Source organism: Mytilus galloprovincialis, chromosome 9, assembly GCF_965363235.1.
Source record: "Mytilus galloprovincialis chromosome 9, xbMytGall1.hap1.1, whole genome shotgun sequence".
Taxonomy (NCBI): Eukaryota; Metazoa; Mollusca; class Bivalvia; order Mytilida; family Mytilidae; genus Mytilus; species Mytilus galloprovincialis.
The window spans coordinates 25,297,368-25,585,336 of NC_134846.1; the positions used below are offsets into that span (position 1 = coordinate 25,297,368).

Sequence of the window (287,969 nt, forward strand, 5' to 3'; positions counted from 1 at the left end):
AATTGTTGATCTGCATTTTCACGTCATCTACTCAATTCTGAGAATTATTTTCGGTTTCTGATTAGAATAGTGGTCAAATCAATACTTATTGTTTTGTTGCTGAGCTCAATTTTGATTAATACATCCTATGGTGAGGTCAATATAAAATTAAGTACTGTTACGTGTTTCAGAATTAAACTCAGAATTCCAGTTTAAGAGAATATTCTATGAAAATGCATTTAACCTATTTTTTAAATCTCGATTAAGCAAGAATAAAGCAGAACCAATTTAGTATTAAACCAGAATGTTCATCTTTGTATAACATGTCTGATATCAAATGTCTTCTCTCTCGTGGACTATATTTCATGAATACAAATGATGTTCAAATATCTCATTCTGACCTAACTTTTGAAATAATTACCTCAGTGTATACCAATATATATTGTCAATGATGTCATACATATCTCAGTGGGTTTTTTCTCTTTTTTGTTTGTTAAGGATTTTTTTATTTGGGGAGGACAGTAAGGTTATTGTTAACATTATTATTGTTTTCATTTAGAGAGTTCATGTTATAGATAATGCATATTTTAAGGTGTGTCTTGTCGTATAACACACCACCTATATATGTAACACGAAAAACGAATATCCATACATGTAAGTCAAAGTATGATTTCAAATACAGTGTGAATGAGTAAGATTTTAAAAATCCTACAAACGAATGTGTGATATATCTGGCTTGTTTTAAGTGTTATGAAACGTTTTGCTTATTAGATTCATCTCACATAATGGTCCTTTATTGTAGCGATAAACTAACAAAACATCGCGTTATTTGTTTCGAAAGTTTGTTTTTTTTTACGATTTTTAGTATTTCAGTCAAATAAATAAAGGAAAAGATTGTTTCTGCCTTAAACCTTTCGAAGATGGAATATTAAAAAGTAAATCCTCAATTTGCAACAACACGCGATAACTACCAAACGAATTAACTGATTCAGTAAATTATAATTTACATATTAACCAGGAAAATAATGACCTCCTTCGTGTCATATTCTATGCCTTGAAGCATATTTCTTTGACATTTGGTATCGTCCGGGTTGATTCTTCAAAAGAATGACCCATCGTTCTGCAACAAAATAACTCAATATAAGTATATAATGGCAGTTAAAGCATATTGGTTTGAGACTTAGTTAGATTCGCTACGTACTGTATATAGCTTTGATATAGTAATACCATTGGAGTTAGAACAGTGTCTTTTTAAGTTGTTTTGATAACTACAGTGTGTATCATATATTTTATACAAAGGTTAAGTATATAGTTATCAAAGGTACCAGGATTATAATTTAATACGCCAGACGCGCGTTTCGTCTACATAAGACTCATCCGTCACGCTCAGATCAAAAAAGTTATAAAGCCAAACAAGTACAAAGTTGGAGAGCATTGAGGACTCAAAATTCCAAAAAGTTGTGCCAAATACGGTTAAGGTAATCTATTCCTGGGATAAGAAAATCCTTAGTTTTTCGAAAAATTCAAAGTTTTGTAACAGGAAATTTATAAAAATGACAATATAATTGATATTCATGACAACACCGAATTGCTGACTACGGGGCTGGTGATACCCTCCAGGACGAAACGTCCATCAGCAGTGGCATCGACCTAGTGGTGTAAATAGTTATCAAAGGTACCATTCATTGAGGTCTTATTGATGAATAATCCAAAATAAAATCTAAAATGAATATACAATACCATGTCTACACTGAATACAATGCACGTATGTGTGTAGTGGATATATAATTTCAACATTTTCTACAAACAATAAAAGAAGTCACTGTAAATGTTTTAAAAACCAATACATAATAAGGACTTCTCACAGTGTTTAAAGGAGATCAGTCTTACGTAAGGATCAATTTCATAATCAAATTATGACAGCTTTTTAGCGTGAAGTTGTAACAAAAATGTAAATGTCCAAGGATGACTTCAAACTGCAATTGTTGTATTTTGGGAAATAAAAATGATAATCTCAATCACAACCCAAATTTTATTGAAAATAATAATATTTCCATCACCAGCCCAGTAGTCACCTCTTCTGTATTGAAACGAAATATCTTTGATGTATTCAACATTAAAAATTAAATATTTACAAAACGTAGAATATTTCGAAATATTAAGGACTGGATTTCTACCAAATGAAAAGATACCCTAAGCTGTCCCTTTCGGGATTACTCTTCGCCTTCTACTTAAACTTTAACTCGTACCTGCAGCGAATAAATTTACAAAAACATGTGTAAAATTGTCCAATTCAATATCTCCATCACCGTTACCAAAATTATATAATTTTACTACACATTTCAAAAATCACGAAACGGGTAAGTTGCTACCAATTTGCACAAACTCTTTGCAAACTTTATATAAAGCCAGACCAAGATTGCAACGAAACACGAACTACAGACTACTTGCAATTGAGTCAAGTATGAGTGGCAGTTGCTATAAAAGTTTGTGGAAAGGTGGTAATTTGTTTTTGGAATCTTGTTTGAACAGCAAGAACTTATCATTGATGATGTCCCCGACATGAAGGACGGTCATCATCTGTATAAAAAAGAAATTTAAGAAATAACTGTTGCAAGGTATACTTTATTGTAGTTTTAACATGGGTAGGCATATTATATTCGTGATTATTTTTGCCCGAGCGATTGTAAGGGCTAAAATAACACGAATATAATGCCTACCCATGTTAAAACTACAATAAAGTATAGCTTGCATCAATTATTTCTTAAATTTCTTCCATGAAACTCCCTTTTTTGTTTGTAAAGAAGCAAACAGCTGGCATTGTGATTTTTCAGAGGGAGGAGTTTTTGAACAGCCAGCATGAACGATTGTCGTATTTAGGTCAAATATGTCAATTTCGGAATGCAACACATTACAGTCATGATAAATGAATTGGTAACAACATGTGCATAATTTAAGGGTTTTGAAGTGTTTTAAGTTAATGAAATATCTTGAATGCATGCCAATTTGATAAAATTCATTATTCTGTAGTAGTCAATAAACGCATGTGCAAAAAATAAATTATTGGATTTAGAGCATGGGTTTATTCATAAAGCGAAAGAAGCGCGTCATATTAAAATCGTGTAAAAAAGAAATTTAAAATTCCTTTTCAAACAAAGAACTGTTATTTAACAAATTAAAAGTTAGACAGCTGTATGATCCTTCTTGGAAACAACCGATTGACGTCAGAGACATTTTGAAATAAAGTAGAAAGCTGTTGAGCTATTCTAGTTTGAGTATGATTTTGCCCATGTACACCATAAGCAAAACAGACTTCTTTTCTTATTTATTCTGTTGTTGTCGACCTATAATAGGATTAACGATGTTATGTCTGAAATAACAATTATATGCGCTTAAAGACATTAAAAATCGGTTAATGGTATTAAGTAGGGAATTTGAAATGAATCGAATCACTTTTTTGTACTTTATGATTCCTAAGAATTCGTGTTTTTGCGATGGTTTCACCGTCTGCGGAGTTGTGATAAGAAATGCAAATAATGTCAAATATATAGGAGTTTAAACTAACTAAAGATCACATTATACTGCACTGTTGATTATTAAATGTCTTTGGATGAGACCTATTAAACTGATTAATAGTGCACTTATAAGGTTTGTTTGGAATTGCTTATAACATATTGGGTGCATGTTCTTCAATTTACGTGTACCGAAGACGTAATATATCCATTAAATAAGCTTGCAAGCAGCATATTGAAAATAAAAGTTTTAAATAGAAAAATAATAAATATGTATGGGAATATTCCTTTTTGTCTGAATTAAATATTTTGGATTCATTTACATTTGTTAGATACTAATTTTCGAAGATCTAATGGGTACGGGCTAGGGTTACGTTCAACGAATTACAAATTTTCTAAAGGAATGTATGCAGACTTTTGCTAAAACCGCGTATCTAAATATCCACGAATATGCAAGTTTCCCAAATCCACGAATATTGATACCCACGAAAATACATGAATCCACAGAAGGCTTTTTTAGTATGGTAGTTCTAGGTAGTCCAATGCTTCGTGCAGATAAGTCAGATCAATATTTGCCCTTCACCGGTCATTTAACAAACAGATATAAACCTATCTATCGTCTCTAAATTTAGTAACCATATCAGCATCTGACTAGGAACCAAGTGCTTAAAATTTGGAAAGAGTGAGTAAATCTTAAAATACATGCAGTTTCACTTATTTTGAGAAGATGTGAACGAAAATATAAATGTTTTATTCGTCAATTTCATTTTAGGTGCACCTGAAATATTGCCTGTTAAAGACCTTATTCAATTCTTAATCGATGAGATGAATTACGCAATCGAGTTAAATTTCATTTCCGCTCAGAGGATCGTAATAGAATCAGATATCTTTCAAGCTCCAAATATTTGTCATACATGCGTTATATAGCTACAGAACTTTCCATTTGCACAGTTATTCAGTTTGAGTCTTCACTGGTCCTCATAGTTAATATATTACTTTGTGGGTAAAATTTAAACCCACTAGCGCATGCAAGCAGCACTGTTATCCATTTTATGTTATTTTTGTTCCGAAGTTTAAAGATTCATACCATAACATAACTTTTTTACTGATGTAGCACTTTTGACTTTTAACTCCAAACGATATATTTTGAATCAGAATTATACCTCTCTCTTGTAGAGCTCTGGTTTCTTGTATGAATGTTGACTAGACAAAATGTCATTTTTTTGTTTTAATTAGCACTTCAACGTTTGCATTAGGTTTTAATTTTCAACTATATTTGTCTCAGTTAATGAACAGTTAAAAAAAAAACATTAATTGTCGAAATGCACATCTAGTGCAGTAAAATGAGTGTCGGTAACGTTATTACTACCATTGATCGTTGCTTCTGGTTGTTATAATATAGCTCCTCAACTTTTGTATAAGGTTTTGAATTTACAAAATTAGTACCTAAGATGTTATTTGTGAATATATAATTTCATGAACATGCGTAATGTTCAGTTTTTGAGTTTACTTTAAGACTTGCAATCATCCATCATGTCTAGCAAAGGTTAAATGAACTAACTATTTCAGTGTTGACACAGTTAATCACATAATGATTATAGAACTTCAGACCATTTTTCTTGCAAACAACATGGTCACTCTCTGTTTGTTTTATTGGGGTTTTTTTTTTTTTTTTTTGTTTTGTTATTGTCGTTTATCTAGATCTCTTATGAGATAATTCGAATCAACTTTTTTAATGTTTAATTTTGAAGATAGATTGAATTTTAGGTTGAAGATAAATAATTGTTACAACAAACCAAATTAAAGAAAAACATTTGCAGACCGTTTTCCCTTTGAAAACATTGTTGTTTATTTTAAAAGACAGACACAGCCTGACAATGATAAGTGTTAAATGCAAATTTCGCAATTGTTTCACTTCGTAAGTTAAAATCCAATTGATCTAAGAAAATTAAATAAATAGCAGCAACAGTTTTCATTTGTTCGATGTTAAAAGATGTTTCTGTCTTTAATTGTATTTTCAGTGTATAAACGAGAAAGCAGACTCCGATGTAAACTAAAATATGTTTGTAACAAAGGGGTTTGTCAAGTATAGTACATACATTTCTAATTAAAATCGCTAACCCTATAGTTAACTTTAATTAAACCATGCAGGGAGTTATTACCATTTACCAGAAAAGACGTCTGTATGTGTTCACAATATATTTGGGGTTAATCAGTGAGACTCGAAGAAAATATAATAATAATACAACATGTCAAACCCTAAATCGTGATGAGTCTAAAGACGCTGGGAATAAACTTTTGATATTACTGAACGATTTACCGGTAAAACCAAATTACTACGTCATCAATACTAGTATATGACAAAGGACAGCTACACTAACAGACGATGTTACTGACTTAGCACATGGATGTGTGGTGGGGTTAAATCAAGTTATGAGACCTAATCGAGCCCACTATTTTAATCGAGATTAGTGGACCGACAAATGGTGCGTTAATAACATACGAGAACAAAATCGCTTCATTCTATAATCATGGTGGTAAAAAAAAATATAATATAAACACAACTGCAAACAAAACAACAATACCCTATCAAATAAAGCCCAAATAACTAAAACTAGGTGTATGAAAAATGTACAGGAAAGACGTAATAAATAGTTTTTCAAATTTGTACGCAATATATCCAATAGCATTTCCATTTTTAAGGATTTCATGTTATTTTAACTATGAAAATAACGATACACAAAGATACCATGCAGTTCCTTTTCTGGGTTATAAAAACGGTTTTGTCCAATCCATGCCGATATAATGCTATAATAATGTTAGCTTTTTACGGATGTCTTAGATAAATTTAATTTCGACTGTCAGAAATGCATAGAAAATATCTAGAACATGTAATTAATTTATACACATATAAAATCTAAACGGAAATTACTATGGCAGTTTGATTACATTTGTTTCCTCCGTAATGAATCCAGGTTTCCTACGGAACATACTTAAATTGTGAAGCTGGAGATTTATTAACAGGAAAAAATTATTTACAAGAGGCGTGAGAACACTATATATAATTGACTATATTATACTTGTTTTCGGATATAAATTATAATTATGTCTTGAACTGATGCTAAAATTACTTTTTCTATTTTCTATAGTTTATCTAATTGACTATTATTATATTTTTTCGAACATAGTATCATAATTATGTTTGGCTTAAAGTGATGCCAAAATTAGTTTTTCTATGTAGTTATTGTTATTCACACATACGTACAAGGCTTGATATGAATCATTCAATATCAGAGTGGTTACCGTAGTATATATATGCACTCATACCTTGTCAGTTGTTATGACGTATTTGACAGATTGGAGTTAAAGGTACAGGTTTATTGTGTTACTCATTGTCGACTGGTTGTTGTTGCTCAGTTTAAGGTTTTCTAAGTAGTGTTGTATAGACTGCTGTTTTTCTTTTATCATGTCGTCGTTTTGCTTTTTGCCTTGGCATTGTTAGTTCGTTTTCGACCTAATATTTTGACTATTCCTTTTGCATATTTCACCTCCCTTCCAAAGACTCGGTTCAATTATTTCCGACAATATGTTGGTCTGTATCTATTTTCCTATTTTTCTTATTTGTTCTTAGATTTTGTTGCTTCCATGACAAAACTTCACGTCTAGGTTTTTAATAATTTGCTTTAGGAAATGGTGTTATGCATTTTTTTTTTATCATTTTAGTTGTCGGAAGCTTGCCAGGAAAGACGTTATATCAGTAACGTAAAAGGTAGAAAAAAAATTTGGAAAAATCAAATATAAATGAACAAGAATCTGTCCCTAGTACACATATACCCCATCCGCACTATCATTTTATATGTTCAGTGGACCGTTGAAATGTGGTAAAACTCTAATTTGGCATTAAAATTAGAAATATCATATCATAGGGAACATGTGTATTAAGTTTCAAGTTGATTAGACTTCAACTTCATCAAAAACTACCTTGACCAAAAACTTTAACCTGAAGCGAACAAACAGACGAACGAACGGACGGACAAATGGACGCTCAGACCAGAAAACATAATGCCCATAAAAGGGGCATAATAAACGTTCGGCTCTATTCCAAATGAAATGTCATTAATTTTTTTAAACTCAAATACTTGAGAAGTTATACAGTAAGGCTTGGTTTTATAATTATTTTTTTAAGTATTTCTATTTTTTTTTAATTTCGATCTATTTGCAACTTATACATTATAGAGAGCTGATCGTTGAAAAATCTAGGTGACTTCCGGACAGTATCAGACGAAGATCGTTCCATTCAATTACTTAGTATTAGCATTGATGTTTTATCTAACTTCCAAATATGCATTTTAAAATAGCTTTAGCTGATCCTAGGAAACATTAGAAGGAACTCGTCCTTAAAAAAGTAGGCCAAATCTTGAAGAAACCGAGAATTGCTATAAAAAAATGACCGAAATAGACCGTTAGCACGACATTTATCACATTTATAGCGACAATAAGAAAAACAAACTGTCTCTAAATTCAGCATCATCTATCCAGTAATAGGTTAATACATATCATTAGTCATATTGTACGTGATGATAAGAATTCAATTACAACGTCAAAATAAATTGATATATTCATTGAATGAAGTCAAAATTAAGCTGAAAAATTACTCCACACGCATGCGATAATTGCACCAAGCAAACTAATAACAGTATTAGATGTACAAATAACACGTTTCACATAATGTTAAGGAGCAGTGACCACGGCAATGTAACTGTCCCGAGAAAGAAAAAAACAAACGGACGATTTAGGATTGAAACACATTTTTCTGGAGGTTATTGAAGTGTAGACTGGTCAGATTTAACTGATTTTTATAGTTCGTTCTTATGTTGTACTGTAATACCACTGTCCCAGGTTATGGGTTATGATCCCGCTAACATGTTTAACCCCGCCACATTATGTATGTGCCTGTCCCAAGATAGGAGCCTGTATATCCAGTGGTTGTCGTTTGTTTATGTGTTACATATTTGTTTTTCGTTCATTTTTTTGTACATATATAAGGCCGTTAGTTTTCTCTTTTGAACTGTTTTACATTGTCACTTCGGGGCCTTTCATAGCTTACTATGCGGTATGGGTTTTGCTCATTGTTGAAGGCCGTACGGTGACCTATATTTGTTCATTTCTGTGTCATTTTGGTATCTTGTGGACAGTTGTCTCATTGGCAATCATACCACACCTTTTTTTTTTAGATTTACACAAACATTGATAAAAAGTTTGTGTGCCGGCACCCATTATTCACATATCCCTACGCTCTTTCCTTATGTGTTTTTGCTTTAGTTGTTACAGTTTATTCTAATGTTGTGCCTTTGGGGAAAGTTGAGCATATAAATAAAATTGAGAATGGAAATGGGGAATGTGTCAAAGAGACAACAACCCGCCCAAATAAAAAACAACAGCAGAGGGTCACCAACAGGTCTTCAATGTAGCGAGAAATTCCCGCACCCGGAGGCGTCCTTCAGCTGGCCCCTAAACAAATATATACTAGTCCAGTGATAATGAACGCCATACTAATTTCCAAATTGTACACAAGAAACTAAAATTAAAATAATACAAGACTAACAAAGGCCAGAGGCTCCTGACTTGGGACAGGCGCAAAAATGCGGCGGGGTTAAACATGTTTGTGAGATCTCAACCCTCCCCGTATACCTCTAACCAATGTAGTAAAGTAAACGCATAACAATACGCACATTAAAATTCAGTTCAAGAGAAATCCGAGTCTGATGTCAGAAGATGTAACCAAAGAAAATAAACAAAATGAAAATAATACATAAATAACAACAGTCAACAGACATGCCAGCTCCAGACTTCAACTAAACTGACTGAAAGATTATGATTTCATCATATGAACATCAGGCACAATCCTTCCCGTTAGGGGTTAAGTATCATACCATCATAACATATATGAGAAGAACATAACCCGTGTCATGCCAACAACTGTTTTAAGAATAAATGTGTTTAGTTCCGATGCAAAGACCTTATCAATGACTCAATATTAACGCCAAAATATGCAATCTTTAATGACTTGACAACAGTATCGTATAGCTATATTTACGAATAATGTCTTTATAACGATGATAAAATTTAGTAAATGTTTTGACTAGTTTGTGATATCGAAAACCCTGGTGTAATAATTTTTCAGTAATACATAAATTTCTCTCCTTAAAATATTTAATCCCGTTACGTTATTCGTGGATCCTGTTATTCAGTTGTTCTTGTTGGTTTATATCTGACGCAATTATTTTAAATTTATTGTTTTCATGTTTTCATCTTAGATCAGGTCGCTGTTTTTTTCATATATTGTTATCCTGAAGAATTTTATAGCTTACTCTATTGTGTGGGTTTGTTGAATTGTTGAATTAAAACTTACATTTAACAGTGGTCGACCTGCATTTGTTTACACCATTGTCCACGTTGTCCTTTTGTTTTTGTTGGGTCTAATTGGCAACCAAATCACGGTTTTACATTCAAATGGTTAGGGAACATAGTATTTGTAACTCACCTTTTTCTTATTTTCAATCTTTAACTGTAAGATTCCCTAATGAAGGCAATCAAGAAAGAAACTGTTCATGCAGGTGCAAAACAATTAGCCTCCTTTTGGGTTTATCTTTTTTTCTTAATTAACCAAAAAGAAAGCGTGCACATTTTTCTTTTCCATTTTGCTTTGTGAAATTTGTACTTTAAATACAACTATAAGACAATTTGTCTTTCGTTACATTAGGAAAAAATATTTGACATACATTATTTTGGTGTATCTTCCTTTCTGACGATCATGGAATCTGCAGCCTAAATTGTCGACATTACTATCTTGAAGTTCTCTCCTTATGAGGAGGGTAAATCGAACTTCAATGGACACACAGCTGTGATACTGCAATTTTAGTGAAACGTTGTTTTGTAAATTACTCTGACACGAAGTATATTCAGCGGATCTATTTAAGACTACAATGTATTTGTTATACTTAACGTTTGATAAATTCTGGATCATTTATAAACTTTTCTGTTTCTCACGAGATATTGTCTGATAACGTTAAATAGTCTCGCGTAAATAATATCTATAAAGTGCAAGGATATCTTTCGCACCTTTATAATTAGTCATTTATATTTCTGTCTTTTGCGTGATTATTGTGACATGAACATATAAATTCCATCAGATTCAATGTAAATGTCTGGGAGTTTAATGTATACAAGTGTCAACTCATTGTGGAGATGTACTTTATACTTTAGTGCTTTTAACGGTCGCAATGTAACATCATCGCAATGCAATCGGCAATCCTCGGGTGAGTCCGCTACTTTCCTTAGATGAGGTACGGAATCGGCCGAGTTGTGCCGAATGCATGGCAATGCTGTCAGTCGCCACTAAATTCATATTCGTCATAACGAGCTTATAAATATGTAACACACACTCCATAGTTATTCATATTTCTTAGAAATTAATGTAAATAACACTTTATAAATTGTATGCGTTTGAAGCATTTTTCTAGATTGCCTTTATCCGGAACGCTCACAAAATTCAATATTAGAAACCCAATGATGTACAAGAACCGAAGCGGATGAAGAACGTTAGAATCAAAAAAGGGACCTACAATAATAGCATAAAATAAAGGACAAAAGGGAGGTTCGAGAAATGAAAAAAAAATCAATCCCGTCAACTGACCTCACCAAATATTCATATGTATGTCCAGCATAAGCAAGTTCGTCACTGGTTGTCTACTATCAAAACCTTAATGTCTATTTTGCTTCAAATACATGGTAAAAATTTGTTAACTTTTCCACAATGACGTTTAAAACATATGGTACAAAGATTTTTTTTACTAAATATGGTACAATGTCGACCATTAAAATTAGAAGCCTTTTTTGTATGTCCATAGCTTATTGGCTCATTTCACTAGCTCATTTCGTTTACACACAAGTGTCAGAGTTTTACTACATTTGAAGAAATTGAATTAAGGAATGTAAATCTCAGATGCATTTTTAAAGTTGTTTCCACAGCTATCAAACACACACAGAAGATTCCGAGTAATACAAAGGAAAGTATAGTACTAAGTAATTCGAGAGGACACCGTATTTCCTGTCACTGGTGTTATCTTGTCTACGTTAGTGCAGACAACTGTCCCGCAGGAAAACATTACGCCATAATGTCAGACAGAGACAATATTACTTTTCATTCATCAGATTTAGATAACGCCGAAACGTGTAGCTGAGAATGATTACTTGATTAAATTTTAGCACTAGGTTTTCATTCAAGACCATTACTAACCATTTAACGTGTATTGCTTCTTGCTGTGATTGTAGGTTATCGATGTACCATTCGAATTTACATAATAAATCAAAACGATTCTAAAGAGATGTGGTTCCAAATGTATAATACCTTAAAGTGAAGTCTAGGATGATCTGAAGAAATCAGATTCCAAAATCAATTATTATTACTCAGATTAGTCAGAGGCTGGACGTCAGGATCGGGTAAATCTGTTAACGGTATTTCATTGGTTATAAATACTATTTAATAGCTGCTTCGTGGTTGCTTCCGGAATGATTCTGGGGGAAATGAAGGCCATATAAACGTGTGATTGGCTATTATTGAGTGGTATGCATTATGTGTCAACGCGTCCGTATGTGCGGTCGGAAAAAAATCATGATAGAAGGTCATCGGTATAAATTATAATGAAGTGTTCATTTGCCATCGTAAAGAGCTATAATGTTTTAGATTTTAGATTTAGAGGGCGGCCTCCTATTTAGAGGGCGGCCCAGGAGGCCTCCCCCTTTCTGGGAAAATTTGGTTGGCCTTAACTAATGAAAATTCCACCACTGGTTGTTGGACCTGGGCCGGATGGACATGAAATCTTATAGTATATCATAAGCAGTCATTTTCCATTGATATATCAACAGCACTGAGAACTGAATTTGATATGTCTGATTTCAATTTATTCACATCATCAGGTCTTACAATTACTTAGTAAGGATATAATTACTATTTGGTTAATTATTTAGGGAATCACTGAAAGATAACTGGAGAAGTCCCCTCCCCGTTATTGTCCCAGTTGACCTGAGAATATGTCCCTCTTCAACCATTAACGTTATACAACAATAACTTTTCCATTGTGGCATCAGATAGTTATTATTATAACATCAAAGTTTAACATGGAACATTTTAGTCCAAATAATTATGACGGCTGGCAAGACTAATTTATTTTTTTCTGGGACGCCTTCCTACGATAAATTAGGTCGCAAAGTCCCCCCCCCCAAAAAAAAAATTGCTCTCAAAGTCCAGATGTTAAAAATGGCTTCAGTGTTATGATGTCGTAGGAAGGTGTCCCAGAAAAAAAATAGCCTTGCCAGATGTCAGTCCTAGGAAGGCGTCCCAGAATAAAACTAAAATAGCTTGCCAGACGTCATAATTATTTGGACTGGGAACATTTGTGATGTACAGTTAGTAATGGCGGACATGTACATATTGTAGCAATTAGGTGTATTCAAAGCACAATAATTAATAATAAATCAACTCATATGGAATTTTCATCAGTGGATGGAAGCATACTGATAAGTCAAATTTCTTTATTTTCTACACAACATCGGCATAGAGTGATAAGATGTTAATCAGGAGATTAATCATTGTTTTAGAAGTCAAGATTTTTTACATTTTACTTATTTGGGTAGATACATGTAACATAACATTTATTTTGTCATTATACCTGTACGCTCAGCATTCTTCATGAAAACTATCGCACTGATTTTAAGTCATTTTAGGAAAGCACTGTGTAAGCAAACATTTTAGGAGGCAAAGAGTCTTTAGGCTGACTGTAATAGTCTGTATATTATCTGAAAAGCTTAGTTATTGTCAACTTCCTTATTATTTTAAACATTTTAATTGATGTCTCCCCAATTTGGTGTATTTCTTTTAGCTTTTTTTCAAATCATTTTCATTTTTCAACCCTGCCAGCCCAGAAATATGCGGTTAAGATGGCTGATTTAGGGAAAGTTGACCTGGCTCACCTCTTACAAAGGCTATATTTATTGTCAATGCAGACCTGTTCAACACCAAATGCTGTCAAGTTTGGGGCTGCTGGCCATGGCTCTTCTTTTTATATTATTCATATTTAATACATGTACATCTCCTTTGAATTTGTTTGCTTATTTGTTTTTATGGTCTATGAACATCTATCTCTATACCACATTTCATGGTCCCACAAAGATATTTAAAATGTATACATTTTACTTTTTCCTAGCTTCTCTCATGTGATAGTGGTACCTTTTTGGTCACTATTTATGTGTTACTTGGATCAGCACCAGACTATGTATGAATAAAAACTCAGATCTGAATAGCATGGAGGATATGTTAAGTCCTTGTGAATAAGCAAGGAAAGCTTTTAATAATAGTGTATTTTTTAAAATTTATTAGGTTTTTCATTCATTTTCTGTTCAAATTTCTACATAATTTGTCAAAAATGCTAATCTAACTTTACTGAAACTTCAGTGGTGTATCCAGAAATTTTCATAAGCAGTGGCCCACTGACTGCCTAAGAAGGGGCCTGTTCCAGTGATTCCCTAAATAAACAACCAAATTTTTCTAACAAAAGGGGCGGCCAAGGCCCCCTCCCAAAAAAGCCCTCTAACTCAGCCTCTGACTTGAAAACAATATGACAAGTGTTTCATTCACCAAAATACTGGTGCGTTTTTGTGATAAATATCATGCGCAATTCTATGAATGAAAGGGGAAAGAAGATCCACACGTGTTGTACCCGCACATGAAAATTGCAAACTGACCCATAATTTATCACAACCAATCAACTTATACAGACATTATCCAAGAGTACACATCAAATAAAAAAAGCACAAATAACTGATAAATATTATCAGGTATTACAGAATTTAATATGTTTTAAATTTATTACAAAAAAATGTTCTAAATCTTGTAGATAGATATAACTGGATCTCATATAAGTACCAAAGACAAAGTCTATCCAAGTCACAATTTATAAAAGTAAACCATTATACATTTTACATGTAGGTTGTAGTATGGTCTTTAATGCAAAGCCTGGTTCACACCAAACAGCAATTCTATATTTAGAACATATCAATCACCAGAGGTAGATTAAGCTGGGGGCCCGGACCCCCTCTACTTGGAAAATTTTGGTTGGTTATATAGGGAATCACTGAAGCGTGGCGGGAGTGGCCCCTCTTATGCAGTCAGCCGGCCCCCACTTATGAAAATTTCTGGATCGGCCGCTCACTTTCCGATCATGACAATAAACATTAACAAGTAAAACTAACTAATAATCCTGACAATATGTATTACTTGAAATGCTTGCCATTAGAAATGAAAACATAAATATTCAAAGTAGCAAAAGCTTGATTACACGTGCAACCAAATATAAAGCACTATAAAAGGCTAATACTAATATGAAGCTATCATCTACAGAACTCAGGGTCGGATTCAGCCATTTTAAAAAGGGGAGGTTCCAACCCAGGACAAAGGGGGGGGGGGGGGGGGGGTGTCCAACTATATGTCCCCATTCAAATGCATTGATCTGCCGTAAAAAAGGGGGGGTTCCAACTCTAACTCTGGACTCCCCCCCCCCCCCCCCGAATCCGCCAAGTTGATTATAGACACAGTATGCATTTTATTATAATATTATTCCCCATTTCCATTCTCAATTTTATTATTAAGTCTCCTTCCACTATAACCCTGGTCCACCAATAATACAACTAAAATCACAAATTAGTAGATAAAAGCGCTATGCATTCATATTGCTTGGAGTGCAAAATTCAAAAAAAATAACCTTTACTCACAAACCTCTGAACTCAATATAATCAGCTAAAATACGGCAAGCTTTTTAGAAAAGCTATTACTTGTTTTATTGGCTTCTATGAATGTTTGATTTAGTTGGAGTACATTCAGGTGGATATATAATTCCTTTGTATATTCCGAAAAGTCTTCAGCAATGTATTCAACCATAAAAGGATGGTATACTTTTAACACCAGGTTGTAAGTGACATGCCGACATTATACTTGTAAGGGTGTGGTGTTTAAAAGTATCACGATTGTAACACAAAGACTATATAGAGGAGGTGACAAACCGACATTACATTAAAATGTGTTAGTGTGGTGTGTTTAAAGTCTTATTGCCACACAAAGACTCTATAGCGGAGGCGGAATCCTGTCGGAATTGTACTAGACCGACATACTAATTTGTATTTTTCACGTTCGACATTAAAAAAGAGGGGTGAAAGATATCAGAGTGACATTCAAACTCATAGCTGGAAAATATACTGACAATGACATGGCTAAAAAAGAAAAAGACAGAAAAACAACAGAAGACAAGACATGACATAGAAAACTCAAACACGAACCCCATCCAAAACTGGTGGTGATCTCCGGAAGGGTAAGCAGATCCTGCTCCACATGGGGCACCCCTCATGTTAGTCATATTATTACAAACCCGGTAAATAGTCTAATTCGGTAGGTCACATTCGTGAAAAAGGAACATGATTGTAGTTACAACATAAGGAACATATCAGATATCTGTGAAAAAGTCTTAAAAGTCATACAACTTTTTGCAGACGTATCATTCTAACTCAGAACCAGTAAATTTTCTCCCGTTATTCGTTAGTCTTGTGTGCTATGTGTGAACTTCAGACTAAAAACCAAGAAGACACGTAACAAAAATGGGCAACATATGAAAGTACAAGTTAACCTTGCAAAACAAGAAAACACAAAGAGGGCGAAAGGAATTAAATTTGATGAAGGTTGTTTATTGCATTTAAGGTTTTTCTTGTAAAAATACATAACCATGATATTTAATTACAACAGCTCTTATTCACAAACATTTGTAAGTGGTTCAAATCTGATTAGCTTCTTTCTTTGTCACATGTGTGTTGTTACTTATACAATGTAAAAGTACAAAGCTTTTGAAAATTGTATTTCATTATCATGTTTATTACGTCAAAACCCTTGAGACAAGCTATGTGCAATTTAAACGTCAGTTGGAGTAGTATTGTAAATAGTTTGAAGGATTTAAAGATATAGTAGTGATGCATTTGAATTTAAAACTAAAGTAAAAACGGCCATTTTGATTTAAGTTTTAATTCCATCTTGAAATATCAACCAACGTGTGAAACATACTGATTACTTCCTCGAGAAAATAACATATTTTTGACATTATCTGTTAAGCAGTGTGCGGAATGTGAGGTCAAAATTAAAAAGTCACGTTGGTCATTGCTGTCACCAACAACTTTCTTATTTTAGTACCACTATCATATTTTGTTGATATCTTTATCACTTAAAGAATTAGTAAAATCACGTCTCCTCCTATAGACTCGAGGTAAAAAAAAAAAGTATAATAAAAAAAAATCGTCCCTACATATCGAACCTTTTTCGTGATATGACAAGTAAACACGGGATACGCTACAAATGTATATAAGGCATCACTGTGCACCATTCGTAAATGAACACAGAATCTCCTGTAATGGCTAATTCGACCTTATTCAACATTTTTTATAATGTAAAATATTATAGTTGTGGGGATTGTCAATGAAACAACTCATCTTAAAATGTTAAAAACACAAAGATGTAAACATATAAATGTCGCCATATGACCTTCAACCATGAGCAAAACCCGTAAGCTATATAGCTGCTGAATTACAAAAAGGAAAATTATTCAATACAGAAAATGAAAGTCTTGATAGAAGCTTATAACATAAACGAAAAACAATTATACCTATTAAATGACAGGCTAACTTTTCAAACCATTCAAACAGCAATCATTACAATGGATGGAGAATAACTGATTATATTATTTTTTTTCTACAATTCGTAATGGTCATTTTTGTCTCTTCAATTATGTTTCCGCAATTTATTTCTTTTTAATTCAGAATTTACTTTAAAATTATAAAATGGTACGTTTATTCCCCTTTTCAAAACATTGTTACTGTCTATATATAGAAAAGAAGATGTGTTATGATTGCTTGTGGGTTTTCGTTGAAAACGGCATAAAATTTTAACTGTCTTATTTTCTTATTAGAACAATTAATGGTATCAGTACTAGTATAATTCATTGATTAAGTCAATATAACGTGGAAGTCTAAACAGCAGCATTCACAATCTTAGAGTTGCAAGTCGATTACGGGGTTCATTTCTAAGTAGTCCTATAATATAAGACTACGAAGGTTCTTATCATTTGCATTCAACGTTTTTTATCAGATTCTTTTTACTATCACTGTTCAACATTGACAATAAAAAAAAAGATCCGACAAAAAACGTTGAATGCAAATGATACGAACCATCGAAGTCTTATAGTATAGGACTACATTTCTAAGCAACTGAACTTCACGGTTCTGATCAATATTTTCGGCGATGACATATACAATGCGAAGACTGGTCTCCCATTGAACAATGCTTTACGTACAGACTTATGTTCCTTCAAAAGGGAACTTGTGGTCTATTGGTGTTAATCACGGGTTGAATATAAAACTGCTTAAAGCTTTAGTTTGTTTAATAATAATAAAAAAAAAGTGCAAAAAAACTGTAATACACATTGTAAGAAGGATAACCCAATATTTGTTTACGCATGCATCGAAATGTTGAACAATTCATAATTATTTTCATGTTCTGTGCAAAAATCCAAAACTTTAAACAAAATACCAAAAAGGACCAAAAGGTATCATTACAATGTCAGTACCACAGTATTGTTTACTAGGACTGTGATACCCTCGAGACTAAAAGTCTACTATCAGAGGTACAGGTATTGACGCAGCAGTAGTTTGTAAAATGTATCTTCAATCGAACTAACTCAAAAGTTACGATGTGGTTTTTTTTTTTTTTTTTTTTTTTTTTTTTTTTGCTTGACACCCTTTTGGCAAATGTGCATCTTTTATTTTTAAAGAGCGAGAATAGCTTAAGTAGTTTTAAAGAAAGGAAATGTAGTGTATATGCATTTTGTCAGGTTATGTAATGTATTTCGGTTGTTTCCTGTAATTAGTTAATACTTCAGTTTTATCATGTACATCTTTTGTATAGTCATTTTATAAAATTTACTGTTTGCAAAAGTATAAATCATTCTAAATAATAGGGATGTTCTGGTACCTATCAGAAAACCCTGGCCGTTTTTGACACAACTTTTTTGAACTTTTGGTCCTCGATGCTGTTCAACTTTGTACTTGTTCCGGCTTTCACACTTTTGTATCTGGGCGTCACTATTAAGTCTTGTGTGGACAAAATGCACTTCTGGCATATTAAATTGTTTTTTAACTTGTTGCCTTTGTTAGCTATTATTCGTGTGTTTCTGTGTCAATTGTGTTCTCCTATTTGTTTATATTGTAGTCCTGTAATGTTGTGTTGTCATTTTAATGTTATATTTCACATGACCATAAAAGAGGGAGGTTTGGCATGCCACAAAACCAGGTTCAACCCACCATTTTTTCCTTTAAAAATGTCCTGTACCAAGTCAGGAATATGGCCATTGTTATATTATAGTTCGTTTCTGTGTGTGTTACATTTTAACGTTGTGTTTCGTTGTGTCGTTTGTTTTCTGTTTTCTTTGAGTGTGAATTCACATTACTATAAGACGTGTCACGGTATTTATCTATCCCAAATTCATGTATTTGGTTTTGATGTTATATTTGTTATTCTCATAGGACTTTGTCTAATGCTTAGTCTCTGTGTGTGTGTGTGTGTGTGTGTGTGTGTGTGTTACATTTTAATGTTGTGTCGTTGTTCTCCTCTTATAGTTATATTTAATGCGTTTCCCTCAGTTTTAGTTTGTTACCCCAATTTTGTTTTTTGTCCATGGATTTATGAGTTTTGAACAGCAGTATACTACTGTTGCCTTTATACGTTAATGAGACACCAATCAAACAACACGAAAAGCCACTGACTGAATATATGTGATCTTAAAAGTTGGTCGATCATGATTTCAAAAATAGTGGTATATATGACATTTTGTTCTATGTATATATGTATGGCTTCTCTGAATATGACATAAATATTAAGAAGATGTGGTATATGTCAATGAGACAATGACACAGAAAATAACACCTATAGGTCACGTACGACCTTCGACAATGAACAAAAAATCCATACCGCAGTCAGCTATAAAAGGTCCTGAAATGACAAATGCAAACGAAAAAACTATCGGCCTAATCCATGTACAAAGAATGAACGAAAACAAATAACAAAAAACATATAAACAAAAGAATAACTGAATTACAGGCTCCTATCTTATTTCATATGTAAAGTGTCTCAAATATGGTAAGTTTTCATTAAATAATATCTTACATTCCTGCTAATATCATAAAAATGATTTTTTTACAGAATAAACAGTGTATATTATGAAAGATTTTAAAACACATAAACTAATTTAAAGTATTGGTTGCAGTCGATCTCATTGAGTATGTAGCCAAATGTAATATCTTTGGTTAGATTGCTTGTTAGCTGAACAGTGAAGTTATTATTAAGCCATGTATACTATACTCCTTTCGAAGTAACCTAGTCCAACAGATAGATCGTTTGAATATCTGTCGGACTAGTCTACTCTTAAAGGAGGGTAGTTTACCTAACATAACAATGACTTCACGGTTCAGCTAACAAGCAAGCTAACCAAATATATTACATTTGGCTACACACTCAATGAAATAGGCTGTAAATCAAATGAACTCATTGACACAACAAAGTTAATCATTTTGTCAGTTTTCCTTTTTGTCATCTTTAAATATATCTGAGTGTTTTAAAATGTTATTCTTATTATATTTATTTGTGCTTTCTGTCTTGCAAACACTGTGGGGAATATTAGTACCAAGGGAATCGACTGTAATACAGATTTAGATTTCATTTTTTTATTATCCCTTTCAATAAGGCGTTCAGAAAAAAAAACCGCATATTGTGTTTGCAAATCAACTGGATCGTTCGTATATATCTCTTAAAGCGAAGCTTTCTCCTCTCCTTGACCTTCTAGACTTACTTTGCTCCCTCTCTGCATCTCTGTTTTTTTCTGAATTTTATTATTTTATGACGCCGTTTCATATGTCAATGATCACAACGTAGTGCCACGTGACACTGCGTAGAATAAACGTACAAAACCGTACTTTAACCGTAGTGAACAGTATTAGAAACGTACTGACCACTTGTAATACGTACTGAAACTTAGTACAACGTAGTTTATACAGGAAAAAACGTAGAACGTGTCCCGTGTATTTATCGAAAAACGAAACAATACTTTATGGTAGACAAACTATTAAAAATTGGCATAACCTAGTTAAACGTACGGACCGTTAAAAATGGCAAAAAATACATTAAACGTAGCATTTCTATGATAACATTGAAAACGTAGTTTTAACACTAAAATAAAAGTTTTGTTCAATAAAACTTAACACAATATTCGTAATGGCATCTAGTTTTGAAAAAGCGTTTGATGATCCCGCTTGCTAATAAACATGGCTGACATAGCTAGAATAGAAAATTGGGGTAAAATGCCAGTTTTGCCCATTATAATGAATACCGCTATAAATAGAGTATACTTTACAGGTGTAGAAATGTTCAAAAAGATGATAACTTCGAATTCCGATTGTTTGTTTAAGAGTATTTCACATTTTTTGCCTATTATCTGGAAACTTATTATAGATTGAGGGGAACTTTAAACTACAAAAAGGATCAGCCAGACAATAACTATTGATAATATTACTTGATCGAAATCGCAAAAAGACCTAGCTATGGAGGAGCAACTTGGGCTCTCTAGAGCCTCTAGTTGATACTGTCATCTAATATGAACAAAGTTATCTTTCTTTGTACTGTATACTTAGCTATTGACTGTTTGTAGTTAATGACCTGAAATTCTTATCATCTTACAAAAACTTCATAGTTATATATAAATATTTTCAAAAGTTATGCCTATGTTTAATTAAGATCTTTCCCCTACGTGAGAAAAGACCTTATTGTTTTTCTAATGTTTTTTCTTTTTTTTTTTTTTTTTTTCTTCCAACATTTTTTTTTTTGGCATGGCCTCCCCACGTTTCTTTTGAAGTTATCAAGACCAAATATGGACCATATAGACTTTATCATGAGGTATTACCAGATGATCCTGTTAAGGATTTCACCATTCCCTTTATAAGTTATCTCCCTTTTATTAGTTTTTTTCAACATGACCCCCTCTCGTTGTTTTTGAAGATATCATGACCTTATTTAGACGATCATGATGTATCATCGTGTCAGGTTGCGTAGGATTTCATCATCCATTTCAAGAGTTATATCCCCATGAAGCAATTTCTTTTATTTGCATTCTTCTTAAAAAGTATAAGAGATAGAATCAAATTGAAAACAGCAACATGTACAGGATCAGATGGCAACGTTGAAAACGTAAACAAATAGTTTTGTTATAAACCCTGATAAGGATTTATTTCCCTTGAAAAATTATACATAATTTTTGAAAAATTGTATTTTTAGACCCGCAAGTCGTAGAGACTTTGGACCTCCACCAATTATCTTTAGTTCATGTGACCTTCAATTTGCACCCAGGGTCAAAGGTCACCGAGTGCAAAAAAAATTTACGCTGCAATTTCAAGCTTACATATTAAGAAAACGATAAGAGTTTGCTGCATACATACTGTGAATAAATTGTTCCTCTCGTCGATCTCTACATTTTACACATTAAGCCCAAAAATGTCCGACCGTCTGTTCAAAAGTTACAACGAGATAATTCTTAAAAGTTCAGTATTGTGTGTATATCTTTGAAAAGGTAACAGATATCAACCTACTATATATTGCAAAAAGAATCAGTACTTGGAGACCTTCAATTTGAGGTCAATGTCAGGTCATGATGAAATTTAACCTTGACCATCAAATTGTACTATGACCTTGACCTTTTCACATTTGAAAGGTCAAGTGGTGCTGAGTTGAATGATGGTAGTCCCATGTCTCTACGACTTCCGGTTCTCAAGTTTTGTATTGCATCATATATTTGATGATTCATTGTGACCTTGATGAACCTCGGAATTGTCTAAAAAAATTTCTACAATGTTTTCCTTCAACTGCAGATCATTTATCGCTTAACAGATTTGAGATATCTGCTGTAGTTTCAGAGATAATTTAGTTTCAAGTTTTGCGAGCGGAGGCATGTATTTTTGAAGCAACAACAGGTTACCACCTAATATTCTCTGAAATTGAAAAGTTTATCATGGTTATATGTTTGACCAAATAACAAAAACATTCATGAAAAAAACCACCAAAAAAATACATTGAAATTTTCATGTTTTGCATTGACTTTGTAAGTTTCATAAGTTCTATCTATATAATTAATATTGCGTCATTTTGGGCTCTTTGCCGAATGGGGTCATTTGATTATCAAATTGAAGGTTCTTATGAGCTCTACTCAAAAATGAAAATTTCAAATCCCTTTTTCATCCAACTGGGAAGGGTGGGGTCATTTAGTGCAAAAAATTAAAACTTTTCAGATGGTTAGGTTGTCTCATATCAAATGAAAGGCCATGACGCATACATTTCAAATATCAAATTGACGTCCCCAAAAAATGGGTTGGGTAAGGTCATTGAGTGCAAAAAATAAATTTTCTTTTAAGTTAAGGTTGTTTTATATCAAATGAAAGGTTACAACGTGTGCATTTCAAATATCAAATTCCTGTCCTCAAAATATGAGCTGGATGGGGTTATTAAGTGCAAAAATCAAACTTTCGAGAACATGGTGTTGTTGATAATCAAATGAAAGATCATCAAGTCTACGTTACATTTATCATACTTCCGATCTCGAAAATATAGGCGGATGGGGTCATGATCATTAAGTATAAAAAGCGAAAAGTTTCAGAAGGTATGCTTGTCGTATATCAAACGATAGGTCATACAGAGTACATTACGAAAACATCACTTTTACAGGAAAGACCTTTGTTTTACAAATAAATGAGATACTAGTTATTATTCACGTTTTTATGTTTTGTAGGAAATGATTGATATTGACTAATTCAAATGAAGCATGAAATGGCTGTCAAACTCATGTTCAAAGATTTGACTTAAATTCCTTATTTGATGAAGAACCTACTAGAACGTATTTCCAAAATATAAAAAAGTTTAAAATAAATAATTCACATGTCATATTCTAGATAATATGTATCATCGTTTCGTGCGTATTTTCGTGTAGACCCTATCTAATTAACTATCAAGTAGATGTCCGAAGATAATTTACTAGATATAACACGTAAATATAGATATAAATAGATAAAGAACTCGTGCAATTTAGTTTTTCTAGTTTTGTTTAGTTTTATAGTATAGGTTTACGATATATGTTAATCAATTGTTTTGACCTGTACAACAATGACTTTTTGTGAATCGAATCAGTCAATCAAATGATTTATCGTTGTTTTACTTTTAATGTTGACATTCTTTTCCTTTTAATAACATTAATAACTGACATGCATTATTTATGCGTAACACATATCTAGCTTATGTATTAAATTGACTGTTACATGAATACGGACTTAATCATTATAATGAGGTCGAATTATTAACTTGCAAGTGAACAATTCATTATCGATGTTTCTTAGCTCATTTAGACAAAAGTTAACCATATTGGAGGTTAAAAGCGAATACCATTATTTCACTATTTCACTTTTATTAATGATATTACAAAAAGACAAGAATCGGATTTCCTTTAGGCTCCCTACGACACTAAATGAACAATAACATATTATACATTTATTTCCCGTGTCTTAGGAAGAATATTCATATTTCACGAGGCAAATATGATTTTTCGAGTGTGAGCAAATCTTCATTTCTCCCGAAGTCTATGGAAATGAATGTTTTATTCCACTGCCTATGCTTTGTTTAATACATGAACATAGAATATTAGATTCCATACATTTTTTTTTCTAATCAACTTGTTTTTATATCTGTACGCAATATACACATAGATAGATAATGCGGGGTTCACACATTGACGATTATTGCTCCCTTTTGAGATCATACATCGATACGACACGAAAAGTGAAAAAGTCGGATTACTATCCTCAATTATCTGGAATATCCTATCATTGTCTGAACGCAGTCGTTTAAGTTCGTAACAGATTCCTACGGGTCGGGAAGGGCCCGAATAGTTAGGCGAAGCACCCCGACAGTTAAGCATTAGGTGCGTCCCGTAAAATTCGGGGAAACTCAGCCGATTTTGTCTACTCGGATTACAATCGTGCCTATGTCGTGACAGATTCTGCTGTATCGGATCAAAATCCCAACTATTTTCTGTGTATTCTGAACGGTGTCCTGTGGAACGGGAATGATCTGGAGAAATTTTTTCATCGCTGTTTTTCTGCCGATTGAGCTCAGATTACATCCAAATCTTGTCGATTACGAACAGGTTTTTCCGAAACCGTACCGGAACAGTCCCGTAATTAATACGAAATTCGTGAATGATAACCACGTCAGAGTTCCGACAATTACAGAATACAATACGACTGAGACCAGACTAAGCCGTTTGCAATGCGATAGAGCGGACCGTGATAGGATTACGTTCCGACAGTACCTGATCATCCCGAGTTTTCGAACGGATATTATAACTTCCATCAGCGTCGGTTCACTGTCTGGTCACTTGTCTAATATTATATCTGTCGGATTACATTCGGTAGAATCGGGACGCAGTCGTGACAGACTCGGTCGAATTTTACCAGGCGAAAGATACAAATTGTATTAGAAGCGGATTGAGAGAGGGATTATCGGGATAAATTCGCTTGGAAACGGTTGAATATCGACGCTTCCTGAACAATATCTGATTGTTGTCGTGATTAAATTATTTGTTTTACAACTTTTAATTAAAGTTTAAATTTCCAACCATGATTCACAGGATCTTGATCAGACTTTTGACATATTTTAATCGCGAATGGTCCTGTCAAGGACGGCAGTAAAAATCGTGAATGTGTGACCCCATTCAACATTAACTGCGCGTAACGTCGCTGGATGTTGTCCCGACATTCCAGAGGGGAATACAGTGTATTCCGTTGGAGCGGAACTCTATCTTAACAAGACAGTCATATTTTCTTGAATACATCTCGTAGCTAGTGTCCCTTTAAAGTTAAAAATCAGCAGGACAATATCTTCAAAATATTCCAACAAAAGAAAAATTGTAAGTACTCTCCTTATTGAAGTTATTGCCTTTGGATGACTTGGGACAGGCACATACATACAGAATGTGGCAGCGTTAAACATGTTTTCTGGATCCCAACCCTCCCATAAAACCGACAACGAAATAAAGTTCGAACTAAAAATAAGGACAATACTATACTGTTTTAGTGCATTCAACAAATTAGCATAATAAGCTATATTATTTTGGAATGTTTGAAATACAAAATTGCTCAAAAGTTGTAAAGTATTTTCGATGATCCTCCTAACTCTTCAGTCTACAGTCCCTAATATCTACAGTCAATTGCAACATTTTATGAACACTTGCCTTTTGATTTTTCTTCATTTTCCTAGAAGTATACTGAAATGTTTCGCATATCCTCGTATAGCAGTGTGGATAAAGTTTATATCCTTTCCCAAAACTGTTTACCTCGAGATTTCAATAGTCTACCTGTAATTGTGGTTTCACTGTTTCTGGCATTTAAAAAAATGGACTTCTTTGGATGATCTATAGACAAACAACAGAATACAAAACACAACATTGATAACTAAATACTGAGCAACACGAACCCTACCAAACATCACGGCTGATTTGATGTGCTCCGAAATGGAGAGTAGATCCTGCTCAATATGCAAGACCCGTCGTGGTACTCCTATGCAATACATTGATAATTGTATCAATCTGATTCGGCATCACACAATGGTGTATTGGTAATTAAATTATTGCAACCGCTGAAAATCATTAGACAATCCTAAAAAAAGAAAATCATATACTGCCCTCCCACCTTTGACCCCTCTGTTTTATTTTCAGCCATGGCGGCCATCATAGTGTTTGTTGATGGATAAAAAATTCAGATACAATTCATAAACTAGATTCCTTAAGGAACATTCATTTTAATTTAAGAAGTATTAAGCACAATTTTTTCAGATGAGAAGATTTTTAAATCTTGGCAAACTTGATAAACAAATTGTGTAAAATTGTCTTTGAAGGGAAATAACTCCTTAAGGGAGTAATTGACAATTTTGGTCATGTTAAACTGTTTTGTAGATCTTACTTTGCTGAAAACTTTTTTTTTTACAGTTTACCTTTATTTTCAATAATATTTAAGATAATAACCAATAAAATGCTTCGCTGAGCGCAGCCTGCTACGACCGCAGAGGTTGAACCCTGAACAGTTGGGGCAAATTTGGACACACTATTCATGCTTGATACCCTCTGAATTAGGATTGTGATCAAATTTTTTACATAATACAGATTTCTGACACAAAAAAATGTCAAAATCTTACAAATCTATTGCGCAATACTGTGCAATTAAAGAAACTTTTTTCAAAAATTTGAAATTTGAAAAATTTTGAAAAAAAAATAAATCCCTTAAACAAATTGGAATCCCAAATTTTTTAACCCCCCCCCCCCCCCTTTTGGAGCAATTAACCCCACACTCGACCCCAGCCTTTCCTTTGTAGTATGGAACCTTGAAGTACAATTTCAGAGATATCCATACACTTAAGAACAAGTTATTGTCTGGAAACTAGAAAAATGCCTGTGTTTTGGCCGTTTTATGACCCCTAATTCCTACATGAATGGGACAATAACATCTAAACTCAGTCCCAGTCTATTTTTTGTGATACGGATCTGTGTGGTACAATGCCAGAGGGATCCATACACTTAAACACAAGTTATTGTCCAGAAACTACAAAAATGCTTATTTTTGGCCCCTTTTTGGCCTTTTTATTCCTAACCTGTTGCGTCTTAACCCCCAAAATATTCAAAACCTTCTAATTGTGATATTAAACATGGTGGTACAATTTCAGAGGAAATGAAATACTTATACACAAGTTATTATCCGGAAAGTAGAAAAATGCTATTATTCGGACCCTTTTGGACCCCTAATTCCTAAACGGTTGGGATCATCATCCCCAAAATTAATCCCAATCTTCCTTTTGTGGTATTGAACCTTCTTATTTAATTCCAAAGAGATCCATTCACGTTAACTAAAGTTATTGTCCGGAAACCAAATGTGTCTTCGGACGACGACGATGCAGACGAAAATAAATAATACCATGGTAAGATTTGTCTCATCAGATTCACATTACAATCATTCTGTTCGTCATACATTGTTGACCTAGAGAATCTAAAAAAAAACAGACAAAGAACAGACAAAATCATGAAAACTAAATGTTGAATAAATGATGCTGGATAAGCAACTCAATTTTTCGTATAACTTTTCTTTTCCCCGATCCATGCAATGTGATATAAGAAATATCTCTTCATGTGAGAAATACGTAACAGGCAAAAACATGAGAAAATAAAAACTGTCAAATAAATTTGATGAAAAAAATGTACAATAAAACCTTAATAAAATGCTTTGCTGAGCGCAACCTAATACGACCGCAGATGTTGAAACCTCAACAGTTGGGGCAAATTTGGACACAATATTCATTCATAGTGAAGAAGAATTAAGCACACCAGTTTCAGAGGAGAAGATTTTTAAATGTTAGCAAACTTGATGAACAAATTGTGTAAAATATTGTCTTTAAAGGGCAATAACTTCTTAAGGGATCATTTGCCAATTTAGGTCATATTAGCTTTTTTTGCAGATTTTACGTACATAGCTGAACATTATTGCTGCCTACAGATTTTATCTATCTATAATGATATTCAAGACAATTACAAAAACTCTTAAATTTCCTTAAAACTAACAATTAAGTGGCAGCAACCCAAATACGGTTTGTTCGATTTGTCTAAAAATTCAGGGCTGATAGATCTTGTCAGATTTGCTATAAAAGCTCTAGTTTATGAGATATATAAGCCAAAAACTGTATTTGACCCTTTAATATGTTCTATTTTAGCCATAGAGGCCATGTTTTTTTATTGAATAAAACTTCGGATATAATTCACAAACTAGATACCCTAAGGGATATTTAGTTAAAGTTTGAAGGTATTTGGCCTAGTAGTTTCAGAGAAAAAGATTTTTGAAATTGTTTACGACGACAAACGAGACCGACGACGCCAACGACAGACGACGGACGAGGACGGACGCCAAGTGATTGCATAAGCTCACATGGGGCCGTCGAGCCCCACCGAGATAAAACCAGCATATAATAGATCAAAAAAATCAGAGCTTTGAATTTAACTAAATAATAGATTTGAATACGAAGAACAATTTTAAACAAGTTAGCACGCTTTGTCGTGCAAAAGCATAACCCACTCGTATTTCCAAGTATCGCCATTTCGCCAAGTTGACCGATGAGACATTATCTAATTTTGAGTTCTTACCTGTCCGGGATATGACTGAGGATTAATGAAATTCGTTATTAATTAATAAAAGCTATGAGATAGATCGTTTACGTCTAAAGGATAAGTTAACCCTTGCAGAGAACCTAATACTCTTCACTCTGCAAGAATTATGATTTCCAACAAATGAGTAATTACAGATGAAATTGGCTTTGATCAAGATAAAAAAAGTCATCTTTTATAATATAACTTTGTTGGTGTTCTTTGAAAGTCAGTTCCACTTTTTTTCAATTCTAGAAGCCATTAAGATTTTTACGAATATCACTAATTTCAAACCACGTGATATCAATGTGATTCCACTTTCCTATTAAACAAAATATCTTATTTCAAATGTCTTCTATTACGGTAAGTATTGACCAAATGAAACTCAGTGGTAGTGTAGAAAACTGATTTATTATAGGAAGCCATTACTCTTAGTCGTGATGAATGAGAAATGAAATGAGGTGTGAGTTCTTTTCTTTGCTTATACGTGTTAGGATAGCATCTATCTAAATATCTATAAATTAATAAGCATAATAAAATCCAATATATAGAAAATACTTGAAGACAGAATAAACAAACTTAGGATACAGATTGTGTATATAAAACAGAATTGATTATGAATATATAAAACATGTCATTTTTGTACCATCTGAGGTTAAAATATAATTTACTTTAATTCTTGAAATAACATTACAAAAAGTGTATAGATCTATTATATACTGTAACATCAATTCATTGTTATTAGAATTCGTTTGAATAAAACCAATCAACAGACTTATGATACAGATTGTGTACATTAAACAGAATTGATTATGAATATATAAAACATGTCATTTTTGTACCATCTGAGGTTAAAATATAATTTACTTTCTTGAAATAACATTACAAAAAGTGTATAGATCTATTATATACTGTAACATCAATTCATTGTATTAGAATACGTTTGAATAAAACCAATCAACAGACTTATACAGATTGTGTATATTAAACAGAATTGATTATGAATATATAAAACATGTCATTTTTGTACCATCTGAGGTTAAAATATAATTTATTTTCTTGAAATAACATTACAGAAAGTGTATAGATCTATTATATACTGTAACATATATTTATTCGAAATGAACTAGAGATTGAGGGTTCATACAATGTTGTCAACTAAGGCCATTAAAAACAAACTGACAAACGTTATTATTTCAATTCCTTCTGAAGTCCAGAGTCGGCAGATGATGTACCTGTTGACATATCACAGGGATTATCTTAAAATGAGATGTGGGTATACAATGGTTGTACGTAAGGAGGACATAACAGATTTAAAATTCACGAGACAGTCATTTCTAATCGGAACGACTAAAGTCAATTTGAGAATACATGTATCTCTGAATTTTTCAACAAATCTCCAATAAAAATGAAATCCTTTATTTGGCAAAAGCATTCAGGAAAACAAGATTTCTGAGAGTATTGCATGGCAAAACATGGTCCCTACCTGCTAAAAATTCATTACGCTAACTTAATCTGTACCAAGTCATGATCCAACTTAGAATGAAATTCAAAACAGTGTGGCTGTGGCCATTGATTGACACATTAAATTCATCCATTGACTGGGAAATGAACGTTTGTATGTAACGACCACTGCTCACTATGTACTTTTTAAAGACACTTAAACTATGGGGTCACCAAAGGTTCTCAACACCTTAATAAAGTAATTCGAAAAACTAATCAGAAATAACACGATGTTTTGATTTATATCAATTATATAAATCAAAACATAAAGGTTATTCCTGATTAATTTTTTGAATTATTTTATAATTAAAGGCGTTAAGAAACCTTTGGTGACCCCACAGTTTAAATGTCTATCGTAGGTACGTCGTGAACAGTGGTCGTTACAGACAAACGTTCATGTAAATTGTCCCAGTCAATGGATGAATTTAATGTGTCAATCAATGGCCACAGCCACACTGTTTTGAATTTCATTCTAATAACAAATTTCAAATCAATATCATCAAGCATAACAAAAAAGTGTGGAAAACTGATTATTTGAGAGAATTTGCTAAGCCCAAGAACCATATCTATGTACAAAATATCATCCGAACCTAACAAAATTAGAACTTGATCTGTGACTTGTCATGGTAAAACTATATACCAAATATCAAATCTATATCTTTAGGTATGACATAAACAATTCGGAAAATTGATTCCCTGCGTGCATTTTCAAGTCCAAGGGACATAACGCTGCACAAAATCATTAGACCGGAACAAAATTTAAATTTGATCTTTTACTAGTCATGATACAACTATATCATGTACTTATAGATTATCGTTGATCATCTCAACGACATTGATTTTCTCGCTTGGGCCGTTTAGGCGAAAGAGAGAAAAGCAATCGAGTTGAGATGACCAAAGATAATCTGTTTATCGCTATTTTATCTATTACGACGTTGTCGATTTCATGTTTATTTCATTTGCAACGCCACGTGTCTTCTTAGTTTCTAGCGATAAATACCAAATATCAAGCACATGGGAGGAAAGTGTGGAAAACTGATTAGTCGGATTGACGAATAGACACAGACGGTGCAAACCTAAAGCCCCCTTCGACTTCATAAAAAATAAAGGGAAATCTCGACGACTTAATTTGTGACCTTGGAACGCATATAACTTGATGATTTTTTATTTGTGAGCTGTCAACCAACACTGTTTGTATATCGATCGGTAAAAAAACAAGAGGCACCAACAAAATCGGTCCAGAAAGCCGATATTATTTACGATAACATAGTGGTACAAGTAAAAAATCTCAGTATGAAAATGATTTCAGAAAATTAAAATTGAGCTGAAATCGCTAATGAACTGTAATTACATCAAAATCTTACAAGAAAGCCTCAAGACAGTTGTATATCTTAAGGCTTGTTTAATACCTAAACAGATTAGTAAATGTTCCATTTTCTTATCAAATTTCAATTTGTGCTATCTGTCCTTGCATTTTTGAAGAAAAAAATATACAGATAGAATAGAGAGGATACGTTTGTTTTGTGTTTCAAATGTATAAATGTCTTGTGTCTCTTGCAGACAATGTATGTTTTAGCACTTTATATAAGTTTCTTGTCGCATATAATTGCTCTTAAGATTTTATGTTTATGTTAAAATGTACCGTTTCTCAATAGTGCATTCCATGGTATTCTATTGTATACAAAGTTTGAAGTCAACTTCGTTCATATTCTTTGGGTTTAAAATTCTAAACAAGTTTTTGCTCATTTAATAAACATGGTGAAATGATTGTCTTGATTTGTTTTTATTGTTGGAAGTTATGACACAAATCAAATGTGAAGTGTATGTACAGATTTATCTTGCCACCAACTTGTTTAAAATATATCTTAATGGATTGGGGAGGGATTTCGGATGGAGTCTAGTAATTATTGATCCTTTTAACTTTTTTTATATATCATCTTACTCTTCAAAGATCGCTCGCAGTAAATTCCAAAAATGAATTAGTTTTATTCTGCAATGATTGGGAATATACAGAAAATACGATCTGTCGCAAAGAAAAACATAATAAAATTTCAAATCAGAAAATATATTTAATTAGCACTTTTGCATGTGGACTGGTTCACAATTTTAAAATATAAAATATCATACATTCATAATATTATTCAAATAACTTTCAATGAGATTCGTATTTGAGTCAAAAGATAATTTTACTCTACACTAAAACGGATACTTATTGCTGATCAGGTACTCATGTCCCTATAGTGTAGTCTTACACAGAAGCAGATGTTGAAAATGTACTAGTATCAAATGTCCAATCAGGCTATATTTTATCCATTACAATATATAAGGTTTTATTTAATTTTAGCATTCATTTTAGTATTAAAATAAGTTCGAACAAAAGAAACATGATGTTTTACTGGAAAACACCTCGTCAGTCATATTCAGATCCAATTGTAATGCTAACTTCTCCTGGATGGATGAAGGTTGAATGGTACCATTGGTTTGTGTCTACCACAACTGAAAAAGAATGAAAAAAAATGTGTTTTATGTTATTAAATGTGTAATACTATAAAATTGAGAATGGAAATGGGGAATGTGCCAAAGAGACAACAACCCGACCATAGAAAAAAAAAACAACAGCAGAAATTCACCAACAGGTCTTCAATGTAGCGAGAAATTCCCGCACCCGGAGGCGTCCTTCAGCTGGCCCCTAAACAAATATATACTAGTTCAGTGATAATGAACGCCATACTAATTTCCAAATTGTACACAAGAAACTAAAATTAAAATATTACAAGACTAACAAAGGCCAGAGGCTCCCGACTTGGGACAGGCGCAAAAATGCGGCGGGGTTAAACATGTTTATGAGATCTCAACCCTCCCCCTATACCTCTAGCCAATGTAGAAAAGTAAACGCATAACAATATGCACATTAAAATTCAGTTCAAGAGAAGTCTGAGTCTGATGTCAGAAGATGTAACCAAAGAAAATAAACAAAATGACAATAATACATAAATAGCAACAGACTACTAGCAGTTAACCGACATGCCAGCTCCAGACTTCAATTAAACTGACTGAAAGATTATGATTTCATCATATGAACATCAGGCACAATCCTTCCCGTTAGGGGTTTAGTATCATACCATCATAACATATATGAGAAGAACATAACCCGTGTCACGCCAAAATATGCAATCTTTAATGACCTGACAACAGTATCATAACTATATCCCTTCTTAATAAGTCTATTCAAAGGTTTTGTTAGATTTTGAGGTGAATACTGACACCTTTGTGCTTTGTAAAGAATATTTCCATAAAAAATTGGATGTGAAATACCTGAACGTATAAGAAGTCTGCATGTTGAGCTATATTTACGAATGATGTCCTTATACCGATGATAAAATTTAGTAAATGTTTTGACTAGTTTGTGATATCGAAAACCCTGGTGTAATAATTTTTCAGTAATACATAAATTTCTCTCGTTAAAATCTAAAACATTGTTACATACACGAGCGAATCGTACAAGTTGAGATATATAAACACCGTAAGATGGTGACAAGGGAACGTCACCATCTAAAAATGGATAATTAACGATAGGAAATGAAAAATCATCTCTTTTATCATAAATTTTAGTATTCAGCTTTCCATTAGTGATATAGATATCAAGATCGAGGAAAGGGCAGTGGTAATTGTTAGTATTAGCTTTATTTAAAGTAAGTTCAACAGGATAAATTTCTTTAATATACATACTGAAGTCGTCATTATTGAGAGCCAAAATATCATCCAAATATCTAAAAGTATTATTAAGTTTGTTTATCAGATGTTGTTTCGATGGGTCTTTGCTTATTTTTGTCATAAATTGTAACTCATAGCAATACAAAAACAGGTCCGCAATGAGTGGTGCACAATTAGTCCCCATTGGAATTCCGATAATCTGACGATATACGGAATCCCCAAAGCGAACAAAATGTTATCTAGTAAAATTTCAATTGACATAGTTTTTTTTGTTTATTGCTACTAAAAAATGACCTAAAAGAGTTTGAACATATATACTATGACCATACTTGACACATTTGGCTAAAATTCGGTATGCCACACACATACAGTGACTCCCAATCTTTCCAAATTGTTTCAGCAACTTTGCTTATCTGAAGACTGGTTTGTCATTGGCTATCGATAACAGTGATTTTACCCTCGATCAGTCTGTCAGAGGCATTGTGAGTATAAAACAGAAAATGAGTTTTTATCCGTAGCATTGTAAAATAAGAAATAAAATAATTAAATATAGAAAACCTATACATACATACTTAGGTCCAAAGTTTTTGATCACTCGGAAATACCCCTACATTTTTTTTAACATTATCAAAAACTTATTTCAGTGAAATTTTTATGAACTGTTAGACTCATGAACGTGTACATGTTTTTGTTTTGTTTTGGTATCATGGAATGTTTGTATGACACGTCATTACTTAGAAATCATTATTCATTCTTTATCGATAAAATGAAATATTTTGATTACACGCCATTCCAGAGAAATCATTATTTATAAACACATATTGTTTTCCTATGTAGCAATATGTTTGGTTTTTTTGGGGGGCGTCCGGAAATTCATAATTATTTATCTTTATAAACAAACAACGATTCTTCTAAAATTACTTATAAAAAAGAAGATGTGGTATGATTGCCAATGAGACAACTATCCACAAGAGACCATAATGACACAGACATTAACAACTATAGGTCATCGTACGGCCTTCAACAATGAGCAAAGCCCATACCGCATAGTCAGCTATAAAAGGCCCCGATATGACAATGTAAAACAATTCAAACGAGAAAACTAACGGCCTTATTTGTATAAAAAAAAGAACGAAAAACAAATATGTAACATATAAACAAAAGACAACCACTGAATTACAGGCTCCCGACTTGGGACAGGCACATACATAAATACTGTGGCGGGGTTAAACATGTTAGCGGGATCCCAACCCTCCCTCTAACCTGGGACAGTGGTATAACAGTACAACATAAGAACGAACTATAAAAATCAGTTAAAAATGGCTTAACTCATCAGATGGACAAAAATACAAGTGGACGTGGCCGGGTACTTGTACATCCCGACAACAAAAAGACACTAGGAACAGATCTGAGAGTACTCACAGTTATCTGAAAGCTAGTTCAAAGCCACTAACAACTAATGAAAAAAATCATGCATCTAAGACTAAACTATCAATCCGTACACATCCAACATCCAATGGAGTGGATTTAGTGTAAAGACGTCATAAACAGTCAGAGAAAAACATGACATTGTGCAATGCCAAATTACGGGTATCGACAGATTGTAGATTCATGAATGTGTATATGTATATAACATACTAGTAATATTTAGTTTGCTTTTAATTTACTGATAACAAAATCAATATTTATACCAATAAAAACAATTACAGTGTTGAGTTGGTAACCTTTTAGAATAAGTTTATTTAAAGGAGCGATAAGTTTATAAGGATCATATCTAAATATCCGGGCACGGTTAACAACATTTTCGTAAAAATGAGCATGTGCTATTCCGTTTGAAATAGGTTTTCTACAGGTACAACCAAACTTCAAAACCAAATATTTATATCTATGGATAAATTTAGTAAAGGTTTTAAGTAATTTATGTAACGATATCCCTTGTTTAATAATTTACCAGTAATGCATAGATTGCGTTCGTTAAAATCAAAAACGTCACAACAGACACGGGCATAGCGAACGAACTGTGAAATATTAACATCGTAAGATGGTGCCAAGGGAACATCACCATCTACAAATGGAAAATTAACAATAGGGAACGAAAAATCGTCCCTCTTGTCGTAAATTTTAGAGTGGAGTTTCCCGTTTAAAATCGAAATATCTAAATCCAGGAAAGGACAGTTATTATCGTATAAATTTGATTTATTTAAAGTAAATTCCATGGAGTAAATTTCAGCAGTATATAGAGAAAAGTCTTGATTATTTAACGAAAAAATATCATCAAGATAACGGTAAGTGTTGTTGAATTTATCAACTAAATGCAATTTCGACAGGTATTTACTGAGTTTAGTCACAAACTGTGATTCGTAACAGTACAAAAGCAAGTCTGCCATTAAAAGGGCACAATTAGTGCCCATGGGAATACCTACAACCTGTCGACAAACTTTGTTTCCGAAACGTACATAAATATTATCAAGGAGAAAATTAACAGCTTCAATCATCTCATCACACCTCCAGTAAGTATATCTAGCATATTTTTACTTTTCTCATTAGAGAAGAAGGCTTTAAATGAGTTGAAGCAATTAAATTTGCATTCAGCTTTACCAAACGACCATTTAATTAAATAGGAAAACTTTTGTTTAATAAGATAGTGTGGAAGTGTAGTGTAAAAGTAGAAAAATCAAAACTGTCAACAGAATCAAAAGGACCATCAAAAGCACGTAATATATCTAAAACATCCAAAGAATTTTTTACGCTCCAAAAATAGTTTATACCACTATGTTCATATATTCTATTACAATAGTTTATAATAAGGTCTTTAATAGTAGTTAATGAACTTGTTAAAAGCACTGAAAGATTAGTTGTAGAACACTTACTAGAGGCCGAGATGAAACGATATTTAAATGGTTTTTTGTGTAGTTTAGGTAGCCAATACATAGTAGGGACCTTTAAATGTTCAGAAGAAGCATTAAGCTTTGATGTGGTTGTGATATGTTTGTTTACTATATGACTCTCTGTGGCGCGGATGGACAATAATATATTAAGTATTAATCGCAAGAAACTGCAGACACTTTATTCACTGGACCATTATTTATAAAATTTGGTCAAGAAATAACTAAAGTAAAACATAGATTAAAAAAATTATTTTATAGGAGATATATAACGTTATAAATGAAATATTCTAGCACGTTCGTTTGAATTATTCGAGCTCTTGGATCATAAAACTTGGCTTATTGCTTGAAGTATCATGCTCGAAATCTCAAGTCCAGCATTTTGGGTCTGAGTAAGGTTATGGTGCTCGAAATGTTTATGACCACAAGGTCTGTACTCACAGATGCCCCCTCTATGAACTGTGACATTCATTGTATGACAGATATACTCACACATATCCCCTTTATGAACTGTGGCATTCATTGTATGACAGATATATACTAGTACTCACAGATGTCCCCTTTATGAACTGTGGCATTCATTGTATGACGGATATACAGGTACTCACAGATGTCCCCTTTATGAACTGTGACATTCATTGTATGACGGATATACTCACAGATGTCCTTTTTATGAACTGGGACATTCATTGTATGACATATATACTCACAGATGTCTCCTTTGTGAACTGGGACAATCATTGAATGACAGATGTACTCACAGATGTCCCCTTTATTAACTGTGACAATCATTGTATGACGGATATACTCACAGATGTCCTCTTTATGAACTGGGACATTCATTGTATGACATATATACTCGCAGATGTCCTCTTTATGAACTGGGAAATTCATTGAATGACAGATGTACTCACATATGTCCCCTTTATTAACTGTGATAATCATTGTATGACGGATATACTCACAGCTGTCCTCTTTATGAACTGGGAAATTCATTGTATGACATATATACTCGCAGGTGTCCTCTTTATGAACTGGGACATTCATTGAATGACATATGTACTCACAGATGTCCCCTTTATGAACGGTGACTTTCATTGAATGACAGATATACTCACAGATGTCCCCTTTATGAACTGTGACATTCATTGAATGACAAATATCCTCACACTCAGGTGTTGGTACCAAAGTCCACGTTTTCTTGCCAGAAATCTGAGCCTGCCATGATGGCCTTTGTACATAGTCTAACTGAAAAAGAATATGATTTTTTTTATACAAAGGTAATGCACTTGTTTATTTTGAAAATATCTACTTTAATGAACTTAATTTTGTAGTCAATTATTATTTCTTCCAACAACTTTGCCCCTCTGTAAGTCAATAATTTGAAGATGGGGGTGTATGCATAAGTAATAACTTAGGAAAACAAAAGAGATGTCATGATTTCTGTCTTTATATCGTGACAGCGTCCCTTTAACCACAATTCAGTTTGAAATAATATTCTTTTGAAGCTATTATTCACTTGTTTTCCTAAAAGCTTTCAAGATAACAAAATATAAAATTGATTTAAACGTTGATGCGACTATTTCTATTGCTTTCGTACTAAGTTACAAAGTGAACATGCTATTTAATATAAGATTATAAAATGTTGCATTACTAATCGGTGTATTTTTAGTGTAGCATTGCTAATCGGTGTATTTTTAGAAACTAAATTCATCCATGACTGCTTTATGTCGCAGTGATTGTCCTTTTTATTGACAATCCTAGTTACAACAGCTATAAACAAAGACATAAACGACCAAGAATGAAAGTGAATAAATGTTTAGTTATAGGAATGATTGACAAATTAGAGTGCAGGTGTACTATTTAAGTACGTGATTGGAGGAGGCATCCATTTAACATTTTAATTGTTTCAGGATAAAGAAGACCAAGAAACTTTGAAATGTAAATTCCTCGGTAAATTCGCATTGTCAGCCGCTATTTGTATGGAAAGCCTCAGCTGTCATATATTAGAGATTTACATAACGTTATGCTGAAGATTCAACTGTAAAGTTAATACAGCGTGATGATGAATTAAATAATCAAAATGAAATCTTTAAATATTAAAATGCTAAGTTGAATCTGCGTTGTGTTGACTTGCAACTTAAAGTGTTGCTGTTGTGAAAGCATCGTGGTATGAAGTTGTGCATGTATAGTATTACAGTTCTTTAACCTAATAAAAATGTGTACTATTACGTATTTGATGACATGTATATATTTCTAAATGAGATATCCTTTGACATTGTTCATTGTTATTGAAGATAACGATCAGGAAAACTGCAATCAAACATTTTAATAACAACAACATTAAAATTATTACTTAACACCGAACGGAAGCCAGGCTGTTTTAAGTCAATAAGTTAACTAGGATGTGGGGACAAAAATAAGTTAAATCTGCATATTTTGTCAGATTATCTATGTAATTAGGCCAAAAAAAATAAATAGCCTACCGTAAAGATTTTTTTGTCATTTCTCATTAAGCAATGTTAAAGTCAGAATGTTGGTCTCATAGACTCAATGTTAAAAGAACATAAAATAAAAAAAATCCTACCTACCTACTCTAGCTTTTTTTTAAATATAACTGGAACCACGCATATTATTTTATTTGGCCTTAGAACAAATCAGTGTTAAAAATTTCACTTATACAGTCACAAATCCTGTATAAGTTTGGTGTGTATTTCTCCGCTGACTACTTTCTTTCAAAATGCCGTGGGTACATGTATCATTAGCTCAGCAGCCAGTATTTCGGTATTGACATGATTTGAAGAAACCTTTCCAAAATTGTCCATTTATGAAAAAAAAAATTAAGAAACTTTGCTTTTAACTCCATCAGTCAAAGTTGACCTTAGATGAATTTGGCTATTTTTTAGGTATATAATTTTTTATATAGCTCTTCAAATGTTTTGTTACTTATACATTCTAGGCTTTTATATTATCATAAGTTTTGTAAAACTGTTCTTGGAATTAAAAAAACCTCATGTAATATAGCTGCAAAGTCTGAGTTAGGACGATTTCCACTTGACTCTTTTATTAAAACTCAAGTTTTATTATATTTTTGTAGAATAAACTGCCATGAAATAAACCCTCTTGTTAAAGAAGCTTTTGCAGTAAATAAGTCTATGTCTGAAGATGGAATATATACTTGGTACACTTTTGCCAAGCATATTTTTAAAGAATTTAATATTGATGAAGAACAATATGTTGATTCTGATAAACCTTTTAAACTTATAAAAAAATCACTCAAAAAAACTTTTAAATGTATAGTGAAGGAAAAGTATAATAACATCACTCTTCAAAAACTTTCAAATATTGATAATAGTTCAAAACTTTATCTTTATAGTAAACTTAAAAATGAAATTAAATTTGAGGACTACCTGCACAATCTAAACAATTTTAATAGTCGTCAGCTTTTAACAAAATTACGTGTAAGTGATCATAATTTGGAAATTGAATTAGGACGTTATAAAAAAATTCAAAGAGAACACAGACTGTGCAAAGTTTGTAAAATTTTAGATGATGAGGAACACTTTTTCTTTCATTGCCAAATTAACAGTAATGTAAGACATTCCCTTATAAATGCAATTAAAACCCATTATCCTAATTTTAACCAGCTTGACTCAAACTCTAAACTTAAAACTATTCTAGATCCCAATAAAGATATTTTGTCTAGTGTTGTAGACTATATAAAGCAATCTATGGAATTGCGAAAATAAGGTCCACATTGGTCAATTATTATATACATCTATATATAGATATATGTTATTAATATCAACTTCACTTTTTAAAAACATTTATCATGTATAGTTATGTGTCTTGTCACTTGTGTATACATTGTACTATGTTTGCATTTTAACCCGTCAGGGTTTCATGTTTTTTGCAATAAAGATTATATTATATATATTCGGCTTTGGACGTTCCTAGTGAAGGTAAATCCTGAGAAGCGCGTCGGACACATGAAAGTATTTATCGTGTTGTTTACATTATTTATTTCTTTAGAGATGTCTAATAGGAAGAGAACGAATACCACCAATGTTTTATATTAGACTCTCCACAAAAACGCCAAATTATTACGCATATTATGTCAATTTAATTGAAAAAAATGTATACTATAACTAATGTATAGCTGATCATATCTGCATCTTGTATCTGTACATTATTACTATGTCAGTCTAGGTGCAGCAATTTATCTATATCAAACTTACATGAACAAAAGCACCAAGACCAGATCCTCCCATAAATATCCAATCTAACGAACTGGATTCGGAATCATTTGGTAAAAAATACGGTCGGTTGTAATGTTTTCGTAAAATCGTTGATATATCAGGATGACAGTTACTCCTAAAAAGAACAACATTGAAAATTAAAAAAGAATATGTTATTAAAGTATGTTTTCCTCACATTGTTTACCAATTGCTTATCTCTTTTTACACTACTACCGAATCTCTTCGCTGTTATGTTAAATGGGGGAAACAAATCGTTTTATATGTATGCGATCGTATCAATTTTTGTTATACTTGTTTCCAATGATTTGGGTGCAATTTATTTCATTTTTAAAAATGTAAGAGATGCTTGGTGGTACCTTAGGTTTTTAAAAATTAACGAACTTGTCAGCGAGAAAGGTTATAAAAGTGTATAAATCCTGAAACTGTGACTACTAGTCAACCATAATGGACTTACAATTCGCAAAATAGTGATATATCTACGTCGCAAAAAAACTGTATAAAATACTAATTGACGATGGAGAGTTGCCTCAATGACAATCACAATACATCTTCTTATTTTTATAATGAAATCTGTCATCTGTTTTTATATTAGTGGTTCTGTCATACTTTAAGCGTAACCTGCTTTGAATAAAATCCCCTCAGTGTCAACCTATTAGCTTTTCCGAGTCAATTTTGTCAAAACAAACACAAACATTAATTTTTAAAGTGTATATTCATGTTTAAAATGTTGACACAAGACCGTAACAGGTGTAATTGTATTTAAGACTAGCTAAAATTATATAACTACATATGTTTCCAATACAATATTTTGACGAAAAAAAATAAACATGAAATCAATCTTAATACATATTAAACACAGAAGTGTTAGAATATGTTAATATCGATGCAATTTGTAAATTTTTCAGTTTTATTTTATGTTCTTTCGCAACATATGGAAGATTGGGGAGGGGTATACATTGAAATTAACTAAGGCTCTAAATGATTTCTCAAAAATGCTTTTAAGAATATAAAAAAAATGTGTCACTGGGACACAGATGATGCCTTCGCTTGCATATAATGTTATATGGACGGCATTACTATAAGAACGGTATAACATTGATGCTACCCAAATTCGTGCTCGATCTGAGTTTTGTGGTAGTAAGCAGTGTGTACAAGTTTCATAACATTTGGTTAAGGCAAACTTAAGTTTCTTAACATTTAATTGAGATAAGATAAAGTAAGAGAATGGAAACGAAATTCAGTATTTTTTTCCCCATTTTTATAGGAGCATAATTCTAGAATGGTGTAATAGTGAGGCCACCAAAATCCAAACTAGATCTATGTGGTGTGGTAAAAAGCATTGTGTACGAGATTCATAACATTTGTTTGGGGCAAACTCAAGTTTCTTGAAAACGGATACCAATTGTTTCGCAAGTCGGGGTCTGTCACAACTGTTATTCGCGTATAGTGTTTAAGAATACATCGGGAATTAAGTGTGTGCTTCTTTGTTACATATTTGTTTGATATTATATAAAGCCGCATTTCTGCGCCTGTCCCAAGGCAGGAGCCTCTGGTTTTTGATAGTCTCTTATGATTTTTAATTTTAGTTTGTTGTAGATAATTCGGAGTTTAGTATGACGTCCATTATACCACTGACCTAGTAACATATTTGTTATGGGGCCAGCTGAAGGACTCCTCCGGGTGCTAGAGTCTCTAGCTGTACGGAATACCAATTGGTGGCCTTCGTATGTTGTCTGCTCTATGGTCGTGTTGTTGTCTCTTTGACACATTCCCCGGAATTAACTTCATTATAACACAATGTTGACTGCATGCTGTTCACCTATTTGTGACTTTTTTTTTTACCTTTTATGTCGGTTTGTTCTGTTTACACATCGTTGTCATTATAATGGAATTTGATGCGACTGCCATACAAGTGTGATGTTTATCTAGCTATAAAACCAGGTTTAATCCGCCATTTCTACATTTGAAAATGCCTGTACAAAGTGAGGATTATGCAATTGTTGTCCATTCGTTTGATGTGTTTGACCTGATGATTCTGCCATTTGATTAGGGACTCTCCATTTTTAATTTTCCTCGGAGTTCAATATTTTTGTGATTTCACTTTTATCGCATCGTCTCATCCGAAGGCCGTTTTATAACTGACTTTGCGTTATGGGTTTTGTTCATTGCTGTTCTGAAGGTCGTATGGTGACCTGTATACAGTTGTTCACATTTAATATTTTTGCTTTTTTATTTTGCTTTGTTGTCTCAATGGCAAACCTACCACCTTACTCTTTTTATACATAACTTTAAACTGGACATATCTTTTAATAATGCTTGACTGTTTACAAGAATTGATACGATTGTGTGTGGTACAAAATTTTATAACCGCTTGTATAATCAATCTGTCTATAGTCGGCGTTTTAAAAATGGTTAAGATTTAATACATAAAGACTGATAAAAGTTTCAGAGACTTTTCCTAATAGTTGCTAAGTCGGCCTTGGCGTTATCAGTTTTTTATACATAAAGCTTTATTTTAATGTGTTACATAACAGTAAAGGAAGATAACTCTATTGAGCAGTGATCAAAATTGGTATAAGTCAGACTGTGCTATACGTCCAATGAAAATTTCAAATAAAGTACCAAATTGATTTTAGTGAAGGGTGTGTGGTCAGTGATATTGTTTGCCTTAAATTACTGTAGAATAGAGGCTTTTTCCCCTGGAGAAAAATTCCAATTTAAAAAAAAATGGCTTAAAATTATTCCCAAAAAGACAACTTTTTTCCCAAACAGTGCAGTCTCAGTAGTAATTGTGCATGAATACAAACTTAAAAACAATCATTTAAACCATTTTCATGCCTAAAATGACTATATGTGCAGATTTGAGGGTCTATTTAGGTATCATCACTGACAATAAGGGGTCTTATTTTAAATAGGGGTTTACCACTTGAAAGGGGGTCTGCAAATTGAAGTTCCAGTCAAATTCATCTATCATTATCAATTTCCTAATTTGATAAAAATGACGCAGATTTTCCCAATAAAAAAGGGTAGAGGTAGTTTTGAAAAAAGCCAACAATATCACTGCTGGTACCACCTTAATGGATGCAGCGAAGAATAGTTATTGCCATCCAAATTTTTCACCCTGTTTGTTATTGAGTAAGGTAGAGCCATAGACAAGTTTTTCTATTGGTTGTGCAGCAAGTTTGCAGCAACGTCCGGTCAGAATGGGGACGTAAAATCTGATGCCTCGTGTAAAGAGAGTGTCACGTTCTTTCCACATTAAGAACCCTTGCAACAACTCTTTGAGTGGTCCGTAGGTGGCCTGTTGCAAAGTAAAATTTCTGTCCCTATCCAATATCCCCTCATTTTCCAGTGGCAGTCCAAATTTCCCCGACCATCATCCCAGATGGCCTCTATTACAAGACCTACCTGTTGTATTTATTGTTAACTTGTTCTCGTCCTGAACTTGCATGAAATATTTGCCACTGGACATTATCAGCCAACAATCAATCTGTTCGTATAATGCATATATTCCTAATTTACAATTACTTTTTATTGTTTTTGCTATTTACTATTTTCTATATGCACACAAAATAGTAAATAGTAAAAACATATATGGACAGAAGAATTCGGTCTATTTTTCACCATGACATTACTAAGATTTTCAATTCCGATTTATCGATTTTATATCATAAAAGGAAAGAAAGAACATTATTGATGTTTCATGAATCTTTAATTGGGAAATTTAATGAATTTACAGAGAATTATATATAGCTTCGATAGAAAGAACGTAATCAACAAATTATAACAGACCAACTTTCATCCAATTAAGACAAACTGTTACAGTATTTAGTTTCCATAGTTTACCGAATTTGGTACTGGCACCGCACGGAAATACATTTTTATTTCGAAAAATGCATTAGAGTCGAACTTGACTCGAGAGAAAAAAGTATTAAGATTTTATCTTGTGTTCTCTGGTACATAAAAAAAAACTTTTTATCAACAACATAAATTTGAATGCTACTATTATGTTAAAGTATTTTAAATGCTTGAGCTATCCATTTAACAATTGATCTGAAACAAATTACTGTTTGCATGCTGTTCACAAAATGTTCACCAAGCAATGCCTCAACCGACGGGAAATGAAAAACAACTATACAGAAACATATGCTATGATAATGACTACACGTATACGGAACTTAGACTCAATTCATATAAACAAGTAGGGAAATATCAACCAACATACTAGTAAATTAATGTACTTTAAATTCTTACCACCCAAAGTACCACGTTTCTTCTCCCTCTTTAAAGTGAGCCCTGTCGTCAGTCATATTGAAGGCATCTTCTAAGCTTTCAAAGTCTGTTTTGTAAGGGAAGAACTGACATTCTTCTTCGGTAACTTCAAAGGCATCAGTCGTATTGACATAAAGTTCTTTTAAAAAGTCGTAACTGAAAGTGTTCATGGCGGTCCAGTTTTTCGTTGCATCTTTTATTAGCACCGGCACTGCAGTATATGCGTATTTCTTTGAGAAATCTTCAACAGAAATTTCATATTCAATAGGCACTTGGTATAAATTTCGGCACATTTCACAGTTAGTTAGAGGTCTTGCAACTTCTATAAACATCCCAGAATTGTCTATTGCACATCTTGCTTCTGTGATTGATTGGACAAAATCTTCCTTCTGGTTGTAAAACATAAACAAAACTCCGAATATAATAGGAAGTATTCCTCCTACGAAAATCAGTCTAAGATTGCGCTTTTTACTTCTTTCGTCAACTTTGGGTTTTTGTTCGTTCTGATTTAAATCTTGTTCTTCTTTGAAAATCTTATAGACTTCATCATTTGAAATTCCTTTTAGTTTTGCTTCACGTTTTAGTTTCAGAAATTTAGTAACCAACTTTATTTGATTATCCATTTTGTAAGTCACTTTAATAAATGATCCTGTTTAAACAATAGATCCGGTTGAAGTATACAGTAACATATGTCACATATATAAACATGAAACAAAAAACTTCATTTCAGTCGATTGTCATTTGATCCCTTTGTAGCGTAAACGAACTATGCTAGTTTTAGTTTCTTCTGTTGAACAAGTCCTACTCTACCAGGAAATAAAATAACGTGGCCAATGTTTATATCTATTCGGAGTCCAATTGTAGTTTATAATAAATACAGAGATCGAGTAAGTCATAAGATAAGTTTATCTTGGATACCGGTATACCCTTTATATAGTCTATTTCAAATTTATTTTTAAACGTACGAAAAATCGATTAAACATTTTAACCTCACATAACTGTATTGTCGGAGTAGTTGTCGATTGGTAAAGGTCAATAGAGAGTGACAAATCTATTGTCCATGAGAAATTCAAATAACCATACGTAAAAATTCATTTTTTTTTTTAAATACCTGTTAAATGGTCTAGTGGTATTAAACTATTTAATTAGCTGCGAACAGAATGCTATTCGTGTGTATAGAATTATTTTGTCCTAAAACTATTAGATATCGTTTAGGCAAGGATGGAAGACAAGAGGCATCAGAGAGTCAAATAAACAGGGACGCGACCACTGTTGGGTCCAGATCTTGTAAAAATTTTAAATTATTATTAAATTATTATATCTTTTAAAAAGATATTTTTGGATATCGCCAAGTTTTTATGAACAAACCTCATCAAAGAAACTGGCTTATTATTTTCTATTTATGATTTAGATTATAATTATTAACATTCTTCCCTTTTGTTCCTAAATCTAGAGACCACATTCATTTTATTTGAAAGTCACATATTTCACACATATTAATACAGTCAAAACAAATTGTTTCCAACAATTAAAATTCATCTTCAATATTGGTAAGGAGATGTGGTCAATGAAACAACTATCCAACAAAGTTCAAAAGAACTGGATGTTTGGCACGTTTGACCAAGTTTTTACTACATGCCACATCTTTATTAAAACAGAACTTTTGAGTCGACTTTTCTTGTTAATGTATCTTTCAAATTCTTAATATGCATAAAGTATAAAGCAGAGTACTTTGTTTTAATGTGATTGCCTTCAGCAATATGTTTGCTACACAAAGTTTTATAGTGCAATGACATGACCGTATTCGTTCGTTTATCTGTTCGTCCGTCTATTATTTAGCCGGTACATAGCTTCAATTTTGAGATGCATCTTGCAAATGAGTTTTAAATTTTTAATTCGGTATTGTGAATTACAGTAATTTCCTATTAATCTTAGCATGGACTTTTTAGTTAAAAATTACACAGCTTCAGTTTTAAGAAATTTTCGTGATATCCATGCTGTCTAAACCTTTATGATATTTCATGAGTTGTATATGATAGCGATTTCCTAAATTACGATATTTTCAGTTTTTGTATCCCGCCGAGTCTTTTTGATAAGTTTAACTTTTTTTTTTATAAAAATAGATCCATACCTTATATTATATAAGGAGATGTGGTATGAGTATCAATGGGAACATTATCCAACAGTGGATTGAAGCAACTACATCGGAAAAATTGAAACATATGTTTTCATATGATTTTGAAATGGCAAATGTTTTTACATACCGATCCTAAACATATGTTCCAATAAGATTTTTAAAAAACATGTGATAAAAGTATGAATAACATATGGAAACATATGTTGCAATTTTTCCGATGTATCCCGAAATGTTACCGTAGGGCCTTTAACATGGCAGAATGTGAAACTATTTTTTATTTTCTCTAAATTCGAACCCTCCGAAGTCTTTTGAAATTAAAGAAGACTACTTCTGGAAATAAAAACTTGTATTCATTTGTCATTATTGATATGGAAACATATAATAAATTAACTGTTTACAAAACATTCAATTGTTAGAAATATTTAAGAATTCTATATCCCCAAGAATATATTACTTACCTGTATTTGGCCAAAAAAATCAAATTTTTGATCATCAATGCCCTTCAATAAACTTCATTCTTTATTTGGCCTTTTATTATTTTATTCTAATGTTGCTGAAACCACGTATCTAGAGTGCACAGTCATACAAGGCCTGGTATCTTTGACGAGGAACACTCGTCTGGGATACACAATCATACAAGGCATGATATCTTTGATGAGGAACGCTCGTCTGAATACACAATCATACTAGGCCTGGTATCTTTGATAAGGAACGCTCGTCTGTAGTACACAATTATACAAGGCCTGGTATCTTTGATATGGAACGCTCGTCTGGAGTACACAATCATACTAGGCCTGGTATCTTTGATAAGGAACGCTCGTCTTGAGTACACAATTTTATTAGGCCTTGTATCTTTGATAAGGAACGCACGTCTGGAGTGCACAATCATACTAGGCCTTGTACCTTTGATAAGGAACGCTCGTCTGGAGTACACAATCATCTAGACCTGGTATCTTTGATACGGAACGCTCGTCTGGAGTACACAATCATACTAAGCCTTGTATTTTGATGAGGAACGAACGTCTGGAGTGTACAATCATACTAGGCCTTGTATCTTTGATAAGGAACGCACGTCTGGAGTACACAGTCATACAAGGCCTGGTATCTTTGATAAGGAACGCTCGTCTGGAGTACACAATCATACTACGCCTGATATCTTTGGTGGGGATAGCACGTCTGGAGTACACAATCATACTAGGCCTAGTATCTTTGATAAGGAACGCTCGTCTGGAGTACACAATCATACTACGCCTGATATCTTTGATGGGGATAGCACGTCTGGAGTACACAATCATACTAGGCCTGGTATCTTTGATAAGGAACACTCGTCTTGAGTACACAATCATACTAGGCCTGGTATCTTTGATAAGGAATGCTCGTCTAGAGTACACAATCATACAAAGCATGATATCTTTGATAAGGAACGCTCGTCTGGAGTACACAATCATACTAGGCCTGGTATCTTTGATGAGGAACATTCGTCTGGAGTACACAATCATACTAGGCCTGGTATCTTTGATAAGGAACGCTCGTCTGGAGTACTACATTATATTTATAGGCCTGGTATCTTTGATGATGAACGCTCGTCTGTTGAGTACAAAATCATACAAGGCCTGTGTCTTTGATGAGGAATGCTCGTCTGGAGTACACAATCATACTAGGCTTGGTATCTTTGATGAGGAACGCTCGTCTGGAGCACACAGTCATACTAGGCCTGGTATCTTCGATGAGGAACGCTCGTCTAGAGTACCCAATCCCACTAGCCTGGTATCTTTGATATTGAACGATCGTCTGGAGTACACAATCAAACAAGAACTGATGAGGCCTAATATCTTTGATGAGGAACGCGCGTCTGGAGTATACAATCACACTGGGCCTGGTATCTTTGATAAGAAACGCGCGACATGCATGAGTCAAAATCATACTAAGACTGGTATCTTTGATGAGGAACGCTCGTACCGAATACACAATCATACAAAGCCTGGTGTCTTTAATAAGGAACTCTCGTCTGGGGTACACAATCATACAAGGCCTGGTATCTTTGATAAAGAACGCTCGTCTGGGGTACACAATCATACTAGGCCTGGTATCTTTGAGGATGAATGATCGTCTGGAGTACACAATCATACGAGTCCTGATAACTTTGACGTGGAACGTGCGTCTGGTGTACACAACCATACAAGGCCTGGTATTTTTGATGAGGAACGTGCGTCTGAAGTACACAATCATACAAGTTTGTATCTTTGATGGGGAACGCGCATCTTGAGTACACAATTATACTAGGACTGGCATCTTTGATGAGGAATGCTCGTCTGGAGTACACAATCATACAAGGCCTGATATCTTTGATGAGGAACGCTCGTCTGGAGTACACAATCATACAAGGCCTGGTATCTTTCAGTTTGATTAGGAACGCTTGTCCGGAGAACACAATCATAAGCCTTTTTTTATTGGAATATTAACCCTGTATCCGAAATCAAAGTATGTTAAAAATACGGATTGATAATGGTACAACTATCCACCACAGTTCAAATGAAGTGGGTGACAACAATACCGAACTTCAAAGGAATTTATAACAAAGCAAGTTACGAGTAACAAATATGATAGACATAAACCAACAACAACCATTGAACTATAATAGTTTCTTGACTTGGGAAAGGAACACAAAGAATGTAGCAGGGTAAAACATATTTGCTTGCGCCAACACCCCCGCCCTTTTTCTTTCCCTTTACCCGTAACGGTGCAAAAGTACAACATGAGAACAAATTATAGAAAATCAGTGGAATAGGACTTAACTCTTCAGATCGATACACAGCAGAAAAACTGGAATGTAAAAAGTATGTAACAAATAATATCTAGCCCAATTTTACCTTCTTTAGTGAAATATTTCTATTTTTTTTTTTTTTGTAGATTCTAGTTCGATTGAATAAACTAAAGGGTTTATTCTGGCTATGACTACATTTAGAATTTTATAGGTCAAAAAGTGAAATTTTATGTTGGAGTTCCCAGAAACAATGGGATTATGTTGTAACAACACTAAACTAATGAATTAAGGTAAATCCGGGTAATTCTTCTGGAAAAAAAGAAAAAAAGAAAAGTTTATATTACAATATTTTTTAATAATTTCATCATTGTTCATTGCACATTTTGTGTAAATAATATTCAAAAGCACAATATGAATTAGAAGGCATAATGTTATTCACAAACAATAATTTAGGTGAAAACATTAATATATAGCAGTAAATAATATCAATTAAAGTATTAATGTTAAATTCTAATAATTAGTCTTTAAATCAAAGCACTAAATTATGAGTTACACTAAACAAAGCACCGAAATGTACACTAAATTGACATTAAACATAACACTCACACAGTAATACATTGCACTTAATGGAACATACAAGATAATTTATAATTACATCCCAGCTCCTTTGTTCTAACAGGGGTGATCTGTAATAGTTATACACCAAGGGAAAGGTGTATCTGGATAAGAAACCCCGTCGGCCGGACCCCGTCGACCGGAGGCCGGAGGGGTTTCGTATCCAGACACGCCGTATCCCGAGGTGAATAACTAACTTACACCCCTTTCTAAAATCTATATTGTTAACATTGATTATTAAATGAAAAAAAAAAACACCGATAGCATATATTTTATTGACAATAGCAAACCATGACTTATAAGATTTTTTTTTTATTACATGAAACCCCACTAGTTACCTTTTTTGGTTATCTTTGTTCAAAATTTGACAAGTGAGTATATTTTACCAATGTCAAGGTTGTTTTGCATATTCCAATTAAATCCTTAGGTTAATATAAATCAGCAGGTCAATGTTGACCGTATCGTGTATTCATATTACAAACAAAAATACGTCATGCTCCTTGTATGCAGTTGTCAATATGGAAGGGTATGAGACGGACGACATTTTTTGGCAAGCGTTGGATTTGGTAGAAGAGACCAAATATAAAGGCAATAGTATAACTCAAAGTACTTACATTTGTGTACCTGTATCAGTTTAATAAAGGTATTCCTAACTATATTTTTTATCTTACGGTTTTATAGAAAAAAAGCCCCCCCCCCCCCTTCTTGTCGAGAATAAATGAAAATTCATATTCGGACCTACAAAAGGATAAGTGTGTCTGCAATAGGAACCCGACTACCAGACACGCCCAGCATACAAAGATACAGATTTAATATTCTGCAACTCTCTCTTTTAAGGATAGGGGCTGATCCAGCTGTAGCTGCGAAACCGTAGCTCATAGGTCCTTATGTTATTTTTTGACTTTTTGCGGACTATGGTGGTCCTCAAAAAGTAAAAAAATAACAAAAGCATTTGAGCTACGGTTCCGCAGCTAATCCAGCTGGGGGTTCCAATCAGTCAAATACATTGATCTTTTAAATCGGGTCCAACCCGCGGAACCCCTACTCCGGATCGGCCACTGGATAACGAGGGGGGGGGGGGGGTCCGAGACTTAGAATCCCCCCTTTTTAATAGAAACATGACTGGGATACAAAATATTACTTTCAGCAAAGGAGAAATTAAAGGAATTTTTTTGGTATTCAAAATAGATGCTTAATTTTCTCTTTTCGCTATTGGAATTTCCTAAAATATTTTTTGTTTAATATCTTGAAACAATTTGTAGTGATCACTTTTAGTAATTTCTTATGCTCATGCTATTTAAAGAATGATCAATTTATATTGTTACGGATAACAATGCACTTTGTTTGCGGGATGTAGAAGCAGGGGTTTCCAGAAACCTCGCTTGTCACAGCCTGTGGTCAAAATCCATTGCTATTCCGGCCATCGGGGTGATCCGCGTCCTCGTGGGATAACTATTAATTTCCAACGGTTCGATAGTATAGTGGGAAATTACTGTAATAACGGTACTAGTGAATACTATTGATAAGGGTACTTCTTATGTATACGTATATACATATCACGTGATACTGATATTTAGCGGGAATATTTTCTTTTGTTGGTCACTTCTAGCCAAGCATCAGACCGGACAACAGTGAAATAAATTTCATTTAAACAGTTGAATTGTTATTCTAATTTGTATTTAGTAGGGATTAATTTAGATATTTTACTAAAAAGTATCTTGATGTATTACTTATTCCATATAGTATATTTGATTCAGTTATATACAGTCCAAGTGTAACTCTCGAGACGGTCTTCCGAGCATTTGGGTTTTGACACAGGTTTCCCACATTTTCCACTTTATTTAAAATGTAGTCTTTCAGTTTTGGCTGCAGTTTAAATGGAGTTTGACCCGAGGTAACTCGTTTTTGTTGGTTTTTCCTGGCCGGCGGGATCGTTGATGACAGAGCCCATATTTTTAACACAATTTACTACTTATGCTTCATGTATATTGTTAAATCTATTATATTTATATTAATAAAATATGGGGTATTTATTAATATGCCTAGAAATAGTATTTAGTAAAGTTGATACTACAAAGTCTTAACCAATATGCATGAGATGAGAAGCAGCATCTCCATACTCGACTGGAGTAAGCTCATCATTCTGTAACCTTGTTTTCAGTGATCTATTTCCGCGTATTTTCTCTTTTTTGGAACACGTTTCCCGCCGGATCTGTATTGCATGGATAAGTGTGAGAACATGGAAAGCATCTTCTTATTTCAACAACTTGATCATGCTGAAGATGTTTGGGTGAGGTGCCTTGTAACATTGCGTCACAAGAACGAATTGTAAAAATTAGTTAAAAAAATCCGCTTTACTCATCAGAAGGATACAAATACAAATACTACACAGAGTGGACGTTGTTTAGTTTACTATGCCAATCTTCTAAATGAGTTGTTGTTCTATGACCTTCTGGTGCGAAGAGGTTCCATTGATGTTATCATCTGCAAGTAGGAAAGGTTGTCAAGTAGTAGTTTGAACCCATTCATCATCTACTGTGATGTCTGCTATTGATGTTGGCAGTGCTGGTAATAGCTTGTGTCGTCTATCAGGGGCGGATGCAGGAATTTTCGAAAGGGGGGGTGCTAACCCAGGGCACCCAGGGCAAAGGGGGGGGGGGGTGCAAAACATATGTCCCGATACAAATGCATTGATCGGCAAAAATAAAGGGGGGTGCGCATTGTAAAGCTGATCTTTGTATGAGTAGAAGGTTGGTATATATGTTCAACTAGTTGGTGTGTGTCATCTCCATTCCCGGTCACATAGTTTTACCAATTCTTCTTCCTCTGAAGCTATGTTATGCATTCTTACGATATTTCTTTGTGCAAGTGGAGAACAATGTCTAATAGTCTAGCTTTAATCCTAATAAAATGATTCCTTTTATGGTTTAAACGCAGTTTAGATTAATTCAAAGTATATTTGACACTACAAAAAGGCAAAAATACGACTACAGTGTTAACACAAAGATATATGTATTGCCTATATATGTGACCTAGTTTTAATTAATTGTTTTTAATATATATATAAAATAATAATATATAATAGCTCCATCGTTGGTGCCACGATATCTCAGTAGCATGAGTTCGAATCCCGGCCATGGAAGAACAAAAGGTTTGCTTCCGTAAATTTACAGATCTAACATTGTTGGGCTGATATTAAGACGAATTATATATGATTTTTGAATTTGTTCAATCATTAATGAAAGTGCAATAGTGAAGTATAATTCGTTTTTAGAATCCAGTGTTCGTTCAATTTTGTCAAAATAAGCTTATTGAATTATTCACTTGCAAGTGAATAGCTATACCTAATTGAATCCGTATTTATGAGACATTCAATCTACCCCCCCCCCCCTTTTAGCCAGAGTTAGGGGCAGCCTGTCAGCACTGAAGTTGTGAGTTCGAACACCTCACATTGTAGATGCATTTGAGTCTAATTTTAGTGACTAGGATTGTCAGTGTTCCTGTGTACTCTACGGACTCTCCGGCTTCTTCCACCAATGATCACCAATAAAAAACTGACCGCCACGATATGATGTCACGAAAGTGGCGTTATAAATACCAAAAAATATTCAAACAATCTACAAAGGGGGTGAAGGTTGGATTCAAACTGCATCTGAAAAACAATGACTTGATGGACATCGTTAATCCAATAGTTTGTCACAATGACCATTTGAAAAGCTCTTAGTACTGAAAAGAGCATTGCACTCCAACAACTGATGACGGTATATTTAATTTGAAGTCGCTTAAGTATTATCATTTTCTTAAATTTTCAATCGGTGTTTGGCACTACTAAATCGACAACATATTTATATTAGTGCAAGAACACTGTTTAAAATATTAATCGCATTTAAAATTTTTGTCCTTCCATCAATAAATCCTGGCAATATACGTCAACGGAAATTCTGTCAATTACTACAGTCGTTCAGTAAATGTAAAACTCCCATTGTCTTTAAAATATACCCCAAAGCGGAAGTCGTTTTTCCGTCTCGTCGTCTGCTAAATTGGTCCCTGAAGTCGTAAAGTAATACAAATGTTATGAGACCATACCATAAATGGTGCTTTCTGTAATGTTACTTTTCTGGAAATGGCGGTTAAAGTACTTCTACTTACTTTTTATTGTAAAATCTTTAGTAAGGTATTTTATCAAATTGTATAGATTATGATATGTCATGTTATAATTGCCTGATAATTTTCACTAATGCGTCATAACCAGAGTATTTTTTAAACACAACTGTTGGCTATGGGTCTATTATAAAATGAGTAATGTACTAATTGCTGTCAAGAAGAATAACTTAGTATTATGTTTCTAAAACCATGGATGATGACTGGATCTTTTTCGTTTGTTATTGCCGCGCGAAAAGATTCTTCGTTCTTTTATCATTCACGATCTTTGTTGTATTCTAATTATATTTTACTCTATCGAGTGTGATTTTGAGTCGGTCAAGTTTTAAGTTTGAAACGCGAGGCTTGGCGTTCGTTTAAATTCGTTTAAATGTTTGCGTTTGAAATTAAACTGTCTAGAGAGGAGAACTGTCGTATTGCTATGGTGGTGCTATTTGTTTCTCGTGTGATTTTATTTCTTTCTTTTTCAATTGTTTAAAAAGGTGTGATCTTTCTAGGTGACTTAATCAGATATAGTTGACTTTGCTTATGACACCACAATAACTAAGTCAGAGGCCATAACAGCCAAACAAATTGAATTCAGACGTCAATGTGTCAGTTGTGGTGCACCGCATGGTAAAGCTATGCGTCCAATGTGGGGCATTCGTGTAGTCATATCAGAGCCATATAATGTATTATAATGTCTCTGGTCATATGAATATCTTATGCAACTGGCAAGCACGATTTTATTGTGAAAAAAAATAGTGACCGTCTTTCTGTCCGAACATAGCATCTGCATAATAAAGAATAAGAACGAACTTTTACATGTTGCTCCAAGGTACACAAACGAAAAATCGGATTTTGCTCTGGCATACGATCTAACAAAAGTAATGTGTTTTTCTAGCAAACGTGTCAAATATTGAATTTGTAACCCGAAGATGTCCTCTTGTAATGTCTATATCTTTTAATATATAAACTTCCGGACTGCATATGCCTTTAAGATGTTGTTTGTAATGTAAATTGAGAAACGTCTAGTCATGTAAACCTTCTCATATCAGTCGCGGCATCTGTCACGAACAGTTACTTGTGAAAATGTTTTCATTAAATATGCATCGAACATGTATTTCTAAATCACATTTTTAAGACACCATCTGTTCTCATTCGTGCAAATCTTTCAAAAATAAACATGGATATATTTTAGGAAATAGTACAAAGTGTTCATAATGTTCTCACCTTCTATATATATTTAGCGTGAAAATGATAAAAGAATATGCAAATAAAAAACATTAACAAAAAACGAATCATTAACAAATATGAGAAATAAACGAGTATTCCAAAATATTTCATTATTTCAAATTCTCAAACAGATAAACATTTCCTATTATACGTGTTACTATTTTCCCTCCATCTGACTCCTTCTCTCTATAATACGTATCATTATTTTCATCTGACTCCTCTATTTCATGTTACGGATCCTGAATCGTGGACGAGCAACACTAGTCAACCCCCCTTTTTTGCCACCTCATAAACAATCATTTTGGCATAGTCGTATAACCTGAGATCGAAGATATAAGAAGATGTGGTATGAGTGCAAATGAGACATCTCTCCATCCAAGTCACAATTTATAAAGGTCAACCATTATAGGTCAAAGTACGGTCTCCAACACGGAGCCTTAGCTCACACCAAACAGCAAGCTATAAAGGACCCCAAAACATTACTAGTGTAAAAATCATTCAAACGGGAAAAGCAACAACGGTCTAATCTATATATAAAAAAAAAAAAGAAACGAGAAACACTTATGTACCATATCAACAAACTACAACTATACTGAACATCAGATTCCTGAATTGCATCGGGTTTAAACGTTTTAATGGTACCAAACCTCCACCCTTATCTGAAACAATAGTGTAACATCACAGCATAGACAGACACACTATAACATATTAATTTAAATGGCTTAACTCAACCAAAAGACGTAGTAACACAAATAAACATACACTGAAAGAATAAATTCGATCTTTGATACAATATTAATGCAATTACAAAAGTTAAGAAAGATTAGGGATGAAAAATTGTGGTAAAAGTATTATACCGCTGTGAAATTTTTCAACAATTTCAGAAAAAAAAACACCAACCTTGAAAAAAATTCAGCCATTTGCAATAAAATTAAACACAGGAACTTGTATATCAATAAAACTATAAAAAGATATGTTTTTTAAGTTTTTGGAGAAATGACAGTCGCATAAAAGTGAAAATGATACTAAACGATCGTAACATATTTTTTCTGAGACAATCAAAATTGTAACATTGACCGAAAGTAACTTTGAATGTTAAACAACACAAAAATAGCTAAACATTTCGTTTGTTGTATATGAAGCAATCTGTCTTTGTAGGTGGTTATACGTTAAAGCTTTAGTAACTTATAACTTGTAAAACATTGGTTCACTTGTTCGGATATAACTTTACAATATGTAATGTAAAAAGAACTGATTCATCCTTCATTATTTTTTTTCCAAACAACACTCTATTTGATAAGAATTATTACTTGAAAATAAATGACTCATAACACAACAGTGATATAGAATAAACAAAATGCATCTATTTCTGACATTTAACGTGTCTAGAAAAATTGAAAATCAAATAATAGGATATTCGGAAGAGAAAAATACGCCGAAAAGTAATCAAAAGATATAAATAGAATAGAAATATTACTGGGGTAAACAAATCTATCTTCATCAAACTACCATACGACATTTCATATCTTACTACCTGTATTCTCTTCATAAATGCTTTCCATTTTTTTTATTACTTGTTTCATATTTTGTCAGTATGGTTATTCAGATGAAATACAAAGAGCATAACAACCATAGTAATAAAACAGTAACAATAATTTCTCCTTTGTGTCGCTTTTTCTTACAAGCATTTACTGTCGAAAAACTGAAAATCACTCAATATGAAAAATTAAAACGTTCACTTGCCTCAACCCGTCTCAATATACAATACTAGAACACACCCGTATATCGCGGGTCCGTGACTGAATTAAAGTATATAACTATGCGCAAGCCTTATTTTAGTATTAGTATTGTCATCTGATAAAGTCATGCTGATTATAAGATACACAGTTTTCTCTGCTTTCAAATCTTTCTGTTTGAACCCGTCGAACTGGAACTTATCAATTATTGATAATATTAATTATTTGGAAAACAAAAGGTCCTGGAATGGAGTATTTTTTAATCAACAGCATTGTCCTATATTAGTTATAAATATTGAATTCTTTGATTCGCTGTTTTACGTCATGCCCGCTAACAAATTGAAAACTGTACCAATACGCCTTATTTTAGTCCAGATTTTTATTATTCGTATTGTTATCTTAGAAAGTCTAACCGATTAAAATACTACAATAGGTAACAATTTGACAATTAAGTAGTGTCAACCCTGTGATTATGACCCGTGTAATACTATATAGCATATTAATCCTGAATACACCGTTTGGTGGTGCGCCTGTCGGATGCGGAACGTACAGATAAGGTAATCGGTAACAGGTGAATATACTATTGGTATCGGTATCGGACTCAACCCGGAACTTCTTAATTATTGGCAATATTAATCTGCATTTTACCACTATGTTCTATTTTTATGCCCGCGTCACACTGTCCCGATTTTTACGCAGATGGCAACACGATTATGGAAATTTTCAAAATCGGGACTGATCGTATCCAGATCGGGCTATTCGTAGTGCCATCTTTAACCATCGTAGAACCATCGGCCACTTTTTCTAGCCTTCGGGGACAACTTCGGGAAGGGTTCTAAATTTTTTAACATGTTAAAAAATCCCCGAAGGTGCGTCCGATGTTGAGGGTTCGTATTGAGTTCGTATCACCATCCTCACCATCGTAATGTCACCGGGAATGCATCTTTGAACATCGTATTGCATTCGTGTTTCCATCGTTTTCATTGGGCAGTTTTGACATTACGATGTCTACACGAATGAATCACGAAGCTTCCCGGAGGTCTTACGATGGCAACACGACTTCGTGAAGACCTCGTAATCCCGTCGTGTTGCCATCGAATAAAAGTACGAAGGCGACAAGATGGAACTACGACGGCAATAAATCCAGCTAAATGTAAGTTAATTTTCGCGCTAAAATACATTTAAAGTGCCATGCGCGATATGCACTGGTCAGTCTAATACGACAGTTAAGAAAGACGCTCACAAAACATGGAGCTCATATCATATGATTCTATGAAAACAAGAAAGGCGATAGCGTTGTTTCTATTAATTCAAATGGAACAAGAAGAGCAGCTATTACAGGCTCAGGATTTACTTTTACAAGTAGAATATTATTTTTTGTCAATTTTTCAAATCAAGTAACATAATGAAAATCATAAACGCGCCTCGTGCACTAACACTGCAGGTACACAGTATATAGGGAAACCAACTTTTTCTTCATTATTCTGATTTTTTATGTATCGTCTGAGTTGTTGTCACACGAACGTTTACTCCATAACCATTTTGTTTTCTATATGTCATATTTTTGCCGCATTTGTTGCTTTCCCCACATCCTTCCTTTTGTCTATATTATTATGATATTCTCCCGGAAAGAGCTCTTTTTGAATAAAAGGGATCAACGAACCCATTACCTTACCTTTAAGATAGATCAGTAAACATGGGCATAATTATGGGTGATTATTTAGACTAGTGCACACATTTAACAGTTCAAACAAGGCAATGCCGAGCGTGGCATCCCCTCGTATGTAACATATTGGGGACAAATATGGACACTATATTTGTATATGACACATGCAGAAAATAGTAAATTGAATATGCATATTTGATACATAAACTACTTTTTCTACTTTTTTAGAAATCAACAAAAACATTCAGTAACTGGAAATACCTTTAATATTGTCTTTAGAACCAGCAGGTAAAAAAATGAGCAACCAATTTCCTGGGTATTATGCTATTTCAAGGAGAAAAAACAAGTCCATCTGCATGACCTTGACCTTTGGCCTTGAACGTAAAAAATGTCAGATCATTACAAGGAGGAACAATATACCAAATGTGGTTAAAATCTTTTGAAGAATATTGGTTTTAGTGTGTCCACAAGGGTGATATTGCCTTGTATTACAACTGCCACTGTGACCTTGACCTTTGAACTTTAAAGTCAATAGCGCTTAAGCTGTACACGACGTCTTTTAGACATCGTATGGCCATCGCGCCATCATCGTAATCCATCGTGTAGCCTTCGTAATCCATCGCGTAGCCTTCGTGATCTATCGTGTAGGCTTCGGCTGCGATATGAAGCTTAAATACTCGTCTTCGGTTAACCTTCGTATGTCCATCTTTTGCTATCGTATATAATTTCGGCACCATCGTATAAACTTCGTTATTCTTCGTACTTGCTTCGGTCACTTTTTGGTATTTTAACGAGATCGGGACCAACTTCGTACGAACTTACAATTTTCGCATTCGGGTGTCCATCGTATATAAAAATCGGGACAGTGTGACGCGGGCATTAGCCATGTCGGCCATGTTGGTACGCAGGGTCATCTGAGACAGTCTCTATACTTGATACCCTAATGATGATTGTGGCCGAGTTTGGTTAGTTTCTCAATAGTTTCGGGAGTTTTGTTAATTATTACAAAAATTTAAAAAAAACAAAATGGGAAAAATTGACAATAAAGGGCAATAACTCCTTTTTGAATCAATTGACCATTTTGGTTATGCAGACTTATATTGCTGTACATTATTGATGTTTACAGTTTATCTCTATCTATTATAATATTCAAGATAATAAGCAACCCAACAACGGGTTGTCTAATGCGTCTGAAATTTTCACGGTAGATAGATCTTAACCTCATGCACATTTTACTCTTGGTCAGATTTAGTTTCAGAGATATATGATAAAAACTGCATCAACCCCTATGTTCTATTTTTAGCCATGGCGGACATCTTAGTTGATAAGCGGGGTCATCGGAAACATTTTAAAACTTAATATCCTTATGATGCTTTGGCTAAGTTTGGTTTACTTTTGCTCAGTAGTTTCAGAGGAAAAGATTTTTGTAAAATTCAACGAACGAAGACGACGACGACACACTGGGCCGGATTATTAACGTGCTAGTTCACAAGGTAAGCTGTCGCCGGAAGGCTTACAACTTTACCCAGACACATTAATCTAGCTCCCAGCCGAGCCAACCTGTCTTTGCTCTTATTCCTTTACGACGGGTGCATGGTTTGCAGAGAAGCCACGAATACCATTTGTTGAGAACACACATCCTTTACACTTTATCCTTTTCTGACGAACTTAGCTTTTCCTTTCTCAAATATTGATAGCTATTGTCCTCGCCGAAACTTTGAGTTTTTCATGGTGATCATGAACTACTGTAGTATATAAATCCGGGACAACTCATGGAGTCTGACTATGTGTACACATGTTAGTTGCCTGCAATTTCTAAGCGTTAATATGAAATGTAATATTTGAAGAAGAAAAAACATTAAACACTGAGTCGTTTCGTGATTATCTTCAAATGAATATATCTTATTATCGTCCTTCCCTACGTCTATATCACCCTGCTCTGCCGCTCAGTAATTCTTGTATCAAGAGACCAGGCATTATCAGCGACGTCACAATGTGAGAGGAGAAGTTATCAGCGACGTCACAATGCGAGAGGAGACGTTATCAATCTTGCTTTCGTCAAGCGTAAAACTGTCTAGGATGAGAGAAAAGACCAGTAATAGAACGATAAAAAGATAATCGAATTTTCTTCTTATAGATATTGTAAAATATCAGCCGCTCAATATAATGTGAAACTTTTTAGCTCGTTATCTGCGCTCACTCGCCAAAAAGGTTAACAATGTGGCTCGCGGTTGATATTTTACGATATCAGTGTGTAGAAAACCCGATAATCTATACTTATCGTCCTTCCCTACGCCTATATCACCCTGCTCTGTCGCTCCGTAATTCTCATATCAAGGCTTCAAAACGAGACCAGGCATTATTAGAGACGTCACAATGTGAGAGAAGTTATCAGCGACGTCACAATGCGAGAGGAGACGTTATCAAACTCGCTTTCGTCAAGCGTAAAACTGTCTAGGATGAGAGAAAAGACCAGTAATAGAACGATAAAAAGATAATCAAATTTTCTTCTTCTTCACTCGCCAAAAAAATTCACAATGTGGCTCGAGGCTGAAATTTTACGATATCAATGTGTAGAAAACCCAATAAAAGAGGGACGAAAGATACCAAAGGGACAGTCAAACTCATAAATCTAAAACAAACTGACAACGCCATGGCTAAAAATGAAAAAGACAAACAGAAAAACAATAGCACACACGTCACAACATAGAAAACTAAAGAATAAACAACACGAACCCCACTATACATATATATCTTAAAGTCAGTAATGATTTAATTGTGTTCAGCATGTAATCTGCAGAAGAAATGCGTCGCTTGAATAAATACTTTAGATACTGAACCTAGACTAAATTGTTTTCGCAAAATTAAAAGGTAACACAGTATTGCTCTATGAATATTTAACGTTCATTATGGTTTATCGTCAATGATATTTCTATAGTACTTTTTATGTTCTAACCTGTAGCAAATAAGTCATCCGAGTGATTTGAGAAAATACAAGAAAAATATAACTGTTCGCCTTTCTCCAGTATCTTAGTATAAAGGCATACAAAAATCTTTTTCTGTGATTCCGACAACAAAAGTAGGCGTGTTATACACCATTGTGAAGATAAAGCGATTAAGATTTACGACATAACAAGTTTTAGTGTGTTTGACAGCCGAGAAATCGGCATGATAACGGAATTTCGTCACCGCCTGACATGTCGTTCTGTCTTTTGGCTAGAAGGAAAAAGAGAAGAGAATTCAAGGATAGATAGAACAATGGCAAAAGAAAAAAGATGAGGACAAACAACATTCCACAATACTTGTTAAATCTCGAAATATGTTCTACGTGACATTTCACCGTCTTGGCAAAACTTTTAGGAATTTTGGTCCTCAATGTTCTTCAACTTCGTATTTTATTTGGCCTTTTTGACTCTTTTGGATTCTAGCGTCACTGATGAGTCTTATGTAGACGAAACGCGCGTCTGGCCTTAATATAAAAGTTAATCCTGGTATCTATGATGAGTTTATTTACAACCACTGTGTTGATGCCACTGCTGGTGGAGTTTTAATTCCCCGAGGGTATCACAAGCCTAGTAGTCAGCACTTTTGAGCTGACACGAATTATCACTGGTATGGTCATATTTATAAATTAGCTGTATATAATTCACAAAACTTTTGAATTTTTGAAATACTAAGGCTTTTCTACCTCAGGAATAGATAACCTTAGCTGGATTTGGCCAAACTTTTAGAAATTTTGGTCCTCAATGCTCTTAAATTGCAACTTTTTATTTTATATTTTGGCCTTTTTAACTTTTTTGGATTCGAGCATCACTGATGAGTCTTATGTAGACGAAACACGCATCTGGCGTAAATATAAAATTTAATCTTGGTATCTATGGTGAGATTATTCACAATGGAAACAAAAACAGTTGGTGAATTGCATGGAATTATCCAGGTTCTGAAGTGCTTAAAATTGTATAATTGTATGGGTCTTCAGTTTTAAAGTAATTTTGATTTACATATTTTCGCAGAATAAATTGTAACTAGTTTATGCAATGGAATGTTTTATTTAATAACTAACGGCCAGTCTTCTTTGGTTTCAATCCTTTAAATCCCTACAAATCAAGTGTACATATTATTTAAAACAGTTATATCATAATTATTCAATACAATGGAAACGTAGGAACACTCTAAACATGTTCATCTAAGATTTCTTTAAATTTATCAATCTGTACATGTTCATGTAAATTCTTTATAAGACAATATAGTTTAGTGCGTCATAAAAAAAAATCTAGATTCTTCTAAAAATTGATGCGAGTGAAATTCATGTCGAAGCTTCGTGTTGAAGGCCGTGCTTTGACCCATAACTGTTAACTTATATAACTTATAAGCTTTATACATTGTGACTTAAATGACAAGTTCTTATACCATATTTTTTTATAATTATTTATAGAATGATTATTTGTTTTCTCTTAGAAGAAAAATGAAATAACCACAAATACAAAAGTATGTTGGAATCTTTTATAAAATTAATTTTGTTTCTCGTATCCACTGAAAAGTAAGATGCAAATGGTATTTCATAATTTTGAATGTTGAAGACTTATAAAAGTATGAAAATTAGATGATAATATAATAGAATAGTTTAATTTTGGATGTAACGCGTCTTCTGATTGGCTGACGTTATTTTGTTATCAGCCCATAGACATAATTTAGTCATGTGACCGTGACGTCATCAACGTTTTTTCATGGTTTTCTAAGACTTATAAAAGTATGAAAATAAGATGATAATATAATAGAATAACAAATTACCTTCTGATATTAACAACTGTTCAACAGCTGCTTTTGCTGTGTCTAATGAGGACCGATTGCTTTCCATTGCTATCCTAAATTTGTCCAGTCCATCGTCTGAAGAAGAAAAATAAGATTATAAGCAAGAGTTAGCTATATTCCATTACCATTCTCGATCTCTAAAACAAAACAAAAATGTTAAATTCAAAAGTTCCTGAGCATAAAATTGAGAATGGAAATGGGGTTAAGTCAAAGTTAAGTAATCTACAACAGCCAAAGGCTACCAATGATATGAACTTAAGTAATCTACAACAGCCAAAAGCCACCAATGATATGAACTTAAGTAAACTACAACAGCCAAAGGCCACCAATGATATGAACTTAAGTAATCTACAACAGCCAAAGGTCACCAATGATATGAACTTAAGTAATCTACAACAGCCAAAGGCCACCAATGATATGAACTCAGTAAGTAATCTACAACAGCCAACGGCCACCAATGATATGAACTTAAGTAATCTACAACAGCCAAAGGCCACCAATGATATGAACTTAAGTAATCTACAACAGCCAAAGGCTACCAATGATATGAACTTAAGTAATCTACAACAGCCAAAAGCCACCAATGATATGAACTTAAGTAAACTACAACAGCCAAAGGCCACCAATGATATGAACTTAAGTAATCTACAACAGCCAAAGGTCACCAATGATATGAACTTAAGTAATCTACAACAGCCAAAGGCCACCAATGATATAAACTCAGTAAGTAATCTACAACAGCCAACGGCCACCAATGATATGAACTTAAGTAATCTACAACAGCCAAAGGCCACCAATGATATGAACTTAAGTAATCTACAACAGCCAAAGGCTACCAATGATATGAACTTAAGTAATCTACAACAGCCAAAAGCCACCAATGATATGAACTTAAGTAATCTACAACAGCCGAAGGCCACCAATGATATGAACTTAAGTAATCTACAACAGCCAAAGGTCACCAATGATATGAACTTAAGTAATCTACAACAGCCAAAGGCCACCAATGATATGAACTCAGTAAGTAATCTACAACAGCCAAAGGCCACCAATTATATGAGCTTAAGTAATCTATCATCATATTTCATATAAAAATTAACATTACTTGTAGAACTCGTTTATCTACAATATTTGTAAGGTTGTTAAAATAAAATAAAAATACCTATATAGTCCCTCAGACTCGCCAGTTCGCTTGCTATCTGTGGAGCTTCAATGCTGGATACTATAACACTTTCCGGTATATTTACGTACAGTTTGGATTGACCAAGCCATTCTACTTTGAAACTTGTAAATTGGGTTTGAATTTTTTCCAATTCAATGTTGTGGCTTTTAATATCCGAGACTAAATAATCTATACTTCTATTCAGTTTTCTCAAAGGCATTTCAATCCCTGAATTTCTGCTTCGAGAGTCTGAAAAAAATTACACAAGGATTGTCAAAAATTGATTTTAAATCTAATTAGATTAAAGAAACTTAAAATAGAAGTGTCGTCTATCTACACGAATTGTCATCAAACGACAGAGAGATAACACTACTTTTAAGCTGAAAATAATATGCTTTTAAATATGAAAATATTCTTAAGGTGGTACCTAACACTACAGGGAGATAACTCTGTAAAATCGGCTTAACGTTTTAATTACGTTGTGTTGTATAAGGAATATTAAGCTTCTCAATGATCAAAATGGTGTTTGTCAAACTGCTATATAACCAGTGTAATTTTTCTGACAAAACGGTTGGTTCAAAGTTTTTGAAATTTTTATAGTTTTGTAAAAAGGTCAAAGTAAATACTTTGACAAAATTTTATGAAAATTAAACGAGCCAAATTAATTTTTGTTAAAGTGTTGGGTACCACCTTAATATGAAAATATGCTTAATATAGAAATATGCTTTTAAATATGAAAATATTCTTAATATGAAAATATGCTTAAAATGAAAATATTTCTAATATTTCTAATATGCTTAATATGAAAATATGCATAATGTCAAATTTACTTTTCGTTCATTATTTTGTACATAACCCGGGCCGTTAGTTTTATTGTTTGAACTATTTCACATTTGTAGTTTCATGGCCTTTAATAGCTGACAATGAGGTATGGGTTTTGTTCATGGTTGAAGACCGTAAGGGTGGCCTATATCTGTATCATTTAGTCTATGGTGCAGAGCTACCTCATTTACAAGTATATCGCATCTTCTTATATTAATAATAACAAGAATTTGTCTTAAGTACTCGGATGCCCAATCCGCATTTTCGTTTTCTATGTTCAGTGGACCGTGAAATGGGGTAAAATCTCTAATTTGGCATTAAAATTAGAAAGATCATATCATAAGGAACATGTGTACTAAGTTTCAAGTTGATTGGACTTCCAACTTCATCAAAAACTACCTCAACCAAAAACTTTAACCTGAAGCGGGACAGACGGACGAACGGACGGACGAACAGATGGACGAACGAACAGACGGGCGGAGGCACAGACCACAAAACATAATGGTCATAAATGGAGCATAATAAACAATAAACTTTAAGGAGACTTCAACCGAACTAACTTGACAACACAACAAAGAGAAAATGTCTTCACAAGCAAAAGAATAAGTTGAAATACATACCTTCAAGGAAAGGGGATAATCTACTGATCAATACATCGTGGTTCACTGAATTTCTCCTCAACAGTTGAACTTCTGCAAAAAAACATTCATTTAATTAATAGATAATTTTAGTATGAAATCAGTCTTTAGTATGATACATACCATATCTCTATTATTACTATAACTCAAACAAATAAATTGGTTAGAACATATGGCAAGCAGTTTTACTATTTATTCGAATTTCAAGATATCTCCTATAATATATAAGATATCTTCTTTTATATAATTTCATTTTTATAAGTTATCTTATATATTATATTATGTAAGATATCTTTAATGTTATATAAGATATCTCCTAAAGTTTATAAGATATCTTATAAAGAAAATTATATGAGATATCTTATATAGATATAGGAAGATGTGGTGTGAATGCCAATGAGACAACTCTCCGTCCAAATAACAATTTATAAAAGTAAACCATTATAGGTCAATGTACGGCCTTCAACACGGAGCCTTGGCTCACACCGAACAACAAGCTATAAAGGGCCCCAAAATCACTAGTGTAAAACCATTCAAACGGGAAAACCAACGGTCTAATCTATATAAAAAACGAGAAACACGTATTAATTACACTGATAAACAAACGACAACTACTGTACATCAGATTCCTGACTTAGGACAGGTGCAAATATTTGCAGCGGGATTAAACGTTTTAATGGTACCAAACCTTCTCCCTTTTTCTGAAACAATAGCATAACATCACAACATAGAAAAACACACGATTAAATATCAATTGGCAGGCTCAACTCAATCAAAAAACGCAAATTAACACACTATGAACGAATAACCTATATAACATATCTTATAAACTATATAACCTACCTTATAAAGTTTATGAGATATCTTGAAATAAGAATAAATAGCTAAACGGCTTGCCATAAGAACATATTATACACCTCTACTGACCCGCCAACCGGAGGATGTAATGGTACAGGGTCGAAACATCTGGTGAAGGTTGGAACCATCTGAAGACATCAAAGCACCCGGCAGAGAGCGACAGGGATTCAAATATGAAGAAAGATGAGCAGTCAAGAGAATATGACAGCAGAAAAGCAGAATACCACCATCTGTAAGTAATAATCATTTCTTCTGGGACACCAGTGACCGTCAGGAAAGGCTGAATGGAGACTGGGGAAGACCAGTGGCGCTGGAGAGACAGCTGACAACCGGGAACAGACTGGTATGGGCACTTGGGGTCAGCTACCCTTAGTGTGGTTTCCGTGAGGGAACACCAAAGACAGCTACTACACAGAATAAAGAAGTATACCCCCAGAGTCTCCCGAGAGGTGGGAGGATGAGAGGCTCAACCAAACAGATCAAACGGCAACGACTAGGAAACGAAAACGGACAACGACACAGATGGTGCAAACAACTTTGACAGGAGAGAAGGCAGAAGCTAAATGCCATTGTGGAAAGATCTGCAAGAACCAAAGAGGCTTAAAGATCCACCAGTCAAGGTCTGGATGCAGTCGAGGAATTGTTACAGAGCAGCGCACAGATTTATCTGGTGAGACGCAGGAGAATCCTAGCCAGGACACAAACCATAGCGCAAGGAATCTCTCAGCATCAGTCACATTCCACGACAGCAGTCAAAGCTTGAATGATGAGGAGCCTATTGCACAGCAAAGGCAAGAGACATCACATCAGAAAGAACGGATAGCATGGCCAAAGATGAACAGCGAAGCCCAATGGAGGAATCTGAACGATGATTTAGGGGTAATTCTAGAAACATCACTCCAAGGATGTGTTGAGAGGAGAATAGAAACACTGACTACACTAGTATATAACATCGGGAAGGAGAGATTTGGTGTTGAGGAGAGAAAGGAAAGGAGTAACATCAAGCAGACGCCAAACAGGAGAGAACAGAAGATTAAACAGCTAAGGAAGGAGCTCAAAGACCTTAACAGAAGGTTCAAGAAAAGCAATGAGATAGAGAAGTTGGGAATAGCTTGCATTACAGACAATGTCAGAGAGGAATTGAGAAGAACTAGAAGGGCAGAACAACTCAAGAATAGCAATAAGAAGAAAGCGAAAAATAGAGCAAACTTTATTAAGAATCCATACAACTACACGAAAACACTGTTGGGTGGAGAAAGAACAGGGCATCTGCATTGTAGTAAGAAAGAAGTAGAGAAGTATCTGCATGAAACACACTCAGACAAAGAAAGAGAGACACCTTTGGGATATTGCCCAAGAGTTGAAGAAGAAAAACAACCAACGATAGAATTTGAAACAAAGGAACCAACATGGAAGGAAGTTTGTGAGGTGGTAAAAAAGGCAAGAACAGGATCAGCACCTGGGTACAGTGGTGTACCATACAAAGTCTACAAGAAATGCCCAAAGATACTTAGAAAACTGTGGCAGCTATTCCGAATACTATGGAAAAAGGGAACCATTCCTGAGAGCTGGCAGAAAGCAGAAGGATGCTTTGTACCAAAAGAAAAGGATTCAAAAGATATCTCACAGTTTAGGACAATTTCATTGTTGAGCGTCGAGGGAAAAATCTACTTCTCTGTATTGGCAAACAGGATGACAAAGTATAGGGTAGAGAACAGCTACATTGATACATCTATGCAGAAAGGAGGTATTGCAGGGTTTTCAGGATGTGTAGAACATACAAGTGTCCTTAGCCAACTCATACATGAGGCAAAGACAGGAAAGAAGAACTTGGCAGTAGTCTGGTTAGATCTGGCAAATGCGTATGGATCAGTACCACACAAATTGATAGAGATGGCAATGGATCACTACCACATTCCAGAACACATCAAGAAAATAGTCTTAACGTATTTTGATGGAATACTGCTGCGATTTACTGTAGATAACAAGACCACAGCATGGCAGAAATTAGAGAAAGGAATAGTAACTGGTTGTACCATCTCACCAATACTATTCATTATGGGTATGAATATCATCATGAAGGCAGCAGAAAGAGAAACAAGAGGTCCAAAGACAGATTCAGGGATTTTTCTACCAGCAACAAGAGGGTTCATGGATGACCTTACAGTAACAACATCATCCCATATTCAAGCAAGATGGATACTGACAGCACTGGAAGAAGTAGTCACTTGGGCAAGGATGAAATTTAAACCAAGGAAATCAAGATCAATGATACTGAAAAAGGGGAAGATAACAACAAAGTTCCAGCTTAAGATCCAAGGGGACGAAATACCAACAATAGTAGACAACCCTATAAAGTGCCTTGGAAAATGGTTTGATGATACCCTTAAAGACAATACCAGTGTGAAGACAGTACAAAGTCAGGTTGTAGAATGGCTGAAGAAGGTAGATAAGAGTGGATTGCCTGGGAAGTTTAAGGCTTGGATATACCAACATGGGCTGTTACCGAGACTGACATGGCTTCTCATGATCTATGAAATGACAGCAACAACAGTCGAATCTATAGAAAGAAAGATGAACAGCCACCTAAGAATATGGCTAGGAGTACCACCAAGCTTTACAGCCATAGGCCTTTACAGTAGATCATCACAACTACAGCTACCTTTAACATCAACTTTGGAGGAATACAAGGTATCAAAGAGCAGACTTGTTATGACTCTCAGAGACTCGAAGGATAGCAAGATCAGTGAGGCAGGAATACAGACACGTACTGGACGTAAATGGTCAGCAAGAACTGCAGTCGATCAAGCAGAAAGTATTCTTCACCACAAAGACATAGTTGGCAACACCTGTACTGGTAGACAAGGCTTAGGAATGACACATTTCCAACAGTGGTCAAAGGCAACACCAAAAGAGAAGAGTAGCATGGTACAGTCAGAAATAAGAACAGTAGAAGAAGAACAAAGAAGGGCAAAAGCAGTGGAGCTAAGCCGTCAAGGTGCATGGATGAATTGGAACTTGCCAGAAAGAAAGATCACATGGGCAGAGTTATGGAGAATGGAACCATTCAGAATCTCATTCATGCTTAGGTCTGTGTACGATACACTTCCTTCCCCTTCAAACTTACACCAGTGGGGGCTGATAGAAGAACCAAGCTGCAAGTTATGTGGTGAACGAGGTACTATGGCACATATACTTTCAGGCTGCAAGGTTGCTCTGACACAGGGAAGGTATCGATGGCGACACGACAAGGTCCTAAAACATCTAGCAGAAATCCTTGATATAGAGAGAAAAAAGAAGAGACCATCAAAAACAGAGGCAAAACAGATCAGATTCGTTAGAGAGGGAGATACTGGACATACAACAAAGTCTCAACAGCACTTCATCTTGGACAAGGGCAGTGATTGGAACATGAGAGCTGACATTGGAAAGAAGCATGTGTTTCCAGAATGCGTACAGACAACCCTACGCCCAGACATTGTAGTGTGGTCACAGCCTTCAAAGATGATAGTTGCAATAGAACTGACAGTTCCTTGGGAAGAGAGATGTGAAGAGGCATACCAGCGGAAGAAGGAAAAGTATACAGAGCTGATGACAACATGTAGAGAGAGAGGTTGGAAAGCATGGCTGTTCCCAGTAGAAGTAGGCTGCAGAGGTTTTCCTGCACAGTCAGTATGGAGGATGCTACAGGCAATGGGAATAGTTGGAAAGGCAAGAAAGACAGCAGCAAGACAGCTAGGGGAAGCAGCAGAGCGTTCATCTTGCTGGTTATGGCATCGCCGAGATGATCTGAGCTGGAAGCCGAGTGCTGATGAGTAGAGGTTTGACCACCTCTACTGACCCGCCAACCGGAGGATGTAATGGTACAGGGTCGAAACATCTGGTGAAGGTTGGAACCATCTGAAGACATCAAAGCACCCGGCAGAGAGCGACAGGGATTCAAATATGAAGAAAGATGAGCAGTCAAGAGAATATGACAGCAGAAAAGCAGAATACCACCATCTGTAAGTAATAATCATTATTATGAAACAAACGATGTAAATAAGGTTAACAATAAAAGCAAAAAAAGTTTTGCATGATTTATTTTACAAGATTGATCATTTATCATTACTTGTTATAATTAAATCTGATAAACACAAATTATAATTTCAAGTTTGAATGAAAGATTTGAGATTTTGAATAAATAAACGTAAACCTACGCTTCTTCAATTTGTTGCTGAATCTGTATCTTTCGAATACAATGAAAGAAAAAATAAAGCACAAAAACACCAGTACTACATCCAAGAAGTTCAAACCAATCTGAAAAGAATTGATAAAGTTATAGCGGTAAACTCTAAGGCTTCAGATATCATGAATGCAAGAAGAAATTAAACATACTACACATATAAAAACATGATATGCCAAAGTCAAAAGGGCTTTTTCTTACATAAATGAATAAGAAAAATACCACAATAAGTTTATTAAGCAACTCAACAAAAAGGTCGAATTAGAAATAATGAAAAAAATAATAAGAGCGTAAATAAATTCACTGAGAAAAACTATTCCGAACTTATTGTGACTGCCGTATGGATTTCAAGTTTTATCGGACACTTTATATGTAATATAGACAATACATGTACTTATCATAGTCATCTTACCTTACTTGTACCATCCTTTTGAAGATCATGTGCTGTGACAATGCTGTATGATTGGACCTTTAGCCTGAAACCAAGAGACTGTCAATTAGGACTTACTTCAATGTTTTATGTTAGTTTATATTCAATTGCAAAAATTAAGTTATAAAGAAATAAACGATAAAATATCAGTTCAAAAAGATCCTCTTCAAAGTGTCGGACTGATTAGTTTACTTTTAAAACTCATCTTGCACCACGAGACAACCGAGAAACAACTGAAAGAGTATCTTACTTTCATCGACAAAATATGCTACAGATATCAATCAAAATTATAAATAGGTCCTTTAAAAAGAATGATTGACTTACCTTGAGGTAGTATTTTTATTGATGACAGTCAATTGTATAAGAAGACACAACAGAATCAGGAAGCTTTTCATCATCTTTAAATCGTGGTATCTCTCTGAAAAAACACAGAATAAGACTGGTTGCTGATAGAAACGTTAACGTCATAATCAGAAATGGCAGAGACGCCATCTGATAATACAAAGTTAACCAATGAAAACGTAACGTTATCAATGTATTTCGGTACTTCAAGATATCAATATGCAATTGGTAAATTTTATAGAGACTTATAGAAAAACTAATCGAAGAATTCAAATAGAGAAAAATATTTAACGAGTGACCGATCGCGAACAACACATTAATTCACGAATGCGCGTAGCGCATGAGTTAATTATCAGTGTTGCTCGGTTACGAGTTGAATTTTTTTCGATATTTGAATTCTTTAATTAGTTATTCTTTTTATTACATTGGCAAATGGCTTTTTTTAAAGAAATTAATGTAAAACATACAAGGAACTTTATCTTTTTTCTACCCCTTTCACAATTTGTTTTGATCCGCCGTTATCGACGTCTTGACAACGCCTGTTTGTTGTATGACACCAGGGAGTGAAATAACCAGGTTTATTTCACATGTGAAATTATCGGTTTTTATTTAACTGGGAAATCAATGTAATTCATTGCAACCAATGTAATAAAACCCATCATTTAGGAATTGAATGCTTCTTTTTGTAAATTCATTGAGGTGTAAAAGCGTTCACCGAAGTACATTTTGTATGAAGCGCGGAAGCGCTTCATTCTAAAAATGTGCGCACGGTCAATGCTTTTACAACCCTATAAAGTTACAAAAAGAAGCATTCAATACTTATAATTACATTTTTTAACTATGATCAAGAAAACACGAATTTTATATTGTTTTTATTTAATTCACCTGTGCACTTTATTGTGGGACCACGTGTTATCATGAATGAAAAGTTTTATTGAGTGATGCAATTAATGAAAAGTTTTATTGAGTGATGCAATTAATGAAAAGTTTTATTGAGTGATGCAATTGCTTTCGGAATAACACGTGATGTGTGATGTGCAGTTAGCCAATCAGAATAAAGTATTATAATGAAACATACATCTAATGTAATTATTGTGATTTAAACTTTCGGAACTATAAGAATGAATTTACTTTTAAATTTTTAGATATGATAATAAAGTTCCATTCACATGTGCATGTAGAATTCAAAGAAGCATGATCACAAAACTTTGATTTTTCTGAAGATTTTCGTTTATTTTATAATAAAAGTCGTGAATAAATGAAAAGAAACTTGTAAAGATTTTCGGTTGAATCACAATTTTCAGATTACTAGATTATTTGTACGTATGAAATCAAATGTATGGAATACGTCAATGAAACAGCAACTTGGCAACATAAATAAGGAATCATGCATATCAATATTCAATGTGTTTTAGAAGGAAAAAAAAAACAACTTGTATAATCACATATATGAATACCGCGCTGAAGTACGTCCATTATTCAGTTTACATTATTCAAATTTCAATAATGCATAATGAAATAGTTCATTATTCACTATTCGATGAATAATAAAATAGTTTATACTTCGGTATTCAAGTTGAAAAGTGAATAATGAAATAGAATAAACATGTTTGACGCTATATCCCGTATTACTGAATTCGTTAATTTGGTGTTATGTAACAAATATTCAGATAAATATCAGTCAAAAAATTTAAAGCACTCTTTGAAATTTTAAACTTTGTTTAATTATCTATTTGCGAAGGATAAACTAAATGGTTTGCCTAACTATTTTTAACAGAAATTTCTTCGTTTAATGTATGGACGACCTGAATACCATAAATATATAAAAATAAAAAAATACTCTACGTTTTCTTTTTCTATTTTCACTGGACCTTTGCTGTTCCGCATCCCTTGATTATAGATGTAACGTGCCGATTGTACAGCAATGACCATTAGAGGGGTTACAGCATTCGTTAACTTAGTAGACATGTCTTTGACAAGCAATACTGACAGTGAACCTATGACAGGGTCTTTAACGATCCAATGCGAGAAAAACAATACAAAATTAAAAACTGAGTATTGCCCCTGCCAACTGAAAAGTGTAGGTTTCAGCTCAAGCGTTCCCAGTGAAGACATATTTTATTTCAGTTAAAATATTAGAGGTACAGAAAATCAGATCATTTCGTCTTTTTCTATTTGGTTCTTTGAGTCTCTTTTTTGCTTTTCTTTACTTTATTATGCATGACATAAAACTTTAACTTGATGTTCTAAAACAATTGTTACGTGTGCATCACATGTGCCTCAATATGAAATTATGGGGTAAACGTCAATGATACCTTTGATTTCCTCACGGGAGAAAGGAAGAAATACCATTCATAATACTGCCTTACATTTGTTTTTACCTCTTTTAATTAAATAATAAAAAAAACTTTCAAACGTAGAGTTTATTAGATACAAATATTCCCTATGGACCCCCCCCCTTCCCCCCTATTTCTCTCTTTTTTGTGCTCTGGTTTCAATCCTCAAATTAAGCTTTCCAATCCAATCAAAACCTTGCTTTCTAACCACCGATCTATTCATGTACCGGACCGGCATCTTTCTTCTTTTAATTAGAAAATATATAGTTACGTTATAAAATAAACATGTTGTCTGCTTGGAGTCCCCGAAAAGATATAGCCTAACTCATGATACACAATCGTCTCAACTCGGCCGTTAGGAGTGTAACGGATTCTACCGAGGATTGCCGAATGTCATGATACAATATTCCTGCATCACGTGATTTTCCCCACGTAGAACTTACGTTAGAATGAATACCGAATATGGATCAATATGGAAAGTGAAACTACCACTTGAAATATTTGCCATTGCCCCTTGTCTGTTCTATAAATTCTTACCCTGAGTTTTCTATCTGTTACATGGCAAGAAATCCTCGCTAAAAATTCCGGTTGACCTCCTCAGTACGGCAAATTTGATTTCCGAATTCAACAAATTAATATACGACCTTCATGTACGTGTAGCTTAGAAAACGGCCATATATCCAATGACCAGCATTAATCATCCATTTAATTTGCTCTATGGGATGTTTGCAAAATTTCAACGGAGGCAATTTCTTGGCATTGAATGCACTGAAATATATGATGATGTATACTATCATCTAAATCATCATTGACGGTCAGCTATTGTTTCCAAATGTATCAAAATCACAGTACTCGATTTTTCGGTACTGACATGATTTATAACGCAATTTTCTCTAATTTTCTTTTGATGAATTTAGAAAGTATCAAAATCTAAGGGTCACGATACACTTCTATGTAACTGTATAGATAGATTTGGATAACCGTTTAGATCCCTTTTGTCATATGCAGCTCAACTCAGTCGACACATATTCAAGAACTAAACTTTCTAAAGCCATACATATTTGGATTTCACCGTTTTCGATCATTGAACGTTTAGGTTGAAGGTTAATTCATTAGAATAACAGAATGGAAACAACGGGGACTGAGATACACAATATATACCGACTTAAATAAGGTTTTTCAGAAAGCTAATGCTTGTTATGTGATGCGGTATCAGTATAATATTCGGGATACAGAAGATTTTTTTCATTATTTGTTGTTTAAGAAATTTATTGCTAACAACACAAAGAAACATCAAATTTTAAATAATTTACGTTTTTTTATAGTTTTATTTGAATAAAAAAAAATGTTTAGATTTGTTTACGCTTTTTAACAAATCCCACAATGCATTGCTGAAATATTTTTCAAAATGGAGCACATAGTTGAATTTCCTATGAAATAGCATCACAGTATCCAGGGAAACAACATCTTTCTTGTATGATTGTATACGATCAGCCTCATAAACTTTAAAGATCTACATATGAGTGTACATTTTCACTGGTTTTTATCATTTTAAATCGCCCGAATCTAATCAAAATATCGTGTAAACATGTCGTAAAAAAAGGGGGGACGAAATTCTTCGTTACATGTAAGCATTTGCAAAATTTTCTCCATTAAGTTTTTGTCGGCTTTTGATAAAAACTGGTTTCAACGACAGAATGTTTCACCTGTAGGTTATGTAGAAAGTTATTGCAAGTTCTAGTGTTGTCTACTAACCGATTGCTAGTCTTTAGTCTTTAGTGAGTGTCAACTGGACTCTGGTAATTTTATGTCGCTATTGTATAAAACTTATTAGTACGTTTAACATGAAATCATACATGGTACAAAAGGCAGAACGATCTTTAGTACTTTACCAGGGAAACAAGATACATTTTTGAATGACAAAAATTGAGTTTAATTTTTTTTCCTTTTTCTACCATTTTTTGGAGTGGTAAAAAAACCGGTACCTCGAATGACCGAATAACACTGTTATTATCCGAATAACACATGTAATGACCGAATAACTCTTCAAATATCAATATTAACACATTTGAGTGACTTTTAAACATATATTATTGAATACAATTATCATAGAAGTGTATTTTATAACCTAAAAATGATTTACAAGTTGCAGGTAAGTTCATATTGATCATTATAAATTTATGGATATCGGTGTGTACTTCCAAGATGGCGACCATGGAAATCGTATGGAATGAATAAAAGAAAGATTGCACAGTCAGGGGACTTACTGAAATAAGTGATTTTTAAATCACTTATTTGAGTAGCAAATTCGAGGTTTTATCACAAATTGGGATTTTGTAGTTTTTTCAAAATTTTAAACACATAGGTTTAGATAATATCTTTTAATTAGTAAAATTAAAAAAATATGAACTTTTTGTCTCTTTTAAGTAGCAAGGTTCATGCCTTTGATGCTATCATTTAGATAAAAATTCCATTTTAGTTGAAAAAATGCTATAATAATGGCTTTACATAATGAGCTGATACTTTCTTAAAAGATTTTTCACAGCAGTGGGAGTATTTTTCCTGTGAAGTTCAAGGTTTCATCTTTCAGATTATGTAATAAAATTCTACTGTTCGCGATAAAAATTTCACTGTTCGGGGTTGTTGAAATTAGTGTGGGTAATTAACAAAATGATACTTAAAGAAGTGATTTTTGGGAAGGAAATTGAGGTCTGATACGTAAACAAGTGATTTTTATGTCATTATCCTAGATTCAGTACAAGGTCATCACCTGAAATGACCTGGTCATCCTAGACAACACAGATGTTGGTTCTGATAAGTTTAGAAACATAATTAGACCCTGGATCATTAGTATTCTATATTTAAAGCTACATTAAAATTAAATCACGTCTTCTAGTGATTTATTTGTACTACTTAAACAGGTGATTATTAAAGAAAGACAACTCTAACGTCCAACCTTTATGGAAATAATGTTACTTGAATCAGTGATTTAGAAAATCACTTGTTTAAGTAAGTCCCCTGACTGTTGCATATGCCTTCAAAGGAAAACGCTATGAAAATATAGTATTAAATATTTTACTGTATATACAGAGAATTGTCTAATGATTGTTTTTCAGAAAGGATTTGAAAATTTAACCAGTACATCAAAGCAATGCAATTACTCCAATCACTAATTACTTTTCATAACAATTTACTCAACATCAAATAAAATGTAATTAAGAATTTTCACATATTCAATTCAAATTTAATTAAAAAATTATTATACTTGATGGTTTTAATAAAAACAAAGCTTCTGAATGATTCGTATGTTTGTTCTAACAAAATTTTCTCAAAACTAAATTAAAGATTTTCATTGGCAAATATAAATGTTTTACAAGTAACTATAATGTTGTATAAAAAACATGGTACAAGAAGAATAAAATAAAAATTTTTAATTTTTAATTTCAAAGAAGACAATCTTTCACTAAGTTTATTATATTTCATTTATTTCTTATTTCATTTAAAATGTACTAAATTTACTTAATTTAAGTTACTAAAAAATCAGAAATAATATTCTTCTAAAATTAGTATTTACGTTTTTTTTTATTGCTATTTTCCTTTATTTTCATACATTGAATAAGTTTTAATGGTGAAATGTTCAGTACCAAATATATAATTTAGTAGTGATAATGAGTTAATATGTTCCAATAAACAAAATAATTATTACCTCACACTTCTGTTATAGTGTTAATTCGGTTGTTGTTTACTGACACGTGCCCATTACATAATTAATCATTAAGAGATAATGAAATTATATTACGGTATGGACACTCTGCATTAAACAGGCTTGTGACTGTCTTGGTTTACCAAGGCTGCATTACAGTACGGGTAGGGACTTATTTTTATGGATAAATGGGAATCCGGGAAATGACTGATAAAAATAAAACAAAAAATAGTTAAAGACGACTAAATCGTGTTTTGATTATACATGTATGTAAATCGATTAAATTTCTATTCTGGTAAATCGATCAAGAGCCTCAAAACTAATACACAATACTGTCAATCATTCCACATCAAATTTAATCATGAATGAATTTTCCCACGGTCGGTCAGTAAGGTCACCTGTGTTTACTGTTACATTTCCCGCCATATAAAAATCTCGTGCAGTGGACAAAATCGATCTTTAATATCTTTTAATATTAGCATTCAATATTATTGTGAGTGGAGTCAAGTTAAAGTTCAACCACGTGCAGACGCTGTTGATCACTGATATGTGTATCATGGAATTGTCTTTTCACGGCAATTTTCTCTTTAAGATTGCTATAAAAAATATAACATACAAGTTTCTTTTTTTACATGGTTGTGCGTAAATTAATATTATGCAATTAAGTTCGGGATTTCGGGATTAACCCTTTCGGGATCTGGGAATTCTTTTTTCGCGATGTCGGGATTTAAATTCGGGACCTTGGGACTTCGTGTTTTTAAGCCCGGGATTTCGAGATCTGGACCCCTTTTACCCACAACCCCCAAATGCAGATCAATGCAGAAAATAAACTTATGCCCGGGAAGAATCAATATTTTCTTCTAGTGTTATTATTTGCGTTCTATTTTAGTTAAACATCTCCAACTTTCGGACAATATTTGTTTACAGTAAAAACTACAAAGAATCATCAAGCTACTAATAATATACAAGTATTGCTCACTGTAATTATTTTTATCTCGGAACTGACACAACACAGACTGAATATTAAATACAAATTATAGAAATATTTTGCATGTGACCGCGTCAAACTAAAACGTATGCAGCAGCACTTGAGACGTACAGCATTCTGCTAATCAATAGATTGGAAAATAAAGCAGTAAAATAAAAATAACCGTAATTTTTTTTACAATAAATTCTACATAAAGTATTTTCGCGGACTATGACAGATAAGCCCGTGGCCTTGTGCAGGATATCTTAGTAGTTGTAATTTTAGAGTTTAAAAGGGGCTTGGTTAACATCCATTTCTAAATTAAAAATATAATAATATGATAAAGATACTAATTTTTTTAATAACTAACTAAAATTAAAACAAAAACTAATTTAAACAGTTTACTATTCCATATTTTATTTTAAAAAGGCCCACCCTCACATTGTTCATTGCCTTGACGTGGCGTGAGGGCTCCACTGATGAACACGTTGAGGGATTGTATGCAATCTTTCTTTTATTCATTGTATACGATCTCCTTGGTCGCCATCTTGGAAATACACACCGATATTCATAAATTTATAATGATCAATATTAACTTACCTGCAACTTGTAAATCATTTTTAGGTTATAAAATACACTTCTATGATAATTTTATTCAATAATATATGTTTAAAAGTCACTCAAATGTTTTAGTATTGATATTTGAAGAGTTATTCGGTCATTACATGTGTTATTCGGATAATAACAGTGTTATTCGGTCATTCGTGTTACCCAAAAAACCAATGAGACATCTCTCCATCCAAGTTACAATTTATAAAAGTAAACCATTATAGGTCAAGGTACTCGGGGTTCTCACTTAGGATTTTTGAAGGCAAGTCCAGGGACTCGTCATTTTTGCCATGGTGAGTCGTCAGTCAAAGGAAGATATTTTACTAAATTTAATTTATCATTTTGGTCTCCATGACCTGATTGAGCAATGAAAGCTATAAAATGATGATATATGTGTTCAGTTTATCCAAAATATTTCAATTTTGATGCTTCTTTGGACTCATCAGTTTTGAAAATCATAATGGTGATACCGTATGGCCTTCAACACAGAGCCTTGGTTCACACTGAACAGCAAGTTATAAAGGGCCCCGAAAATAACTATTGTAAAACCATTCAAACAGGAAACCAATGGTCTAATCTACATCTATATACAAACGAGAAACATGTATGAACTACATAATCAGACGACAACTACATCCGATTCCTGGCTTAGGACAGGTTCAAACATTTGCAGCGGGATTAAAGATTTTAATGGTACCAAACCTTGTCCCTTTTCTAAAACAATAGTATAACATCACAACATAGAAAGAAAGACAAACTATAAAATATCAATTGGAAGGTTTAGCTCAATCAATTGCACTTAAAGTGTCCTGGGCGCATGTTTTTAGTCTGGATGTGCCATTTCTAGAAACTGTACAATAACATGTGTAGGCCGCATCCTGTTAACACTAGTTGAGTCCTGTTGTCAACTGAATTGCCCCTTCACTATCAAAAAGAAGCTTTAAATGTGCTTGTCAGCATTTTTGCCAGACAATTACCTGGAGGGCTTTGATTTCATTCATCATGTTCATAGCTATACGTGATGATGAGTCCTGAGAGAGTCAAAATAATTTTGGTAGATCTTTATTGACTCGCATAAGTTGGATGAACACTGAAAATATCGAAAACTTACATTCATTTACATTAGTACATTTACCTATTACCATGATTACCACATAATTGTATGTCTTTATTCAATATGGGTCTGACATCATGGTCATATAGCTCTCCAACTGTTTTGGTTCCTAAACATCCTTGGATTTCAAATATTCGCCTTTTGTGACTAAAGATTTTTTTTATAAACATGATAAACGGTTGATCCAAAAACTGCTTCATATACATACATAAAATTTATTTTATATATTATTATAAAATGATTTATTTTTTCCAAATGAGTGACATTTTTCATGTTTTGTTTTCTGCTGTCATATATCATGTACATGTACACATGGTACACGATGTACAAATGTATATAAACCCTGTGACACTTTGGTAAGATGGGGGTAATTATATAGAGGAGGCCATTGCATCAGTCATCCAAAATCTTTTTCCTGCAAAGTTTTAGGATTTTTATCCCTTGTCTGGATTGAAAAATGGAAAATCTAAGTACAAATATTGCTTTCGAGACGCGACGGCCATACTTCCATGACGGCCCTAGGATGTGTCGGCCATACCGTCATATCGTCCATGGGACATATCGGCCACACATTGTGAGACGTATCGTCCACACTTTTAATTTTTTTTATTGAGTTTATTACATAAAACATAATACAAAAAATAAGTATTTGTTCATAATAATAACATAAATATGATTGTGTAGTACTTTTTTTCTGTACAGAAGATTTTATTTATTCTTGTAAGAGTTATCTTTGCTTGATCATCATCGCTCGTGTTTACAACTTGTTGCGGCCATATTATGTAAGTATATTGATTATTTCTTCATTATCAGTTGTAAACATTTTCTGAAGAATCATTTTTATTGTAATGTGATATTAAGGCATCATATTTTATATGAATTTTAAACTGTAGGAATGTTGACTGTCGCTGTCAATGACGATATATGAATACAAGCACATGTTACAGATCTTTTTATTATATCTGTAAAAAATATATATTATTCTAAACTATAAAAATCTTCTCAATCTCAGTCTTGGTGAAATTAAAAACAGGACTCAGTGTAAAGGTTAACTCTAAGGAAGGCAATTCATCAAGTTCGAGTTATATTTGTCATGATCATCAGACACATTGTTTAATAATTCTGATTTTTTTTTTCTTTCTTATAGTTTAGAGTCATTCTATTTGCTGAACATCTTTCCAAGACAGAGACTACTGCAGAATTTTCCAATAACATAACAAATTACCCGTAAAATCTGACAGGAATGTGCACCCGATTGGCTAATTACATGATAAAAGATGGCCAGTTTCATTTTTATCATACTGAATGTTCTTTTTGCTTTGTTCATTGTGTTGAATTGTGTTGAATACTATTTGTTGACAATTTAAATGTTCTCATTTTTGTGCATTTGTTGATGGATAATTGTATTATGGGCAATCATACCAATATACTCTAGTATAAGAAACAAAAAGATGATATTTTTTTTAATATATTTTATTTATTCATTCAGTCATACAGATAAACAAATATACATCAAACATATAAACCTTCTTCATACATACAACATACACAAACCATTCATATATACATTTCGTTCATACATATAGGACATTCATCTTATATACATTTTTTAAATTAACAATCTCATACGTTTTCTCTCATATGCTCTTGTCACTCATTCATTTATTACACTGCATACACATGTCTCCCAATATTCAAACATTTATATTCACACTCGCACATATAACCTATATCATAAAGCACTAAAATACATAAACATGCAGTTATAAAAGTCACAACATAAACATGCAGTTATAAAAGTCACAACTGAAACAAAAGCACTAAAACATACCAAAATGCACTATATTACGATCATGAACTCATTAAAGTTACTATTTTAACAAAGCACTAGTATACACATAATAAGCACAATCAATATGTTCATCAAGTCACTACAATTAACACTTAATCAGACTCGTAGTCGGAATCTGGGAGGGTCTCTGGTTGAGGAACAGGTGGTGCATACAGATGGCCTACGGAACGGAGAAAGTCGGATGTTCTGATACTGATACTGGCGGTGCTGGTGATGGTGGTGCTTCTAATACTTCTGGAGCCTAAACGAAAAACATATGTATAAAAGTCGTGAAACAAAATATAATTGTGTATTTTTGCACAAACGAAAAAGTAAAGAAAAACGTCAAATATAATATTATATTATAAAAAATATTGTCAAAATATATAAATTCACATTAATATTTGTAACATTGTTTGATAATTGGCAATCACATAAACTAATTAAAGGATTAACACCTCCGTAATTTGTTTACTTTGCATTAAACAGAGACACGCGCCCAATGATTGGATTAATATGATTTATGATCGGTCTTTTATAGGTAATCATACATTATCATAAGTAACGGTTTGAGAACTTTGGCATAACAGCACTTATTCGGACTAATAGTCAACCACAAAAAATGAAACATTTATGTTGAATTCAATTTTTCTTCTTATACAAAATAATAAAGAAACGATAAGAAATTAAACAATTCATTAATATTTGTTCATTTCGTTCTATGATTCTTCTATTTGCTATACGCAATATATCAAACAATCATTTAGAAAACAATATGATATTTTAATATTTTATTAGATTAATCACATTCATTTACGTAAATATATAATGAGTAAACAAATGATATAACAAAAATTAAGATGAAAAATAATGTAAAAACAGTATAGTTTATTTAAAAATTATAATAACCATCTATAAGTATCAAAATAATTCATCTATAACATTGAAAAAAAAAAAAAAAAACCATGGACGATACGTCTTTACAAAGTATGGCCGTTTTTGTACTATGGCCGTTTCATCTTTTCGGGGTATGGCCGTTTCATCCTATGGCCGTCATGGTAGTATGGCCGTTACGTCCTGCATCGCAAATATTCATAATATTGGTTCACAGTATTGATCTTTTTTCAAGAGAGACCAATGTGACAAATTAGTAATTAGCCTATGAAATCAGCACTACCGGTGATCATGTTTTATAATGATCTTTTCATAATCTTATTCATGTTATTGAAGTAATTTATTGTATAGGGCTTACATAGGCTATGCCTGTTGCCCAATCCAATTCAATTTATTTGAATAAAATATTATTTAAACTAAACTAATTTATTGTATATCCTGATTAATTGTCCCATGGGAACTTTTGAGTTGCATCATGATCATATCTGTCTCAATCATATGTCATGTATGTCAGAATTGTGAAAAAAGTGAGGTTTTAAGCAGAGTCTTGTTGTGAATATTTTATTGATGGGGACACAGGCACTTGTCTCAGAATTTCAGAATTTCTTTTCATACATACCTTTATATATCATTAGGATAGCTATGGATGATTCCGACAACAAAAGTAGGGGTGTTATACACCAATGTGTAGAAAAATCAATTTAGATTTACGACAACAAGTAAGTTTTAGTGGGGTTGAAAACCAAAAAATCAGCATATAATGGAATTTCCCGACTGGCTGACATTTTTTAAAAATGCAAGTTAAGTAACTTGTATTATATTATTAAGGTACATGTATATAGGAAATTTTATTTCTGAGACAAGTGCATCGGATGGAGACTTCTCATGTTACATCATGTACTTCTTTTTCAAAATATATATACTTAAGTAATTTTTCTTTAACTAAAAGACCTTTTACCATGAACCTTAATCACAGTGCCACTATAAATGAATAATGACATGTTATATATTTACTGCCATAAACAGGCAACATATTACACAAATATAGTATATATATATGCAAAAATTTTACATTTTGTTTTTTTTGCAGAGTTTGAAAGATTAGAAAAAAAGAATGGCTGTTTATTTTGACCATCGGTTAAAGACCGATGCTCAGGGGATCAATACTGATGTATCATGGTATAGTGGTTCTCCTCATCTGGCTGTTAATACTTACAGTGATGCCTCAGGTGGTGCTGTCCATCTGTATATGGAAGAGGTACATGTAGATCATTTAGTAAAAATTTGAATGGAAACAGGGAATGCGTTAAAGAGACAATATCCTACCAAAGAGCACAAAACAGGCTTCCTATGGGTCATACATTGCAAGAAAATCTTGTACCCGGAGGCAGGCTACAAGTGACCCCGAAACAAGACTTCTTTGTGCTTGTCACCAATATTGATGGAATGTGACAAGTTTTCATTACATACCTTCAGATTTCCAAGCTAGACTTGCTAGGGAAAAAAAAATTGCTAAATATTTATTTTTCACATAGTCAAACTCATAAAACATCAACAGAAGACAACAATCATAATAGTGCATCAACAAAGGAAAACAATCATAACATGATTTAGGCTTAAATGTATTTATACATATATGCCTGTTTGCAAAATATTATTAATGGCATATATCATCTGTATTTCAGTATTAAAACTGTTACATAAAAGATATTGTAGTATCATTTTCATAGAAGTTATGTTCTACACAAAAACTCACTTTATTTAACATGTTTGTTTTACTTTCTTCTCAAATCAGGGAGAACAGTTACTTAATGTTGCGCTTCAGAGAAGTTGTCAAGCCACATCTAGTGCATGGCACCCTAACAAAAAGATCATAGCTGTGGGCTGGGATAATGGAGAATTACTTATTTGGAATAGTGTAGATGGAGAATTATTTGAGGGATTACCTCTTCACAAAACACCCATTACTGTGTTGGAATGGAGTAGTAATGGTACACGCTTGACTTCTGGAGATAAGGTATACCATATGAAAGTGGAAGAGTGTAGTATGACCATATCAGAATCTTAACATTATTAAATCATTTCAATTTAGCATAACTAGCCATAAATCTAGGCTGTTAGTTTTAAATGTCAGTTCATTTCCTTGATGTCTGGAATGTGCATGAAAGCAAACTGATGGAATAATCTTTCTTTTCTATTTTAAAAAAAAAATTGATTGAAATATTATCCTTAAGAATCTAATTGTATTTAGATTCTTCGAAACTGGGAAACTAGTCTGGTTAATATGTATGTAGGTAAATAAGGCATGTTGGGGTTTTATTTTTTTCTGTATTTCATATTCATGAAGGAGACACTTTCAAATTTATCAGGACTTGTTAAAAATCATAGATTAGCTAATGGGGATAAATGTGGCTTTTACATTTATCATGTTTATGGGTAATGGGTAATTATATTATCTGTTTATAGTCCGGAGTAGTTATGGTATGGAAAGCTGATAGTAAAGGTAGATTACAACAGAATCCTCTCCACCAACATCATGTTCAGGAACCATTAAACAAGATCTTATGTAAACCAATACCACCACAAGATCCAGCCACGTAAGTAACCATTTAATCATATATTTGTCTCTTGTGTTGGTTTATACTTGACTTGGTTTGTGATTAGATTATTTCGTATTTAAAAGAAGTAATTGGTTCTTTTGTACATGGTCATGCTATACGTATATTCACAGTTGATTTGATTTTTGGTGTTTTAACACCACTTTTAAGAACCGCTTTTATGATATTTTGTGACGGCCAGTTTTTATTGGTGGAGGAAGCCAAAGAAAACCATTGACCTTCGATAGGAAAATTGACAATCATATTCAATTAAGATTAGAGATCAGTAACTACTTACTCATGTTACTCATAGTTAACAATACTGTCTAAACATATGGCATATCTACCGTTTAGGTGTTTTTATGCTTTAGCTTGTCAAGTGTAGGTATTTTGTTGTCATGGATAGTCATACTGTTTCACTGTTTCCCTGCCTGCTAACATTACCATAACTGCAATTCTTCATCAGGAATCACCAACCCTAAATATTTCTCATAACTTTAAATAAAAAAAAAAAAAAATAGAAAGTAAGGCTTGGAGAATTTACATTAGAAAGTATGAAAGAAATTTATCTGTAAGACTTTTCATAAAAATGAAAGAAATTTAATAGATATAGGAAGATGTGTTGTGAGTGCCAATGAGACAACTCTCCATCCAATTAACAATTTATAAAAGTAAATCATTATAGGTCAATGTACAGCCTTCAACATGGAGCCTTGGCTCACACTGAACAACAAGCTATAAAGGGCCCCAAAATTACTAGTGTAATACCATTCGAACGGAAAACCAACGGTCTAATCTATATAAAAAACCAAAAAAAAACGAGAAACGAGAAACATGTATAAACAAAATTAAACATGTTGAATAAAGGGAAGATACAAATGAAAATCATATATGTTATTTTAATGTTTGTTTTAATATTATTTGTTATAACCTAAAATGAGGAATCTATTCGAATGTTCCAAATGTATTTATTTCATTTTACAGAGATATAAGTCAGCTAGCAAAGGCTGCAGTCAGTGGTGATGAGAGTGCTTTAGATATGTTCAACTGGAAGAAGAGCGGGAAAAGTAATAGTATAAAAATGGGAGGCTCTCCCTTTGGCTCCTCAGAAAGTATGACATTCTACTTAGGTGGTGCTTCAGGTAAATTAACATCACTTGTAAATATTATAATTATCAGGATCATCAGGATTATCATGATTATAGTGAATCCCTTCCACCTTTTGGTAAAAAAAAATAGATAGAAATAAGATGTGGTACCCATTTAAATAGGTGATACTTTTTACTTAAAATGTACAGCTCTGTCTCACTGTTAGTCTGTTACAAAACTTTATTTGCACCAATAAGACAAATGCTGGAATATTCGTCTTCGCACTAGTAGTTAAAAAAAGATTTCTGTGCAGACTGACAGCTTATTTCTGCCAGTAGAAGAATTTCTTCATACCTTATGACACCAAACAAAGAGATCTGAATTTTTTTTATTAGCAGTTCAATGAATAATGTTATCATATACTTGTATTAAATATTACTGTATTCTCCGGAATAAAAAACGCACCCCTGAATAAGCTGCACGGCCGTTTTTTTGGGGGAGGAATGTTTTTTTCCTTACATAAAACGCACCTAAATTTTTACAGTTCAATAACATTTGAAAATATTAAAAAGCTATGGAAGGATTACTAGGTTTATTGACTAGATTCCTAAAAATTTCCTCGGTAGGCTGATAAAGGTACCTTTATTGACTGCTTCCGGAATATTATCACATGCCTTTCCGTCAATTTCCGTGACTTTTATCACATGCAACTTTGTGCATTTCCTGAAATTTGTTTGAAACGACAACACAACGCGGAAAACGACTAGTGGTAAGACTTTTCACAAAATATTTGAGGAGCAAAAATGAATAAAATAACATGTTTTGAAAGACATAAATGAGGCTGTAAATATTATCTAAAAGTGCAAAGAAAACCAAAATTAACTTTTGATAGTTCTCGTCTGTATTTCTTCTGCTGAAGTATATAATAAAAAGATAATTACATATCATTTTTCATATCAGACCCTTTATCGGCCCTCGTTCTTGATATTAGCCCTCGAGCCTGCGGCTCTTGGGCTGATATCATAACCTTGGGCCGATAAAGGGTCTGATATGAAAATGCCATGTAATAATCTATACATATCCTTATTGATTGATTAAAAATTGTAAATATAAAAGGTTGGTTGGGTTTCATGTTACACAGTCTTTAGTCTTGTCTTTGTAGTGTTATTTGGACTTCTATATCTCTTCATGGAACTTCTTTTAGCCAGAAGTTTTGAATGTCCCCTGGGTATCATCCACCTATTTTATAGTTGCAATATATGTAATATGTCTTGACAGAAATGAAGAAAGTGATATTTAAAAATTATGAATATTTTAGGTGGTGTTTATTTTGTTGGAGAATCTGGACAGTGTACACAGATATTCACAGCTGATGGGCCTATATTAAAACTTTTGTTTTATGAAGAGAAGAATGTCTTAATCACCGTTACAGAGAATCTAATTCTAACACAACATGCCATTCTACCAGAAGGGGATGCAAAAGAAATACTTAAAGTATGATGTAGCCGTTATAAAATGAAGAAATTATATTTGAATTAACTTTTGTATAGATATTCATGCTAATTTTCATATTTTACGTTATAGTACTCCCCAATTCAGGAGAAAAAGTTAAAAAAAAACCTTAAATTTTAGAGAATGTGCACACCCCCCCCCCCCCCCCCCCCTTTTTAAAAGAGAAACTTAAAATGAAGTAATTCCTATCTTTTATAATATGGAATTTATTTCCCATCACTCTTTATTATCATTAAATTTTGATAGCTATTATTACCATTTTTGTTTATTACAGACATCCACAACAATTATTAAATCACACTTAAGCTATTTAAATTAAGTTTTGCAATTAAGTTTCATTAATATGAACTCCCTAATGTTTCTTGTCTCTAAATTATGGATTTACTAGTATCTTGTAGCATTTGAGTGGATTAAATTAAACTATTTGTCTTTTAGGTGAAGATGTCTGGTAAGGGAGATAACCCAACAGTTATATGGGCTGGTAAAGGCATACTGGCAACAGCGACTGGTGAAGGAGCAGTCAGGTAGGCCTATTATAAAAACAGATATATGTCCTTAAAAAAAGGAATAGTATATCCTCTTTACAGTTATGATAAAATTTAGATTTCAAGATAATGTAAACTTATTCACTTTATACTGCCACTCTTACAACTACTCCTAATGAAATATTTTTGGTAAGAGAAAACATCTATTGTATTTGATTTGATTTTTAGTGTTTTAAGCACCACTTTTGGGCTATTTCATGGCGGCCATTTTTTATTGGTGGAAGAAGCAGGAGTGCCCAGAGAAAGTCGCAACCTTTGATAGGAAAACTGACCTAGTCAATTAAGATTGGAGTCAAGTGCATCTGCACGAGCAGGGTTCAAACTCACAACCTCAGTGTTGACTGGCTAGTTGTTACAGTAGTAACTACTTAGACCACTTGGCCACCATGGCCCCTATTTTGTATTTGAAGTGAAGAACATCAAAATTCAGCTAACCTGTATTCTTTAAAAACATCATAAAAAAAACTCATAAGAAAATGCTTTGCCAACGTCATATACAAGGCAATATATGGTCTGTGACTGTATATCACAAATGTATATATGGTCTGTGACTGTATATCACAAATGTATATATGGTCTGTGACTGTATATCACAAATGTATATATGGTCTGTGACTGTATATCACAAATGTATATATGGTCTGTGACTGTATATCACAAATGTATATATGGTCTGTGACTGTATATCACAAATGTATATATGGTCTGTGACTGTATATCACAAATGTATATATGGTCTGTGACTGTATATCACAAATGTATATATGGTCTGTGACTGTATCACAAATGTATATATGGTCTGTGACTGTATATCACAAATGTATATATGGTCAATGCAATTTGACACTAATAGCATCGTTGCTGTATAAATCATATCAAAGGACTTTCCCTTAAAAGGTTTATATATTGATATTTCCTGAAAGCTACTAATGCAACTAAGAATTACGTACCAAGATATAAGAGCTTGATACTTCATGATACATTCATATTGTTTTTATTAAAGTTTTTTAATAGTATTGAATAGGCAAATCATTTTAAAATTCCATTAGCTTAATGTGTATTACAATATTTGTTTCAGAATGTGGGATTTAGATAATGAAGATAATTACATCTTATCATTAGATGGACACAACAGCTATGATCCAAATGAAAATGTTATGTGCATTTCATATAGTCAGGAGAAAGGTTTGTTGTATATTTTATGTGTAAAAAACATTTTTGATTTTGCTGTAACTTAATATTATTAATCATTCCTGTTGTAAATACACTTTGTGTATTCAGAATTTAGAAGGCATAATAAGTGAAAAGATTTTTAATACAATAACAAATTTAGAATTAGTCAAGGCAAAAAAAATGATGAAGAAATTAACAGAACTAAAAATAAACAGTAAGTACTCAAAATAAGCTAGAATAATACAAGAATTTGCTATTTTACACAGAGAGGGAATCGTTAACCCAAGTTCCTGTGAAAATTTGTTGTAGAAACCACTGAACACAGAGCTATGAAATTTATATTTGAATTTCAAGGAACATCTGGATTATTTATGAAGAGAAAAGAATTGTAACTTATTTACAAGTAAGATTTACAAACTATCAAAGGCATTACTCACATGTGTACTTATACATGTATAATTTTAATTGTAATGTTTCTGTATTCATCTAGTTCTATAGTCAGAAAATAGTCTCATTTTGATCAGGAAAACATTTGTAATTATAGGAATGTTGGCTGGAGGTACTAATATGGGTGATATAGCCTTATGGAAATGGTCGCCACCCATTGGTGGAAAGAAAGTGGAGGGGGAACAAAAGTGGAAGTTACAGGCCCCAGCAACTGTGGAAGGTTCTATTAGACAAGTAGAGGTAAACAAAATCAAAGATTAAATATTTATTTTGTGACATAGTTGGAATCTAATTACATCTTATTAAAGTTTTCTAGATTTACAAAACTGTATTTAAAAAAAAAATATTTTACTAAGATATTAACAATTATAGAATATGTAAATATCTACAATGCTGGGCATCAATATAATGCAACCAGTCAGAGGCATTTTATACTAGTACCACAGTACTCTTATTCTTTGCTACATGCATATATAATTTCGCTGAAGAACTATGATGATTCAAGTCTCGGTAAAACAATTATATTTAATATCCTGTAATTTTTTGTGAACACTTAATTCATGATTGTATTAAAAGAGGTGTTTCTGTTATTAATCTTTTTGGGTAGGCTCAAATATTAAAGTTTTGAAATCCAAATAATGCACATGTGTATGGAATTGAACTGGTTGTTTTGATATCTATGATATTTCAGTGGGGATCCAGCAAGAACCTCCTAGCAGTGAACACAATAGCCAATGTATTTATGTTGAGTGAACATACCATGAGTTCTGGCTACAAAGATCAGGTAAGAGTTACCTTTCTTAATCAAAAATAGTAAATCTATGAAACTTTTGTTTTGATGAATTTCTTTTTTATGTTTTTGACAAAAAGAATTTGAAGAAAGATAGTTTTGTTGAAAAACATTAATATCAATTAAAATAATGTTCATAAAAAAACATGCATAGCTATAACTTTTGTTTCAATTTTATTTATATAGAAAGTCCAAAAATAATGAGGAGAGTAATACATATTTATTTGGGTATTTCATGTTATGTGCAAATTTTTTCTTATTCTTTCTTTTTAATGGTTTTAATGAATGGATCTTAATCACATCATATACTATATAACAGTTTGGAAAATTAATATCAATGGAAGTTGGATAAACTTGATAATAAAAGAAAATAAATTTCATTTTGATTCCTTAATTATATATATTTAGGATTTCACTAATAGATATATGATTTCACATCTTTGTTTACTTATATGGTATAAATCTTTTGAAAGGCTTGGTGCATAGACTGTTCTGTATTCTGTACTATCTTTTACTTCAGACTGCTGTTGTACAGTACGGTCCTAGTTCTCTGTCTGTAGAGATGTTTGCTACAGGACAGCACCATGATCTAAAAACAGAAATACAAGTCAAAGGCATCTACACAACAAAGGTAATAGAAATGTTATACCAACTGTAGAGATTTTAGTTTGTATGAAAGGTAGCAACTTTAAGCCAATTTAGAAGTTTCTACTTGCATTTATTATTGTAGTTATTTAAATATCTTTAAAAATGCAAGATAAATGTTTTCAAATGTAGGATGAAAGTCTTTTATATTTATAACTATTTATTATTATTGGCCCATTAGGCCATTCTGTTTAAAATCTGAAATAGGGTTAGCTTTTAACAATTTACTGTACTAGGGATTTGACATATGCGAGGAATAGTAATACAAGGTCTTACTAGATAAAGAAAAAAAGAGGAACAAACCTTGATGGAATGTGGCAGTTTTATGTCACTTCAACTAAATTATTTTCTTGTTGGAATCAAAATTATAAATCCTCATAGGAAACACTTTCCATTAATATGAGGCAGGCATAACCTGTGAATGGGGACGAAGTCTGTATGTATTATTTTTTTTAATTCAAACATGTTGATAAAAGAAATGGAAATACCGTAACAGTCCCGATTTTGGTTCTGTTGTTAGGGATTTAGCTGTGATGTTCTTTAAGTTATGACGTCATATTCAATGTAAACATTTGATACGCTTTCATCAGGTAACGTTTTTTTCATATCAAACAATTATTAAAAATGAATTTGTATTGAGTTCCAATCTTATATTTTACTAGACTTATAGATATATATTTTATTCAAAGTCTCATGCAAACAAGACCAGAAAAGGAAGTAGATTTCTGCGCGGATGTGGTGAAACCAGAACAGGAAGTAGATCTGAAAAAAAGTTAACGATTTTGAGTTCATTAGTAGAAAGAAAAATTCAGGAAATTTTCCCGATTTTTTTTTTCTTTTTTTTCTCTACCATAATTGGGGACTTCATACCCATATAACCCATCTGCATACACTTAACTGAACTGTATTACAAAATAAATATATATGGTTTACTCTTTAGGATGCCTTGGCTTTGTGGAATGGAAGAAGAGTCATTACATATGACTATGCTCAAGATAAAGCATCAATAAAGGCTGCAGGTATTCATTTTTTGCATGCATGATATATCAGTTGTGTTTTTATTAAATTCATTATGATGCTTAAAAATCTGTATATGAATTATCAATTGAAATCAATATGAAAAGATTTAATTTGCTCTCATCAAGTTAGTTCCTGCTTCATTTACTTTAATATATAAAGTTATTGAATTTTATAATTTGAACAAAGCTTTGATTAATTTCTACTTACAATAATTCTAAATATTCAAGCTGGTTAGATAAAGCTTTGATGTCTAAATATTCCTTATTCCATTCCAGTTACATGTTACATGTTTTTTTTTTAAAATTAAATGTAGACATGGTAGTTAATGTAACTCTTTATTTATCTTACAGGAACATTTACAACAGAAGCTATGGAGGTTTGCTTATATGAACAAAATGTGTACTGCATAGAACCAGGAAAAGTACAAGTTAGAACACATCAGGTAAAGTATAGACATCAAAAAATATCTTAAACCAATTTCCCTGTAAGAAAAAGGATCCTTTAATTTTGTTTAAAAATATTTCTAATAATTAAGTTATAATGATAAAAGCATGTGAAATGTCCTATATTTCAAACTTGATTGATTTCAAAGTTTTTAAAACTTCTTATCTCAGATTTTTATCAATTTGGGATCATCTGCACTTGCTTCTAAGGTCATTTATCATCAGCATCTCCCTTAAAGTACACACTGAGAGATCATGATGGCCATGTTTTTTTTTTTGTAATTGAGGGAGCACTTTTGCAGGTGAAAAGAGCACATAGTTGTTTATACTCAACTGACTTTGGTTCAAGCTTCCATCAGAGTAAATTTAAGATTTTAAAGGTGTGAACTAAAATTACCAGTAGTAGATAACCAGCCAATTTTTGGATCTATTAACAGAGTTAACGCTTAGACTCCAGATCAGGAAAAATATATGAATTGAGATTCAATAATTTGTCTCTAGATATAAGCCTTGAATGTCATATCATAATATTTATACTTTTAATGACATAATATGTTCTGCTTGATATCCATTACAATATAAAAAAGAAGATGTGGTATGATTGCCAATGAGACAACTATCCACAAAAGACCAAAATGACAAAGACATTAACAACTATAGGTCACTGTACAGCCTTCAACAATGAGCAAAGCCCATACCACATAGTGAGCTATATATCAAAAGTCTACATATTAATACTGTGGATTTATTATTATTTGTTGATACCAATTTTCATGGGTTTTGTTGGTACAGGTGAATCACAAATTCAAACATTCAACAAATAACATATTTTCAATAGGCTTTGTATACAGAGATCTGCAAAAACACGAAATCAAAAATCCACGAATATGCAAGTTTTCAGCAATCCATGAAAATTAATACCCACAAAAATAAATGAACTCACAGTATTAACAAATAAGTAGATGGTTTAATAAACACTAAATTTCATTTTGTAGGGAACAGTAAAACAAGTATTGAATTTTAATGAAGTAGAAGGACAGCCTGCCAGTATAGATGTATGTGCCAACTATCTGGTTATAGCTACAAGTAATGGAATTGTTAGAGTTTATGATCTCTCTAGAAGGTAAAGTTTATATTGATGTTATTACAAAATAATGGGAATATCACTTTTGAATACCATCTTTTATTTTATATGTATTCAAATTCCTATGGGTTTTCATTTAATTATTTGTTAACAAACATTTCATGCAATTTTTCAAAGTTTGATGTTAGGGCCGTTTCAGAAAATACTTTGTCCCCCTTCTCAGGGACGACACCAACCACATAGATGCCAACCATTACGATTTTTCCGTAGTTTTTCCGATTTTGCGATAAAAACTACGCTAATACGGTCAAAGTCGAATAGTTACGGATTCCCAATCATCGACGTTCAATTTTGTAAAACGCGGATTTTTATCATTACTTTTCCGTCCTGGTCCAGTTATACATGTTATAGGAGACGCAAATGTAATACTTCCGGTTTCTCGGGAGTTATCAACCTATAGTTGGGTAACTAACTGACTTCCGAAGAGGCAAACTTGCATTTTATTAAGTAGCTTTCCCCCTTTCTCTACTTCTCCTTGACAAAACAAAAATGTTTGAGTCGAGAACATCTGAACAATTAATGAATAGAATACATACTACAGACAACATGTTAAACGACAAATTTTAGTGCACATCACTTTGCAACCACTCGTCAGTAATTTTTATTGGTAAATGCACGTTTATGAATGATTACTGAAAACTTTTCAAAAATACGGAAAATTTGATAGTTTGTTACTGATTGTGTCAAAAGGGGGTTGGCATCTATGCAACCACCACCCACAGAAATAAAAATACCGGTAAATTAAAATAAACTCCCTTTGTATTTTGGTATTTCAAACACAACCACCTGCATAAAATGAAAATAAAAATGCCTTTCCTGGGGGGGGACAGAGTATTTTTTTGAACAGGCCTTAGATTAAAATAGGCTAAAATTAGAATTTATATTTATGAATTGAAAAGGTTTAGTTTATTTTAACCTATTATTTGAAATCTTTTTATGGTAACAGCACATTCAATAAATATACATTGATCACACTCCCAGTCAGAATGCTGTTAAGTTAAAGATATCTTGTAAATTTTCTGACACCATATTTGCAATTACATATATTTATCTGATTACAGAGAAGCAAAAGCCCACAGTCAGCCTAAGAACCTTAGTGAAGTGATACCAGGGTTTGGTGGTATTGTCTCATGTAAATGTAACTGTAATGGTACAAAAGTCAGTCTTATGGTCAGGATGGTAAGATTATTTTTATATATACAAAGCATTTAAGGTAAAGGAATGATGATAGTGCACTTGTTTGGCCCTTTGGATTTGAAAATTCAAAACAGATTCAAAATATATGAAATAACACCCTTTGGTTGTTTTCAAAACATTGGTCTGTCTCTATCAGTATTTATACATGTATTATTGAATTTGTCTTAACTATTGTGTTGGAGATGCAAACTTCTTGCATTTAAAAAAAAATGTGGCAAAATAGCCTCACTTTAAGATTATGCCAAGGCCTTACATACATGTATCAGAAGTGAATACATGTTATAATTTGATTTGTTTTTATTTTTTGAATTTTTATATATTTCCTTTGATTTCAAATACATTATGTATAAAAGTTAACTTGAAATGCATGTTATATGCAAATAATAAAATGTCTTTAACAATTAATTTATAATATTACTTAATTAATGTTTTTTAGCATGATGGTCACGTGGATCCTAAGTTATATTTCTGGGATGTAGAGACAGATACTGTGACTTTCTTTAACTTTGAGTCAGGTAGAGGGGAACAGGATGATTATCCACCGGAACAGATAGAGGGGTTAGAGGTCGATACTAATGATGCTGAAAGGTAAATTTAATCCACGATTGACTATAAAGTTTATATAAACCTACACAGATATTATTTATGCCTCTTACAAAGCCAGATATGAATTTTGCTTTTGTTTTGTTACTTTTGTTTACATTTGTGTCAATATCCTCTTTAAGATAATTGAAATCAATCCCTTGTTCAATATAAAAAAGGAGATGTGTATGATTGCAAATGAGACAAGAGACCATATGACACAGATATTAACAACTATAGGTCACTTAACAGCCTTCATCAATGAGCAAAGCCCATACTGCATAGCCAGCTATAAAAGGCCCTGAAATGACAAACGTAAAACAATTCAAACGAGAAAGCTAACAGCCTAATTTATGTACAAAAAATGAATGAAAAACAAATATGTAACACATCAACAAACAACAAGGACAGAAAGATACATACGGAATGTGGCAGGATTAAGCATGTTAGCAGGATCCCAACCCTCCCCTAATAAGCTATTAGTGACTAGTGAAAAAACAATCACCTTAATGATTAGATATAGTAAGAACAAATCTAAACAAAGCTGACCATATTTGGAACAATATAAAACACAACCAATTGTAACAATATATTTTATTTACTTCATTTCAGAGGGAAAACCCAAGCTGCTAAAGATATAGCGGGTAGAACCCCAACATCTCATCACTGGGATCATACAGAACCAAAGTTAATTATCTGTCAGGCTACAGTACTGGCTAGTGCTTTTGAAAAGAAGGAGAAAGAAGAGAAGAAGACTCACTCACTATCTAAATCAATGGATGAAGGACCTGTAAGTGATAATGTTGGTGTTGCATGATGGGAAAATAACCTGAATACCTGTCATTGTAAACAATGTAAAGGGAACCAGATCATTATGAGATTTTAGTAATCTCTGAAAGTTGTCCATGTATATTTAAAAATGTTAACCCTACAACAGAATAACAGAAGTTTATAATGTGAAATATGCAACTTTTTTATGCACGTTTGTTGCTGTTGGAATTCTAAATTAAGACAGTTATTCCTTCCAATTGATGTTGTAGATAATGAAAACTCTTCCAAAGTTACCCACACCCAACATACTTTCTTTGATTAATTTTGCATAAATCAAATATTGTGGATTCACTATTATTCGCTGGATACTAATAAAACGAAATACAAATTTTGCTGTATGAATGATGAATTTTGGAAAAAACACAAAATCAAATGTCCACCAATAAGCAAGTTTTCCTCAATCCAAGAAGATAAGTTACCACGAAAATAAAAAAAATGTACAGTACACATACAACTGTTAATGACTCATGACCCATGGGCAAAAATTAAAATTTCCATTCATGACCTGTTGCATTCATTTTGACCTAATACAGCTGATTACAGAGTTTGTTTTTTTTTCCATTTTAGGTAGAAGTTATGATTGTTTCCTTATTCTCTACCCCAGAGAATGGAACCTTGATACAGGATAGTTTCCCAATGCCAGAACAGTTCCAGGCATTACTTGGTGTAGAAGTGCCATATTACTACTTTGTTAAAAAGGTAAAGAACGTTATGAATGGGTTATATATGTTATATAATGAATGGGTTATATATGTTATATAATGAATGGGTTATATATGTTATATAATGAATGGGTTATATATGTTATATAATGAATGGGTTATATATGTTATATAATGAATGGGTTATATATGTTATATAATGTAAAGGGCATACTATCTGCATATGCATGAACTTATAAAAAATCAATGAAAAGTTGTAAATGGGAAAAAAATGACATTTGGAAATGGTTATCTTCCATAATGGATTTTACCCATGAATTTAAGTGGGCACCCATAAGTAATGATTAAAATAGATTTGGATCCTTTAATTTTCATAAAATTTTGACAAAATATTTACTTTGACCTGACTAAATTTGTTTAAGAAATTTGAACAGCACTATTTACAGAAATAATTACATTGGCTATAAAGTAGTTTGACAGACACTTAGTTTTGATCATTGTGCATCTTCATATCTCATTATTAGCAGAATGTGACTAAAACGTTCAGCTTAATTTTAAAGAGTTAACTCCCTTAGGTGTTCTGTACCCCCTTAATAATTCCTAAATTGTATCAGCTGTAACCATATAAGATAAAACATACACATTTATTTGAATTAGATAATGTATGTGATGTAATGTGTTTGCAATCTACATTATGTGTATGAACATACAAGGTCAATGATGTTATTTGAATTGCCTAAACAATAAATTTTCACATCTGTTCTAAAAATTATTAGAAATTGAGGTGTAAAATTAGCCATGACCTCTCAAAATTGTAAAAAAAATATCAAGAGTTTGAATTTGATTTTAATGCCCCACCTAGAGGCACTATGTTTTTCATTCTGTGTGTCGTCTGTAAGTTTGTTAGTCTGTTGGTCTGTTAGTCCCTCTGTCCCACTTCAGGGTAAAGTTTTTGGTCAAGGTAGTTTTTGTTGAAGTTGAAGTCTAATCTACTTGAAACTTCATACATATGTTTGCTATGATATGATCTTTCTTATTTTAATGCCAAATTAGAGTTTTTACCCCAGTATCACAGTCCTCTGAACATAGAAAATTATAGTGCCTGCTTCAACTTGAAGTTTTTGGTCAAGGTAGTTTTTGATGAAATTGAAGTCCAATCAACTTGAAACTTAGTACACATGTTCCTTATGATATGATCTTTCTAATTTTATTGCCAAATTAAAGTTTTAACTCTTTTAAAATTCATGTTCATGGTCCACTGACAGTCAGGAGTACTACTTGTACAAGTGTATTTTATTCACTTGAAGAAGAAAAAAAAAAATTTACACATATAAGTAAATAAATAATGTTTCAATAATCTCCCCTTAATTTTCTAAAAAAATTACTTGTATAAGTAAATTTTTCTTACAATCCCACAAAAATCCTCAAGTTTTGAGATGAAAAATCATGCCTTTAATGATTTATCCCAGGTTTGCTCAATTTTTTTCATTAAAATTCAATGTTTCATCTCTTTTATTCATCAAAGAAACTGATTGAGCAAAGATCTTGTATATTTGCTCAAGGCAATCAAAAATTGCTCCTTTGGGGCTTGTAAATGAGCAGTGTTATGAAGATAACAGACAAATGGGATTTTCATTGTCCATGAAATTACACTTAAATGATTAGTAAAGACATCTGTAAAGGGTACACAATTTAAAATTCTATTAGAGCAAAGAAATCTTAAGAATTCAAGAAAAGAAGAAAGGATGATTTTTTTACTTATACAAGTAAAAAATTCTGAATGCCTAAGGGACATAACTAAGCCCATTGTTTTTTACCTCAAAAATTCACTAGTATAAGTATCCTACAAATTTACTTATATGCATATATTTTTTTTTTACTTCTTCAAGTAAATGAAATACACTTGTACAAATAGTACCCCTGACTGACTGATAGTGTGAGTGGATCTGTGTACTACAGACACATTCTTGTTTTTCTATATGTACATAATATTTCTATATATTGCTATTATTTTGTCATGATATATATCAGTCATACAAAGTAACAGTAAGTATGTTATTTCTCTAAATGTAAACTTTTGTCATCATTTATTAAAGTTAGAATAATGGTTTAAAATATTATTATTTTCATTATTGCAGTATTGTTGTATTGAAAGTGTAAACTGCTTTCATTGTTGTATATGCTTTTTAGATTAGAAGTTTATGGTATGAGAACAAAAACTCATCTTAAAACTAAAAAAATCCAAAATATTTATAAATGCAATTTGAAATTATTTATCAGCTGATTCCGCAGGTTCATAATTGTATTTTATAATTAGATGTTTTCAAAATTACTATCTAAAAATTGTGTTCAGAAGTTTTTTATACTGTTCAAAGCCAACTAGTATATTTTGATTTATACTTAATTAAAAAGGTTTCTTTAAACCAGACACTATTTATATGAGTGAGATGATTCATGATAAACTTGACAGTTAAAAGAAATTTATTTTATTACACAAGGAAATGAATCATACATTGATATTATATTATATATATATAACAATTTGGATGGAGGGTTGTCTTATTGGCACTCATACCAAATCTTCTTATATTATTTGCTAATTTGATTTCAGTTGTGAAGACATTGAATACTTTGTGTGACTTATGTCATTCCCTTGTTATGATTAAGGCTGTTATTTTAATTTTAGGAATCATCTTTCTCAAAAATCGATGTATGTAAAAGTTTGTTGATATATCTGTGTACATTTAAATACCTGTTTGTTTATGTACAGAAAATTTAACTGTCAAAATGTTTATGTACAGAAACTTAAACTGTCAACATAATTTATAAAAATACCCCATGTTGTTTTGCCCCAAACAATTATTATGTGTATCTGTTCTGTATGTCCTATGTAATATTCAGTCTACAAACAAACTTAATCTCACAATTCCTATAATATTATGATGAAATATACATGTACGTGTGAATTAACATTTTATTTTGATAAAATTGATAAAAAAATATTTAAGACTAACTTAGATTATTGAGAATATGGTATGAATATGTGAGATATGTCTATGTGGTAAAAATTGCCAATGGCACAGCTATTCACCAAAGACCAAATAAGGAAGTACAAAGATGTAAAGGTCACTGCTAGCCTCCAACAATGAGCAAAACTTATTCCTTTAATTAAGCTATAAAAGTTCATGTTTAGCTGGTACACACTTGTAAATGTTTAGCGATAAGTGAATGAATTTGTTGAAAAAAAAGAACTTCAAATTGATGATGTACAAAAATGTACTTAAATTTGAGATTTCACATTTCTGGCTTTGTTCCAAGTTTGTACATAGTGTTATATCAACTTCCAGCATTGGAATATTTAATTTGGAAGTGTAATTGCATTAATTGAAGTTATTTTCCATATCATAACTTAGTTGTTATAATGCAGTATTCTATACACATATCTAGTAAAGCGTCACATATTTTAACAGAGTGCCAATGATGCAGAAGGAGTAAGCATTTATCATGATGTAGTAGTTTATTGAGTTTTGTCACCATTGTTCATACACATGGTTACCACGGTTACAACCATTTATGTTTTGTAAACAAACAATACTCCAAGTCCCATGTCACTCAACGTTTAAACAGTTGAACAGATAGTGTTAGAAATATTCAGCATGTCAAGACATGACCAATATGAGATTTGATATTTCACTTTTGTAAACATTTCATTGAATATAATATACATTTCTAGAAAGTGTTATTTATGTGTAAAAAGGGCAAAATTTAGCAATCCGTTTATTATGAAATAAAGAGCTACAGGATATAAATTTAAGCTGTCTGTTCAATTATGAAAACGTAAAGTTACCTTGAAATGTAGTCACATGGTAAAAACTTGAACTGTTGGAATAAGGTGACCAATTTAGCACTGGTTTTGATATTTTGTTTTAAAAAAGGTCAAGAATGATTTTTACATGTTTACAAGAATGAACATATGGTGCACGAAGGGTTGTGTGATTGATAGAACTGCTATGAATTTTATTTACATGCATAGCTAGGGAAGAATTTAAAAAAAAAAAACATTCTGCTATCCTAAATGTTTAATTGCAATTTCATATATAAAAATAATATTTATGTGTGTTTGTGTGATTCTGACATAGATTATATAAGCTAAAGAGTTATTTGATTTATGTGCAGGAGCCAATAATGAAGCATTTAAGGTGGTACCTAACACTACAGGGAGATAACTCTGTAAAGTCAGCTAAAGGTTTTACGTTGTGTTGTAAAAGGATTATTAAGCTTCTCAATGATCAAAATTGGTGTTTGTCAAATTGCTATATAACCAGTGTAATTTTTCTGACAAAACGGTTGGTTCAAAATTTTTTATATTTTAATATTTTTGTTAAAGGGTCAAAGTAAATACTTTGGCAACATTTTATGAAAATTAAACGAGCCAAATTAATTTTAGTGAAAGTGTTGGGTACCACCTTAAAATTTTAAAATTGATATCCATATAGACTAATCATTCTTTAAGTGAAATGATTTTTAAAGTAAATAATTTGTGTTAAAGATCCTCTGATAATATTTCATAGATTTTCAGGATGTACCTGAGGTAAAAATTATTTAATTTATTCAATCAGTTTTAAAATGATTTACACATCATTACAAAGCTTTTAATGTGATAGCATTAATGAGATGAAGTTGTGATAGAAATAACATTGTTAAAAAAAGATACTGGAATTCAAATTATGTAAAATTGTTATTTGCATATTTTCCAGTCTGAAACTCTAAAGAAGGATGAGGAACTCCCAGAGAATGTTGTCAAGGCTGAGGGAGCTTCTCCAAGATTAGTAGCTAGAAAAACCATGAGAGATTTTGTTGGCTTAGAAAAGAGTGATAAGAATACAAAAGATGCCATGTTAAACTTCAGTTTCTATTTAACAATAGGAAATATGGATGAGGCATTTAAAGCAATTAAATTAATAAAAAGGTAGGCATATTAACATGATTAAATTGTAGACAATTTGAAGGTTCACATGTCATGCATGTAATGGTATTGGGCAAAATTTTGTATCTGCCAAAATCCTGACCTATAAAAATACTTTGTATACCATATTCAATGACATATTCAATGAAAATCACAAAATTTTACACCTGCAAAAAAACTCACTATACAGTGTTTTATACATCTTTTTTTTTTTACAGTGATCAATCTTTCATTTTCAGCTTTAGTTCAGAAGTTCATGTCTATTTCTGTTACAAAGCTCTAGTCTTAGTTATTTTATTCTTACAGAGTTCTTTCAGTCATTTTATTATGCTCCTGCTGTAGCGGACGGGTCATTAAGTGTTACCCATGTCTATCTCATCTGTTTGTACTGAACGTCCCCAAAATTGGTTTTCCAATTTAACTTTAGGTTGCCTCAAGTAAAAGTTATCAAACTTTTACACAACGCTTTTTACCACAATTTCAAAATTGGGTCGTGTCACTTTAACCAATCATAAGTTATGCCCCTTTTTAAACATAAAAATTTGTTCTTCCCTTACTTTAGTTTGTCTCAATGAAATATTATAAATCTTATACACAATGCTTATTACAACAAAACAGTCTTAAATACATGAATCCTGCATCTATATATGTGGATGCTGACTCATGCATATTTACAAGCAGGGGCATCTGTGGTCCATGGACACATTCTCAATTTATTTTAGATTATTTTACTATCATTTTGTTACAGTGAATCTGTGTGGGAGAATATGGCCAAGATGTGTGTAAAGAGTAGAAGACTTGATGTTGCTAGTGTATGTCTGGGTAATATGGGTAATGCCAGAGGTGCTAAAGCTCTTAGAGAAGCCATGAAAGAACCAGAATTAGATGCTAAGGTTGCAGTTCTAGCCATGCAACTAGGGTTAAAGGTAGGTCATTTAACTCTGTATTACTAATCAATTTTCAGCAACACTGTATTAAAGATGAAAAGTTAAGACTGTGAATAACAGCAGCTATAAGGAAACAGCTAAAAAAAATAGGGTCAGGAAATTATTTCTAGCACCTTGTGAATATGTTTTAAAAAAAAAGTTTTGATGTCCGATTAAAATTTATGAGTTAACAAGAAATAGAAGTGCCGTATAAAAATCCACCTTATGAAAACAAATTTCAATACATTTGTAACCTATTTCATGTTTAAAATATATGCAAAGTCTATTATTTTTTTGAAAAGGGGGTATAACAAAACTGACCAAAATATTTCTTTTATTTCATATTTGAATGTTCCAAAATTTAGCTCTTACATGTACATGTATACATCCACTTCCAAAGGTCAATTTAAAAAAGATAAATATAATAATATAGCTATTTATGAACAACTTATCTCAATTTTTAATTATACTAAACTTAATGTCTAAGTGTTTTTATGCTCCACCTATGATAGTAGAGGGACATTATGTTTTCTGGTCTGTACTTCCATTCGTTCCTCCTTCTGTCTGTTTGTCCTTCCGTCTGTTCGTCCCACTTCAGGTTAAAGTTTTTGGTCAAGGTAGTTTTTGATGAAGTTGAAGTCCAATCAACTAGAAACTCAGTTCACATGTGCCTTATGATATGATCTTTCTAATTTTAATGCCAAATTAGTGTTTTGTCCCCAATTTCATGGTTCACTGAACATAGAAAATGATAGTGCAAATTTTAGGTTAAAGTTTTTTGGTCAATGTAGTTTTTGATGAAGTTGAAGTCCAATCAACATGAAACTTAGTATACATGTTCCCTGTGATATGATCTTTCTAATTTAAAAACCAAATTAGAGTTTTTACCCCAATTTCACGGTCCACTAAACACAGAAAATGATAGTGCCGGTGGGGCATCCGTGTACTATGGACACATTCTTATTTCGTTTATAATTTAGTTGAAGAAGTAGTAACAAATCTTGGAAAATTAATTATGTTAGAATCATATGATTTGAATTTTATAACATTAATGTACTTTACTTTATAGGAGGATGCTGAAAGGTTACTGAAGAACTGTAAAAGATATGATTTGTTAAATGAATTTTATCAGTCTACAGGGCAGTGGAAAAAGGTAAGAGCATCCATAGGCTAGTTATACCCCCGCTTTAAAAAAGGGGGGTATACTGTTTTACCTCTGTCTGTCAGTCCGTCCGTCAGTCCGTCCGTCCATCAGTCCATCAGTCCGTCAGTCAGTCCGTCCCATGAAACTTTCGTCACATTTTTCTCAGGAACTACACATCCACCCTTTCTGTAATTTGGTATCAACATTTATATATGTCAGCCATACCGTGTGATGCGTTTTCAGATTCATCACTTGACAACTTCCTGTTTACCGAACACTTGTCTGATTTTACACATGATAGCCAAGTTGAAAATTTTCGTCACATTTTTCTCAGGAACTACAATACAAGGATTTCTGAAATTTGGTTTCAGGATTTATATGGGCTATTTCAAAAAAAATGATGCCTTTCCTTTAAACCTTTGTCAGTCTCTTGTATGATACTATATCTGTAATGTTTTTAGGTCAGACAATGTATTATGATTAGTTGGTCCTAACTGCCAAAGATAATAGCAGTATGTGCTCTTTTTAAAAAATATTGTCCAAAAATGTACCTCAAAATGTCAGGAGTGTAACGCTTTTAGTGTGACATTTACAAGAAAGCATGTGCATTCATTGATGATATAGAATAAATAAGGGCAGATACAATACCAAACAATATCTTTCATCCAACTATTATATCTTGACTATGATTTCTTGTTCAAATCTTCTATATATTTACATTTTTATGAGCCTCATAAGGTAATTCAAATAAGTTTGTGTAAAAATAAAAATGTTAGTAAAAGTCAATATGCTGCCAGAAAATGTCTTTGTAGGTTAAATAACATGTTTCTGTACATCTTGCACGGTTTATGTTTTTTGTTTAGTATCATAGCTTAGCACAGGTGCATCCAGTTGACCCTGAAGTTCTACTACTGGAATATTATGGTTACAATAAGAGGACTACCGAAGTCTGTCAGGAGTGTAACAATTGGGTTAAGATGTATTTTTTTTAGAAACAATGTTGTTATAGTTGTTGTTTTTTCTTGAATTTCAGTGAACATTACCTGTTACAGTTTATCAGTAACAAACATACCATTATTATGGCCTTCATTGCTTTTGTATGCTCAATACTTCAATGTCAGGAGTGTAACACAAAAAAATGCCTTATTTCAATCTTATTAGCAAAGATAAGTTATTGGAAGAAAAACAAGCTGACAATTATTATAAAATGACATTACTACACCTCAGCTTAACACAGAATACAAGTCTACATCATTACTTTTGAAATTTTTGAACTAAAATTGCAATTGAACTAGCTTGTTTAAATGTGCTACAGTCCTGACATACAAGTATTGAGCAATAAACAAGCAATAAAGGCCATAATAATGGCATGTTTGTTACTGAAAATGTGCAACAGATGGTGTTCACACTCAAATTCAAGAAAAGAAAACCAATAATAACAACATTGTTTCTATAAAAAATAACATGAATGTTACACTTAAACATTTTAAAGCGTTACACTCCTGACATTTTTGGGTACATTTTTGGACAATTTTTTTTATACAGAGCACGTACTGCTACCATCTTTGGTAGTACGAACAAACTTATCATAATACATTATCTGACACAAAAACAGCATATATATAGTATCAAACAAGAGACTGAACAAGGTTTAAAGGACAGCCATCTTTTTTTTTAAATAGACCATTAGCAAAATTTGTACATATGTAAGAAATATATGAAAAAAATTAACCTGTTTTTAATGTGCACTAAAATAATATGTGAAATATAAAGACTCTACATGATTTCAGGTCAGTTTCAGGTTAAAATATGGTAGCAATAAATTATGGTCAAGAGTGTAACAAATTTGTTACACTCCTGACAAGTTTCTGATGTAGCTTATCTATAACAAAATTCAACATGATTCTTTATTAAAATAATTGTAACATCTTTACAATGAAATGAGAAAGCCGATCTGTCTTGTAAAAGTGATTTTTCTGCACACTATTTACCAAAGATTCTTTAAAATTAAAGTGTAATTCTCATTAAACATGTTAAAAGTTTGCTCTTTGCTCAGAAATTAAAAAAATATGTAATCAAATATCTAATAGGTTTATTTATTTGTGAGATTGTAAATTTAAAATAGATATCATTACTGATTTTCTAAACATTCCATTAAAAAACAGTCTTATAGTTACTGAAAAAATATGTCAGGAGTGTAACAAAAGGATAGAAAACATATGTTTGTATTTTTTAAATGAAGAAGGATGTAATTAGATCATATATGTTTGCTTCCTTATAATTTTTATATAAAATTAAAGCCTTTGCAAAGAGATATAAAAACTTTTGAAATAAGATATTAAAGAATACACTAAAAATTGGTGAAATTTACATATTTAAAGAAAAAAACTGTATATAAGTTAAAAAAAAATGCAGGAAAATCATTTAGTACCTTTATTGCAACAAACAAAAAAATTACATTGATATTTATATTCTTTTTTATGTTTGTATGTTGATGTTATTATTTTGTTGTTTTCTTTGAAAAGTGGATGAATTCTTATGAGTAAAATGTTGTTAAAATTTTTATTTTCATTATTTTGCATTATCCCCTGGTAGTTTTGTAAACTTGAATGTCTCTGGATGAAAGAAAAATGATAGAATAAAGATTAGCAATGACTTAATTTGTTACCATGTTTGTCACACTTTGGCATCATTTTTTTTGAAATAGCCCATATAAGTCAGCTACACCGTGTGATGCGTTTTCAGATTCATCACTCGACAACTTCCTGTTTACCGAACACTTGCATATTTTTACACTATTAATATTATCCACTTGCGGCGGGGGTATCATCAGTGAGCAGTAGCTCGCAGTTTCACTTGTTTGAGAATTACTTTGCAATTGCAACAGTACTTGCTCAGACACACCCCTTTTTAGGTTCTTCAAATTTTGGGCATAAATAGAATGATGATATGTGATGTCATTGCCAGATGGAAAACTGTATACCTTAGACCAAAGGAAGAGAATTATATGGCACTGTACAGCCCTCAGAAAAACCTATACTATAAAGTGACTATAAAAATATCCAATGTATAACAATTAAAAGAAAAAAACTGAACATCAAATTGGCTTAGTCCTTCTGACAGTTAGTTGCAATGATTTTTTTTTATGCTAAATGGACATATCTGTGGTTTATGGTTATATCCCCGCTTTGAAAAAAGGGGGGTATACTGTTTTACTTCTGTCTGTCTGTCAGTCCGTCCATCAGTCTGTCAGTCCTTCAGTCCATCAGTCCGTCCGTCCCATGAATATTTTTCGTCGCATTTTTCTCAGGAACTACAATATAAAGATTTCTGAAATTTGGTTTCAGGGTTTATATAAGTCTGCTACACCGTTTGATGCCTTTTCAGATTCATCACTCGACAATTTCCTGTTTACTGAACACTTGTATTATTTTACACATGATAACCAAGTTGAAAATTTTCGTCACATTTTTCTCAGGAACTACAATACAAGGATTTCTGAAATTTTGTTTCAAGGTTTATATAAGTATGCTATACCGTGTGATGCGTTTTCAGATTCATCACTCAACAACTTCCTGTTTACCGAACACTTGTACTATTTGACACATGATAACCAAGTTGAAAATTTTCGTCACATTTTTCTCAAGAACTACAATACAAGGATTTCTGAAATTTGGTTTCAGGATTAATACAAGTCAGCTATACTGTGTGATGCGTTTTCAGATTCATCACTCAACAACTTCCTGTTTACCGAACAATTGCATATTTTTACACTATTAAAATTATCCACTTGCGGCGGGGGTATCATCAGTGAGCAGTAGCTCACAGTTTCACTTGTTTTATTAAACTTTCAGTATTCTGAATAATACATAACTAAATAGATTTTATTTGATTTATTTTTTCAGGCTTTGGAAACAGCAGAGACCTATGATAGGATACACCTTCGCACAACATATTATAATTATGCCAAGCATCTAGAAACAAATGGAGAATTATCTGAAGCCATTCCAAAGTAAGCCTTATATAATACCATGGTTCAAAATATCTGTATAATGTTTGTCCATTTAAAAAAAAAATTAAAAAATTCCATGTGACTACTAAAGATCTTCTCTTCATCAATATTCATCAGAGTTATGGGACTTTAACCATTTTCTTTTACAATCATAACACAATGACACCTTAAGAATGTACTTAGGTGAGGTTAGGTGAAAATTAATAAATCAAGAAGTTAAAATTGATAGTATAAGCTGGTAGAGCATTAAGGATAAAAATAAGCTAAAAATATTGATAGGTCATGGACCTCCTTTTCGAGATATTTGAGATTTAAAATATTGGCGGGAAAAGGCTGACTCTGACTTTTACTTTATATTTGCATTGCTAACATATGGGTCTCAAAATAAAAGAAAGAAAATAAAGAATCTTCTAAAATTTTGGTAAATGACCTTTCATGAGCTATTAAGTCTTATATGAAAAAATAAATGGGTGTTATGGTGCAAAATATTTTACCTTGTATTGTATGGAAAAACTCCCAAGGAGTCAGAACATTTGACATAAATTCCAAAACCTCACCTAAGTACATCCTTAAGAATGCAACTCCTCTGAAACAGTTTGGGGAAAGTGAGATTGTATGATATGATAGAAAGCTTCAACATTTTATAGAAAGAGCAACAGAAGATACCAAATGGACTATTAAACTCATAAGTCGAAGAAAAACTGAAATAGCCAAAACACTAAAGGAAAAGCACCAAAAAACAAACAGCAGTTTACAAAACACAACATAGTAAACTAAAGTCTGAGCTACATGAACAATACAAAAACTTGTTATCTCAGGTGCTCATAAAGGCTAATCATGCTCCACGTATTGCACCTGTCATGTTGCTCATGTAAGAACAAATTTGGATATAAGTGTTTTGTCATCTGTTTAGTTGACAATGATATAGATAGTTTGATATTTTGATCTGACAATTTCTACAAGGGTAATGTTATTATATTTACTCTTCGAATACAGTGAAACCTTTTGAATGCAAGTCCTTTTTAAGTTTAAAACCTTTGCCAGAAAGCTTTCGTACTTTATAGTGACTGCATTCCACAGTATACAGCTAATTTGCTACTGAGCTGTAATCTCATTGTATTTTTGAATGAAGTATTTTTGTTTAAAAAAGAAGCATTTTAAAATCAAGCTTTACATGTATTTTGTAGTTTTGAGAAATCCGATACACATAGATTTGAAGTACCAAGAATGTTATTTGAGGAACCAGATGCCTTGGAACAATATATTAGTCGACATAAAGACAGGTATGCAGTGTACAGTTATGGCTTTTATTAATGTGTGTATAAAACTTAGATTGCTGTAGCTTGTGAACCTTCAACACCTTTGATAAAGACTCCTGTAAATTTATCACTGTCTAAAATAAAAATCTGCATTTAATTCATTATACCCCCGCTTTAAAAAAGGGGGGGTATACTGTTTTATTATACCTGTCTGTCAGTCCGTCTGTCAGTCCGTCCGTCCATCCGTCCATCAGTCCGTCAGTCAGTCCGTCCCATGAAACTTTCGTCACATTTTTCTCAGGAACTACACATCCACCCTTTCTGTAATTTGGTATCAACATTTATATATGTCAGCCATACCGTGTGATGCGTTTTCAGATTCATCACTTGACAACTTCCTGTTTACCGAACACTTGTCTGATTTTACACATGACAGCCAAGTTGAAAATTTTCGTCACATTTTTCTCAGGAACTACAATACAAGGATTTCTGAAATTTGGTTTCAGGATTTATATAAGTCAGCTATACAGTGTGATGCGTTTTCAGATTCATCACTCGACAACTTCCTGTTTACCGAACACTTGTATGATTTTACACATGATAGCCAAGTTGAAAATTTTCGTCACATTTTTCTCAGGAACTACAATACAAGGATTTCTGAAATTTGGTTTCAGGATTTATATAAGTCAGCTATACCGTGTGATGCGTTTTCAGATTCATCACTCGACAACTTCCTGTTTACGGAACACTTGTATGATTTTACACATGATAACCAAGTTAAAAATTTTCGTCATATTTTTCTCAGGAACTACAATACAAGGATTTCTGAAATTTGGTTTCAGGATTTTTATAAGTCAGCTATACCGTGTGATGCGTTTTCAGATTCATCACTCGACAACTTCCTGTTTACCGAACACTTGCATATTTTTACACTATTAATATTATCCACTTGCGGCGGGGGTATCATCAGTGAGCAGTAGCTCGCAGTTTCACTTGTTAGTTGTTAAATACATTTTTGAGTGTTTTGGTGAAATTGCTTGAGGTAATACAGGATTTTTATGCATAATGTTGTACACTTGTCCGTCTATCCGCCTGTCCATTCTCTCACTTAAGTTTGCCTCAACTAAATCTTATGATTCTTATTACAACAAAACAAAACTTGCTCTGTGAACAGAAAAATCAATAAATAATTCAAAATTCAGAATAGTTTGGGCATGAATTAAACTTTACAAATTTTGCCTTTTACTTTTTTAGCTTATTTAATAAATTGACTTACGTGGACAATACCTGTGTTAATTTTTGTTGAGGATACCTCTGTTTATTTTATGCAATTTCTAAAACCTACCTTCATTCATTGTAGGGCCCTACACAAATGGTGGGCACAGTACATGGAGAGTACAGGGGAAATGGAAACTGCCCTGCAGTATTATGAAAATGCCCAGGACTACCTTTCTCTAGTCAGAGTTTACTGTTACTGTGGGAATATGGAAAAAGCGGCAGAAATCTGTAATGAAACAGGGGACAAGGCTGCCTGTTACCATCTAGGTAGACAGTTTGAAAACCAGGACCAGATCAAAGAAGCTATACATTTCTTCCAGAGAGCTCAGGCATTTGGTAATGCTATCAGGTTATGCAAGGTAAGAATGTACTTGTTAGCTGCATTCAAATCAAAGTTTCTTCAAATTTTGAATGCTACTTTTGTCTGAATATGCAAGCGTTTAACTAAACTTAGCAATTTGTTTTTAAAAAAAAAAAAACCCACCTTTTTGATTTAAAGAATTCAGTTTGTATGCATGTTTTGATACATATATGTAGTTTCATATGAGCATGATGAATGGATAGCCATTTTTAGTAAAGAATAACTTATTTAGTTGTTTGTCCTCATATTTGAATGATTTGAAGATAAGCTAACAACTTCTGTCTTTGCAAAGTAGCAAAAACTTCTGTCTTTGAAAAGTAGCAAAACATTCTAATATTTCTGTGTTTTATATTCTAAATGTTTTCTGTTTCCTGTCCCTCCAGGAACATGGATATGAAGATCAGTTGATGAATCTAGCATTGTTAGGACGTCCTGAGGACATGATGGAGGCAGCACGATATTATGAACAGAAACATGGATCACAGGACAAAGCAGTTATGTTGTATCACAAGGTATGTCAAAATTGAAATACTAGCTTAAATTTTAATGAATATAATCTTCACTATTGACTAATCAAACCATTGTAAAAGGGAATTTAAGATCATTTCATGTTTTTCTGTGAAAGATAGTTTTAGAACCTGTTCCAGTCAATCAAAAATAAATTTATCATAAAGTTAACAGTACATAAAAATGATAAACTAGTCAGAAATAAGCATGGTATACACGTAATTAGGGTAAAATGGGTTAATATCTGATACATTGAAAAATGCTGAATTTCACAGTTAACTGAGGTTAATATATATACATGTTTGTAGAATCGTTTAATTACTGTCTATATGTATATTTATAGGCTGGCAACTTTTCCAAAGCTTTGGACCTTTCATTTAGAGCTAAACAATTTGGTGCACTACAGCTGATCTCAGGAGAGCTTGATGAGAGGGCAGATCCAGAACTTTTACAGAGGTGTGGTGATTTCTTCTTAGAGAATGGACAGTATGACAAAGCTGTAGACCTGTTAGCTATTGGCAAGAAAGTAAGTTTCAAAAGGATCTTAGTAATATCTAAATTCTTTGCTGATTTATCCATTTCTGACCTGTTGATTATTTTTTTTTTAATCAACATGTCGTTCTTTTGATCTCAGTTCTTCATTGATAAAAATTCAATTTTGATGTCAACTTTTCTTGCTTTCCTCCGACTCTCCTATTATGACATTACATATAAAGAACACATCTTTTTGCAGATCAATGGAATCAAAAAATCATTTAAGAAACAGATAATACCACCAAATTTCATGCAACAAGATATTTTTTAACTAAGGACAGTTACATTTTAAATGTTTAAAACGCTATGGTTTTTCAATATTGTGGAAATTGCAATGTTTTGATGGTGTTCTAGATGGGAACACAGTTCTTTTATAACTTCTTACAAATGAAAAATGATATAAAATCATGATGTTAGAACTTTAAGTTATTACCCGATGTTTCTTCAATTACAGTATTGGGAGGCTCTAAAGATCTGCATGGACCAGCATGTTGAGATAAATGAGGACTTAGCAGAGAAGTTAACCCCAGATAAAGATGAAGCTGGTATTGATACTATGGAAAGAATCAAGATTCTAGAAGCTATAGCTGAAGTCTGCATGCATCAAGGAGGATATCATCTGGCTACAAAGAAATTCACTCAGGCAGGAAACAAAATCAAGGTAACAAGTCGACAAATTTAATTATAAAAATGAAGATGATTAGCCATGAAATAACTCTTCACAAAAGAGACCAAATGACACAGACATTATCAACTATAGGTCACTGTTTGGCCTTCAACAATGAGCAAAGCCAACACAGCATAGTAGGCTATAAAAGATCCCACAATCACAAATGTTAAACAATGAAGACTGTTTGATCAAGCTTATACCTTTTATTCTATATCTGTATATTAACTGAATTATTTATTGTGGTATCACTATATATCATTTATCAAAATATGAAACTCTGTTGTAAATAAAATATTTTTGTAATACTATAAAAAATAAAGATATTTGTACTCACTGTTATCATTTACAAAAATGGAAGAAACAATACATAACTACTTATAATTTTCTTTGAGTCAAAAGGTAACTTTAAAAAAATGTAAAAATGTGTACATTTGTAATAGGTTTCATTGAAACCAAGGCTTCCAAAAAATATTCGAGCCAGCCGGACATTTTATATTTATCCCGATTTTAATCCCTCAAGATTTAGTCAAAAAAATTTCGTTTTTAAAATCACATTTTTCTAAACCGGATGTTGACTTGACAATGGTAAAACATGAACCATAAACGGATACGTAAAATCCGTGTACGTTTTACAAAGCACGACTGAGTGAAGAAGCAAGAGCTTCTTCACTCAGTCGTGCTTTGTAAAACGTACATTTTTTCTTCAACAAAATACTTGAAATGAACGTTAGATACAGGTATCAATGATAATTTTAGCATTTTGGAAGTAATGTAGATGCATAATTAAATTTCCCACCTGTGCACATGCGCACACGTGTTATAGTTCTGATGATTTATCATTATAAACCTTTTTAAATTTTTCATCAAATCATGTTGATAAACATATTTCTTATAATTTTAATCTTTTGAACTAAATCAATTTGATACAAACCGCTGAATTGTAAGAAAATAATTGTGAATAGACCGATCAATTTCTACGATGCCCGGTACTGAAAATAGTTCACCTGTCACCTGAACAGGTAGATTTCAGCTGTCCAACAACTAATTAGCCTTGATTAAAATTCGAAAGTATTGAAGTAGGGGTTGTTTTGATAGTAATTAATCATCATGTCACTTTTATGACCGGAAACGTGAGCATGTTAAAGGCAAAAGGTTGGGTCAAAAAGATCGTGAATTATGTTAAAATGACCGAAAAAGCCTTGAAAACTAAAAAGTATACGACCGTTTGATGCTTTGGCCAGCCGGACTTTTACCGGACATTATACAAATGTCCGGAATATATGACTGTTTTGGAAGCCCTGATTGAAACTCATAATTTTTTTTTGAGGATTTACTGTATCAAGTTACAGTGCTCCAGCTAGAATTCAAAAGGGGCAGGGTGCCAGTGGAGGGCAGGTCACTTTTTTATGGTAGAAGGCACTGCTCATTTCTTTTGTGTACGTCCCTGCGTGTATCACGAGTTCACATATTTTTTTACTGTATATATTGTCAATAAAGATGCATAAGTTGTTGTTATGATTATTTATTCTATAAAATTTGCATAAGAAAAGTCATTCATACTACATGTTCATATAACATGGCAATACACATTCATACTATTAACCAAAAGAGGCAAAATAAACTTACTATTCTCCCCCACCCCCTCTCCTTCCAAAAAGAAAGAACATAAACTAAACATCTCATAGTTTACCATACATGTACATGACAGAGTAGTTGTATTTCAAAATTTTCATCTAGAGCTTGGCCCTCAGAACTTTTTTTATTGTTTGTGTTTAGGAATATATTATTTAGTGTAGCTTCATCATGTTGATTTGTGATGAGAGTTTAACTACACACTTCCATTTTTGTAAGTTGATAGCTTGCCACCATTCAAACAATTAAGTTATACATATTACTTAATTGAGAATGTATAAAACATGGATTGCCAAAAGTATGATTATCAAAAATAAATTGCAATATATTTTTTTGTATTTCAAAGACAGTTAGTATCCTTAAGGTAACATTCTTATACAATTTTGTATTCAATTGGTTATTTTTTCCTATTTTTAGTGCTAAATAATATTTTAGGAGCACAATTTTGTAATAAGCTTTTTCAGGGGAAGTAACTCAAAAATTAATTTCCAACATGTTTACGTCTGCTTGTCGCTCACAAGTTGAGATGGAGGATGTTTCTGTGAAGGCAAAAGTTGATTACTTCAATTCAATTCTAAATTCATGAAAGTCTTCATTCATTCACTCTTCCATTGTGACTTGGAGATCGAAAAGAAAATGCCCACACATTCATCATATTTATGACAAAAAGGTACATTGTCTCAATTAAATTACCTAGCAATTAACACCTTTGAAGTCTTATCCACAATAATTGATAGCAATGACATGATTAACCTCGTTACCTGGGAGCAATCACCAGGTGTCATATATGTAATTTAACTTCTGATAAGAAATCGATGAAACAAAAGGCAATTTTACCAAAACGGCACAAGGGTTTTTCAGAAAAGGCGTCAGGGCAGAAGGGCGCGGCTGAGGGCATACAGGGCGCGGCGCCCTTCTATTTTGGGCTAACGAGACCACTGAGTTAGTTTTTATACAAAAAATTATTGGCAGCAATATGGTGTTCAGAATTATAACAAATTACCAATACTCTTATATTACAGGCAATGAAAGCGTTACTGAAGTCAGGTGACACAGAGAAGATTGTATTCTTTGCTGGTGTGTCCCGACAGAAGGAGATTTATGTGATGGCTGCTAACTACTTACAGTCCCTAGACTGGAGAAAGGACCCAGAGATCATGAAAAATATCATTGGATTCTACACCAAAGGCAGAGCTCTCGACTCATTGGCAGGATTTTATGATGCTTGTGCTATGGTATAACAGATTTTTGTTTGAAATGATAAATTTCTGACCCCTTTGTTTTATCAGACAATACTATATAAATATGTCTTATTACCAAAAGGGGTCAAGTATAATCTATAGGTTTTTACTTAAAATATCTAATTTCCAGGTTGGGGTATGAATTTAACAGCATTGCAAGCAAGAAATTGTGTTGAAACTGCCTAACAATGTGTAGTAGTCACAAGTAAATGTGTTATTTATTTGAATTTGGTGTTTGAGATGGCAGCTGCTATTATTGATTTTTAGCTAAACTTCCTTCCAATATTGAAGCACTATTTTACTTTAGGATTACTACTGATATGCAATATAGGATATTAGCACATAAAACTTATTTGTGATTTTCACATATTTTTTTCAATTTCTGCTTTAATAAAATCAAGTTAATTGAAGTTTTGATTTGTAGGTTGAGATAGATGAGTACCAGAACTATGATAAAGCCCTTGGTGCATTAGGAGAGGCATATAAATGTTTAAGTAAAGCTAAGATGACTGATGAAATTATGCAGGAAGAGAAACTCTCACATCTTAAAAACAAAATGGCTCTTATTAAAAAATTTGTAACTGCAAGAAGGTAGGTAGTACAATTATGGTCAGCCGGCTATTCCTTGAAATAGTTGAATAATAATTAGAATATTGTAGTTGTAGTTTTGCAGCTTGAATATGAGATAATTCTTGATAAATTTTTAGAACAGAGATATAAGGTATTTTCTCATCTTAATATCAGTGTTTGCCACCTTTCAGTGGCATTGAGATTCAATTTATATTCACTTTGATTTTTTTCTCTCTTTCAAAATAAATTTTCAAAAAATACAATAGATTTATTAGACCTTTAAAAAAATAATGAGTGCATATCTAAGATGTTTTAAAGATTGTCCTTCAGATAATAGATATAGGAAGATGTGGTATGAGTTCCAATGAGACAACTCTCCATCCAAATCACAGTTTGTAAAAGTAAACCATTAAAGGTCAAAGTACGGTCTTCAAGACGGAGCCTTGGTTAACACTGAACAGCAAGCTATAAAGGGCCCCAAAAATTACTAGTGTAAAACCTTTCAAACAGGAAACCCAACGGTCTAATCTATATATAAATGAGAAACGAGAAACATGTATGACCTACATAAACGGACGACAACTACTGTACATCAGGTTCCTGACTTAGGACAGGTGCAAACATTTGCAGTGGGATTAAATGTTTTAATGGTACCAAACCTATTACCAATATCAATTGGAAGGCTTAACTCAATCAAAAAACGCAAATTAACACACAATGAACAAATAAATTTGATCTGTGATACCTGAATGCCAATATAGTTAATAAAATATTGAAGGGATAAATAATTAAGATCAAAAGTAAAAAAGAAGAGAATGATTCAGTTTCAAAATATTGCAGAGCCTATCAAGACAACCCAGAAGAAGCTGTTAAGCAGTGTCAAGTTTTACTGGAGGAACAAAGTTTAGATACTGCAGTCAGAGTAGGAGATGTCTACGGACTAATGATTGAACATTATGCTAGACGTGAACGATGGAAGGCTGTAAGTTTTATATGCAAAAGAAATGTTTTATCAGTACATGTATGAAATTTAGGGGGCTTGTTAGATGCATGCACTTTTCTAGGACACAGAATTGTATGACTAGTAAACCCATAATTTTACAAAGTGGAATGTGTCCAGATAACATGTTGTGACTCCTGTCCTAAGATTATTCTTTAGCTGTTACAAAATATTTTTGAAAATAACCTTTGTATTTTTGTCCTCCCTTTGACTGTTGTTGCAAAACCAAAAATGTTGTTAGTTTTTGCTCACCTGGTTCATGGGGAATAGGTCCGGAATGTATCTAGTATGTTTTAAGTGTTTTTGCTTGTGCCAACCCACTAACACCTTTAAAATAAAGAGATGAGGTATGGTAGGCAATGAGACAACTATCCACCAAAGTTCAAACGGTTTTATTGACAGAAGATATAATATGACATGTAAATAAACATTAGAAATTAAAAAGAACCATTAGAGAATTTGAAGGAACTTATTTAAAATCAAACCATTACGGGCATTAGAATACAAAAAGTATGGAAATATAGTAAACAAATAATTGATAGCTATTTGAACTGGAAGGAAATATGTTTCAAGTAAGTTTGAAAAAGACTCTCCAACTTACCCAAAGGCGTTTCATTTCAGAAAACAGATTTTTTGGAAAATTCATCTTGTGAATATGAAATTATTTCAAAATTTGACTAGTGGTTACATAATGAAAGGAAGGGTTGAAAAATAATGAACAATGATCTTCATGTTTCAGGCCCAAGCTGCAATGGAAGAGATGAGAATGAGAATTCCAAGTGTTAATATGGCTTACTATGTCAATATTAGGACAATAGAAGCTGTTTATCGTGCACTAGATATGCCCTTACCAAAGACAATAACTAGTACGGCAATCAACGGGTACGGAGGGGGAGAAGAAGACGGAGAAATTGTGGAGGAAGAAGTCGTAGATCAAATAAACTATGGTGATGATGTATGATTTAGGTGTATGTTTTTAATTATTTATTATCATGTCCTGGCTGGAAATTGTTGTAACAAATTGAAGAATAAACCAATGGTCAATACTATCTGATGTTATGTGCCATGTCATAAGGTCAATTTAATAATTTGAAGATATATTATATAACATTCTTGTTGATCTATTAAGCATGACAATTTGAATGGTTGTATCTCGAATAAATTTCCAAAGTTTATGTTTACTGTGATAGTTAATAGTGAAGGATTTGAACAACATATGTAATTTTTTTTATATTTTTTGTACATGAAATTATTGATTACAAATTTCACTGACAACTAAGTACTGTGAGCAAAATCTTCAACTATTTAAACTGAGCAGTTTGGAGAGTAGAATACTGCATACCACTGTGGATTCTTTGCTATTCACAGTTTGTGCCAAAAACTTTTTCATCTACTAGTCCGGAACCTAAATATTTAAACTTGTCCCTATTTGACTATATAAAATTTTGAAAAAATTTCACTAGTCTGAATCAATATTTACTAGACTGGGGCATCAGACTAGTGGCTAACAGTGCAGACTGTATTCATCTGTGGATTTTGTTGATAAGTAAGAACAATTTAACTGTATAAAATCCATCAAATCAAGTATCAGCTTTGATATTTTTCTATTATTTCACAAAATTTGGTACTTATGAAGATAAATAGATCCAGGGTTTATATGTATAGCGTACAATAATTTGAATTTTGTTTATTTTTTTTGGTTACATCTTCTGACATCAGACTCCGACTTCTCTTGAACTGAATTTTAATGTGCGTATTGTTATGCGTTTACTTTTCTGCATTGGCTAGAGGTATAGGGGGAGGGTGAGATCTCACAAACATGTTTAACCCCGCTGCATTTTTGCGCCTGTCCCAAGTCAGGAGCCTCTGGCTTTTGTTAGTTTTGTATTATTTTAACTTTTAGTTTCTTGTGTACAATTTGGAGTTTAGTATGGTGTTCATTATCACTGAACCAGTATATATTTGTTTAGGGGCCAGCTGAAGGACGCCTCTGGGTGCGAGAATTTCTCGTTGCATTGAAGACCTGTTGGTGACCTTCTGCTGTTGTCTGCTCTATGGTTGGGTTGTTGTTTCTTTGGCACATTCCCCATTTCCATTCTCAATTTTAATAATGTTAATTGAAATAGCATGGTATTTAAGATATGAATATTCAAAACATATGATTTTTAACCGGATTTTTGTGACAAAAATGTCGGTTATTCATTTGGGGATGTACGGCGGGCGGGCAGGCGGCAATCAAATGTTGTCCGTGCATTAACTCATGAACCGTTCAACCAAAGCTTTTAAAATTTTATTATGTTATTACTGACAACTATACGAAGGTCATGTTCAATAATGGCGATTTTGACTTTTACCGTTCAGGAGTTATGGTTCTTGAAAGATTGAAAAATGGAGTTTCCAGTTGTGTCTGGCATTTACACATGAACTGTTCTACCAAAGCTTCCCAAATTTTAATATGTTGTTACTGATGACAGAATGGAGGTCAAGTTCAATAATGACGATTTTGACTTTTACCGATCAGGAGTTATGGTTCTTGAAAGATTGAAAAATGGAGTTTCCAGTCATGTCCGTGCATTTATGCATGAACTGTTCTACCAAAGCTTCCGAAATTTTAATATGCTGTTACTGATGACAAAATGGAGGTCAAGTTCAATAATGACGATTTTGACTTTTACCGTTCAGGAGTTATGGTTCTTAAAAGATTGAAAAATGGTGTTTCCCGTCGTGTCCGTGCATTTTCTCATGAACCATTCAACCAAAGCTTTTGAAATTTTAATATGTTGTTACTGATGACAAAATAGAGGTCAAGTTCAATAATGATGATTTTGACTTTTACCGTTCAGGAGATATGGTTCTTGAAAGATCGTAAAATGGCGTTTCCATTCGTGTTGTTGCATTTACTCATGAACCATTCAATCTAAGCTTTTCAAATTTTAATATGTTGATACTGATGACAAAATGGAGGTCAAATTTGATATTGACGATTTTCACTTTCACCATTCATCAGTAATGGTTCTTGTGATATTGCCAGGACACAAATAAATGTTAATAAATCCGGTTTGCTGTCGTTGTGACAGCCTCTTGTATAAAAGTAAGGCCGGAATTATTAATTTAAAAATAAGTTATATTACATTTAGGAACACCTCTGACATTGATTTGTATGTATAAACTTGATGTAACTATTTACATTCCAATATCCTCTATTTATATTTTGCATTATACTTTAATATTTTATTTTGAAATATCATTATATATTTTGCTTATTGATTCTTGGTACATATCAGAGTAAACTGTCATTAAAGATTTGAGATTTTCCGATTCATTCATTGGCAAAAATTACATCAGCCATAATTATGGAGTGTTGCCTTCAAAACACTGTAGCGCATATGATTCAACGTTGAATAAATTAAAACAGCAAATCACCTTAAAATCTTTTCTAACTGCCTTCTGTGACCATTTTATAAGAAATAAATATATTTTTTATACTTACATGTATAAAAAATATTTGTTCTTTAACCTAAGAGAATGCTGTCTTTCTAACCTATCATCACAGCTGTTAAAATGAATTGCACTGCTTGTATAATATAGTGTATGAATGATGTTTGTTTGACTTGTGGTTGATTTTTATACTGAATGATAGAGGTTTGATATTGGTACTAGGTCTTTGCTTAAAAATTCAAACACAAACTGACTGATGTATTTGTACATTCATATAATAGATTATGTTTTTGTGTGAATTCCCCAAGTCAGAATCTAATGCACTCTGGGTAATATTTTCAAAAGCGTACATCAAAACGTTGTGATTGGTTTAAAACGTTCTAAACAATGGAAATTCGACCAATGACGTAACGTAATTTTCATTTTGTCGTACAAACAATGAGATTACCCATAGTCCTTTAGATTCTGAAAAGGCAAATTATAATAAAACATTTGTAAAGATTACATTTGCTTATAGCTTATATGTATATTTTTCTAGTGCTATGAGTGTTTCATTTTTGTGTGCATTTCTTTATTTAAGTCACCTGATGTGAGTTGAAAGTTTAGAAATCCAGAAAAAAGTCATTCAGGCTGTGTTCAACTCTGCTCATATCATAGTTAAGATTTTATTAACATTAGATCTGCTTTGTTTATGTTTAGACGTTTGTTTGTAATTATAATTAAAGGATATATTGTAGATGTTATGATATAGCAAGACGAAAATGACAAGAAACCATTCAAGTGTTTTTCACTTTGTACTGATTAAAAAACAATTTAAATGTGGTAGTTTAACTTCAGGAATTCTGGATTTTCAGAATATGTTATGTTTTGCATCTAGAGGTAATTCTTGAATCACTTATAAATTTGGTATTTCTCATATTTTTTCAGACTGCATCTCACCCTGTAAGATGTCATACACAAAGATTGGTATTAATATTAATGTTTTACAGATTCATAAAAAAACAATCAATTATAAACAAGATAGGTCACTGTATTTATTTTGGAGAAAAACATTTTTTGGGGATTCAAAAATTTTATATTGGGAAAAATAATTTTTTTCATTAATTTAGCAAAAGATTATCTATAGAAATTTATTACTTCTTAATGTATTTTTCATATGGTTTATCAATCTATTTCAGGAAATAAATAGAAAATTTAATACCCTTTCATTTTGTTTTGGTATTTGAAAATAGTTTGTTATAAGGGTTCCAGTTTTATTATCTGCCCTTGAAATTAAAAAAATTGTGTAGTTATTTCCATTTGATAAATCACAGATTTTTAAAAAAACTGGTTTGAAAGTAAATAATTGCTGTTGTTTCTTTAAATGAAAAAAAATGTCAAGGATAATATGAAATGTTGGAAGCAGGATCACTTCCATTAAAATGATAATAAATTCACTGATATATTAGCAGACGTGTCCATCTTAATCTTATGTGCAAATTGATCTAAGAGAGCATCTACATTTGAGTGATTGGTAGAATGTTAAATGCTAGTAATATATGTGATACTTATGGTTTATTTTGTTGTGAAGAACCAGATTTATTATTTTTAAATCAGAAATTATAAATTTCAATAAATGTTTGCTCATGCTATTTTCACTTTAAAAACAGATAACAGTATACAATTCATTAATTAACTTAATGATACATGGAAAAATGTACATAAACATCATATAAATTATAGAATAGACTTGTTGAAATGGTGTTAGGGTTAACTGACTCAGCTGGACACTTCCATTTTGGATATTTTGTTCAAGTTTAGATTGATGTTAATTTGACAATACTGAAATTTTTAGTAAAAATTTATCAGCCTTTTTTGCAAGCTTTTGTTATTCATATGCATCTATAAAGTTTAAGGTATGCTTCAATCTCTTTCTTATATCAATATCTGGTCTGGGTAAAGGTTAGTTAACCCAACATGCATAAATGTTTGAAATATTTAAAGTTTTGTAATCATTTATTTTGGTGTGAATAGACAGATTTACATTTATTATTACACAATTGTTGATTTTGTTTAATTAAAATTCATTTTTTTATGAAACTATTTATTAGCCTGTAAGACCAACCATAATGTTCCCACCAACAGTGCTATTATAAAATTCTTAGACTTCCGTCCTGAAGTGTCTGTGATATTACACTTTGTTCAAGGCTAACAAATATTGCTATTAGATATACAGTTAAAGATGTCAGCCATCTTCTTTAGTTGTGAACAATGCTATGTGAAAGATTATGATATTTTTTAATTCATTGGCACCAAAAAGGGCACATCATTAATTCTCCTTTATCATCAAAACACATGTCAATTGAATTCCATTGCACACAATGATGTGCACTAGTATGATCTTTTTCTTTAATTAATGTTATTGAACAAACATATCCTTCACTCTTTCAACTAAACCGCAAATGTCTGTTTTGGTTTTAAAGCACATGGCCTGTTGAGACAAATGCAGATAACCAAAGTATTTCTTGTAATTTTTCAAGTTGTATCTGATGACCACTTTAATAAATCTCATACTATTAATTTTGAAATGTTTTTTAAATCAAAAATCTATGGTGGTTAGTACTTATATTCATGACTAAAAAGTTAATGAGATACTTAACTAGGAAATGCAGATTCATTAGAGCTCCATCAAAATTTGCTGCATAATTTAATTGGACATACATATAGTTTTAGGAATGACCAAACTTAATTTTATTTTAATATAATATTTTTTGTAGCCGATTTTGTAAAGATTTCTTTCAATATTTAACTATGGTTGTACAAATTATAAGTATAAATTATTGGATTTTATCAAAATGAATCTCTAGAAACTTATTATCTTACTGAATGGCACATTAATTTGTCTAACAATATCGTGTTTACATATGACAAATTAGTTTGTCTAACAATGTCGTGTGTTTATATTTTATGTTTTTTGAATGTATTGTTTTCTAATTGTTTTGACTAAGTGGTATTTATGTTTACATTTTCTATGCACTCATATAATTGTTGATGGTTGTGATAAAGAAAAATGAAAGTAAAAGAAAATTGATGTTTCCGTCCACAATAATTTCTGATCTTCTCCATGAAAAATAAAATACTATGAAAACACTGTTGTTTCTTTTGTTCTTGACCACATTGATTAAGATGAGCATGATACTTGGTAATGGTGGGTAGGGGTCCTCATTGTAAGTATTCTAGCTGATTGAATTCTCATGGTATTTAAAGAAAGATTTATATATAAGCCTTGGTAAAATAATAGGAAAAGAATTTACAAGTAGCTCCTATAATGATTTTGAAAATTGGCATATATGTCAATGATAGTGCTATACCAAAGTTGTAACATCAAATTTCCTTAAAAAATATGTATAATGTTAAATCTTCCCAAGATTGCTTTGATGTCTGGAAGCAATTTTTAGGACACACACTCTGAAGAAATGGCATATAGCATTTGATTCCTTATTCATTCTACTCCAGGAATACTGTAAAAGCAGAAATGTTTTGTGGAGGATTGAATTTTGTTTATTTCGTGGAAAGAATATATCCACGAAATTAAAAAACCCACGAAAATTTAACCTCCATATAATACCACTTACATTTATGAGACCATGAAATTAAATTCCCATAAAATCTTTTTATAGAGAGTGAAAACGATGAAATTTTAACCCCACGAAAATTAATGTTTCTACAGTATGTCACTTTTATTCACTTACTAACCCCCTGTAGCAAAAAGGTATTTCCATACACCCTTCATTTTCAGCAACATACTTTCTTTTTGAACAAGCAGTTGCAATCTAGTCTGATTTATTTCCTAAAAGCACTTGTTATCAAGGGAAGCTGACATGGATTAGGTTTTCATTGGATAGATTGTATGAAGTGGCAAACTTTGTTAATACAATGTAAATGCAGAGCACTGGGATCATATGGCATATTGCATAAATTAACTCCTAAAATTGTATGCTCACAGAGTGAAAGAACTAAATTGAAAGGACCAATAAAAAAAAGGTTAGTTTTTCATTTGTGCCATAGTGGGTTAGTTATTATTATTAGCTGTATTTGGCAAAACTTTTAGGAATTTTGGTCCTCAATGCTCTTCAACTTTGTACTTTATTTGGCCTTTTTAACTTTTTTGGATTCGAGCGTCACTGATGAGTCTTCTGTAGATGAAACGCGCGTCTGGCGTATATACTAAATTTAGTCCTGGTATCTATGATGAGTTTATTTAGTATGTGAATTACTTATTGATTGAGACAAATTAATAGGGATTCCATTCATGTTTTATTTATGTATTATTTATCTACCTCCAATGGATATATAATGATAAAGGAACTTTTCTTCCTATGTCTTGGCCTGAAATTTCATGTTTTCTATATGAACTAAGCTAACTAGGCTCTGAGATAAAAACAAATCTGAACAAGTTTTAGAAACGGCTGTCAGACAAAATAATCTTGGGCAAAAGTTGATATCTCTTTTAAATATGAAAAGGGAGTCATGTTCATTAATTTTTAAAACCATATCAAATTTGGAAAACAGCTTTTTATATGCTCCAACTGGATCATTTCATATAATGTCAATTTAATTTATGAAAAATAAGATACGTGTAGAATCTACCAGTTCTGCCAACTTTTCATTTAGCAAATGTATGAGATTTTGCCAAAATTGTAAAGATCAAAGAATAATAACAATAGATCAATAGGCTAGTGATATGAGAGACAAATTTACATTTTTAATGCACCTACCTAACATACGGCTAAATTATATATCACTGAAAAGCTAAGAATGTGTACTTTCTAAATATCCAAGTCGTCAAAAGAAAGTATGGTGCATTTTTGTCAAGCCTGCAACTTTTGTTGCAGAAAGCTCGACACAGGGATAGTGTTCCAGCAACGACGGCGGTGTTAGCTCACTTCTTAAAAGCTTTATATTTTAGAAGGTGGAAGACCTGGATGCTTCATACTTTGTATATAGATGGCTCATGTTACGAACTCTGTCAGTCACATGTCCAATGTCCTTGACCTCATTTTCATGGTTCAGTGACTGCTTGAAAAAAAGGTCTGATTTTTTGTAATGCTAAATTCTAGTGTTGTCAAATCGTACACTTTTGCCTAACCGGTTACTCGGATAATCGTTCGACCGATTAACCGGTTAACCGGTAGTTTGAGTTGGTGCTTGCAAGCCTTATCAGTAGTATCCTTCACATGGATATAAGATGTGGTATGAGTGTCAATTTGACAACCTGTTATCCAAGTCATAAATTTATACTTTTAGACTTGAAGTTTTTCCTCTGGCATTATCAGGCTTGTCTGTGAGGATTCTTGCGAAGTTTGACTTTTGATAAGCAACTACACCGTATCAACTATAGCGTTTGTACAAACTTCCGATTGAAAAATAAAATAAAAAAAACTACTTGATGTCGTGGAATTGAATATGTTTGAAAATGATTATTCTTTCCTTTTCACTTGTTGTCTCCGAAAATGATGTGGAGTGTTTCATTTTGAGTGATTAATTATAAAAAGAAGATGTGGTATGATTGCCAATGAGACAATTCTCCACAAGAGATCAAAATTACACAGAAATCAACAACTATAGGTCACCGTACGGCCTGTTTCTTTACTTTGTTTGCATGTTACTCGTATTATCACGTATGCATTGAGCACATTCACATTGGTTTGCATTTCACAATTTTTGAGTTAGCATGGTGTTCGTTTAAAGTAAGACTAAACCTTGCACGACGGAGGTTGCACATTTAGATGTAGGTTTACACAATATTAGATCAGAAACGAAATAATGAAGTAAATCGTAAAATTTAATCGAATTACTGATTTAGAGTTACTGCTAAAAAAAACCAAGTATACTAATTATGTTTCTTTAGATCCTGCCCCGAGCTGAGAGACAAATCCTAATTAATTTTATGTTGATGGGATTAACAATAGCAATCAATTTACAGTCAAATTAATTACCACGACGACATTTTTAAGTAAAACCTAACCTTTTAATAATTTCAATACAAATTTATATAAAATCTATCAAAATTGAAAAAAAGTCCGGTTAACCGGTTAGCGTTTTTGGTATTCAGTATTCGGTCGTTCGACCGATTAACCGGTTAACCGGTTAACCGTTGACAACACTACTAAATTCTCTCTTATAATAAGTATTAGGATAACTATATTTGGTATCTGTGTACCTTGCAAGGTCCTCATGCCCGTCAGATAGTTTTCACTTGACCTCAACCTCATTTCTTGGATCAGTGAACAAGGTTAAGTTTTGGTGGTCGTCCATATCTCAGATACTATAAGCAATAGGTCTTGTATATTTGGTGTATGGAAAGATTGTAAGGTGTACATGTCCAACTGGTAGGTGTCATCTGACCTTGAACTCATTTTCATGGTTCAGTGGTTATAGTTAAATTTTTGTGTTTTGGTCTGTTTTTCTTATACTATATGCAATAGGTCTACTATATTTGGTGTATGGAATGATTGTAATGTAGACATGTCTAGGTGACAGGTGTCATCTGAACTTTACCTCATTTTCATGGTTCAGTGGTCAAAGTTAAATTTTTGAGTTTTGGTCTATTTTTTCTAATACTATATGCAATTGGTCAACTATATTTGGTGTATGGAAATATTTTATGATAAATCTGTCAGTCGCATAGGTTTTATTTGACCTTGACCTCGTTTTCACGGTTCATTGCTAAGTGTTAAGTATTTGTGTTTTGGTCTGTTTTTCTTGATTTATAAGCAATAGGTCAACTACATTTGTTGTATGGAATAATTGTTAGCTGTACATGTCTACCTGGCATGGTTCATCTGACCTTGACCTCATTTTCAAAGTTCATCGATCAATGTGACAGTTGTAATAAAGCTTTATATTTAGGATCATGGGTGCAATTTCAATTCACGGATACTTCCAGTAGAAAAAATCAAGTCAAAACAAATGCAAAAACGAAACAATACTATAGGAATACTGTATTACTGTTGGGAAAATATATTTCTATCATAGTATTTTTGGTCGATTTTAACGGTAACGTATGTTACGTAACGTTTTCCTCTGAGTCTTTGAAAATCAACCATTAAGTCACACAAATGCATCTGTAGTCGCCCTTGCATTATTTCAATCTTGAAGGAGCTCCATATCAACTGATTGCACGTATTTACAAACATATATCTGCAAATTTTATTTACAAAATCTGAAACCAAATATTTGAAGCAAGGCGAAAATATAACACATGCCGTATTTTTAATTTCATAGAAAAGTCCCATGATGAACTGTACATTAAAATGGAAAGAAACGTATGGTCTCCTGTTAGTTTGAAAGTCTACCAGCTGCATCAAGATCAGACAACCATATAGGACAGATTTTTTTATCAATGTAGTGCAATATTCTGAGTCTGGATCATACCGCAATTTCATTTAAATCACTCAATCAGATATGATAAGAGTACTAACTAACGTTACTAAAACGAGTAAAGTGCTACTAGTATATTTTTATCAACAAATTGACAGTTTTTATATAAAACATCACAAGGAAAATATGATCACTCATTGTACGTCAAACTGTGTTTGATTTTACTTTGGTCGGCCGCCGTGTATCTTGAGATATATAATTAATCAAACAACATCCGACAAAGTACTGTGTACTTTTAATTACGCTAGTGATGACGTTCGGCTACTTTGGCACTAATAAACTTAATACTTTTTTATAACTTTATAACTAATATTGAACCTTTTTTTGGCTTCCTAATGTTAATATTGCGTTATCGTATAATTAAATGATCGAAATGTCGGACCAACGGGATGTAGGACTATTTAGCATGTTTAGGTGTCGGAATATTGCGATATCGGAATATCATAGCCTTATTTTAACTTGTAATCAATCTCATCATTCTTATCGGTCAACATACTAGTATTCATACAAATAAAATTGAGAATGGAAATGGGGAATGTGTCAAAGAGACAACAACCCGACCAAATAAAAAATAACAGCAGAGGGTCACCAACAGGTCTTCAATGTAGCGAGAAATTCCCGCACCCGGAGGCGTCCTTCAGCTGGCCCCTAAACAAATATATACTAGTCCAGTGATAATGAACGCCATACTAATTTCCAAATTGTACACAAGAAACTAAAATTAAAATAATACAAGACTAACAAAGGCCAGAGGCTCCTGACTTGGGACAGGCGCAAAAATGCGGCGGGGTTAAACATGTTTGTGAGATCTCAACCCTCCCCCTATACCTCTAACCAATGTAGTAAAGTAAACGCATAACAATCCGCACATTAAAATTCAGTTCAAGAGAAATCCGAGTCTGATGTCAGAAGATGTAACCAAAGAAAATAAACAAAATGACAATAATACATAAATAACAACAGACTACTAGCAGTTAACTGACATGCCAGCTCCAGACTTCAATTAAACTGACTGAAAGATTATGATTTCATCGTATGAACACCAGGCACAATCCTTCCCGTTAGGGGTTTAGTATCATACCATCATAACATATATGAGAAGAACATAACCCGTGTCATGCCAACAACTGTTTTTAGAATAAATGTGTTTAGTTCCGATGCAAAGACCTTATCAGTGACTCAATATTAACGCTAAAATATGCAATCTTTAATGACTTGACAACAGTATCGTAATTATATCCCTTCTTTTAAAATAAGTCTTTTCAAAGGTTTTGTAAGTTTCTGAGGTGAATACTGACACCTTTGTGCACAAAAACCACTTCCTTAGCATGGGCATATATCAGAACAGCAGAGGTTTTGCTCAAAGCGGACACAAAATCTACTACAGATTGATTTTAAGATTGAGAATAGACACGAGGAATGTGTCAAAGAGACAACAACCCGATCAAAAAGCAGACAACGACCGAAGAACACCAATGTTCATTCTCGCTACATTGAAGACCTGTTGGTGACCCTCTGCTGTTGTTTTTTATTTGGGCGGGTTGTTGTCTCTTTGACACATTCCCCATTTCCATTCTCAATTTTATCATCAATGCAGCGAGAAACTTCCACACCCGGAGGCGTTCTTCAGCTAACAAAAATGTATATTAGTTTGAAGTGACAATGGACGTCATACTAAACTCCAAAATATCATACACAAGAAATTGAAATAAAAAAATGATACTGTTACAAGCGTACAAAAGTGCGGCGGGTTGTAATATGTTTTTTGAGATCTCAACCCTCCCTTATACCTATACCTTTGCGTGAACAGATCAAATCTTGTAGAAAGTCGGATGTTCAAGTTTTTAGTGTTGCGTGTGTAAAATCAGTACACCTGGTTCAAAAATCCAGGCTGTCTAGCTTGACTGCTGGACTTAAGCAAGACAAGGTTGTCCTGATATTTACCAGAAAAAGGTAAAATTCCTTGTTTCTTTTTGTTTTGTACAGACATCATACCCGTAAATATATATCGCATCGGACTGATGTTGCCTTTTAGCCAAACAAAGTCATACAGAGAACTTTTATTGTTTCTGTAGTTAGGTCGATCGTACTCTTTATTAACTGCCTCGTTATGGCGCGTATATGCGCCATCATTCGAAAGGCAATACAGAAATATTTTAAAGCAGGTGGCATAGTTTTAATTGAATGATCTATTGAAATGTCTTCAGATAATAGATATTCATCTGATTGGAATACAACTTTACCTATCTGCTTCCGTAAAATACAAGCAGAAGTATTTGCAACCAGTTTCGCAGTCACTGTAAAATACAAGCAGAAGTATTTGCAACCAGTTTCGCAGTCACTGCTCAGATCTTTAAATTTGACAGACTGTATATCAATTTATTTTTAGTTTTTGTTGAAGCTGATATGTTGTGTAGCTTTCTCGGCGCAATACTCGGGCAGAAATAAAGTCCGGTTAACTTATCAAGTAAAGCTGTTAACAGGAATACTTTCTTGTGTACAATCAAGTCATCTCTAACCGTCGAAATGTTAGAAAAGCTGTTTCATGTTCAGAAATAATTAGCTCTTTACTCTCTGATTTTAAATTTTGCCAACATTTAGTGATGGTATAACTGAAACTTTAATAATAAAATTTTCATGAGTTATTTTGTAAATGAGAGCATTGTAGGAGATATCTGTAGCAACACTCAATAACTTACAGCTTGCGTTTGCTCCTCAGAAGATACTTATGAAGTTGTGTAACTTGCTTTATACATTTGCAAAATATACAAACAGACAAATCAGAACGAGTTGTAGATCTACTGCCCTCCTTGATATATGAGAAGAGACTGACTCAGTATAGAATTGTTAATTTTAGAACAAAGGTTTTGTCCAAACAAAACAGAAGACAATAAGTTGTGTTTACGTTTAAAATGTTTATAGCAACTCTTATGATATTTTGTACTTTCAAATGGGTTGTTTTCATTTTTTTTTTCATACTCCTGTAAACTTCATCTTTTCGTTTTTTTCCACTGAGGTAATACAACTGTATCTTCATTTAAGTCTTGAACTACATAGATTCCATATGACAGACTATGTCTCTGTGCCAATAAATGAATAGTTTTTGCTTTTTAGCATAGGAAAGGTTTCATTTTAACTGGACTGTGAAAATTCGACAAGACTCGGGAGATTTTCTACAATTTTCCGATACGATTCCTTGTTTCATTATGTGTTAAATCAAGGCAGATGTTTACGTGGCCACTTTTATTTCCTGGTGGTTGCAGTGGTTCTGTCATTGAGAAAGGGTGAATTGTATTCGAAAGAACTCAAAAATCATGTTTTAGTTTGATTTGATCTTAATTTCGGACGATTTTATATCTATTTAAGCTACACTGAAGTTAAAGATAGAAATAGAACCGTTGAATTACGATTGATCGTACTCTAATAACCTTATTTAATTACACGAAAATCGACTAACATATTCAGTCAAAAACCGGTAACGAAGTAGATAAGGAATTCTGGAAACTATAGTAATTTTACCCAACATTATAAAACTACAGGAATTTGTATCTGATAATTTATAGTCTATAAGTAGACATCGTTCCTTTTGAAAACATGTGTTCTTAAAATGTGATTTCATAAGGTATGGTTGCCTTTATGTCGAACCTTTGACTTTTGTTGAAAAAGTAAGACATAGCGATCCTACATTCAGTCATCGTCATAGTTGTCTTCGGCGTCCACAAATATTCACTCTGTGGTTAAAGTTTTTGAAATTTTTATCCATTCATTTGATGTGTATGATTGAGCTTTTGTCATTTGATTTAGGGACTTTCCCCTTTCAATTTTCCTTGGAGTTGATTTTACTTTATTTTTTCTTCATAGATACAGGTGTAATACCACCAAATCATAGAATGTCACATCAAGTTGCATACAAACTTGAAAGGGTAGAAAAATATGTTGTTCTTGTCTAACAGCATGCATCTGAAATGGACCTCATATTCATGATTAATTTTTCGAATGTTAATTTTTCATGATTATATACATTTCTGAGATACTATAATCAATATGTCAACTTTATTGATGTATATAATGATTGTATGGTTTACACGTCTTTGTTGACAGTGATCTCATTTTCATTCATCGTTGATTATGTTAACTTTATGAAATACTTATTGTAGTAAGAACTTGATTCAAGTACATTCAACATAAAAAGAATTCATATACAATATAAAGAGAGATATTTCAGTGTGCTGTAGAAATAAAGATCAAGGAAAGAGAAAATCATACAGCCCAAATTCTCGGTTGATTCCTTAAGGTAGCACAATACAAAGATTTTTCATCCTCAATTAGACATCTTTAAACTGATGTAATTCCACTCATCTTTCTTTAAATTTTATAAATGAGGTACCAAAAGAAAGAAGAAGGATTAATCTTTCAAATTGTGATAATTTCATTATGACATAATTATTACATAATTAATTGTTATGTGATTAGTTGCCATATGTTATGTCCATACTTGAATGAATTTAGCTTCTTTGTTATTCATAGCATCTCAAAATATTTTATAGTTTCTTGCACAACACAGTTTGACCTCCAAAACCGTGTCTTTTCTTATGTTTTAGTTGCATAGTCAAAAGTGTAGACTCAGAATGTTATACTGTGACTTATTTGGTTGCTGTGCAAATAAATTTCCTTATTTAGTTACAAAAATAAACTTTAAAGGTGGATTAGTCAATTATGAATCTTTACCAGATGTGATTTTTTTCTTACTCCCCACATATTAGCTTGACGGAAGTTTTTAGGAATTGTCCTATCTATCTTTCCATCAGTCTAAATGTCCACATGCCTTTTGAACATATTGGCTTCCCTATTTAAATTAAGCTATTTCTGGCTTGAAATTGATTATATGTTAATCCCACACTGAGTAGGATCTGCAAAAGTTTATCTAAAGCTCTGACTAAAGCTTTTTACCACATACATCACAGTATGAGATTTATCACAAATGAATATGTATCAATCTTCTTCTATAACTCCAAACTGAGTACTACATACAGGTAAACATTTTTACTTTGTTTACATGAATATTTTATTAATCAATTCAATATTACAGTTTTTTACATATTTATAAACCCAAATACTACAATAAAAGCAGTTTAAGATAAATTAAATTTCTTTGAAAATTTTGTAACGGAAGAGAGTGTATATTTCTAAAAACTGCAGATAACAAGGGAAGCAACTGTTACACTATGCAAATTATAATCAACACTGAGCATGATGAACTGACAAAATTATATTTCGCAGTTATCATATTTAATCTGTGATTTATCTTGATTTGATATAAAATGATTGTTAGACTACTTCCAACAAATCACACAAAAGGAGAACATTTCAGTTTTAGCGCAAGACTTTTTTAAATAACCCCTAGCTAATCTTTCAGCTAAAAGTGAAATTTGCAACGACTATTTTTGCAAAGAAAAATTAATTCATAGTAGAATAATAGAACTTGATAAAAAAAATTCTGCCCCTTAAGAGGGGTGGTGGTTAGGGAAGAGGTTAAGGGGGGGGGGGGGAGGGCACTTGTGTATCTCTGGAAAGGGTCATCATTACAAGCTTCACGACACGGTCGAGAAGTTGATGTGAAATATATTACAGGGTTGATAATTGATTGAATTATAAGCATCCGAAACTGATCAAATTTCTATTCTTTTTTCCACAGGTGCCATTAAAATAACCGTATATATAGTCATGGTATGCACTATCTGTTTGCACAATCTATGTATCCTTGCATGAAATACCGTTATGATCCGGTATCGTGATTGCTATATTATGTATATTATTTGTCAAAAGATGATAGAGTACTGTGTAATTAATGTATTTAAAATATATGATAATGGATGTCTTGATCAGCTGCTCGCACTATCATGAAATGACAGAGGACCCTCCATTTACACACAACAATTAAAGTGAAAAGGGTTATCTCAAATGTTGCAATTTATATCCCAGTAAAAATAAGTAATGTGCTTTTGATACATCCTACCTTACTATTCAAAAAATGGCGATAGGAACTTCATGCAGTCCAAATTAAACTTCTAAAGGCGGAATCATTAAGTGTTCAATAACTAATATTTTGTTAGATATTCTTCAAATTCTTCACGTATTCAATCTTCTGTTGCAACGGTTGGACCTGAACACTTCTACTAAAACAAATCCACGTATTGATGATTAAGAAATGCTCTAGATGAAATATACAAGACAGTTTTCAGGGATTTTTATTTATGTAAACGTTTTTAATTCATAGCTTTCGTCAAGTTTGCCTCAAAATCAACATGTTCTGTTTTCGACTGAAACATGCATTGAGCACAATCTAATGACAGTAGACAAGCAGCTGATATACACTTTTAGGGGTTCAACATCATGTCTTTTTCATAGCGGCAAAACATCCTATAGATCTTTGTGATTAACTTCAACTAGGTAAGTTTTCGCTTATAAATAGACTATCTAGAATATATATGAACTAAATAATCTGGTGCTATACATGTTCTGTATAAATGTCGGCGCTAAAATGTTTCCTAATAATTTTTAAAATTTCGCTAAAATGTCCTGCCTCCCATTCATATTATTTAGATAAATGGAGTGGTGCGCAGTAACGCGCGTCTGGCGTACTAAATTATAATTCTGGTACCTTTGATAACTATTTACACCACTGGGTCGATGCCACTGCTGGTGGACGTTTCGTCCCCGAGGGTATCACCAGCCCATGCAGTAGCCAACACTTCGGTGTTGACATGAATATCAATAATGTGGTCATTTTTATAAATTTCCTGTTTACAAAAATTTTAATTTTTCGAAAAACTAAGGATTTTCTTATCCCAGGCATAAATAACCTTAGCCGACTTAACCTTGGCACAACTTTTTGGAATTTCGGATCCTCAATGCTCTTCAACTTTGTACTTGTTTGGCTTTATAATATTTTGATATGAGCGTCACTGATGAGTCTTATGTAGACGAAACGCGCGTCATGATTACTAAATCATAATCCTGGTACTTTGGCTAACTATGCATCTATTTTAAAGATGAAAGCTACAGCGGACTCTTAAATTTATTAACTTGTGAAATTAAAATCTGTTAATATATTTGACATAAAAAAAAGTTTTCCAGCGGTCCGTTTCCTAACATTATGTTTTAAAAATACTTGCCTTTCTTTTCCATTGATTTTCAGCTATGGCATAACATTTATGCTGATGTTTAAAACTTGTTTAGATGATCTTTGATCCAAATGCCCCAGGTAGGTGTATTGGTACCCAATGGTAAATTGAGAATCGAAATGGAGAATATTTCAAAGAGACAACCCGACCAAAGAGTAGACAACAGCCGAAGGCCACCAACGGGTCTTCAATGCAGCGAGAAACTCCTGCAACCGAAGGCGTGCTTCAGCTGACCCCTAAACACAAACGTATACTAGTTCAGTGAAAATAAACGTCATACTAAACTCCGAAATATACACAAGAAACTAAAATTAAAAATCATACAAGATTAACATATGCCAGAGGCTCCTGACTTGGGACAGGCACAAATTGCGGCGGGTTTAAACATGTTTTGAGATCTCAACTCTCCTCTAGCCAATGTAGAAAAAGCAGACACACAACAATACATTTTGTAAAGCAGTCAACAAGAGTCTGCGTTTTAAGGAGAAATAAAAAGTTTCACATACAACTATATGAGAGTTGCTAGGATTGATTGATTGTTGTTTGATAAACAACGCAAATATATTCAAAAAATAATATTAACAAGAGCCGATGCTTACTTGGAAAATCCCATTTAATCTTATAAAATTAACGCAGATCAGTCAAACACAAAATGCGTGACAAAAGATAACATTTATTGACAACTTCATATAGACTATGACAATTTATCAACAGTTTTAATATGCTATTTGTTCATGTTACTTATATGATTTTAAAAATACCAAAAAGACAGAAATCGTAATCACCCATGAATTTCTGACTGTTAATACGGATACAAATGACATCCAAACCTAGTTGAAATCATTAATTGAAAACGATCCTTAAGAGACCTATGTATACATGTCCATCTGACGGAGCTCATCCCTGATTTTGACCTCATTTTTATGGTTCATTGGTCAACGTTTTGTAAAAAGTGAGAAGCAAAAGGTCAACCATATTTTGTGTATACAACGATTGCAAGCTATATGTCACTTGATCTGTCTTCTAGTCTATACTACCAGAGACGTATAATAATTGTATTGCATGTCTCTGCTATACACAACATTCTACCTTTGATTAAAAAAAAATTTTTGAGTCCGATTTTGTACAATTCATTTTAAAACTAGAATTCGGTATTACCATAATCTTTTAAAGTTTTGAAACCAAATTCACAAGATGTTATAGGATTTTATCTATGATCCATACTAAAAACACTTATATAGTTATATAATTATCATTAGTCCACGTTAATTAAATTTACATTTACAGTTTTCTTATATTATGTACGTCAGCCCTGATTTATATATGTGATAAATTCTTCAAAACTTATATCGATTGGGTAACATCTGTCCTTATGAAATTAACAATGCTATGTACAAACGTTGCGTATGAAACTGACTTGGAAGAATTGATTTTTTATAGATCAATACCATCATCATCTCCGCGTTACAGCTATGTAAACTCTGAGATTGTTTACATTTTGGGAAATACCTGCACTTTTTATTCCTTTCAACGCTAATCAAGAAAGCGATGTAGTGAGAGAAAAAACTAACATTTACTTCAGTGTCACAGAAATCAAGAGGTATGGCTATTTATTTGTTTCTTTAAATTTATAAGAATTTGATTATGTAGTGACATTTTATTGACATGTTTGGAGACAGCTGATTGCTACACGACTTTAGTTTTACTGAATGATAGTTATGTTTCTACAAATCTACAAATTGCAATGCTTTGTTTATCATTCTTTTGCTAATAAATCATGTTGTGTTTAAATTGGTTGGTTGAGACTATTTCTGCAATAACAGTACATAATTACTGTCGAGTTCTTTGATTGCATTGAGAATCAAGGACGATGCGATGTTTATGGTGAGACGGAAATAAACTATTTGTACTGTTGTGTTGTATTTTCTCATATATGATTTAATAGTTTTAAATTTCTTCTTAATTAACTAAAAAAAAGTTAATATATGTATGTGCCTGTCCCAAGTCAGGAGCCTGTTATTCAGTGGTGTCGTTTGTTTATGTGTTACATATTTGTTTTTCATTCATTTTTTTTTATATAAACATGATAAATAAGGCCGTTAGTTTTCTCGTTTGAATTGTTTTACATTGTCTTATTGGGGCCTTTTATAGCTGACTATGCGGTATGGGCTTTGATCATTGTTGAAGGCCATACGGTGACCTTTAGTTGTTAATGTCTGTGTCATTTTGGTCGCTTGTGGACAGTTAAATTTGTCTCATTGACAATCATACTACATCTTCTTTTTTAAATGTTAATCAAATCTATTGCGCAATAATATGCTGATAAAATTGTTGTTGAAAGTTACATTGTTAAACAATGCTATGTAATAAAAATTAATGTTTCTGCTGTTGACAGCTAATTTGGTATTTCCTTTCAAAAGATCACTCGCACCGTTTGCTTCGTTTTACACAAAATTCGCTTAGAAAAAAAAAAAAAAAAAAGCATTAGCAAATGAATAGCCTGTCATATAAAGGAATGGTATATCTAAAAATACAATTCCTGGTTTATATCAAGACAAACAGATCCTAAATCTATATATATGTTCTTAATTTAATAAAATAACGTATTTTTATACATAAATAAATGAACTAGTTTCAGCATGTTCTAACTACCAACAACACGTTTTGTGTTTGATAAATATTTCACCATCAATATTAATACAGTCTGTTAATACACACATGTTCACACCTACTTGATCAACATTATCAGTTTCGTTTCAACTCTGTTATTTGTTATTCAAATCACTCAATTATATGAATTTAAACTCTATTCCTTGAAGAACCCTTTCAGTTCTGTAGACTGCTAAATTCAATATAATTTTCCAAAAAAGGGATAGTAATTATTGAATGATTTTTAATCATCCCCATTTAGTTGTAATTTGTTGTCTGTCAACGCAGACCTATTATTGCGCAATAGATTTGATTAACATATAAAAAAGAAGATGTGGTATAATTGTCAATGAGACAAATTTAACTGTTCACAAGAGACCAAAATGTCACAGACATTAACAACTAAAGGTCACCGTATTGCCTTCAACAATGACCAAAGCCCATACCGCATAGTCAGCTATAAAAGGCCCAATAAGACAATGTAAAACAATTCAAACGAGAAAACTAACGGCCTTATTTATATATAAAAAAAATGAATGAAAAACAAATATGTAACACATAAACAAACGACACCAGAGAACACTGAAAACATATTCAGACACACGTTCACACACACAAATCGTAGTATTTGTTTTCTAGTGGACTTCTCGTGGTTTTTTAAACAGTTTTATCTGGTACTCTCCAAATCAAATTTTTGCAAAGTCAAAACTGACAAATATAAGTCTGTAAATAAGCCTTTCGAAATAAAGACAAGTTCTCCATAAGTTGGATGCCTTAAGTCTGAGTACCTTTTTTGAAACTTTAAATGACCAACTTCTCATCTGCTTTAATATGTATAGAATAGTTGTTTTATGAAAAAACTATACTTTTAGCTCTCTGAGTTGCCGTCAGCTCGGACACCATTACTTAAAGGTTTCATCCATCTTTATGTACTTTAAATACATAGCGTTTACAAAGTTTCTTAATAAAAAAGGAGAACATACAGCATAATAAACACCAACAATGATTGAAGAAGTTGAAATTCAAATTTTAGTAAAATCTGCAAGAATTTATCAAATGTCAATAGCTTAAATATATATTTCACATATTATGTCGACACAAGCACAAACCGCTCACATTATCATACATATCATATATTCCTGTAAATTGTTGTTAACGCAGATGCATTTGAAACGAGTTTACAAACGATTCAAATGAGAAATAAAACCAGGTTAATTTATTTTTTTTGGGAAATTCATTTTTTTTAACAAGTTCACATATTGGGGCCCACTAAAGTGAAAGTTAAATTCGTTTGTCATTCTTTCTTTCTTGTACTGCCCTGAAACGTGATATATTTACAGTATACTAGTCTACTGAAACGCTAAATAATGAATTACTTTAGTCTCAATGCTTAAATTGAAGCCATTCCTAACAGACCCCACCACGATTTGGATGAATATTTTGGAAAATTTGTGTCACAGATGACAACAGACATTGTTTACCTGTCGTAACTGCAATCTTGCTCTCTTTACTCAATTTGGACTAAAAAAATAAAATATTTTTACTTGCCATTAACACGATGGTCGATTTGGAACTGGTTATCCTTCCGAAGAACCTATGCTCACCTGCAGCTTCCTGAACATTGTCCTTGGCACTGTGGATAAACCATATAACACGATTATAGAACACTATATAAAAGTATGCGCAAAAACAAATGGTTTTAAAAATGGTAGGCTAACTTGTAGACAATCACATAAGAGCCACATGTATCTCATTTTCTTTAAAATGGAGAATTCTTCATTCTAAACTCACTGAACTATATTTTTAATGTAATGACTTATTAACCGCTGTTTTTTTTTTTGTAGTTTTCTTTTTGTTCATGGTATTCTGCCATCTTCGATTTATGGTTTTTAATTGAACCATTGGTATGTTTCTCCCCATTTAGTCCCTACTATAACCTTTGAAACCCACCAGTTCTGTGATAGATTGTTGTACTAATCATCTAATTTTAAAAAGAAATAACTTTTTTACATCAAATCTGAAAATTTATAAAGAACTTCTGAAGAAAAGATTACATTAAAGTCTGAAATGACATTGTATTCATCAAATTGAACTCTTGTAATAACAAAAAGATTATTTATTTTTTTATTTATTGTTGTTTTGTATCAATAGAATAAAAAAAACGAAAAAAAAAAGCCTCCGATCTTAAATGATACTTTATATGACATGAATCAGTTTATTTGTCATAAAACTTGGAATGTTTCTATCAATGATCTTAATATACTTAATTTTAAATAAAACTGTAACATTAACCACGATATTACAAATAAAGTATACTATATATGTATGACAAAGGTTACACGTCATGATCTTGGCTCGCGATCATTGACGGCATATGTATAAACTTGAGAATGGAAATGGTGAATGTGTCAAAGAAACAACAAATCGACCAAAGAGCAGAAAACAGCCGACTGCCACCAATGTATCTTCAATACTTCGAGAAAATCCCGCATCCAAGGCGTGCTTCAGCTGGCTCTGAAGACCTGTAGGTGACCTTCTGCTGTTGTCTGCTCTATGGTCGGGTTGTTGTCTCTTTGACACATTCCCCATTTCCATTCTCAATTTTATCTTAAACACAAATATGAACTGTTAATGGACGTAATACTAAACTCCGAAATATGTGTGTTTCTATTTTTATAACCTTTTCTCATCACTTTTTCATTCACCCTCTAGTGAATAATATATAAAACAAACAAGTTTGCATACAACCTTCAATGATTGGTCTTTGGTGGATGGTTGTCTCATAATGCAATCTTACCACCTCTACTTATTTTTAAATTAAAGGCGTTTTGAATGTGGGTGATTTCAAAAATAGAATTATTCAAATGAGATATTAGTTTGGGGGAGATGGCATTTAAACGAGGGCTTAAAAGAAAAGATATAAACACTTGCTCGTACGTATACAGCCTGCATTGACAACTGACAATGAAATGCGCAAATCACTTTAAACATAGACCACAATGCTTACAATATAATTAAAAACCGATCTCTCATCGCTCCCGTTTTCTGATATGTCGCAAGGGAGATCTAACGAAACCGGCTTTGAGGTCACATGTGAGTGAACTAAAAGTTATGAATTTATAATGATATGCAAATGAGTTGACGACCTATTAATAAGCCAATCAAAAAAGTTTATGAATTATTTTGACTGACGATTTCGTCGTAAATAAAATGAGTTACATCCCTTTACCTTACGTTAAACTTTCAAGATCGTGGAAGACTCAATTTCATTGGTCGAAAAAGACACACCTACGAGGTCACTCACATGTGACCTCAAAGCGGGTTTCGTTAGATCTCCCACACGACATATCAGAAACAGGAGCGATGAGAGATCGGTTTTTAATTAGATTGCAATGCTTAGATATAACAATACTTGTTCAAAGACCTTTGATTTTTCTGTTGTTTCAAAACTCGAAACTTCATAACTGTAATTTAACCTAGCAAAAAACGGAAAGTTGCATATATGTGCCATATGTAATTGTTTTACGTAGTCTGTATGTCAGGAAATAATAGAAAATCATTGTTAGTTCACAATAAATTTCCAGTTAAATGGAAGAAATATTCTGTAATATTATTTCCACTGGGACAAATATTGCAGTAATTGTTCCTAACAGAATGAAGATTATAGAATATTTTGCCAACACAAGCAGTCATAATTATAGCATTGTTTATAACAAAGATTGCACTGGAAACATTATGAACGCTTATTGATCAAAATATAAGTCATAGTGTCAATATAAACAGTCGTTAACGTGGTATTCTTTTGGTTGTACTTGACAGATCTGACTTGCACCAAGAATACTGGTGAGGGTTGGGATCCAGCTAACATGTGTAACATTCTGTATGTATGTGCCTGTCCCAAGTCAGAAGCCTGTAATTCAGTGGTTGTCCTTTGTTTATGTGTTGCATATTTGTTTTTTGTTCAATTTTTACATAAATAAGGGCGTTAGTTTTCTTGTTCAAATTGTTTTACATTGTCATTTCGGGACTCTTATAGCTGACTATGCGGTATGGGGTTTCAGGGGCGGATCCAGCCATTTAAAAAAAAGGGGGGGGGTCCCAACCCAGGATAAAGGGGGTTCAAGCTATATGTCCCCATTTAAATGCATTGATCGGCCAACAAAAAGGGGGGGTTCCAACCCCCGGACCCCCCTTGGATCCGCCAATGGGGTTTGCTCATTGTTGAAGGTCGTACGATGACCTATAGTTGTTTATTTCTTTGTAATTTGGTCTCTTGTGGAGAGTTGTCTCATTGGCAGTCATACCACATCTTCTTTTTTATATTAGCTGGAAGCCCATATCTACCAACATATGGCTGCAGGAAAACGGGGAAATTGTCTTGCCTTAAAAAGATCGCTCTTTTGTTATTTGTACATATAAACATTGTTTAACTGTAGTATACCTAATGCCATTATACCACAACCTTACAACATTAATAGTATTGATTTGATGGGATTCTCCTCTCACCTGTCTTCGTACAAAGCCTTAATTATCCACTCTGAAGAGACGTCTTTCATTACATTCTATAATGCATTCATTATAAAGTCAATAGATTTTGCATAGCAATTACATGTGTCGAAGATATAAATTAGTAAATCCTATCGTCTCATATGTATCTTTAAAGCACTTGTCCTAATTATTCGATAATTACGGTATTTGTCGTCGTATTTCGTTCAGATCACACATTGATGTATCAGCATCTTGGAACGTTGCTAGTCAGACTGGCTGTGCATAATGTTACCAAAAGACATGCAACCATGGAGTTTAACGAACGATACAATGTGATCAATATTAAGGTTAGGAGATTGTGCAGCTAGATATTTAGATTGTGCATAGAGATTTAAGCAGTCTATTCGGCTACTTTATATAATACTGTATAGTAGTGTTGTATTTTTTAAATGACACACGCCTTCGACAACAGTTGCTTAAAGTAAACTGCCACAAAGCAACGGTACCTTTCTATTTTTATAAAATGCATGCGTATTAGTCAGATCTATTACCATCCTACCTTTGTGTGTTTCATTTTAAAATCTACAACAAAACAAAAATTACTTTCATGTATCTGAAGTGCTTACAAGTTTGAGGCGTCTGCTTTGATATACTGTTCATCAAGATTCGATCGAACCAATTCGATGATTGAAAAAAAAAAAGAAAAACTGGTCAAAACACAATAGTGCTAATTTGTCAAATACAATTTGATACAATATAAAGATAAGACGATCTATGTGGTCTTGTTGCCATGGAGACAAATATCCACTAGAATCTAAATGACGTGCATGTAAGTAACTATAAGTAATCATACGGCCTTTGAGTTCAACCCATACTGTGTATAAACAGTTATAAAAGACCTCGACATGACAAAAAATGGTGAAAAAAGTACACGAGAAAACCAACATGCAGCCTGATGTATGACAAAACAATAATTGAAAAAAAACAAATAAAACAACAACCATCGACAGCCACTAAAAAATATAGACTCCTAATTTTGGGCAGACATACGCAGAATGTAGCGGAAATTAACATGTTTGTGAGCGCAGAAGCCCTCTCCTAGCGTCATGTGAAATGGTATAAATTTAAAGAAAGTTTACAAATCAGTTGGAAATGGTTTGACTCATCAGATTGGCTCGAAGCAACAACAAAAACTAAAAATAAAAAAAAAAACTTGTGTGACGCAGTCTTACAGAAAGTTGGCTCGAAGCCAATTACAGCTTAATTTTGTTTTCCTATACTATTGTATAGGTATAGGGGAGGGTTGAGATCTCGCAAAACATGTTTAACCCCGTAGCATTGTTTAGCCTCTGGACTTTGTGGTCTTATATATAAAAAAGAAGATGTGGTATGATTGCCAATGAGACAACTGTCCTCAAAAGACCAAAATGACACAGACATTAACAATTGTCTGTTGGTTTTTTTTTTATATTTTTGTTCATTTATGTTTTGGAGTTTAGAATGACGTCCATTTCCACTGAACTACTTCACATTCTTATTAAGTAGCCAACAGAGGCCTACCTCCAGGTACGGGATTTTCTCGGTGCTTTGAAGACCCATTGGTGGATTTCGGCTGTTATCTGCACTTTGGTTGTGTTGTTGTCTTTTTGACACATTCCCCACTTTATATTGTATACTCATGGATTTAAAAAACAAAATAACACAAGAACGTGGAAACATACAATTGCTTCTAAGGGTTATACATAAATGTCAGTAATATTCGATTGATGGGATTTCCAATGTTTAATTCTGTTATGCTATTGGAAGTCGGTATCACTCACTTAGTGGCTTGTATACTGAAATAAGAATGTGAAAACAATCACCGCAATAAAAAGTTATTGAGCTCATACGGTTCAATTAAATTGGCAATTCGGAACACCGTATCTTTACATTAATGTCCGTTTAATATAATTTGTGAACATTTTCTTTGTTAAATTTCTCAAGTTTGTACACTTGACATTTTTTTAAAGTAGGCGTTTGACGTCACATTCATATTTGTTACAGTGAAGTGCAAAATTAAGATGGCGACATATAAGTAACACGATTATAACTCGCACCGTAGAGCATATGGCAAAATAACATTTCTACGATAACATTTTCACCCCTTCGAAAATTGTTGAAATGTCATGACAACAAGATATTATGGAATAGAATTACTGTGTTTCATATTAAGTATGGGTGCTTTGAAAGGATAGTGAAGATTCGTCTCTTAAATAAATAATAAAAAAAAACTGTGATGACACGAATATATGTTTTATCAGGGCACTGAAAACGATTCCTCTCGTGCCAAAGTTAAAGACAACTTTTACAGTTTTAAATATAAAATAAGGAGAAGTTGTATAATCATACCTATGATGCTAATAGTTGTGAATCAGAGGCCAAATGGCATGGATGTTAACAATATATGGTCATGATTCAAACGACTTCAACAAGCAAAACCCATAACCCTCTAAAGCAGTAATTTTTAATTTTGATTCAATAATTTAGTGTCGAAATAGATAGTGTTTAAATAGATTTCCCGCTTTGCTCTGCGGTATGGTATCAATTTTTGGAAATGATGCAACCCTTTCAAAAATTCTGCATTCGCCAAGGCATGATATTCCTATTCCAGTCATATTTCTTACAACCAATCATACTGGAATATTAAAGTATAGTGTTAAAGTCATAAAAACATTTTTAAGTAATTCTAATTGATTGACCCAGTAAATCATAAAATGAGTTTTGTCAATTTTTCCAATTCACAAATATCCTGTCCTGGAATAAAATGTACAAATGTTTTGAGCAATCATGACTCCGGAAATTAGTTTCCGTAGCAATCCATGTGTAGTCACGACCATCTCATAAGACCATACAAAACCATTGTTGATTACAAAAGGTCATGTATTAGTACTTGTAACAAATCCGCATGCCGGTTATTACTTTAAACAAATGAGGATGTTAGGGATTTAAATTAAAATCATGTAAAATAAGGATATAAAACGATATTATGATATAACCTATCAACCTTTATATTGTTTCACCGTAATATCTCGTTGAACTTAATGCAATTTAAGCATTTATTTTGTTATATGAGCAACTTTAATCAATAATTTGTCAAATGATGTGCATTCCTGTATATCTATTTTTAAATTTTTTTTAAAATGAAATATGAATAGCGAGTCTGAATAAATTTGTTAACAAAAAAAACCTTATATCAAGCAAATAATGTGTATGTTTTATTAAAATTTGAAAAAATACATTATTTGGACATTATAGAAATCACATTTGAAATGTAAGTACAGTTTCAGTTTAAAGTTAGTAAACAAATTGTGATGCAATTAAAGAAATAAAGTTGCAAAATCTACATTTTCAAATGATTTTTTTTCTAGAGTATACAAGTACAGTGTCTTATATGCTTTAGCATGTTATGTTCATATAAGCAATAATATTTCCAAGGTTTTAATAAATAAAATCGATATTCAAATTAAAGAAAGTTTATGTTTATGTTGGTTGAGGAACAATAACTACTCGCCACCCCTTATATTACTTAACTTTACACTAGGAAGGTAAACGCTGTGTGCTAGATTTAGGCATAATTATGCTTTTCTGTGTTTTGTTTACGCATGTATTGTAATTTTAAAATCATTGTCTAATGTTTAAAATAAATAAATCACGATTTAAAGGTACATTTAAACAGCAGACATGTTTGTTTCCGTAATCATTATTTGGATAAATTTTAAAATTTTCTACTGTGGCGCAACAAGGGTCAGAGAAATATATGGGCCTTACAAATGTCTCAAAATACCAGCGAGATGCGAAAAATATTTGATGATTTTAAGCTTGTCTATTTACAGTTTGCTAGATAGAATTATTGAACATTAAAGATTTTCATTCATAAAAATGGTGCATTCTGTATAACATGTTTAGTTAAAGGCCTGTTTTTCTTCATGGTAGACTTTGTGATATTCATTAATATAATATTAAAATAATATGCTACATGTTTCGTAAGAAACACACTTATATGCTCAAATTTTAAACGACTGGATTTTGGGTTACAAATTACATATACAACGCGCAATCAATCAAATCAAGAATACCGCCTATCTATTTTAGTCAAGCAATATAATCCGCTATAACGGATATTTGAAATATCAAAAACATCATTGTTATCATATTGTAAGAAAAAAGTAAAAATATTGTGCATCAATCGAGATAGTAAAGCGTCATAAATTATCGAAAATCAATAATTATTGATAGAGTGACGAACAGACTGACAAAGTCAAACAGCTGTTACTGACTGTCTTAACAATGATTTAGTATTTTTTTTATTTTTTTTATCAAATAATTGCTAATGGATAAATGAAATTCAAATCTTTTAAAAAAGTTTCGACATTTTACGATGCATCCTTTATCATTAAAATGAAAAATATGGAAAAAATCTTTAATGTTACTTTGATTTGATTTCAGTAAAAAATATTACATATATTCGATATAAAAGTACATATATACAATGATTTATATGTTATGGAGTCAGCAGTTTTATCCAAATCAATATTTTTATAAATTTTTAATCAAAGAAGCTACTTGATAAGGGTATTTCATTTCCAAATATTTACATGAAAGCCGATAGATTTGATACTCCCTTTGACATTCTACCTTGAGCAATATATGAACATTAGCAAGTTTTCGAACATCTTTGTGAAAATATTGGTTTCGATGCCATCCAACTCCGTTTTATTTTGGAGTTCCAACTGGTTTGATTCGATTCTCGACCACTGTTGAGTCTTGTGTAGACGAAATGTGCGCCGCCTGGCGTATGACATCATAAAGCTTGTATCTTTGATGGAGTTTTGTTTTACCCACAACTATTTAATTATTCATGAAAATAAGATAAACAATATTAGTATATGCAATATGCAATAAAACTGTTCGCGGAAGGAAATGCAGTATATGTAGCCAAATAAACCACATAATTTGTTGATGTATAAAATTAATGGTCAAAACTCTTTAAAAAAATGGATATTTAACATTAAAATGCATAAAGTTACCATGGTTTTTTCATAATTATTCTTGAAAAAGAGATACATGTAAACATAATCAAAGTTGGTTTATCAAGTGTAGACCACCTTATTCAGAAGAAATATGAGGTTCAAATTTAACATATCATATCATGTACAGCAATATCGTTCAATAAAACATGACTATCTCGTATAAAAGAAATTAATATCAAAGTTTTTTTTATGGATGAAGGATATTGTTATTGATTGTATAAATATTGCAGAATAAAGGGAATTTATTTTTATTTTTCTTACTATGTACAACAAAATAGCGAAAGATTTCATAGATCTGCAAATATATCATGTTGACCTTTATTTCTTTTATAGAACATATTTTGAAAAAGTTACATATCCTTGCAAAACTAACAATTCTTTTATTTATCGATAACTAGTTTTTTCCTTCAATTTTGAATTATTGTAGTCTTCCTTTGCCATCTCATGTGTGATATTAAAACAAAATATACTCATACTTATTTTTACTTAAATAAGCTTATATTAATCCATTATATAAGCCTTATCTATGTTTATATATATATCGTAATTTATCTTTTATTAGGGATGAGCAAGGAGAAGGGAGAACTTGACATGACCATTCTGGACTCTCAAAAACCAGCAAAATATTACACGGAGGAAAATCAGTACGTATTATATGATTATCTGAACACGCAGCTTTCGGTAGCTTGTGAAACAAACGGATATGCCTCAGGGTATATCTACGGATAGCAAATTGTTAATCTTGATAAGGTGTACACATTCATCTCAATTCTGTTTGTCATACGCTATTTTTAAAGCAAACTGTGTTCTGGTAACATTGAGTGGTCTTGAAAAAGTATCAGCACACTTTATATAGAGTAATGCGTTATTAAATATCAGCTGTGACTGATATGGATGCAATCACAAGCAATGATAAGGGCCATTTCTTTTAGAAAGAGTTTTAAATACCAGGATCATAGTACCTCTGGAAGCAAGGGTCAATGCACTGTTATTTAAAAAATAGCAAAAAACTGGAGAACATGCACTAAAGTTATTGTCTATATTCCTTTTTGTACTTCTTTGTATGATTTTATAGTGATTAAGATTATAACACAATGTTGACTGCTGTACCCCTATTTTTGACATTTTTACCTGTTGTGTCTGTTTGTTTTGTTCACACATCGTTGTCAATATCGTGAAATTTGATGCGACTGTCCTACAAGTGAGAGGTTTAGCTAGCTTTAAAACTAGGTTTAGTCCATCATTTTCTACATAAGAAAATGCTTGTACTAAGCCAAGTATGACAGTTGTTATCCATGCGTTGGATTTGTTTGAGCTTTTGATTTTGCCATTTGATTAGGGACTTTCTGTTTGGAATTTTCCTCGGAGTTCAGTATTTTTGTGATTTTATATTTTACTCCTATGCACTGAATTGTGTTTTAATATTATACTTCCACTATAAATCTGAGTGATGAACAACAGTGCTTTTTAAATTCTTTAAAACTGAGACATGCGAAAGAGACTCGATGTTTTTCTTATTTTTCCTTCTAAACTTACTGTTTTTGACAAGTTGCAAATACATTTTTGTGGTACTTTTGATTGTCAAGTCCCTCCTCCGTTCCGCAAGCAACTTGACATGATTTTTTTGATTTAACAAATACTTATGAATTGAATTTATACTTTCAAAAACTGTGAGTTTCCAGTTATAATGACAGTTTTTATAACTAAAAGAACGAAGAATCTTAAAGTTTTCCCAATTCACATACATTTTTTTCATCTCAATATTTTGTGACATTTGAACAAATTAACAGGTCAATGTGTCTACTCTGTGTTTCCTTTTGTTTTATACGTATTTATAAAGTGTATATGTGTGGGTGTGTGTATATTCATATGATGTACACATTTCACATACATGTATATATAAAAATAACTGTGAACCCTACTTCATAAAACGCACTTGGAAAATTTACAATTTTATGTATTAATACATTACTTCCCTCTTTATGATATCAACAGTTAAATAAATTTTGACGCCATGAATTATGCAAGTCTAGGGTAAGACTCTTATATAATTAATCAATCAGTTTGTTCGAATTAGTCATTTACAGTAAAACATGCAGCATGAAAAATAAGTTACAAATGAATATTCCATAATCTCATTCGATCACGTCGAAATCATATTTTCTTATGCATGTGAAAAATTGAGCAATATGGCGCTTTAATTTCCATCTAAGACTTTGTACATATAGCAAGTTTTTATTATTTTTCGACAAGGTTATGTATTGATAAAAATATCTAAGTGTTAAATGTAACTAAAATAAGATTGACTAGACGAGTACTCGAATTAACAAACAGTACCATATCGAGATGCCGACGCAGAACCAGATAGTTATTTTTAATAATCACAGTGTTCATAAGGTGTAACTTGTAAACTTATTTTCATCTGAAACGGTCATTTTGATCTGAACAGCTCTTCAAATATTGAACAAAAAATTATTAAGTTATTTTCAAACTTTCAGCTCACTTTCAGAATTAACCACTGTGGCAAATTCAATTTGCAAGTCCAGCAGAAAATAGGAGTGCAGTCAATTAAGATCTGCTCAGTCTATGTTACGACTGCTCAGTAGATATAATATATACCCATATTTGGTTATAAATCAGGTTTAATCAACCATTTTCTACATAAGTGTCTGCATCAAGTCAGGAATATGACTTTTCCCCCATTTATTTGAAGAGCTTGATCTTTCAATTTTGCCATTTACTAAATGACGTTCCGTTTTAAATTTTCCTTAGAAGTTGCCAATTTTGTTGTTTTACTTTTTACCTGTAAACACCGACAACGGACTGAATTGTCGGAAAATCTACAAAACAGTACTTAAATGACTGCAACCGCGTTGTCTGATCGGTACTAATAAGTCGAAAAATTGACCGAAAGACTGACAATGAGTAATGATTTATTGTTAAGGCATTTCGGATAATGTTCTTATCAAAATGAACGTTTAAGACTAAAGTTTACTTTAAGCAGAATCATTACAGTAAATCATGATAAATAAATATAAAACATTTAGTAAAGAAATTACGGTTCATACTTTCCGTTAGTTTTTGCCTCGAAGTAAGGGATTACTTCTCAATTTACGAAGTTTGTTATCTTCGCTTTCGTGTTAAGTTCAAATGTATAAAATGTTAATACTACACTTGCAGGGCTAATGATGACAAGGAGAAGATACTACACGATGAACCAGAGGTACTGAGTAAACCACGTATCTTCTTGCTCAATCTTTCTTGGTATGGACTGAGTTTGATGTTTCTTCTCTTATCTGTGGAAGGTATGCAAAAGGATATTAAATGAAAATTTCGTTAATGCTTTAAGCCTCGGTCACACCTTACCGGATAGCTCGAACGGACGCCTAACGGATAACTTTTTTTCAATCCGTTAGACGTCCGTCCATATCCGTTGCATGTCCGTTAAGCGTCCGTTTTATCCGTTGCATGTCCGTTAAGCGTCCGTTTTATCCGTCGACGTCCGTTCTGTCCGGTGGAAAATTTTGAGCATGTTCAAAACTTTGAACGGACGTCTAACGGATAAAATGTCCGTTGAACGTCCGTTAGACGTCCGTTAGGCGTCCGTTTTGTACGGTACTCGTCCGTTTCGTTTCCGTTTTGTATCCGTTACGTGTCCGTTATACATCCGTTGGAGGTCTGGCAGATAAATTCACCAACGGACTTCTAACGGACGTCTAACGGATAAAACGGATGAGAAACGGACTTCTAACGGACGTATAACGGACATAACGGATGATGAACGGATCTGAAACGGATAAAATTGATGCCAATTGAAAATTTCTCGTCAGAAATGCCAAAAATATTTCTTAAGGTTCATGAATTCTTATTATTCATAATCGATCTTAGAGTAAGGGCACATCTTCACAATCAATCAGCTGTTAAACTTATTCAGGTCAGACACTACCCTTTAGCGGCATTTTGAAGAACAAACAAAAACCAGTTACACAGAACTTTGACAAATAGATTTGCTTTCATTATATTGCATGTTTTTTCAGTTTTGTTTTGTAGGATTTGCATGATTTTTTTATGTGATAGTCGGTTAAAAAGTTCATCAGAGCTCATGTTTTGTCTGTTATTATGTATATATATGCCGACTCGAAATAAAATCAACTTACTTAATTACTTAACTAGAACATTTTCAATATTAATGCGATTGACATGTATTATTATTGTCGCCTTTAATTTTTTCGTATATCTTGTTTATCCGTTTTATCCGGTACGCTTCCGTTAGGTGTCCGTTTTATGCGGTACTCGTCCGTTGGATGTACGTTCGACATCCGTTCTGTCCGTTACGTCTCCGTTTCTCGTCCGTTGCATATCCGTTGCATGTCCGTTATGCATTCGTTAGGCGTCCGTTTTAGTTGGTCAGTACATCAACGGACGCCCAACGGATAACAATTTTGTCAACGGACAACTTTTATTTTCATCCGTTAGGCGTCCGTTCGTCTTATCCGGTAAGGTGTGACCGAGGCTTTAGATGCAAATCTTGATACAAAATATATATCTACGTTGATGTTCAACCCCATAGCAACAGTTTGGGAACCAGAAACAATTATAAAAGATCAACAAGTAAAGTCATTAAAAAACCAAGATGTGGTGTGGTATGATTGCAAATTAGACAAATTTTCACCAAGAACCAAAATGGCACAGAATTTAACAGCTATAGGTTACCCCAGGGGCTTCAGCCAGGAGTAAAACGCTGACTGCATATTCAGCTCTAAAAGGCCTCGAAAATTAACTGTCTAATGTATGTACAAAATAGTGAAAGAAAAAAATACTGTGATATGGGAATATATTGTGAAATATAAATATAGTGTATAAAAATGTCAGACAAATTTACGAGTATATTGTTAAAATCTTCCGCATTACCCGCTTTAACACTCTTATCTACACACATATTTGTTTTGTAAATATTTAAAAAATGACAACTTCAATAAGACAGATAAAGCAAAAAATCAGGAAGAAATTTCCGTTTTTCTTATTTGATCAATCTTTTACAGGTATAATATGTTAGACTATTTATATATTAAACAAAGATTACAGCGCGAAATAATGTTCGCATTAATCGTTTAGCAATGGTTTATAAAACTCAACACTGATCTTTCCATTGTTGATACATACTTTTCTTAAAAAGAGTTCTATAAAACATTTGGTTCCTTCTACTGAATTGGATAACATGAGAATCAAACGGATTAAAACAATAATATCATGAAATTCCATTCAAATTAGTGTATGTTTTTTTTAACTAAAAATGCACAATAGGAGTATGGGTCCAATGTTTAACTTCGTCTATATGTATTTTTCCGGGTTGGCACGAATGTCCCGCTGGGATACTGTGTCTGTGAAGTATGATCCATATTTCGTTCTTAGGTATAATTGGTATTTTAGAATACTATTGTATTCAATAATATAATATTGATGAATTACGGCTTGACGTGTATATACTTACATAATATGACTAATGAGAGCCAACCTTTTAACCTTTTTGATTCGAGCGTCACTGCTGAGTCTTTTGTAGACAAATGCCTACAGACGAACACAAATATGAGCCTGGTGTTATTGATGATTTTTTTTTACAGATGTTCATACTCGAAAAAAAGTATTTTGAATAGAAATAATACCCTGCTAATGACAATTTAATGATGCAAGAGTTTGCAAATGATGAAACATTTTATGTGATCTAAAATGTAGTACGAAATAAACATAATAATAAAACAATTCTATCTTAATATATATCATAAGTTTTTATATATATTTTTAATCACCACCTTCAGTTGTACCAGCTCAAGTCCATGCTTTGGTCGGAGATGCTGCTAAAGGGCGTTGGTTAGGAGGAATGATTGCAGGTGGTGCAGGTCAGTAGATCACTTACAAATAATTCGACCTTATATTTAAACCAATAAGTTAACAAATTATTCATTACTGAACATGGTTTTGACGTTTTAATTTGTTCTGTGAATATTACATGCAATAAAAGAACATGTGGCGCTTTCACTCTCCCTTTTAACCTTAAACATCTTAATCTGTAAATTGTACTTACATAACTCTTACAATTGATTTTTTACGTGAATACAACACATTACAATTGGCATTTTGCATTAATACTTTATAATATTAGTATATATTGTTGAAAACATCTAAACATGCTTAATAAAACATAAATTTGTTCAACATCAGTCGATAAAATGATTTATATTGTAACGATTTTTTCTTTGGTTATTCTTTTTACTAAAACAAAAGAAAAAAATGTTGAAAGTAAAAAGAATTAGTACGATAGCGATCATTTTAAAATGACAATGCACCCATGATTAGACGAACTTAAACATGTAACTGATATTTATATATAACAATAACAAATAATTACTTATTTTTGAACTTTTGACAACTTCAGCTGTAACGTTTTTCCTCAGTCCTTGTATTGGTATGGCCAGTGATAGACTAACGTTACAGATTGGCAAAAGACGTCCAATTATGATCTTTGGTACTACAGGTTTATGGTAAGTTTGTATTACATGTTATATGACGTTAGCTGCATTATAATAAATTCATAACAGATACTGTTGATACTGTAGATTCAAGTTGGAATTAGTGAAGGACGTGGTCAGCAGTTAGTTAAAGACAGTTGGTACCTCTACATGTTTATTGTTTTGGTTAAGTTTGGACAATTGAGATCTTGAAATATTGTTCAAATACCTGTCTATTGTCAAAGAATTTCTGTTGACCTCTCAGACAAGATGGCTTTTGCCGATTTTTAACGTGTTCTGCTTGAATTGTGGCCCACATCTATTTTTTAATATTTAAATGATCTTCAATTTCGTACTTTATTTTGTACATTTTAACTTGCCGATGAGTCTTTTGTAAATGAAACGTGCGTCTGGCGTACACCATTGAAAAGTAAAATCACAAAAATACCGAACTCCGAGGAAAACTCAAAACGGAAAGTCCCTAATCAAATGACAAAATCAAATGATAAAACATATCAAACGAATGGACAACAACTGTCATATTCCTGACTTAGTACAGAGTATGGCATCTATGATCAGTTTATTTGATTCTTAAAGGTCATGTATAAAATATTACATGCATATTCAAGCCTGATCAAGTTAAGCAAGACTTTAGTAAATCAATAGACAATGAAATTGTATAATGATAAACAAATAGAACCAGGATGTACTATGTATACTAGAGAACAGTGACTATAAGCAAACAAATAACACACCCTTGTGATATAAAGATGTTGTGTAAAGATTCTCCAACCAGAATATTTAAATCAATTTAGTTTGGGAAAAATGATTAGCAAATGTGTTAACAGGTTGGACCTTTTACCGTATATCTTAATCATTGTTACCATATTGGGGTATTTTTTCTCATAACTTGTTCATTATAGCTTATGGATTATAGCTCTTCGTCTTTTATATAAGCTTTGGATTTCAAATATTTTGGCCACGAGCCTCACTGAAGAGACATGTATTGTCGAAATGCGCATCTGGTGCAACAAAATTGGTACCGTTAATTTTATTGTTTAATTATAAAAGTATCATAATAAAACCTAAATTAAAAGGCGGACTTAGAAACTCAATTTGTTGAATTGTTATGCGAAAACTAGGAAAATTATAATTTTTTTGTAGTAGATATAGTATTTATTAAGAAATTCCCCTATGCTTCTCCTGTTTTACTTACATATATCTTTGTAAGAAGAAACATGTTTATCATGATCTGTTCGTGTCTTTGATTTGATGAATTTGTGTTTCTCAACTCATATTTGTTATGGTTTCGTCTAGAACTTTAATGACTTGTATCATACAATGTACTGCTTATAAAGTATTTTGTTTAACTCTATTACAGTATTGGTCTAATTGGAATGGCATTGAGTGCATCTCATATCAAAATATCGTAAGTATTTATTTCTATTTGAAATTATTCTATATAACAAAGTTATTAGCAGTTTAAAAAGTTGAACAAAACGCCAAACACAAGATTATGTGTAGCATCTGTTACTCTTCCTTAATAGAGTTGTATTTTCTAGAATTAGGTAATATGACGTATACATGGTATAGTCGATCACAGTATTATTTTTCATTATATAAATTTTTGAATAAATATTATAATGTAATTTTACTTTTCCTTTAGCTTTGTACAAACTTAACATCTTAGTATCGTTTTACTTTCAGTCGTGGCACAAACTCAACATTAGTAAATGGAACTGTGAGTATGATTCGTCAGAAAATTTGTAAAATTCTGATGTGTTCAATTCCAGTTCTGACTTGTATTAAAATAACAAACATTGTTTTAAACACACAAGTTAATATCCATCAGAATTTATAAGAATGATGATAAACACAACTCTGACGTCAATGCCGTCACGTTGACGTCCAAGTGACAAAACACACAAACAGTGCTCTTTCTTTGATTAAAGTTTTGTACTTTACAGGATTTTGTGTCGTATATGACAAGAAGATCCCATATTTTCTGTTTATTGAGCCTGATATCTGTAATTTTGCTTCTTTTATTATTATTTTTTGACATCAAATGAGTAAGTTCAGAAAAAGTTTATGTCTCTAAAAAGATGAAATCGACCTTTCTGATCATATAGCTTAATGAAAATTAACGAAAATTAGTGCCAAATTTGATAACACAGCATTGTTCGTTATTGACCGTCAAGTGAAAAAATCTGAAATAATGATTATGATTGCCAATGATACAAATATCAACAGAGTTCAAACGACGACAATGAAAGACAGCTAATAATGAGAAAAAAAAAACACCATATTATATAAAGTCAGGTATAAAAGGCCTCAACATGAAAAATGTGAAAAAATTAAAATTAACGACCTTATTTATACAATACAATATATGACAGACATGAATAATTATATGAACAATGTACAACATGTACTAGTTCAACATCTTACTTCAAGGTTGTGGGTTCGATATTTCATATTCAGAAATTATTTGAACTAATACGTGTTCGTGGCAATAATAAAAGAACATTAAAAAAGTTCACAATATGTTTTCAAATGTTGACAACAATATAATATATTAAACAAATTCTATAGTCGAATTTTCAATGAATAACTATTGTGGGGAATATATGATTGTTTTTCGTCGTCGCTTATTACATGCATTACATAACTTTATATACCTTCACACATTTTATTTTATTTTTTTAATTTAATGATTGTAACGAAAAGATCATCAAAATCCGAATTACCAAACAATTACATTGTTTCCTAAAAGGTACTATAATTACCGTACCGTATATTTCAAAAACAAACAAAATAATGTTCCCAGTGTTTCTACAAAACATACAGTATAACCTTCCCATTATTAATTGTACATGTACATCATACAAGGTTTTTTCCAATATACATTCCAGTGTTACAGGGATTTAGTGGAACACAGATGTAAACCATACTACAATGGCACAACAAATCTACATACTCATCGTATACATAATGGAAATCCGAGTTCCCTGCTGGTATCAGGTTCAGGAAATGCTGTAGATTTAGACCCAGAGCCTCCTGGAGATCTAGGTATGAAGCTACTATAACCTTGTTGATATTATGATTGTCAAATAAGGTTATCTATATTATAGACTTTTCTTCAGTTGCTTTCAACTTGATAAAAACAATTTTAATAATTTAACTCTATTGCTATTTATATACGGACAGAACCTCTACATCAATTTAAATCGAACTTACGAAAAAAGTCTTTAGAAATTGAATATATGTAGCATTAATAATTATGAAAATATAATTAATTGGCTCGAGTATGTAATAGATAATTAATCTATTTCTTTTGTCTATTTTACTATTTGGTTTATTATCTGAACCATATTTGTAGATATAGGAAGATGTGGTCTCCATATTCTACCTACAATAAACACTCTTTTGAAATGAACACAATACAGATTGAGTCCTTGTGATATATAGAAAATAATATATGTAAGAAACCATTTCTCACCGCAATCAATATTAAAATTCAGATCCTATGTCCACGTTTTCAATACTAGTACTCCATTCTATTTTATGTCTTATCAATTATAACATCAGCAAATTCAATTTCAGTCTTTTAATTTTGAAAAATCAGAGGATCTTAAAAGGTAATTTAGATAGAGAGTACAACAGAACGTTTTCAGATCCCTGTTAATAATTGGGGCAATATGCATAATTGTTTCTCCATAGGTGGTAATGGTAACGTTTTCGTCTGTTGCTCAGTTCATATCGCAAACTTGTATATGTATGATGGCTTTTTTCGAAGCTGAGACATTTTTACATATGTGGTTAAATTTTCGGGGTACGAAGTGTGATTTATTTTCCCGTAAATTAGAAAACCCCGAGTATCCTTTTGCGATGCGGCTCCCCATGGTAAAAAATCCCATTTTTCACACAATAAGTTCTTTGAAAATTTAATACTTTGAACACATTTAATAACTCCATAGTTTTTACACATTTATTCTGTGTTCCTTTACTTTCTAAATTAATACAAATGGTTCAGCTCAGTCATTTGTTTATCATAGAAATGTGTCAAATATCGCTACACAGAGATTCTTTGTTTACACGTGACTTTTGAGTTCCTCATTTCAAGGCGCATTAGGGATATTGTCCCAATTGATTGCACTGAAATATACTTCTATTATGTTTTGTTATCGTTTATTGTTTTATCTTTTCAGCATTATACATAATTTTCTACTTACTGGTGACAGCCATGTTTGCAACCATCAACGTTCCTTACAATGCACTGATAGCTGACAAATCAAATTCATCCCAAAGAGGTTTGTATATATGTTAGAGCTTCAAAGGTTACGTTACTATTGTATTTCTTGTTGTTCGACAACTCTTTGAAGGGGTCCCGTTTTAATTTCCTTTTCTGCGTTCGACATTCTTGGGTTGAGAAACCTCTTGAGCTACTAATTCAATTTCATCAAAACTGAGTCAGAGTAGTTTGCGCAAGTTATCATCAGAATGTTGAATTAGTTGCAGTTTAAAAACTTCAAATACTTATCAATCAAAATGACAATTTAAAAACCAAAACTTTATTGGGGTATCAAATAAAACAATATCAGATGCACAAATATTTGAGTTATCGAAATTAATAAAAATTGTTCAATTTCATTGTAATTGCAAAAGTCTACCAATTGATATATAGATCAGAATATATTTTTTTTATTATGTATATCAAATACGCATTTCACCAACAAGATGATATTTTAACTATCGAATATTAATAGCAGTCATCACAAACCTATAATTGTTGCTTTTGTTTTTTGATTGATTTATATTACCGGATATTAATTTGTATTGTTAGCAATATGATTATGCATTGTAGTATATAAACATTTTGACTGTTTCTCTGTATTATCAATTAAAATTATACACTGAGCACACTATTACATTATAGATTAATGGGAGAAAATAACAATAAAATATTAATTACTATTTTGTAGTAAAAATCAAAAACATATTAAACCAGAAATAATTGTATTATATAAAACAAAGCAAAAATAAGTATGATATTGCATTTTCAATGTCATATCGTATCAACCCGAAGACAGTTTACAAAAATTAAGATAAGCAATTGACATCAAAATATTTTACAATTAGGTCAGTTTGGATGAATGTGGACAATGAATGTTTCCAATTAAAGACAGTTACAGTCAATGCAATTGGGATAACAAATCATGGAAGAAAAAATCAACATGAATATATGTTTTATATTTTTAGGTTTTAATTCTGGTGTAATGGGTTGTATGATTTTGTTAGGTAATGTTAGCGGAGCAGCTGTTGGTACTTGTTTTACAGTACGTATTCCTATTAATCTATATTATATAGTTAACAAATCTGTTACAATAAGAAATGTTTTTGATTTTGGATCAGTATAACCTTTATTATATTTAATTTATCCGAGAATTATATTAGAATTAGTGTAATTACGATACGATAATGGAATATTTTGTAGATATTTATTTGAAATAAAATTGTGTTTAATTATTTGCACAGGAAATTGGTGTTATAGGAGCTTATGCCACAGCCATATCAGTAGTTATAATCAGTGTATGTGTCACTGTTTTTACAACAACCGAAAATCCTGGAAAAGTAGTGAACGAACCAGTTGGTATGTGTTTCTTCTAAATACTGGAGCGTCTTAAAGAAAGCAAAACCAGTCCTTCAATGTCGTGAAATGATACATTCTCAATATTGATAACAAACAGATCATATAAATTTTGAGTTAAAGGGAGAGGGTACAATTTGGCCAAAAAGATTCCATCAGTTAATCCCAAGACACAGGTCTGTCCATAAAAGTAGGGTCTGTCGGATATCTGTTAATTCAAGGTATCAAGTTTCGGAGATTTGAGCAAAACTCAAAACTGCCAAATTTGACAAAACAGCATCCTTTTTAGACCTTCACATTTGTACCAAAATATATGATCGATATCATTTTGTAATATAAGGGGACAGGCAATGTCTCCAATAAAACCAGATACACTTGAAAAAACAAGGAACTTACAATCTTTCAAATACCTGAGTTCACCCCTTGTTGTTATGTGGTTTGTAATGTGGCTAAACCATTTATCGTGTTTAAATGACTTTTTTGTCTTCTTGTTGTTTTTTGGCCATGTTGTTCTTTTAGTATAGTTTTGCCTCTACCTCGATATTTTTTTCAAAAGTGATACAATGCATTATTCTCAGTGTGTCACATATTTATGTAATTTACATTAAATCGTTGACTGTAATGTTAATTTTTTGTAACCTCATTTAATTTAAAATAGAATACAGATGCGTAGTATTGTTTTGTTCATTATTTGACTGAAAGGATATTCTACTGAATTCACAGTTATATACACTTTAGTGCTATCTTGCTACCCCTTACATGTATGTATTTATTTCAGGTTGTATTGCAATATTTTGTGGATTTTGGCAACCACTTAAAGGTGAGTGAATCTTTTTTAAACTGACTTAAATACTTGCTTATTTTCTTTCCCTAAGCAAGATAAAGGGACTATGATAAACAAAAACAGTAATTTCATCTTATTTGTTTTCAACAACGTTTGCTCGTACATTCATGCACACATCAATCAGTTTTATAAACAGTTATATGTATCAGATTCTAAATAATTCATGGAATGCCTTGAGCTTTATATCTGTTAGACCTCAGTATTATTTATAAGATAAACAAGGTTTCTACGATAGACTACTAAATAGTCATAATCAGTTAAATCTGGAATGAATTAATTGCACGATCACTATCTATCTTTATTTATTTTATTTCAGAACATGATTTTAGATGGGTTTTTATAACAAGATTTTTAATGCAACAAGGTGTATCCACAGTTACAGGGTAAATATTTACCATTATATTTACAATATTTGTATGCGACAATCTTAGGTTCCGTAACTTTCAAAATGTATAATTTCCTTCTGTAAAATCTACCGGAATATTCTATCTTCTTTGAGAAGCTGTTCAGAGATTCTGAACTTATAGTTGTAAATTGCTGTGTCATTTTGGTCTCGTGTGGAGAGTTGTCTCATTGGCAACCATACCACATCTTCTTTTTTATATTAGCTTTCATTCCTTCAAAAAAAATTCTTCCAAGCGTTTTTTGTTTGCCTATTTCAGTTATGTTATTTCGTATAGTACCTTTACAAAGTAATAGGGTAGAAAATATCAACCTGAAAATAAAAATTGTTTTGGACAGACACATACACAACTATGCTACGACGAAGGAATCCAATGGTTAAAAAAATGCTTTATGGGCAGATTTCAAACAACAGCGAGAAAATAATAAAAAAAGAAGAATTAACCTCATGGGAATACTTTTTACGACAAAGTCTATTTAATTTGTCAACAGCTATTGTTCTCTGTAGACTTTTCAACATATTTAAAAGGAACTTTAACATGCGATCAATGGTTGTTTTAATAACAATAATAAACTTCAAAATAAAAACAGTAATCATTGTATCAAATTCCTCTTGCAAAAATGAAAACAACCAGGTTAAGACCAGCTGATTCCGAACAAACGAAAGGTAATATAAAGGGATCATGATTGTATATCTTGGTTTATTTTATATCTATAGATTCCTGGAATATTGGGTGTCAGATATGATACAGTTGCCTTTTTGTTGGAATGCTGCAAGGACAGTGGCTTTCATTTTACTGCCTTTACTGTTTTCAGCATCCATTGGGTTAGTAACTTAGTTACAAATAAATAATATACAATTGATCTAAAAAGTATATTTCATTTATATTAAACTATTCGAGTTGGTATTTTTGAAAATATTGTTAAAAATGACCGTAAGCAGCTTGCAAGAAATTGTTAAAAATACAGAAAATAATCTATAAAATTGAGAATGGAAATGGGGAATATATCAAAGAAACAACAACCTCATTTAAGAACAGAAACAGTACAAGGCCACCAATAGGTCATCAACCTTTCCAATGAAACTATGTGCATTTTTTTAAGAAGAATTATGAGAACTGTGTTACTATGCATTTCAGAGCCATTCAGGATTATGAGAAGGAAAAAACCCAGGTTTTTGAATAATTCGAAAGCCAACGAGAGATAATTAAAATATCTCGTATGAATAATAAATACTTTTCAATGTGTACATTGTTGGTTTGGATCCTCAATGCTCTTCAACTTTTTCTTTATACATATTTTGATATGAGCATCACTGATGAGTCTTATGTAGACGAAACGCGCGTCTGGCGTACTAAATTATAATCCTGGTACCTTTGATAACTATTTCGACCTATTTTTTATTCTTTGAGATATAAACCCCAAGTAAAAACCAGCCAAGTACATCCACGTAATTCGTATCGTCTATATTTACAGTTCAGTTATTATGGGAATTGTTTCAGACAGAATTGGCAAACGAAAAATAATTGTGATAATAGCAGGTAAGAACATAATTTATGTTTACCATTCACACGTGAACACATACTGGCATAAAAAAGAGTCATATCAGTAGTTATTTTAAGTGTATGTGTTTACCACAACAGAAAATCCAGAGAAAAAAAAACTTGATTTCAATATACCTGTTGAATGTGTTAAAATGCAGTTTTTGTCGAACTTGAAATAAAGGTAAACTTTAATTTTATTGGTATGTCGTTAAACATTAAGCACTAGATTAGCCTAAATTTCTTACATTTAGCAAGAACAACAAGCGTGGCATACTCACTGACTCAGTTACAAAGGTTCTTTGTTCTGATGGTCAGACGAAACGTTTCTTAAAACTTACAAGCCTCTAACAAGTTTTATGAGACATCAGGAAACCCTCTAGCAGTATTTTTCTTGAGCCACAATCACTTAGCTATCATTCTGTAGTAGCAATCACATTTTGTCTAAATAATGTGCACTTTTGATCTTGCAGTTAAAGTTAGTGGTCATCCTGCTTGTAGTTTACTATGCAAGTTTTTTTTTTGTGTTTTGTTTTTCAAAATATGAGTTCAATTTGGGAAGGAGAAGATTTGTGTACACGTTAAACTGTCTGCTATAAATTATTGTATTTAGGTAATGAAGGGAATTTGGTGATTTTATAATCTCTTTCTTGGGGAAATTGATCTTTTTTGTTTAAGTTATTAGACTCCACCACATTTTTTTTCTGAAACCTAGTCGACCGATCTCATCATTTGTGAGGCTGATTTTTAGGCACACTCGATAGTTGATGTGATCCGTTGTATTTTAGTGATTCTTATAATAATGATAGGAGCCTCGGTGGCCTAGTTGTCTAAGAAGTCGCACAACTGCATTATTAGATTGTCAACACTAAAGGTGTAAGTTCGAATCTTGCTCGGTGAAGGTATACTCGACTCAAACTTAATTTACTAGGATTATCATTTTTCCTACCGAAGGTAGGTAGTTCTCTATAACACTCCGACTTCCTCCATCAATAAAAACTGACCTCCTTGATAGTGTTGAAAGTGGGCTTAAACACAAATTAATCAATCAATCAATCATTCAATTAATCCTATAATGATAGTAAGTTTGGTTAACATAAGTCATTGCTCTATACATTTATATAACATTATTTTTGTAATTATTTTAATTCGATTGCTAATACCTGTACGTATTTCAGCGGTAATGATGAGTATAAGCTGCACGGCCCTGACATTTGTAAATGGTGAAAACGCCTTTTGGATGGCGTTTATTATAGCCTTTTTCTTTGGTAAGTATATATATTTAATTACTGTAAGTTTCAGAGATTATTGAATTACAAATACTTTTTTAAGAATAGTTCCGTTGCTTGTCTAATACTGTTTAATTGAACGTTCAGGGAAATATAAAAAAAGTATTTTATTATATGAATGGACGCATTTTTCAAAAGAGATATCTCATATTTTGACAAAAGATTATTAAAATTAAAAACCAATTGTTCAGAGAACAATTGAAAGTCTTTCCACACCAAAGAAATTTTGATAAGAAGATAGTTTCTTCATACTGATGAGATAAATAATGGTTAAATTATATTTTTGAGTGATAAAAGGGAGATAATATGCTACTTCCCGTGAAATAAATGTCACTTCCGGTCTCATATAGTAGCTTATTTCACACTGATTCCAAAAATATATAGTTTCTATATACTATTGTATGTAGAAGGGGAAATAATTGGCCACTTCCGGTTTGTTGGAAGTCATGTTTCGTCTCCAGTAATCAGTGTATGTATCTATATGACAAAATATATTGATTCTGGGTACTTTGAGATGAAAAAATTGCAAAAAAGGCTACTTCCGGTTTTCTCAAAGTCACTTCCGGTAGTCATTTTTCAAGGTCATTTGTCACCTAATCTTTTGTACAAGGTCAAATGCCTTTATAATGAACTTAGTTGAAGTCATAATCAAATAACCTCATATCAAGACATTTGAGGGGCAACAACTCCTATAAGATGCCATTAAATTGTATAAAACTAAATGTAGCATATCTTCATTACAATAAAGCTGACATTTTGCACTTGTTCTTTAGTATGTATCCTTCAAAGTGTCGGAGAAAATACAAAAACAAGCAAAAGTCACAATTGAGAACTTGACCTTGACCTTTGACCTTGACCTCATTTTCTAGTTAGGACCTAGGGACTCGAATAAAAACATTCCAGGGTTATACGGTTAACTGTTTTTGAGTTAAATGAACATACCGACAAATTTATTTTTTAAAGGTAGATAACTCCTATAAAATTTCATCGAATCGCTTCGATCCGAATTAGCCAAAAATTCCTGAGGATGTAACAAACAATTTGTAAAAAGAATTTTGTCGCTATCTTTTTTTGTTACGAAGGAGATGCACACAGAGAGTAAACAGTGAAAAGGGAGATAACTCTTATATAGAAAATGGATCGGCTAAGCAGGGTGAAATTTAAAAGCGCATAAACTATACGATACCATATGGGAAATATCTAAGCGACATATTGCGAAACAAACATTTTGCGCAAGAACAAAATTTGGCGGAAGAAAAAAATAATAATAATCAGAAGAAATACAATAAGTCTTTCCACGGAAAAGTGGAAAGACTTAATAAATACAATCTGATCAATATACAGATGCATCGTGTAAACTTTACCATAAAGCAAATACAGTTCGCACAATGCTTATAATAAATCTAAGAACTCGACGAAATCGTGCAAGATAGTACAATGAACTTTGAAAATATGTTCAAGGTTATATGACAGTTTCAATAACAACATTAACCAATTTAAGTTGAGCTGCCGCTTAAAGTATCTGAGAACCGATTATACACACGAAAAAGTAATATTCACCACCAATCAGTGAAAGGAGGTCTAGGTCAGGTAAACCATGTCTGACGGATATATAGACCTAACAAGGACAATAAATACCAAATGAAGTTATCTTATAACTCAAAGTAAATGAGAAATTCATGAAATAAAAAAATAAGATTTTACGTAACTTTGAAAATGAGGTAAAATACAATGGACATATGAAAATTTCGTTTTATAAGGCATCCGTACAAAAAAAAACCCATCAAGGTCTCTCGTCAAATTATTTATGCCATTAACATCACTGCCGGATAAGCATCCATGCGCCTTGCATTATTTGAATATTTTCATAGGTGCGACAAAAAAGAAGAGGTTAACCACTATTTGTTCGATCCTATGAAAGATAAGTCATTAAAATACCTTTTCGCATCATTTGTTACATTATTGTACTGTTGTAGCAATATTCGACTTACGCAATGTTATTTTATAGGAATGGGTTTAGGAACTTTCCAGTCGATAGACTTTGCATTAGTAATGGATGTTTTACCTGATGAAAAAGACAAAGCAAAAGACATAGCAGTATGGCACCAAGCTTTAGTCCTCCCAAATGCCATAGCAACCCCAACTGGAGGAATTATTTTGGATTATTTTGAAAGTGTTGATTGTACAATAGGTTTAGGTTATATAATTTTATTTGCGGTGACTGCATTTTACTTTTTGTTGAGTGCTATTTTTGTCACAAAAATTAAACGTGCAAATTGATGTTACGATTACTTTTTAAAATTATGGAAATTCTACTTATAAAATTCTTGATTGTTGAAGATTATAACACAGCTGTTTCAACATTTATGCAATTATCAGTTACAAAACATGCATAAATTGGAAAGAGAAGATAGATATGATTTACATTCCATAGACATTTTGAATTGAGTACCTTTCTAATAAAAATATCAATACATTTATTTTCATTATTTTGAGGTTAATACTTTTTGCTCGAATGATTTAAAAAAGAATTATGCATTGACTGATAACTGGACTGAGGAATTAAGGTTACAATCGTCATCATGAACATCAGTGCTGTCATAATTCATTTTTTAAGGGACAGTGAAATTTTTAATTTTAATCCAGTTGTCTTTTCAATTTTTTAATAGATTTATGCTTTACATTGCGCAATTTTAAAAGACTTAATTGAACAGTATCAAGTAACGAAGAAATTTGTCGTTTAAGGTTAACAATTTGTTTGGGTGAAAATAATGATGCTGATCTCAGGGCTGTTCTGCCTATATCAATTGTCGATCAAAAGGCCTAGGTTAATTTACTATTGAAAGGTTTTGGTAAACTTTTGTGATGCAAACATTGTATTTTTTAACTCTTAACAAAAAGGAATAATAGTATAATCAATAAAAATATGGATGATGATATCTCTAGTAATATCAACCAACATCATCCGCAAGAAATGGTTGTACATATTTTCATATACATTTCATGTACAATTTGTACAATTTCAAAAATGTCAAAAGTGGCCTATGTGTAGCTTGAGAATATGAAAGATAAAAGAGGGACGAAAGAAAATGCAAAGGATGGTTTGTATACGTGCAAATAAAGCTACACTTTTAAAACTGAGTCCAAAATACTTTGACAAGAACGAACTAAAACAGGATAAAAGGGACTGCCAACTACTGATGGTTCACATACATACACTTCAAGTGTACTGTAAAATTTCATTATGTGATATTGTTATTTTGTGTCTGTATTTGTGATACATATATATATTTTTATAGGTCACAATGTATATATCTAAATATAAACATGAAACGAAGTTTTATATATAGTATTAATTAGTGTGAATCACTCAGGATATGATTGTTGTAAAGTTTAAGTGTTACAATATCAGGTTAAATATTAATGCAAAAAGAACATATACATATATAACTGAAATTATTTTTCCATCGTAAAGTTAAAAGTCTATAAGATACATGAACATCGTATCACCATACTGTTATCAACGAATGGAACATTTCTTTTCATTCTTTTGTTTGCTAATCAGCATGATCAGAAAGAAAAGTAGCGTTGTGTTTTTTTTTTTGAATTGGATAAATTACTTCACATATTCCTTCTTTCCTTCTTTGTTAATTTCTGAGTGCTATTACAAGATAGCACAAAAAAGTACTTATGTATTTGAGAATGTTCATCTTTTTTGGTTATTTTAAAACTACTATTTCGGAAGGCAGTAATACTTATTAAATGAGAGAATTTTGACTCTTCTTCCAATGTTCTCCATTTAGACCTTTATGGACATTTTTTTGATAATTTAAAAAATTATAAAAGTAATTGTGATGACGCCGTTCACGCAAGCTACATATATAATATTACTTTTGTATCAGCGAAAACTTTGCTATACTAAAAGCTTTAAATAACATTTTAAGCTACACAATTGGGTTATTTATTACTTATATTAGAATGCATATATAAAAAAGCCTCACATTCTTTATCTTAGTCGAATAGTACTCATTTTCCTATCATATTTTTGTCTGGCAATTTCATCAAGCAATAGACATATTATTTGTTCATTTATTTCCTGTTTCATGACTTCCATTTGGGTTACAACTTATCTTATAGCGACTTTAATTTTGATTGTCACACATCACACCTTAATGAAAAGGTACAAACTATATACTGCCTTAAATAAGTATACAGTGAAAATTTACAGTTTTTAAAGTGACATCTAAATTTATTGTTACAATATAGTCTTACTGTTGAATATTGTTGAATATTTGTTTGTTATTGAATGTACAAAATAAAATCATGCCAATGGTTTTCTTGAATTTTAGTTAGTTTGTGTGTTTTTGGTTAATGAATACCTGTTTCTTCCGAAACTTGAGTTTTTGACATAGCACTTTCATACAATCTTGTGTACTAAGATCAATTCAAGACAAAATGCCAATGATGCGATTATATAATGAAAAAAGAAGATCTAAGAAAAGTTCCCTCGAAACTCCTGAAGACATAAACGTAATCGAACCCTTATGAAGTGAAGATATCCTGAATGAAACATTACCAGTTGTAGCATTATAAGGCCATAGAAACTATACTTGGCGTAAATTAAAGAAGAATGGTTTGGTTCTTGAAATCGTTTACACGATTTAAGTCTTTGAAACAACTAAAAGATCGTTTTTGCTATCGTATCAAACTAATTATAATACTCAACACACGTGTTTACAGAAAATTTATTGAAACAAAATGCCATACAGCAAAGTATGAGAAGCATATACAATGCTTCATTTAAAAACACAACAAAAACAATGACATAGAAGAAATTTAGTACCAGTATTCGATAATTAATATATATATATATGTAAGTTGTAAGGCGTTAATCCTTCTAATCCGCCATTAGAAAATAAGGAGATAGGTAAAAGGAAAAGGAAAAAGGAAATAATTTAACGGTTTTATGGCTATATCATTGAATTTTTGTTTAACCACTGGTTAAACATATAAAATCTCGAACATCATACATTGAATGTGCAATTGAAAACACATCAATGTTGGGTTTTCATTAACAACTAGATGTCTGTAGCGACTACTGCATATAAAACTTCAAAACCTTATCGTTGATGGTACGGGAAATCATTGGAAGTGAAAGGTATGTCCAACATTGAAAACGACGAACTTAAATATGGTTGTTTTGTTATACGGTATAAGCAATTTAACTCAGTCATATCTTATTCACGTCATTTTATGCATATTAAGAATGTGTATTTTATCAGATAATAAATCTAAATAGTTCCTGTCTTATCATTTTGCCATTAATGCAGATCTTGTCATTTTCCTTGAAATTGAACTTTCTGCTGAAAATTACCATTTAATCCTATGAGGGGGAATGTGCGCATAGCAGACGTCATCGACTTTGTTAACACACATATTATCCCATTATATTGAGGATTGATATGTTTTCACTTGAACCGCCATTCATATTCTAGCTTTCTGGAGAAACGGTACTATTTATTCTGCTATAGGCGACAATATTAACATTTTCAAAATTTACCACTTTTTATGATAAAAACCTGGATAAAACAGTTATATGTTGTGTTAGTACTTTATTACTCTGTTGTAAAAATTAGAGCCAAATAGTATCATGACCAACTTCCAACAGAGCTTGCTTATGTTATCAATGCCCATCGTCATTTTGCACCAAATTTATATAATTTTGGAAGTCTTTTCGAATAATTCTATAGAAAATATTTCAATAGCTTTGAAAATTTATATTGTGAAAATACACACTGCAGTTATTCATAGATAGATAAAAAATGTATTGTACCCTTACATCCAATCACAGCGCTCCTAATTTGACTTCCTTCACCTGCCATGGGTACACAAAAGGCCAACCTAATGCTTGGAAATTTAATACTACCGTTTTCGCTTCTGTTTATATACAAACGCGACGAAACGTCATAGCATAAATTATGAATGCTAAAAATCAAGTAGGATTGAAGATACAACTAACTGAAATTTTATCAAGGTGCACCAAACGACCATTATTGTCATTGATTTCAATTGTACCATTCAAAGCCAATCTAAGAGGTTTCATTGTTCTTAACATATCCAGAAATACTCAATGGTTTTTGAAAACCGCGGATATTTTCATTCAAAAAATGTTTTTACCATTTATTATTTGATGATGTTTTCAGAGAATTTTGTCTTTTCATAAAACAAGATATGTATAACTACATAAAACTTTTTTAACCAGATTTTGGTGACAAAAATGTCGGTTATTGATTCGGGTATGTACGGTCGGGCGGGCGGCAGACAAATGTTGTCCGTGCAGTTATTCATGAACCGTTTAACCAAAGCTTTTAAAATTTTAATATGTTGTTACTGACAACAAAATATAGGTCAAGTTCAATAATGACGATTTTGACTTTTACGGTTCTGGAGTCATGTTTCTTGAAAGATTGAAAAATGGCGTTTCCAGTCGTGTCGATGCATTAACTCATGAACCGTTTAACCAAAGCTTTTAAAATTTTAATATGTTGTTACTGACAACAAAACAGAGGTCAAGTTCAACAATGACGATTTTGACTTTTATGGTTCTGGAGTTAGGTTTCTTGAAAGATTGAAAAATAGCGTTTCTAGTCCTGTCGGTGCATTTACTCATGAACTATTCATCCAAAGCTTTTAAAATTTTAATATGGTGTTACTGATGACAAGATGGAGGTCAATTTCAATAATGACGTTTTTGACTTCTACCGTTCAGGAGTTATGATTCTTGAAAGATTGAAAAATGGTGTTTCAAGCTGTGTCCGTGTATTTATTCACGAACCGTTCAACCAAAGCTTTGAAAATTCAAATATGTTGTTTACTGATGACAAAATTCAGGTCAAGTTCAATAATGGCGATTTTCACTTTTTCTGTTCAGGAGTTATGGTTCTTGAAATATTGAAAACTTGTGTTACCAGTCATGTTGTTGCATATACTCATGAACCATTCAACCAAAGCTTTTCAAATTTAAGTATGTAGTTACTGATGAAAAAATGGAGGTCAAGTCTGATATTGAAGATTTTCATTTTCACCGTTCATCAGTTATGGTTCTTGTGATATTGAAAAATGCCAGGACACGAATAAATATCAATAAATCCGGTTTGCTGTCGCTCTGGCAGCCTCTTGGTTTTAGTGTAACAAAGCTAACTTAATTCGTTTAATCTGTCCTTTAAAGAGTAATGAACAACTCGGATGAAGAACAAATGTTCAAAGAGAAAAGAAGCGAAACCTTGTAAATTTATTTAAGATATTAGGATACACATTCGTGTCGGACTAGTAAGTAAGTGAATTCACTAAATCAATTCAAATATGCATCGAATTCCTTAGTTTATTAGTTTACTTTACATGTTATACTAGTATATAAAACTCTCTCAAACCAATTGAAACTTATACAACCCACGTAACGAAGCTATTCGGATGATTGAATGAAGCTTGAATTCTTCGTCATTGTGTGTTATCTGGTTGGTAACATCAAATAAACCTATGAATGTTTAAGACTTCCTTATTTTTGTGTTCATAACTTACTTTCAAATTTACTTGTTGGTCAGTATGCCATTTTGTGCTTCTATGTTACATATTTGTTTTTTGTTTTCTTAGTGATTGGGATTGTAACACAATGTTGACTGCTGTGTTTTTGACATTTTTACTAATTATGTCTGTTTGTTTTGTTCACGCATCGTTGTCATTACAATGGAATTAGATGCGAATGTCATACAAGTGAGAGGTTTAGATAGCTATTAAACCAGGTTCAATCCGCCATTTTCTACATCAGAAAATATCGGTTCCAAGTCAGGAATATTACAGTTGTTATCCACTCATTTGACGTGTTTGAGCTTTTGAAGTTGCCATTTGATTAGGGACTTTCCGGTTCTAATTTTCCTCGGAGTTCAGTATTTTTATGACTTTACTATTTACAGTCTGTTAAAATAAATAATAACAAAAAAGTAAAGACAGCTGAATAGTAGTTATTTTCTTTTTTTCGAATACCAGGTTCAACAACATTAATCTTTTTTTGAAAATTGGAATAAACTTCAGTTTCTTGTTGCTCATAAAAAATAGTTCTCAAGAATCTAATTGAAGACCGACAACTTGCGCTTGGTCACGAATCCAGTTTATATAACGTGTAAGGTCTGTATATATTCCTGGCCATTTAGGTGCACCACATAGAATTCCCCAGCTCGTAACACCTATAATATATAAATAGTTGTTAAAATATTTAATCAAATGTTTAAAAAATTTAGCGTACTGCCAACCCTCATGACAGTTAATGCATTGTAAAATACCACAGCTGTCTTTTTCAATGCACAGTTGTAGGCGGATCGATATTATTTCCTGAGTAGACATTTTTAGAAGTTCCATCACTTTCTATAACACTGATACCATTTAATATTGGTATGTATGCTGAGTGTATTTATTAACTGAAATGTCCTTTTCACCTATATGTTAAATTATTTTGTATTAATCGACACCTGATTCATCCCTCAGCTCGGACTAATATGTTTATTCGATGCTGTATTTTTGTTCAATCCCAGTGTTCAGATATATTGATATGAGGAGGATACACAAACAATCAACCAGGTTCCAGGAAAATAAATATTAACGTTCTACATGTAGCGTGGTCGACATATATCGAAGAACCAGTGCTAGAATTTTCCGGGAGGTGTGAGCATTTTTTCAATGAGTTAACTATAACTTGGGGTGAACCCAGTTACACATGTAGGGTAGGCAGTTCCTGGTCTTCATATGACGCTTGTAGTGATGCTTATTGCAGAAAATAAGATATTAGAATCGAGGAGAAGGGTTGCTGCTATATATACTAAACTTTTCATATTTCACTTTGCCTCGTTTGTTTGTTGTTCGTGTGCAAACAAATCTAACAGAGCAAAGTCTAAATTATCAAATCAAATTGAGAATTCCCTTGGTTATCAGCAGCGACACAAATGCATCAATATTTGCGTCCGTAAAATATTTCAAGGTTTGTTGTTCTACCGAGGAAAATATTATTTTATATTCGTGTTAAAAAAGAACTATTTAAAACAGACATTTGAATAATGGAACCTCATGTAAGTTAGCGTCTATAACTCTAAATGTCATATCGGAATCATAAACTATAGCTGTAGAATTTGTTTTTAATCAGAAAACACAATTTAAAATTCCAAGAATTTTAATTTATGTAAAAACAGTATCTTTATTGTCTTACCTAATGGTTTTATTTTGAATATGGAAGCAGGGGATTTTTAATTAAGTATGGATGTGTAAGGGGATGTAACTCATATGATTAATCGCACTGTATATAACCTATTGTTATGTAGTCAGACGACGAAATCACCGAACCTCTATTCCCATTGCCTTTACTGAACATTCACAAACAGGTATATCTTATACAATACTGGAATTTGCACCATTTATATTTACACTGTATCACTGACATACACGTCTTATTTTGTTTTCGATTTTCCAAAACTACATTTGGCATACGTTACTCTATCGTTTATATTTTCGTCATCTACTGTGATAGATATAAATGTTTTTTTAAATACTTTTTTCTATAACTTTACCCATTTGAATCCATTTCCTTCCAACCTTGCATGTGAACGGTCCGCCACTGTCACCCTACAAATGTGTCAAACATTAGAATTTAACTAGATAGAACGAAATATCGGTATGGATTGGAACATCAACCATAAATAAAACTAATATTTCTAGACATGTCTGAAGTTGTTGTCAATATCTGAAATGTCAGCATGAAGGACCCAATATAAAATAAGGCAGAATAATCTAAACCTGACAATCAATCACGGAAAACTAGTAAAAAAATAGATAACCGGTGGTTATCACAGGTGCTCTGGAAGGATATGCATACCCTACTAAAGATTTCTCATTCGCAAATTATCCTTGATAAAACAAATGAATTACTCGAAAAGACATTTTTGTATATAATTTGTATTACATAGTTGAGCATCATCTGTTAAAACTGGTCTGTGACATACCCCACAACTATCTTTTCCACCTTGAGAATAGCCTGCACAGAATGTTGTCTGAGGGATGAAATCACTTCCATACCAGTCACGTCTCACACATAAACTGTCAGAGATGATCGCTAAGTCTACTTGATTCAGGACATCAAAGTTCCCTGTAGCTAATGATAAAGGTTTGAATGTACATGATTGTATATAAGATCATATTTCAACAGACAGACTAAAGCACTTAATGAATGGCTATTATCTATTTTGAATTTATTGAACCATAAAACTAATTTTTGACTCTTCACATTGAATAATCCGCGAAGCGGATTATGTAAAATGTGAAGAGTCAAAAATTAGTTTTATGGTTCAATAAAATCAAAATAAATTATTGCCATTCATTATAAATAAATTTGTATCAAAAATAAGGCTTAAAGAACGTTTTATATTATTTATATTTAACAATAACAACGTACACACATGTTGGCGTATGAATACACAACGCCAGAGTGGGCGTGTCGCCATCAAAATTGACAACATTGAAAATAAAACTAATAATTTTAACCAATCAGAAAACAGTAAATACACAAAATTTATTTATAATAAAATAACGGTACTTGGTACCGCGAAAACAATCGGTACGATCTTCTAACAGAAAAAGAACAATAAACCAAGACATTATGAATATGTTAAAGCGTAGTCGTATTGTTTTGTTAACTTTATTAATTTTAATACAACATCTAATTTTAACAAGGAGTTGATAAAAATCATGATTCGCTTATTGTTTATCAGCTTAACGCCCGTTTATAGTCTTATTTTTGTTTTTTGTTCAACTCACATGAGGTCATATATTATTGTATCTAAACTGGATGGATACCGCGAGTTCCAGACGTTAGTTCCGGAGGGTATCATCACTCAGTTTAGCAATACTGACTTGACTAATAACGTGCATTTCCTGTATTTTACGTTGATAAATTTGGAATTGATTAACTCCCTTTGACAAAGGTTTTGACTATTCTGTTCAAGTTCCTGTTTGGGGCGTGACAGCAAATTTTAAAAATTAGTTATACATTTACTAAGTATGATTTCAACAGATAAAGGAACGGATGATGATTTAATTTAAGTGTCACCAAAAATAATTGTTCATAATATTATAATTCTGATGTGGCTAAAAAAAACGCCACATGACTTTTATAATTCAAAGTTTTACCTTGTGTATCTCCCCAGCCAGCCGTTAAGCAAACTTGTCCTATGTAATAGTTATGACCATCTGGTAGGCAGGCAGGTTTAATATAATCGTCGTAAATTATTCTGTCTTGCAGCACTAGAATGGCCAAGTCATTTGCAACAGTTTGCGAATCGTATGCCGAGTGCATTATAATTTTTTGTACAGAAAACTCTCTCTGATGTGGGTCAGTTTTGTCAACATTATGTTTCCCAGCAATGACTTTCCATCTTCCAACGGATAAACTAACCCTACTGCAATAAAGTGACATAGACTCAATACCATAAATTATTCTAAAACGATATGAATAATTGATTTGTGTTTAACGTCCAGTGGCAAGTTTTACATGCATATCAGGATAAAAAAATGCCAAGCTATACTAGATCGATTTACTGAGCTGGAATTAATAGGCGAACACGGAACAATTCATATGGAGACATATAACCTACACCATCCCATTATGTTGAATCAGAGCCGAATAGTCTGCTCATATCAATTTCGAAGTCTTAAGCCACAGTCCCACTAGACCACGATCGCACCACGCTCACCGCGATCTAAAATAAATTTAGATCGTGGTGAGGTCGCGGTATGAGCGGCATGAAAATGTAAATTTCCGTTGCTTTCACGATGCTACTACGTTCTCATTACGCTTCTACAACGATCCCGCTACGATTATACCACGTTCTCACCGCGCTTATTCTGCGATCTCACTACGCTTATCAAGATCATTCTACGCTCATCACGTTCTCACTACGACCATACCACGAGTTATCCGATTGCAACACGATCTTACCACGCTTCTACTGCGATTATAGCATGTGCTTACCACGATTATAGCACGTGCTTACCACGATTACATTACGTTCAAACCGCGATCTTACTACGCTCTCAGCAATAACGTCAACATCATGTTCCATATCAATACAGTATCATTCCTTCAGTTCTATTTCTGATTAATACGTAGATTTCTCGAAAAAAAAATACAGTCATGCCACCAAAATCTACTAGAACACGTGGGCGTGGTGTTAGGGTTGATGTAGAGGCAGATGGAGTTCTGATAGTAACGAGTCTTGATCAAGTAGAGATGTCGGACCGACCAATCCGACCTAAATTACAACCTATTGCTGGTCCATAAAGCTGAAACGACGATATTTTAGTGAACGATAGCAGATATGAAACAGATGTGTCAATAGATATAGGAAGCTGTTGTATGAGTGCCAATGAGACAACTCTCAATCCAAGTAACAATCTTTAAAAGTAACAATTATAGGAAAGATACGGCCTTCAACACGGAGCCTTGGCTTGCATCGAACAGCAAGATATAAAAGGCCCCACAAATTACTAGTGTAAAACCATTCAAACGGGAAAACCAACGGTCTAATCTAAATGAAAACAAGAAGCATGGTTGAGCCGTTAGAGAAAATGGACAAGAAGTCCCAATTACATACAGACAAACAAAACCTGGAGAGAATTAATATATTTTATGGGAAAATGACAATGAGAATAGTGGTCGTAGTATGAACGTAGTCAGGTCGTAAGAAGAGCGTGGTGAGGACGGCAAGGGCGTGCTAGAATCGTACTATGGTCGTGAACAGCGTAGTATAGTCGTAGTGGAAGCGTAGTTTGGTCGCGGTGAGAACGTGATGATCGTAGTGAGGTCGTAATAACGTCGCAAAGAGATCGTAGCGCAGTTTCTCCGAATAGAATCACGCTTTCGCTACGCTCTCACTACGATGGTACAGCGACCTTTGCGATCTTACTACGATCTTAGTGCGCTCTCACTACGCTCCTACTACGACCTGATTTCGCCACGACCGCACCACGATTGTTTTGAACATGTTCAAAGTTTGTCACGCTCATCACGATCTTGAAGACCTCACCACGACCGTGATACGACCTCACTGCGATCTACACGATCGTACTACGATCATCAAAATTTGCATTTTTTTCACAGATCGTAGTGCGATCGTGGCCTAGTGGGACTGGGGTATTAGGATTTGCTCAGTCCGGAACGAACGAAGAACCAATCGTAATCAAGTAGACACGCTTCCGCTATTTATAGTAAAAATAGTAAACTATTAACATTTTCAGTGATGAAACAGACAATTACTCTACTAAGTAATAATTCATTTGAAAGGACAAGGTACGATAAGGCCTGTTTTTGGTCCCCCTATTTTCTCATTTTCTAAATTTTGCTTTGGAAAGCTACTTACCACGTTAAATATTCCCTTAGGTTTGAAGTTTGTTAGGATGAACTTCAAAACCATGAATTTCAGAAAATGGGTGAGTTTAGGGGGTAGAAGGGCATCAAAAATGTCAAAAGAAGGAAAATAACGATGTTTGGCCATTGTTTCTTAAATTTAATAGCGTGCGTCTACGTGACCCGGAAAAAATATGGCGATTTAGACAGCAAAAAAGGTTTCATGACATTGGAATAAAAAAAATCCTGGGTCACGTTGGCGCAGGCATTAAAAAAATATAAATTTGTTGTAAAATCACCTGCGAAATGAATAATAATTACAATATTTGAATAATAACAGAAAGTTATCCCCCCCTCACCTCAACCAGTTGCGAAAATAAGTGGTTTTGAAGTTCACCCAAAGAAACAGGCCTTATCGTACCTTGTCCTTTGTGATTCTTCCAGATGCCAGCCTTAGTTGCTTTCCGGGTTGGATGCATGATTTGTGAGACCCAATAAAGCTCAAGCATAAATCATATTTTAATAATTTTTACAATGAACCTCACAGTCAACTTAAAAATAATCATATAACCGTGTTGATCCTCACTGACTATTCAAAGCCTTGACTTGTTTTTGTAATCAGTTTATATAAAATAAGGAGATGTAGTACTTTGATTGCCAATGATATAACTATCCTTTAGAGTCCAAATGAAGCTCATTCAAACAACCATATGTCGTCGTTTATACGACCTTTCACAATGAGCAATACCTATATATTTTTTTAAAGCAGCTTTTAGTAAAAATCAATGAATTGCAACTGTTTGCCTTTTTCTTTTTTAGCCATGGCATTGTCAGTTTATTTTCGATCTATGAGTTTGAATGTCCCTCTGGTATCTTTCGCCCCTCTCTTGCCACATAAATGGTCAAAACGTACTTACTTACTCTTCAAAACAGTGAGCAGCAGTTAATATCAACCGGTCTCCAATAATACTCCCACCACACACGTGATCTCCAAGTTCTGTCAGCATCACCTATAGACATTAAATACATCTATATTATAAAAGGACGTTTCAGGAAAATGGTTGGCTCAAACTGAAAAAAAATTGCGAATGAAATTGGGAATGTGTCAAAGGGACAACAATCCGACCAAAGAGCGTAAAACAACCGAAGGCCACCAATGGGTCTTCAATACAGCGAGAAAATCAAGCACCCGGAAACGTGCTTCAGTCGCATAGTTACGGTAAACGAATGTTCAGATTGTCTTCGCATTGGAATCTCTTCTTATAGTCATATACTCTTGTGTAAATAAGGAACTTAACTTTTTCATGTTTTGGTATGCATGGGTAATTATAGTATATCTTGATCATTAACAAATGGTACCAGAAGAAACGAGGAGAAATTATTTCATTGACAATTTGTCGACTTTTATAACACAAAAGAGAGATTATCCAAACATGACACTTTTAATTTTATCAAAAAATAATTTATAAGTCTCATTTTTTTAATCTTTTTGAAGAAGGTCGAAATATCAAGACATCAAGAAGAAACTGATATGTCAAAATATAAAAAAGAAGATTTGGTATGATTGCAAATGACACAACTCTCCATAATTTAAGCTCCAGTCACACTGTCACGTTTTACTACGTTTGAAATTCTACGTTTTGAATAAAAATGACCCATTATTTTGAAAGCTAGGTTTTACTAGGTTTGTGCCACGTTCTTATCACGTTTTCCTATGTATTAGTACGTGAAGACCCACGTTTCCACCAAGTATTGATACGTTTCGCTACGTAGTAAGCACGTTTTGTTACGTTCCGCTAAGCTTTGATACGTATTTACTAGAGGCGTATTTGTTATAGAAAAACTGGTTTTAGTTACTTTGTTTAAATTCTCGCTACGTTTGTTGTTGAATTCCAGTTTTAAACCAAGGATCAATACGTTTTTTTTACGTTTCTACTGCGTTTCGATACGCTTCGTTACGTATACTCCCGTTTCAAATCTTAGTAAAACGTAGTTCTTGAAACGTGACAGTGTGACTGGGCTTTAGAGACCTGACACAGAAATTAACAACTATAGGTCACCATCGAGTCAAGTTTTAATTACTTCTGATTTTCAAATCCATTTAAGTACCGGTCTTTGTAAAAATCATGCAGAAGGTGATTCATGGCATGTCACAGAAGTAATTTTTTTTGCCCTATATCATAAGAACTTTGGTAGATGGTCAAAATTCTGTCTTTATTTTCCCTGTATTATGCCCGTTGCCATGGTAACCATCAAATCAACATTTTGCCTGAATATGTGAAAAAAGACCCTTTTTGAAAATATAAAATAAGGGAATTTAAAGTCCCATAGAAATAAAGTTAATCAATACAAAGGATATGTATATTTACAGTATTGACAAACAAAACCCCAAACTATACAAAAACGTTAAAATTGTGAATTTACTAAATAGTTTGTTTCCATAGCAACCATTTAAAAATGTGTTAAAATTCGAAAATGAAAAATTTCAAAAACTTTAAAATTTTAAATCTGTTTATCTCCCAAGACCAACAATACCATGACATGTCATTGACAAATTTTGAAAGACCACATTCTATATATTCAGAAAATAAAAAGAAAGTCGTGTGTTTTTTTTTCTTTAAAAAAAAAAATTTAGTAAAAAATTGTCAATTTTCACCAAAATTCAGATTAACAATCAGATGAATAATCAAAAATTTTGAACTTAAAAAGCTAAAACATTCCATTTATATGTGCAATTCTGACACACATTTGTTAATTTTAAACGAGAATATATGATAAATGAAGATATACTTTTACAAAATGAAAAATCATCACTCTGGGTATGGTGCACCCCCCTTTTTTTTCGATTTTTTTTTTTTTTTCAAAATTATAAAATTTGTTGAAAGAAATGTGGTATCTCATTGTGTTTACTTGTGAACTAAGTATTTTAAGAATTTAAGCATAACACAACTTCTAAAGTTGAGGGCAGCATATGTACCCCCTCCCTTCAATCTTATATGTAAGATTTCTCAGAAGTTTTAAAAAAAATGGTAATACGCATAACCCGTTGTCGTGTCTAAGACTGATGCTGTCAGTGAAAAAGAATAAAGTTGAATCCAAAACTTAATTACTAGTAAGTCTATGTATAAAGATAAGAGGATGTGTTGTAATTGTCAATGAGACAATTAACTCTCAACCAGAGAGCAAAGACATAGAAATAAACAACCACAGATCACCGTATATCCTTCAACAATGAGCATAACATGATTATCTATAAAACAAATCTTAATGAACATTTAAAAAAAAATAGCTCAGGATACTTTCTCTTTCAAAATGGCTATAAAGAAGTTACAGTAACAATTTAATGCAACTCATTGTTGGTTTTTGAAACAGATTGATGCTTTAAAAACTTTAACCCTAGACTAAGATCTGCTAAACAAGAAGACTCACCCTGAAATGTCTGGTTGGTTTTATTTATAATTGAATTACTTTTGAAACTCTGTAAGTGTTATGTAAAGATTTTAATACAAGTATCATATTAACTTAACATTATCAATGTTCTAAGAAAATGAGGTCAGAGTAAGATGAACTATGTCAGACAGACGAAAAAAAGAGAACGGAAACGGAAAATTCAGCATTTTTTCCATTTTTAAAGGGGCATAACTTATTGACAGTACCTGTTACACCAATAACATTCTAACTGTTCTGAATTTTATGGAAATAAGCATTGTGTATAAGTTTCAAAACATTTGGTTGTGGCAAACTTAAGTTAGAGAACGGAAACAAAAAAGTCAGCATTTTTTTTCTCCATTTGTATAAGGGTATAACTCTGGAACGGACGTACTTACAGACAAGGGTACAACTTAATGCCCCCTTTGCTACAGTGGGGGCATACAAATTCTACATGTTCTATCTGAGGAAATATATACCAACGATCTACATTAAATTGTGCAAGAATTTGTCAATGTTTCTATTGTATATGGTGGAAAAGGACAGCTTGTCTATTATTTTTTTTAAAACCTAACTGAATTATTATTTGTATACCGCAGAATAATTGCGTTTTTTTTATGGTTCTCAAAAATATTATCCTTGTGGTCCTGAGGAAAATTTGCTGGTCCGAACTATTGTATACTGTTTTGATTCTCAAACCTTTATGACAATCATGTGCAATGACCATTCTTGAATTTTGCCTAATTTCATCAATTGTTATATTTACATATTTGTATGCCCCCGCAGTGGCGGAGGGGGCATTAAGGTTTACCCTTGTCCGTCCGTCAGTATGTCCCAACGTTGGTTTCTGTTCTCTATCTTTAGTTTGCCTCAACCAAATGTTATGAAACCTAATCATATTGCTTATTACCATAAAACAAGACTAAGTTTGGTGGTGTCACTTAAACCGTCCAAGAGTTATGCCCCTTTACAAATAGAAATATTGCTGAATTTCCGTTTCTGTTCTCTAACTTTAGTTTGTCTTTACCAGATGTTATTAAAATTATACACAATGCTTAAAATCACCAAGTGCAGATCAACTTTGAATTTTGGTGGTGTAACTTTCACTGTTCTATGCAATGCCTCTTTATAGAGGGAAAAAGTTGCTGAGTTTTTTGTTTTGTATTTCTTTCTTTAGTTTGCCTCAACCAAATGTTACGAAACTTTTACACAATTCTTATCACCATAAAAGTTAGTACACAATTGGTGTCTTTAGTCATGTCCGTTTATGACTTTTATGATATGGAAGCGGGAGCATCATCTGTGTCCAATGGACACATTCCGCATTTATTTCAAATCTTTTAGATAAGTGAGATTATTATATATTAGAATAAAAAGAAAGGTTCTGTAGTTCTTCTTCAATTTCAATTTTAGCACAGTTAAATCGACATAGTGACAAATAAGTGTTTGCATAAAGGTTTCGATACATGTCGATTTACATGGGAGGTAAATAGTAACAGCCATTATGTGTACATAATCTGACTCTGTGCAATAGTATACTAGTCCACAAAAGAAACGATACAAGGCAATGTATTTTCCATAGATAATGAAATTTGAAACACTGTACCAAGATTAAAACTGTCCCATTTGTCTAATCTTTACAGAGTGTTATTATCTTATCAAAACCACTGATTTAAGACAAAAAAAATATTTTATTTTTTTATTTTTGTTATATCAAAAATAGTATTTTTATAAATAAACCAGATGCTCCGCAGGGCGCAGCTTTATACGACCGCAGAGGTATTGCACAATACTTAACATAATAATTTTGGACCCCGATTTGGACCAACTTGAAAACTGGGCCCATAATCAAAAATCTATGACCATGTTTAGATTCAGCATATCAAAGAACCCCAAGAATTCTTTTTTTGTTAAAATCAAGCTAAGTTTAATTTTGGACCCTTTTGATCTTAATGTAGACCAATTTGAAAACAGGACCAAAAATTAAGAATCTGAATACACGGTTAGATTTGGCATATCAAAGAACCCCAATAATTAATTTTTTGATGAAATCAAACAAAGTTTAATTTTGGCCCTTAATTCGTTAAGACCAAAACTCCCAAAATCAATCCAAACCTTTCTTTTGTGGTTATAAACCTTGTGTTAAAATTTCATAGATTTCTAATAACTTATGCTTAAGTTATTATGCAAAAACCAAGAAAAATGCTTATTTGGGACCTGTTTTTGGCCCCTAATTCCTAAACTGTTGGGACTAAAACTCCCAAAATCAATCCCAACCTTCCTGTTGTGGTCATAGAGACCTTATGTTAAAATTTTATAGATTTCTTTTTACTTATACTAAGTTTATTGTGCGAAAACCAAGAAAAATGCTTATTTGGGCCCTTTTTTGCCCCTAATTCCTAAACTGTTGGGACCAAAACACCAAGAATCAATGTCAACCTTTCTTTTATGGTCATAAACCATGTGTTAAAATTTCATAGATTTCAATTTACTTTTACTAAAGTTAGAGTGCGAAAACAAAATGTCTTCGCACGACGACGACGCCAACGTGATACCAATATACGACCAAAAAATTTTCAATTAATAAAAATCGAAATTAGAACTTAATTTTTTTCGTTTAAACATGGTCTGCTTAAAATTTTGATTGCCATCCGTCCTTGTGTCCATCTGGCTCTCCTTGCAGCGCTCGCACATGTACAAATTATGTCAGATTTTTAAGAAACTAATACTTTAGGTTATTATAAGCAATATCTCAAACAAGTTAGAAATTGGTGGTCAATCGACTTTTATAAAAACATTTATAACCCTTGAAAATAATAAATTTATGGAAAATAGCCCCTTTAACGCTCCCACAGGTACAATTCTTGCCAGATTTTTAATAAAACTTATACACTAGATTAATATCAACAAGATCTCGGATGAATTCTATAATCATGGACAATTGACTTTTTTAAAAGAGTTATGACCCTTAAAAATATTAAAATTTATGGAAAGTGGCCTTGTTAGCGCTCTCGATGGTACAAATTTTTTATTTTTTATTTTCAGTTTATTTCTGATAGAACGGACGTAGTTTTTTTAGGTCACCGTTACAAAGGAACTGTGAATTTTGCCATCACTTTGCTTCCGTTGTCGTCTGTCCGGTGTAAAATATTTGAAACATTTCCACTGAAACTACTGAACCAATTCCAGTAAAACTTATAAACTGAATGATCCTTAGGATATCTAGAATTAAGTTTGTGTTCTATTTTCTATTTTTTAAAAAAACATGGCCGCCATGGGTAAAATAAGAACATAGGGGTAAAATGCAGTGTGTAGCTCATATCTCAAACACTAAAGCCTTTTAAGAGCAAATTTTAAGATGAATCTAACAACCCATTGTTGGGTTGCTGCCACTTAATTGTTAATTGTACGGAAATTTTGCAGTTTTGGTTATTATCTTGAATATTATTAATGACAAAGATAAACTGTAAACAGCACAACTTTCAGCAAAGTAGGATCTACAAATAAGTTTATATGACCAGAATTGTCAATTGAATCCTTATGGAGTTATAGCCCTTTAAAGCAATTTTTCACAATTTGTTCATCTAGTTTGCTTCCTTTAAAAGAAAATCTTCTTTTGATATTGAATATGCTTAATCAATTTCAGCCCAACTTGGGAGTTATAATCTTGTATAAATTTAGTTTTTTATTTCCTTGTACTTCAAGAAACTTAGCCACTATGGCTAAAATGGAACATAGGGGTAAAATTCATTTTTTGCTTTTGAAGAAAAAACGACAGATACAAAGAACATTTAAATGGAATTGTTAAGCCACTCATTGATATATATTGAAGGGACAAATAATCATTGATGCAAGATTTAACCAAGAATTACAGGTGATCGATTCAGGTTCTTTAGAGTCAATTTTAAAGACCATGAAATAGAATCTAAAGATTTTTAATTTCTGTTTGGGTTGTTCTCTCTTTGACACATTCCCCATTTCTAAAAAAAAATCTAATATATAAAAATGGTGTAGGGGGTTCTATTATTGCCCTCACCCTTTGAAGAAATTTCATGTTTTAATGCTCAAAATATTCACAATTGAATTCCATCTTTTAAATTTTTTAATAATTTTTTGAATTTTGAAAAAAAGGGGGGGGGGGCACCATGCTCAGAAAGAAAAAATGTCCTTCTCTACAAAAATATCTCTATCAATCATATTTTCTCATTTATAATTACCAAATTTGTGTCAGGAATGCACGCATAAATGGAATGTTTTAGCTTTTTAAGTTCAAAATGTTTCAGTATTCATCTGTTTGGTAATCTGAATTTTGGTGAAAATTGACAATTTTTGACTAAAATTATTTTTTTAAAGAAAAAAAAACACACGACTTTCTTTTTATTTTCTGAATATATAGAATGTGGTCTTTCAAAATTTGGCAATGACATGTCATGGTATTGTTGGTCTTGGGAGATAAACAGATTTAAAATTTTAAAGTTTTTGAAATTTTTCATTTTCGAATTTTAACACATTTTTAAATGGTTGCTATGGAAACAAACCATTTAGTAAATTCAAAATTTTAACGTTTTTGTATAGTTTGGGGTTGTGTTTGTCAATACTGTAAATATACATATTGTTTGTATTGATTAACTTTATTTCTATGGTTCTTTAAAATCCATTATATTTCAATTTTCAAAGGCTACCTATGGACGTATTTAGGCAAAATTTTGTAAGGATGGTTTCCATGGCAACCAAGGTTGAAAAGAAAAAATTAATACAGAAAACTTATTTTCATACCATACCTTCATCATAAACAAAATATAAAGACATTTGAAGAGGGGTCATGAATCGCCCATCAACAGGAACCTGCATGATTCTTACAAAGACCGGTACTTAAACACTCAAAAACATAGGAGAAAATCTAGTGTGTTTTATGATGGCTCGTCTAGTTCACTTTTTAAATGAGACGAGAGGTCAAATGTACATTTTTGTAAAGCTTTGTATTAGTGAAAATCAGTGAGGTGAGACGGTAACGTTCAAGATGACTGGGTCAATGTGCATCCAACTCGTATCTCATTGTTAATGTGAAACACAATGAAAGGAAACTATGGTTAGAATGTTAAATAAAGTGTGTATTCATTTATATTTTAATTCATGAAGGATAACTTAAAATTTCCATATTTTTCGAATGGCAACTGCCAACCGAAACATCTTTTAAATGTTTAACTATTAAACCACAAAATTAGAAACTTTAGAAATCCTATGATTCCGTCATGTCTGTATCAAAGGCATAGTAATTGTCAACTAAAATCCCTGTGTCTACCAAATAATATCTTATCTAATTAGATATTGGCACCATTAACCTATAATGTGATCCACAACTCCATAAACATTTCGTATACAGTTTAACAAGATTTTTCGCATTTTGTTGTCAGAGAAGACAGTTGATGTTTGACCAAAGTAAGACTATTTTAACTGTTAATTTATGTAAAAATGTTGAAGGGGAAAGCTGATGTTGACTCGATATGCTATATATATTTTATTTGAAAGTCATAATTTTTTATCTCTGGTGGAGAGTTGTTTTTATTGGCAATAATATCACATCTTTTATATATATATATATAATGTGCTCTTACTATCCATGGTATGGTTCCTGGTTGTGCCTCTTGTCCTCCCACAATTCTGTGTTGACTCAAGTGTAACTTATCTGATATACCACATTCACTTTCTACTTTATCTGAAAAACAAACCCAATTTACATATTAGACAATTGTCTAATGAGCTAATGGTCGAAAAACATAAACTTAGCACTTCTTGGAAGTGTCATTACTACCAATTCCCCAAAGACACCTTGTTTATAATTTAACACGATAAACACACATGTATAAAGAATCATCAGTGGCACAAATCAATGATACAGCCCGTAACAGAGAAGTGATCGAATTGATGTTTCTATACCGTCAAAGTTAGCTACGTTATCGACAAACTTAATTGAGTAGTGACCGAAGTATTGGTACTTAAACGTTAAAAAGATTGACAATGCTGACAAACTTTCATGTGTCGATAATCAAGTTTAATACCGATAATATTGAAAATAATTCTAATAATATGAAACAAAATATGTTCATGCACCATTTCGATTGGGAGAAAAGTAGTCATTTCTTCAAAGTCAGAACAGAAAAAAAAGATTTATGGAAGGACGTCTTGATAGTATTATTTCCTTTACAATTTTACCCAAAACTAAATGAAATATACTGGTAAACAATTAAAAAGGTGTTTGATAGGAATGAAGTCCTTTATTTTTTCGTACTACAATGTGTACCGTATGTGTGATGGATTTGAATTCAATCAATAACTTTGAAATGTTTTCTCATATGTATACACAAAAGGGAGGACTGGTATTTGTACTTCTGTTAGAATATGTCTTCGTCCGTTTCACATGCCAAACTTTTTTTCTAGTACAGTTTAAACGGGAAAATTTTGTTGACAATTTTTTTTTCATATGACAAAATATTGAGGCAGCAGATTTTTTAAGTCAAAATCAGGGTCAGAATATTGTTTTCTAAAAACTACCAGGCCCCTTCCTCCATGAAAATTAAATGGTCCGTGGCAAAAATCAAAAAACTTCAAAATTTGACCAGATTCTATTCTTAACTGTCGGATAATATACTAGGATAACATAGAAAATGTACTGTATGGGACGATTCTGTACTCATACTTCACGCGTAGTTGAGTACAAGTGTCCTCGTAGTGAACGCACCCGACTACGCGTGCAGTAAAAAGTGTACTCTTACGTCGGATACCGGGCAGTTTCTTTGTTATATCTGTACTTTATCAAATACATGTACATGTTAATATTTACTTAATATTAAATAGGTAAAAAATATTGCTGAAAGCCTGTTCAGGGTTTCTTTCTTGTGTATGATTATATAATTTTTCACATGCCTGAACTCATTGACGATAATGTAAGGTGCTCTATTAGAAAAAAAAAATGGATTTCTAGTTCGGGTTTGAAAAAGAAATTTCGCCTTTTCTTGAACCTGTTTTGTACATTTAGTTTAACAGATATGATCCAATGGAAATTTTCACATGGAACCTTCGGTAAATAGGAAAATGAAAAGATATGGGGTAATTTACAGAGAGACCACACTCCATCCATGAGAAATACGGAGGGAATTTAAAAATCTAGACGTCTCCACAAGGCTTTCAACAAGGGTGGAATCTCACTCCTTCTGAAGAGCTCTAAATCGCCCCAACGTGTACATACGTTTGGTCATCACGAGATTCTGGTTTCTCTTTTTGTGTGTCATAAACATTCAATTTGGATTTGAATTTAATTTACCGAAACATTTCCGTACATTAAATCTTAGGACGGTCAGAACATTTTAAGGACGCAACAGATCGAAGTACAATTTTAAGTAGTACATAGATGTGCAATAATTCAGCTTTCTGTACATGTTCATGAAGTTCTAAATTTTGAATGTTGATTTCTTTAAAAAAACACCATTTTTTTACAATAAAAAATCTCAAAATGTCCGTTAACAATGAAAAAGTTTGACCATGAAAAATCACATATCTAAGAAAAGCAGTCGTTTAATTGATTATAAGAAAGTTGCAGTATATCATGTCAAATTTCTTTAATTTGAGAGTTTTCCTTTAGTTACAAATGTAGCTTCATGTCTGATGGTGAAATAAAAATGAATGTCTCAGAAAGTGGTGAATTAGTTTCCATAAATTACAGATGAATCGGGCCAAGCTTAGTAACTTACAGTAAACAGACTACTGTAACATTGACGCACTCGTCGAACTGTTTAAAAGATTTGTGTTTATGACCAAAAATTAATATACAACTTCATTTATAAATTAATCTGAATTTCATAGCGCGTCGTCACAATAATGAAAGTTATAAAAAAAATCTATAACCAGCAGATCTATACTTCTATAAAGAAAGTATTCTTGTACAAAAGGGTATTTATTATAAAATGGTCCTAACTATAGAATAGATAGTTTACAACAGAAATCTTAAACGGAAGTTTCGACAATTTTTAAACAGAAGAGATTTGAAAAAAAATTTAACTTTAAATAAACACTGAAATAATTTTAATACCTCGAAGGTGTAAAGAATAAACCAACAATCTCAATCTTTAAAAGTGTCTTCATTGCACTAACCGACGAGTTCATGTTAACAGTAGAAACAGTGGATGTGACTCCAATAAATTCATTAACGTCTTCTCGAAGACGTTATTAAGAATTGAACGTTGGGCAGTCTGCGGGCTGAAGGCTTCTTACCACCTGATTGTAAGATATTACTGAGACGTGAATAATTAAAGTTCGTTGATTGGTTGGAACAATCCAAACCTAGTAAATGTCTTTCAATCCCGTAGAGTATCGGATTTGTCCTCTCTATTTTAGAAATTAGATTTTGCCTTGTCATAAATTATGCATTGGTACACGGGTAACTTTTATCTATAAATAGCCGAATCTCCTGGAGTTTTGTAAACACACACAACATTAAACGATACACTACTTCATAACGTGTGACCTCACGTATGTGGTAAAATTTGTTGATTGATATGCAAGGCTATTCTGAATGAATTAATCTACAAAGCGAGAACACTTTCCATTTTCATCAGCTAAGAGACGGCTAGCTTTTTTTTAAAAGCTTTTTCTTGTTATCATTGTAGTCATGAATATTTATCGCTTATATTAAATTGATAAAGATTTTATCGAGGTCGCACCAACTGTTTCTACAGCTAAGATCAGTTACATGTAACATCGTCGATTCGCTCGACGAAGCCATTGTTTATGACAGAACACACATTCTAGATTATGTATTTTTGTTTCCGTCAGTTCGAAAGTATTTGATCATTTCAACTCCTTTGTATTTCATAATATGTGTCATGAACAAAGACATATGTTCGATTGAATAATGATTTCCTCGTAACAAATGGTAGAAATTTCGGAGATCCCGTATTTGATCCTTTACCGTTAAAATGAAAATGCCAATGACAGAGGTTGATTATAAAAAAGTTTTACTGTGTTAAAAAAACTTCGACTTAAACAATGAAAACTTACACGTTGGACATGAAATATTTTGTCGATGAAGAAAATTAAATTATGTCACTTCTGAAATAAGTTTGTCGATAACGTAACTTATTCTGACGGTAAAGAAACGCGAATTCGATCACTACTCTGTTACGGGCTGTAAGTTTAAAAAGCATTGAAAACATAATCAGACCATCTATGCCTGGGGATATACAAATATAAATTTGTAAAATTTTAAAAACAGTAAACACAAAACTAGACTTGTGATATGTCGTGATTTTATCCTCCCTATCAGTTTTTTTTATACAGTCGGTACCAAGTTGTAATTTGACGTTTTATTTGCATTAATGTCTTCTTTCTGTCGGTAACGTGAAAAGTTTCATATGTCTTACCCAGATATATTGAAACAATAAGAACACAACCAACCAACGATGTAAACAAAATGGCCATATTAAGGAATTACTACGATAAGGAACCGATAGAAATATAGGTCAAAGTATAATATGGAATTTGAACCTAAGATAACGTCCGGCATGGCAGTGAACAATTTGTTGGATATATAATGTGCATATTTCATTTAGCTGATATACATGTACCTACATGTTACTTGTAGGATTATTTATCGAATTAAAACGAGAAAAAAAAAGACGTCTTCTGAACAAGGCCTAACAGACTAAGAGTTCTATGAAAATGTTGGTTACAATAAACCCCATTCTTACAAAATGGGCTCCTCACAATAACGTGTTGACTTTTAGTAACTCCTCTTTTTAGAAGCGTCTTAAAAGTCCATTTGAAATATACATTAAAACATGCTAAAGATAGTTAAGTTTTGTTGCGACCGATCGCCCATGCTAGCCTCCCCATGCTAGGGCTGTATAGCCAGTCAATGTTGTTAAAAACGTCCATCATCCTTTGTTTTGTTAGATTGTGTAAGGATTATATCAAGAATTCTACACATTAAAATATTGAAATAAAAAATATAAGAAGATAGCACAGAAATTGTGGTTTTTTTTAAAAATATAAATGGGTCACCATACTCGTTTTTGCTGCACATCAAGTTTATTGTCAATTAAATTTCCTTCATGAAACAAAAATATCTGAGTTATCTCGCCTGATAAACCATAATTTAAAAATTTTAAATTGATGAACACATTTTTTTGTTTGTAACAATAAAAAGTGTCACCATAAGAGAGAAATTTTCATTTGAGCGGAGATTTTCAAAAATAAATGCCATTTCTGCATCAAATTTTGATAATTTTAGTGAAATCTAGATTGATCATGTGTAGCTTACTGCTTTTAAAAAGTTAATTTAGACCCACCATTATATGATAGCTCAAAGATTAAATGTAACTTGTATGAAAACATTGTCTATGGATATGCTGCCTTCCACCAATGTAAATTGCTGGTCTTATGTGTATGAACAACAGCCGAGCGGATGGTACTCCGAATTCGTTTTCTCATAAAAATCATATGTAGTAAGTAGATTTAGAAGACTTCGGCAGCTACAATTCTTTTTTTCAATCAATTAATTGCATGCATTCATCAATATATCTTTACATCAATGTTTGTTGATATATCATGATATTTCAGGTGGATTAGCTTATTTTATCTTGTAGTTGATTAGTCGTGTTATAAAATACAGGAATTGTGTATCTATAATCCGCAAGATTTGGACAACTGCATAGAATACATTAACGTCAGACAATCGTATTTGAAGTGCTAAAGTGAACATTTATACATAAATCTTATCTTTTACATTTCACTGTGCGTATAATTAATTCTATTGTTAAAACGTTTGTCTGCTTATTTGAAACCACCTTGACAATAACAAGTTAATTCGATAGATAAGTCTATTAATCCTTTTCTATAGATACTGTAACTTTCTCTTACAGGAATTATGATTTATACAATGTAGCTAACTATTTCATTGTAGAGGTCCTGGGAATACCTTGAGTTATTATAACCGGACTTTAAACTCCCAGTGCTATATGTTCCTTATAATGTGTATATGTACTATTAAATCTAAACATGATAGATGAAATTTACACACACATGTAGGTCTGAGTATCAAGTTTGAAATAATATAATTATGTATATGAATAAATAATGAATGCAAATTTGAGCACGATATAAAGTTCGGATGCCATATGCATAGCGATATCTGAACAAATATTATTAACACAGATTTTGTTTATAGGCTTTTGTTAAGTTTGCCTTCAACATACCTTTTCTCGCTCTAAAATACTGTTTGATTTGGTTGTATATCGTCAACGAGGGGCCAATACAAAAAAGAACAGTATTTTGTTGCTTATTTATGTTTTGACTTTTTGTATGAAAAAGAGGGACGAAAGATACCAAAGGGACAGTCAAACTCATAAATCTAAAACAAACTGACAACGCCATGGATAAAAATGAAAAAGACAAACAAACAACAGCACACACGACACAACATAGAAAACTAAAGAATAAACAACACGAACCCCACCAAAAAACTAGGGGTGATCTCAGTTTCTCCGGAAGGGTAAGCAGATCCTGCTCCACGGGCGGCACCCGTCGTGTTGCTTATGTGATAACAAATCCGGTAAATAGTCTAATTCGGTAGGTCACATTATAAAAGGGAAGGAGATTGTAGTTACGACGTAAGGAACATTATCCGATATCATTTGTGAAACGGTTATTCCATAACGGTCAATTAACCAACTCGTGATGGCGTCCGAAAAAATTACGAAGGATGATTTCAACTTCACCATTTGGAACTCTTGGTTTAATAGCTTCCTTGTGAGCAGCAACCCTCTATCAAGAAAATCATGATAGGAAATGCAAGCACGGGAATGAGTGTTAGTGGAAGACCCATGTTTTTCAGATAAGGAGAGACTTATAAAAACTATCTGGTAATTTATTCCTTAAAAGAAACGTGGAGTGTAAAATTAAACTCAACTAAATTGTAGCCCGTTCACGATGTCGAACGCTTCTATCCTAACTTCTGTTCCGTCCTGCTCAGTTCTGAGATAATATTAAGCAACTATTGTATTGGTCTTCGAATCTTGAAATAGAGAGCAACTCGGCATTTGACTTGAAGGGGAGGGGGTTATGGTTTTTTATTTGAATCATTTTTTTTTTACCGCACATGTCACGAACAATGTCATTTACTTTTTCAACGCTATCAATCTTTTTTTTTTCTAATTTAACACTTTAAGGTATCGCTAAAATCTGGATTAAGATTATCTTATTTTTTCCTCTGCTTGAACAGAATTGTTTTTTTTTTTTTTTACAATTTGGGAATCAGAATATTTCTGGTCGTTCCTTTGGTGATATATTACCAGTCCTTTGTACTTTATTAATTGAAAATAGCATACCGGATCCGGATAAAGTATAAATAAAAAGTATCCTATGTTAGAAACACATATAATTATGAGTTAAATAGATCAAATTACTTGTAAATTTAAAACCTATCCTTAACCAGGCGTTTCCCGACTGACGTGATCGTAGAGCATATAATTGAGATCGTTTTAGGCAAATATAGCTGAAATACTTACATTTTAGCAGTTTAAAATAATAATACAAATTTATGTGCATACATACTTTATATCGAAACTTCATATCAAATGAATCGTTAATGAAATTGATATTTATAATTTGTACAATTAATATTGTATTAGAAATAAACCATGTACATGTAAAATGTAACATGTAATTATATATCAAATATGCATATACCATGTAATTAATGATGACCGAGTTTAATATCAATTGAACAACAATCTTACAGAGATACTTGATACATAAAGGAAAAATCGTATATACTAGTGGTGTTTTTCTAACTTTGAATTACTATATATTTAAATCAAATAGTATAGTCAAATAGTCAAATAGCCAAAAGAAATTTTATCAAGTTGAACTTATATTTAATAGCTTTTAAAAAGTAGTTTGAGATGTTCCCCTAACGGACAACAATAGAACGAATAATTGGTTTCGGGTTAAATACGGGTATATTGTGTTAAAACTCGTCACCGTGAAAAGAATGGACAGTTGAAAATTGGGTGTAACTTCCTGCTGGCCTTTTACATCAAAGTCTTCGAGACTGGACGGCATCATTTCAGGAAATTAGTTGCAGTGAAATGTACATTTATTGGGAATAGATTACCTGGGACGTATTGACTTGAAATCGAAATCAAAATGGCAACAGCAAATATTCTTTCGTGTGTATTGATTTTACTTATTTTACCAGGTAAGTCACGGGTAAATAGATTTGCAATTAACCTTTTTGAATTTATAATATTAATGGCATTGTATACAGATAATGTCTTGGACTTTTTTCATGAGTTGAATGTGTTACCATACCGATAATACAATTTGCTGATAGGACAAAACATCTATGATTTTCATTTCTGAGAATTAACTTCTGGGTTTCTTAGATATCGTCATGGTATGCAGGACACTTTCTGTTCTCTGAAGCTGACTGGGTAGATAAAGGACCTCTTATGTTTTCTTGTGTATTGTTGTAGCTATAGATGTACAGTTTTTGTTGAACTGTATATGGTAGTGTCATTATATACAGAATAAGAGAGAAAAAAGTTATTGCTGTGTAATTCTACATCCAGAATGTCACTTTATACTTTTCAGGCTACCTAGAAATACCTACAACCATTACATTATTTTTTTGCAATAATCCAAAATGTCATACTAAATGGGATAACATAAGTATGCCATATATCACATGGATAAAATATTTGTTAATGAATCTGTGTACGTCACTCAAATACTGCTTTATGTTATTTCGTTGAATTTTCATTTTACCTTTTTTCTTCTTTCTGAAAATTACACATTTCATAGATTCGTCGGTTCTCAAATTTTAATTGTAATTAAGAAAAAAGATAGAGGTCAATATTTTGTGACTTTTTAGTTGTTATGTTTCTACGAAGTTCATGCACATTAGTAAATAGATGTATGTAAAAAATATATAAAATTCCATCATTGATCTTTTCAGTCTATTTCATGACCTTTGGGTTATTCGACCGATCCTTTCAATGTGGTAATACATTCAATTGAATTCAAACTTTATTGTTATATAACCCAACTTATATGATTACTGACCAACTCAAAATAAGATAGAATTAAGATAGAATTAAAAACTTGTTGCAGTCCAAAACTTTCTGTCATTCTTGTACTTATTAAAGAAATATCCCCTTTTCTTTAATGTTTAATGTATTGACCATTTTGAGATTTCCCCTCACAAATAGTCGATTTGTTTCACTTCAACGGTTCCAATGTATGGGCGTACCTTTACAAACCTTTAAAGGTAGTAACCGGTTTTTGATTTTGAAGGTGATTCAGTATATGTATTTAGTTTCAATTTAAATATTTCTAAATTTAAAAATAAGTGTTTGCATTTAACGGTACTTAGATTAAAAAAAAATCTGTATTACTATGTATTTTTATTATTGGAAATGAATATGTACAATTATTGTAATCTCTTTTCAAAATGTATGTACCCATTTATATGCTTGTATCACAAATGCATTAACTTTTCACGTTGTTGGCGTATAAAATGAAACTACACATATATTTTACATTCAATTTGGTTATGGGTTAAAAGTTATTTTATTTGAAGTTTATAACTCGTGTCGTATCTTTTTATTTTACAGAGATTAAGTATAGTATACTGTGTAATACCGTATGAGGCTCCAATTTCCCTCACCATTTTTCCAAACCTTGGTTATAAAAATTGTGATTTTTATGGGGGAAAAAGGGTAAAGGGGGGGGGGAGGTTGCCTCATGCCATCGGAAGAATAAAAATTTATGAAATTATGTAGTCAAACTGCCATGTTTCTTCTCTTGTCTGTTCGCTGTTTGTACTAGAAAGCACCTCTTCCAGTAAACATGATATCTTTCCATCTTTCTGTGTTGATATCACAGGCACTTGTCTCAGAAAGAAAATTCCTATATGCCTTTATGTTTATATTTTTGAAAAACGAAATAGACGTTTCAGTTAAGGATCAAACAGAAAAATGAAGTCCAGAAGTAGTTCAGGGAAAATAGACATTTTTCTTTTTATTATAATCCATGTTGTAACACATGATTGGTACATAAAGAGTGCTGAAACTGTTGTTTACCTCATTAAACGTACGAAACATAAATGATTAATGGCTTTGATATATTGTGGAGTTCACATTATATACAATATAATAATAATACTAAAAAAAAAAAACCCAAACATAACAAACAAACACACACACAAAAACCACTAAATAAAAGAGAAATGTTTTTTTTTCGATAATTTTGGTGAGTGTGCTATTAACTGATTTCGTTATTTGATATGCTAACAATTTATAACAGATGTGATGGCCGAGTCAAATCCTGATCCAGTGGTTGGTTTAGTGGTGGCTGCTGTTATTGCTTTCTTTATTTTGATTGGTGCTTTAGTAGTGTGTATGCTGGGACTTGTGTGGTAAGTATAGTAATATTGTTTTAGAAACGTAACAAGCAATCAAACTCCACCTAGAAATCATCGTGAATATATCTTTAATTGTTTATTGCACTAAAGAATGGTCTTCTTCGTCATAAAGTTCACTTTGGCAAGCTATTTTAATAGCATTGTTCTTTTGCGCTGATCGGACCCACGAGTAGACGCAATCGATGCAAACACGTTTCATGTCTTCATATCTCTGAGGCTGTTTATTTATTTATAAATTGTGGAGTAAAAATTATGACAACTTGAGCTCGCTGTCATTAAAGGCTACAACTCAAAGCTTGGACAAGGTTTACAAGGTTTACAAGTTTTAATAAAATTAGCTGCATATGAGACACATAAAGATGCAGTTCTGTTTAAAACATTTTACATATTTAACTCGAAAGTTTTCTTAAACAGATACTGAATCAGAATGAGATGTAAAACAAAATGCTGTATTCGAATTCCCCAATCAGCATAATTAAAAGCTAGTATTAAAAACATATATTTCTCTTTTGTTACAGGAACGACTGGTTTCCAAAACGTCAATGGCTTCGTGGAAAACACAAAGTTGCCAGATCAGAAATGGAACATGAGCGTTTGGAAGAAGAAAAATCTGTCATTTCGAGAGTTTCCAAAGCTCCCTCATCCATACATAATCATACTCCTAGAATGTACAACCCTGACACTATTCAGTTAAGAGGTAAGTACATAATCATACTCCTATAATGTACAACCCTGACACTATTCAGTTAAGAGGTAAGCACACAATCGTACTCCTAGAATGTACAACCCTTACACTATTCAGTTAAGAGGTAAGGATATTATTAGATATGAGCATACCCATTAATCAATAAATAGGAAAATAGTCAAAAGTTCAGGGTAACATCGTATATTGATAGACATATTATATAATTTTGTAAAAAAACGAGATAACTATTCAATACATGAAATGAAATATTAGTTTGTACGAGGGTCTTAACTAATATGGGTTTTTACCAATCAGACATAAAACTGAATACCGACCTTGCAAGACCCTCATTGTTAGTCATCGTCGTTGAAAAAACCCTTATCATCAGGCATAAAAAAAAAAATCTAACAAGTATACAATCCATATGTGCATGTCATTTATCGAAGGCCTGTAGTATAAAATTGCATATAGTTGTAGTTTTTCGTTTTTAAACGAAAAATAAACATTTCAAAATATGTCTAAACTTAAAAAGTTCACCACTAAATTGTATAGAGAACAAAAGTTTGTAGATCTGAGTTCAAAAAACAGACTAAACATTATGGTTCAAATGCCCCAGGAATACTGTTAATAAGGCCAACTCCATAATAGAAGGTGGTGCACAATATTAATATTAGTAAATACGATGTAATTGATCACTCAAAAAAGTTCCAACTTTTACTTACTAGAAACTTGATTTTTTTACACTAAAGTTTCGAAAATTGAACGAACAATGATGATCCAGCGATTGTCGTCCATAGAAATAGAATTCATTTTTTTTTCATAATAGGTTTTACATTATCTAAAGAGGGGAATATTTGGTTTACATAATATAAATAGTGTTAAATACATTAATTTTGTAGGTACTGTACATTATAACTGATATATATGCAGAATAATATTTTTTTAATTGTGATTTTAATTTTTTTCCCCAGATATTAATACAATTGGGTAAGTAGAGTTTACATTACAAAAATGTCAAATTTTAGTTTAATCACAAGATTAATTTGAATTTGTTTTCTTGTCTTGGATGATCTAACTATATAAGGAATACATACAATATATTCTGCTCATGTTGGTCAGTGAAATGACTAGTGTAAAACAATTTGAACAGGAAAATCAGTGTTCTAATCCATATTAAAGTCGAGAAAGGAGCGCTGTGGTCACATGCACTCGTCTCAGAATTTTTTCCCCCTATATACCTTTATATTAAGGTATATGGGATTTTTTTTCTGAGACAAGTGCCTGTGGCTGTGGTTTAGTGTTTAGTACATCGGACTACAAACACAATGGTTCCTGGGTCGATCTCCTTCCGGGGAGAAAATTTCAGGGACTGTATTTTCGGGTCTCCCTTGACATCATTTGCGAGTATGATCTTAAGGAAACGACGAAAGTTCACCAGAAGGGGACGATAAATGGCTGAATTATGTTAGGAGAGACAACCTTATAGATTTTGAAAAAGAGCAACACTCGCACCCACACCCGCAAAGTGGAAAGGGATTCATTAACGTGTTTCCCAATCCACTATAAATAAATATGTTTAAATTAAAGGCGAGAAACGTTAAACACATACAAACCACACTGACAAACGACAACCACAAAGCAACAGGCTCCTGACTTAAGACAGGCATAAAAATGCAGCGGGTTTAAATGTTTTCTACCTTAACAGAGAATTTAAATAACCAAGAAAGAGTCAGTTACACATAGCAAAAGAAGAATTTTAGTTAAAACAAACCCAGTTTGGTATTAGTTATGCCGCTTTGTCCGAATATCTCTTTTACCGACTAAAAATAATAAATAATGTAAAATTACAAATTGTAATAAAAATTGCTTCTAAACCCCCTATGAATGATAAAACAACATTACACTCTTGCGGAATAAGGTGCAGTTATTTATATGGTCTTTTTTTGCGAGCAGCATGATAAAAGAATTCGAAAATGTGTATATAAATAATATAAACGGACATTTATGTAAAAGGTTATAATTAATAATGATTTATTAGAATGCCTATAGTTACACGGCGAATCTTGGATAAGCGCAGTTTCAACCCAGAACGAAAATGAAAAATTCTGGACCTTCCTTATACTGTTAAATGCAGAGTCGAATGCATGGTTTACACGTAGCTTTTAGTATGAATAATGAGCAGAAAACGAATGTAAACTACTCTTTTGGTATTAAAAATGTTTGAAAAAACCGTTCATGATCATTGTGTATAGTATCTAGCAGAACATTTAAAATTGATATTGCAAATACACAGCAGTTATTTTCATCACTTCTGCTTTCAGACCCTCATTCAATAGACAAGTACAAATGGTGGATGTGCCTCGATATGAAGAAAAGGTAGGTCAGATTAAACAGTACGCTTGGGTCAATAGCATACACAAGGCTCTCATTTTTACGTAGAATAGGAATGTGCTACTATTTTGACCCTATATAACTCCCAAAGTTTACATGTTTTTTCCCGTAAGAAAATTTCCTTCATGCTGTTTGCATTCACACTGTAACTGAAGGGTAATTGTTGTGTGAGAAAAAAAACACCACAAAAAACAACAGTTCAATACTTTTTATTATAACGAAAATTGATTTCAAACTTGACACTTTATTACTTAAATTAGTTCACCCCTCATGATTTGTATTTTGCTCCAAATTTACCTTCCTTAACGCACCTTACGTACATATTAACAGTACAGTATCCAGCGTGAATTTTTTTTTGAAATTTTCCGACTTGCACTGATAAATGAACCTTGGTTTTTGATATGGGCAGAGGATTTGTTTATAACCGAACTACAGTAGCCAAAGCAAATTTCTTATTTTATTTTTCAGTATTTTACTGAAAAAGCACGTATTTTTGGCAGATATCATCTTCAGTCAGAGTTAAACGGTTTTACCATAAATATCGTTGTTAAGCCTTCATGGACGAAACTTTGGCAGAAACCATTTTTTTTATGATTTAGAGATAATGTCAAGGTCAAGGTCAAGGTCATAGTAATTTGTTTTAGATTGGAGTTTGTGCAGAGAAGTGGTTTACCGAATGCTAGATAAAATACTACAAATTACTTGGATATATCATCACCAATACTTGCAAGACTATCAATATTGGTTTTGGGGTCACCATATCAAAGGTCAAGGTTAAAGCTATTGAAAAAAAAAGACATAAAAGTGGTACTAGTAACTGAGATTTTCCATTTACAAGATTTACATGGGGAGTGGTAGGATTATATGAGTTTGTTCTCTAAAGATTCTTAAATTATTGATGAACTATTTTTTTTTAGGGAAAAATGATTAATTTTGGAGATGAAGATGGTGACGGGAAATACAAAGTGACCTCCCCAAGTGAGATCGAGTACGATGAAAAACAAATAGTTCCAATCGTCCAACAACAAATGGTTAGAAAACAACCACAACAACTCATTCAGAGGGAAATGATACCAGTCATACAAGAAATAACACACGATCAACCGGTCATTACACAGATTGAAAAGCAACCAGTCGTAGTGAAAGTCATTCATAAATATCCGACTGCCACCCAAGTTGTCGAAGAACCAGTTATTGCAGAGGTTACACACCCTGAACAAGTAATTACCAAACAGGTTGACGTTCCTGTCGTAAAAGAAGTAGAACATGACCAACCAATAGTAACAGAATTCCAAGAAAGACAAGTGATTACAAAAGAACTTCATAAATATCCAACTTCTAGACAAGTTATAGAAAAGCCAGTCATCAGAACAGTAGAACATGACCAACCCCTAGTGACAGATGTCCAACAGAGGGAAGTCGTTGCTAGGGAGGTTCATAGATATCCAACGGCTACCAGAGTGGTAGAGAAACCAGTCATTAAAACAATTGAGCACAGGGAACCAGTGGTTACTGATTATCAAGAGAGGCCTGTTGTCATGAAGGAGCTACATAAATATCCAACGTCAACAAAGGTTGTACAACAGCCACTTGTAAGAACTGTTGAACATGGCGAGCCAATTGTAACCAATGTTCAGGAACGACCATTTGTCGCCAAAGAGCTTCATAAATATCCGACTTCAACAAGGGTAGTACAACAGCCACTTGTTAGAACTGTTGAACATGCCGAGCCAATTGTAACTAATGTCCAGGAACGACCATTTGTCGCCAAAGAGCTTCATAAATATCCGACTTCAACTAAGGTAGTTGATAAACCTGTCATTCGAAGCATCCAGCATGACCAACCAATCGTAACACAAATGGTCGAAAGACCTACCGTAGTACGAGAGAGACATGCTTATCCTACAGTAACTCGCGTTGTCGACCGACCGAGCGTTCACGGTAGACCAATAAGTGGATCTCAAATTGTACGAGGGTCAATGCCGGAAGGAGAAGTCATTGAACGTGTGATACAAATGCCATCACACGGTCCTCCATCGTACGAATATAGCAAGCAAGTTATTGATACTAAAAAAGGAAAAAGAAAAAGTAGCAAACGAAAATCTGATAGTGAGAAGAAATCGCTACAATATGAAACAGTTACTGGAGTAATAAATTTCGGAACCGAGAGACCTAGCGACAACAGTAGTAGTAATGATTCCGAATCCGATTCCGAATCATCTTCATCCGGGGCTTCGTCTGGATATATTCAGCCGACATTTGACGATTCTGATAAACCACCAGTTCAAGGTCAACAATGGGCAATGTACTAATAATTCTAGTCTTTTTCAGACATCAAAATAACTACATTGACAAAACATGTATACATTGCATAGTACATATATATATAAATATATATTAATACATTATCTCGTTTATAATGATTGTTATTGTTTCGTTCTCAGTATTTTCATTGGCGGATCCAGAACTTTTCCTAAGGGGGGCCCACTCCAGTCATGCATCAGTGATTCCCTATATAATAAACCAAATTTTTCCCACGAAAGGGGGGTGGCCTGCCCCCCCCCCCCTGGATCCGCCTATGATTTTTATATTTAACTATGCAAACTAATTTATATGAATCTGCTGAAATCTGAGTTTGAGATGGTACTATATTAGCTCGTTTATAATAGTTATGTTACAGTGTACCTTAGCATGAATTGATAGGATCTTTTTGCATTGCAACTGTTTGAGCTTCTCTAAAATGTGCGAAAAAGAATAAAATAACAGCAAAATTACGGAAAAAGCGAATGAAAGAGCCAGTTTCTATTTTAAAACTAATGTTTTTTTTTCTAATATAAATCAATAAGGATTTCCATGTAAACCAAATTGATTTTAGGTTTGTTATAGCACTGTGTCTGGCAAGTATTTTTTTTTCGGTTCACAACACCATTCGTTGGTATATTAGGATTTACTTGAACATTAATATTAATATTTTTAAATGTCAACTGTTCAATTCATTTTTTTTTATTGTATATGATGAAAAACAGAGAAAACAAATTTTCTGACATCAATACAAATATATTTATTAACAAAATTCAATCGCTGTCAATTTAATAACATTTTGTATGTTAATTAATAATTTTGTTTTGTAGTTCAGATTTTTATATTTCAGATGCCATATGAAGAACGTCATGTGTACACATTTTGATATTCAATATTATATTTGAAAATTGTTTATAAATATCTCTAACGCATAGATCTATTAAAAAAAATCATATTGACAAACTTTTTCTCTGCCCTCACATTCGTAGGAGTAAATCGTTCACCACAGTTTTCTTCATTCATCTCGAAGACTCCATCAGAGGTTGAAGAATAATAATCATTAACACGACGGGTGTCACATGTGAATCATGATCCGCTTTCCCTTCCGGAGCACTTAGATCAACCTCAGTTTTTGGTGGGGTTCATTTTGCTTAGTCTTTTAGTTTTCTATGGTTTTTAGCTTACCTGTCCCAAAGGGCCAAGATATTTTATAATCACTTTTGTCCGGCGTCTGTCGTCCATCGTTAACTTTTACAAAAATCTTCTCCTCTGAAGCTACTGGTCCAAATTTGGCTAAAGTTGACCACACTCATCATTTGGGTATCTAGTCTAAAAGCTGTGCTTACTGACCTGGAAAATCAACCAAGATGGCTGTCATTGCTAAACATAGAACATAGGGTAAAATGTAGATTTTGGCTAATATCTCTGAAATCGAAGCATGTTGATACGGTCTACGAATTTGGATATTTTCTCAAAATTTGGCGTTTTCGTTGGAAACAAAAGATGGTAAAAAGACAATTTTAGGAAGTACAACACACTACATTTATATTACTCGATTTATTTCACTTGACTGGGCGGAGTTTAACCTGTTCGCTCATAATAAACCAGTCCATCTATAGATGGGTGTTTTATGATAAACTCATCAATGAAGTGTCCAGTCATTGTTTTGTAAATTCCTTTGATGACACTGATAGGTGATGAGAAATCAGTAATAATTATAACGGCAATCATCCTTGTCACACACATCTTCAAATAAACTGTCCCTATGCAAATTAAACCGTAAGCTCCGCCCTATCAGTTGAAAAAACATTGGTCATACATCATATCATAAATATTTACGACTTTGTTTTGTTTTAGAGGAGTTGCGGCTGTTTGGCATTGGTCTCTTCTTTTAGTAGTATAGATATGTAAGACTTAGGCACTCGGAAAAAAATCAAAACATGGCCGAAACAAATCGCCTTCATTAACCATCCTTTTTTAAGCTACCCTCGCACTGAGTTAGGAATAGTAGACTTTTTCGTTTCTGCGTTTCGGGTACTGTGGATTTGTATTATTCGTTGGATACCAATTTTCGTGGTAACGGGTGAACCAAGAATTAAAATGTTCAACGAATAATTCATTTTCGATGATACCCACAGTATTTCGAGGAATATCAAGTTAACTTTTTGTTAGAATGATAGCAAATTATGGAGTTAGCTCCCCTGGAATAAAAATTCGTAGTGCATTTCAACCAAATTATATCGTAAAATACTAGAACAGGAGAAGGACACGAATGTTCTATTCATGCACCATTAAATATAAAAATAAGATGTGTTATGATGACTAATGAAACACTATAGGTCACCGTACAGCCTGGGACAATATTGCAACGAGACAACTAAAGAACAATGTAATATGAGTTATTTGATATGAAATTGTTTGGAATGATGTGTATCGATCAGGAATATGGACTTGTCCTCAGACGCACCAGTAATAAGGAAATTTCTCAATTAGCTCATTCTTCTGTAACTATACGTACTAGGTCGAGTTGTGAATTGAAAAGTTCTGTTAAACGTGTCATTATAACTTTGTCTTTCCTTTATTGTACGCTTCAATGGTTCGGAATCGTCCGAACATGCATAGAAATGTTGTCACTGGATGTAAAGCAAACAATAATCGATCAATTGAATGTTTTGGTAACCTTCAAAGAAAAAAAGTCTTTTTTTAATTTTTATAATTGTCATCAAAACACATCATTGTGATATTGAACAGCCCCTTGTAAGGTCTCTTTGATATATTGTGTAATGACTGACGCACCATCATGTATCATTGAGATATATCATGTAGTTAAAATTATATATGTTATATTGCAATCGCAACAAAAAAAAAAAAAAAAGAAACTATTGATCAAATTATACATAGCTAGTGGTTAATTTGACAGCACCAAAAGAAGACTAGCGAGTTTGAGTTTACGATGAGCAAATTTAAAGATTTGTGTTAATTATGGATAACTTGAGGTACATTTGTAATAATAAGCTTACTCAAACGGAACTTTCCCATTGCCATGATTTTGTCGGTCTTTTTTTCGACTTATGAGTTTTGATTTCTTCTTTGGTATCTTCCTGAATATCATAAATTCGTTCTAACAATCCTCATTATCCTGTTCGTAAAAACAGTCCCAGTAAAGTCTAGAGTTATGCCGCTTTGTACGACAAAATTGACATTTTAAATATCTGTCCATAAATAAGAATCTATTGGTAAAGACCATCAAGACTCAAGTCTATTGTTGAAGACCTTCAAATGACCTCTTAATGTCTTTTGGTCGCCAGTATTTCCTTTTTTACCATGACATTTTATTTAGTGAGCCGTATTTTAAACCATTTCTAGCATGTATGACAAGCAAAAAAAGGTAAGCTTTTAAAATGTTGAAAATCAATATTTCACTCAATGCTTTACAAGTCATCCCTTTTCCAGTGAACACGTTAATATATCAGGATTTCTTTGTATCTAGTATGTTTTTTCGTACTTGTACATGATACGGTTAGAATAAAGACAGCGCAAGTACGTCGTATGCCCGGGGTCGTATGGTCAAGGCGACAAATGCACGTTCAAGTAGTCTTGTTAAAACTTAAGAATTTAACAGTAGTATAAGGTCAGCTCCTTGAAAAATATGTTTGATATACGAAAATACTTGATATGTAAACTGGTCGGTGTACAGAGTCTAAGACATCCTAGGGTATATTCTCATAAGTTTTGTCCTTAAGATAATTCGGTGTTTCTGAAAAGTTGGTTCACGATTTCCAGACTCTGGAATCTATATTTGTTTTGGTTTTTTTGTTTCGATGGGCTGAGGTCTCAATAATGTTTGACCTCCAAATAATTTTATCAATTTTTAAATTCTATATTTATTCGTCTTTGATATGTCATATGCTGTTGGTCTCATTTTCACGTATTATGTGTTTTTCTACTTTACCATACCATGCGACTTCTCACTTTGCATATTTCAGTCAGTTAACAAACTATGAGCGTTCCTATGATCAAGTTCATCAAACGTTAACTCGCATCATAATAACACTATCATGCATACAGCATTCTAAATATTTGTGCGAAAATGACGTGCTGCCTGATGATCTGGGTTTTAAGATGTATCACTTTATCAACGTCCATAACCTTATACACATAATTATTAAGTTCAATAATCTTAAGATGCTCCCTGATCACTAGTCCCGATAAAGTAATGAATCATTTTAGACTTGTCCATCATATGTCTCTTGGAGTTTATTCCTGCTTTTATTATTGACAGTAGGTAAATATTGTGTGTGTGACTTTCAGACTCTTTCTCAAGGTCAAGGAAAAATAGCAGCGTCAGGGACACATGCTTTTATGCAGACGTTAGATGTTATAACAGTCTGTATCAGTGATATGTCATTTACTAAATGAATTAAATCTACAACATCGCATTTAACTAAACTCTTCTCATTTCCGGCCAAAGGATTTTATTGAAATTCCTAACTATCTATTTCATTTATCTGCCATTTTCAAACCCAAGTTGTAAGAAAAATGACGCCATATAAATCATGTTTGGTATACTTGTGAATAAATGATAAACAGCGAACATGTCTCTCATAACATAGATTAAAGTAATTTCTCTGTCTTTATTTTAACCCCATTCCAAATCAGAAAATATCTAATATGTGGGGGTTCCAACTACATGTCCCTATTCAAAGCATTGATCGTCCAAAGGTTTCGTCAATTTTCCCACTTGACCTGTAAAATTCCGAATTCAAGATTTTGTGTCAATCACAAATTTATCTTATGATTGACTGATATTACATTTGGACTTATGTAAAAGAGAACAAAAAATGTGTTATACTTGTAAAAATACATTTTGAACAAGGTTCGGATTCATGTGTTGTAACCATTTTTGTGATTTTTGTTGTTTTGAACGCTAAATATCACATGATGTTTTACTTATGTCACATAGAAATTTATCACTGGTATATGGTCATTAGATATTTTGTTTATTGTCGTGTATGAAAAAAAAATATTATTAAGATATTTACCATCTACCGAATACTAAATGACGCAAACAACTGCTGATCATCGCACAACCTTCAACAATGAACAAAACTCGTATCAGCAATAACTATAAAAGGTCACGATATGAGAAAATTTGAATAAATTCAAAAGAGAAACCAACGGCATAGTTTATACAAAACATAATTCACTACAAGCATGGTGGTCTTGTATTTAATTTGTTTGTCTATATCTTTTACGCACGTTATCATCGGTCTTCCTTATGGTTTTAATGTTGACCTTGGTCTCTTCACATTTATTAAATGAGTAATTCTGATTTAAGTTAAATATTTAACTATGATATTTCGATGACCTTGAACATGTTAAAATTTTTATGATGAAAAAAAGAAAAAAACCCGAAGGACTTATAACACAACTAATCCTTCCTTCATAAGACCTAACAAGAGAGTTGACAACAAGGGACGTGGGATTAAAGTCCAGAGTTTGGTTAACCATCAATTAATTTAAAATATCAAATGTATAGTATATGTTTTACACAAACAAATGCACAGCAGTCTAGAATCATTACAGGGACGGATCCGGACTTTAAAAAAAAAAAGGAGGGGGGTCCCACCCCAGAGTAAAGGGGGGTTCCAACTATATGCTCCCATTCAAATGCATTAATCGTCCAAAAAGGGGGGTTCCAACCCCCGGGACCCCCCCCCCCCCACCCCCCTGGATCCGCCACTACATTATGACGTTGATCACTGTTAATCATAAGCAATCAAAACACAACGTTTATTTTGTAACAAAGCATAACAATTTGATTTACGTGATCATAAACTGCATTTCTACGTAATAGGTTTCGAGCTTTTAGCTTCGGATTAAAATAGGCAAAACTGTCAGTGATTTGTAGTAATAAAATCTTAGTAATTTACTTTCGACAGTTTAATATATATGGTCTGATAACGGGAAATGGACATTTGATGAAACGAACATGAAATCAACATTGATTCTTATTTAGCAGCTATTTGTCCATGGCAAATTTAATGTTTGAAACAGACAGCTGTCTATTTCGTTATCACTTAGCTGTTCCGTTCTGCCGAGCTAGATGTGAAGATCGTCAAGCCTAAAGGACTTTTCAGAAACTAGTAACATGTTTATTTTCAAAGCTAAAAGGTCTCGTCTCATAGAGAAGCGACATTTAAGTATTGCTTACATTGTTGAGATATACAAAGTACATTATATACAAATGAACGTGTACGAATGACCTTTACAAAATAGAAAACTTCAACATGTTCAATGTATAATTATTTTGCAAAAATATCTGAATATAATACAACATGCTTTTCCATACATTCATATTACCAAAAATAAACATACTATTCAGGGGCGGATCCAGCCATTTAAAAAAAGGGGTTCTTAGCACGGGGTAAAAAGGGTGTCGGGGTTCCAACTACATGTCCCTATTCAAATGCATTGATCGTCAAAAAAAGGGGGGGTGTCCGCCACTGCTATTAAGTGTACTTTTTTATTCAAATATTTCACTTTTCCAAAGGTAATTTTCTTGGTTTTTTTATTAGTATATGGATGAGATCAACAATATTTTTTTTTATCGAAATTTAACCAATGGTTTATTCACAATAGTTTATAAATTTACAAAAGTAATATCAAATATTATAATTTATTTTAGCTTATTATCATTATTTAAAATAAAATTCAGAATATTACACTAGTGAAAATCTTTAAATCTGAAATTTCCTGTCGAATTAAGGTGTCAACGTCGGTGGTTCACGCCGACACGGACTATGACACATAATCTCCGTCCTCATGCACTAAAACAAGACTGCTGCAACGATATAGCCAAGTTCATTAAAGAAACCTGTCCGCTAACCAACATACGAAAATACGTATTAAATGTAACATCTGTACAGATTCAATTATTTGAGACAGGATATACTAGTGCACCTTTTTCTACGTCAAATCGTTTTATATGTTATGCTTTCTAATATATTGCAACTACTTGCATCTTATGTTTAACGTTAATCTTACCAGCCATGATGATTAATGGATATACAAATTCAGACAATCTTAAACATATTGTACATTTATTTTATTCATACTGTCTTTTGTAGGCGAAATGTGGAAAAAAATCCCACAATTCAGTTTTTCCTGGATATTAGACGGAATTGTAATTCACCGCGAGTATATACATCAACAGAACAGTAGTCAAATTAATACTTCGGTAAAGAAATGATTTATAACATGCTTGTCAGACATATCTCATGCTTAAGATGTCCATGTATCCGGTTTACCTCGTTTTGAGTTGACTTCAGTTTTTTTGCGTAGAACGTAAATCTAAAGAATGAACCTAGTTTACGTAACACTTTTATGTCCGATACGACTATTGGAAAACATGACCATGGATGATAAACGGTTAATATGAGCGTTTTACTTTGCCAAAATATGTTGAATATTTGTTCTTATATGAAAAGGGAATGATGGGTAATATATATATAAAAAAGGTGTGGTATGATTGCCCATGAGACAACTCTCCATGAGAGACCAAATGACACAGACATTAACAACTATAGGTCACCGTACGGCCTTCAACAATGCGAGAAAAGCCCACAGCGCATTGTCAGCTATAAAAGGCCCTGAAATCACAAATGTAAAACAATTCAAAAGAGATAACTAACGGCCTAATAATGTCAATGAAGGAAAAATAAATATGCAAGACAGCAACAAACGACAACCACTGAATTACAGGCTCCTGACTTGAGACGGGCACATCTATAGGTAATGTGGTGGGCTTAAATATATACATTTTTGAAATGTGTTCAGATGCTTGCTGCCTTTGATACAATTTTGAACTATATAATAAATGGCTATGTGCTAGCAAGTATGGATTGTTTTCGTACAAAATCCTTCGCTATTCCAAACATGAAAATCGTTTTCTTGAAACTATATTATAGAATATAATCCGTTACGGAACTTTATGGAGATAAGTCTGGACTCAAGACATAAATTCTTAAAAAAAAAATCGAGTGAATTTATAACAAAAAGAGTATTATAATATACTAGTATTTAAATGTATATAAACAAGACAAATCTAGTTACGCTGGAACACTCTGGAATGTACGCTAGCCTTTGAGGTAAAAATGTATGTCACAAAACTATGATTTAATTTTGTACCAAATTTAAAAGCAGATTGAACGAGAGTGCGTTTAGGGAATTCAATTGTAGAAATAGACAAATATGGATGTAAAATAAATAAAATAAAAGGACTGGAGACGCATTAGAGAAATTGAATGTGAAATTTGTGAATTTAATAAAACGAATAGATTTCTATTGAATTTCTGACCTCCGAAATGCAAAGATGTTCATGTCTTTGTCATTTTACCTCAAGTCCTTTCCATTTTATTTCTTTCGATTGCATTATCCACTTACGGAGATTCAGTTATTATACATAAATAGTATATACTTTCCTTGCAATAGTTATAAAAATATTTTTAAGGTAAAATATTCCTGATTTGATTATAGTGTAACACTTTCAGTTTTCCAGATTAGTTGACAATAAAAAGGACACTATTCGATATAGAAGGTGGTGCAATAACTCTGTTTTAGATTTGTTAGTTAATATTCATAATAATATTGTAATTTCACTTGCTATGCAATTTAAAAAATGTTATATAGTTTAAAAAATATTTTACGCCATGGTACGAAATACTCATGTATAATATATTACAGTGGCGAAAGATACAAAAAAACTATGAAAAAAAAAAAAAACAGTACACAAATCACAACATAGAAAACAAACTAATATAAAAAACTAATATAAAAAAGATGTGGTATGATTGCCAATGAGACAACTGTCCACAAGAGACCAAAATGACACAGACATTAACAACTATAGGTCACCGTCCGGCCTTCAACAATGAGCTAAGCCCATACCTCATAGTCAGCTATAAAAGGCCCCGATAAGACAATGTAAAACAATTCAAACGAGAAAACTAACGGCCTTATTGATATACAAAAATGAACGAAAAACAAATATGACAGCAACTCAAACCCGACCAAAAACAAACCTGGATAGTATTTACGTTCGTCTTATACAGAAAAACGCGAAAATAATTGAAATTAATAGAAAAAAAAGACAAAACAAAGTGGAGGGCACAAAGAATGGAACTGTCCACAAAGTCGTGTACTTATGTGATTGAAGGATATCATTTTAAAGTGTTAAAATACTTTTTAATTTTCAATTTCATGGATCCAAACATACATTTGTATGTGGCTTTATCAAACACTCGTTTTCGCCGGGTTTTGATTCCTTAAATTATATTAGACCTTAAATTTAACTTTAATGTTCTTTACCATTTGCGGATAACTGTTTTGAAATTATCAGTCAATTTTGTTGAAAATGCGGAAGAAACTATGAATGAAGGCAAATTAGATATCACTTAAAGGTCAATATGTCATGACATAGTTTTTAAAACTAAAAACCTGAATAAATGTTCCAAGAAAATAGACCATTTATAATGTTATAATTAAATTTCTGATAAAAAAATGTTTGCATATCAAAAGGAATATTGTAAACAAAATTAATTGATTTCCAGATATTGCATTACAATTAAAATGATGTGGCATTCTGACAGTGGATAATTACATAACTACTGAAATTACGAAATTCGTAGAAGGATGTGCTAATTGAAGCGATGTTAATTTTATCTTTGCATGCTTAAACATGTCAAGTGCAAAAAACATGACAATATAAAAGAGGGTCCCGATGGGGATCATTCATTTCTGTATTCTTTAAGTGTTTACGCCATTTTAAATATAATCTTTATATCTTTGGTCATTATTCCCTATTCTTTATATTTAACAATCCAATTATTCTCTATTCTTTATATTTGCTCCATTTTTCTCTCTTCTTAAGATTTTTGCCCATTATTCTCTGATATGTAAACCCCACCAAGACCCTCACAAAAAAGATACAACCATGTCTTAGCGGGATGGAGTTTTCCAAACAGGAAATTAACATCTTCGATATTAAAATCTATTACATAATTTAAATAATTGTGAACCATCAGAATTGAATTCATCCGAAATTCAATTTATCAAACAATGACAAACAACTGTTCTGTATTCAACATGAAGTATTAATTTTCAAAGAAAGTACACTACAATGCTTCCGAATATTTGACCTTATGCTAATTGGCAACTGATTGTTCTGCACTTATGGTAGCTGACTTGATAGTTATAAGGTGTGTTTAATAAGATGGAAGGAACTACTAATTGAGTAAAATTGTAGGTGGGTTGAACAAAATAAATTCGAACGAGTAAATGTTACGAATTTGTTTTCAATAGTGGCATAAATGTTTTTTTTAAATATGAGTCTTGTGCACAAACTTAAAAAAAAAAATTTGAAAAACAAAGAGCGAACAAATTGTTATTTTAAGAAAGATAATGCTAAAGTCCAGAGAAAATAAAAAAAAAAACATAAACGGTCAAACCTTTTTGTTTCATTTTTTATTAAAAGTATTAATAATACTTACTAACGGAAATATTATAAAGTGCATTATCTTAAATACATAAAAGGGATATCAGGAATCGCCAAAAATACCACACAATGCAAGAGTCGCATACCGGTATACCCTAATATTAGATTCCCTCGAGCTGAAACCCATAAAAATTAGGACGAACAATAAACAACAAACAAATACTCGACTTGGTACAAGAACAAAGTAATGCAGGTTTAAACATGTTTAAGTAATCTTCTCTCCTTTCGCCTATCAACACAAGTGGTAATTTATAAAAGTTAAACCTCATCAAAGTATAAGTTTAGCAATACGGCATGACGGTGTGTGGCACCGTTAAAGTCCACAATTCCTCTAAAGTCCACAACACCGCTAAAGTCCACAACAATTTTCCGCTAAAGTCCACAACGCCGCTAAAGTCCACAAACTTTCCGCTAAAGTCCACAAAATTACCTCCGCTAAAGTCCACAAGAAAACGCCGTTAAAGTCCACAATAACAAGTTCCGCTAAAGTCCACAAAAAAGAACCGTTAAAGTCCACACAATTTTTCTTATTATTAAAATCATCAATTCGTTTTTTTTTTATCCCGTTAGTACAATACAAAGCATCAATAGGCCTTTCTTCCTTCTCGGTAGTTATGTGTTGATCAGTTTGTTAAATGAAAAAAGGACAGTACCAATAGATAATTCTGTTTCATTAATTTTGATCTTTATATTAAAATATAATAATGATGGCCAATTTGAACATCATTTCTAAAAAGTTCGTAAATTCGATCGGTAGTTATTAACTTGCTAGTATAACATTATTAATGCATTCTTCGAGTACTATTTTTTTTTATTCTTTGCATACAATCACTTTTTGACGTAACTAATGTACAAAGCAAATGTGCCTCTTAAATGGGTGTTTCACGGTAAAACCAGATAACTTAACATTTAATTTTTTGTAATTTCTGCCTTAAAAGAAGAGTATTTTAGAATTTCAAATTAAATAAACTCTGATTTGGATTTGTTTTGTTTTCCATGGAATGTATTAATTACGACTATTTAGATATTTAAACCTTTTGAGTGACTATTTTGCGATCAAATTAAATGAGAATCATTTTTAAGTTTGTACCAAAACATCGGGAGCAGGAATAGCTGCAGATCAATTGTTAAGATATATTCAAAATGAATTGAAGATTGAAAAATGACACATTTTTTTCTGTTTACTTTAAAATATTTTTAATTAAGGTACATTCTTCCTCGGTTCATCTTCTTCTAAGCAAATTATTGAGGGAAAGAAAGGCAATTCATTTTTACCCAATAAAACGTTCAGTTATGATTTTTCATACACCGATTTAAAAGGTATGTAGCAAACTGAACTAAAACTGTAGGAGATGTAGGTTATACGTCAATATGACAGAAATCAAACGATACAAACTAACTAATCACTACTAGAGGGTAACATGTAGTATATATTTCAAAAAAAGGAAAAGTGTCTACACAATATGTCAATTTCTAAATCATCACTAATTGTATAAAAATTCTGAAACAATTTTACAGAAACAATGAAAAACAATCTACCATGATTCTCCAAAAAAAAAAAATGTAACGATTTAGGAAAAAAGCCTTAATATAAAAAAAAATGTTTTCATTTTTAATACTTACAAACCTTTAACTGCATGCATTATAGCGTATTACCCCACTAGTTTACCCTACAAGAAACTTTCCTAGGAGGCATCGGTAGCGGAATATCGTCCGCATATTTCCAAAATGTTCACGTAAATTGATGACTTAATGTATTTTTAAAAACAGTTATTAGCCAATTAAATCGGTATATATGGTTTGATATGCACGGCTCGGGCCGACCCTTTAACCCGAACAGTTCGGGCCGAACTCTACGTCGTCTTGGTTAATTAAGGTCACCCGAGCCGTGCAAAAAAAATCATATAGGCCGACTTGCTTGGTCAATAACTATAACATAAAAACAAGAATGTGTCCATAGTACACAGATGTCCCATCTGCACTATCATTTTCTATGTTCAGTGGGCCGTGAAAATGGGGTAAAAACTCTAATTTAGCATTTAAATTTTACAGATCTCACCATAGGGAACATGTGTATTGACTTTCAAGTTGATTGGACTTCAACTTCGTCATAAACTACTTCGACTAAGACAGAAAAACTTTAACCTGAAGCGGGACGAACGGACGGACGAACTATTTTTGAGATTTACGGACCATTTTGGTTGCTGTGGAGCCTAACAGACACTGAATGGATTTAATTTTTTATTTTTCATATATTTGCACAGAAAATTTCAATGTCAAATAAATAGGCTCCAAGATATGTCAGTGTCTCCAGCATATAAATAAAAAGAACGCTATGTTGGAGTTTCTTGTGGATGTACAAATGTTTACTAAAGAATACAAAAAGCGCACCATAGCTAGATAACTTTTAAGAAATGTTGTCTGTTTGATTGATAGAAAATCGCAATACAAAATCAGATATATAATGTAATCTTTTCATTTATCAAAAATATAATTCAAACTGATAAGAAATACTTTCCACGAACAAAAGTCAATGCTTTTCATTAGATATATACTATCGGGAATAAAAAAAAAAGCTAATTGATTTTTTTATAATGAAAAAAAAAAATGTTTGGACTTTAACGGTGCTTTTTTGTGGACTTTAGCGGAACTTGTTATTGTGGACTTTAAAGGCGTTTTCTTGTGGACTTTAGCGGAGGTATTTTTTTGGACTTTAGCGGAAAGTTTGTGGACTTTAGCGGCGTTGTGGACTTTAGCGGCAATTTGTTGTGGACTTTAGCGGTGTTGTGGACTTTAGAGGAATTGTGGACTTTAACGGTGCCACAACGGTGAACTATACTAGTTAATTTCTGTGTATTTTGCTCTAGATCTCTTGTGGAGAGTTGTCTCCTTCTTAATCATACTACATTTTCTTTGTTATATTATATGGAGCTCTCTACAGTACCATATATTAACATCAATTTTTGTTTTATGAACTTTTTATGGTGTTTTGATATTCGGTAGTTTTGAAATTTTAATTGTTGATTTTTTTTGTTTTCTCATACTTATTTGTGTTTCAGTTTCATTATGAAAAGTAATATGATACAAATGCGACTTGACAGAAAAAAGATTCTATTCAGAGGGTTACGAATAACAAAATGTGAAAGAAATTGCCACATAAAATAGTTAAACTGTCAAATTATTCATTAGATGAGGATCTCCTGAGAATGATACGCGATACCGTTAATTTTGAGTGAATGTTTTTACTCTCTCTTATGAATTTAATTATTCTATGAGATACAAGTAAATTGATACTCTCGATAACATCATCACCTAATGTACAAAGCGAGGTTTATCATGATCAAATGGATGCTTAAATGAACCATGATTTGAGAGTTGCATCTTCAATGTTGACGATCTATTATTGCGTTTACTTTTTGTGTTTTATTATTCTTAATGTTATTTTAGACCAGTACAATAGAAATATTTTTTAACAAATCAATCTATAATAATACATATCGATCAGCATCGATTAAACAATTTCATATCGGTCAGTATCGAAAAAATAATGACATATCGGTCAGCATCGATTAAACAGTTTCATAGCATTATGCAAAGCATACTGGAAAGTATGGGCATCGCTGCTACAAATAGGATGACTACTTGTTTGAACAAGAAAACAAAAAACAACACACAATAAAAAAGAAATAGGAACACATAGTGTTCGTAAGTATTTGAAGCCAGTTAAAGTGACTACATCTCATTATTAGATACTGCCGGTCAAGAAAAACGATAAAAACTCAGAAGTTAACTGATGTAGAGTTCCTAAAGGCAACTGTAGTATACCGCTGTTTAAATGTCATAGAGCTAGATAGCCTTATCCTTAAAGCAAAGACAGCACCAAGCATATAATGTAATACACCAGACCTTGTTTTGTCTGTACAACCCAACCCTTCACTAGCGGTCGAACCAAACAGCTTTTAGGTTAGATGGGTTAATAAAGAACCTTAAATAATTGGACACCAAAATTTAAAATCAAATGTGTCTACTACCATCAATTGTGTGGAAGGGGTCTTCAATTCTCTTTAAAGGGAATCGTGATATGAAGTAACATCCTGAAGAACTATGTGATTGTGAGGTAGATGTTCTTTTCAAACAACTATATCCGTCATATCAGTTTGTGAATCAAGATATGAATCTAATCTCATTACATTTTATAATATTGATTTCAAGTTCAATAAGATATAAGCGATCGACATAGTCACTGCAAATTATCCAAAGAAAAAACACTTTCTATAAAGCGGAACGTGAAATTGAAGGATACTTATTGTAAAAGGGTTAGTATCAAGTTTGCCTTGGACAAGTTGATAAAAAGTTCCTATATAGAAGTCGATAGTAAGCCGTACAGCACATTACAAAAACAACACCAAACAAAAAAAAAAAAAAAACAAAAAAAAAAAAACGACATAACAAATATGTTACCAAATTAAGCTGAATCATCTTTAAATGATGAAATTTAAATGTTTTTACATTATTGCACGATATAGGAGAACCTAATTGTCTGAGCTATAACATCTTTTGCATTGCGTTTGAGTCTGATTCACACCACCACTAGAGTAGGCAGTACATAGTAATCAGGAAGCACATTTTGGTCACTGATATAAAACATGTTAATATCAAAAACATATGTCTTATGTATTCCATCATGGTACACTAAACAATAGAGTAGATAATGACGGATACTTGTGTCTTTTAATGTTCAGTGGAGTAAAGAAAAGGTACGATTTTCAGCAATGGTTGACACTTCAAAGAATTAAACTGCAGTTATATAATTGGTCAGGATTTTCTCGTAGTAAATACAATTGGAGTAATTCTTTAGATTCTGAGATAATTGTCAATACTTACATATATATCCCAAGCAGCTAGAGCCATGTCATATAGACAGAAGGAGTAAAAACTATGACGGAACGCGCGTCTGACATTCCGAATATCAAAAACATATGTTTTATGTGTTCCGTCATGGCACACCAAACAATAGAGTAGATAATGACGGATACTTGTGTCTTTTAATGTTCAGTGGAGTAAAGAAAAGGTACTACAATCTTGGTATCCCTGATTAGCATTGTTTATACACAAACAAACATTATTTTGCGATCAATCAGCATTAGTACGACACAAAGCCTTTTAAGGGTGAAGAGAAATTTGAAATAGTTGTACATCGGTTTACTATTTATTCGCTGTTTGATCTTTTCCAAAACGCTTGAGATGATTAAATTCATTGTGATGAAAGTGATGATTATCCAGAACACAAACCAAAGGGTACAGTAGTCTCAAGTTAATACATACATTAAAACATGTCGACATTAAAACTTCCTGCAAATTGAAAAACGATTTTTTTTTATAATAAACATGTATCAGCTCTCTCATGTTTGTACTGACTTTTGTATTTCTACATTCTGTCATTGTCCAAATTTTAATCACTTGTATGTCTTACACTTGTGATGAACTGACAAATATCCACCCTGTACATTACAAAAAACTTTCAATAGTGCATGAAAGTACTTTTGATAATTATTGTCAGATATTTTTAGTACTGATAATAATTCTCAGAACTTAGAAATATTCATATTTCCCTGGAAAATTATTAGCATGTCCTGAATGTAATGTTAAGGAGATATGGTATCATAAATATTATTAAAACAATTATGTTCTTTGAAGCTCAACACTTTTGTCGATTTCATTGTAATTTGTCAATATATTTTTATGATGTTGAATTCACTATGAAATTCAAAAGTTCTTGGAAATCACTTTCTTCAAAGGTCGAGGTTTTTCTTATTAAAATTGGCATGTTGCATGTCAAAATATAAATCAAATTAATGTTATTGTCATTAAACATCTACAGTATATACTAGAACACACCCGTGATATCGCGGGTCCGTGACTGAATTAAAGTATATAACTATGCACAAGCCTTATCTTAGTACTGTCATCTGATAAAGTCATGACGATTATAAGATACACAATTTTTTCTGCTTTCAAATCTTTCTGTTTGAACCCGTCGAACTGGAACTTATCAATTATTGGTAATATTAAATATTTGGAAAACAAAAGGTCCTGGAATGGAATATTTTTTAATCAACAGCATTGTCCTATATTAGTTATAAATAAAGTTGAATTCTTTGATTCGCTGTTTTACGTCATGCCCGCTAACAAATTGAAACTGATTTTTAGTCCAGATTTTTAGTATTCGTATTGTTATCTTAGAAAGTCTTACGGATTAAAATACTACAATAGGTAACAATTTAACAATTTAGTAGTGCCAACCCTGTGATTATGACCCGTTTATATAGCATATTAATCCTAATGGTGGTGCGCCTGTCAGATGCGGAACGTACTGATAAGGTAATAGGTAACAGGTGATTATACTATTGGTATCGGTATCGGACTCGACCCGGAACTTCCTAATTATTGGCGATATTAATTACGTGGAAAACAAAAGGGCCTGGAGTGGTGTAATTTTTAATCTACACCTTTGTACTATATTAGTTGTATATAAAGTTGAATTCTTTGATTCGTCGTTTTTACGTGATGACGGCTGACAAATTTGACCTCGTAATTTTAGTATTATAGATATGCAATTCAAATTGAAAAAAAACCAAACATATTAATAATTTAAATAAGAACAAAACAGATTACAACAACGAATTAATATAGGTGACATATTTACAATATTACAATATTCAATAGCCATATTACAATAAGAACTCTGCCCTCAGTTTAAACAACTTATTGTTATATAAAGTGCATATCTAAGTTATAGTTTTTCTATCTTGTATTGTGTAATAGTTCAATTCAATTCAAATCTTTATTGTCATAAAACTACATATTTATAGTTGTGACACAACATAACAAAATGAAAATAAAAAATAATAACAAGATCATTAATATACACAATAAAAGTAAATATTTTAAGAGTCCCCTGTCCTCAGTCAATAGACTGTTTTAAAAAGGATCCTAGCTTATTTACCTGAATGTGTGAAATTGGGTTGAGTATATATGTTATTTTATCTATGTCATTTAAATCTATAAAGTGGATAATAGTAAAACAATGGAATTAAAGTTTTTCTTCCAGATATTGACCCATTAAAGTAAATCATTAATTACATTACATCATCAAGTCCTGACCAATTATAGCGCGGTCCATGTGCCTTTACAAATTCGACCAAGGATAAAGTTTCAAAACACTGTATATTACTGGGTTTTCAAAATGCTCCACGAACCTCTTCGAAACAGTTAACATCACTTTTATTTGGAATCAAAGATTGGTTTCAGACTTTTTGTGAAAGTGGTTGGCATAAATCAGAAGTGGATACTTAAATAATCTACGAACTGTTAGAGTATAATATATGTAAGTTTCCTTCCTTTCGCAATAAACATTCGACTTCTCAGGAAAAAAAACGAGAGCACTATCCTGTAACGTTACATTCCGCAATAAAGATGTCCTCCCACGATATGATTCAATTTTTGGTGGCTATGTTGAATGAATTAGAGTACAACAAATATTTTTTAAAAGTCTACCTAATTTTTTGAGTACTTATCTAGAAATTGACATTGAGGATCGGTGGAGAGCAACATGTACTGAGTATGCCAACGGTACATCCATGTTTGCAAACTGACCAGAGTAGATTGAAGAAGTTGACTTCAACACATTCATGTTTTAAATGTGAAATGGTTTACGTTTAAGATTATACCATTTAAAAGTATGAATTGTTCCTGGTGACGATATCTTCAAATTACAAAAACGAAGTAACATATCCTAGAATGTTTCTTTTGTTATTTTCTTATTTGAAGATTATTTTATGGTTTGGATAAAGACGGCGGAGATTTGAAGGGTATATGACACACTACGATTGACAAATTTAATAGCAATCACTGGTATAACATGTTTCTAATCTTCATTATCATAGCTTTTGTTGTCTTTACCTTTAAACAAAGAGAAAAATATCTTGTTTTGTTCTTATTTTGGTTTACAGGGAATCAGGGAATAGTCGATAAACGAATAAATATTCAATTTACATTAATGTGTACCGTTAATGCTTCACAGAACGGGTTCCAAAATCAAATTACATTCTTGTTCTGATGGTCAGAAAGCAAGCCTCATTATCGCCTTATAGCTATCAAGAGTGTCATTACGGCTGTTAGTATATCATTTTGTCTGTTGACCATTTGATTCCGTATCATATATTTATCGGAAATTGTCTATAAATCTCGGTGAATGGCCTGCAATGAAGAATATTGATATATTATATGTTATTAGGTATCTAGATATAACATTTATTACATTTCACTTTGTTTACATCTAGTAGTATCGAGACTTGGTTCTTTCTTCAGGGAAATTGTCAGAAACGAATTTGAATGTTTCATATCTGTAATGAGATAGTCAATGTTTTCGACGTAAAATCCTAAAATTGATGAGACCTAAATATGACACAATTTTATAGTGCAAGTAAAGGAAAAATATCTACTTAAATTATTATGTACATTACATTTTTTTGATTTGTGTACGTCAATGTTGTTCTATTTTGTGATTTTCATTAACAAAACAGTAATACTTTATGACAGTTGCTAAAATGTTAGTAACGTTTGTTTGTGTAGTCACGAAATCTGAGTTTTATAACTGCTTAACAAGGTTATCTCGATTTAAACTCTTACAAAATGTGGGGAATGAGGGTAATTCATTTACCATGAAATTTTTGTTAAAAAGATATGCACTCGAATAGCTGTTCCTCCTTTTAATATACAGAATATGTAGATATATAAATTTTGATTTAGCGCTAAATCCGTCGGTTTCCACTAAATAAGTTTATACTAGGACTTACAGTGGACATTTTGTAAAATCAATAAATATTGATTACGACTATATAAGATCCTTATATTAAAAAAAATATGTTTAAATATATGAATTTAAAATGAAATGTTAAATTCGTTATTATAAATGTACGCTGATGATAATATCGTATGAAATGACTGTGTAGCTGTTAATTGATACTATGCATTAATATCTATTCAAATACGAATGATTTATTTTAAAATTTTGATAAAAAAATGTTTGTTTTTTACATGACCAGAAAACTAATTGTATCTAAGTTAAAACAAATATACGTCGCAAACTTGCAAAAAAACAAAAAAAGCTTTCATGATAAAAAGGCTACATAAGCCTATCTAATCAAACATGATAATAACGTATACAATTAAGCAACTTTGCTGTTCTATTTGATACGTTGTAAAAACTTAATAGCTGCTCGGACGTATGTGGAATAAAATATCGAAAATGAATTTTCGTATTTCTGTAGTCGAAATTGCAAATGAAACTAATAAGATTTATTGTGGATTGAATGAATTGCCTATGTTTTATTGCGGATTGAATGAATTGCATTTGTTTTATTGAAAGGCAATATAGACTGTTGAAATATAAGTTGAAAATTAGGCGTACATGCTATTTGATATTATTGAATTCTGTGATGAAATAATGGAAAGACGATTGGATAATAAACAAAACTGATGTACACAAGATTATACATAATTATTTTGATAAGTTATGCATTGAATTATTATGTCTGCTTCCATAAAAATGTATTTTGTTAAATTATGTAACATCTATAGATATATGTATTGGACATATGCTTTTTTAAAATTTGTATATAGATATACGAAGATGTTGTATAAGTGCCAGTGAGACATCTCTTCACCCAAGTCACAATCTGTAATGGTAAACCATTATAGGTCAAAGTACGGTATGCAACAAGGAGCCATGGCTCACAACGAACAGCAAGCTATAAAGGGCCCCAAAATTGACAAGTGTTAAACCAATTCAACGAGAAAAACAACGGTTTAATTTATATAAAGAAACACTTAAAGCAAAAACAACGACTGAACATCAGGTTCCGGACTTAGGAATATTTCAAACGCGTTTTATTAGGTACCAACCTTCACACTTATCTGAAACAATAGTGTATCTGTTATACTAAACATACAACCGATATAGAATGAAATTCAAAACAGTGTGGCTGTGGCCATTGATTGACTCATTAAATTCATCCATTGACTGGGACAATTTACGTGAACGTTTGTCTGTAACGACCACTGTTAACGACGTACCTACGATAGACATTTAAACTGTGGGGTCACCAAAGGTTTCTTAACGCCTTTAATTATAAAATAATTCGAAAAATTAATCAGGAATAACCGTTATGTTTTGATTTATATAATTGATATAAATCAAAACATCGTGTTATTTCTGATTAATTTTTCGAATTACTTTATTAAGGTGTTGAGAACCTTTGGTGACCCCATAGTTTATATGTCTTTAAAAAGTACATAGTGAGCAGTGATCGTTACATACAAACGTTCACCTAAATTGTCCCAGTCAATGGATGAATTTAATGTGTCAATCAATGGCCACAGCCACACTGTTTTGAATTTCATTCTATTTGCTGTAAGCTCATGAGCTCATGATTAATAATGTTAATTAAACATGACGATACTATAATGTTATTTAACAGGTAGGCATTAAAGGTAGCACGGTAGTATAACCTGGCTAATAAGGGATAACAATAGCCTTCTTAGAATTTTCAGCGCTTTCTAACACTGCCAAATATTCTACATTCATCGTTAACCGAAGTAAATAAACTCATCAGATAGATACCAGGATCATTTTTTTATATATACGCCAGACGCGCGTTTCGTCTAAAAAAGACTCATCAGTGACGCTCGAATCAAAAAATGTTTAAAAGGCATAATAGAGTACAAAGTTATAGAGCAGTGAGGACCAAAAATTAATTTTACTACACAGAAATGAATTTGAATATTTATCATGGCCGTTTTACTTTTTACTGCTATCTTTAACAACCTAATGCCGCTAGTGCTTTTAGGCCTTTTATCATTCGGTGAATACAAAATTAAAAAAAAAATCCAAAAAAAAAAAAAATTTTCATCTGTATGTACAATTATTTCATATTTTTTACACCTGATTCATCCCTCAGTTTGGGAAAGTATGCTCAGTTAATATTATATATTTTGTGTCCAATCACACTGTTCAGATACATTGACTAAAGTAGGGTACACAAAAGAGCAACCTAAATTCTGCCGTGCTACCTTAAATGTTAATACAATTAATAAGTTATGTACAAACTGTAACAATAGCTTTATTGAAGATAAATATCAATTTATACTTTGAAAGCTAAATCAAAGAGGAATATATTCACAAGCAGGTTTGGAAAAATTAACAGCATACAAACCAATCCACTTTCTTTCTGTATCAAGTATTGAAAAAAGATAATAATTTGCGATTAAGTCAGCAGTCATTAATTTTTATTGCATGTATGTAGGACAATATGTATTTTCACTCATTGTGTTCTTTTCAGAATATCATATTCTGCTAGTATTTTTTTGTCTTGTGTATTAAATTTTGTTACATATACACTTTTCTTTTTTATAATTTGTAACCGGAGGAATATGTTGTGTATTTAAAATATTTATCATTTTAATGAATCTATCATTTAAGCTGTATTTGCATTTCGGATAAAGTATAATTTTATTTTTTATTATTATGAACACCTAATGTTTTGGTGAATACAACTGTCTAACAAAGTGGGCATTGTCATGTTAGCATTCTGTTCACTTTAATGGAAACGGATTAACGAAATTAGGGTTCATGATGCACAGCATATAAGTGTTCTAACGATCCAAAATGTACCTGATTTATCTAAATAAATCGAGCTTCACTGATCATGCAGTCGTTTGGAGACGAAACATGTGTCGGGTTTACAAATATCAAATCGTACTTTTTTCAAGTTGTGTGTATTGTTCGATGATTCAAAAGAGCATTTGATTTTCAATGAGAACTGATTGTACACCACTTATTAACTCGAAGCAGAAATCATACGAATTTTTTCCAAAGACAAAAGAGTAAAACATGAATATTGTACCGTACGAGCGTATAGGAAGTTATTTTCGCGGGTGTAAAATGTAGCGATTTTCATTGAACAGTTGAATAAGGTATATGATATATTTTGGCGGATTCAAAACTTTAATCAATACCTTTGCATGTTCTTTTTTTTTAAATAGGCGGAATTTATGTTAGCAATTATGTTCTATCCGCGAAAATAATCCGATGTACGGTACTATATGCGTGCTTTACTTGTTTGTCTTTGAAAAGGATTTTTTTAAATCAGCATATAATCGCCTGATCATCTGTAATTTTACCGAATGTGTTTTTTCCCAATTTTGACATTTTGACTGAGTAAAAACTCGCAAATCTGGTGATGCCTACATAGCAGATGCCCATGACAGTTTTCTCGTTACCGCTCGTTTGGGAATTCATGCGATTTCTCCAAATTTTTATTTGCTATGTAAATTTGTCGAGATTTTGAACATCGGTAAACAAGTAAATGTTTGATTTATACAATAAATATTGATACATGTAAACTTTGAAATGCAAATTGTAAATACTTTATTGTATTGTATGTATAGTGTGCTAACTGATGTTTGTGATACAATATATATGCAGCCAAGGACAATCCTTATTGTCACACATGATAAACCTTACCGTATTTATTTCATGTGATCTTTGAAAGTGCTAACAAGTATATGACTATAGTGCCTAACAAGATTTTGTGAGGTAGACGAAATTTACCTTAAAACGATCTTATTGACTTTTTTGCTCCAAAAATAGGTAGATCGGACATATTTTGACTTTATTTAATGACTTCCTTAGTTTGGGATTAATTGTAATTGGCATGTTCCTATGAGACTGAAAATGTTGTTTTTTTGTAAGATAAAAAATAATTTTACCTGACGTACCCGTGTGTAAAGTGTATTTCGGCATTTCTCTCCGAAAAATGACTTGGTGATTGGAATAAAACGTCTTATTTGTAAACTTTTTCTGTTTTTCTCCGCAATTGTCTATTAAAGATAATCTATCTACTGTGTTTTTGGAAAATTTTGTGTAAATAGGAGAATTGGCAATTCTTACCTTTCATACCTATACTTTCATTGATAAAACATAACATGGACTCATCCAGTGTCCAGTTTGAAGGTAATTTTAGTTACTGTCACATTCATGCACGTTCTGATTTAATCAATAGTCATGTATGAAAAGCATAAACAGTTTGAAGGTAAACTAATAATAACTTAACCCAATCAAATTGCGTATAACATTCAATAACAATGACCAGTCCACATTATAATAAGTAATAGGGGTAAACTGGGTAGGGAGAAAATGTAAGATATTCAAATTTTATTTTTTTGTAATTACGAATAAAAATTTTTCAACCAAAAGTTTTGCTGTAATTTCATAAACATGTTCTGTATTGGTACACTTTTTGGATCTTTCATTTATGTATTTAAGGCCATACAAAATTTGGACTTCAAAAGTCCACATAATTATTGACTTTATACAGAAAATATGCCTTTTAAAACATAACATGTTTCCAAAAACAATACGTTACTACAAAGTAAAATCATTTTCAAAACACTGCAAAAAATTTCATTTCGATTAGTACAGAAGTGTTGTCATAAAGTGCGTTGAAATAAACAGTGGTATAGCAAACATCGAATTCCCTCACAAAATCTTGTTAGGCACTATAGCTGATTTCCCAATGACTGCTTCTGTTTTTGTGTTCTCAAATGTCAGTTATCAATTAAAAATCAAGATATTCTGGTATGAAAATATTAACGTTAAGAGAATAGGAAATATAAATTTTGATAAGATGTGACATGTAAGTTCCGTTTTTTAACAATCCGTTGAGATCTATATTAAAATAAACCATAAGAAAGTGGAATGTTAACTGTTTTGTTTCACTGCATCAGATAAACATGTTGATATTATGATACTTTTCAGGATTTTATGGAATCCCAAACGAGATATAAATGTCAAATTTAGTATCAATAACTTCACATGGGCACGCAGATTTGAATAAAACAATAAGTTGAATAGCCTTTCGATTAATCGTTATCTTTTAGGTGTGTTTTAACTGACGTTGGAAGCTGACAAATTTTATCTACATCAATTATTGGTAGACAACACAATGTTGTTAATAGAAAACCAAATTACATTGAAATCGAGTTCACATCGAAGCGACGTTCGCATACCAATTGGCAAACGACCGTATAAGATATTTCATTAAATGAGGTTTTGCTTTAGAAAAAAGCTATCAATTTTTAAAGCAAATAACAGCCGTAACACTTAAATAAAGTATCGTTCGATGTTATGCAGTTTGTAGTGATTTGCCAAAAAAACCAAGTTTTACAGAACAAATTTGGATTTAGAATAATTCAACGAATGACATGCACATAATTGTACTTTTAAACTGTGCATCTTTTCATTTTCGTTCCTGAATTCCTTGTATAATGTCAACATAAACAGAATTTTTAATGCTTATTCAAACTGGAGGCAAAACTATATAAACCCACATTTTGAAAAGTAATCGAAAGATATTTGATAAGAAACAGGAACTCAATAAACAATCGAACTTCAGATAAAAAACCAATGACCACAACTCAAGTATCGCTAATTATTGACAGATATTAAATTAGAAAAAAGAAACTCATTAAATAATAGAACTTGAGTTAAAAAATTAATGACCACAACTCAAGTATCGTTAAAACAATGCTTGTTATCAAGAAAATTGTTCCATTATTACTGCATTTTCAAATATACATGTACAAAGACATTATGTTGAATGTTATCAAATGTGTTTGACACAAATTTTACAAACCAGAAACCGTGTAATCTTGATGCATTCTTTTTTCTCGACTTTTGTACAGCAAGAAAGGTCTTTTTCTGTTCCTAAACATCAATATCCATATATTTGAATCGTTTTGACAATTGAAGCAAACATTGCTGATCTTGATGATCAATATTATATTTAAAGCCTTAAGTATCTATCTGTATTAGTTAAAAAAAACAGAGACTATATCTACATGACCAGATGATTAGGGGGTCATCAAGTTTACAAACAATATTATGCAAAACATGCTTTTAACTAAAGTCATTTCTACTAGCCGTTAGAATCCTTTGAAATAATTTCCAGACGACATTCGTTTAAATCAATCAAAATTGGGTTTAAGACGCATCTCTCTCAAAATATTGAATAAATACCTTTGTATTTTTACTTAAGCTGTAGAAGAGAACAGATATATATATAACAAGAATCAGACTTCGGAGAAGGGTTCATCAAAAAAAAAAAAAAAAAAACATAGTATCGAAAACGATCTGTGTTCCTGTAGTCACGTAGAAACTACCTCTCATTACTTCTTCAAATGTCCAAAATACAGTGAAATTCAAGTGGATACTATCGGAACAATAACTGTTTTTAATCTTAAGGATGTATTCTTCTGACGTTTCAGTCTCATTGAAATCTCGTTTCAGAATTATTTACAAAATATGTGTATACAAATGGAAAATAGCAATGAATTCAAAAAATATAATTAACAAACTTGTGAAAAAAAAAATGCATTTTCAATAAGTAGTTTTTGAGTATTTTAAAAATACTTTAAGTTTTATTACCAATCAAGTTTTTTTAGCATACATTTTTTGGGTAAGGAAATGATTTTACAAGAAACATGATCATCCCATACCATTTTTTTTCTTTCCAAATTTCTTGTCAGCTTACTTTGTGAAAAATCACTCAAGCAAATAATACACCAAAGAGGATATCACTGACATGCTGGACTTTTTAGTTTACATTATATTTGTTGAATTTGGAGGTTTGGTCTTCAACAGACTATTTTAATCCCAATCGGTACCAATTGCGCTCCTCTACTTGCAGATTTGTTTTTGTATTCCTATGAAGCAGTATTTATTTCAGAGCTTGTACAGAAAGGAGGAAAGAAATTAGCCCTGTCTTTTGATTTCACCTTTCGGTATATTGATGATGTACTGTCTCTTAATAATAATAGATTCAGTCATCACTCACATTTAAAATATCAATGTGAACTTGAAATTAAAGATACTACCAACACAGATAAATCTGCTTCATATTTAGACCTTGTCCTCGAAATGACTACTGATGGTAGGTTGAATACAAAAACTTATGACAAACGCGATGATTTTAATTTCCTATAGTCAACTTTCCATTTCTGTGTAGCAACATCCAAGCAGCACCAGCATATGGAGTAATATGTGTCTCAATTGATACGTTACTCTAGAGCTAGCTCAAAGTAAGTTGATTTTGTTGAACGAGGAATAATGCTTTCTAAAAAGTTGCTAAGACAAGGCTATGAATAAATCAAATTAAGGTCATCACTCAAGAAATTTTTCGGTCGCCATCATGAGCTGATTGGCCATTATGACAAAAGTGTGTCAGAAATCATATCTGATATTATGCCTCAGTCATAATAACCTTCCATCATTACCGAACTGATCAAAGAAATAACGACGGGTGCCGTATACGATGCAGGAAATGCTTACCCTTCCGGAGCACCTGATTTCATTCTGAGTTCGTGTTGTTTCTTATTTATTAGTGATAACTGTTGATGTAAATGTCCTTTCGTTTTGTTAGTCTTTGTTTACTCTTGGGTTATGATTGTTATTGTCTTCTTAGATATGTATTTGTTCAATCATTCATGACAAAGGAGTTAAAATAATATGCAGTTTGTTCTTAAAACAGAGGAAAATCACAAATTTACAAAATTGACAGAATTGTTAACACGAAAAAAGCATCAAAATATGACAAAACTTGCTTATATATTAACACCTACCTATAGGTAAAGTTAAATTTATTCAGATAATAATACTTTATTCAGAAGCAATACAGCTTATAGAATATACAATTTTACAATATTTTTTTTTGAATGCATCAGTGAAATATAAATACAATAATTATGCACAATACATGTATGGCGGAGAATGAAAATAAATTCATATGATAAATAATTAATACAACTACATATTACGATTTTTTTCAATATTAAACAAAAATTTACCTAGATTATTAAGTTCTTTAACATTTTGAACTGATAACAGCTGCAAACGTTTAAAAGTGGATGGATATTGCCAATACTATTTCTTAATGTATAGTTTTCTTACATCCCTATATCTATTACATTCTAGAATAACATGGTATTCATCTTCTACAATATTGTTATTGCACATAGTACATAATCTATTTTATCTATCTACTTTGTAATATCTGCCTTGTTCTATATTGAGGCTATGGGCGGATATACGATATTTACATATAAAAGGTTTAAATATTTGATTAACAGGTCTATCTAAATAAAATTGCAGTATATCTGTGTCATATATATCTGTTTGTTTATGGTCGGGTTGTTGTCTCTTCGACACATTCCCCATTTCCCTTCTCAATCATATCTATAAGGAATACATTTTGATGAATTATTAAAAAAAGTATTAGCATCAGCAATAAAGGTATCTTTCATTCTTTGTTTTAACTCATGTATGAATATATCAACATTGTTTACGCTTTGTTTAGCCATACATCATGAAAACCATATCTATATAAAATATGTTTGACTGAACTTGCCCAATTTGATTTATCTTTGGGTTTTTAAATGAACTCTCCAACATATCTTCATAGCATGCTTAAAGTATACAGTTTATATCAGTATTTAATAATTTGAACCAAAACTGATTCAGTCTTCTTTGTCTTTCATAATACATTGGATAATTCACAGTAAACCAAGTTATTAACAACAGTTTTTCTAACCTTTAGAATTCGTTTAAAAGATATAAATGTACTTTCTCTATATCATCAGCTTTATGATTACCCCACACTTTACAGCTATAATTAAGTATACTAGATACACAAGTATCAAACAAGGTCAGTAACGTTTCACAGTTATAATATTCAATAAAAACTTTACTACATAAAGCAAAAACAGCTTTTCTTGATTGGCTAACATTTTTTTGTGTATGTAAAAAACTGGCTTTATAATTAAAAAGAATACCCAAATATACAAAATTTGACATATGTATATTTGGTTGTTATTCAAAAACCATTTTTCTTGACTTTTTACGCTACTTCTATTTCTAAACACGACCACTTTAGTTTTAGACATATTAATTTATAAACCATATTCCTCTGCAGAAGAGTTTACAGCATTTATCATATTTTGCAGATCATCTATTTAGTTCTCACTAAATAAAACAGTGCCGTCTGCATACATAAGTAAACATAAATTTAAGGATTTCAATTCATATGACTGACAGCCATTACTGATTAGCTCTACTTCCATATCTTTGACACACAATGAGTATAATAAAGGGGATAAAGATTCCCCTTGCGTCAAGCCAGTATTACAATAAAAAAGATCTGAATTTTTTCCATTACACTGTATGCTAGTTTTCAATTTAGAATACACAGATTTAATTACAGTAAGAAGTTTACCAGTAACGTCACATCTTACTAATCTCAACCACAATTTTACATGAAAAACACTATCCAAGGCATTTAATATAATCGATGAAACAGCAATATAAGCGTTTACCTTTTCTTAATGACTTAGAAATCAAGAAATGAACACAAAAGATGGCATCAGAAGTGCCGTATCCAGGAAGGAATCCAAATTGTGCATCTGTCAGAGTGTTGTTAATGTTGCACAATGTTATAAGTCTAGAATTAATCAACGACGTAAATAGTTTTCCTAAATGTGACACCAACGAAATACTTCTGTAGTTTCCAGGATCGTCAAGATTTCTCTGATTGATTCTCTTCATCATTATTTAAAGTATGAAAAAAAGTTTAATTATGGAACTGTGATTTTTTTCACGATAATAACCCCAAAAATGGGTAAAAATTGATGACAAATGTGAAAATCATCAAAATTTGGTACTTTCAAAGGGTCGTAGCAAAAAAAGAAGTGTACCACCATATGATATGCTTCATCAATTATTCTCTTACACTCTTATTAACTTAAAATTAAGGTTAAGGAAAAAAACTTATTTTAGAAACTTTGGGTTCCTCAGAGATGTACATCCTTTAGATTATCTTATATGGGAACATTACAAAGTCTGACGAGGTGAATTTACAAATTATTCATACATTTGATATATCAATAAAACCTGCTAGTTTTGACGGTTGACGAAAAGTTTTGGGAATTGTAGACCAGATTTTTTTTCCAACTGATAAGGAAATTCTTTTAGTAGATATTTGAGCTTATTTTTGAAAAAAAAGTAACTTATACTAAATCAACAAACGAAAAAAGACACAATAAAACAGATGGGATAAGAGATAATCATCATTATGTAACTTGTGATTTAAACATAAAAAAGTACACATTTGAGTTTATTTTTGCAAAAAAAAACCCAACTAAGCATCTATATCATAATAACGTTACTTGTTACTAAAATCAACAAACGAAAAAAGACGCAATAAAAGGGAAGGAATACGAAGGGAATAATCAAAATTGAAAAGTCGAAAATCGTAATTTTAACCTCAGTAACAGTATGTTGTTTCTTTGAAATTCTAATTCAATTTAACTAAACATTTTCTTTTTAAAAAATATGCAAAAGCTGTGCTGCGTTTGAAAGTTTTTCACCACATAACATTTTTAATTCCATCTGATCTCTCCAGCTAATATACATCATTACTTGCTTAATAGGCGGATTTATATATTTTTTTAATCCTTTTTAATCTTTTTGTGACGTACATTTTGAATTTTATTATGCATTTGTGAATCATTTACAAAAACACAATAAACTTTCATTTAAAATCAGTGGTTTTGTCGTTAATGTACAGTTTACATTTATATATTCAAAGTCTAAAAGGTATGACATTCTTTTGACTCCTCATTTTCACCATATTGTGTCATTTTGATTGACAATAGCAGTGCATCCGGTGTCAGACCTTTTTGAGTTATTGCAATTCCCTCATGTTCTCTTTATTTCCTTCTTTTGTCTCTCCTTTATCAATATCTGAAATTTGAATATCGTTAAACTACTGTCGCCTGACTAAACTTCGAAAATAATTTGGGTAGTTTTACTGCATAAAAACACAACAAGTACTCCAAGTGACTTAAAGCTTGCTCAGAGAACTTTACTACTATGAATTGAAATCAACAATATTTATAACACGCCCTTTGACATGGTTGATTTAAACGGGTTTTGAATTTTCAAAGAGAGGGCACGGTGATGTCATACAAAGTTCTTTAAAATGAAGCCTTATTTATTGGTTAATTTTAACACATCGTTTTTAGGCATAACCCAAAAGTGTATTCGTTTATTTGGGTAATATAAGGATTCCGTCGATTTTAAATTAGAATAACATTTGTTACACGTAAATGTCTATATATATATATATATATACGGTTAAATGGTGGCGGTAATATTGCAATTTAAAGATTTTTTGTTGTTTATAAATTCAACTAGATCAAATTTAGACTTAAATAGAAATATGAGAACAAAATTTTACCTCCCTACTTTAATTAAGTCATTAGACGATTTGCTGAAAGCTTTGAAATCATCAGAAAACGAAAAATACATGACCGTAAAAAATAGTCGCACACGCAAACACACAATCTATCCTTTCTGCATAAAGAAATGTTTTTATAATTTGCATTAGCATTAGACAAAGAGTAAATAGTAAATGACGCCTAGTTACAATCTACTATGAAGGGTTTAACTTTGAACACGTTGATAAAGTTACCGACACTTAACTTATAAAATAAATGTCTTTGTGTTTTAGTTTGTAACTCGGATTTATTTTTTCTCTATAGATTTATGAATTTCGAACAGCGGTATACTACTGTTGCATTTATTTGCCTACCGAGTAACTGCCTTTAAGCAGTCTTGGTTAACCATACGTACCTATCGAAAGAAATCTGCACTTTCTTTTTGTGTACTTAATTTTTCATTTTCTTCTTCTGAGTACTTCCGGTTGTCCAACGTATTAAACAGTATTTAAAGAGGCTAAATAACTTGGACAATATTCAATAATTACTGCCCGGTTCAAAAATCATGATTTCATTGAGAATTCGGAAAGCTATGTAAATTTTTATTTCAGTTTCTTAAGGCGCAATGAATTCCGAAATATTAATACAATCATCGTAAGGAATCGTCACACTTTAAAAAGTCAGGTCAACGAACGAAAAAAGACATGTGATAGTCAAGCTATTACAAGCAAAGACACTGACGTATAAGTTGTTCTTATTAATTTTTGTGGATATTATTTGTTAAATATACAGTTTGCCACAGGCAGGCAAAAACATAAAACAAAACAAACAAAAAAGCCATATGATCTACACACTCTGCTACTTATAGAAACATATTTATATATCCATAGGTTTAGTGTCAAAATATGTAAATGTTCATGTTGTTAACGCTAAAAAAAGTCAATATTTACATGGCAAAAAGTTAATAAAACATTTATATATCAATTTTAAATCATATACTATTGAACTTATTGATGTAATAAAAACGCATGGCAGAATTAATTAACCTTCGTTTTGTTTTTGGTGTTTATTGTTGCTGTCTGTGTAATTTTTTATTATTGTTTGATTTTCTGCAGTTTTCAGTACTGTCTATGTTGTTGTCTTTTTTATGTACAGGCAATTTCTTTGTTATTTTGCTGTCAGAGTGACTACATGATTGTTAAAAATACTAATTTAGTCCTGGTATCTATAGGTGGCACGGTAGTATTTCCTGGCCCATAAGTGATAATGATAGCCTTTTTAGAATTTTCACCACTTTCTAACACTGCAAAAAAGTCTACATTCACAGTTAACTGAAGTACTTTCATTTACCTATTCAGAAATGAATTTGAATATGTATCATGACCGTCTACTTTTTTTGCTATTTTTAAAAACCTAAGGCCACTAGTACTTTTAGGTCTTTTATGGTGCAGTGAATACAAAATTAAAAAAAATTCTCAAAAATTCATTTTCATCGGTATGTAAAATTATTTCATATTTTTCTACACCTGATTCATCCCTCAGTTTGGGAAAGTATGTTCAGTTGATACTGTAATTTGTGTCCAATCACACTGTTTAGATACATTTACCTAAGTAGGGTACACAAAAGTGCAACCTAAATTCTGGAATACAATTACTACCATGCCACCTATAATGAGTTTACATACTACCATCTTTACTACCATGATATGAAATCATGGCGTCCTAAAATTTCTGGTCAGTTTCTAAACTTCCAAGTATCACGCCTAATTAAAAGAGTAACTACTAGTAAATGATAATTGATAGATAATACTATCTTGTAAAGCAGCTGTCTACCATGGTGTACTTAGCATATTGAGGAATATCAAGAAAGTGTTACTGCTGTGCACAAAATGAACTTTTAAAGGGCAGTAGAGCAAGTTTGAGTTTTATCAAATTTGAATCAAATCTAAGCTTACACATTCTTAAAAAGAATATCTTGTAAATAATGCCTTACTTTTCCAACATTGAAGTACTGTACTACTGCTGTTAGGTACTTAGTCTATTTAAAGGACGAATCTACATAGATGTACTCCAACATGCTATTGGGCTTATATTTATATTGCATACATTTAAAAAAAAATCTCAGATTGTGAATGTTATTATATCTAGCAAAAATTTTATCGACAAAGTTGACCTAAACGGATAAAGAGATTTTTATTACCTTTCTAGTTATATTACATAGATTATAATGCAATTGTTCAATTTGTATTTATGTTATCCATAAAAAGTAAAATCACAAAAATACTGAACTCCGAGGTAAATTCAATCGGAAAGTCCCTAATCAAAGGCAAAAACAAAACACATAAAATGAATGGACAACAACTGTCATATTCCTGACTTGGTACATAAATGTGCATCATCGTGGTTATTGTTTTTCCTTAAAAATAATTTGGATTTAAAAGTGGAAAATTGTGAACAAGTATGCCGACATCGTAGAAAACATTTTGAGAGAGTATTAGAAAAAAAAGCTATGGCAAGGTGAGGTCATACTAAATTCATATTATAAAACCATAATCATAGCCTATTTATACCACATCGTTTTTAGTAATATCCCCAAGTGTTGTTATTGGGGAAATGTAAGGATTCAATCGATTTGGTAATTATAGTGATATCTGTTATTATATAAATAAATGTCTATATGTATGAAAAATACGGTTAAATGGTGGAGATCATGTTGGGAATATAAAGAATTTTTTGTTGTTTTATTAGTGCAACTTTGTCATTTTTATTCTTAAATAACTATCTGATAACAATCAGACTTCACTTCCTTACTTGCATTAAGTCATTAGAAAATTTGCTAAAGCTTTCAATTCATCGGAAAACGAAAAATATACATGGCCATAAAAGAATTCTTACACACGCAAACCAACGTTCATCCTCATCGTTCATCTCAGCATGAAGGAATTGTGGTGTAAATTGCACTGGCATTGGACAAGTACTAGTTGTAAAAAAGACGTTTAGTTACAGTCTACTATGAAGGATTTAACCTTGATCATGTTGAAAAAGTTACCCAAACTTCACTTAAAAGTTTAATTTCATTGCTCACAGATCCGCGAGTAACTATCTTGATATAAAACAATCTTGGTTAACCATCTATGTTTAGAAATTCGAATACATTCTTTTTGTGTATTTATTCTGTATTGTCATCTGAGTACTTCCGGTTGTCTCCACATACTTTATTAAACAGTATTCAAAGAAGCTGTATGAGGTAAATAACTTGGACAACATTCAATAATTACTGCTCGGTTTAAAATCATGATTTCATTGAAAAATAGGAAAACTAATTACATTTCAATTCCAGTTCCTTCAGGCACAATGAATTCCTAAATATTACTCTAGCCATCGTAAGGCATCGTCACACTTAAAAAGGTCAGGTCAACAAACGACAAAAGACAATGTTATTCCCTCGTGTGATATCTAAAGCTTTTTCAAACAAACGAAAACACTGACCTATAATAATTTTTCTTAGCTTAGTTTTTCTTGATTTTATTTGTTCAAATATACAAGTTGCCGCAAGCTGGCAAATAAACTTACAAAAAAAAAAAAAAAATAACACCACACAAAACAAACAAAAACCCAATATGATTTTAACAATCTGTTTCTAAAAGAAACACATTTCGATATCCATAGGTTTGGTGTCAAAAATATGTAATTGTTAAAGTAAATAAAGTAAATGTGTGATAAAAATAGCTGAAAACATACAAATACATATTTTGACGTCGCTTGTTACATCATATATTGGACTTAGTGATGTAATTAAAACACATGAATTAACTAACCATCGTTTTCCTAGGTTCTTGTCGCTATTCATTGTTGTTGTCTGTGTAATATTTCATTATTTTGTTTCACATTTCTATCTATAGTGTTGTCTATTTTATGGACAGAAAATGCATTGCCAACTTGATATCTTATCTCTCTTCATAAATTTTACAGTCATGGGGAAAATGTTTCTTCTAAAATATACCAGTACAGGTTCAACAAGTGAAACTGTGAGCTAGAAATCCTTGTATTGTAGTTCCTGAGAAAAATGTGACGAAAATTTTCAACTTGGCTCTCATGTGTAAAATGATACAAGTGTTCGGTAAACAGGAAGTTGTTGAATGATCTGAAAACGCATCACACGGTATAGCTAACTTATATAAACCCTGGAATCAAATTTCAGACATCCTTGTATTGTAGTTCCTGAGAAAAATGCGACGAAATATATTCATGGGACTGACGGACTGACGGACTGAAGGAAGGATGGATGGATTGACAAACAGATGTTAAACAGTATACCCCCCCTTTTTTTTAAAGCGGGTGTATAATGAATACCTAAATTAATATGCTCTTGTAACAGATAATCATCTTTTATCAGTTCCGATCCAGTAAAAGAAAAATACCCAAAAACCGAAGATGTTTGACCTGTAGAAATATTTTTTAATCGAGCATCATTGATGATTTTTTTTACGACAAAACCCGCGTCTGGCTTACCAAACTTTAAATTTATCCAGGTATCGTTTATGAGATTATTTAAAACTACAAGGTAAATCACAGTACTGGTTGAAACCCCTTCCCGAGGGTATTACCAAACCAGTAGTCAGCACTTCTATGTTAGAATAAGTTATCATTGATATGGTCAAAATTAAAAATCATCTGTTTACAAAACTTTGAATTTTTAGAAATACTAAGGACTAGCTAATCTCAGAATAGATTACCTTAGCTATATTTAGCAACATAATTATTTATAGATGGGATTTTGATAAAATAAAGTTCAAGGATGAGACTTCGTAAATAATTAGAGTATAGCCATCAGTCAGGTATATGCATTCATTTGTGATGCCTGAGTATGCTTATTTGATTTTGCCATGTGATTATGAAATGTATATGCAACAATATCATCTAAATTGTACTGGTGCATGAGCACTGGCGACTTGGATGACAATGCTTCTGGGAACAGATAGTTAGACAACTCCAGTACCAATCCAATGGTAAAATAAATGCCAAAAGAATGTACTTTATAGTAAGATGTATAAAAACATGCAAATAAACTTAACAAAGATACTAAGATTGGAGTTTAGTACTCAGTGACGTTCGAATTGGAGTTCGAATTGGAGTTTTTTGTATAATGATAATATAGTTGTACCATTGTACCAGATGATTACTCATCATACACAAACTATTTTAGTTATCATTGCAAAAAATAGAAAGTTCTTTCCGTACAATTTGTTGATAATGAAAATAATTGTGGATCTATAATTTCTTCCTTATATGATTAGATTTGTAAGTCAGAAACAAAGTCTGAGTATGTTTTAAGAAAACATAATTGAGCACAACTTTATTTTATATATTGTAATAATTTGGCCAGCTACATTGCTGAATGTTATTCATTTTAATGTACGTCTACATTTCAAAAACATATTGAGATGTAAACTTGGCTTCTGAAGTTTTAATTATTTTGTTCACTTGACATTCGTTTCCATCACTGAACATGCTGGGCACGTGCATAACCAACCAAATGTTATATTAAACATGTTAAAAAGGTTAGATAAAAAATCGATTCAAATGAGGACGACTTATTGACTTATAATTCTTAAATCAATGCTTTTGAGATTATTTGACAAAATTGAACTTAAAATGACTTTAAATAAGCGTCCTGGCGTAATAAATTATAATCCTGGTACTTTTGATAACTTTTAATTGCGAATTATTATTTCAATATGCCGCTTTATCATGTTTATACATGTTTGAAAACAAAATCAAGGTCATGTTTTATCTAAATCGTAGAAAAAATACATAAAGGATTGGATGACAGTGACAGTAATCCTTGAAAATCATTTTTTAAAACCTTCAGACATGTATTTTAGAATTTTGGAATGTTTGTATAGTGCCATCTTGGAAGTTAAGCACTATAATGTTTTTCTCATGTATGTTCATGTAATAGTCTTTGTGTTTTATTTGACACAAACTGCTAATTTTCAGAAGCACACGTGGTCATGCTTTTTTAAGTAGAGTTATTGTCGCTTAATCTTTAGTTTTTTTTTATGTAGTATTGACTATAACTTTTTACATTTGCCGTTCCAGAGAGTTGTCTGTCTTTCTTCTATTTATTGAGTTTCCTCGCCACCTTGTTTCATTTCTACCATTGATGTTGTTAACTCTCACATATCGCTTCTAGCAGAACGAAGGGCTTACCTAGACTTTCAAAATTAATGGACACGTTGATGAAATCACATTAATAGAAATGTTTTCTTTTTTGAAATTTAAACAGATACATTACATTGAATATTACCGGAAAAAAAGACAGAAACATAAAGTTACTTAGCTGGAGTTAAGTACGTTTCCCTTAATATGAATCAATGGTCAAATTTACAACAAATTGACACTGTTGTGGGGGGTCGATTGAGGACTTTTTAAAATTATATATAAGATGAGAGGAGTATTAATTGCTGATGGACTTGCAATCTCACATGATACATCTCGAAGCTAGTGTTTTATTAATGATTAGATCCTATTTCTGATTTAATGCTAGATCTTACTACACCTTTAGTAGAATTATTTATTTTGCCTCAAAGTGTCTACTTGAGTTTGTGTAAGTGTACTTTAAACAAATCTGGCCAAGTTTCTCAGAAAAGTTTTACCTAAATGACTTTGGCTGTTTGGTTGTTTGGATCAGTTCATAAAGAATCAATGATCTTCAAAGTTTTCTTTCCAAACTTATGTGACAAAAATGCAGTTTAGGCATAAGACAATATCTGTAATTTATCGTTGAATTGTTATCTATAAAAAATTACACGTTTGAACAATGCGTTAACGAAAAATACATATAAAATTAGTCTTTTATCCTTGGTTGTTATGAGACGCGTTAATTGTTGCTAGGGTGCTCTCTTCGAGGTCTGCGCTCATAGTGCAAGTTCATCACATTATCAATTCATCAGTCACGTCTCAGTCATTACAGCTGAACGGACGTGCTGGGCCAGCTCTCCTTTACCCGCTATCTTCGATGAGGGTTTACAGTTAGATGAACAACGACATACTACTTAAGATGACAGAAACTAATCCATGCCGTACAGATAGACGTAGTAGTTGGCGTACCCGCGTTAACATGCACTCCAAAACCATTGTATCATGGGGAGTGTTATGCCGATTAACGTCCGAGGGCTGTATCCTAGGCTGTTGGGTGATACGACCTTCATTTCACTGCCTCACGGCTTTGGTCCTGATAACGCTTCCAGTCATCTTTAGAACTACGTCCACCATTCATCTACCAGTACTCACTCATCGAGGTTAGCGGGCTGCCAAGCTGACCAAACTGGCCCTGAAAGCAGCGTTGTGAAGAAGTAAAATCCAAAATAGTAAACAAAGCAAAATCAACTCAACAAAACCAAGATGGCGGCCTCCATTCGGCGTCCTTACTACCTGTTCCTGACTCACGGCAAAAATTATTCAAACGCTCACCAATCGCCTTCGGGCACCGAGCCGACCGTGCGAGGGCTGAAAGGCCAGTCAAGGTCGTTAAACACCACCACATATGCAAGTTGCTCATTTGTTATTTGACCGTTGATGGTTAAACATCGGGAAGAAAATACCAGCAAATAAAGAAGTTAGAATTCAGAAGTTTGTAAACCTCGTTCAGTTGAAAGCGTTGTGTTTTGAAGCAAGCGGTTTTTAAAGTCTTTACGATTGTTGCAAGCTACCGGGTTGTTCCGATACTGTAATGAGGCCCCTCATGGGGGGGGGGGGGTCCTAGTAATCACATAATCACCATTTTTTTGCCAATATAATCACATAATCATTAAATATTTGCTTATCTTTAGTAATCAAATAATCATAAACTAAAAATACAGTCCTAGGTAATCAAATAATCATGAAATATTTGGCTTAATAATCAAATAATCATTAAAAAAACGGCCAAGTAATCACATAATCAAAAACCCCATGAGGGCCCTCTGTAATTTCCATCGGGAATGTTCGCAGTCCCTCGAACAGGTGGTCTGTAATAGTCTGGTGACTTTTCCGCTTCGGAGACTAAGTATTACAATTATTGCAAGCTACCGCGTTGTTCCGAAACTGTAATTTCCCTCGGGAATGGTCGCAGTCCCTCGAACAGATAGCTTGTAATAATCTGGTGACTTGGGTGCTCCGGAGATTAGGTGCTTCAAAACTAGTTGTCTCAGGAACTAGGTACTTCAGAGACTAGTCATTTCAGGACTAGGTGTTTTATAGACTGGGTGTCTCAGGACTAGGTGTTTCAGGAACCTAGGATTTTTGAAGCTTGTTCTAATTTATAGTGTTTGAATGGTTATAATTTAATTGTTTGTCAAATCAGTTGGGACCTCGGAGTCAGTGAAAGGATCAAGGATAAATTGAGGTTATATAGTTTTCAGACTACTTTTTGATATAAAGTTATTTGTGTAAATAGTGTTATTTCTTTATTAAGTTTCAAATTTTAAAAACTGGTCTTGTAGTTTTTGAGAAAAGCCTCGATCCAAGTTGTAGTTAGGTTTTCGAGTTAATTAAAAGATTGATATTGGAGTATCTCAGATTCTGTGAAAACGGATACGAACATATAGTTAATAAGCCAAACACGTTACACTTACAGCATAAAGCGTACCTTATGAAATAGAAAAAGAATGACATTATTTATAAATTCTTTGCAATAAATATTGAAACACATTTTTCAAATCAGAAACAATGGTTGTTTAAAATCTCCACACTAGGTCAAATGCGGATTCGAGAATTTGAAACATTCGTTAAATTTAAAGATCAGATGACCATTCTGGTGTCTTGAGCTAAAGAATCGTGAACAAATTTTGCTAGGATTTGCCGCACAACAATGACGTATCAATCAAGAAGAAAGACCGTCATTTTATAAGTTGTTGTGCATCTCAATGTTACAATGAGACTTTGAAAACGGAGCATATACATGTAGATAACACGGTCACTTTATTTTGCCTTTTTAACCTTTATTTGAGTGTCACTAATGAGACTTGAAAAGAAGGAATGCGCATCTTGCAAATTTCAAACCTTGTATATATGAGGTTAATTTGTGTTTTAAAACTTTTGGCATTTGAAAGAACTGCTATTTTGAAAATGGTAAATGTCGTGCGCATACATGTTCTTTTATGCAATAAATTATACATGAATCATGGATTGGCTTCAATCAATAGACAATATTATATTTCAGTAACATATTATTCATTTCATTTACTCCGTCTGGTGTTTACCTATCTTTAAAGATTTCAACATAAACCCGTTATTAAAAATTAGATAGTTATTACAAATAAAGCAGCATTTTTCTATTGGAGAAATACATTTTAACTGCAAAACCATCCGGTTCGTAAAATCACCATTACTATTCCGGTTACTTGTTTTCGGTACCAAGTAAAAGACTTTGCAAATTGCTCTTAAAATGATCGTTTTACAGGATTAAAACTACCATGAATATATGCACATTGATTTCCTTATGATATATCATGAGGTTATTAATAAGCATATTTTGTATTCACCATTTCGTAGATAATCGGTAATTGGTCATTATCCAGTTTACATAATTTGTCACAAGTTTTGAGGTTATTGAACAAAACATGATAAATCAAGGATTTTCATTATCTTCAGTTGACATATTGTTGTGCTGCTAATCCTTGAGTATATTGTGAGCATTCAATATATGATATTCTGAATTAAGGATTGGTGTTTCTTTCCAATTACCTTAAAAGTTTTTAAAGCCATATGAATCTGCAAAGGTATAATTGATATAGATTATAATATTTTGTACATTTATTGACTTACATCTAGAAATTGACAATGAGGGTCGGTTGAAAACAAAACTTTACGACAAAAGCGATGATTTCAGCTTTCCAATTGTGAACTTTCCATTTCTAAGTAGCAACATTCCAGCAGCACCTGCATACGGGGTATATATCTCCCAGTTGATACGATATTCCCGTGCTTGCATTTCCTATCATGATTTTCTTGATAGAGGGTTGCTGCTCACAAGGAAGCTATTAAACCAAGAGTTCCAAATGGTGAAGTTGAAATCATCCCTTCGTAAATTTTACAGACGCCATCACGAGTTGGTTGACCGTTATGGAATTACCGTTTCACAAATGATTTCGGATATGTTCCTTACATCGTAACTACAATCCCCTTCCCTTTCATGAATGTGACCTACCAAATTAGACCATTTACCGGATTTGATATCACATAAGCAACACGACGGGTGCCACATGTGGAGCAGGATCTGCTTACCCTTCCGGAGCACCTGAGATCACCCCTAGTTTTTTGGTGGGGTTCGTGTTGTTTATTCTTTAGTTTTCTATGTTGTGTCGTGTGTGCTGTTGTTTGTTTGTCTTTTTCATTTTTAGCCGTGGCGTTGTCAGTTTGTTTCAGATTTATGAGTTTGACTGTCCCTTTGGTATCTTTCGTCCCTCTTTTATTATGCAGTTGGTTTTCTCGTTTTCTCGTAACATTTTGTCATGCTCACTGTACAGTATGGATTGATGGCATTTTTATGTCTTATTTATGTAGACAAAACACGATTCTGGCGCATTAAATTATAATCCTGGTACCTTTGATAACTATTTTCTGTGACTTACATTTAAGTCACTTGGTCTCTGGGGGAATATCTGTAATTCTTGCAATATACAAAACATTTGTTTTTTGCTTATATTATGTGCTTTTTTTAAACAAATGTTTACCTCCTAGTATTGTAAAAAGATATACAAATGTTAACCTCTTTGCATTTATAAAAATATATACAAATGTCAACCTCCAAGTATTGTATAAGAATATACAAATGTTTACCTCCTAGTATTGTAAAATAATATACAAATGTTAACCTCCTAGTATTGTAAAAGAATATACAAATATTTACCTCCTAGTATTGAAAAAGAATATACAAATATTTACCTTCTAGTATTGTAAAAGAATACTCAAATGTTTACCTCTTAGTATTGTAAAAGGATAAACAAATGTTTACCTTTACCTCCTAGTATTGCATAAGAATAACAAATGTTTACCTTCTAGTATTGTAAAAGAATATACAAATGTTTACCTCCCAGTATTGTAAAAGGATATACAAAAGTTTAACTCCTAGTATTGTAAAAGAAAATACAAATGTTTACCTCCTAGTATTGTAAAAGAATATACAAATGTTTACCTCCCAGTATTGTAAAAGAATATACAAATGTTTACCTCCTAGTATTGTAAAAAATTATACAAATGTTTACCTCCTAGTATTGTGAAAGAATATACAAATGTTTACCTCCTAATTTACCTCCTAGTATTGTAAAAGAATATACAGATGTTTACCTTCTAGTATTGTAAAAGAATATACAAATGTTTACCTTCCAGTATTGTAAAAAAATATACAAATGTTTACCTCCTAGTATTGTAAAAGAACATACGTCAAATGTTTACCTTCTAGTATTGTAAAAGAATATACAAATGTTAACCTCCCAGTATTGTAAAAGAATATACAAATGTTTACCTCCCAGTATTGTAAAAGAATATACAAATGTTTACCTCCTAGTATTGTAAAAGAATATACAAATGTTTACCTCCCAGTATTGTAAAAGAACATACAAATGTTTACCTCCCAGTATCGTAAAAGATTATACAAATGTTTACCTCCTAGTATTGTAAAAGAATATACAAATGTTTACCTCCCAGTATTGTAAAAGAATATACAAATGTTTACCTCCTTGTATTGTAAAAGAAAATACAAATGTTTACCTCCCAGTATTGTAAAAGAATATACAAATGTTTACCTCCTAGTATTGTAAAAGAATATACAAATGTTTACCTCCTAGTATTGTAAAAAAATATACAAAAGTTTACCTTCCAGTATTGTAAAAGAATATATAAATGTTTACCTCTTAGTATTGTAAAAGAATATACAAATGTTTACCTCCTAGTATTGTAAAAGAATATACAAATGTTTACCTCCCAGTATTGTGAAAGAATATACAAATGTTTACCTCCTAGTATTGTAAAAGAATATACAAATGTTTACCTCCTAGTATTGTAAAAGAATATACAAATGTTTACCTCCCAGTATTGTAAAAGAATATACAAATGTTTACCTCCCAGTATTGTAAAAGAATATACAAATGTTTACCTCCTAGTATTGTAAAAGAAAATACAAATGTTTACCTCCTAGTATTGTAAAAGAATATACAAATGTTTACCTCCTAGTATTGTAAAAGAATATACAAATGTTTACCTCCCAGTATTGTAAAAGAATATACAAATGTTTACCTCCTAGTATTGTAAAAGAATATACAAATGTTTACCTCCTAGTATTGTAAAAGAAAATACAAATGTTTACCTTCTAGTATTGTAAAAGAATATACAAATGTTTACCTCTTAGTATTGTAAAAGAATATACAAATGTTTACCTCCTAGTATTGTAAAAGAATATACAAATGTTTACCTCCTAGTATTGTAAAAGAAAATACAAATGTTTACCTTCTAGTATTGTAAAAGAATATACAAATGTTTACCTCCTAGTATTGTAAAAGAATATACAAATGTTTACCTCCTAGTATTGTAAAGGAATTAAATAAAAAATAATTCAGACAATGCAAGATAAAAGCATTATTTTTTAGATGTTCTGTTTTATTGCAGCGAGCCAAAATTGTATGCAAAATTATACCAAAATCTATGACATAGCCCATTTACTGTACCTTATACCACGTTGATTTATCGTTATATCAAACAAATTAAATTAAGGTGGAACCGACCAAAAATTGGAAAACGATAAAAAAAATAGATGTGGCTTTTAACTATTAGGGAATAGCAGTATGAAGTTTTTTTGTCGATACCAGGTCATACATTTCTAGCGAGTGATGCAACGAAAGGGTTTCGAATATTTGCAAAAGATAAAGCACTCGTTATATCAATCTTTTCGAAGAATTATAATTATTAATCGAACAAGCTAGTAAAACTCATATTTTGTGTGTGTGTTTATTAATTAGTTTTCTGTGTGGGTTATCATTAACTTGTGTTTATATATTGAAATAATTGTTTTACACCTATAAGCCGTCATCTTACGGCAAATAAAGAATGGAATTGAAGTCCCAAAGCCATGATTCAAACGTTAATCAACTCTAATAGGCAACATAAACCTATCCATAAGATATTTACTGCTTTTTCTAGATAATTTATAGTAATAAAACATGTAAAATAAGAATCTTTTTAATTACCTCTTCTAAAAACCAGCATATGCAATTTGTTTAACTATGTAGTACTACTACGTTACAAGACTAATTAAAATACACGGTACAATGTAACTTTTGTTTTGATCGTAAATTTGCTTTAAGCTTTCTCAACATCTCTACATTCGCATATATCAAAATGAATGTACTTGTTTTCGTCTCTCAACTCCCACTACTAAACATGCCAACCTCAAGTGCATGCTTCGTGTGTGTGTTTAAAATGTTTTTTTTCCACATTTTTTGTTATGTTGCATGTATACGTATTAAAATGAACTTTAATTTCCTCTTTATCTTTAAGTATATCTATGTATGAATTGCTATGTGTGTTTTGTTTGTCGTTCTTTTGTTCTGTCGGATTTAAAAGCTCAGAGCGTATGTTCTAAATTGTATTGCTTAGACCAACTCTAGTAAAGCTTTATGTTTCATGTCATATTTCTGTTAAAACAGAATGCATGGACGTATTTAGAGACTACACTTCCATATCCGTTAATCTTACGTATTTCTTAAATAAGAGACGTCATGAACGATGATATTGCTGTATTACAATTACATGTATATTATACAAAACAGCACATTTTTTCTCTTACAAAAAAAAACCATTTTCTTCTTTCTTCAAGGTAAGACTTCTATGTTTTACATATTTGATGGAATGTTATAATTTTCCCACGCTAAACTTCGATCCAAAATCAGAAATATAATTTAAATAACAGGCACCTGATTAACCGATATTTGTTTTACTTTTTACAGATTTGTTCCCTTGGACTGTTTGGCAGTACATTATCTTAATACTTGACAAACTCTGTAACCCGAGTGGATAATTACAGCAGAAGTAGTGCTTAAAGTCTGTTTCAAGATTAAAAATTACTATTTCTATGTTTGCTATTTATGTTATAGATAAAAAAGTACCAAGGGAGTTTTAACAACTATATATTAAAGACCATGATAATTAAAAAAATGACGTCTCAGCAAAAAGAGCACTAAGCCCAGAAAAAAATCAAAATTACAGCAGATCAGACATCATGACGTAAAGTTTACGAGTTATCAGTAGAGCTGATTCTTAACTAAATTTAGTCAGTTGATTTTTGTTTCCAAGAGTTATTCAAATAATATTAAAATAACTTATTTATTCAATAAAACTGAATCTTTTCATAAATAACAAACGTTTTTGTTTGCCTTGTTTGTTCTTTTCTGATTTAACGCATTTTATTGTATCTCATATCTATTTATAAACAATCTAAATTTGTATTTTATTTTACCGAAGCTAAAGTCCTTGTTCCCCTCTGTGATTTTTCCCGATGAATTCCACCAGACTTGTGATATTTCTTAAAAAACAGAGGTAACATATGTGGACTAATTAGTCTTCGATTGTGTGTAAAACTAAGGTTGATTATTAATAAAATCACGAGAAAACACGACATGTCAACCTAAATAACCTTCCATATTCAAGAACGTGATTCAGTCACTTCTTTCTGGTTAAAACGATTTTTTTATATCTTTATTCCAAGCATCCTACTTATACAACTGATTTTCACGTTGGAACAGTTGAAATAATGTTTGTAAAAAGAGATCTGCTATTTTATTGTTAACTAGTTAAATGTAAAAAGTGTTTTAAAATTTTAATTACACAAGTTTGAACAATACTAAACAAATACCGTTTAATTCTACAGGTCTGAGATATCTGTTATAATGCTCGTCAAGTTCGTTTTTGATTTGGCTTCCAACTGTTTTAAGCATAACGTCACAAATGGATCTTATGAGGTCGAAATGCTCATCCTGGTTTCTTTAATAATTTTTTTCTTTATAAATAATCTTAATTGTCTTTGCCATTAGAGTTGTTACATTCTGTAATGTTGATCTTCGTTACCTCATAGTATTAATGGCAACATCATAAGGCAGATAAGAATGTGTTATTAGCTGGAAATGTTTTGACCCAATCAATGAAAAATATTTGTCTTCTTGCATTGTTTTTTTCTCTTTAAGATGATTATACGACTTTGGATAATAAGTGGATATGAGAAATCTATTGAGACATCTTATAACCTTGATATATATATTATATGTTTTGGTGATTTTTATTGGTATAACGCATTTCGTAACATGTGCATGGCTGAGATTATAAAATAAATCTTTGCAATTGGATACTTGATTTGTATTTGTTTAATCAATGTGAGCTAAGTTGGAAATTTTGATATGAACATTTACTTTAGTGTATTTCTTTTTATTAGTGATGACAAAATGCTTGATTGTGCTATTGCTTCCACTAATTAATCATTATACTCTTTAGCGTAACTAGTGCAACAGAATTTGATATCGTAGCTTGACATTTTTATTATTTATCTATCAAATATAGGTATATTTTCCCGTTTGAAGGGTTTTACACTAGTTATTTTTGTGACTCTTTAAAGCTTGCTGTTTGGTGTGAGCCAAAACTTCGTTTTGAAGACCGTACTTTGACCTATAATGTTTTACTTTTACAAATTATGACTAAGATGGAGAGTTGCCTCGTTGGCACTCATACCACATCTTCTAATATCTACAATCAAAGTGACAAACATGTTTGTTGATATCACTCTTATCGGTTGTAAGTAATTATATTTTAAACACCGGTGTCTTGACTTTGTTAAAAAAAAATGCATAAACGTGAGATTAATGAGATTTTCTTTATTTTTAATATAAAAATGAGTTTAGCTAAGTAACGTTCAGATTGACCTTCGAGTCATACGAGTTTATTTAAAACCATGTTTTTTAAAGATGCCTTTACGAACTACGACGATAAATTTCAAGCAGCAGTATTTAACATGTATATTGGGTACAATGCTTACTAAACCCTTTATAATTCAGAGCGGAAGGAGGCAAGGACATTAATAGTACATCTTATAAACGTCCGAATGTAGTAATGTGTTAGTTTAAAATCACAAAAAATACTGAACTTCGAGGAAAATTCAAAACGGAATGTCCCTTATCAAATGGCAAAATCAAAAGATAAAACACATCAAACGAAAGGATAATAACTGCTATATTCCTGACTTGGTACAGGCATTTTCTTATTTAGAAAATGGCTGATTGAACCTGGTTTTACAGCTAGCTAAACCTTTCACTAGTATGACAGTTGCATAAAATTCGATTTTATTGAAAATGATTCGTGAACTAAACAAATAGACACAATAGGTTAGAATTTCAAAAAAAAATAGGGATACAGCAGTCAACATTGTGTTATAACCTTATCACATAAAAAACAACAAAAAAAAAAAAAAAAAAAAAAAAAAAACAAATGCGTATCAATTTACCAAAACCAGAAGTGCTTTTTTAATTGAAAAAATATTGGTGAGAAATATCGTTATGTGTTGTTGTTGTTAGTTGTCTGAGAGAAAGTAGAATTTTACAATATGTTGTCCATGTTTAATATCATGTTTAACTACTCCCGTATATCAAAAACTTCCAATAACAAAATGTAGATAAAATCATGAGCTGTGTTTAAATACCTTGTTGTTATAAGTTTTAAGCTCAAAGGACAAATTTTATACTAAGGATTTCCGTGAATGAAACAACTTTGCGTCGTAATACACTATCAAAAGAAAATCAAGAACCCTGAGTTATCTTCTCATAGTATTGAAAATTCATTAGACAAAATATTTTAATTTCTGGGAATGACAGAAATTGACAAAGTAAAGGAAGTGCATTTGGTATAAGTACGACTACAACTAATTTTATATATTGAAAACGGCAAAAACATGCTATATATATTGTAAATTTCAATGTATTAATGAGGAAAGGGATAGTATTTACGAATCTTTCATTATTATTCAAGGTCTTTGTCCGTTTTTGTCAAACAGAAAAGGAAAGTTTCAATTGGAATGGTAAATTATGTCTACCGATCAATTAAACAGAAAAACGGTATTAGTATGGAAAATCGCAGAAACTTTGAAATCAAATTGTATTTAAAAGACGATTGGAAACGACAATTACTTCCGGAATCTAAAACAAGTTTCGACAGCCAGTTTTTACTATGACCTGAATAGATTACGCCAAACAACGAAATAGAAGCAAAAATCTTAGAACAAAAAGGGCGAAAACAAATCTTTAAAGTACTAAAAAGTTGATTTACATAAATGTTGTTCATCAATTAAACATGTTGAAAAGGTTCCGAGTTGTATCGAGGTTAGATCATATGTTTTCACAACTTGGCAGAACATATGTGGTACTTACTACAAGGCAGTTTTAAGTAATACGGTGAACAATAAGGATGTCTTTTATGACTTGCAAAAGCAGTTCATCAATGTCGTTGACTTGTTCGCCAAAATATGTAGTTCATGTCGCAATAAGATAGTTTAAAACAATTTGATAAACAATTAAAAGCAAAGACTATTGTTATTTGAATATAAACGTGTTTGGTCTAAATTTGTTCTAATGATAATTAAATAATAATAATAATTAAATAATAATAATAACTAGATTTGCCATTGCAAGCAATAGCGGATGGCACCCTTCCCCCATTGCCAGGCGAGTAGCAGCCATTTTGAAAATTTCAAAGTCAAAGAGCGCTTTTACACATGTTTATTAACATTGTTGTAAAATTTCATCTCGTTTGGAGCATTTTGAAATTTTTGAAATTTTTGCTGTTTCCATGGTAACAGTTACCATTTCCAAAATTCCAAAGACAGGTGCCACATTGGTACATGCCATGTTACATATCTATAAAGTTTCATTGGGATTGATGCTATATTCCTCAAGAAAATGTAGCTTTTATGTGTTTTCCCATACGGTCAATGTTAAACTTTCAACCTGTTTCCATGACAATGGCAGCCATTTTGTAACCTCTTGATATTGGATGCACATCTAGGCATATCAGGTAACACTTCCACAAAGTTTCATCCACTTGGGTCTTATAATGAAGAATTTTGAATTTTGAAATTTTCTCACATTTTTGCAGTTTCCATGGAAACGACAGCCATCTTTAACCATTCCATGGTGCCTGCAACTCTTCACCTAAGGGTCCTCTATATAATAGAGTTCCATCAACTTCGGTCCATTGGATTTCCAGAAATCTCCTGGACAAAATGTGTGGAAGAAAAATAATAAAAACTAGAATTGCCATTGCAAGCAATAGCGGATGTCACCCTGGTTCCCCAATTGCCACTTAACTGCAGCCATTTCGAAATGTTCCATCAGTAAATGCAGATATATCCATAACAAAAGATCTTTCTGTCAGTTTTCATAGCTTTATTTACGTTTTTCTGTTTTCAACAATTGTGCCGTTTCCATGGCAACGGCGGCCATTTTGGAAATTAAAAACTCAAAAGTCAAGTCTACAATAGCTAGGCAACATTTGTTTTAAGTTTCATCAAATTTGAAGCATTTTGGAGTTTTTCATATTTTTGCTGTTTCCATGGTAACGGACGCCATTTTAAAAATTTCAAAGTCAAACTTCTGCTGCATATTGTTCTTCCCCTAAGAATATACTATTATATAATATTTAATGTCTGTTGAATTATTTTAACACTTATGTTCTGGAATGTTCCATGAAAAATTCACCCCCCCCCCTCAAATTATGTCTAGAGACCCCCCAGTTGAAAAAAAAATGTACCATGTTGAAAAGTGCTTGACTCTCTTAATATCATAGAAGTTTCATATAAATTGGAACACATTTCTATTTTTCACATTTTTGCTGTTTCCATGGCAATGGCAGCCATTTTTTTAATTCCAAGGTAAGGTGCAAAACTGCACATGGTGATTGACATTATGTTATAGTTCCATCAACATTGGTGCATTCAATTCCGAGAACTAAGCCGGACAAAAAGTGTGGAATAAAAATAATAAGAAACTAGATTTGCCATTGCAAGCAATAGCGGATGGCACCCTGCCCATATTGACACTAAACTGAAGCTATTTTTGTCAGTCAATGCACATAACGAAATAACAACTCAATTGTCTGTAAATTTTGTGGAAGTTTTGTGCATTTATTTAATTTGACATCCTCATATTGGTGAAGGGAACAATGTATTCACTGTGATTCCAACCATTATAAGATGGTGGAGTATATACAAAGACAAAGGTCACCGAAAACATTATTTACATCAAAGTTGAGTACGCTGAGATCCACTGGGTACTGAACGCAGTGAAGACGTTGGAAAATAAGTTTCAAAAATGATATTTACATTTTAAATTTTGATTTGGTGACGAGAACAATTCATTTATTTATAAAAGCAGTCGTTTAAACATGGTAAAATATAGCCATCCGAAAAGAACATTATTTACATCAAAGGGAAGTACGAACATATTGGTTTCGTTCATAACATGCTAAAAATATAAAGAAATGAAAACGAAATCATTATTTACACCCCGAACCTCATTTTGGTTAAAGGAAACAATGTATTCACTGTTCCTGCAGCCGTAGAAACATGATATCAAAAGAAATCAAACACATTATTGACATTAAAGGTCTGTACGAATAAAAAGGTTTTGTACAGAACATGATAAAATCATTAGGAAATGAAAACAAAGTCATTATTTACATCCCGAACCTCATTTTGGTGAAGGAAACAAATGTATTCACTGTGATTCCACCAGTCGTTTAAACATGGTAATATAGCCATCAGAAAAAAAACATTATTTACATCAAAGAGAAGAACGAATATTGGTTTCGTTCAGAACATGTTAACAACATAAGGAAATGAAAACGAATCATTATTTTCATCCCGTACCTTATTTTAATGAAGGGAACAATATATTCACTGTGATTCCACCCGTCATAAGATGGTGAAGTATATACAAAGGTCATCGAAAACATTATTCATTTCAAAGTTGAGTACGCTGAGATTCACTGGGTTACTGAACGCAGTGAAGACGTTGGAAAATTTTGTGGAAGTTTTGTGCATTTATTTAATTTGACATCCTCATATTGGTGAAGGGAACAATGTATTCACTGTGATTCCAACCATTATAAGATGGTGGAGTATATACAAAGACAAAGGTCACCGAAAACATTATTTACATCAAAGTTGAGTACGCTGAGATCCACTGGGTACTGAACGCAGTAAAGACGTTGGAAAATAAGTTTCAAAAATGATATTTACATTTTAAATTTTGATTTGGTGACGAGAACAATTCATTTATTTATAAAAGCAGTCGTTTAAACATGGTAAAATATAGCCATCCGAAAAGAACATTATTTACATCAAAGGGAAGTACGAACATATTGGTTTCGTTCATAACATGCTAAAAATATAAAGAAATGAAAACGAAATCATTATTTACACCCCGAACCTCATTTTGGTTAAAGGAAACAATGTATTCACTGTTCCTGCAGCCGTAGAAACATGATATCAAAAGAAATCAAACACATTATTGACATTAAAGGTCTGTACGAATAAAAAGGTTTTGTACTGAACATGATAAAATCATTAGGAAATGAAAACAAAGTCATTATTTACATCCCGAACCTCATTTTGGTGAAGGGAACAAATGTATTCACTGTGATTCCACAAGTCGTTTAAACATGGTAATATAGCCATCAGAAAAAAAACATTATTTACATCAAAGAGAAGAACGAATATTGGTTTCGTTCAGAACATGTTAACAACATAAGGAAATGAAAACGAATCATTATTTTCATCCCGTACCTTATTTTAATGAAGGGAACAATATATTCACTGTGATTCCACCCGTCATAAGATGGTGAAGTATATACAAAGGTCATCGAAAACATTATTCATTTCAAAGTTGAGTACGCTGAGATTCACTGGGTTACTGAACGCAGTGAAGACGTTGGAAAATTTTGTGGAAGTTTTGTGCATTTATTTAATTTGACATCCTCATATTGGTGAAGGGAACAATGTATTCACTGTGATTCCAACCATTATAAGATGGTGGAGTATATACAAAGACAAAGGTCACCGAAAACATTATTTACATCAAAGTTGAGTACGCTGAGATCCACTGGGTACTGAACGCAGTGAAGACGTTGGAAAATAAGTTTCAAAAATGATATTTACATTTTAAATTTTGATTTGGTGACGAGAACAATTCATTTATTTATAAAAGCAGTCGTTTAAACATGGTAAAATATAGCCATCCGAAAAGAACATTATTTACATCAAAGGGAAGTACGAACATATTGGTTTCGTTCATAACATGCTAAAAATATAAAGAAATGAAAACGAAATCATTATTTACACCCCGAACCTCATTTTGGTTAAAGGAAACAATGTATTCACTGTTCCTGCAGCCGTAGAAACATGATATCAAAAGAAATCAAACACATTATTGACATTAAAGGTCTGTACGAATAAAAAGGTTTTGTACAGAACATGATAAAATCATTAGGAAATGAAAACAAAGTCATTATTTACATCCCGAACCTCATTTTGGTGAAGGGAACAAATGTATTCACTGTGATTCCACCCGTTATAAGATGGTGAAGTATATACAAAGGTCATCGGAAACATTATTTACATCAAAGGTGAGTACGATGAGATCCAATGGGTACTGAACGCAGCAAAGACGTTGGAAAACAGTTTCAAAAATGATATTTACATTTCAACCCTTGCTTTGGTATAGAGAACAATTCATTAATTTGTTAAACCAGTCGTTTAAACATGGTAATATAGCCATCAGAAAAGAACATTATTTACATCAAAGAGAACTACGAATATTGGTTTTCGTACGGAACATGGTAAAAACATAAGGAAATGAAAACGAAATCAATATTTATATCCCGTACCTCATTTTTGTGAAGGTAACAATGTATTCATTGTTCATCCTCCCGTTAAAAAATGGTGAAGTATATACAAAGGTCATCGAAAACATTATTTACATCAAAGGTACGTGCAATGAGATCCACTTGGTACTGAACGCAGTGAAGACGTTGGAAAATAGTTTCAAAAATGATATTTACATGCTAAACCTTGATTTGTAAGGAAAACAATTCATTCATTTATTAAAGCATTCGTTTGAACATGGTTAAACATAGTCATAAGAAAAGAACATTATTTACATCAAAGGGAAGTACGAATTTATTGGTTTCGTTGGGAACAAGGTAAAACATAAGGGAATGAAAACGAAATCATTATTTACATCCCGAACCTCATTTTCGTTAAAGGAAGCAATGTTTTCACTGTTCCTGCAGCCGTAGAAACATGATATCAAAAGAAATCAGAAACATTATTTACATTAAAGGTCTGTACGAATAAAAAGGTTTTGTACAGATCATGGTAAAATTATTAGGAAATGAAAACAAAATCATTATTTACATCCCGAACCTCATTTTGGTGAAGGAAACAATGTATTCACTGTGATTCCACCCGTTATAAGATGGTGAAGTATATACAAAGGTCATCGAAAACATTATTTACATCAAAGGTGAGTACGATGAGATCCAATGGGTACTGAACTCAGCGAAGACGTTGGAAAATAGTTTCAAAAATGATATTAACATTTCAAACCTTGCTTTGGTATAGAGAACAATTCCTTAATTTATTAAACCAGTCGTTTAAACATGGTAATATAGCCATCAGAAAAAAAACATTATTTACATCAAAGAGAAGAACGAATATTGGTTTCGTTCAGAACATGTTAACAACATAAGGAAATGAAAACGAATCATTATTTTCATCCCGTACCTTATTTTAATGAAGGGAACAATATATTCACTGTGATTCCACCCGTCATAAGATGGTGAAGTATATACAAAGGTCATCGAAAACATTATTCATTTCAAAGTTGAGTACGCTGAGATTCACTGGGTTACTGAACGCAGTGAAGACGTTGGAAAATAAGTTTCAAAAATGATATTTACATTTTAAACCTTGATTTGGTGAAGATAAAAATTCATTTATTTATTAAAGCAGTCGTTTAAACATGGTAAAATATAGCCATCCGAAAAGAACATTATTTACATCAAAGGGAAATACAAATATATTGGTTTCGTTCATAACATGCTAAAAACATAAAGAAATGAAAACGAAATCATTATGTACATCCCGAAACTCATTTTCGTTAAAGGAAACAATGTATTCACTGTTCCTGCAGCCGTAGAAACATGATATCAAAAGAAATCAAACACATTATTGACATTAAAGGTCTGTACGAATAAAAAGGTTTTGTACAGAACATGATAAAATCATAAGGAAATGAAAACAAAGTCATTATTTACATCCCGAACCTCATTTTGGTGAAGGGAAAAAACGTATTCACTGTGATTCAACCCGTTATAAGACGGTGAAGTATATACAAAGGTCATCGGAAACATTATTTACATCAAAGGTGAGTACGATGAGATCCAATGGGTACTGAACGCAGCAAAGACGTTGGAAAACAGTTTCAAAAATGATATTTACATGCGTAACCTTGATTTGTAAAGAAAACAATTCATTCATTTATTAAAGCAGTCGTTTGAACATGGTTAAACATAGCCATAAGAAAAGAACATTATTTACATCAAAGGGAAGTACGAATATATTGGTTTCGTTCGGAACATGGTAAAACATAAGGAAATGGAAACGAAATCATTATTTACATCCCGAACCTCATTTTCGTTAAAGGAAACAATGTTTTCACTGTTCCTGCAGCCGTAAAAACATGATATCAAAAGAAATCAGAAACATGAGTTACATTAAAGGTCTGTACGAACAAAAAGGTTTTGTACAGATCATGGTAAAATTATTAGGAAATGAAAACAAAATCATTATTTACATCCCGAACCTCATTTTGGTGAAGGAAACAATGTATTCACTGTGATTCCACCCGTTATAAGATGGTGAAGTATATACAAAGGTCATCGAAAACATTATTTACATCAAAGGTGAGTACGATGAGATCCAATGGGTACTGAACTCAGCGAAGACGTTGGAAAATAAGTTTCAAAAATGATATTTACATTTTAAACCTTGATTTGGTGAAGATAAAAATTCATTTATTTATTAAAGCAGTCGTTTAAACATGGTAAAATATAGCCATCCGAAAAGAACATTATTTACATCAAAGGGAAATACAAATATATTGGTTTCGTTCATAACATGCTAAAAACATAAAGAAATGAAAACGAAATCATTATGTACATCCCGAAACTCATTTTCGTTAAAGGAAACAATGTATTCACTGTTCCTGCAGCCGTAGAAACATGATATCAAAAGAAATCAAACACATTATTGACATTAAAGGTCTGTACGAATAAAAAGGTTTTGTACAGAACATGATAAAATCATAAGGAAATGAAAACAAAGTCATTATTTACATCCCGAACCTCATTTTGGTGAAGGGAAAAAACGTATTCACTGTGATTCAACCCGTTATAAGACGGTGAAGTATATACAAAGGTCATCGGAAACATTATTTACATCAAAGGTGAGTACGATGAGATCCAATGGGTACTGAACGCAGCAAAGACGTTGGAAAACAGTTTCAAAAATGATATTTACATGCGTAACCTTGATTTGTAAAGAAAACAATTCATTCATTTATTAAAGCAGTCGTTTGAACATGGTTAAACATAGCCATAAGAAAAGAACATTATTTACATCAAAGGGAAGTACGAATATATTGGTTTCGTTCGGAACATGGTAAAACATAAGGAAATGGAAACGAAATCATTATTTACATCCCGAACCTCATTTTCGTTAAAGGAAACAATGTTTTCACTGTTCCTGCAGCCGTAAAAACATGATATCAAAAGAAATCAGAAACATGAGTTACATTAAAGGTCTGTACGAACAAAAAGGTTTTGTACAGATCATGTTAAAATTATTAGGAAATGAAAACAAAATCATTATTTACATCCCGAACCTCATTTTGGTGAAGGAAACAATGTATTCACTGTGATTCCACCCGTTATAAGATGGTGAAGTATATACAAAGGTCATCGAAAACATTATTTACATCAAAGGTGAGTACGATGAGATCCAATGGGTACTGAACTCAGCGAAGACGTTGGAAAATAGTTTCAAAAATTATATTAACATTTCAAACTTTGCTTTGGTATAGAGAACAATTCATTAATTTATTAAACCAGTCGTTTAAACATGGTAATATAGCCATCAGAAAAAGAACATTATTTACATCAAAGAGAAGAACGAATATTGGTTTCGTTCATAACATGTTAACAACATAAGGAAATGAAAACGAATCATTATTTACATCCCGTACCTTATTTTGGTGAAGGGAACAATGTATTCACTTAGATTCCACCCGTAAGAAGATGGTGAAGTATATACAAAGGTCATCGAAAACATTATTTACATCAAAGGTACGTGCAATGAGATCCAATGGGTACTGAACGCAGCAAAGACGTTGGAAAACAGTTTCAAAAATGATATTTGCATGCGTAACCTTGATTTGTAAAGAAAACAATTCATTCATTTATTAAAGCAGTCGTTTGAACATGGTTAAACATAGCCATAAGAAAAGAACATTATTTACATCAAAGGGAAGTACGAATATATTGGTTTCGTTCGGAACATGGTAAAACATAAGGAAATGGAAACGAAATCATTATTTACATCCCGAACCTCATTTTCGTTAAAGGAAACAATGTTTTCACTGTTCCGGCAGCCGTAAAAACATGATATCAAAAGAAATCAGAAACATGATTTACATTAAAGGTCTGTACGAACAAAAAGGTTTTGTACAGATCATGGTAAAATTATTAGGAAATGAAAACAAAATCATTATTTACATCCCGAACCTCATTTTGGTGAAGGAAACAATGTATTCACTGTGATTCCACCCGTTATAAGATGGTGAAGTATATACAAAGGTCATCGAAAACATTATTTACATCAAAGGTGAGTACGATGAGATCCAATGGGTACTGAACTCAGCGAAGACGTTGGAAAATAGTTTCAAAAATGATATTAACATTTCAAACTTTGCTTTGGTATAGAGAACAATTCATTAATTTATAAACCAGTCGTTTAAACATGGTAATATAACCATCAGAAAAAAGAACATTATTTACATCAAAGAGAAGAACGAATAGTGGTTTCGTTCATAACATGTTAACAACATAAGGAAATGAAAACGAATCATTATTTACATCCCGTACCTTATTTTGGTGAAGGGAACAATGTATTCACTTAGATTCCACCCGTTAGAAGATGGTGAAGTATATACAAAGGTCATCGAAAACATTATTTACATCAAAGGTACGTGCAATGAGATCCACTTGGTACTGAATGCAGTGAAGACGTTGGAAAACAGTTTCAAAAATGATATTTACATGCGTAACCTTGATTTGTAAAGAAAACAATTCATTCATTTATTAAAGCAGTCGTTTGAACACGGTTAAAAATAGCCATAAGAAAAGAACATTATTTACATCAAAGGGAAGTACGAACATATTGGTTTCGTTCGGAACATGGTAAAACATAAGGAAATGGAAACGAAATCATTATTTACATCCCGAACCTCATTTTCGTTAAAGGAAACAATGTTTTCACTGTTCCTGCAGCCGTAAAAACATGATATCAAAAGAAATCAGAAACATGATTTACATTAAAGGTCTGTACGAACAAAAAGGTTTTGTACAGATCATGGTAAAATTATTAGGAAATGAAAACAAAATCATTATTTACATCCCGAACCTCATTTTGGTGAAGGAAACAATGTATTCACTGTGATTCCACCCGTTATAAGATGGTGAAGTATATACAAAAGTCATCGAAAACATTATTTACATCAAAGGTGAGTACGATGAGATCCAATGGGTACTGAACTCAGCGAAGACGTTGAAAAATAGTTTCAAAAATGATATTAACATTTCAAACCTTGCTTTGGTATAGAGAACAATTCATCAATTTATTAAACCAGTCATTTAAACATGGTAATATAGCCATCAGAAAAAAACATTATTTACATCAAAGAGAAGAACGAATATTGGTTCCGTTCATAACATGTTAACAACATAAGGAAATGAAAACGAATCATTATTTACATCCCGTACCTTATTTTGGTGAAGGGAACAATGTATTCACTTAGATTCCACCCGTTAGAAGATGGTGAAGTATATACAAAGGTCATCGAAAACATTATTTATATCAAAGGAATGACAATGAGATCCCCTGGGTACTGAACGCAGTGAAGACGTTGGAAAATAGTTTCACAAAATGATATTTACATTCAAAACCTTGATTTGATAAAGAGAACAATTCATTATTTTTTAAAAGCAATCGTTTAAACATGGTAAAATATAGATATAAGAAAAGAACATTATTTACATTAAAGGGAAGTACGAACATATTGGTTTCGTTCTCAACATGGTAAAAACATAAAGAAAACGAAATCATTATTTACATCCCGTACCTCATTTTGGTTAAAGGGAACAATGTATTCTCTGTTCCTACAGCCAAGAAAACATGGTAAAATATAAACAAAAGAAATTAAAAGTATCATTTACATTAAAGGTGTGTACGAATATAAAGTTTTCGTAGAGACCGTCGATTTGGGGATGGCAACAATGTATTTACTTATGGGAGCAGCTTTTAAAACATGTTAAAATATGTACAAAGGAATTCAAAAACACGTCAAATAGCCTTTAAAACATGATAACTACAAAGGAATACAAAAAAAGATTATTTACAGTTTGTACTAGGATATAGTTAAAAGAGGAATTAATAGCAGTCTTTGAAACAGCCATTACAACATGGCTAAATATGGACAAGGAAATGGTAACACAATATTTACAGATTGTAATGATTTACATAGTTGGCAATTTTATATTCAGTGAAACCATATTGTGGTAACTGTAGTAGGTCTGAATTATTTCTGTAGAAATCTGTAAATTGCCATAAAGGTAGACATGGTCAATAAGGGTATCTCCGTCTGTTGTAGGATGAGAAACAATTTGTGAGAATCCTTGTTTTGCCATAAACTGTTCAATAGAGGAATCTTTCTTCAACACATCCTGGTTGAAATCCCCTAAAACTATTGTTGAAGTATTTTCATTTTCCTGTGGTAGAGAAAAAAGCACTTCATATAATTCATCTAAAAAGACAGATGAAGGGTAAGTTTCTGTTCTATAAATAAGGACTAAATTGGTATTAATCTCCTTGATGAATATCACTATACATTCCATGTTCACTGAATCAAGTGAAATTGGACAGCACTGTTGATCGTGTCCAATATAAATTCCGACACCACCGTTTTTTTTCCGTTTCAGTTGTTTGAAAACAGTTTTCTTTGATGGATATGATGAAAATCTGTTCTTATGCAAAAAGTTAAAACCTTTTAAGCATGGCACCGTTTCATTTTTCAGCCATGTTTCTGTCAAACAAACAAAGTTTGCAGACAAAATGTCTGAATTTGATCTGATATCATTTATATGTGGAATTAACCCTTGAATGTTGTGAAGGATTATTACCATATTTTGGTCTATGGATTTGTCTTTAACTGTTAAGTATAGAGGCATTTGTTTGAGAGCCTTATAGATCTGCTCGTTACAGTAGATATTTTTTTCATCAAAATCTTTGATGGTTAGTCCTGCCATTGATGTCACACGGCTAAGAGCAACATAGGACATACCTGGAGCAAATATGTTCTTGAGAGACACAACAGCTGCATCAGTAGTTAAACCCTGCACTTTATGAATGGTGCAGGCCCAAGCCAATCGGAGTGGAAACTGAAAACTGACAGCTTTCTGGGGAAGGTTTTCCTCAAACTTGGTAATCATGATAGCCTGATGTTTAGTTCTTGATGTTTTATCTTGGCAAATTCTCTCATTATCAAAAAGTACCATGACTCCTTGGGGCATAGACAATCCTTGTTTTGGTGGTAAAACTTCAGTTACAGTTCCCATTGCTCCATTTACTAAACCGCATGTGACGTCAACATTTCTGATGAGCATTACCCTAGCCTGCTGCCCTACAATCAAATGCGCTGGTAGGTAATCATGTGATGTATCATATGGCTGTTCTTTTAGTGCGAGTCTTCCTGTCTGAGGATGTTTATCGTAATCCTGTGCACATATAGTTTGAGTAATTTTACAAACTGCTTCAATAAGTTGGTTATTGTGCGATTCAACCTCTTTATTAGTTCCAAAAATATGGAGTGTTTCAGGGGGGTTAGTATGCTGTTCACATGATTTTAAGAAGGATTTGTCTTGTAGAGATATAAGCTGATCTTTTCTTTTTACTCGCAAGCGGTTCAATAAGTGGGCAAAAACCGAATCGTCTTTTTGACGCATGACCTGTTTAAGCTCTACTAAGGAAAAGTTGGAACTCCAAAGTGGAAAGGAGCTTTCAGGTCTTAAGTCATAAAGGCATTTCTGTTTAACCGGTGGCAACTGGTAAAAGTCTCCCACTGCGATTACACAAATATTCCCAAAAAGTGCATTTCCACTCTGTTTGATTTGTCTCAATCTTTCATTTATATACAAGAGTGATCGCTGACCAACCATTGAGATTTCATCAATTATCAAAATGCTGAGATGTTGCAGCTTTGAACGAAGTTTGTTAACTGAGTCCTCTCGCAGGTAGATGTACGGAAATGGTAGAGTTGGTGGCAGTGAAAAAGCTTGATGTAATGTAGTGCCTCCAATGTTAAAGGCGGCAGTTGCTGTGGGAGCAGTTAAAAGGACAACTATATCATCAGGATTAGCGGAATAAGGGGATAATATTTTAGTCATTTCATAAAACAAGCACTTAATTAAGTGACTCTTTCCTGTTCCCGCACCTCCATTGATAAAGACTCGGAATGGTTCAGGGTTTTTGTCATTCACCTTGTCTATACACCATTGCCTTATTCTATAAAACACGTCTTTTTGTTCTCTATTAAGTTGCTGCATGAAAGTTCTTATTTGAGGAGCAGGACATATGGTTTGCCTTATTTCAATATCATTGCCTTGTTGATTTTTTTTGGTTGCAATGTCTAATTCAGGAATTTCAACACTGTCTTCTTCATTTATCTGTTTTCTGTCCTGTTGTCCTTCTAATCGTTCTGCCTCTGTTTCAGGAGCAATCAGAGCCCATGCATCTTCCTGGGGTCCATCAGCTAGTAACATCTCTTCGGCTTCTTCCAAGGCTTCAGCATTTTTTTCAAACATCTGTCTGTTCGAATCAACAATGGATTTAACATTTTGCAGTTCTGTTTCTGGTGGTATTAAAACCGCTCCATTTAAATACATTTCTTCATATGTGTTAAATTGCAGTGGTTTTAATTGACCTTCTGTTCTGTGAGGTAGAAACAGCTGAAGATTGGACTGAAAAAACAATTCAGGGTATTTTTCTGATGAAAATCTTGGATATTTAATAACCGCCGAATCACTCCTGGATCGTTTTTTGATGGAACCAAAATTATTTTGTAACTTAAAAACTTGAGATTTTTCAGGGTTTTTAGGTATTTGGGATGCAGAAAGGACATAGTATTCAGAACAAAATGATGCATAACAGACTTTTTCAAAAACAATTTCAGCTGGTCTTGCTTTATATCTGTCATATAAAGAAGGCATCCAAATATCGTTGTCGTCAAGTTGGTTAGCTTTCTTTTTTATAACATTCAATGGAAGACTCATTTTAATAGGATTGTCACCGACAGGAACAAACTGCACCTTCCTAGAACATTCTTTAAGATGAAGACCACACACTCTGTAAACAGCTTCCTGTGCACTGACTTCACGTTGTCTAAAGTAGGCTCCACTGATCTTTTTCATTGCCTGCTGCGCATCACAATTACCTTCAGCTGCTTCCTTGCTTGCATTTTGCAAAACCACTCCCATCTCCCTCTCTGCTTTGGAAATGTATGAAATGATATACACCACACATGCATAAACATCTGTGATGAACTGTATAATCATATTCGCATTCCAACAACGCAGGAGATCAGGATTATACTGGTTAATCCACACGTCAGATGGAGAACGTTGCAAAGTGACACTGTTCCTCTTGGTGAGAATATTTGAAGCATCCTCAAACTCCTTTTGTGTGACTCCAGCAGCTTGGAACAAATTTTGAGTTGTAATATTTTCCAAATGCTCATCTTGCAAAACAGTCCAAAGTTGTTTTAAAACAGATTGAGCAAAATCTTTCATTTGTTGTGGAGACTTTTTAATGGATGGATCTGCTAGGCTTTTACGTCTTGAGATAAAAGTTTTTTTCTGAAGGGGGGCGAGGAAAATTGAATCTACACGTGGTTCCTTTTTTGTGGCAAGATTTAGAGTGGTTTTTACTATGCTGCTGAACACTGCTTACTATTGAATGGAGCTCTGGGTCTACTGTTTTATCTGGTAATTGACAACTGACATATTGATCTACAAAGTCACACACTGTCTGGTCATCATCCTGATCAACCACTGGTGCATCCTCAATCCAAAAAAGACAGTGGGCATGAGGTGATCCACGTTGTTGAAATTCTATTCTATGGAAATGGTCTTTTACATTTCCAATTATTTTACGTTTAATGATAATATCTTTCAGGAAGGTGTGAAACCTGTGGTCAAACATGACAGCGTTCATGACGGGATTGTTCCTCAAAACCTCGGATTTACCAGTCCAATCGAGATCTTCCAACGACTGCGCACATTTTTGTTGCTCTAAAAGCAGTTGTAGAACTTCTGTCCATCTCATATCAGCAGCTGAGAATGTGGCAAACCACGTAGGAATCCCAAGCTGACGAACTGTTGCCAAGAGATCCTTAAATGCAGTCTGCCAATATGGAGGTGTTCCTCGAATGGGCGTCATAAATTTATAACCTTGATCGGTACTCAATAGACTTTTCAGCTGGTTTCTATCCGTCAACATGCTTGCTGTTATAGCATTACCTGTCGAATCCTTGCCAGTACTCTTCCGAAGCGCTATAGACACTTTGGAGATAACTTGCTCCAATTCTGAGAGGTACTGTGCATAAAATATATATGACGAATCACTGGAAAATCTCCTGTCACCACTAAAGAGTCTAGCATGAAAGTACCTTGATCTTGTGAGGTGAACCTGTCTTTTACTATCATATGACCCAAAAGATCCCTCTGGAAACTGTGCCGGAAAAGACATTGCCTCGTTGCCTTCTTCCTGCATCATGCTTACAGGTGTACTACCTTCACCTGGAGCAACACAAAAGATGTCGTCAAAGTGTTGATCCAATATCTCCTGACCTATATCTACAGGTTGTAGACACGTGTCTGATGGAAAGCCTCTGTCTTTAACATTGTGATCTTCTTCATCTTGTGGATTTTCATCACTCAGTTGTGTTTTTACGTCCTGTTTTTCTAAAATATCAGGACTATCTTCATGATCTTTCTCGGCCATTGCTAAGTCTTCAAATTCTGGAGAAAATCCGTCAAGCCATGTCTGATTTAACACAGTGTCCTTGTAATATAGGTTGCATTCTTTTAAACAATCCAGAGCTTTGCATATCTTTTTGGTACTGATAAACGCATACTGACTGTAACCTATGTATGCTTGTTTTCTTTTAAGTTTACACCGTACAAGCTGTGTTTCATCATCAGAACGAGGAAGTATAGTAACTGTCTTCTGAATATCTGTTGGTATGGAAACACATGGGCCCATTATGCCTCTTTGGTTTCCTTTTGGCAGTTGGACAAGTTTCATGAACGGTATTCGTTGAGAAATTAGCTGTTTCTCCAATGAATTCAGATATTTCAATTCTTCTGGAACAGGCGTTAGCTCTAAGCCATTTGCTCTTGCGTCTGCTGGAACTTCACCCTTAATGAGATGACGATGGCAAGTGTAACATATCCATAGTTTGTGGTTTATGGTTTCACATTTGATTGGACAATCAGCTGTACAAGGAGTTTTAAATTCAAAAGTGATACACCGATTCGCCACTGCTGCACTTTGTTTGCCCTTCTTTAAATATTTTTCAATGTCCAATTGAACAACTTGCTTTCGGAACTTTAACTTGATACACACAGCGCAAATGTATATCGGACCATCCCGTACCAGCTTTCTAAACCACGCAGCAATATTTTGTTCACTGTTTGAACGTCTGGCTTGTACTAGTGAAATTTTCTTCTCTCTATAATGTAACTCCCTTCTGTATAGTTCAAGCTGCCTTTTCTTGCACTTCTCCCTGACTAATACATTTTGTCTATATCTGAGAAGATTTAATGCTTTAACTTTATGTTTAAAGTCAATGTCATTAGCATACCTTTCAGTTATTTTAAGTTTAAAGTCAATGTCATTAGCATACCTTTCATTTCTGGCTTTTTTGACAGCTAATTTGAATTGATTGTTCAATCTGTATTTCGTCTTACTGTAATTCTTCTGTGCTTGTTGAAATGAAGCATCAGTCTTGTACTTGTTCTTAATATAATCCTTCTGTGCTTGTTTAAACTGACTGTTTGATTTATATTTATTCTTAATAAACTCTTTTCGTGATTCTTTAAATTGGGAATTGGATTCATACTTTTTCTTTAAAGCAATCTTCTTAGCTGTTTTATACGGTAAATTACTGCTGTATTTTTCTCTACTATTTGCCAATTTTTTTTCTCTATACGTCATATTGGATTTATATGAAGTTTGAAATCTGGTAGCTGAGGTTTTCTCGGGATCATCTTTCAATTCTTCATGTTTTTGTAATGCTCTCTGCTTCCTTTTGCGCTCTTTGTCTTTATTTCTTTTAGTTCTAGAACTAGAACTTGTTCCACCTTTTTTCCTTTTAACAGGTAATTTGGTATAATCCATCAGATAATCTGATGGGAGATTGAAATCACGAATAACAGAGCAATGGTATCGTGTTTCATCCAAAAGACATGTAACCGCCTTTTGCAATTTAAAATAGTCTACGTTTTGTTTAAGTGAATCCATGATAAAAACCTTTAATCATAGAAATCAAAATTCACATTTGCTTTACCTTTTGTAGCTCAATAAATATATCGTTCTAAAATATTAAATGACACGGATAACTTTTATAAGAGTTTCTTAAAATGGCTGCAACTTGTTCAAAATCATTGAATAAAATGCCGGTGTAATTTATAAAAAATAATATGAGGCACATAAATTGTATGACATTCAAGATTTACCTTAAATTGACAGTTATATTGATAAATGCTTCAACATGTTCAATGTTTATGGAGACGAAAATAGGACATTATTGCTTGACTAAATTTTTTTGAATTGACTGTTTGAGTGTGGTTTGTTTTACCTCCATACCAAAATAATTCTGCATGCGTAATCAATACAATCTGTGCTACACTTAACACGAGGCATTACTAATGTAATTTCGGCTTCTAATTGAACATATCTGTGTGTTAATACAACATGTGCCGCCCGAATTACGTCGATGTGATATAAGGTATTGACTGCAAGGACTGGTTACACAAAGCCTCCGATTTTACGTGCAGCCTCTGAACGGACGTGGCATCATACTTTTGTATCTTGTAGAAAGTAGTAAGCTCTCAGCACGAAACATCGACAAAACAATAAGGATTTCAAGCTGTGTTGAATCCTAAATTTGACGTGCTTGCATTGACTCGTACTTTTGCTTCCTGCACTCGAGTGTAGTGAGCTCTCAACACGAAACATCAGAACAATATGGACAATCATAGAAACATCTCCTCTGATGTGGCTTAGTAGTTATACATTTTACAAAAGGTGGTATACATTCAACAAGAGTCATATGCATGATGTGTAATATGCTTTCTGTTTGAAGCTGTGTTGAAAAAAGATAAATGGAACTTCTGATTGGACGTGGCTGCGTAATTAAACATTCTGCACACAGTGAGGTACGCTTTCAACGTTAGGAAGAGATCAAACGACGCGGACATGGGAAGGGTATAACTTTCCTTTGACTAAAACTTTTATATTAATGTGCTTGCATTGCCTCATACGTTTGCATCCTGGACTGGAGTGTAGTGGACTCAACACGAAACAGATCAAAACAATATGGACAAATAGAGCAACATCGTCTCTGAGGTGGCTGCGTACTTATACATTTCACAAAGAGTGGTACACACTCTACAAGAGTCATGATGTGTAATATGCTTTCTGTTTGAAGCTGTGTTGAAAAAAGATAAATGGAACTTGTGATTGGACGTGGCTGCGTACTTAAACATTCTGCACACAGTGAGGTACGCTTTCATCGTTAGGAAGAGATCAAATGACGTGGACATGGGAAGGGTATAACTTTCCTCTGACTAAACTTCTAAGAAACTTCTATACTGATGTGCTTGCATTGCCTCATACGTTTGCATCCTGGACTGGAGTGTAGTGGACTCAACACGAAACAGATCAAAACAATATGGACAAATAGAGCAACAACGTCTCTGAGGTGGCTGCGTACTTATACATTTCACAAAGAGTGGTACACACTCTACAAGAGTCATGATGTGTAATATGCTTTCTGTTTGAAGCTGTGTTGAAAAAAGATAAATGGAACTTGTGATTGGACGTGGCTGCGTACTTAAACATTCTGCACACAGTGAGGTACGCTTTCATCGTTAGGAAGAGATCAAATGACGTGGACATGGGAAGGGTATAACTTTCCTCTGACTAAACTTCTAAGAAACTTCTATACTGATGTGCTTGCATTGCCTCATACGTTTGCATCCTGCACTGGAGTGTATTGGACTCAACACGAAACAGATCAAAACAATATGGACAAATAGAGCAACATCGTCTCTGAGGTGGATGCGTACTTATACATTTCACAAAGAGTGGTACACACTCTACAAGAGTCATGATGTGTAATATGCTTTCTGTTTGAAGCTGTGTTGAAATCAAGATAAAAGGAACTTCTGACTGGACGTGGCTGCGTAGTTAAACATCCTGCACACAGTGCGGTACGCTTTAATCGTTCGGAAGAGATCAAACGACGAAGCGTTGACATGGGTAGTGTATAACTTTCCTTTGACTATACATCTAAGAGGCTTCTAATTTGACGTGCTTGCATTACCTCGTACTTTTGCATCCTGCAATCGAGTTTAGAAGGCTCTTAACACGAAACAGATGAAAACAATATGGACAATCATAGCAACATCTCCTCTGATGTGGCTGCGTAGTTATACATTTTACAAAGAGTGGTACACACTCAGCAACAGTCATGATGGGTAATATGTTTTCTGTTTGAAATAAATAAATAGGAACTTCCGATTGGACGTCGCTTGGTATACGGTATATTCATCCTACACAGAATTAGTCAAACAAAGGTGACTTGCCAAGATCCTTAAAACATTCACATGGCAAGTGTATTACTGTCTTTTGAAAAAATATTGATTGAACGTGGCTGCGTACTTATTCATCCTGCATAGATAGCAGTACGCTCTAAAGCAGTACGCTCTCAGCATAAGAAATATATGAAAAAGACGTCGGTTATGGAAGGGGTATTACTGGCACTTAATAGAATATTGGAGCAACTTATAATCTGACGTCGCTGAGTACTTATACATTTTACTCAATGCGGTATACTCTCAACAAGAGGTTCTCAATGTATTATACTTTGTATTGAAATAGGTTGAAAGGATTTTATGATAAGAATTTGCTGCGTTCTTTAACATCCTGCACACAGTGCGATAGGCTTTCATCTTAAGGAAGAGATCAAACGACAAGGACATGGGAAGGGTATGACTTTCCGTTGACTAAACATGTAAGAGACTTCTAATTTGACGTGCTTGCATTGCCTCTTACTTTTGCATCCTGCAATCGAAACAGATGAAAACAATATGGACAATTAGAGTAACATCTTCTCTGGTGTGGCTGCGTACTTATACATTTTACAAAGAGTGGTACACACTCAACAACAGTCATGATGGGTAATATTCTTTCTGTTTGAAATAAATAAAAAGGAACTTCCGATTGGACGTCGCTTGGTGTACGGTATATTCATCCTACACAGAATTAGTCAAACACCGGTGACTTGCCATGATCACTAAGACATTATGCACATTGCAAGTGTATTATTGTCTTTAGAATAAAATCTGATTAGACGTGGCTGCGTACTTATACATCCTCCATAGATAGCAGTACGCTCTCAGCTTGAGAAATATACGAAAAAGACGTCGATTATGAAAGGGGTAGTACTGGCACTTAAAAGAATATTGAAGTAACCTATAACCTATACATTTTACACAATGTGGTACACTCTCAACAAGAGGTGAGCAATGTATTATACTTTCTATTGAAATAGGTTGAAAGGATTTTCTGATTGGAATTTGCTGCGTATATATTCACCCTAAAAGTAGAGCGGGCAGCACTCATCGTGAGGAATAGCGTCTAGCAATGGCAAGCGTATTACTGTCTGTTGATAAAAAAAATCTGATTAGACGTGGCTGGGTAGGTATTCATCCTGCAAAGAGTGTTGTACGTTCACAACATGAGAAATAGGTGAAAAAGACGTTGGCTACTTCTTAACTTACGGGGCTGCGTACTTATACATTTTACACAATGTGGTACACTCTCGACAAAAGGCTTGGAATGTAATACTGTGAATTCATTATGATTCGTTTGATACCAATGTTCGTGCATGTTGTAGGTATAGGTGAACTACGAAATTAAATATTCAACGAATAACAAAGGAGTAGGTCCGGTAAGGACCGATATTGGCCTCAAATTTCAGGTTCATCTGACGAAAGATTTTGACCACTTTTTAAACACTTAAGTGTCTATTTTATTTGAATAAATTAGTTTAAGTGAAAGATTTTAACAGATTTAGTCATTAAAAACGATCCGATTCAAGCTCAAATATGAAAAATCTACCTAATATGCCGGAAAATGTCACTTTTCAGATGGTTTTGGTAAAAATGAAAGTGGCCGCATCCGTGTTCATCCTCAACCTTTATATATGTTATGTATTGTCATAAAATACAACTTACATTTCAATATAAAGGATGAACACGAATGCGGCCACTTTCGTTTTACACGAAAACCGTCTAAAATTTAACTAAAATGCTAGAATTATGAGGATTTCAGTAATTAATCATGAGTTAATGGTGCTAGTACCGGATATATGTGCATTGTATTGTCAAAAACAGCCCATATTTATGTAGCAGAAGCATTCTACTGTCCAATAAATAACTAAAGGTTTACATTTTAACAATTTTGTAAGACTGCTGTATTTTGGGGCCAAAAAGGGGTCTTACTGAACCTACTCCTTTATAAAAACTTCTGCAAAACCACGAAAGTAAATGTCCACGAACATTCAAGTTTTCCTTCATCCAAGAAAAATTGGTGCCCACGAACAAAAAAGAATCCACAGTATTGAACTTTTGATTTTATGTGGCTGCGTTCATATAAATCATACACACATCACGGTACGCGATCATCGGTAGGAGTTCATTCACAGAAGATCAAAGCAATTTGTAATCTGACGTGACTGTGTGCTTATTATTTATACACAGTGTTGTAAACTTTCAATCCTAGGCATCCAATGCAATATTAGTATTTGCGTATTTTTACAGCCTGTGGAGCCCAAAATTACGTTAATTTGGTATAAAAGGTTGACTGTGATGACTCCGACTCGAGGCCTTCGATTAAATGTAATCCGAAGGAGTTCATTGACAGTGGATCAAAGCAATTTGTAATCTGACGTGAATGTGTGCTTATCAATTATACACAGTGTTGTACACTTTCAATCCTAGGCATCCAGTTCATTCACAGAAGATCAAAGCAATTTGTAATCTGACGTGACTGTGTGCTTATTATTTATACAGTGTTGTACACTTTCAATCTGCAATATTAGTCTTTTGATGACATATTTTCGTATTTTTACAGCCTGTGGAGCCCAAAATTACGTTAATTTGGTATAAAAGGTTGACTGTGGTGACTCCGACGCGAGGCTTTCGATTAAATGTAATCCGTAGGAGTTCATTGACAGTGGATCAAAGCAATTTGTAATCTGACGTGACTGTGTGCTTGTCAATTATACACAGTGTTGTACACTTTCAATCCTAGGCATCCAGTTCATTGACAGTGGATCAATCAATTTGTAATCTGATGTGACTGTGTGCTTATCAATTATACACAGTTGTACACTTTCAATCCTAGGCATCCAATGTAATATTCGTCTTCTGATGACATATTTGCATATGTGATGACTCCGACGCGAGGCTTCCAGTTAAATGTCCAACCTCTGAATGGATGTGGCTTTAGACTTGACAAATGTGCATCCTGCACAGAGCGTTGTGAGCTCTTCACACGAAATATTGACTAAAACAGTATGCACGTGGCAAGCGTATTACTACTGTCTGTTGAAAAGGATAAGAATAACTTCTGATTAGACGTAGCTGTGTACTTATATATTGTACATAGAGCCAGTACACTCTAAACATGAGATGTAGGTGAGAAACAAACGTCGACTTGGCAAGGATATTACTGTCATTAAACAGACATAAGAGAAGAGCAACTTCTTGTCTGACCTGGCTACGTTCGTACTCATTTTACACAGTATATTGAATTCTTGAGAAGAAGTATCGACTGTTATACTTGTCCTGATTAATCAAAGTTATTGTGTATTTAAACAAGCTTTACAGCCAAAACTACATTCATGATTTAGTATAAGGGGATAGCTAGGAAGAGTCTTGCACAATTAACATGCAACATCTCAATGGACGTTGCCTCGTTCATAGCTCTCACTTTTTTACCTTTTTTACCATAGCTGTTCCATGGTAACGACAGTCATTTTGAAAATTCGAAAATGGAACATTTCATTTAGTCATGCCAGTTCCTACAACTGTTATATCAGAAAGTTTGAAATTTTTGACATTTTTTGCTGTTTCCAATGTAACGGCGGCCATTTTTGAAAATTTCAAAGTAGAACATCGCATTTATACGTAGCAATTTATCATAATGATATTTTTTTCAGTTTTCAGAAAGTTTAAGACATTTAAAAGAAAATTGACTTTTTTGGCAGTTTCCATGGTAACGGCGGCCATTTTGAAAGTTACTAAATTATATTTCAATTCTGCAAATGCAAGTCAACATTTCTGTGTAAAGTTTCATTAAGTTTTGGTCATTTTGATTTTTTTTTGGTAGTTTCCATGGTAACGGCGACCATTTTGAAAGTTACAAAATTATATTTCATCTCTGCACATGCCAGGCAACATTTCTGTAAAGTTTCATAAAGTTTACTGCATTTCATTTTCTAATGGTAGTTTCCATGGTAACGGTAGCCATTTTAAAAGACTGATTCCACTTTGACACATTACATGTTACCTACCGATAAAGTTTCTATGGGTTTAATATCATATTCCTGAAGAAAGAGCAGGTTTAATGTTTTTTCCCATAAGGACAATGTTAAACTTACGCCCTGTTTCCATGACAATGACGGCCATTTTGGTATTTCTAAATATTGTTGGTACATCAGGGCCTACCAAAGAACATTAACATAAAGTTTCATCAAGTTGGGTCTTACAATGAAAGATTTGGAATTTGAGGTTTTTTTACATTTTTGGATTTTCTACTATTTTCATGGTAACGGCGACCATTTTGAAACTTACAAAATTGTATTTCAGTTCTGCACATGCCAGTGAATATTTCTGTAAAGTTTCATTAAGTTTGGTGCATTTTAATTTTTTGTAGTTTCCATGGTAACGGTAGCCATTTTGAAAATTCCAAAGACAGATTCCACTTTGACTCATTACATGTTACCTCCCCATAAATTTTTTATGGGTTTAATATCATATTCTTTAAGAAAAAGCAGGTTTAATGTTTTTTCCATAGGACCAATGTTAAACTTTCGCCCTGTTTCCATGACAATGATGGCTAGATTTGCCATTGCAAGCAATAGCGGATGGCACCCTTCCCCCATTGCCAGGTGAACGGCAGCCATTTTGAGCATTTCAAAGTCGGAAAATCACATGAAGACACGCCAGTTGTCATTACAGTAAAGATTTAGACAATTTAGAGTATTTTGAAAATTTTGGATTTTTTGCTGTTTCCATGGTAACGGCGGCCATTTTGAAAATTCCTAAATTATATTTCAACTCTGCACATGCCAGTGAACATTTCTGTAAAGTTTCATTAAGTTTGGTGCATTTTCATTTTTTTGTAGTTTCCATGGTAACGGTAGCCATTTTGAAAATTCCAAAGACAGATTCCACTTTGACTCATTACATGTTACCTCCCCATAAAGTTTCTATGGGTTTAATATCATATTCTTTAAGAAAAAACTGGTTTAATGTTTTTTCCCATAGGGCCAATGTTAAACTTTCGACCTGTTTCCATGACAATGATGGCCATTTTGGAATTTCTAAATATAGTCGGTACATCAGGGCATACAAAGGAACATTTCCATAAAGTTTCATCCAGTTGGGTCTTACAATGAAAGATTTTGAATTTGGATTTTTTTTTACATTTTTTTAGTTTCCATGGTAACGGTAGCCATCATGCACATGCCAAAGTCCACTGCACAACTTATCATGGTGGTCCATATTCTAGTAGAGTTTAACCAACATTGGTCCATTGGATTCCGAGAAATAAGCTGGACAAAATCGGTGGAAGAAAAATAATAAGAAAAAAAAAAGAAACGTAGAATAACAATACGTCACCCCAACTCCGTTGAGGGTGCCATAACTAGATTTGTAATTGCTAGCAATAACGGATGGCACCCTTCCCCTCATTGCCAGGTGAGCGGCAGCCATTTTGAAAATTCCAAAGTCGAAGAATGCATTTACATATGTTTAGTAACATTTTTGCAAAGTTTCATTAAGTTTAAAGCATTTTGAAATTTTTGATATTTTTGCTGTTTCCATGGTTACGGTGGCCATTTTGAAAATTCCAACTTCAAAATGCAACTCCGCAGATGTCAGCTACTATTCCTGTTAAGTTTCATCCAGTTTGCAGCACTTTATTTTTTTTGGAAATTTTGAACATTTGTGCTGCAACCATGGTTACAGTAGATAATTCCAAAATTCTAAAAGCGTACATCTCATTGCCACATGTCATGTTATATATCAATAGAGTTTCATTTACTTTGGTGCTCTACTCTCTGAGAAAATGCTGATTTTATGCATTTTTCCATAGGGTCAATGCAAAACTTGGCCCAAGTTTCCAAAACAACGGCGGCCATTTTGAACTATCCAAATATTGTCTTGACATCTTGGCATACTGGAGAACATTTTCATTAAGTTTCATCCAGTTGGATCTTATAACGAAAGAGTTAGAATTTTTGATATTTTAGCTGTTTCCATGGTAACGGTAGCCATTTTGAAAATTCCAAGATCAAAATGCAGCACAAGCCATGCCTGTTAATATTTAAGTGAAGTTTCTTGCAGTTTGGAACACTTTGAATATTTTCGGATTTTTGCTGTTTCCATGGAAACGGCAGCCATTTTGACCATTCCAAAGTCAGGTGCACAACTTCACATGCTGGTACACATTGTGGTATACTTCCATCAACATTGGTCAACTCAATTCCAAGAAACTGCGTGGACAAAATGTGTGGAAGAAGAATAAGGAAAAAAAGAATCGATGAACTAGATTTGTAATTGCTAGCAATAACGGATGGCACCCTTCCCCCCATTGCCAGGTGAGCGGCAGCCATTTTGAAAATTCCAAAGTCAAAGAGCGCTTTTACACAAAGTCATGTTTATTAACATTGTTGTAAAATTTCATCTCGTTTGGAGCATTTTGAATTTTTTGAAATTTTTGCTGTTTCCATGGTAACAGTTACCATTTCCAAAATTCCAAAGACAGGTGCCACATTGGTACATGCCATGTTACATATCTATAAAGTTTCATTGGGGTTGATGCTATATTCTTCAAGAAAATGTAGCTTTTATGTGTTTTCCCATATTGTCAATGTTAAACTTTCGCCCTGTTTCCATGACAATGGCGGCCATTTTGGAAATTTCAACTTCAAAATGCAACTCCGCACATGTCAGCCACTATTTCTGTAAAGTTTCATCCAGTTTGCAGCACTTTATTTTTTTTGGAAATTTTGAACATTTGTGCTGCGACCATGGTTACAATAGATAATTCCAAAATTCTAAAAGCAGACATCTCATTGCCACATGTCATGTTATATATCAATACAGTTTCATTTACTTTGCTGCACTATTCTCTGAGAAAATGCTGATTTTATGCATTTTTCCATAGGGTCAATGCAAAACTTGGCCCTAGTTTCCATGACAACGGCGGCCATTTTGAACTATCCAAATATTGTTTTGACATCTTGGCATACTGGGTCACATTTTCATAAAGTTTCATTCAGCTGGATGTTATAAGAAAAGAGTTAGAATTTTTGATATTTGAGCTGTTTCCATGGTAACGGCAGCCATTTTGGAAATTCCAAAGTCAAACTGCAAATCATCTCATGCCAGTTACCATTCCTGTGGAGTTTCTTCCAGTTTGGAACACTTTGAAAATTTTCGGATTTTTGCAGTTTCCATGGAAACGGCAGCCATCTTGACCATTCCAAAGTCAGGTGCACAACTTCATATGCTGGTCCACATTATGGTATAGTTCCATCAACATTGGTCCATACAATTCCGAGAAACTGTGTGGACAAAAAGTGTTGAAGAAGAATAATAAAAATAAGGAAAAAAAGAAACGTACAATAACAATACGTCACCCCAACTCCGTTGAGGGTGCCATAATAACAATACGTCACCCCAACTCCGTTGAGGGTGCCATAAAAAAGAATCGTACAATAACAATATGTCACCCGACCTCCGTCAGGGTGACATAACTAGATTTGTAATTGCTAGCAATAACGGATGGCACCCTTCCCCCATTGCCAGGTGAGCGGCAGCCATTTTGAAAATTCCAAAGTCAAAGAGTGCATCTACAGATGTCTAGTAACATTTTTGCAAAGTTTCATTAAGTTTAAAGCATTTTGAAATTTTTGATATTTTTGCTGTTTCCATGGTTACGGCGGCCATTTTGAAAATTACAACTTCAAAATGCAACTCTGCTTATGCTAGCTATTATTCCTGTAAAGTTTCATCCAGTTTGCAGCATATTAATTTTTTTGTTGAAATTTTTGACCTTTTTGCATTGTTTCCATGGTAACAACAGCTATTTTGGAAATTCCAACTTCAAATGCCACATCTTACAATGTTGCTCATCGTTACTGTGAAGTTTCAGGAAATTTGGAGCACTTTGAGATTTTTGGAATTTTTGGTGTAGTTTCCATGGCAACAGAGTAGTTCCAATGTGAGCCAAAATCATCCAAAACCTGTATATAGTGGGCACCTCCATTGTATTAAAATATAATGATTCTGAGTTAAAGCATATCCAAACAGTTCACCAAAACCAAAAACTAGATTTTTTCACATTTGTTCTGTTTCCATGGAAACGGTAGCCATCTTGAACCATTCCATGCTTACTGCAACTCTGCACGTGGGGTCCTTATTATAGTAGAGTTCCATCGACATTGGTCCATTGGATTTCAAGAAATCCCCTGGACAAAATTTGTTGCAAGAAAAAAAATAAGAAAAAAAAGAAACGTAGAATAACAATATGTCACCCCAACTCCGTTGAGGGTGCCATAATATATGCATGTAACAGATAAATAATAACATATGTGTTAATAGATGTAGCTTTCCATTATTCATGCATATGCGTTTTGTTCTAATGACAATTTAAGAGTGAATTACCACGATATTGAGAATTTTAAAACTGGGGTAGTTACATCATTTTATGACACCTTACAAATACATAAAGAATTACAAGAGCTTCAATACATAATATAAAAAAAAGGAAATCTGATATGATTATAGACAAGTAACGTGATAAAGTAACCACAAATTTCACAACATAACTACTAGACTAAGTATGTTCTAACAGCATATTCATGAATAATGGAAAGCTACACCAACTAACACATATGGTATTATTTATCTGTTACATTCATATATTATTATTCTTATATGAAATAGTAGTTGTCTCATTAACATATATTCCATAAAGAGCACAAATACAGCACACGTTATTCGATCGACGCGAGATTGCCGTTTTGGGCAAGAGTTTTCTGTTTCAGTTCTTCTAATGACATGTTAAAAGTCACAATGACACACTGTGTTTGGGTTAAATGAATAATTGATGACAAAATAATAAAACAGATAAAAATATATCATTGTCATATATATTATAATCGTTATTAATTACTAAATATTGCTTTTTTGGAATCTACGTTACGACACTGTGACCCCTAAACTTGAACTTCTGACGTCACACAACAATCTCTTTCCTTTTATGGAGTCAGACATTTTCTTTTGTGACGTCACAATTTTACTGGAACACCTGTAATGTCAAGTAATGGTGGACGAATAAGGTGTGTGCGTGTATACCGCACAGAAATATTACTAACTTGAAATAAAAAGAAAATTGGAGTACTTTTTACTAACTAAATAATCTTGCCCATTGAAAATAAATTGAGATAATTAGAACAATATAATTAGTTAAACATTCAAAATTAGATATTTTAAAATTTATTTCAATATAAGTAAATTCAATAATTATATGCTCACAGCATACATACAAACGACTTCAAATTTTGACACAGTAAAAGCATGGAAGCAGGATTGATAAGATGTGATTAGTCTTCCGAGACAAATCTCAGCAGGAGTGGATTTCAAGGTTTACGCAGCACAATTGGTGAGCATCTTCAGACTGAAAAATGTAGGCGACTTAATAAAACAATACACGAATTGAATTGCAATCCTATAATATATAACATAGACAATACTAGGAAATCTTCTTTTATATAATTAAGGTTTTTATTACTACATACGTCTTTCCTTTATAAGCAAAACAAATAAATATGTTTATACAGGCCATCTCCTCTGTAGTAAAAAAAAAATATACATACAATGTAAAAGGCTTAATCATATGACAATATTTTTTCTTTACTCTCATTGGCAAATAGCATAGGGAATCTTTCTTGATAAAACATTATATTCACTGCGGGAAAAATCACGAGAAGTTAATATAAAATTAGGAGCAGCTAACGTGTACGTAAACATTTATTTTCTAAGGCAACGTTATGACGTAGGTTTAAGACCTTATGCAATTTTTCGTTTTTCTTCTTTTCTTCTTTGTTTATTTTATTTTAGCGATTTTTTTGGAATGAAAAATTAACTTATAAAAGTTAGCAACTGACAAAGCAGATGATATATTTAGTATGAAAACAATGAGCAGTGAAATACCATGATGATTTCAACAAAACTGGATCTAGACATAAAAGAGTCGTACAATAAAACAGTATATGACTAGCGAATAGGTTGATACATTGATTTATTGAAGTAAACAAATTGGTGGGTTGAACCTGGTTTTGTGGCTAACCAAACATCGCACTTCATGACAAAGTAAAATAAACTGCTAAAATGACAACATTCCACGACGGGAAATAGTACAAATAAATTACAAAACTCTAAGGACAGGGACTCATCAACAGTCAATAATCGTATATCATGACTTTGCAAGCTTTGTAGACATAAATTTAAGTTTTTGCTATGAATATTTTTGATTTAAAAAATGTAATTAAATCTTAAATTACTTTATACCACGTATCATTGTCCTGACATGCGCCTAGTATACTCTGTAACCGTAAGTTACTTACGTGGTACTTTATGTTTTGTGTTAGTGTTCTGTTGTTCTTTTTATCGATCAAAAGAGTCATTTATCGATCAAAAGAGTCAAGCCCCCTTTCAATGATTGAAACACTTACTTATACTGCTGTATCAGGTAAGGATAATATTAGGTTCAGCTCTTCCAAACTCCAAAACATCCTTTATTTCCCATTGTTTTCTAGTTGTTGTCGTTGTTTATTTTCTGTCATAGTTATTTTTCGTTTATGGTTTTAGCACAAATCTAACCATAAGTTTTCTCTTTTGAATTTTATCGCATTTTATAATACTGGATCATTTTATATTTATTTTGAATGTCCCTCTGGTTTCTTTCGCACCTCTTTTATAGCTTACTATTATATATTAGTATTGTTCATTGTTGAAGGCAGAACGGTGATCTATAGTTGGTTAAATCCTTGCGCTTTTATCTTCGCAATTGGTGGATTGTTGTTAAATTGGCGATCATACAGCATCTTATAAATTTTATATATCTTAGTTTTGAATTTATCTTGTTTAAGTAGTGTATTATAAAAGAGGGGCGAAAGATTCCAGAAAGACAGTCAAACACATAGATTGAAAATAAACTGACAACGCCATGGCTAAAAAAGAAAAAAACAAACAGGCAAATGATATTATACAAGACACAACATAGAAAACTGGCGGTGATCTCAGGTGCTCCGGAAGGGTAAGCACATCCTGCTCCACATGTGGCACCCGTCGTATAAATGCTTGGTATTGTCTATTTTTATATCTTTTTTATATGAGGCTGAGAAACTGGAGAAAGGCGAGGTTCTACCGAAAGGAAAGATGTACATCTATGAAGAGTGCGTTATAAATCAATGGTATGCAGAGGTAGTAGAGGGAAGACAAATAACAATTCCTTTATCCTCTATGATATTTCTTCTCCTTTAATAGTGATAAGAACCAAATAAATACATGTATTTTCATTTGTTTAAGGCACTGGCTACGGTTACATGGAAATGTAACAATAATGAAAATATTATTGTTACATTGGAGACTAAATGCCGGAATGCATGGTTGGGTAAGAATCTGTTTAATTACGAATGTAACAATAATTATTGAGGCTACGGTTACATAGCGTTATTGTTACATGAAAAACCGCAATGTACGATGGGACTAGTAATATGTGCTAACTAATAAAAAATGAAGACATTTATTTTATATTTGCAATACATACATTTACTACATACAATTTATTTACTGTAATTTTTTTATTTACAATGACAATTTCTACAAATCAAGTAAGTGGTTTTGAAAGTCCGACACATTTTTGATGAACGAAATTGCGTCCGCCACGGTTACGTGTACAGAAGTTCTTAGTATTTAAGTTACAGTTAGCAAACTTTGCTTTTGATGTATCAATTTGGGTCAAGTTGTATAGCTGTATGAAATTTATGTCTTGATTTTGTTTAAGTTTCGCCGGTTTAAAACGCATCACAATTTTTTAAGTTTTTCACCCTAAACAAAATTGGTTCAAAGTATAATGACGGTAATAAGAGTAGGTGTGCAGTTAAATACTTTAAAAAAGAGAAACCATTGAACTATATGTTTCGCCTTTGACACTCCTAATCTTGAGTAGTATCTTTAAGAACATCAAAACCATTAATACGTAAAACTATTCAAGTTAAACACCATTTGATTGTTGATTAATAATATTAAATTTATCAGTATTGTTTAGTACATATGAAAGAATTAAGCAAAACAACTATAGAAGATTTAAGTTTAATAAATCTAGCGTACATTGCTGTTTTTCATGTAACAATAACGTAATGTAACCGTAGCCTCAGTAATTATTGTTACATTCGTAATTAATCGGTTCCTCACCCAACTTTGCATTCCGGCAATTAGTCTCCAATGTAACAATAATACTTTTATTATTGTTACATTTCCATGTAACCGTACCCAGTGCCTTTAAAAACATTGTATTTTAATAATCAATAATGTGGAATCGTTCATTAAACTACTGATAAATGATACATATTGCACAAAATACAAAATATGGAACAATTATATAATGATGACAAATATTTCAATTAAACTTTAATCAGAAAAAATAATGAAAGTGTATGTTAAACTTTGATATTAAAGATATGAAAAATCGTCTTTCTCCTCAATGTCACGAAACAATAGTGAATAAAATCACGTTCAAGCAATGTAGGGGATACTCTGTATTGCACTTTTATTATGTTTAGTTAATGATGTTAAATAACATTGAATGAAACTAAACATCAAATACTGGTTTCTGTTAATTTTCGCAATATTTCAATTTCTATAAACGATGATAAGCAATTATTAATAGATGAAATGTATATTAATTGTCTCTTTATCATATCAATATTGATAGAACTTCTTGTTAAATAGGTTGGCATCAAATTGTAATTACATAAAGAATAAATCTATATTTAGTGAATGCAGGCTGTGACGTTCAGCACGATATTGCGTCTCAAATGGTAACGTCAATTTTTTACGTTTTACGGTGATTATTGATTATGTGGGATAAAATTTTTATTTCGCTTGCAATTTTTGTTTTCCACATCAAGATGGATACTTCTTGATGTTTGGTTGTACTGAATATGCATGGAATACTTCCCACTGACAGTAACGTAAGCAACAAACAACAAATATATATCGTATTTGGGTAATGCATAATGGTCGGGTTGTTGTCTCTTTGCCACATTCCCCATTTCCATTCTCAATTTTATAAGTCTATATGAAATTAGAAGATATAAACGGTATGATGAGTGCCAATGGGACAACTCTCTACCAAAGACCAATTGACATAAAACATAATAAAATGCAATGTTTCCCCATTTACATCCGAAAAGAATACAAATGAATCTTATTGCAGAAAAATGAAAAAAAAACGCAGTTTTACGCTTCCCAAATTTGAAAATTTGAAAAAGGTTTTTATCATCTCGTGATACAAAACTTTTTCACAACCGAAGAACCTCATCTAAACGAACAAACCCAGTCATCGGAATTTTTTTTATACTTTGAGGTCTTGATGATAGTACCTGACCATCCCAAAAAATTCTATTTGAGGAAATATATACAGATGATCCACCATAAATAGCGTACCCCGAATCGACAACGTTGAAAACGCATGAAAATCGTCCAGTGGACAAACTTGCAAGACATTTCATTTCTTTGAAAACGAAGTCGTTTTGACTAGGCAAATTATCAAAAAGTATGTAGCAGCCTGTTTTGTTAAGTTAAAGTACAATTACGCAAAAGCACTATTTATCATGCAGCAAATCTTAATTTTCAATAAATAACGTCGGAAATGACAATTTATTTGTCAAAAGCGGCGAAATCAGACATTGGACATCTTGCAAAACATTTACCAGAAGCTGTTGCATTTTTTATGTGATGTGAGTGATGCAAACATTTGATTTTGATATGGTCTATGTATGTACTTTTGTGAGCATAATTTACACAAACGAAATATCATATAATTTTATATTTTGAAACCTATAAATTTTGATAACTTAACATTTTCAAAAATCTGACCATTCTGAACACTATTTGTTTTTGCCAAAAAATAGCGTTGTTCGTTACAGGAACGCATATTCAGTAATATTGTATAATACTTTATATATACAACATATCGTTCATTCTAATTTTTACTGTTTTGAAGAACACAAACATCCCTGCTAAAGTTATTATGCGTATAGTCTGTTACGTCTGACACGCATATATTTGACGTTTTGTAATTATGTTGTCCTTGTTTTAGACTATAATAATAGAATATGATAAAACAATTTGTAGGTTTACTTTGGAATAGTAAATACCTGTCTAGTCTATGGCTATAAATTTGATATAACTTAACTGTTATGATTTTACAAAAAAGCTGTTTATTAGTGTGGACTGGTTGATTACACGGTATTGACGCAATAACATGCGTAATGTCTTTGTGTGAAAAGGCCTTACATACAAGGATGGGTTTGTCTGTACAGTGTTGTAAGCTGACTGTTGTCGTAAAGTCCCTGTATATCTTCAGATTTACTTAATGTGAAGTGATAAAGTGATAAGATGAATCGAAAGCAAGCACGTCGACGTCTGATCAAAAATATAAAAAATGTTAATAATAATAACGATAATAATAATGATAATAACAAAATCGATTTGACAAAGAAATTATTGAGAATTTATTATTACACATTCTACAGTATATAACTGCTTGTAATAAAGAATTGAGTTCGTCATCTATATTATTCCGCTTCGTTATAACTGAGTTAGTTCGTTATTTCACTCCTTCGTTTTATCGTAAAAGATTTATAATAAATTAAGAACACAAAATCAATGTATCTACAATAGTTAAAAAGAAATGATATATCTAATGACGAATTATAATGGTTATTTCAGTTTTTATTCGTAAATAAATCTATGAATTTAAAATTTCATCAAAAAGGTGCCAATTTAGTGCCATTTAAATTATATCAAAAAAGGAGAAAAAGGGATGGGTTATATGTAAAGCCGTATTTACTAACTTCTTTTTATGAAAATTACATTCTTAGAAACGCTGGCGTGTTAATTGAATGATACAATCATTTCAAATATTCATTGGTAAAAACACGTAGTCATTGAATTGTCAAAGAAAAGGTGGAGTGTTTTCTTCTGATTCAATTGCTTTTTTGTGTTGTTGATTCAATATTGTACAGTTTACAAACCAATTTAATTACTTGTTAGCTACTTTCTAATCTAAATATCACATGTTAATTAAAAAAATGAAGGTAGGATAAATTCGTTACACAGTGTAATAGCTATCCAATACACTATATATGGGTCCATTAATTGCATATAGGGATTCAAGCTTAGCTCTCATCCCATATCCAATTTACTGACCCCATTTATAATATTAGGTCCCTATAGTACACTATGTAACTAAAATGTGATATGTGTTACATGTGATAAGAATTAGAATTTAGAACCATTTCAGGAATGACTGTAATATTTTTTCTGTCTATGAAGAAATAACATAAAAAATTTGGTGCACTCGGAATAACAGTGTGCACCACATTTTTTATGTTATTTCGAATAGACAGAAAAAATATTACAGTCATTTCTTATAATTTAATTCTAAATTCCATTTTAAACCGTAGAAAACCTTGAAAAAACGTTGATGACGTCACGGTCACATGACTTAATTATGTCTATGGTCTGATAACAAAATAACGTCAGCCAATCAGAATACGCGTTACATCCAAAATTAAATTATAACAGAATAATCATCACATAACAAATTATGTTACCTGTTATATTTTTAGAGCCACAATAGAGCATAATGTTGTACAACCCGTATTATCAACTACACCTATAACAAACCATTTGTGTTCTCTTTTATATCAATAAGAAAAAAACAGATATGTAATAGCTATCGGTACAACACCAGATCAATTGCGTTACTTGTTGTCGATCAGAATAACACCATATCAAATACGTTACTTGTTATCGATCGGAATAACATCAGATCACATGAGTTACTTGTTATCGATCGGAATAACACCAGATCACATGCGTTACTTGGTATCGATCGGAATAACACCAGATCACATGCGGTACCTTGCTTGTTATCGATCGGAATAACATCATATCACATGCGTTACTTGTTATCGATCGAAATAACATCAGATCACATGAGTTACTTGTTATCGATCGGAATAACACCAGATCACATGCGTTACTTGGTATCGATCGGAATAACACCAGATCACATGCGGTACCTGTTATCGATCGGAATATCACCAGATCACATGCGTTACTTGTTATAGATCGGAATAACACCAGATCACATGCGTTACTTGTTATCGATCGGAATACATGTAACACCAGATCACATGCATTACTTAATTGTTATCAATCGTGAAAACACCAGATCCAATGCGTTACTCGTTATATCAATCAGAATTACACAAGTTCAAATGCGTTATTTGTAATATCATTCAGACCAACACCAGATAAAATACTTTTTTTGTTATCGATCGGAACAACGCCATCTAATGCGTTACTTGTTATCAATACTAAAAACACCAGATCGAGTGCGTTACTTGTTATTAATACTAAAACACCGGATCGAGTGCGTTCTTGTTATTAATTGTAAAAACGCAAGATCAAATGTGTTACTCGTTACTCGTTATATCAATCAGAATTGCGTTAATTGTAAAACTAACTAGAATCACACCATACCAAATGCTTTACTTGTTATACCAATCACGACAACACCAGATCAAATGCGTTACTTTTTATCAATCAGAGTCATGATAACAGGTCGTGTTCATTACGTTAAATCATATACTACAAAAAAATCACATTTGTTGCATGTTAATTATATCATTCAAATCTACTGCATCAGATCAAATATTTGAAATGTAATATCAACCAGGTCATGTACCATTATATGCACATCCCTTATCTGTTAAGATCTACTTAAAGATATATATTGGCTTTATTGATATTCGCTATTTAGGCGAGACAGTTTTTCAAATAAAGATTTTATGAATATCAGTAAACAAATATTGCATTTTGTTTTCAACAAAGCTTTTTTGAGTATATCAAGGATTAAATGTTAAGTGCTAATTTATCTTTTATCATTATTATTGATATGTCACTTATTCTGCTTCATAAGTTTATCAATCTATCAACTAGTGTTAACGAGAAAGTTATATCTGTCAACAGATGTTAGCTATAGTTAACATTATTGTGTACATTGTAATATTTACAAAACCTATTAGATAAAAATAAACAGTATATCACGAAACTACT

General features: G+C 32.5%; 6 protein-coding genes across 11 annotated transcripts; 3 read left to right on the forward strand and 3 right to left on the reverse strand.

The window, feature by feature from the left end:
• Positions 1–32,461: 32,461 nt before the first annotated feature.
• LOC143044696 (bifunctional arginine demethylase and lysyl-hydroxylase JMJD6-like) lies at positions 32,462–46,454 on the reverse strand. Its single transcript, XM_076216772.1, has 4 exons — positions 45,525–46,454; positions 41,250–41,385; positions 38,130–38,259; positions 32,462–32,908 (listed from the first exon to the last, which is right to left on the reverse strand). The coding sequence occupies exons 1-4, from the start codon at positions 46,163–46,165 to the stop codon at positions 32,823–32,825; spliced, it is 993 nt and encodes a 330-aa protein (XP_076072887.1). The 5' UTR covers positions 46,166–46,454; the 3' UTR covers positions 32,462–32,822.
• A 17,411-nt stretch (positions 46,455–63,865) lies between these two features.
• On the reverse strand, positions 63,866–76,253 carry LOC143046716 (uncharacterized). Its single transcript, XM_076219814.1, has 8 exons — positions 75,999–76,253; positions 73,108–73,201; positions 72,766–72,829; positions 72,328–72,427; positions 67,253–67,324; positions 65,811–66,059; positions 64,628–64,723; positions 63,866–63,933 (listed from the first exon to the last, which is right to left on the reverse strand). The coding sequence occupies exons 2-8, from the start codon at positions 73,179–73,181 to the stop codon at positions 63,926–63,928; spliced, it is 663 nt and encodes a 220-aa protein (XP_076075929.1). The 5' UTR covers positions 73,182–73,201; positions 75,999–76,253; the 3' UTR covers positions 63,866–63,925.
• A 590-nt stretch (positions 76,254–76,843) lies between these two features.
• LOC143044697 (intraflagellar transport protein 140 homolog) lies at positions 76,844–125,924 on the forward strand. Of its 4 annotated transcripts, none has more exons than XM_076216773.1 (32): positions 76,844–76,935; positions 85,670–85,837; positions 86,375–86,596; positions 87,046–87,176; positions 88,161–88,318; positions 89,584–89,759; positions 90,213–90,301; positions 91,401–91,507; positions 92,040–92,182; positions 92,634–92,726; positions 93,253–93,363; positions 94,318–94,396; positions 94,748–94,839; positions 95,836–95,963; positions 97,046–97,163; positions 97,618–97,769; positions 98,376–98,553; positions 99,162–99,293; positions 101,943–101,966; positions 104,014–104,225; positions 104,971–105,148; positions 106,218–106,301; positions 110,198–110,304; positions 111,492–111,587; positions 112,924–113,200; positions 113,586–113,714; positions 114,053–114,235; positions 114,698–114,904; positions 117,568–117,780; positions 118,211–118,377; positions 119,197–119,338; positions 120,096–125,924. In XM_076216773.1, the coding sequence occupies exons 2-32, from the start codon at positions 85,694–85,696 to the stop codon at positions 120,315–120,317; spliced, it is 4,494 nt and encodes a 1,497-aa protein (XP_076072888.1). In that variant the 5' UTR covers positions 76,844–76,935; positions 85,670–85,693; the 3' UTR covers positions 120,318–125,924. The 4 variants fall into 4 exon arrangements, with proteins under 4 accessions (XP_076072888.1, XP_076072891.1, XP_076072892.1 ...); XM_076216776.1 differs by lacking the exon at positions 101,943–101,966 and adding an exon at positions 102,727–102,747; XM_076216774.1 differs by having other exon boundaries at positions 76,889–77,000.
• A 12,902-nt stretch (positions 125,925–138,826) lies between these two features.
• LOC143044700 (uncharacterized) lies at positions 138,827–170,170 on the forward strand. Of its 3 annotated transcripts, none has more exons than XM_076216780.1 (17): positions 138,827–139,000; positions 150,169–150,250; positions 152,787–152,911; positions 155,423–155,503; positions 156,040–156,145; positions 157,494–157,541; positions 157,820–157,853; positions 159,025–159,181; positions 160,321–160,422; positions 161,372–161,448; positions 161,648–161,762; positions 162,538–162,579; positions 162,920–162,986; positions 163,724–163,831; positions 164,482–164,546; positions 165,725–165,814; positions 167,844–170,170. In XM_076216780.1, the coding sequence occupies exons 2-17, from the start codon at positions 150,171–150,173 to the stop codon at positions 168,113–168,115; spliced, it is 1,569 nt and encodes a 522-aa protein (XP_076072895.1). In that variant the 5' UTR covers positions 138,827–139,000; positions 150,169–150,170; the 3' UTR covers positions 168,116–170,170. The 3 variants fall into 3 exon arrangements, with proteins under 3 accessions (XP_076072895.1, XP_076072896.1, XP_076072897.1); XM_076216781.1 differs by lacking the exon at positions 138,827–139,000 and adding an exon at positions 147,724–147,847; XM_076216782.1 differs by lacking the exons at positions 138,827–139,000; positions 150,169–150,250 and adding an exon at positions 151,545–151,640.
• Positions 170,171–173,837: 3,667 nt separating this feature from the next.
• Positions 173,838–192,214, reverse strand: LOC143044699 (serine protease hepsin-like). The gene is made up of 7 exons (XM_076216779.1): positions 192,122–192,214; positions 188,321–188,421; positions 180,198–180,286; positions 177,062–177,330; positions 175,879–176,027; positions 175,447–175,501; positions 173,838–174,075 (listed from the first exon to the last, which is right to left on the reverse strand). The coding sequence occupies exons 1-7, from the start codon at positions 192,177–192,179 to the stop codon at positions 173,951–173,953; spliced, it is 846 nt and encodes a 281-aa protein (XP_076072894.1). The 5' UTR covers positions 192,180–192,214; the 3' UTR covers positions 173,838–173,950.
• Positions 192,215–195,681: 3,467 nt separating this feature from the next.
• Positions 195,682–204,523, forward strand: LOC143044698 (uncharacterized). Its single transcript, XM_076216778.1, has 6 exons — positions 195,682–195,957; positions 198,066–198,177; positions 198,702–198,880; positions 199,840–199,855; positions 201,190–201,244; positions 202,177–204,523. Exons 1-6 carry the CDS (start codon positions 195,906–195,908, stop codon positions 203,569–203,571), a joined length of 1,809 nt encoding a protein of 602 aa, XP_076072893.1. The 5' UTR covers positions 195,682–195,905; the 3' UTR covers positions 203,572–204,523.
• The last annotated feature ends 83,446 nt before the right edge of the window (positions 204,524–287,969 follow it).

Coding starts and splice junctions, on each gene's coding strand:
- LOC143044696 (XM_076216772.1), bottom strand. CDS start 46,165: ATGGATAATCAAATAAAGTTGGTTACTAAATTTCTGAAACTAAAACGT. Junction 41,386..45,524: donor GAAACGTGGTACTTTGGGTG/GTAAGAATTTAA, acceptor TGTTCTTTTTAG/GAGTAACTGTCATCCTGATA. Junction 32,909..38,129: donor AGTTCATAAAGGGGACATCT/GTGAGTATATCT, acceptor ATTCTTTTTCAG/TTGTGGTAGACACAAACCAA.
- LOC143046716 (XM_076219814.1), bottom strand. CDS start 73,181: ATGATGAAAAGCTTCCTGATTCTGTTGTGTCTTCTTATACAATTGACT. Junction 72,428..72,765: donor AAAAGGATGGTACAAGTAAG/GTAAGATGACTA, acceptor AATTCTTTTCAG/ATTGGTTTGAACTTCTTGGA. Junction 64,724..65,810: donor GAGTCTGAGGGACTATATAG/GTATTTTTATTT, acceptor TTTCTTCTTCAG/ACGATGGACTGGACAAATTT.
- LOC143044697 (XM_076216773.1), top strand. CDS start 85,694: ATGGCTGTTTATTTTGACCATCGGTTAAAGACCGATGCTCAGGGGATC. Junction 87,177..88,160: donor CCACCACAAGATCCAGCCAC/GTAAGTAACCAT, acceptor TTCATTTTACAG/AGATATAAGTCAGCTAGCAA. Junction 106,302..110,197: donor CTACAGGGCAGTGGAAAAAG/GTAAGAGCATCC, acceptor TTATTTTTTCAG/GCTTTGGAAACAGCAGAGAC.
- LOC143044700 (XM_076216780.1), top strand. CDS start 150,171: ATGAGCAAGGAGAAGGGAGAACTTGACATGACCATTCTGGACTCTCAA. Junction 157,854..159,024: donor CAACATTAGTAAATGGAACT/GTGAGTATGATT, acceptor TATACATTCCAG/TGTTACAGGGATTTAGTGGA. Junction 161,449..161,647: donor CTGTTGGTACTTGTTTTACA/GTACGTATTCCT, acceptor TTATTTGCACAG/GAAATTGGTGTTATAGGAGC.
- LOC143044699 (XM_076216779.1), bottom strand. CDS start 192,179: ATGGCCATTTTGTTTACATCGTTGGTTGGTTGTGTTCTTATTGTTTCA. Junction 188,422..192,121: donor TATTGTTTCAATATATCTGG/GTAAGACATATG, acceptor TTTGTTTTTCAG/ATAAAGTAGAAAGTGAATGT. Junction 174,076..175,446: donor AAGGAAATGGATTCAAATGG/GTAAAGTTATAG, acceptor TATATATTATAG/GTGTTACGAGCTGGGGAATT.
- LOC143044698 (XM_076216778.1), top strand. CDS start 195,906: ATGGCAACAGCAAATATTCTTTCGTGTGTATTGATTTTACTTATTTTA. Junction 198,178..198,701: donor TGTATGCTGGGACTTGTGTG/GTAAGTATAGTA, acceptor CTTTTGTTACAG/GAACGACTGGTTTCCAAAAC. Junction 201,245..202,176: donor TGCCTCGATATGAAGAAAAG/GTAGGTCAGATT, acceptor ATTTTTTTTTAG/GGAAAAATGATTAATTTTGG.